Source organism: Pristiophorus japonicus, chromosome 16 (assembly GCF_044704955.1).
Source record: "Pristiophorus japonicus isolate sPriJap1 chromosome 16, sPriJap1.hap1, whole genome shotgun sequence".
Lineage (NCBI taxonomy): Eukaryota > Metazoa > Chordata > Chondrichthyes > Pristiophoridae > Pristiophorus > Pristiophorus japonicus.
The window spans coordinates 136184939-136473296 of NC_091992.1; the positions used below are offsets into that span (position 1 = coordinate 136184939).

General features: G+C 47.1%; 4 protein-coding genes across 9 annotated transcripts in view; 2 read left to right on the forward strand and 2 right to left on the reverse strand.

The window, feature by feature from the left end:
• Positions 1–62317: 62317 nt before the first annotated feature.
• On the reverse strand, positions 62318–110187 carry utp18 (UTP18 small subunit processome component). Its single transcript, XM_070858253.1, has 14 exons — positions 109989–110187; positions 103988–104127; positions 93155–93250; positions 92282–92367; positions 91321–91403; positions 88164–88289; positions 86349–86523; positions 84742–84842; positions 82901–82991; positions 78123–78246; positions 75245–75419; positions 67702–67844; positions 65748–65784; positions 62318–62547 (listed from the first exon to the last, which is right to left on the reverse strand). Exons 1-13 carry the CDS (start codon positions 110130–110132, stop codon positions 65760–65762), a joined length of 1509 nt encoding a protein of 502 aa, XP_070714354.1. The 5' UTR covers positions 110133–110187; the 3' UTR covers positions 62318–62547; positions 65748–65759.
• A 262-nt stretch (positions 110188–110449) lies between these two features.
• On the forward strand, positions 110450–116051 carry LOC139226869 (nucleoside diphosphate kinase). Of its 2 annotated transcripts, none has more exons than XM_070857967.1 (5): positions 110450–110526; positions 112666–112798; positions 113470–113571; positions 115156–115268; positions 115784–116051. In XM_070857967.1, exons 2-5 carry the CDS (start codon positions 112670–112672, stop codon positions 115899–115901), a joined length of 462 nt encoding a protein of 153 aa, XP_070714068.1. In that variant the 5' UTR covers positions 110450–110526; positions 112666–112669; the 3' UTR covers positions 115902–116051. The 2 variants fall into 2 exon arrangements, with proteins under 2 accessions (XP_070714068.1, XP_070714069.1); XM_070857968.1 differs by having other exon boundaries at positions 110470–110530.
• Positions 116052–127370: 11319 nt separating this feature from the next.
• Positions 127371–176577, reverse strand: mbtd1 (mbt domain containing 1). 2 transcript variants are annotated; one of them, XM_070857969.1, is made up of 18 exons: positions 176382–176577; positions 160984–161185; positions 158895–159028; positions 155596–155713; positions 154043–154125; positions 151655–151772; positions 150533–150667; positions 148020–148108; positions 147162–147396; positions 146190–146245; positions 143699–143803; positions 140534–140681; positions 138832–138914; positions 137632–137866; positions 134498–134572; positions 130913–131101; positions 129489–129574; positions 127371–127486 (listed from the first exon to the last, which is right to left on the reverse strand). In XM_070857969.1, exons 1-17 carry the CDS (start codon positions 176400–176402, stop codon positions 129537–129539), a joined length of 2064 nt encoding a protein of 687 aa, XP_070714070.1. In that variant the 5' UTR covers positions 176403–176577; the 3' UTR covers positions 127371–127486; positions 129489–129536. The 2 variants fall into 2 exon arrangements, with proteins under 2 accessions (XP_070714070.1, XP_070714071.1); XM_070857970.1 differs by lacking the exon at positions 130913–131101 and having other exon boundaries at positions 176382–176576.
• A 35591-nt stretch (positions 176578–212168) lies between these two features.
• LOC139226871 (C-Jun-amino-terminal kinase-interacting protein 4-like) overlaps positions 212169–288358 on the forward strand; it is a 279135-nt gene continuing 202945 nt past the window's right edge. For all 4 annotated transcript variants that reach the window (XM_070857971.1, XM_070857972.1, XM_070857973.1 and 1 more), the window contains exons 1-2: positions 212169–212654; positions 259347–259467. In XM_070857971.1, the coding sequence (XP_070714072.1) occupies positions 212358–212654; positions 259347–259467 (418 nt within the window). In that variant the 5' untranslated portion in view covers positions 212169–212357. The remainder of the gene's footprint in view (positions 212655–259346; positions 259468–288358) is intronic.

The following is a 288358-nucleotide window of genomic DNA, read 5'->3' on the forward strand; positions in this document are numbered from 1 at the left end:
ACTGACATTTGCTTTTTATTTCCCACTTTCTAACGCTGCCACGCCGCGTTTCGAACTGACGGACACTGGATTATTGGCCCAGTGACATCATCACTGAATCGCTGGACACTGGCTGTAATCAACGTTCTGAAGGTTCTGAAACCGACCATAGATTCACCAGAACAGTTACATCTCAATAACTCACCACTGTCACATTGACCGATGAGAGTGGAACACACTGGGAGCTCTTCGTAACAAATTTAATTTAATCTGATATTAAAAACATATTCAGCCTTCCTCTATTACATCAGAGCAACAGAGACAGACAGCTCAACAGGCTCAAAGTATTTTATATGGTGAGTGAACTTCCAGTCGAATCAATCCAGGTAAGGTAGCATGATGCAGTCCAGGGCACAAAGCTCCCTCTACACTGTCCCATCAAACACTCCCAGGGCAGGTACAGGGGGTTAGATACAGAGTAAAGCTCCCTCTACACTGTCCCATCAAACACTCCCAGGGCAGGTACAGCACGGGTTAGATACAGAGTAAAGCTCCCTCGACACTGTCCCATCAAACACTCCCAGGGCAGGTACAGGGGGTTAGATACAGAGTAAAGCTCCCTCTACACTGTCCCATCAAACACTCCCAGGGCAGGTACAGCACGGGTTAGATACAGAGTAAAGCTCCCTCTATACTGTCCCATCAAACACTCCCAGGGCAGGTACAGGGGGTTAGATACAGAGTAAAGCTCCCTCTACACTGTCCCATCAAACACTCCCAGGGCAGGTACAGCACGGGTTAGATACAGAGTAAAGCTCCCTCGACACTGCCCCATCTAACACTCCCAGGGCAGGTACAGGGGGTTAAATACAGAGTAAAGCTCCCTCTACGCTGTCCCATCAAACACTCCCAGGGCAAGTACAGCACGGGGTTAGATACAGAGTAAAGCTCCCTCTACACTGCCCCATCAAACACTCCCAGGGCAGGTACAGCACGGTTTGCATACAGAGTAAAGCTCCCTCTAGACTGTCCCATCAAACACTCCCAGGGCAGGTACAGCACGGTTTGCATACAGAGTAAAGCTCCCTCTACACTACCCCACCAAACATTCCCAGGGCAGGTACAGCACGGGTTATATACAGAGTAAAGCTCCCTCTACACTGTCCCATCAAACACTCCCAGGGCAGGTACAGCACGGTTTGCATACAGAGTAAAGCTCCCTCTACACTATCCCACCAAACACTCCCAGGGCAGGTACAGCATAGGTTAGATACAGAGTAAAGCTCCCTCTACACTGTCCCATCAAACACTCCCAGGGCAGGTACAGCATAGGTTAGATACAGAGTAAAACTCCCTCTACACTGTCCCATCAAACACTCCCAGGGCAGGTACAGCATAGGTTAGATACAGAGTAAAGCTCCCTCTACACTGTCCCATCAAACACTCCCAGGGCAGGTACAGGGGGTTAGATACAGAGTAAAGCTCCCTCTACACTGTCCCATCAAACACTCCCAGGGCAGGTACAGCACGGGTTAGATACAGAGTAAAGCTCCCTCGACACTGCCCCATCTAACACTCCCAGGGCAGGTACAGGGGGTTAAATACAGAGTAAAGCTCCCTCTACGCTGTCCCATCAAACACTCCCAGGGCAAGTACAGCACGGGGTTAGATACAGAGTAAAGCTCCCTCTACACTGCCCCATCAAACACTCCCAGGGCAGGTACAGCACGGTTTGCATACAGAGTAAAGCTCCCTCTACACTACCCCACCAAACATTCCCAGGGCAGGTACAGCACGGGTTATATACAGAGTAAAGCTCCCTCTACACTGTCCCATCAAACACTCCCAGGGCAGGTACAGCACGGTTTGCATACAGAGTAAAGCTCCCTCTACACTATCCCACCAAACACTCCCAGGGCAGGTACAGCATAGGTTAGATACAGAGTAAAGCTCCCTCTACACTGTCCCATCAAACACTCCCAGGGCAGGTACAGCATAGGTTAGATACAGAGTAAAGCTCCCTCTACACTGTCCCATCAAACACTCCCAGGGCAGGTACAGCATAGGTTAGATACAGAGTAAAACTCCCTCTACACTGTCCCATCAAACACTCCCAGGGCAGGTACAGCACGGGGTTAGATACAGAGTAAAGCTCCCTCTACACTGTCCCATCAAACACTCCCAGGGCAGGTACAGGGGGTTAGATACAGAGTAAAGCTCCCTCTACACTGTCCCATCAAACACTCCCAGGGCAGGTACAGGGGGTTAGATACAGAGTAAAGCTCCCTCTACACTGTCCCATCAAACACTCCCAGGGCAGGTACAGCACGGGTTAGATACAGAGTAAAGCTCCCTCTATACTGTCCCATCAAACACTCCCAGGGCAGGTACAGGGGGTTAGATACAGAGTAAAGCTCCCTCTACACTGTCCCATCAAACACTCCCAGGGCAGGTACAGCACGGGTTAGATACAGAGTAAAGCTCCCTCGACACTGCCCCATCTAACACTCCCAGGGCAGGTACAGGGGGTTAAATACAGAGTAAAGCTCCCTCTACGCTGTCCCATCAAACACTCCCAGGGCAAGTACAGCACGGGGTTAGATACAGAGTAAAGCTCCCTCTACACTGCCCCATCAAACACTCCCAGGGCAGGTACAGCACGGTTTGCATACAGAGTAAAGCTCCCTCTACACTACCCCACCAAACATTCCCAGGGCAGGTACAGCACGGGTTATATACAGAGTAAAGCTCCCTCTACACTGTCCCATCAAACACTCCCAGGGCAGGTACAGCACGGTTTGCATACAGAGTAAAGCTCCCTCTACACTATCCCACCAAACACTCCCAGGGCAGGTACAGCATAGGTTAGATACAGAGTAAAGCTCCCTCTACACTGTCCCATCAAACACTCCCAGGGCAGGTACAGCACGGGTTAGATACAGAGTAAAGCTCCCTCTACACTGTCCCATCAAACACTCCCAGGGCAGGTACAGCATAGGTTAGATACAGAGTAAAACTCCCTCTACACTGTCCCATCAAACACTCCCAGGGCAGGTACAGGGGGTTAGATACAGAGTAAAGCTCCCTCTACACTGTCCCATCAAACACTCCCAGGGCAGGTACAGGGGGTTAGATACAGAGTAAAGCTCCCTCTACACTGTCCCATCAAACACTCCCAGGGGAGGTACAGGGGGTTAGATACAGAGTAAAGCTCCCTCTACACTGTCCCATCAAACACTCCCAGGGCAGGTACAGGGGGTTAGATACAGAGTAAAGCTCCCTCTACACTGTCCCATCAAACACTCCCAGGGCAGGTACAGGGGGTTAGATACAGAGTAAAGCTCCCTCTACACTGTCCCATCAAACACTCCCAGGGCAGGTACAGCACGAGTTAGATACAGAGTAAAGCTCCCTCTACACTGTCCCATCAAACACTCCCAGGGCAGGTACAGGGGGTTAGATACAAAGTAAAGCTCCCTCTACACTGTCCCATCAAACACTCCCAGTGCAGGTACAGGGGGTTAGATACAGAGTAAAGCTCCCTCTATACTGTCCCATCAAAAACTCCCAGGGCAGGTACAGGGGGTTAGATACATAGAAACATAGAAAATAGGTGCAGGAGTAGGCCGTTCGTCCCTTCGAGCCTGCACCACCATTCAATAAGATCATGGCTGATCATTCACCTCAGTACTCCTTTCCTGGTTTCTCTCCATGCCCCTTGATCCCTTTAGCTGTAAGGGCCACATCTAACTCCTTCTTCAATATATCCAATGAACTGGCATCAACAACTCTCTGCGGTAGGGAATTCCACAGGTTAACAACTCTCTGAGTGAAGAAGTTTCTCCTCATCTCAGTCCTAAATGGCTTACCCCTTATCCTTAGACTATGTCCCCTGGTTCTGGACTTCCCCAACATCGGGAACCTTCTTCCTGCATCTAACCTGTCCAATCCCGTCAGAATTTTATATGTTTCTATGAGATCCCCTCTCATTCTTCTAAACTCCAGTGAATAAAGGCCCAGTTGATCCAGTCTCTCCTCATATGTCAGTCCAGCCATCCCAGGAATCAGTCTGGTGAACCTTCGCTGCACTCCCTCAACAGCAAGAACATCTTTCCTCAGAATAGGAGACTAAAACTGAACACAATATTCCAGTTGAGGCCTCACCAAGGCCCTGTACAATTGCAGTAAGACCTCCCTGCTCCTATACTCAAATCCCCTAGCTATGAAGGCCAACATGCCATTTGCCTTCTTCACCGCCTGCTGTACCTGCATGCCAACTTTCAATGACTGACGTACCATGACACCCAGGTCTCGTTGCACCTCCCCTTTTCCTAATCTTCCGCAATTCAGATAATAATCTGCCTTCATGTTTTTGCCACCAAAGTGGATAACCTCACATTTATCCACATTATACTGTATCTGCCAAGCGTTTACCCACTCACCTAACCTGTCCAAGTCACCCTGCAGCCTATTAGAATCCTCCTCACAGCTCACACCACCACGCAGCTTAGTGTCATCTGCAAACTTGGAGATATTACTCTCAATTCCTTCATCTAAATAATTGATGTATATTGTAAATAGGTGAGGTCCCAGCACTGAGCCCTGCGGCACTCCACTAGTCACTGTCTGCCATTCTGAAAAGGACCCGTTTATCCCGACTCTCTGTTTCCTGTCTGCCAACCAGTTCTCTATCCACGTCAATACATTACCGTCAATACGATCTGCTTTAATTTTGCACACCAATCTCTTATGTGGGACCTTGTCAAAAGCCTTTTGAAAGTCCAAATACACCACATCCACTGGTTCTCCCTTGTCCACTCTATAGTTACATCCTCAAAAAATTCTAGAAGATTTGTCAAGCATGATTTCCCTTTCATAAATCCATGCTGACTTGGACTGATCCTGTCACCGCTTTCCAAATTTCATCTTTAATAGTTGATTCCAACATTTTCCCCACTACTGATGTCAATCTAACCGATCTATAATTACCTGTTTTCTCTCTCCCTCCCTTTTTAAAAAGTGGTGTTACATTAGCTATCCTCCAGTCCATGGGAACTGATCCAGAGTCGATAGACTGTTGGAAAATGATCACCAATGCATCCACTATTTCTAGGGTCACTTCCTTAAGTACTCTGGGATGCAGACTATCAGGCCCCGGGGATTTATCGGCCTTCAATCCCATCAATTTCCTTAACACAATTTCCTGACTAATAAGGATTTCCTTCCGTTCCTCCTTCTCGCTAGACCCTCGGTCCCCTAGTATTTCTGGAAGGTTATTTGTGTCTTCCTTCGTGTAGACAGAACCAAAGTATTTGTTCAATTGGTCTGCCATTTCTTTGTTCCCCATTATAAATTCACCTGATTCTGACTGCAAGGGACCTACGTTTGTCTTCATTAATCTTATTCTATTTACATATCTATAGAAGCTTTTGCAGTCAGTTTTTATGTTCCCAGCAAGCTTCCTCTCATACTCCATTTGCCCCCTCCAAATTAAACCCTTTGTCCTCCTCTGCTGAATTCTAAATTTCTCCCAGTCCTCAGGTTTGCTGCTTTTTCTGGTCAATTTATATGCCTCTTCCTTGGATTTAACACTATCCTTAATTTCCCTTGTTAGCCACGGTTGGGTCACCTTCCCCGTTTTATTTTTACTCCAGACAGGGATGTACTATTGTTGAAGTTCATCCATGTGATCTTTAAATGTTTGCCATTGCTATTCACTGTCAACCCTTTAAGTATCATTCGCCAGTCTATTCTAGCCAATTCACGTCTCATAACAACGAAGTTACCTTTCCTTAAGTTCAGGACCCGAGTCTGTGAATTAACTGTGTCACTCTCCATCTTAATAAAGAATTCTACCATATTATGGTCACTCTTCCCCAAGGGGCCTCGCACAACAAGATTGCTAATTAGTCCTTTCTCGTTACACATCACCCAGTCTAGGATGGCCAGCCCCCCAGTTGGTTCCTCGACATATTGGTCTAAAAACCAATCCCTAATACACTCCAGGAAATCCTCCTCCACCGTACTGCTACAAATTTGGTTAGCCCAATCTATATATAGATTCAAGTTGCCCATGGCTATCAAGGGAAATCAGGGCTAGTATTAAAGCCAAGGAAGTGGCATACAAATTGGCCAGAAATAGCAGCGAACCCGGGGACTGGGAGAAATTTAGAACTCAGCAGAGGAGAACAAAGGGTTTGATTAGGGCAGGGAAAATGGAGTACGAGAAGAAGCTTGCAGGGAACATTAAGACGGATTGCAAAAGTTTCTATAGATATGTAAAGAGAAAAAGGTTAGTAAAGACAAATGTAGGTCCCCTGCAGTCAGAATCAGGGGAAGTCATAACGGGGAACAAAGAAATGGCAGACCAATTAAACAAGTACTTTGGTTCGGTATTCACTAAGGAGGACACAAACAACCTTCCGGATATAAAAGGGGTCAGATGGTCTAGTAAGGAGGAGGAACTGAGGGAAATCCTTATTAGTCGGGAAATTATGTTGGGGAAATTGATGGGATTGAAGGCCGATAAATCCCCAGGGCCTGATGGACTGCATCCCAGAGTACTTAAGGAGGTGGCCTTGGAAATAGCGGATGCATTGACAGTCATTTTCCAAAATTCCATAGACTCTGGATCAGTTCCTATCGAGTGGAGGGTAGCCAATGTAACCCCACTTTTTAAAAAAGGAGGGAGAGGGAATTATAGACCGGTCAGCCTGACCTCAGTAGTGGGTAAAATGATGGAATCAATTATTAAGGATGCCATAGCAGCGCATTTGGAAAGAGGTGACATGATAGGTCCAAGTCAGCATGGATTTGTGAAAGGGAAATCATGCTTGACAAATCTTCTGGAATTTTTTGAGGATGTTTCCAGTAGGGTGGACAAGGGAGAACCAGTTGATGTGGTATATTTGGACTTTCAGAATGCTTTCGACAAGGTCCCACACAAGAGATTAATGTGCAAAGTTAAAGCACATGGGATTGGGGGTAGTGTGCTGACATGGATTGAGAACTGGTTGTCAGACAGGAAGCAAAGAGTAGGAGTAAATGGGTACTTTTCAGAATGGCAGGCAGTGACTAGTGGGGTACCGCAAGGTTCTGTGCTGGGCCCCAGCTGTTTACATTGTACATTAATGATTTGGACGAGGGGATTAAATGTAGTATCTCCAAATTTGCGGATTACACTAAGTTGGGTGGCAGTGTGAGCTGCGAGGAGGATGCTGTGAGGCTGCAGAGCGACTTGGATAGGTTAGGTGAGTGGGCAAATGCATGGCAGATGAAGTATAATGTGGATAAATGTGAGGTTATCCACTTTAGTGGTAAAAACAGAGAGACAGACTATTATTTGAATGGTGACAGATTAGGAAAAGGGGAGGTGCAACGAGACCTGGGTGTCATGGTACATCAGTCATTGAAGGTTGGCATGCAGGTACAGCAGGCGGTTAAGAAAGCAAATGGCATGTTGGCCTTCATCGCGAGGGGATTTGAGTACAGGGGCAGGGAGGTGTTGCTACAGTTGTACAGGGCCTTGGTGAGGCCACACCTGGAGTATTGTGTGCAGTTTTGGTCTCCTAACTTGAGGAAGGACATTCTTGCCATTGAGGGAGTGCAGCGAAGGTTCACCAGACTGCTTCCCGGGATGGCGGGACTGACCTATCAAGAAAGACTGGATCAACTGGGCTTGTATTCACTGGAGTTCAGAAGAATGAGAGGGGACCTCATAGAAACGTTTAAAATTCTGATGGGTTCAGACAGGTTAGATGCAGGAAGAATGTTCCCAATGTTGGGGAAGTCCAGAACCAGGGGTCACAGTCTAAGGATAAGGGGTAAGCCATTTAGGAGTGAGATGAGGAGAAACTTCTTCACCCAGAGAGTGGTGAACCTGTGGAATTCTCTACCACAGAAAGTTGTTGAGGCCAATTCACTAAATATATTCAAAAAGGAGTTAGATGAAGTCCTTACTACTAGGGGGATCAAGGGGTATGGCGAGAAAGCAGGAATGGGGTACTGAAGTTGCATGTTCAGCCATGAACTCATTGAATGGCGGTGCAGACTAGAAGGGCCGAATGGCCTACTCCTGCACCTGTTTTCTATGTTTCTATGTTTCTATGTTTCTATGTTTCTATGATAACTGCTGTACCTTTATTGCACACATCCCTAATTTCTTGTTTGATGCTGTCCCCAACCTCACTATGACTGTTTGGTGGTCTGTACACAACTCCCACTAGCGTTTTCTGCCCTTTGGTATTCCGTAGCTCCACCCATACAGATTCCACATCATCCAAGCTAATGTCTTTCCTTACTATTGCGTTAATTTCTTCTTTAACCAGCAGCGTCACCCCACCTCCTTTCCTTTTTGTCTATCCTTCCTGAATGTTGAATACCCCTGGATGTTTTGTTCCCAGCTTTGGTCACCCTGGAGCCATGTCTCCATAATCCCAATTCGATCATATTCGTTAATTGCTGCCCGCGCAGTTAATTCGTCCACCTGATTACGAATACTCCTCGCATTGAGGCACAGAGCCTTCAGGCTTGTCTTTTTAACACACTTTGTCCCTTTAGACTTTGCTGTAACGTTTCCTGTACACTGTCCCATCAAACACTCCCAGGGCAGGTACAGGGGGTTAGATACAGAGTAAAGCTCTCTCTACACTGTCCCCATCAAACACTCCCAGGGCAGGTACAGCACGGGTTAGATACACAGAATTCAGAAGAATGAAAGGTGATCTTATCGAAACGTATAAGATTATGAGTGGCTTGACAAGGTGGATGTAGAGAGGATGTTTCCACTGAGTGGGGAGACTAGAACTAGGGGGCATGACCTTAGAATAAGCGGCCGTCCATTATTGCTATTCCGTAGCTCTACCCATACAGATTCCACATCATCCACATTAATGTCCTTCCTTACTCTTGTGTTAATTTCCTCTTTAACCAGCAACGTCACCCCAACCCCAGAGGGTTGTAAATCTGTGAAATTTGCTGCCTCAGAGAGCTGTGGAAGCTGGGACATTGAATACGTTTAAGACAGAAATAGAGAGTTTCTTAACCGAAAAGGGTTATGGGGAGCGGGCGAGGAAATGGAGCTGAGTCCATGATCAGATCAGCCATGATCTTATTGAATGGTGGAGCAGAATTGAGGGGCTGTGTGGCCGACTCCTGCTCCTATTTCTTATGTTCTTATAGTAAGGAAGGACATTAGCCTGGATGATGTGGAATCGGTATGGGTGGAGCTACGGAATACCAAAGGGCAGAAAACGCTAGTGGGAGTTGTGTACAGACCACCAAACAGTCGTAGTGAGGTTGGAAACAGCATCAAGCAAGAAATTAGGGATGCGTACAATAAAGGTACAGCAGTTATCATGGGCGACTTTAATCTACATATAGATTGGGCTAACCAAACTGGTAGCAATGCGGTGGAGGAGGATTTCCAGGAGTGTATTAGGGATGGTTTTTCAGACCAATATGTCGAGGAACCACCAAGAGAGCTGGCCATCCTAGACTGGGTGATGTGTAATGAGAAAGGACTAATTAGCAATCTTGTTGTGCGAGGCCTCTTGGGGAAGAGTGACCATAATATGGTAGAATTCTTTATTAAGATGGAGAGTGACACAGTTAATTCAGAGACGAGGGTCCTGAACTTAAGGAAAGGTAACTTCGACGGCATGAGACGTGAATTGGCTAGAATAGACTGGCAAATGATACTTAAAGGGTTGACGGTGGATAGGCAATGGCAAACATTTAAAGATCACATGAATGAACTTCAACAATTGTACATCCCTATCTGGAGTAAAAATAAAACGGGGAAGGTGGCTCAACCATGGCTAACAAGGGAAATTAAGGATAGTGTTAAATCCAAAGAAGAGGCATATAAATTGGCTAGAAAAAGCAACAAACCTGAGGACTGGGAGAATTTTGTAATAGAACAGAGGAGGACAAAGGGTTTAATTAGGAGGGGGAAAAAGGGTATGAGAGGAAGCTTGCTGGGAACATAAAAACTGACTGCAAAAGCTTCTATAGAAATGTGAAGAGAAAAAGATTAGTGAAGACAAACTTAGGTCCCTTGCAGTCAGATTCAGGTGAATTTATAATGGAGAACAAAGAAATGGCGGACCAGTTGAACAAATACTTTGGTTCTGTCTTCACGAAGGAAGACACAAATAACCTTGCGGAAATACTCGGGGACCGAGAGTCTAGTGAGAAGGAGGAACTGAAGGAAATCCTTATTAGTCAGGAAATTGTGTTAAGGAAATTGATTGGATTGAAGGCCAATAAATCCCCGGGGCCTGATAGTCTGCATCCCAGAGTACTTAAGGAAGTGGCCCTAGAAATAGTGGATGCATTGGTGATCATTTTCCAACAGTCTATTGACTCTGGATCAATTCCTATGGACTGGAGGGTAACTAATGTAACACTACTTTTTAAGAAAGGAGGGAGAGAGAAAGCGGGTAATTATAGACCGGTTAGCCTGACATCAGTAGTGGGGAAAATGTTGTAATCAATTATTAAAGATGAAATAGCAGCGCATCTGGAAAGCAGTGACAGGATCGGTCCAAGTCAGCATGGATTTATGAAAGGGAAATCATGCTTGATGAATCTTCTGGAATTTTTTGAGGATGTAACTAGTAGAGTGGACAAGGGAGAACCAGTGGATGTGGTGTATTTGGACTTTCAAAAGGCTTTTGACAAGGTGCCACACAAGAGATTGGTGTGCAAAATTAAAGCACGTGGTATTGGGGGTAATGTACTGACGTGGATAGAGAACTGGTTGGCAGACAGGAAGCAGAGAGTCGGGATAAATGGGTTCTTTTCAGAATGGCAGGCAATGACTAGTGGAGTGCCGCAGGGCTCAGTGCTGTGACCCCAGCTATTTACAATGTACATTAATGATTTAGATGAAGGAATTGACTGTAATATCTCCAAGTTTGCAGATGACACTAAGCTGGGTGGCGGTATGAGCTGTGAGGGGGACGCTAAGAGGCTGCAGGGTGACTTCGACAGGTTAGGTGAATGGGTAAACGCATGGCAGATGCAGTATAATGTGAGGTTATCCATTTTGGGGCAAAAACACAAAGGCAGAATATAACCTGAATGGCGGCAGATTAGGAAAAGGGGAGGTGCAACGAGACCTGGGTGTCATGGTACATCAGTCATTGAAAGTTGGCATGCAGGTACAGCAGGCTGTGAAGAAGGCAAATGGTATGTTGGCCTTCATAACTGGGGGATTTGAGTACAGGAGCAGGGAGGTCTTACTGCAGTTGTACAGGTGAGGCCTCACCTGGAATATTGTGTTCAGTTTTGGTCTCCTAATCTGAGGAAGGATGTCCTTGCTATTGAGGGAGTGCAGCGAAGGTTCACCAGACTGATTTTCGGGATGGCAGGACTGACATATGAGGAGAGACTGGATCGACTGGGCCTTTATACACTGGAGTTTAGAAGGATGAGAGGGGATCTCATAGAAACATATAAAATTCTGACGGGACTGGACAGGTTGGATGCAGGAAGAATGTTCCCGATGTTGGGGAAGTCCAGAACCAGGGGACATAGTCTAAGGATAGGGGGTAAGCCATTTAGGGCTGAGATGAGGAGAAACTTCTTCACTCAGAGAGTTGTTAACCTGTGGAATTCCCTGCCGCAGAGAGTTGTTGATGCCAGTTCATTGGATATATTCAAGAGGGAGTTAGATATGGCCCTTACGGCTAAAGGGGTTTGGAGAGAAAGCAGGAAAGGGGTACTGAGGGAATGATCAGCCATGATCTTACTGAATGGTGGTGCAGGCTCGAAGGGCCGAATGGCCTACTCCTGCACCTGTTTTCTATGTTTCAATGTTTCTATAGCTCTCACTACACTGTCACATCAAACACTCCCAGCCCTCTGATTTGCTTTAAGATTCCTCCTCATTCAGATTTATTTATTGTGATCTGTGCATCTGGTTCTTGCTGTTTTAATCCCTCGATGGAATTTAGTTTTCATGTTTCAGATCGTCACAGTTTGGATAACCTATCTGATGCCAGGCTGCCCCTGGTTAAAGCTGTTGTTTGATGGGGAGAGAGAGAGGGCCAGAGAGACACAGACACAGAGAGAAAGAGTGAGAGAGAGAGAGATGGAGAGAGAGACAGAGACAGAGAGAGAGGGACAGCGGGGGAGAGGTACAGAGAGAGTGAGAGAGACAGAGAGAGACAGAGAGAGAGAGATAGGGAGAGACAGAGAGAGATGGAGAGAGAAAGATGGAGAGAGACAGAGAGAGATGGAGAGAGAGAGACAGAGAGAGATGGAGAGAGAGAGATGGAGAGAGACAGAGAGAGATGGAGAGAGAGAGATGGAGAGAGACAGAGAGAGAGACAGAGAGAGGGATGGAGAGAGAGAGACGGAGAGAGATGGAGAGAGAGAGATGGAGAGAGAGAGACGGAGAGAGATGGAGAGAGAGAGAGATGGAGAGAGACAGAGAGAGATGGAGAGAGAGAGATGGAGAGAGACAGAGAGAGGGATGGAGAGAGAGAGACGGAGAGAGATGGAGAGAGAGAGAGAGATGGAGAGAGAGAGACGGAGAGAGATGGAGAGAGAGAGAGATGGAGAGAGACAGAGAGAGATGGAGAGAGAGAGATGGAGAGAGACAGAGAGAGATGGAGAGAGAGAGATGGAGAGAGACAGAGAGAGATGGAGAGAGAGATGGAGAGAGATGGAGAGAGAGAGATGGAGAGAGAGATGGAGAGAGAGATGGAGAGAGAGAGATGGAGAGAGACAGAGAGAGATGGAGAGAGAGATGGAGAGAGAGACAGAGAGAGATGGAGAGAGATGAAGAGATGGAGAGAGAGATGGAGAGAGAGATGGAGAGAGAGACAGAGAGAGATGGAGAGAGATGAAGAGATGGAGAGAGATGGAGAGAGATGGAGAGAGATGAAGAGATGGAGATGGAGAGAGATGGAGAGAGATGGAGAGAGATGGAGAGAGACAGAGGGATGGAGAGAGAGAGACAGAGAGAGATGGAGAGAGAGAGAGATGGAGAGAGAGAGACGGAGAGAGATGGAGAGAGAGAGATGGAGAGAGACAGAGAGAGATGGAGAGAGAGAGATGGAGAGAGATGGAGAGAGAGACAGAGAGAGATGGAGAGAGATGAAGAGATGGAGAGAGAGAGAGATGGAGAGAGATGGAGAGAGATGGAGAGAGATGAAGAGATGGAGAGAGAGAGATGGAGAGAGATGGAGAGAGATGGAGAGAGATGGAGAGAGACAGAGGGATGGAGAGAGAGAGACAGAGAGAGATGGAGAGAGAGACAGAGAGAGATGGAGAGAGATGAAGAGATGGAGAGAGAGAGAGATGGAGAGAGATGGAGAGAGATGGAGAGAGATGAAGAGATGGAGAGAGAGAGATGGAGAGAGATGGAGAGAGATGGAGAGAGACAGAGGGATGGAGAGAGAGAGACAGAGAGAGATGGAGAGAGAGAGAGATGGAGAGAGAGAGAGATGGAGAGAGACAGAGAGAGATGGAGAGAGATGGAGAGAAAGAGATAGAGAGAGATGGAGAGAGAGAGATGGAGAGAGACAGAGAGAGATGGAGAGAGATGGAGAGAAAGAGATAGAGAGAGATGGAGAGAGAGAGATGGAGAGAGACAGAGAGAGAGATGGGGAGAGAGAGACGGAGAGAGATGGAGAGAGAGAGATGGAGAGAGACAGAGAGAGATAGAAACATAGAAACATAGAAAATAGGTGCAGGAGCAGGCCATTCAGCCCTTCTAGCCTGCACCGCCATTCAATGAGTTCATGGCTGAACATGAAACTTCAGTACCCCATTCCTGCTTTCTCGCCATAACCCTTGATCCCCCGAGTAGTAAGGACTTCATCTAACTCCCTTTTGAATATATTTAGTGAATTGGCCTCAACTACTTTCTGTGGTAGAGAATTCCACAGGTTCACCACTCTCTGGGTGAAGAAGTTTCTCCTCATCTCGGTCCTAAATGGCTTACCCCTTATCCTCAGACTGTGACCCCTGGTTCTGGACTTCCCCAACATTGGGAACATTCTTTCTGCATCTAACCTGTCTAAACCCGTCAGAATTTTAAACGTTTCTATGAGGTCCCCTCTCATTCTTCTGAACTCCAGTGAATACAAGCCCAGTTGATCCAATCTTTCTTGATAGGTCAGTCCCGCCATCCCGGGAATCAGTCTGGTGAACCTTCGCTGCACTCCCTCAATAGCAAGAATGTCCTTCCTCAAGTTAGGAGACCAAAACTGTACACAATACTCCAGGTGTGGCCTCACCAAGGCCCTGTACAACTGTAGCAACACCTCCCTGCCCCTGTATTCAAATCCCCTCGCTATGAAGGCCAACATGCCATTTGCTTTCTTAACCGACTGCTGTACCTGCATGCCAACCTTCAATGACTGATGTACCATGACACCCAGGTCTCGTTGCACCTTCCCTTTTCCTAATCTGTCACCATTCAGATAATAGTCTGTCTCTCTGTTTTTACCACCAAAGTGGATAACCTCACATTTATCCACATTATACTTCATCTGCCATGCATTTGCCCACTCACCTAACCTATCCAAGTCACTCTGCAGCCTAATAGCATCCTCCTCGCAGCTCACACTGCCACCCAACTTAGTATCATCCGCAAATTTGGAGATACTGCATTTAATCCCCTCGTCTAAATCATTAATGTACAATGTAAACAGCTGGGGCCCCAGCACAGAACCTTGCGGCACTCCACTAGTCACTGCCTGCCATTCTGAAAAGTACCCGTTTACTCCTACTCTTTGCTTCCTGTCTGACAACCAGTTCTCAATCCACGTCAGCACACTACCCCCAATCCCATGTGCTTTAACTTTAGATGGAGAGAGATGGAGAGAGATGGAGAGAGACAGAGAGAGATGGAGAGAGAGAGATGGAGAGAGACAGAGAGGGATGGAAAGAGAGAGAGATGGAGAGAGATGGAGAGAGAGAGAGATGGAGAGAGACAGAGAGAGATAGAGAGAGAGAGAGATGGAGAGAGACAGAGAGAGATGGAGAGAGAGAGATGGAGAGAGAGAGATGGAAAGAGACAGAGAGAGATGGAGAGAGATGGAGAGAGAGAGAGATGGAGAGAGATGGAGAGAGGTGGAGAGAGAGAGATGGAGAGAGACAGAGAGAGATGGAGGGAGAGAGATGGAGAGAGATGGAGAGAGAGAGATGGAGAGAGATGGAGAGAGAGAGATGGAGAGAGACAGAGAGAGATGGAGAGAGAGAGATGGAGAGAGACGGAGAGAGATGGAGGGAGGGAGATGGAGAGAGACAGAGAGAGATGGAGAGAGAGAGAGATGGAGAGAGATGGAGAGAGAGAGATGGAGAGAGACAGAGAGAGGGATGGAGAGAGAGAGACGGAGAGGGATGGAGAGATTGGGGAATGGGGGTCGGAGGCTGGGTGAGACTGGGAGCAGCCCCGAGTGAGCAATATCAGCCACAGTGGGGCCTGGACTGGCCCAGCGCAGCCTCCAAGTCTCCCACACCAGCACTGGCCTAAACCTGGAACAGAAACCCAACCACCCACTGGTCCGTCAGTGTGTGAAAGACAAAGTTTGTGCTAACATTTCATGACGAGTCTGTTCATCGCAGCAATTCAGTAAGTTACATGGTGTGGCACCGCCATCTGCAGCCAGCGGGCAGTACTGCATGCACACAAAGTCCTTTCTACCAAAAGGATTGACGCCAACACAATAACAACTTGCATTTATATAGCGCCTTTAACGTAGTCAAACATCCCAAGGCAGCTGAAGGAATAGAAGCCAATAGCGGAGCGATTAAAATCGGGGCTGCTCAGGAGGGCAGAATTGGAGGAGCGCAGAGATCTCGGGGGGGGGGGGGTTGTGGGGCTGCAGGAGATTTCAGAGATAGGGAGGGGCGAGGGCCATGGAGGGATTTGAAAATAAGGATGAGAATTTTGAAATGGAGGCGTTGCCGGTCTGGGAACCAATGTAGGTCAGCGAGCACAGGAGGTGATGGGTGAGTGGGACTCGGTGTGAGTTAGGATACGGGCAGTGAGCACAGGGGGTGATGGGTGAGTGGGACTGGGTGACAGTTAGGGCACGGGGCAGTGAGCACAGGGGGTGATGGGTGAGCGGGACTGGGTGTGAGTTAGGATACGGGCAGTGAGCACAGGGGGTGATGGGTGAGTGGGACTGGGTGACAGTTAGGACACGGGGCAGTGAGCACAGGGGGTGATGGGTGAGTGGGACTCGGTGTGAGTTAGGATACGGGCAGTGAGCACAGGGGGTGATGGGTGAACGGGACTTGGTGCGAGTTAGGATACGGGCAGTGAGCACAGGGGGTGATGGGTGAGCGGGACTCGGTGTGAGTTAGGACACAGGCAGTGAGCACAGGGGGTGATGGGTGAGCGAGACTCGGTGTGAGTTAGGACACGGGGCAGTGAGCACAGGGGGTGATGGGTGAGCGGGACTCGGTGTGAGTTAGGACACGGGGCAGTGAGCACAGGGGTGATGGGTGAACGGGACTGGGTGTGAGTTAGGACACGGGGCAGTGAGCACAGTGGGTGATGGGTGAGTGGGACTTGGTGCGAGTTAGGACACGTGGCAGTGAGCACAGGGGGTGATGGGTGAGTGGGACTGGGTGTGAGTTAGGACACGGGGCAGCGAGCACAGGGGTGATGGGTGAGCGGGACTGGGTGCGAGTTAGGACACGGGGCAGCGAGCACAGGGGTGATGGGTGAGCGGGACTGGGTGCGAGATAGGACACGGGCAGATGAGTTTAGGATGAGGTTGATTCCTCACAGCCCAAGCCTCGCACAGCCTTCCCCTGGCAACCAGAGCTGGAGACAGGAGCCTTGAGCTTTGGGGCCAGTTTAGAAACATAGAAACATAGAAACTAGGAGCAGTAGTAGGCCATTTGGCCCTTCGAGCCTGCACTGCCATTCAATATGATCATGGCTGATCCTCTATCCCAACACCATATTCCCACTTTTTCCCCATACCCCTTGATGCCTTTTGAGTCTAGAAATCTATCTATCTCCCTCTTAAATATATTCAGTGACTTGGCCTCCACAGCCTTCTGTGGTAGAGAATTCCACAGGTTCACCACCCTCTGAGTGAAAACATTTCTCCTCATCTCGGTCCTAAATTTCCTACCCCGTATCCCGAGACTGTGATCCCTTGTTCTAGACTTCCCAGCCCGGGGAAATATCCTCCCCGCATCCAGTCTGTCCAACCCAGTCAGAATGTTATACGTTTCAATGAGATCCCCTCTCATTCTTCAAAACTCTAGTGACTACAGGCCTAGCCGACCCAATCTCGCCTCATACGACAGTCCTGCCATCCCAGGAATCAGTCTGGTGAACCTTCGCTGCACTCCCTCTATGGCAAGTATATCCTTTCTTGGGTAAGGAGACCAAAACTGCGCACACTACTCCAGGTGTGGTCTCACCAGGGCCCTGTATAACTGTAGTAAGACATCCTTGCTCCGGTACTCAAATCCTCTTGCACTGAAGGCCAACATACCATTTGCCTTCCTAGCTGCTTGCTGCACCTGCATGTTTGCTTTCACTGACTGGTGTACAAGGACACCCAGGTCCCTCTGTATATCGACACTTCCCAAGCCATCATCATTTAAATAATAATTTGTCCTTATGTTTTTCCTACCAAAGTGGATAACTTCACATTTATCCACGTTATATTGCATCAGCCATGTGTTTTGCCCACTCACTCAACCTATCTAAATCACCTTGCAGCATCTTCTCATCCTCCTCACAACTCTCAGTCCCACCTAGTTTTGTGTCGTCAGCAAACTTGGAAATATTACATTTAGTTCCGTCATCTAAATCATTTATATATATATTGTGAATAGCTGGGGCCCCAGCACTGATCCCTGTGGTACCCCAGTAGTTACTGCCTGCCACCCCGAAAAAGACCCGTTTATTCCTACTCTCTGTTTCCTGTCAGTTAACCAATTTTCAGTCCATGCCAATACATTACCCCCAATCCTATGTGCTTTAATTTTGCACACTAATCTCTTATGTGGGACTTTATCAAAGGTCTTCTGAAAATCCAAATACACTACATCCACTGGTTCTCCCTTATCTATTCTATCAGTTACAGCCTCAAAAAACTCCAGTAGGTTTGTCAAACATGATTTTCCTTTCATAAGTCCATGTTGACTTTGTTTAATCCCGTTGATATTATCTAAGTGTGCCATTATCACATCCTTTATAATAGACTCAGCATTTTCCCTACTACTGACGTCATGCTAACCGGTCTGTAGTTCCCCGTTTTCTCTCTCCCTCCTTTTTAAAATAGTGGGGTTACATTTGCCACCCTCCAATCTGCAGGAACTGTTCCATAATCTATAGAATTTTGGAAGATGACAACCAATGGATCTACTATTTCCATGGCTACCTCTTTTAGTACTCTGGGATGCAGATCATCAGGCCCTGGGGATTTATCTGCCTTCAGTCCCATTCGTTTCTCCAGCACTATTTTCTTACTAATAATCATTTCCTTTAATTCCTCTTGCTAACTAGACCCTTGGTTCCCTAGCATTTCTGGGACGTTATTTGTGTCCTCTTCCGTGAAGACAGAACCGAAGTATTTATTTAATTGTTCTGCCATTTCCTTGTTCCCCATTATAAATTCTCCCGTTTCTGTCTGTAAAGGACCTACATTTGTCTTCACTAATCTTTTTCTTTTTACATACTTGTAGAAACTTTTGCAGTCGGTTTTTATGTTCCTTGCAAGTTTACTCTTAAACTCTATTTTTCCTCTCTTAATCAATCTCTTGGTCCTTTTTTGCTGAATTCTAAACTGCTCCCAATCCTCAGGCTTGCTACTTTTTCTGGCAACTTTATCTAACTCCTCTTTGGATCTAATACTATCCTTAATTTCTTTTGTTAGCCATGGTTGGGCCACTTTTCCTTTTGTGTTTTTACGTTTGGCTGCTGGTATCCAGTAGGCCCAAGGCCCAAAGACCCTATTGGGCTTAGGGGTGTGGGGGGCATCGGGGGGTACTGGCTCCTGCTGATGAGGGTATTGACGATGTTCCCCCAGGCTGGGGAGTCTAGAACCAGGGGTCTCAGGATAAGGGGTCGACCATTTAGGACTGAGATGAGGAGGAATTTCTTCACTCAGAGGGTGGTGAATCTTTGGAATTCTCTGCCCCAGAGGGCTGTGGAGACTCAGTCGTTGAGTGTATTCAAGACAGAGACCGATAGATTTTTGGACTCTCAGGGAATCGAGGGATTATGGGGATCGGGCGGGAAGATGGAGTTGAGGTCGATGATCAGCCATGATCTTATTGAATGGCGGAGCAGGCTCGAGGGGCCGAATGGCCGACTCCTGCTCCTAATTCTTCTGTTCTTATGGGCTCTTGGGCTGTCTCCTACACCCCACAACCTCCGTGTGTGAGAGAGAAAGAGAGAGAGAGGAAGAGAGGGAGGTGTCTTCAGAGCTACAAACTAGAACAGTGTTTCAAAATCGTTCGTTTTACTTTGTAAAGCTGCAGAAATCTTTATCCGACAGTGTAATCCCTGGGAGAATTGGCCAATGTCTCTGAAACCGAAATCTCAGCAGGAAGGGTTTGTGTGTCCTTACATGTAGCAGCTCATGAGGGCCAGTGTGGGGAGAGTTGCTGGGTCTGCTCCATTAATGAGGCAATTATTCAAATGCTTCCCAATCGGGTATCATCTGTGTCAGTTTATCCCAGCGAATGGACAAGATTGGACTGGGACCTCCCGGATTGGGATCTCCCGGATTGGGATCTCCCGGACTGGGACCTCCCGGATTGGGACCTCCCGGACTGGCATCTCCCAGACTGGGACCTCCCGGACTGGCATCTCCCGGACTGGCATCTCCCGGACTGGCATCTCCCGGACTGGGACCTCCCGGACTGGGACCTCCCGGATTGGCATCTCCCGGACTGGGACCTCCCGGACTGGGACCTCCCGGACTGGCATCTCCCGGACTGGGACCTCCCGGACTGGCATCTCCCGGATTGGGATCTCCCGGACTGGGACCTCCCGGATTGGGACCTCCCGGACTGGCATCTCCCAGACTGGGACCTCCCGGACTGGCATCTCCCGGACTGGCATCTCCCAGACTGGGACCTCCCGGACTGGCATCTCCCGGACTGGGACCTCCCGGACTGGCATCTCCCGGACTGGGACCTCCCGGACTGGCATCTCCCGGATTGGGACCTCCCGGACTTGGACCTCCCGGACTGGGACCTCCCGGACTGGCATCTCCCAGACTGGGACCTCCCAGACTGGCATCTCCCAGATTGGGACCTCCCAGACTGGGACCTCCCGGACTGGGACCTCACGGATTGGGACCTCCTGGACTGGGACCTCCCGGACTGGCATCTCCCGGACTGGGACCTCCCAGACTGGCATCTCCCGGACTGGGACCTCACGGATTGGGACCTCCTGGACTGGGACCTCCCGGACTGGTATCTCCAGACTGGGATCTCACGGATTGGGACCTCCTGGACTGGGACCTCACGGACTGGCATCCCCCGGACTGGCATCTCCCAGACTGGGACCTCACAGATTGGGACCTCCTGGACTGGGACCTCACGGACTGGCATCTCCCGGACTGGGACCTGCCGGACTGGGACCTCCCGGACTGGGACCTCCCGGACTGGGACCTCCCGGACTGGGATCTCACAGACTGGGACCTCCCGGACTGGGACCTCCCGGACTGGGGTCAATGCAGAGCATTGAATTGGGGAGGAACCTTAAACAGTTGCAGGATGTTGCGACTGAGGTCGGAGGCTTCAATAACATGGGATCTTGTTTTCATCCTGGCAGAAGATGGTGAAAATGTATGAACAGCAGAGGTCAGCAGCTGCTGCATATCAACAACAGAGTGATATGGGCAGAGAGAGAGAGAGATGGACAGAGAGAGGGAGCGATGGACAGAGAGAGAGAGATGGACAGAGAGCGAGAGAGAGATGGACAGAGAGAGAGATGGATAGAGAAAGAGAGAGAGATGGACAGAGAGAGGGAGAGATGGACAGAGAGGGAGAGATAGACAGAGAGATAGACAGATAGACAGAGAGAGGGAGAGATGGACAGAGAGAGAGAGAGATGGACAAACATAGAAACATAGAAAATAGTTGCCATTCGAGCCTGCACCACCATTCAATAAAATCATGGCTGATCATTCACCTCTGTACCCATTTCCTGCTTTATCTCCAAACCCCTTGATCCCTTTAGCCGTAAGGGCCATATCTAACTCCCTCTTGAATATATCCAATGAATTGGCATCACTAACTCTTTGCGGTAGGGAATTCCACAGGTTAACAACTCTTTGAGTGAAGAAGTTTCTCCTCATCTCGGTCCTAAATGGCTTACCCCTTATCCTTAGACTATGTCCCCTGGTTCTGGACTTCCCCAACATCGGGAACATTCTTCCTGCATCTAACCTGTCCAGCCCCGTCAGAATTTTTTATGTTTCTATGAGATCCCCTCTCATCCTTCTAAACTCCAGTGAATAGAGGCCCAGTTGATCCAGTCTCTCCTCATATGACAGTCCAGCCATCCCGGGAATCAGTCTGGTGAACCTTCGCTGCACTCCCTCAATAGCAAGAACGTCCTTCCTCAGATTAGGAGACCAAAACTGAACACAATATTCCAGCTGAGGCCTCACTAAGGCCCTGTGCAACTGCAGTAAGACCTCCCTGCTCCTATACTCAAATCCCCTAGCTATGAAGGCCAACATACCATTTGCCTTCTTCACCGCCTGCTGTACCTGCATGCCGACTTTCAATGACTGATGAACCATGACACCCAGGTCTCGTTGCACCTCCCCTTTTCCTAATCTGCCACCATTCAGATAATATTCTGCCTTCATGTTTTTGCCACCAAAGTGGATAACCTCACATTTATCCACATTATACTGCATCTGCCATGCATTTGCCCACTCACCTAACCTGTCCAAATCACCCTGTAGCCTCTTAGCATCCTCCTCACAGCTCACACCGCCACTCAGTTTAGTGTCATCTGCAAACTTGGAGATATTACACTCAATTCCTTCATCCAAATCGTTAATGTATATTGTAAAGAGCTGGGGTCCCAGCACTGAGCCCTGCGGCACCCCACTAGTCACTGCCTTCCATTCTGAAAAGGACCCGTTTATCCCGACTCTCTGCTTCCTGTCTGCCAACCAGTTCTCTATCCACATCAATACATTACCCCCAATACCATGTGCTTTGATTTTGCACACCAATCTCTTGTGTGGGACCTTGTCAAAAGCCTTTTGAAAGTCCAAATACACCACATCCACTGGTTCTCCCTTGTCCACTCTGCTAGTTACATCCTCAAAACATTGTAGAAAATTTGACAAGCATGATTTCCCTTTCATAAATCCATGCTGACTTGGACCGATCCTGTCACTGCTTTCCAAATGAATTGCTATTTCATCTTTAATAATTGATTCCAACATTTTACCCACTACTGATGTCAGGCTAGCCGGTCTATAATTACCCGTTTTCTCTCTCCCTCCTTTCTTAAAAAGTGGTGTTACATTAGCTACCCTCTAGTCCATAGGAACTGATCCAGAGTCGATAGACTGTTGGAAAATGATCACCAATGCATCCACTATTTCTAGGGCCACTTCCTTAAGTACTCTGGGATGCAGACTATCAGGCCCTGGTGATTTTTCGGCCTTCAATCCCATCAATTTCCCTAATACAATTTCCCACCAAATAAGGATATCCTTCAGTTCCTCCTTCTCACGAGACCCTCGGTCCCCTAGTATTTCCGGAAGGTTATTTGCGTCTTCCTTTGTGAAGACAGAACCAAAGTATTTGTTTAACTGGTCTGCCATTTCTTTGTTCCCCATTATAAATTCACCTGAATCTGACTGCAAGGGACCTACGTTTGTCTTCACTAATCTTTTTCTCTTCACATATCTATAGAAGCTTTTGCAGTCACTTTTTCTGTTCCCAGCAAGCTTCCTCTCATATTCTATTTTCCCCCTCCTAATTAAACCCTTTGTCCTCCTCTGCTGAATTATAAAATTATCCCTGTCCTCAGGTTTGCTGCTTTTTCTGGCCAACTTATATGCCGCTTCCTTGGATTTAACACTATCCTTAATTTCTCTTGTTAGCCGCGGTTGAGCCACCTTCCCCGTTTTATTTTTATCCAGACAGGGATGTACAATTGTTGAAATTCATCCATGTGATCTTTAAATGTTTGCCATTGCCTATCCACCGTCAACCCTTTAAGTATCATTAGCCAGTCTATTCTAGCCAATTCACGTCGCATACCATCGAAGTTACCTTTCCTTAAGTTCAGAACCCTAGTCTCTGAATTAACTGTGTCACTCTCCATCTTAATAAAGAATTCTACCATATTATGGTCACTCTTCCCCGAGGGGCCTCGCACAACAAGATTGCTAATTAGTCCTTTCTCATTACACATCACCCAGTCTAGGATGGCCAGCCCTCTAGTCGGTTCCTCCACATATTGGTCTAGAAAACCATCCCTAATACACGCCAGGAAATCCTCCTCCACCGCATTGCTACCAGTTTGGTTAGCCGAATCTATATGTAGATTAAAGTCACCCATGATAACTGCTGTACCTTTATTGCACACATCCCTTATTTTTTGTTTGATGCTGTCCCCAACCTCACTACTACTGTTTGGTGGTGTTTTGGATCGATAATAATAGACCCAGGTTCGGGATCTGGATAAATGTTAAATAAGAGACAAGACATATGAAGGAAAGATAAAACACCGTTTACCGAGAGAAAAGAAACATAATACAGTTTACGAAGAAAAGAGAAGTATGATAAGATGCAACAAAGCTCACAACCTTCGGCCCGTCGGGAACTCTGCAACGACGGCTGGTCTGGAGCCTTGTGGGTCCCGGCACCGCTCGCGAATCACAGTCCAAGGTGAAGTTCAAAGAGCTACTGGATAGTTCCGTTCCTTTATACTATTGAACAAACATGGGTGCATGTGGCTTATGGTCAACTCCTAATCAGTAAGGCCCCAGCTGTTCTTCCACAAAGCATGAGATCTCGAGGCGCCGATCGTCCCATAAACAAGATGGTGTGCGCATCAAGGTCTCTCTCTCTCTCTCTCTCTGCATCAACAACATTCCACGAGGCATGAAGCAGAAAACATACTGTAAATGTTGGAATATCATAATTAACCCTATGTGATTAACCCTATACAATACAGGTGGTCTGTACACAACTCCCACTAGCGTTTTCTGCCCTTTGGTATTCCGTAACTCCACCTATACCGATTCCACATCATCCACGCTAATGTCCTTCCTTACTATTGCGTTAATTTCCTCTTTAACCAGCAACGCTACCCCACCTCCTTTTCCTTTCTGTCTATCCTTCCTGAATGTTGAATACCCCTGGATGTTGAGTTCCCAGCCTTGGTCACTCTGGAGCCATGTCTCCATGATGCCAATTATATCATATCCGTTAACAGCTATCTGCGCAGTTAATTCGTCCACCTTATTACGAATACTCCTCGCATTGAGGCACAGAGCCTTCAGGCTTGTCTTTTTAACACACTTTGCCCTTTTAGAATTTTGCTATAATATGGCCTTTTTTGCTTTTTGCCTTGGGTTTCTCTGCCCTCCACTTTTACTTTTCTTCTTTCAATCTTTTGCTTCTGCCCCCATTCTACTTCCCTCTGTCTCCTGCATAGGTTCCCATCCCCCTGCCATATTAGTTTAACTCCTCCCCAACAGCACTAGCAAACACTCCCCCTAGGACATTGGTTCCGGTCCTGCCCAGGTGCAGACCGTCCGGTTTGTACTGGTCCCACCTCCCCCAGAACCGGTTCCAATGTCCCAGGAATTTGAATCCCTCTCTTCTGCACCACTCCTCAAGCCACGTATTCATCTGAGCTATTCTGTGATTCCTACTCTGACTAGCACGTGGCACTGGTAGCAATCCTGAGATTACTACTACTAAACAGAGAGAGATGGACAGAGAGGGAAAGATGGACAGAGAGAGAGCCAGAGATGGACAGAGAGAGAGAGAGAGATGGACAGAGAGAGGGAGAGAGAGATGGACAGAGAGAGGGAGAGATGGACAGAGAGAGAGAGAGATGAACAGAGAGAGGGAGAGATAAACAGAGCGAGAGAGAGATGGACAAACAGAGAGAGATGGACAGAGAGGGAGCTAGGACAGAGAGAGAGAGAGAGAGATGGACAGAGCAAGGGAGAGATGAACAGAGAGAGATGAACAGAGAGAGGGATAGTTGGACAGAGAGAGAGAGAGAGAGAGATGGACAGTGAGAGAGAGATGGACAGAGAGAGAGAGATGGACAGAGAGAGGGGAGAGATGGACAGAGAGATGGAGAGATGGAGAGAGAGAGATGGACAGAGAGAGGGAGAGATGGACAGGGGGAGGGAGATATGGACAGAGAGAGATAGATGGACAGAGAAAGGGAGAGATGGACAGAGAGGGTGGGGAGGGGAGAGGGTGGGGGAGGGGGATGGGGGAAGGAGAGGGGGATGGGGGAAGGAGAGGGGAGGGAGGGGGCAGGGATGAGGGTGGGAGCGAGGATGGGGAGGGGCGGGGAAGGGGAGAGGGTGGGGAGGGGTAGAGAGCAGGGAGGGGGAGGGGAGGGAGAGTGCGAGGATGGGCGAGGGTGGGTAGGGGAGAGGGAGGGGAAAGGGTGGAGAGGGGGAGGGGAGGAAGGGGCAGGGATGGGGGGGTGGGTGGGGAGGGGAGGGGATGGGGGAGTGTGAGGGGAAGGAGTGGTGGGTATGGGGGAGGGGCGGGAAGTGGGAGAGAGTGGGGAGAGGGAGGGAGGGGCGGGGATGGGGGAGGGGAGGGGATGGAGGGAGGGGAGAGGGAGGGGCGGGGGGAGGATGGGGGGAGGGGGGATAGAGGGAGGGGTGGGGTTGGGGAGGGGGTGGGGAGAGGGTGGGGAGGGGATGAGGGAGGGGGTGGGAGGGGAGGGCGAGGATGGGGTGGGGGGAGGGGAGGGGAGGGCGAGGATGGGGGAGGTGGGCGAGGAGAATGGAGACTCGGTAGTGATCATGCCGGGCTGTGTGGATGGATTGTACAGCTGCTATAAGAATCTCTTTGAAGAAATAGGTCAGGAATTAACATCAATGCGAAGATAGAGTCATTACATCAATTCTTCCCGCTCAATGAAATCACGGGGGATAGATCAATCCATAGTAAACACGGGGAGATTAAAACCTAGGCTGATGGTTGAGTTAAAGAGAGAGGCATCTATCTTATGCTCAGCTCATTTATCAGCACTTAACACCTACGTACTACATTTCACCTACGACCTATTTTTAAGCAGTCAACCTGATTGGATTAACTCCTGCTTCAAAACAGCTCATCGAGAGACATTGGACACGTGTTCATACTTGACCTTCTCCAGCTCAGAGAACAGGGATTTAGGACTGGCACTGGCTGTAGGGTTTGTCTCACTGATATACTCTGGGCTGCTGTATTCCTGATCACTCCTGCAGGTGGACCTCTGTCCCTTATGATCTGGACTGCACCTTTATTTGCCCAATATCTAGGTTAACAAATGCCATGTCTTGGGGATGGTTGCAGAGAACCCTCACTACCAACTGGACTCTTATCAGATACTCGAGTGAGTCATGACCATTTTCACAATCAGCCACCTCGGTTAAGAGAAGCAGTAATTATGACATTCTTTAAATATGGGCTCACTTTCTCCAGCTAAACCGCTGAAACCAGGCTTCTTGACACTGCTGTGAAAACAGAAATCCCTCTGTCTGAGCGAGAGAGAACAAAAAAGGGGGAGAGTGAGAAACACAGAGCGAGAACGAGAATCAGAGACAGAAAAAGGGAGAGCCAGGTAGAAACAGCCCAATTGTACACAGTAAGCTCCCACAAACAGCAACGTGATAATTGTTGTGTATGTATAACATAAGTATACTCCCTGTACACTCAATGTACAGGTACGTGGATATACCTTCACACTGTATACACTGTGCCTGTACCACCAGAGGGTGCAACTGGTGCAGACCGAGGGGCCACCTGTACACGACAGGTGACCAGGTATAAAAGGGAGCTCACCACGCTGTACCCTCACTCAGGAGCTGTAATAAATGGACTAAGGTCACCACAGTTCAAGTACAATACCTTACCTCGTGGAGTCATTACTAGAGTGCTTACAGACACAATAACTGGCGACGAGATTACGAATTTCCTCGTGAAAATGGCTAACCTTGGCACGTTTCAACAACCGCCGATGGGGAAGATTGGGAGGTCTTTGTGGAAAGGCTCGAACACTTCTTTATTGTGAACGATCTGGCAGCAGACAACCCGACCTCGCTATCCTGCCCAGCAGTTGTGGGCCTACCTTCTATGGGGATTTGCTAGCCCCAGCGAAAACAATGACCAAACCTTATGAGGAGCTCGTAACACTGATACAGGGACAACTCAAACCTAAGCGGATGTCTCACCCCCAGGACTCTAACCCGGCAAGTACTGTGAACCGACTGGTGCCTTTTAGAGGCAGAGCTGCTGAACACAGTCTCTCTCAGGGGAGAGAGAACAGAACCCCGAGTCCCGCAACCCTGAGTCGCCACACGGGGCCAACCGGCTAACCCCATGCTGGCGCTGTGGAGGAAATCACACGGCCCACCAGTGCCGCTATAAAGACTATACATGCAAAGGTTGTAACACAAAGGGCCACCTCCAGCGAATGTGCAAAAGAAATCGTACTCACCGAGTCGATGAAGAATTGGCCGATCATCCGGAGTCCAGCGACGATGAAGAGAGAGTCCATGAGGCAGCTCAGCCCCACGCTGAGGTGTACGGAGTGTTTACCTGCACCACCGAGAGTTCCCCGTTGAAAATGGAAATTAAAATTAGCGGTGTTCCAGTCACGCTGGAGGTGGACACGGGGGCGAGCCAGTCACTGATGAATCAGGCGGCCTTTGAGAAACTCTGGGACAATCCAGTGGAACGACCTAAAATGATCCTGATCCAAATGAAGCTGCTCACCTACACAAACGACACCAGTCGTTGGCAGCGGGGATGTCCAGGTGTCCCATGATGGCGCGGTGCACAAGTTACCTTTGTGGATCATTGCTGGGGATGAGCCAACGTTATTAGGAAGAAGATGGATGAAAAAGATCTGTTGGAGCTGAGAAAACCTCCAACCTCCGGCGACCGGCGTCCTCCGCGGCCCCGAAGTTGGATTCCGCGCAGCACCTGAAAAACCCGACTGCGTGGCGACGACACAGACTGCTCAACCCAACGGCGAGATGATCCAGCCCAAACGACCCGACCTCACCTCCCAGGCTCCAGTGGCAGGACTCCAGAGGAAGAAAATTGGTGCAGAAGGCAACTCCCCTGCTTCCGTGGCAGAACCTGGGGAGGAAAGGATCACCGCAGCCTACCTTGTGGAGAGAAAGAAGATGGTGCCCGAACCACGAGGTGAAGTGCCTGAAGTAAAGATGGCGGCGGCCAGACCGCGAGGGGCAGCGTTGATGGAGCAACACGTGAGGCCGAGCAGCGAATCGGATTGGGGTAAAGATTGCAAGGCCCTCTTAAAGGAGACCGGCAACCCATCACAATTAAAGGGACAGTTCCACTCTTTATACAGCGATGCCGGTAAAACATATGTAAGAGATGTAACTAACAAATTCAAGTTTGTAAATGTAACTAACCATGATAAGTCGGGCGATTGCGGTTAGAACCAATGTATTGTGAGAGTAAATGAAGTGATGACGTGCGATGCCGGGATTTACATGCATGCCGACAGAACCAAGGGCAACCTCCCATCGGAAGCACCCAGGTCCAGCGGGCTACCCCATCATGTAGCCTGCGCCTCCGGGACCAATGTGATGCCCCAGGGAGCGTGGCCACACACAGAGGGAGCATACCAGCTGCAAGGCCAGCGATCAGCGGACGGCAAAGGCACCCCTACCGGTACCCTGCCCCTGATCGTCTCTCTCTCTCTGGCCACCAGGGCCAGTACCGGGAGCAAAAGGCTAGCACCCTCCAGCTTTCCCAACGGGACCTGGGATGACCAGGCTCCCGCTATCGCTGAAGGGCAGCAGGGAGACACTGCAGCCTTCAAAGGAGGACAGGGAGGCCACACGCTCCTGTGGCTCTGACCACCACTAGGCAACGGCAAAGGCCCTGAGACTCAGCCAGGTGAGCGATCCGAGCCCAGCCAGCTGGCAGGGGACACAGCGCCGCCATCAGACAACCTGGACACATTCCGGTCACTCTGGAACTAGTGCCCTCACCCACCTGCACCTACACAACCCAGGGGCAAGACTGTGATACCATGTATGTACCTTACCTGTAATACGTACTTGTTCCACTATTGCAGAACCCAAACAGTGATATCATTAATCCTATGTTTTTTTTTTGTTCTTTCTGTCTGTACAGGTATGCACATGCAGGTGTTGAGCTACACACATGGTCTATGTATGGGTGGGGGGGGGTGGGGGTGGAATGGATGTATGTAGCCATGGACACACATGGATCACACCCAGAACCCACTCAACCCCCACTGCAACCTCAAACCGTCCACTGCTGACCATTTCCCAATGTTGTGGCAATAAGGACTTGGGGGTTTACAGCGAGAGAACCAAGCCAAAGCATAGACAAAGTGCAAGGGCTTTGGGCACTCAAGTCTAGGGCCAGAACACACAATGCAAAGGCCAGTGGCACAAGACTTAGGGGAGAGTGATGTTGTGTATGTATAACATAAATATATACCCTGTACACTCAGTGTACAGTTACATAAGACGACTGAATGTATCTTCACACTGTATACACTATGCCTGTACCACCAGAGGGTGCAACTGGTGGAGACCTGGGGGTCACCTGTACACGACAGGTAACCAGGTATAAAAGGGAGCTCACCATACTGTACCCTCACTCAGGAACTGTAATAAAGGGACTAAGGTCACCACAGTTCAAGTACAATACCTTGTCTCGTGGAGTCATTACTCGAGTGCTTACAAACACAATAATAATGAGCAGATAAACTGTTTTTGTTATGTTGATTGAGAGATAAATATTGGCCTTGGACACCGGGGCTAACTCCCCTGCTCTTCTTCGAAATAGTGTCATGGGATCTTTTACACCCACCTGAGAGAGCAGATGGGACATAAGAACGTAAGAAATAGGAGCAGGATTAGGCCATTCGGCCCCTCGAACATGCCTCCGCCATTTAATAAGATCATGGCTGATTTGATCATGGACTCAGCTCCACTTCCCCGCCCGCTCCCCATAACCCTTTGCTCCAAATTCTGTCTATCTCCACCTTAAATATATTCAAAGACCACAGCTCTCTGGGGCAGAGAATTCCATAGATTTACAACTCTCTGAGAGAAGAAATTCCTCCTCATCTCAGTTTTAAATGGGCAACCCCTTATTCTGAGACTATGCCCCCTAGTTTTAGTTTCCCCCACGAGTGGAAATATCCTCTCTATCGATCTTGTCGAACCCCCTCATTATCTTATATGTTTCGATAAGATCACCTCTCATTCTTCTGAACTCCAATGAGTATAGACCCAACTTACTCAACCTATCTTCATAAGTCAACCCCCTCATCTTCGGAAACAACCTAGTGAACCTTCCAATGCAAGTATATCCTTCCTTAAATACAGTGACCAAAACTGTACGCAGTACTCCAGGTGTGGCCTCACCAATACCCTGTACAGTTGTAGCAGGACTTCTCTGCTTTTATACTCTATCCCCCTTGCAATAAAGGCCAACATTCCATTTGCCTTCCTGATTACTTGCTGTAGCTGCATACTAACTGTTTGTGTTTCATTCACAAGGACCCCCAGGTCTCTCTGTACTGCAGCACTTTGCAATTTTTCTCCATTTAAATTATAATTTGCTTTTCTACTTTTTCTGCCAAAGTGGATAACCTCACATTTTCCCACATTATACTCCATCTGCCAAATTTTTGCCCACTCACTTAGCCCGTCTATATCCCTTTGCAGATTTTTTGTGTCCTCCTCACAATTTACTTTCCCACCCATCTTTATATCATCAGCAAACTTGTCTACATTACACTCGGTCCCTTCATCCAAGTCATTAATATAGATTGTAAATAGTTGAGGCCCCAGCACCGATCCCTGCGGCACCCCACTAGTCACCCTGACTCTCTGTTTCTGTTAGTTAGCCAATCCTCTATCCATGCTAATATATTACCCCAACCCCATGAACTTTTATCTTGTGCAGTAACCTTTTATGTGGCACCTTATCAAATGCCTTCTGGAAATCCAAATACATCACATCCACTGGTTCCCCCCTTATCCACCCTGCTTGTTACATCCTCAAAGAACTCCAACAAATTTGTCAAACATGATTTCCCTTTCATAAAACCATGCTGACTCTGCTTAATTGAATTATGCTTTTCCAAATGTCCTGCTACTGCTTCCTTAATAATGGACTCCAGCATTTTCCCAACGACAGATGTTAGGCTAACCGGTCTATAGTTTCCTGCTTTCTGTCTGCCTCCTTTTTTAAATAGGAGCATAACATTTGTTGTTTTCCAATCTGCTGGGACCTCCCCAGAATCCAGGGAATTTTGATAAATTACAACCAATGCATCCACTATCTCTGCAGTCACTTCTTTAAGGGACCTTGGTTTAACATCTCATCTGAAAGGCTGCACCTCCGGCAGTTCAGCACTCTCTCAGCACTGCACTGGGAGTGCCAGCCTGGATTTTTGTGTTCCGGTATCTGGTGTAGGACTTGAACCCACAATCTTCTGATTCAGATGCAAGTGTGCTACCCACTGAGGCACGGCTGACACTGAGAAAGAGAGTGGCAGAGAGAGAGACAGAGCAAGAGAGAGATAGAAACAGAAAGAGACAGAGATAGCGAGAGAGATAGAATCAGAGGGCCCAAGTTTCCACATGATTTGCGCCTGATTTTTAGGAGCAACTGGTGGAGAATGGACTATCTTAGAAATCGCAATTCTCCATATTTTTTTTTCTGCAGTTCTAGTCAGGTAGAACAGTTCTACTTTGGAACAGAATTTTTTCTTCAAAAGGGGGCGTGTCCGGCCACTGACGCCTGATTTGAAAGTTTCCACAGTGAAAACGTACTCCAAACTAAAGTAGAATGGAGCAAGTGAAGATTTTTGTAGAACTGAAAAAACCTGTTCTACACATGAAAAAATCAGGCGCAGGTTACAAATTAGGCGTCCAGAACGAGGTGGGGGGGGGAAGGGAAGTCATTAAATTCTACAATAAATCCTTATTTATACTTCTACAAATATTATACAAATAAATCCAACCTGAATAAACATTTATAAGCAAAGAAAAGATTAAATAAACCATCTTCCTACCTGTGTGAAAGTGCTTCAGGCAGGCCTTTCGGGACCGAAGGCTGCCGGCCCGTCCCCAGCACCAGATTTACAGGTAGGTGGCGTTGGGTTGGGTCGGGGAGGGGAGGGGAGGTTCGGGTCGGGTCGGGGGGTGGGAAGAGAGAGAAAGGGAGAGAGAGGGAGAGAGAGAGAGAGAGGGAGGGAGGGAGAGGGAGGGGGGAAGGTCAGGTCGGATCCAGTCTGGGAGCGGGAGTCGGGTCGGGTCCAGTGGGGTCGGGGGGCGGGAGCGCGGGTCGGGTCGGGTCCAGTCGGGGGGGCGGGGAGCGGGAACAGGAGCTCGGTCGGGTCAGTCGGGGGGGGGGGGGCGCGGGTGTCAGGTCTGGTCCAGAGGCGGCGGGGAGCGGGTGTCGGGTCTGGTCTGGTCCGGAGGCGGGGGGGGCGGGTGTTGGGTCTTGTCAGGGGCGGGGAGCAGGAGCTGGCCGTGGGAGGAGCCTTATTCACGCAGCCCCAGTGAGGCCATTGGGCCAGGGCTAGGGGCTGCGTGCTTCGGGCCCCTCCCACACAGTTCGGCGCCTGGAGCTACTGCACATGCGTGCCCACTGTAGTGCGCATGTGCAGAGGTCCCGGCACTGTTTTCAGCGCAGGGACCTGGCTCCATCCCCCCACAGCTCGTGCCGGCTGCGCCAAGGGCCAGAGGACCTGCAGGGAGGTGGAGAATAACGAGGATTTTTTTAGCCGCACTTCGTGGCGCGAAAAACGGGCGTCCAGGTCAGGACTGCGCCGTTCTAGGCGTGTGTGGAAACTTGGGCCCAGAGAGTGTAATATATATAGCTCCACCTGTGGACTACTATGGCACTGCAGCCAGTGCTGTGTACAAATAAAGAGGGAACACCTGACTAGAATTCCGGAGTGTTCTGCCATCTTAAGGTTGTGTGTGTGTTTGTGAGTTGTACTGAAGATTAACAATGGCGATGAGAATGGGATAATCGGGGGGGGAAGCTGAAATTTTTGTTGGTGGATGATTCAGCCAACTGACAGAGAGACTTTGAGAGCTTCTCTGTTTTGATTAACAGCTACAAATCCAAGGTAAATTACAAGCACACTTATCTGAACTGCCAGAGTCCAGATGGCCGTGCCTATGGGAATAATAGAGCGTTTGGGGGAGTTTCAATGCGACCGTGAAAGTTTCGGAGCGTACGTGGAGCGGCTAGAAATGTTTTTCACCGTAAATAATATGATGTTGGAAAGACAACGGGCGATTTTCTTAACTGAAGCAGGGCCCAAGGTGTATGAAACCCTGAAGAATTTGCTTGTGCCTGTCAAGCCAAAGGACACATCTCTTAAGCAGATTAAGTTAGAACAGCACTACAGCCCTGAGCCCCTGGAAATTGCTGAAAGTTATCATTTTGGAATACGAGATCAGTTAACTGAAGAAAATATCAGTGAGTACATTGTAGCATTAAAAAGCTATCTATTCGCTGTAATTTCGGAGACTTTCAGGAGCATTGTGTAAGCACTTTGTTTGTGGGATAAAAATTATGTGATCAGAAGAAAGTTATTGACAACGCCTAACTTGACTTTTGATTTAGCTTGTCAGACAGCTATGTCAATGAGCATGGCCGACCAATATTCCCGAGAATTTCATACTATTTCCAGTCATCAGACAACCCGAGGTGAATTGCCTGCAGGTTAAGAGTAAAAGGCAGTTGGGCCCCAAGATCTCAGATACTGGCCATGGTAACAGAGTATTGAAGTCCTGCTATCGGTGCCTGGGACAACACATTGCTCAAAGTTGTCCATATGTGAAGGCAGAGTGTTTCATCTGCAGAAAAACTGGGCATCTTGCGAAGGCAGCCGACTGAAGGGTCAACCAGTTTTCAAAGCTATGAGTAGAAATCCCCAGAAACTATATAACATGGAAGAAAAACAACAGGACAAGGAGGTTTTGGAGAAACACATCATCAAGAGCACGAGGTTAACTAACTGCGATTCGAAAAGTATCATAATCCACATAGATGTTGCAGGAACCAAGATACCCATGGAAATTGACACTGGTACATCTGTGAGTGTGGTACCAGAGTCGCTATAACTTGACAAATTGCGTGATTTCCCACTGGAGAAATCCAAGATAGAGCTGCAAGGCTACTCAGGAGAGAACATTCCTGTGGTAGGTTGTATAACCGTACCGGTGAAATACAAGGATCAATTGCCTCTAATAGTAGTGGCAGGAGACAAGCCTGCCTTACTAGGAAGAAATTGGTTGGGATCACTGAAGCTGGATTGGAGTAAGATTTTTCGTGTTGAAACGAGATTTGCATCAAAAGATGATGTCATCAAGAAGTATCTGAAGGTGTTCTGCGAAACAGGCAGTCCGATCCAAGGCTTCAAGGCCAGTGTCAGGGTACAGAAGGACGCTAGATCGGTTTACTACAAGTCACGTTCCGTACCATACGCACTCAAGGAGAAAGTTGAGCAAGAACTCAAAAGACTAGAGACTGAGAACATTATTTCTAAGATATGTAACTGAGCTACACCCATTGTTGTTGTACCTAAGTCCAGTGGTAAGGTTAAGATTGTGTGGTGATTATAAAGTAACCGTAAACCAGGTTCTAGAGGGTAATGTCCCCAATACATTGCCAAATGTAGAAGATTTGTTCACAACACTGACAGGTGGTCAGATCTTCCTACTTACAGCTTGAACTAGATGAGGAGTCCAAGTCATGTTTGACTATAAATACTCATCTAGGCCTCTATCAATTTAATAGGCTACCGTTTGGAGTGTCTTCCGCCCCTGCCATATTCCAAGGGGTGATGAACCAGATTTTGCAAGGTATTGAAGGGGTAGTATGTTATTTAGATGTCATACTAATTTCAGCACCAAATATGTAAATTCATAATAACATATTGAATGAAGTCCCCAAACGGCTAGAGAAGCACAGAATACGAGTGTCTGCCCGTAAGTGTGAGTTATTTCAAAACTCAGTGGAGTACTTAGGGTACAGAGTAGACAAAGATGGTTTACATCCAACCAAGGGAAAGCTGGATACAATCAGAAATGCACCCACTCCCAAGAATGTCACTGAACTTCGATCATTTTTGGGTCTTTTGAACTATTATGGGACGTTCCTACCAAATTTGGCTACAGTATTTCATCCACTGAATGAGCTATTGAAAAAACAGGTCCATTGGAAGTGGTCAGAAGAATGCGATACAGCATTCAAGGAGTGTAAAAACAATTTGGTAGCGAGCACCATGTTAGTTCACTATGATGTATGTAAGGAGATCAAGCTAGCATGTGATGCCTCTCCATATGGAGATGGGGCAGTGATCTCTCATGTATCACGTAGTGGGGAGGAGAGACCAATTGCTTTTGCTTCACGCACTCTCAGTGCCAGTGAGCATAATTTTGCGCAAATCGAAAGGAAAACTTTGGCATTAATTTTTGGGGTCAAGAAGTTCCACAAATACTTGTATGGACATAAGTTTACCATAAATAGATAGATAGATTTTTAACCAATAAGGGAATTAAGGGTTACGGGGAGCGGGCGGGTAAGTGGAGCTGAGTCCACGGCCAGATCAGCCATGATCTTATTGAATGGCGGAGCAGGCTCGAGGGGCTAGATGGCCTACTCCTGTTCCTAATTGTTATATTCCTATGTTCTTATCGTTATGGACCATAAGCCCCTGACTGCAATCCTCCATCCAAAGTCCCCAGTTCCAACATTAGCTGCAGACCAAATGCAGAGATGTGCTTTGATTTTGTCAGCATGTACAAATTCAAAAGGGAAGGAAGTAAAGCAGAAGTTGGATAGCAAGAATCTAGAAAGCAAATCTGTAAGACAGAGGAAACAGGGCTTAGTATGTAGTAAGCAAGGAGGTCTTCCTGTGCTGAATGGTATATACTTTAATGCAAGGAGTATAGTGAATAGGGCGGATAAGCTAAGAACACAGGTAGACACTTGGGAGTATGACATAATAGCCATTACAGAAACATGGCTGAAAGAGGGGCAGGTTTGACAGATCAGTATTCCTGGCTACAGGATTTTTAGACAAGATAGAGAGGGGGCAAAAAGGGAGGTGGGGGGGGGGTGCGGTACTGATTAAAGAAACTATTACAGCGGTGAGGAGGAATGATATGTTAGAGGGATCATCAAATGAGGCCATATGGGTCGAATTGAAAAATAAAAAAGGGGCGATCACACTTCTGAGCGTGTATTATAGACCCCCAAACCGTGGGAGGGTGATTGTGTATTATAGACCCCCAAACAGTGGGAGGGAGATTGTGTATTATAGACCCCCAAACAGTGGGAGTGAGATTGTGTATTATAGACCCCCAAACAGTGGGAGGGTGATTGTGTATTATAGACCCCCAAACAGTGGGAGGGAGATTGTGTATTATAGACCCCCAAACAGTGGGAGGGAGATCGTGTATTATAGACCCCCAAACAGTGGGAGGGAGATTGTGTATTATAGACCCCCAAACAGTGGGAGGGAGATTGTGTATTATAGACCCCCAAACAGTGGGAGGGAGATCATGTATTATAGACCCCCAAACAGTGGGAGGTGGAGGAGCAAATGTGTAGGCAAATTGCTGTGGTCCAAAAACCATATGGTAGTAATAGTTGGGATTTTAACTATCCAAATATTGATTGGGACAAATTTAGTGTGAAGGGTATAGAGGGTGCGGAATTCTTGAAATGCAATCAGGAGAACTTTTTTAGTCAGTATGTAGCAACACGAGAGGGGGCGGTCTTGGATTTAGTTTTGGGGAATGAAGCTGGGCGGGTTGAAGGGGCACTAGTGGGAGAGCACTTGGGTACCAGTGACCATAATTCAGTCAGATTCAAGTTGGTTATGGATAAGGACAAGAATAGGCCTGGAATAAAAGTCCCGAATTGGGGAAAAGCTAATTTTGCTAAGTTAAGGAGTGATTTGGCCACAGTGGTCTGGAAATAGTTACTTGTGGGTAAATCAGTGTCGGAACAGTGGGAGGCATTCAAGGAGGAGATCCGGAAGTCTCAGGCCAAACATGTGCCCTTAAAGAAAAAGGCTGGGAAAAATAATTCTAGAGCCCCCTGGATGTCTAAGGACTTACAGGGGAGGATTAAGAAAAAAAGGGACGTTTATGTCATATACCAACGGCTAAATACTATAGAATCTTTAGAGGAATATAAAAAGTTAAGAGGCAAAATTAAAAAGGATATTAGGAATGCTGAGAGAGAGCACGAGAAATTCGTGGCTAGTAAAATTAAGGAAAACCCTAAGATGTTCTATAAATATATTATGAGTAAGAGAGTAACTAAAGAAAGGGTAGGGCCTATTAGAGACCATGTGTGGAGGCAGAAGATGTTGGGAGGGTTCTTAACGAATACTTTGTATCTGTTTTCACAAAGGAAAGGGGCTATGCAGATACTGCTATCGAGGAGGATTGTGATATTCAGGATGAAATAAACATAGTGAGAGAGGAAGTATTAAAGGGTTTAGCAGCTTTGAAAGTAGATAAGTCCCCAGGACCAGATGAAATGCATCCCAGGCTGTTGAGTGAAGTAAAAGAGGAAATAGCAGAGGCCTTGACCATCATTTTCCAGTCCTCTTTGGATCTGGGCATGGTGCCGGAGGATTGGAGGACTGCTAATGTAGTACCCTTGTTTAAGAAGGGAGAAAGGGATAGGCCGAGTAATTACAGGCCTGTCAGCCTAACCTCAGTGGTGGGAAAATTATTGGAAAAAATCCTGAAAGACAGGATAAATCTACATTTGGAAAGGCAAGGATTAATTAGGGACAGTCAGCACGGATTTGTTAAGGGAAGATCATGTTTGACTAACCTGATTGAATTTTTTGAGGAGGTAACCAAGAGGGTCGATGAGGGTAGTGTGTACGATGTAGTAAATATGGACTTTAGCAAGGCTTTTGATAAGGTCCCACATGGTAGTCTGGTCATGAAGGTTGAATGGCCTGCTCCTGCACCTATTTTCTATGTTTCTATGTTTCTATGTTAAAGCCGATGGGAGCCAGGGCAAAGTGGCAAGTTGGATCCAAAATTGGCTTGGAGGTAGGAAGCAAAGGGTAATGGTTGATGGATGTTTTTGTGACTGGAAGGATGTTTCCAGTGGGGTTCCGCAGGGTTCAGTACTGGGTCCCTTGCTTTTTGTGGTATGTATCAACAATTTAGATTTGAATATAGGGAGTATGACGAAGAAGTTTACAGACGACACTAAAATTGGCTGTGTGGTTAATAAATAAATTAAGGTCAAAATTATTAGGAGATCTCCATGACCAGCACCTGGAAATGTGCTTGATCAAGAGTTTTGCACAGAGTTATGTTGATAGAGTAGAGTAAAAGAGCGAGAGTTCAAATGGAAATCAAGGGCATCCCTTGGAGGAAAACTTTCTTCAGGATCAGCTTCGAATTAGTTTAAATTCGACACCAAGTTTAGAAGGTATCCTCTTCGAAACAGAAAACAAGTGGTTAAGCTTGATTTGTAAATATGGCAAAATAAGTCCGTATCTTTTGTTATGTATAACCATGCAAGTTATGTATGATGATTATTTTGTTATAATTACTTCTTCATTAAGGAGGGAGAAATGTAATATATATAGCCCCACCTGTGGACTGCTGTGGCACTGCAGCCAGTGCTGTGTACAAATAAAGAGCGACCAGGTCACCTGACTAGAGTTCTGGAGTGTTCTGCCATCTTAAGGCTTGTGTATGTTTGTGAGTGCACTGAAGATATAACAGAGAGAAAAAGAGAGAGGCAGAGAGAAAGAAAGGCACGGAGATAAAGGGAGGCAGAGAGACAGAGAGAACCAGAGAGGGAGAAAGAGAGAGAGAGAGACAGACAGAAACGGAGAGAGAGAGACAGAGAGGCAGAAAGAGTGGGACAGAGACAGAGAGAGAGACAAAGAGCGAGACAGAGATAGAGCGAGACAGAGAGAGCGAGGCATAGAGAGGGAGAGCGAGACAGAGAGAGTGACGGAGACAGAGAGAGAGGGAGACAGAGATAGAGGGAGGGAGACAGAGAGACAGGGAGAGAGACAAAGAGTGAGACAGAGATAGAGCGAGACAGAGAGAGCGAGGCATAGAGAGGGAGAGCGAGACAGAGAGAGTGACGGAGACAGAGAGAGAGGGAGACAGAGATAGAGAGAGGGAGACAGAGAGACAGGGAGAGAGACAAAGAGCGAAACAGAGAGAGAGCGAGACAGAGAGAAAGGGAGACAGAGAGAAAGGGAGACAGAGAGAAAGGGAGACAGAGAGAGGGAGACAGAGAGAGGGAGACAGAGAGCGAGGGAGACAGAGAGAAAGGGAGACAGAGAGAGGGAGACAGAGAGAGGGAGACAGAGAGAGGGAGACAGAGAGCGAGCGAGACACAGCGAGGAGCTACTGAAATCTCTGGGAACTGCCAAGCCGAAATTGATGAGACTGTGAGCACACTATTGCGTGGTTTACAGGCGGAAGTTACACATATTCGGCTTGAGCTAAGCGGCCTGTTCTGAACATGGAATAGAATGAAGCCCTCACCTGTCACAAGATATCTCCTTACAAGAGCCTGAAATGGTTGCATAATTAACGTTTCAAACATCATGGTCAGCCTCAGCAAACTTTCATCCTTAGTGGATGAAAGGTCCCCTGTACCTGCCCTGGGAGTGTTTGATGGGACAGTGTAGAGGGAGCTTTACTCTGTATCTAACCCCCTGTACCTGCCCTGGGAGTGTTTGATGAGACAGTGTAGAGGGAGCTTTACTCTGTATCTAATCCCCTGTACCTGCACTGGGAGTGTTTGATGGGACAGTGGAGAAGGAGCTTTACTCTGTATCTAACCCCCAGTACCTGCCCTGGGAGTGTTTGATGGGACAGTGTAGAGGGAGCTTTACTCTGTATCTAACCCCCTGTACCTTCCCTGGGAGTGTTTGATGGGACAGTGTAGAGGGAGCTTTACTCTGTATCTAACCCCGTGCTGTACCTGCCCTGGGAGTGTTTGATGGGACAGTGTAGAGGGAGCTTTACTCTGTATCTAACCCGTGCTGTACCTGCCCTGGGAGTGTTTGATGGGACAGTGTAGAGGGAGCTTTACTCTGTATCTAACCCCGTGCTGTACCTGCCCTGGGAGTGTTTGATGGGATAGTGTAGAGGGAGCTTTACTCTGTATTTAATCCGTGCTGTACCTGCCCTGGGAGTGTTTGATGAGACAGTGTAGAGGGAGCTTTACTCTGTATCTAATCCCCTGTACCTGCACTGGGAGTGTTTGATGGGACAGTGGAGAGGGAGCTTTACTCTGTATCTAACCCCCTGTACCTGCCCTGGGAGTGTTTGATGGGGCAGTGTAGAGGGAGCTTTACTCTGTATCTAACCCCCTGTACCTGCCATGAGAGTGTTTGATGGGACAGCATAGAGGGAGCTTTACTCTGTATCTAACCTGTATCTATGGTACATCAGTCATTGAAGGTTGGCATGCAGGTACAGCAGGCGGTTAAGAAAGCAAATGGCATGTTGGCCTTCATAGCGAGGGGATTTGAGTACAGGGGCAGGGAGGTGTTGCTACAGTTGTACAGGGCCTTGGTGAGGCCACACCTGGAGTATTGTGTACAGTTTTGGTCTCCTAACCTGAGGAAGGACATTCTTGCTATTGAGGGAGTGCAGCGATTCCCGGGATGGCGGGACTGACCTATCAAGAAAGACTGGAGCAACTGGGCTTGTATTCACTGGAGTTCAGAAGAATGAGAGGGGACTTCATAGAAACGTTTAAAATTCTGATGGGTTTAGACAGGTTAGATGCAGGAAGAATGTTCCCAATGTTGGGGAAGTCCAGAACCAGGGGTCACAGTCTAAGGTTAAGGGGTAAGCCATTTAGGACCGAGATGAGGAGAGACTTCTTCACCCAGAGAGTGGTGAACCTGTGGAATTCTCTACCACAGAAAGTTGTTGAGGCCAATTCACTAAATATATTCAAAAGGGAGTTAGATGAAGTCCTTACTACTCGGGGGATCAAGGGGTATGGCGAGAAAGCAGGAATGGGGTACTGAAGTTGCATGTTCAGCCATGAACTCATTGAATGGCGGTGCAGACTCGAAGGGCCGAATGGCCTACTCCTGCACCTATTTTCTATGTTTCTGTGTTTCTAACCCGTGCTGTACCTGCCCTAGGAGTGTTTGATGGGACAGTGTAGAGAGAGCTTTACTCTGTATCTAACCCGTGCTGTACCTGCCCTGGGATTGTTTGATGGGACAGTGTAGAGGGAGCTTTACTCTATATCTAACCCATGCTGTACCTGCCCTGGGAGTGTTTGATGGGACAGTGTACATAAGAACATAAGAACATAAGAATTAGGAACAGGAGTAGACCATTTAGCCCCTCGAGCCTGCTCCGTCATTCAATAAGATCATGGCTGATCTGGCCGTGGACTCAGCTCCACTTACCCGCCCGCTCCCCATAACCCTTAATTCCCTTATTGGTTAAAAATCTATCTATCTGTGACTTGAATACATTCAATGAGCTAGCCTCAACTGCTTCCTTGGACAGAGAATTCCACAGATTCACAACCCTCTGGGAGAAGAAATTCCTTCTCAACTCGGTTTTAAATTGGCTCCCCCGTATTTTGAGGCTGTGCCCCCTAGTTCTAGTCTCCCCGACCAGTGGAAACAACCTCTCTGCCTCTATCTTGTCTATCCCTTTCATTATTTTAAATGTTTCTATAAGATCACCCCTCATCCTTCTGAACTCCAACGAGTAAAGACCCAGTCTACTCAATCTATCATCATAAGGTAACCCCCTCATCTCCGGAATCAGCCTAGTGAATCGTCTCTGTACCCCCTCCAAAGCTAGTATATCCTTCCTTAAGTAAGGTGACCAAAACTGCACGCAGTACTCCAGGTGCGGCCTCACCAATACCCTGTACAGTTGCAGAAGGACCTCCCTGCTTTTGTACTCCATCCCTCTCGCAATGAAGGCCAACATTCCATTCGCCTTCCTGATTACCTGCTGCACCTGCAAACTAACTTTTTGGGATTCATGCACAAGGACCCCCAGGTCCCTCTGCACCTCAGCATGTTGTAATTTCTCCCCATTCAAATAATATTCCCTTTTACTGTTTTTTTTCCCAAGGTGGATGACCTCACACTTTCCGACATTGTATTCCATCTGCCAAACCTTAGCCCATTCGCTCAACCTATCTAAATCTCTTTGCAGCCTCTCTGTGTCCTCTACACAACCCGCTTTCCCACTAATCTTTGTGTCATCTGCAAATTTTGTTACACTACACACTGTCCCCTCTTCCAGGTCATCTATGTATATTGTAAACAGTTGTGGTCCCAGCACCGATCCCTGTGGCACACCACTAACCACCGATTTCCAACCCAAAAAGGACCCATTTATCCCAACTCTCTGCTTTCTGTTAGCCATCCAATTCTTTATCCATGCTAATACATTTTCACTGACCCCGCGTACCTTTATCTTCTGCAGTAACCTTTTGTGTGGCACCTTATCGAATGCCTTTTGGAAATCTAAATACACCACATCCATCGGTACACCACTATCCACCATGCTCGTTATATCCTCAAAGAATTCCAGTAAATTAGTTAAACATGATTTTCCCCTTCATGAATTCATGCTGCCTCTGCTTGATTGCACTATTCCTATCTAGATGTCCTGCTATTTCTTCCTTAATGATAGCTTCAAGCAATTTCCCCACTACAGATGTTAAACTAACTGGCCTATAGTTACCTGCCTTTTGTCTGCCCCCTTTTTTAAACAGAGGCGTTACATTAGCTGCTTTCCAATCCCCTGGTACCTCCCCAGAGTCCAGAGAATTTTGGTAGATTATAACAAATGCATCTGCTATAACTTCCGCCATCTCTTTTAATACCCTGGGATGCATTTCATCAGGACCAGGGGACTTGTCTACCTTGAGTCCCATTAACTTGTCCAGCACTACCTCCCTAGTGATAGTGATTGTCTCAAGGTTCTTCCTTCCCACATTCCTGTGACCAGCAGTTTCTGGCATGGTTTTTGTGTCTTCCACTGTGAAGACCAAAGCAAAATAATTGTTTAAGGTCTCAGCCATTTCCACATTTCCCATTATTAAATCCCCCTTCTCATCTTCTGAGGGACCAACATTTACTTTAGTCACTCTTTTTCATTTTATATATCTGTAAAAGCTTTTACTATCCGTTTTTATGTTTTGCGCAAGTTTACCTTCGTAATCTATCTTTCCTTTCTTTATTGCTTTCTTAGTCATTCTTTGCTGTCGTTTAAAATTTTCCCAATCTTCTATTTTCCCACCAACCTTGGCCATCTGATGCGCATTGGTTTTTAATTTGATACTCTCCTTTATTTCCTTGGTTATCCACGGCTGGTTATCCCTTCTCTTACCGCCCTTCTTTTTCACTGGAATATATTTTTGTTGAGCTCCTTAAAAGTCCTCCACTGTTCCTCAATTGTGCCACCGTTTAGTCTGTGTTTCCAGTCTACTTTAGCCAACTCTGCCCTCATCCCACTGTAGTCCCTTTTGTTTCAGCATAGTACGCTCGTTTGAGACACTACTTCCTCACCCTCAATCTGTATTACAAATTCAACCATACTGTGATCACTCATTCCGAGAGGATCATTTACTAGGAGATCGTTTATTATTCCTGTCTCATTACACAGGACCAGATCTAAGATAGCTTGCTCCCTTGTAGGTTCTGTAACATACTGTTCTAAGAAACAATCCCGTATGCATTCTATGAATTCCTCCTCCAGGCTACCCCGTGCAATTTGATTTGACCAATCGATATGTAGGTTAAAATCCCCCATGATTACTGCCGTTCTTTTTTAACGTTTTATTTCTACGCCAGACAGGGATGTACAATTGTTGATCCATGTGACCTTTAAATGTCTGCCATTGCCTATCTACTCTACTTTACTCTGTATCTAACCCCCTGTACCTGCCCTGGGAGTGTTTGATGGGACAGTGTAGAGTGAGCTTTACTCTGTATCTAACCCCCTGTACCTGCCCTGGGAGTGTTTGATGGGACAGTGTAGAGGGAGCTTTACTCTGTATCTAAACCCGTGCTGTACCTGCCCTGGGAGTGTTTGATGGGACAGTGTAGAGGGAGCTTTACTCTGTATCTAACCCCCTGTACCTGCCCTGGGAGTGTTTGATGGGACAGTGTAGAGGGAGCTTTACTCTGTATCTAAACCCGTGCTGTACCTGCCCTGGGAGTGTTTGATGGGACAGTGTAGAGGGAGCTTTACTCTGTATCTAACCCCGTGCTGTACCTGTCCTGGGAGTGTTTGATGGGACAGTGTAGAGGGAGCTTTACTCTGTATCTAAACCCGTGCTGTACCTGCCCTGGGAGTGTTTGATGGGACAGTGTAGAGGGAGCTTTACTCTGTATCTAACCCCCGTACCTGTCCTGGGAGTGTTTGATGGGACAGTGTAGAGGGAGCTTTACTCTGTATCTAACCCCCTGTACTTGCCCTGGGGGTGTTTGATGGGACAGTGTAGAGGGAGCTTTACTCTGTATCTAACCCCCTGTACTTGCCCTGGGAGTGTTTGATGGGGCAGTATCGAGGGAGCTTTACTCTGTATCTAACCCCGTGCTGTACCTGCCCTGGGAGTGTTTGATGGGACAGTGTAGAGGGAGCTTTACTCTGTATCTAACCCCCTGTACCTGTCCTGGGAGTGTTTGATGGGACAGTATAGAGGGAGCTTTACTCTGTATCTAACCCCGTGCTGTACCTGTCCTGGGAGTGTTTGATGGGACAGTGCAGAGGGAGCTTTACTCTGTATCTAACCCCCTGTACCTGCCCTGGGGGTGTTTGATGGGACAGTGTAGTGGGAGCTTGACTCTGTATCTAACCCCCTGTACCTGCCCCGGGAGTGTTTGATGGGACAGTGTAGAGGGAGCTTTACTCTGTATCTAACCCCGTGCTGTCAATTAATGTAAAATGTGAGAGGATACTACATACTACATATAGATTGGGCTAACCAAACTGGTGGCAATACTGTGGAGGAGGATTTCCTGGAGTGTATTAGGGATGGTTTTCTAGACCAATATGTCAAAGAACCAACTAGAGAGCAGGCCTCACTAGACTGGGTCTTGTGTAATGAGAGAGGATTAATTAGCAATCTTGTCGTGCGAAGCCCCTTGGGGAAGAGTGACCATAATATGGTAGAATTCTTTATTAAGGTGGAGAGTGACACAGTTAATTCAGAGACTAGGATCCTGAACTTAAAGAAAGGCAACATCGATGGTATGAGGCGTAAATTGTCTAGGATAGACTGGCGAATGATACTTAAAGGGTTGACGGTAGATAGGCAATGGCAGACATTTAAAGATCACATGGATCAACAATTGTACATCCCTGTCTGGTGTAGAAATAAAACGGGGAAGGTGGCTCAACCGTGGCTAACAAGAGAAATTAGGGATAGTGTTAAATCCAAGGAAGAGGCATATAAATTGGCCAGAAAAAGCAGCAAACCTGAGGACTGGGAGAAATTTAGAATTCAGCAGAGGAGGACTAAGGGTTTAATTAGGAGGGGGAAAATAGAGTATGAGAGTAACCTTGCAGGGAACATAAAACTGACTGCAAAAGCTTCTATAGATATGTGAAGAGACAAAGATTGGTGAACACTAATGTAGGTCCCTTGCAGTCAGAATCAGGTGAATTCATAATGGGGAACAAGGAAATGGCAGACCAATTGAACAAATACTTTGATTCTGTCTTCACTAAGGAAGACACGAATAATGTCCTGAAAATACTAGGGGACCGAGGGTCTAGCGAGAAGGAGGAACTGAGGGAACTGAGGGAAATTGTGTTAGGGAAATTGATGGGATTGAAGGCCAATAAATCCGCAGGGTCTGATAGTCCGGATCCCGGAGTACTTAAAGAAGTGGCCCTAGAAATAGTGGATGCATTGGTGATCATTTTCCAACATTCCATGGACTCTGGATCAGTTCCTATGGATTGGAGTTCCTATGAAACCCCACTTTTTAAAAAAGGAGAGAGAAAACAGGGAATTATAGACTGGTTAGCCTGACATCAGTCGTGAGGAAAATGCAGAATCAATTATTAAAGATGAAATAGCAGCGCATTTGGAAAGCAGTGACAGGATCAGTCCAAGTCAGCATGGATTTATGAAAGGGAAATCATGCTTGACAAATCTTCTAGAATTTTTTGAGGATGTAACTAGTAGAGTGGATAATGGAGAACCAGTGGATGTGGTGTATTTGGACTTTCAAAAGGCTTTTGACAAGGTCCCACACGAGAGATTTGTGAGCAAAATTAAGGCACATGGTATTGGGGGTAATGTATTGACGTGGATAGAGAACTGGTTGGCAGACAGGAAGCAAAGAGTGGGAATAAACGGGTCCTTTTCAGAATGGCAGGCAGTGACTAGTGGAGTACCGCAAGGTTCAGTGCTGTGACCCCAGCTATTTACAATATACATTAATGATTTAGACGAAGGAATTGAATGTAATATCTCCAAATTTGCAGATGACACTAAACTGGGTGGCAGTGTGAGCTGTGAGGGGGATGCTAAGAGACTGCAGGGTGACTTGGACAGGTTAGGTGAGTGGGCAAATACATGGCAGATGCAGTATAATGTGGATAAATGTGAGGTTATCCACTTTGGTGGCAAAAACAGGAAGGCAGATTATTATCTGAATGGCGGCAGATTAGAAAAAGGGGAGGTGCAACGAGACCTGGGTGTCATGGTACATCAGTCACTGAAAGTGGGCATGCAGGTACAGCAGGCAATGAAGAAGGCAAATGGCATGTTGGTCTTCATAGCTAGGGGATTTGAGTATAGGAACAGGGAGATTTTGCTGCAGTTGTGAAAGAAAGACTGGATCAACTAGGCTTACATTCACTGGAGTTTAGAAGAATGAGAGGGGATCTCATAGAAACATATAAAATTCTGACTGGATTGGACAGGTTAGATGCAGGAAGAATGTTCCCGATGTTGGGGAAGTCCAGAACCACGGGTCACAGTCTAAGGATAAGGGGTAAGCCATTTAGGACTGAGATGAGGAAAAACTTCTTCACTCAGAGAATTGTGAACCTGTGGAATTCTCTACCACAGAAAGTTGTTGAGGCCAGTTCGTTAGAAATATTCAAACGGGAGTTAGATGTGACCCTTACGGCTAAAGGGATCAAGGGGTATGGAGAGAAAGCAGGAAAGGGGTACTGAGGTTGAATGATCAGACATGATCTTATTGAATGGTGGTGCAGGCTCAAAAGGCCGAATGGCCTGCTCCTGCACCTATTTTCTATGTTTCTCTCTGTATCCACTTGATCAAAACGTTAAAGACCTCTATTAGGTCACCCCTCAGCCTTCTTTTTTCAAGAGAAAAGAGACCCAGCCTGTTCATCCTTTCCTGAAAGATATACCCTTGCAGTTCTGGTATCATCCTTGTAAATCTTTGTTGCACCCTCTCCAGTGCCTCTATATATATAGGGGCTGAAATTACCGTCGGAGGCTTCCTGCAGACAAACGCCTCCGACCTGAAATATTTTTACGGATTTACCGGGAGGAGCGTGGGATTCCGGTGGGGAGACCTTCTCTTCCCGCGCTGCGAAGTGCGCTCCCGTCCTCCAGGTTCCCACGGAGACGGTGCCGACACGTGTGAGTGCTCAGCCAATCAGGTACAGTATTCCACAGCTTTCTCATTAATAGCAACGGGAACTCCGTATCTGCCAGTTCTCATTGCAATTAATTGCTATTAATGGGGGGAAAAAAACAAACACACTAAACCCATGTAATGAAAAATAAAAAAACACACCTCACATAATTAAAATTAAAGTTAATAAATATAGAAAAAAAAATCTGAGTTTTTTAAAAGTTTTTTTAATTATGGTTAAAAATAAATAATGCAGTGGGCGGGATTTTTTTAACAACAAAATGTGCTTTTTAAATTTAATTAAATTATATTTTTGTATGTTTTTAAACTCTTACGCCTGTAACGGTAGGCTATGTACCTGCTTTTATCAGGTGCAAGATTTTTGAGGACATTTGCTGGGCAACGTATGTGTAAATCCCGCAACCTTGCCCTTGCAAATGTCCTCGCTCCTGAGATGTCTACGATCCGTCCAGCTCCAGCTCGACAGATCGGAAAAGCCGGTTTTCAAAGCATGTGCATTGCGCACCATAGACACTCCGTGCAGGCCCAGGAGGCTGGGCTTTCCACGCCAATATGGCGACCAGAACCGTGCACAGTACTCCAGGTGTGGTCTGACCAAGCTTCAATACAGGTTCAGCATAACGTCTCTGCTTTTCAATTCAATCCCTCGAGAAATAAACCCCAGAGCTTGGTTTGCCAATTTATGGCCTTATTAACCTGCGTCGTTATTTTTAGTGATTTGTGAATCTGTACTCCAAGATAACCTTTGCTCCTCTACCCCATCGAGATTCTTACTTTCCAAGTAATATATAACCTCCTTATTTGTCTTAGTAAATTGTAATACCTCACACTTATCTATGCTGAAATTCATTTCCCAATTATATGCCCAGTCTGCAAGTTTATTCATTCTATATATAAACTCCCCCCGAACCCAGCGATTAGATTCCAGCCTGTAAATCACTCCCGGGTATCTGTTATTCTATATATAAACCCCCCGAACCCCTCGATTAGATTCCAGCCTGTAACTCACTCCCGGGTATCTGTTATTCTATATATAAACCCCCCGAACCCCTCGATTATACACCAGCCTGAAACTCACTCCCGGGTATCTGTTATTCCATATATAAACCCCCAAACTCCTCGATTAGATTCCAGCCTGTAACTCACTCCCGGGTATCTATTATTCTATATATAAACCACCCGAACCCCTCGATTAGATTCCAGCCTGTAACTCACTCCCGGGTATCTGTTATTCTATATATAAACCCCCGAACCCCTCGATTATACACCAGCCTGTAACTCACTCCCGGGTATCTGTTATTCTATGTATAAACCACCCGAACCCCTCGATTATACACCAGCCTGTAACTCACTCCCGGGTATCTGTTATTCTATATACAACCCCCGCCGAACCCCTCGATTAGATTCCAGCCTGTAACTCACTCCCGGGTATCTGTTATTCTATGTATAAACCACCCGAACCCCTCGATTAGATTCCAGCCTGTAACTCACTCCCGGGTATCTGTTATTCTATATACAACCCCCCCCAAACCCCTCGATTAGATTCCAGCCTGTAACTCACTCCCGGGTATCTGTTATTCTATATATAAACCCCCCGAACCCCTCGATTATACCCCAGCCTGTAACTCACTCCCGGGTATCTGTTATTCTATATATAAACCCCCCGAAACCCTCGATTATACACCAGCCTGTAACTCACTCCCGGGTATCTGTTATTCTATATACAACCCCCCCGAACCCCTCGATTAGATTCCAGCCTGTAACTCACTCCCGGGTATCTGTTATTCTATATATAAACCCCCCGAATCCCTCGATTATACCCCAGCCTGTAACTCACTCCCAGGTATCTGTTATTCTATATATAAACCCCCCGAACCCCTCGATTATACCCCAGCCTGTAACTCACTCCCGTGTGTTGGTTATTAATCAGCGTTTTTCGTGGTGTATTAACCGACCTGCTGACAGATTATCTCCTTCTCCCAGACTGCAGTCTAAGAGTGAGATTTTCACACACTCAGTCAGATCCAAGCCACAGTCCCCGCGGGTGAGCACAGCCTCATTACAGCCGCGCTTGTAAGACAGACAGCGTAATTGGGGAAAGAAGCTGACAGACATTCTCTTCTCAGATTTTTCGCAGATTCTTTTGTGTAAATCATTCAAATCAGAGCTGCATCCTAAAGCCGCTGTGTGTTGCATCTGTGGGAAACAGCTGGTTGCCCATAAGACTCATGGGGGATAGTGTGTGATGGACTCTCACCATCCCAGGCTGACACTGTCGGAGGGGCAGTACTGAGGGAGTGCCGCACTGTCGGAGGGGCAGTGCTGAGGGAGTGCCGCACTGTCGGAGGGGCAGTACTGAGGGAGTGCCGCACTGTCGGAGGGGCAGTACTGAGGGAGTGCCGCACTGTCGGAGGGGCAGTACTGAGGGAGCGCCGCACTGTCGGAGGGGTAGTACTGAGGGAGTGCCGCACTGTCGGAGGGGCAGTACTGAGGGAGCGCCGCACTGTCGGAGGGGTAGTACTGAGGGAGTGCCGCACTGTCGGAGGGGCAGCACTGAGGGAGTGCCGCACTGTCGGAGGGGCAGTACTGAGGGAGTGCCGCACTGTCGGAGGGGCAGTACTGAGGGAGCGCCACACTGTCGGAGGGGCAGTGCTGAGGGAGCGCCGCACTGTCGGAGGGGCAGTGCTGAGGGAGTGCTGCACTGTCGAGGGGCAGTACTGAGGGAGTGCCGCACTGTTGGAGGGGCAGTACTGAGGGAGTGCTGCACTGTCAGAGGTGCAGTACTGAGGGAGCGCCGCACTTTCGGAGGGGCAGTACTGAGGGAGCGCCGCACTGTCGAGGGGAAGTACTGAGGGAGTGCCGCACTGTCGGAGGGGCAGTACTGGGGGAGTGCTGCACTGTCGGAGGGGCAGTACTGAGGGAGTTCACTCCCTGCCCTGGGGCCAATATTTATCCCTCAACCAACATCATTAAAACAGATTATAGGGTCATTATCACATTGCTGTGTGTGGGAGCTTGCTGTACGCAAATTGGCTGCTGCATTTCCTGCATTACAACAGTGACTATACTTCAAAAGCATTTCATTGGCTGTGGAGCAGGAGGGTAGGGTGAAGGGAGGTGAGTGGGGAAGGGAGAAGAGGGTGAGGAGGGCAGGTAGAGGAGGTGGGGGAGGAGAGATGAGTGGGGAGGGGAGGAGTGGGAGGTTAGAGAGAAGGGAGGTGAGTGGGGAGGGGGAGTCGAGGAAGGGAGAGGAGGGAGTAGGGTAGGAGGAGAGGAAGGGAAGGGGGAGGGAAGAGGAGGGGAGGCAAGAGGAGGAGGAGAAGGTGGGTGTGCAGGGGAGGAGGGTGTGGAGGGGAGGGGAGGGGAGGAGCGGAGGACCAAGTTCAGTGTTCTGCCCCTCCCCGCTCTCTCACTGCCCTGTGCTCTGGCTCTCTGACACACTCTATCTCTCAGTCTCTTTTTCTCCCTGTCTCACTTTCTACCTATTTTTCTTCTATTTCTGATTTTTCTGTCTCTCTCTTTCTCTCTCTGTCTCTCCCTCTCTGTCTCTCGCTCTTTCTGACTCTCTCAGTCTCTGTGTCTCTCTCAATCTCTCTCTCACTGTCTTTCTGACTCTCGTTCTCTCTCTAACTGTCTCTCTACCCCCACTTCCCTCCGCTCCTCCCCTCTTCATCTCCTGCTCTTTCCGTCTCTCACTCTCCTTCTCTGTATCTCTTTCACTCTCTCTCTCTCCCCCAGCCAGGGAGAAATCTGTAGCCCAGCAAGGGGAAGGCAGAAAGGTGAAAACAAAAATAGTGAGGAGGGGAGGGGTTTGTGAAAGAGTGAGATACAGCAGGATGCAGCCCGTCAGCGTGAGATCATGCTCTCTCTGACGCTGTTTCACTCTCTCTCCCCCTTTTTCTCTCTCTCTCTGGCTGGTACTCTCTTTCTACCTTTCTGCCTCTCACACCCACCTCTGTCTGTCCCTGTCTGTCCCTCTCTCTCTCTCCCTCTCTGCCTCTCTTTCTCTCTCCCTCTGCCCTCTCTGCCTCTCTCTCTCTGTGCCCCTCTCTCTCTCTCCCTCTCTGCCTCTCTCTCCCTCTCTGCCTCTCTCTCCCTCTCTCTCTCTGCCTCTCTCTCTCTCTCCCTCTCTGCCTCTCTCTCTCTCTCCGCCTCTCTCTCTCTCTCCCTCTGTTTGATACTCTGTTGTGTTCTCCATTCCAGGTTAGAGCTGTTAGCCAGTTTAATGGCAGGAGACTGATTGCTGAGATGCGTGTTACGGTGATGGAAGTGGGGTGTCTGCGTTCTGTGACACAGCCCCTGGAGTTTACACGGAAAACACCAACCTTGACACAGGACGACAGAGTTGTGTTTATATAACTCGTCTCCTGGGAACATGCCGCCAATAACTGCACGATACAGTGTGGGCAAGCACAGCAGCCATTTTGTGCAAAGGACGATCCCACAGACAGCGAATGCCACAAGTGAGCAGTAGGTGTGTTTGTGGTGTAGTTGATTGAGCGGGAGTGTTGAGCAGGTCACCTGCTCCCATTCCAGTGGTGCCGCAGGGTCCTGAATATCCACAAAACCGCCCACAATGCAGCACTTATAAATGATTAATGACTTGTCGAGATCTGTCGGCAGTAATGGCAGCGGGCAAAATGGACAAGGTTCGGGCAACCTGTGCAGGGTTCCCCACTCTCCCTCGCACCACTGTATCCCGGGCACCAGTGGATGTGGTGTATTTGGACTTCCAGAAGGCATTCGATAAGATGCCACATAAAAGGTTACTGCACAAGGTAAAAGCTCACGGGGTTGGGGGTAATAATTATTAGTGTGGATAGAGGATTGGCTAACTAACAGAAAACAGAGAGTCGGGATAAGTGGGTCATTTCCGGTTGGTAAACAGTGACTAGTGGGGTGCCGCAGGGATCGGTGCTGGGGCCTCAACTATTTACAATCTATATTCATGACTTGGATGAAGGGACCGAGTGTAATGTAGACAAGTTTGCTGATGATACACAGATGGGTGGGAAAGTAAATTGTGAGGAGGTTGACTTATGAAGATAGGTTGAGTAGGTTGGGCCTAGACTCATTGGAGTTCAGAAGAATGAGAGGTGATCTTATCGAAACATATAAGGTAATGAGGGGCTCGACAAGGTGGATGCAGAGAGGATATTTCCACTCATAGGGGAAACTAAAACTAGGGGACATATTCTCAGAATAAGGTGCCGCCCATTTAAAACTGAGATGAGGGGGAATTTCTTCTCTCAGAGGGTTGTAAATCTGTGGAATTCTCTGTCCCAGAGAGCTGTGAAGGCTGGGTCATTGAATATATTTAAGGTGGAGATAGACAGATTTTTGAGCGATAAGGGAGTAAAGGGTTATGGGGAGCGGGCGGGGAAGTGGAGCTGAGTCCATGATCAGATCAGCTGTGATCTTATTGAATGGCAGAGCAGGCTCGAGGGGCCGAATGGCCGACTCCTGCTCCTAGTTTCTATGTTCTAATCCCGGAACCAGTCAGGGGAATGGAGCAAATTGGGGTGAGGATAGAAATTCTATAGCTGCCTCCTCCTGTGCCAATGCTTCATGCTCACTGCTGCCTGTCTGCCTTCACACCGAGTGTTTAATGGGTCCTTTCATCTCTCTGTAATATCAAATCACAGAGCGCTGAGAGATGCCATGGGATTGGGTTATTGACCTGCCGACCCCTTCTGGTGACTGATCTCTGAGCGGCGGCTGGTGATTTCCATCCTGTCACAGGCCAGCGAGACACAGAAAGAGCGCAGAGTAATTGCTCACTTCGGCTTTTCTAATAAATGTCAAGTGGGGTGTCTGGCATCTAATATTATGGTCCGCCTGCAAGCCCTTTGGCGCAGCGAATGCAGTGAGGCCCAGATCAATGGCACATTGAGCAGAGCAACTAACATAGATCAATTTCACATCGAATTATACTGAATGTACAGCACACAAACAGGCCATTCGGCCTAACTGGTCCGTGCCGGCATTTATGCTCCACACCAGCCTTGTGGGGTTACTGAGTGACAGTGCGAGGGAGCTGGATTAACATCAGTACAGATACAGTCAGTAACACAGGGCGCTGGGGGAGAGGGGTTACTGAGTGACAGTGTGCGGGAGCTGGATTAACATCAGTACAGATACAGTCAGTAACACGGGTGCTGGGGGAGAGAGTTACTGAGTGACAGTGTGAGGGAGCTGGATTAACATCAGTACAGATACAGTCAGTAACACAGGGTGCTGGGGGAGAGGGGTTACTGAGTGACAGTGTGAGGGAGCTGGATTAACATCAGTACAGATACAGTCAGTAACACAGGGTGCTGGGGGAGAGGGGTTACTGAGTGACAGTGTGAGGGAGCTGGATTAACATCAGTACAGATACAGTCAGTAACACAGGGTGCTGGGGGAGAGAGTTACTGAGTGACAGTGTGAGGGAGCTGGATTAACATCAGTACAGATACAGTCAGTAACACAGGGTGCTGGGGGAGAGGGGTTACTGAGTGACAGTGTGAGGGAGCTGGATTAACATCAGTACAGATACAGTCAGTAACACAGGGTGCTGGGGGAGAGGGGTTACTGAGTGACAGTGTGAGGGAGCTGGATTAACATCAGTACAGATACAGTCTGTAACACAGGGTGCTGGGGGAGAGGGGTTACTGAGTGACAGTGTGAGGGAGCTGGATTAACATCAGTACAGATACAGTCAGTAACACAGGGCGCTGGGGGAGAGGGGTTACTGAGTGACAGTGTGAGGGAGCTGGATTAACATCAGTACAGATACAGTCAGTAACAGGGCGCTGGGGGAGAGGGGTTACTGAGTGACAGTGTGAGGGAGCTGGATTCATATCAGCTGTTTCTGTTGGTGTGAGAATTGAGGTGGATTTAGCCCCAGTAGATTTTTTGCAGGGAGGGGTTAATCCCGTCGATTGCAATCTGGACCGATTTTAATTTGCTGAGACTAAATCCAGATTAGGAAAGGGAGTGAGGACTGGTATCCCTGGAAGGAACAGGATTGAATTCTATTGAGGGAAATGACCTTGTGTGGGGTTTTGAGCTGGAGTGCCGGTAATCACATGCTGTGTGAGAATTCCCGCCCTGTGTTTTTAAACTGACCCTGCAATTCTCGTGTCAAGTCTCAGTGTAAGTGAATGAGCCGCTGCTCCCCGCGCCCCCCCCAGCACCGCCGAGGGAGGGGGCGCCGGGGGAATGTTGACGCTCTCCAGCCTTTGTCTGAACTGAAGACACTGTTCCTTTTCAGTCAATGATCGCCAGCCAAACAGGAAGCAAACTGCATGGAGTCTGTGTCACTCGTCTCCCACGCATTACTCGGAGAGAGATGTAACCTCGCTATTTAGGAAAAAAGGGAGCGAGAAAGTGGGGAACTACAGACCAGTTAGTCTGACATCAGTCGTAGGGAAAATGTAGAATCTATTATTAAGGACGTGGCAACAGGGCACTTAGAAAATAAGAAGATTGGACATTGTCGACACGGATTTATGAAAGAGAAATCATGTTTGACAAATTTGTTAGAGTTTTTTGAGGTTGTAACTGACAGAATAAGGGGGAATCAGTGGATGTGGTGTATTTGGATTTTCAGAAGACATTCGATAAGGCGCCACACAAGAAGTTATTAATCAAAATTAGGGCTGATGGGTTTGAGGGTAATATACCAGCATGGATTGAGGATTGGTTAACGGACAGAAAACAGAGAGTAGGAATAAACGGGTCAGTTTCCGTTTGACAGGCTGTAACTAGTGGGGAACCACAAGGATTGGTGCTTGGGCCCCAGCTATTTACAATCTATATCAATGATTTGGATGAGGGGACCGAGTGTAATGTATCCAAGTTTGCTGATGATACAAAGCTCGGTGGGAATGTAAGTTGTGAGGAGGATGCAAAGAGGCTTCAAGGGATATATACAGACTCAGTGAGTGGGCAAGAACATGGCAAATGGAATATAATGTGGAGAAATGTGAATTTGGTAGGAAAAATAGAAAAACAGAGTATTTTTTAAATGGTGAGAGATTGTGAAATGTTGGTGTTCAGAGGGACCTGGGTGTCCCTGTACACCAATCACTGAAAGTTAACATGCAGGTACAGCAAGTGATTAGGAGAGCAAATGGTATGTTGGCCTTTATTACGAAGATTTGAGTATAAGAGTAGACGTCTTACTGTAATTATATAGGGCCCTGGTGAGACCACACCTGGAGTATTGTGCACAGTTTTGGACTCCTTACCTAAGGAAGGATATATTTGCCATTGAGGGAGTGCAACGAAAGTTCACCAGACTGATTCCTGGGATGGGGGGATTGTCCTATGAGGAGAGATTGAGTAGACTAGGCCGATATTCTCCAGAGTTTAGAAGAATGAGGTGATTTCCTTGAAACTTCTTCACTCAGAGGGTGGTGAATCTTTGGAATTCTCTGCCCAAGAGGGCTGTGGATGTTCAGTGGTTGAGTATATTCAGGACACAGATCGATAGATTTTTTGGATATTAAGGAAATCAAGGGATATGGGGACAGTGCAGGAAAGTGGAGTTGAGGTCGATGATCAGCCGTGATCTTATTAAATGGCGGAGCAGGCTCGAGAGGGCGTATGGCCGACTCCTGCTCCGATTTCCTATGTACTTTATCACTATGTCACTGTGAAGGTTCCTGCTGGGGTCTGTACTCACCACAGCCGGGGCCACAAGCTCCACGATTGGCCTCGGTGCCTTTGCTGAGGGAAGGGGGGGGCGGAGGATCCCGCAGATTCCCGCCCCCGATTGCTGTCTATTGGCCGAAGTCGGTAAGTGTGCAGATATCAATCTGGATTGTGATTCCCCTCCTGGTACAATAGACTCTGGACATTCACTGTCGAGGCTCAAACATGGAGAACCGTCGCTTGAGTCAGGTTCGGGGGCGGGGGGGGGGGGGGGAGCAGAATCTGGCACAGAAACGATGGGCCAAGTGACCACCTTCTGTGCTGTAAGTTTCGATGAATCTATGAGGAGAGGTGGGAGCTGATGGAGAGAGGGCAGTGTGGGAGGGGGGTCTCTATTAAGGTTGAGTGCTGCAGGATTACCTCGGCTGTTTGCTCATAGATCACAGGGCAGCTGATGTGTTGCCTTGGCTTCGGTGCTGGCTGCCAGCTTGTTTCAGAGGCTGCTCTGCATGGATTTCCTGGTGATTAAAATTTACCAAGCTGACAACAACCTGCCATGCCAGCTGTCTGTTTCACCTGGTGTATAAACTGCTCCCATTCATAAAAACCCCAGCCTGACAAACCCTTCAAACAAGCAATGCAATCATAGCCTCTTACTCCTGCCAGTGTGGTGAGCTAGACACTAGCCATCCAACTAACCAGCAGTAAAAATGAGCAATCTAACTAAAGGAGCAGTAATGACTAGTTTTTAATTTTTTTTTCCTGGGATGTGGGTGTCGCTGGCCAAGGCCGGCATTTATTGCCCATCCCTAATGGCCCCTTGAGAAGGTGGTGGTGAGCCGCCTTCTTGAACCGCTGCAGTCCGTGTGGTGAAGGTGCTCCCACAGTGCTGTCAGGGAGGGAGTTCCAGGATTGTGACCCAGCGACGATGAAGGAACGGCCGATATATTTCCAAGTCGGGATGGTGTGGCGGCTGGGAGGGGAACGTGGAGGTGGTGGTGTTCCCATGCACCTGCTGCCCTTGTTCTTCTAGGTGGTAGAGGTCGTGGGTTTGGGAGGTGCTGCCGAGGTCTAACTAACTAGCAGTCAATCCTGATTGAGACTAATGGTGATTTGACACCTCTCCCAATCATTCTATCCGTTGTCTGGTCAATATCACAAATCAACCACGTTTGTATTGGATTCTCACTGACCCACCCCTGCACCCAAAGCAGTGACCACACTTTCAAAGTACATCTGCGGCTGTGAGGCGCTTTGGGACGTTGAGGTGGTGAAAGGCGCTATAGAAATGCAAGTCTGTCTTTCTTTCCCAGCCGTGTCAGTGTCAGGGCTCTGAATGGCTCTCTGCAGTTACAGTGACAGCTTCCCTCTGATCGATTACTTCCATTAATCAGCTGGTATCCAGGATAAATTGAACCCTCTGAGCCGGTTTCCTGTACAAACAACTCTAAACGGTGGGGCCTGTGAAAGACTCGACTCAGCAAAGTCCTGAGATTTATTGTCATACCGAGCTCGACAGATTCATCACATCATAGCCCGCTGTGTTACTGTCATTACAATCCAGACAAATAAATCGCACGTATTGTACACCTTCTCAAGGGGCAATTAGGGATGGGCAATAAATGCCGGCCTTGCCAGCGACACCCACATCCCAAAAATTAATAAAGGTTAATGTATCGCCTGTTAATGTATTCTACTGTCCAGTCCAGCAGAAATCCTGACAACGCCACCATCTAGTGGCAGAAGGAAAGAACACAGCTCGGTCACAAATCTGATTTCCTACGTAAAGTTACAACTCAGAACACAGGCCATTTGGCCCAACCAGTCTGTGTTGGCGTTCACCCTCCATGTGAGCAAATAGTTCTCATCACAATTACCCTCCCTGTTCCCCTATCCCTTCATCCTGTTTTCCTTCAGCCTCCTGTCCAATCTAATCTTAAATGTTGACAATGTTTGTGCCTCAACCACTAATTCTCTACCGCAGAGAGTTGTTGATGCCAGTTCATTGGATATATTCAAGAGGGAGTTAGATGTGGGCCTTACGGCTAAAGGGACCAAGGGGTATGGAGAGAAAGCAGGAAAGGGGTACTGAGGGAATGATCAGCCATGATCTTATTGAATGGTGGTGCAGGCTCGAAGGGCCGAATGACCTACTCCTGCACCTATTTTCTGTTTCTAATTCTGGGAGTATCAGCATCAGCATGTTCCAGGATTCTGACCCAGCGACGATGAAGGAATGGCTGATATATTTCTAAGTCAGGATGGTACATGACTTGGAGGGGAACGTGGAGGTGGTGGTGTTCCCATGCGCCTGCTGCCTTTGTCCTTCTAGGTGGTAGAGGTCACGGGTTTGGGAGGTGCTGTTGAACAAGACTTGGCGAGTTGCTGCAGTGCATCTTGTAGATGGTACACGGCAGCCAACTCTGATTGGGTCTATTCCTGGAGGTTTCATCACATGACCTCACGCCTCAAATCCCCGCCCCCATACTCCCACCATTGGTTCATCCTCCGAGCGCTCTCTTCCATGGCCAATTGGATTGCAGGAATCTTAACTGCCAGTCAAACAGCCTTTTTCCCCCCAATCTCCAATATTTTTATCACTAATAAATTGAAATGCTCAAAGAAAAGTCACAGCCGCAATCTTTCCTGCTTCAGCAGAAAATTATAAATTGATTGAATTACTCTTACAGAACGCAGCAGGAATGAAGGAGTTTGAATGCTGATTCAAACAAGTTTCATCGCTCCATCGGTGGCCGGCCTTCAGGTGCCTGGGCCCTAAGCTCTGGAAATTCCTGCCTAAACCTCGCCGCCTCTCTCTCCTCCTTTAAGACGCTCCTTAAAACCTTCCTCTTTGACCAAGCTTTTGGTCACCTGCCCTAATTTCTAGTGGCTCGGTGTAATGTTTTGTCTGATAACGCCCCAGTGAAGAGGCTTGGGACATTATATAAAGGCAAGTTGATACTGATCAGGAGAGATTGGGGCACACGGTTTGGACTCCAGCCCAGGATTAGCTCATTACACTTTAATTACCAGATACTCCGGTAGTGTGATTACAGCAAGGGTCTGTCACTGAACGCACGCCCATCCTCTGTTTAAGCCCCTTCTGTCTTCTCTTGAAAGAGAAATGCTATCAAGAGTCGCAACATGAGCCATGATTCCACAATTGAGCAAGATGTATAGGCACAGCCTCGGCTGTGTGTGTGTGCTCACAGATAGCAGGAGAGCAAGGCATTAATGGGAGAGTACAATGCTTGTACCAAATCAGCCAATTGCTTGTAATCCATCAAGGATTCATTGGTGCTGCATCTTAGAGACAGGTTAATGGAGAAAAGATCCAGGGAAATAAATGGTGAACAAAACCACAGGTACACAGTAAAGAACCAGGCAAATCGCATTCTGCAATGTTTTACTTCACTTCTCAATCCCTTAGCCTTCCGCTCTAGAAAACATTTCTTCCTGAGCTATGTAACTTGTTTTTTCAGTGAAGTACTGAAGGTGCCGCACTGTCGGAGGGGCAGTACTGAGGGAGCGCCGCACTCAGAGGGGCAGTACTGAGGGAGTGCTGCACTGTCAGGGGGGCAGTACTGAGGGAGTGCTGCACTGTCGGAGGGGCAGCACTGAGGGAGCGCCGCACTGTCAGAGGGGCAGTACTGAGGGAGTGCTGCACTGTCAGGGGGGCAGTACTGAGGGAGTGCTGCACTGTCGGAGGGGCAGCACTGAGGGAGCGCCGCACTGTCAGAGGGGCAGTACTGAGGGAGTGCTGCACTGTCAGAGGGGCAGTACTGAGGGAGTGCTGCACTGTCAGAGGGGCAGTACTGAGGGAGTGCAGCACTGTCAGGAGGGCAGTACTGAGAGAGTGCTGCACTGTCAGGGGGGGCAGTACTGAGGGAGCGCCGCACTGTCAGGGGGGCAGTACTGAGGGAGTGCTACACTGTCAGGGGGGCAGTACTGAGGGAGTGCTGCACTGTCGGAGGGGCAGCACTGAGGGAGCGCCGCACTGTCAGAGGGGCAGTACTGAGGGAACTCTCCTCCTTAAAACCTACCTCCCACCTGTCCTAATGTCTCTATGTCAAATTTAGTTTGATAACACTTCCTTAAAGACCCTTGGGACATTTTACTATGTTAAAAAGTGCTATATAATTGCAAGTTTTTCTTTCTTACACCTCATACACTGAAGCAAACACTCATATTACAGCGAGCAGGGAGCAACTGTATTAATACTGGTGGATGCCCACTGGCATTGCTCATCCTAGTGCTCAGCTTGATGTGTCTGTGCAGCCAGTAATGTCTGCAAGTCCTCTGTCCCGTTGGTCACTAACCATCACATTGTGTATATGCAATGCATTGAAATCAGATCTAGACAGCTAAGTGTAGAATAACACGCAATATAATTAGTGCTGACATTTCATGCTTCAATGGAAAAGTGCCGTCTTTTTAATAATGAGGCGCGCGAGTGGAATGAAATTAATAAAAGACTTGTACTTGGCGTGTGATTGGGAGTCTGTGGAGTGTATATTACATTCTGATTATATCAATGTCGTTTAACACTATATATAATTGTAAAGAATTGAGGACTTTATGCAATTAAATCTGACTTCTGTGATTTTACTTTGTCAGCAGTAATCCGATTATAACCAAGTGCAAACATATCTCTCTGCTTTTAAGTTATCTCTTAAATGATGTGTTGTCACCGATTAAATTGCCAAGCAGTTAGATTAAATGTGACTTGGTATTAATTAAATATTATATACGAACATTCTTTGGAATGAATTATAATGTTAATATATCAGTTTTAATTAAATGGTGACAGTTTTTAAATGGTTGCGTTAATAAATGCAGCAGAATGTTGTTTGATAGTAAGGTGCTTGCTGACACTTGGGGCAGTATGTTTAGTGCAGAAACCATCTCCGATAGCTTTGTCTGTGAGATACAGTGCGCAGTGAAGCAGCATCAACACCAAGTCACAGACCACTCACTCATCGGGGAGCTATTGTAAGCAGGAACTGTCCCCCACTGGAGATATCATGGGAATGGTGTTCTATCGGGCCCCATCCACCACCGTAAACATTCACTCCCTCCACCACTGGCGCATCGTGGCTGCAGTGTGCACCATCGCCAAGGCTTTTTCGGCAGCACCTCCCAAACCCACGACCTCTACCACTTAGGAGGACAAGGGCAGCAGGCGCGTGGGAACACCATCACCTCCAAGTTCCCCGCCAAGTCACACACCATCCTGACTTGGAGAAATATCGTCATTTCTTCATCTTCGCTGGGTCAAAAACCTGGAACTTCTTCCATAACAGCACTGTGGGAGCACCTTCACCACACGGACTGCAGCGGTTCAAGGCAGCGGCTCACCACCTTCTCAAGGGGCAATTAGAGATGAGCAATAAATTGCCAGCGACGCCCACATCCCAGGAAAGAATAAATAGAATGCAATGGGAATGGTGTCCTGATGGGAATATAATGAGAGCAGGACATCTCCCATCAGGTTAAGTTCAGTGAGGCAAGGTTCCGCATAAATCCTCACCCAATGGGAGCCCAGAGACCTGGGTGTGCTTTCACCATACCTAATCCGTGCACTCCTCCATAGCGGAATATCCATCACGTCGACGCTCCCGATGATCAGATCCATGCTCCTGTCGAGTGACGCTCTGCCCAGGACCGTAGCCCTGCAGAATTTGTTGTTCCTGTGAAGAGGGCTTTAACTTCACATGGGACAAGAGGCTTTGAAACACGACGACTTAGTACCACCTCATTCACTCCCAGTACTGGGCTTTGACTGGGACCTACACCGCTTCAATGCACAAACACTGACTACAAAGGTATATTTACATTACATTTATTATATAGAAAGGGTTGGGGGAAGAATAAGGCTCAAACAACATCCCATACCATTCATTTATTTCATAGAAACAAAGGGTTTGATTTCTTTTTAAATGCTAGGAGTGCCTCACTGACCAACTCTAAGCTGCCCCTGTGCTGGGTGCTCGGACTGAATTGTTCGGCAATCTGCGGTACTGTGCAAAAAGCGGCAGCTGAATCCAGGGGTCTGCCTGCAACGGTAAAAGTCACAAGAAACAATTTCAGGAGATACTTCAGTACTGTTTATAACACCTACAGGACAATATGTACACGCCCCATGTCAGCGAGAGGGTGCGTGAGGCAATTTTTATGCGAGTTATTGTGATCTGAGACGCGTTGCCTGGAAGCAGATTCAATAGTAACTTTCAAAAGAGAATTTGATAAATACTTGTAAGGGAGAAAATTTGAGGGGCTCTGGGGGGAAAAAAGCAGGGTGGGGGGGGGGGGACTAATTGGATAGCTCTATCAAAGAGCCAGCACAGGCACGATGAGCCGAAGGGCCTCATTCAGTGTTGTATGATTCAATGTCTTTGATATCGCTGTGTGGGGGGGGGGGGTGACTCCCAGCAATGCAATGATAGTTTTATTGATTCCAAGCTTTGGCTATAGTCTGTCGCTGGCGATGGGGGCAATTCGGGGTGATGAACCCCACAAGCTGGTTTGAGAAACTGTAAATTCAAGGCTCCTGTACCTTCGCTGGGGAGCCAGCCTCAGAGGGAGTGTGAGTCGGAGAATCGGTGCAACAGGTTACAGCGCTAACTCTGAGCCACTCTCCCAGTGAGCGTCCCAGGGGCTCCTGGTCGGGAGCTGGGATTGGTTACTTTATTGCACTGTACGAATGCAGCACTTCAAATAAACTCAACAGATCTTCGGGTCCATTCTCGGCATGTGGGCAGCACTGCCATGTCCAGCATTTATTGCCCATCCCCTAGTTGCTTTGGATTTAACGGAGGGGCTAGCATGGCCATTTTAGAGGGCAGCCACAGTGCTGGACTGGAGTCACATATCGGCCCAGACCTTATCGTTTTATGTTGCGGTTTGATGCCTCATTTCAGAGGGTAGCCTCACACGGGCACACTGATCACATACAGCCCCGCGCGCACTGATCCCGATCACATACAGCCTCGCGCGCACTGATCCCGATCACATACAGCCCCGCGCGCCCTGATCCCGATCACATACAGCCCCGCGCGCACTGATCCCAATCACATACAGCCCCGCGCGCACTGATCCCGATCACACACAGCCACGCGCGCACTGATCCCGATCACACACAGTCCCCCGCGCGCACTGACCCCGATCACACACAGTCCCGCGCGCACTGATCCCGATCACACACAGTCCCGCGCACACTGATCCCGATCACACACAGTCCCGCGTGCGCACTGATCCCGATCACATACAGCCCCGCGCACACTGATCCCGATCACACACAGTCCCGCGTGCGCACTGATCCCGATCACATACAGCCCCGCGCGCACTGATCACGATCACACACAGTCCCCCGCGCGCACTGATCACACACAGTCCCGCGCGCACTGATCCCGATCACATACAGCCCCGCGCGCACTGATCCCGATCACACACAGTCCCCCGCGCGCACTGATCACACACAGTCCCGCGCGCACTGATCCCGATCACATACAGCCCCCCGCGCACTGATCCCGATCACATACAGCCCCCCGCGCACTGATCCCGATCACATACAGTCCCCCGCGCACTGATCCCGATCATATACAGCCCCGCGCACTGATCCCGATCACATACAGCCCCCCGCGCACTGATGCCGATCACATACAGCCCCCTGCGCACTGATCCCGATCACATACAGTCCCCCGCGCACTGATCCCGATCACATACAGCCCCCCGCGCACTGATCCCGATCACATACAGTCCCGCGCGCACTGATCCCGATCACATACAGCCCCCCGCGCACTGATGCCGATCACATACAGCCCCCTGCGCACTGATCCCGATCACATACAGCCCCCCGCGCACTGATCCCGATCACATACAGTCCCGCGCGCACTGATCCCGATCACATACAGCCCCCCGCGCACTGATGCCGATCACATACAGCCCCCTGCGCACTGATCCCGATCACATACAGCCCCCCGCGCACTGATCCCGATCACATACAGATCCGCGCGCACTGATCCCGATCACACACAGCCCTCCGCGCACTGACCCCAATCACACACACACACAGCCCCGCGCGCACTGACCCCGAACACATACAGACCCCCGCGCACTGATCCCGATCACATACAGTCCCCCGCGCACTGATCCCGATCACATACAGCCCCCCGCGCACTGATCCCGATCACATACAGCCCCGCGCGCACTGACCCCGATCACACACAGCCCCGCGCACTGACTCCGATCACATACAGCCCCGCGCACTGACCCCGAACATACACACAGCCCCGCGTGCACACTGACCCCGATCACATACAGCCCCGCGCGCAATGACCCCGATCACATACAGCCCCGCGCGCACTGACCCCGAACATACACACAGTCCCGCGTGCACCGACCCCGAACATACACAGTCCCGCGTGCACCGATCCCGATCACACACAGTCCCGCGCGCACTGACCCCGATCACATACAGTCCCGCGTGCACCGACCCCGAACATACACAGTCCCGCGTGCACCGATCCCGATCACACACAGTCCCGCGCGCACTGACCCCGATCACATACAGTCCCGCGCGCACTGACCCCGATCACATACACACAGCCCCGCGTGCGCACTGATCCTGATCACATACAGCCCCGCGTGCAGACTGACCCCGATCACACACAGCCCTACGCGCACTGACCCCGATCACACACAGCCCCGCATGCGCACTGATCCCGATCTCACACAGCCCCACACGCGCACTGACCCCGAACACACACAGTCCCGCGCGCGCACTGACCCCGATCACATACAGCCCCGCGTGCACTGACCCCGATCACACACAGTCCCGCACGCACTGACCCCGATCACATACAGTCCCGCGTGCACTGACCCCGAACATACACACAGCCCCGCGTGCGCACTGATCCTGATCACATACAGCCCCGCGTGCACACTGGCCCCGATCACACACAGCCCTACGTGCACTGACCCCGATCACACACAGCCCCGCGTGCGCACTGATCCCGATCTCACACAGCCCCACGCGCGCACTGACCCCGAACACACACAGTCCCGCGCGCGCAGTGATCCCGATCACATACATCTCGCGCAGGCACGCGCAACACAGAGCCCCGCCCACGCGCGCAGCACACAGCCCCGCGAACAGTCACATTCACTCCCCCACACACACTCACTCACTCTCACTCACTCAAACAGCCCTGCACGCAGTAGCAACAACAGGAAATACAGACAAGGGTTCACTCACCAAAATCTCAGCTTAGAAGTCAGTGTAGTGCTTCACCCTAGGAGAAGAAATGATTTAGGAACTGGGTTGAACAATGGGCCAGTAGAGATATTTAGAACAGTAATAACATTCTGAACATTTTAAACTGAGAGTTCGACAGATCTCCTTTCACAGATTAGTGAAATTGAAAAGTTTATTCTGCAGACCATTTGTGCTTCAATTACTGAATATTTAATCTGGAAACAGTGAAGGGACAAGCAGACGAAATTAGAGTCACAACATCGGCCGCCACGGACCCAGCGGGGTTCCTGCGAGGAACTGCCTCAGAAACCCAGGGAGAGGACAAAAAATTCTGTACTGATCAACGTCGCCCCGAGAGGCCAGGGAGTGGGAAATGGAACGATGTCTCGCTGGTGCAGTCGGGACATATGCCCGAGTTGTGAGGGAGCTTTATTCTGCATCAAACCATGCTGCACCTCGACACAGGGGAGGGTTTCATTTCCCAGTGCGAAACCCTCCTCACCTCGATGAACAGTAAATGAACAAATCAATAGGTAACACGGTGAGAATGAGCGGGGGGCTGCGTATGGATTCCACCCTTTAATCGGGTAGCCTGTTCCCAATCCTCCATTCCCCCTCCCCGTGGCTTCACTGGGAGCTCAGCGCAGGCTCTAGGTAGAAGACCACTCTTTGCATCCCAGATATTTAAGTCTCTTTGATGGGAATCTGAAGACTGGCGCTAAATATCACACACTGAACCTGAGCTATGGGATGCCCACAGGTCACTGTGGTAACAAGGAATGATTAGAAGCAAAGAGGCTTGCTCAATAAAACTATTGGACTTACCGCCAAACTGCATCATTTATTACTGGAAGAGCAAAACTGCAGATTGAACGCTCAAAATCAGTGCTGTCTCTACCCCTCAACAAAACCGTTATTGTAAAACCAAGTACCTGAACCATACTCTCCACTTCGGTAAATCGGTTCAGATCGCACTGAACTATGTTGTTCCCGATGTTGCCTGGACTGGAGAATTTTAGCGATGAGGAAAGATTGGATAGGCTGGGTTTGTTTTTTTTGGAACAGAGGAGGCTAAGGGGAGACCTGATTGAGGTGTATAAAATTATGAGGGGCCTAGATAGAGTGGATAGGAAGGACCTATTTCCCTTAACAGAGGGGTCAACAACTAGGGGACATAGATTTAAATGTAATTGGTAGAAGGTCTAGAGGGGATTTGAGGGGAAATTTCTTCACCCAGAGGGTTGTGGGGGTCAGGAACTCACTGCCTGAAAGGGTGGTAGAGGCAGAAACCCTCACCATTTAAAAAGTACTTGAATGTGCACCTACAGAGCTACGGACCGAGACCGGAAAGTGGGATTAGGCTGGACAACTCTGTCGTCCGGCGCGGACACAATGGGCCGAAATGGCCTCCTTCTGTGTCTATGATTCTATTCAGAATGTGAAAGAGGCACGGAGTAGTGAGAGAGAGAGAGAGAGAGAGAGAGAGAGAGAGAGAGAGAGAGAGAGAGAAAGAAGGAAAATTAGATATTGATAGATGGAGAGAAATAAAAGCCAGACAGATGCAGGGAGATAGAGTGATACACTGATAGAGACAGAGAGATATAGCTCTAGAGAGAGAGATAAACAGAGAGACAAACAGGAATAGATGGGGAGAAAGAAAAATTAAGAATAAAAAGTCCTTTGATAGGGCAGTGGTAGAGGAGCTGGGCTGTGGAGGGAGTGGGAGAACAGCCAGGATTCCTGTTCCTGCCGCAGCCCACGTGTGGGGGGCCTTGGGCGAGGACAGGATCCTCACAGGCTGCCGACATTAACTGCGAAGACCCAGAGCAGGAAGAGATGGCCGTGGGAAGGTACTGGAGGGCTCCACGAGCCATACTGCAGTTACAGAGTCTTCAGCCGGACTGGACACACATACAAATGGCCCAGATCAGATGTTGCTGTACGTTAAACACACCTGTACAGCAAGGCCCGGCCTCGGTTATTGGCGATGGAGAAGAAGCCACTCCTGGGGGAGAAGTCCATTTCCTGAGCCAAGCGAATGATCTTCCGTCCGAGCACCGGGAAATTGGAGAATGCCGTGAAGGACGGGATGTGGATCTGCAGGAGAGGATGCAGAATTATTAGTAAAATAAAATGCTAGGGTTCATGTACCAGTAGCTGCTCTGCTGAACAGAAAATCCAAACAGTTGCAGAGTGCGAAATCCTTACCGTGCTGAATAAAAAGGAACTTGAATACCCCACACTGCAACCTGGGAAAGCATGTTTTATTTTTATGGAATACCCGCTGATCTCCCACAGAGTTGCTCTCGATAGTCCAAGGTGGGGAACACGGCGGGTGATGTTTTAGTTGTTAATGTGGAGCTGTGTCTATCGTGGCCTGTCCCTGGAAGCAGGCAATCCCTTATTGGGGAATTGCTTCCTCCGTAAGTCAGTCGCAGACTGTTGCCAAAACCAGCAGGAAATGCATGGATTCTATCTTACTCTTTCCCCTCACCATATTCTTTGGTGCTACGTATTTGGTGGGGTCCCTGACTGTTCCGTTTGGATTTGTTGCTGTTTTATAAGTAAGGTATTTACTTATAAAACAGCACTCCGCACAGGCGATACCGTTAAGACTGCTGGACGCGCTGGGTATATTTCCCTACGTGGATAGATAGATTAGGGAACATTTTCCCCTTTATTAGCTTGCGCTGAGGGTTGGGGCACATGAATCCTGTCCCCTTCCCCCACAAAAGCAGCTGCCAGAGGTGCTGGGACCACCCACACGTGAGTCTTCTCTGGTCGTTGCGGGATCCCACAGCCTCTGCCCGGCTCTGACTGAGGGAAGCAGCCCTGAACCAGCCAACACTCAGCCACCTCCTCCTCAACAATCCCAGGCACATCGAGGTAACGGAGAACATGCCAGTCAGGACCGAGACAGCTGCACTGTTTAACTGTCGGGGTGAGAACATATCCCCTCGGTCAGGTGCAGCTTTGCACTCCCGACACTGGAATTAAAAGAGTTGCATTTTTAATTAAACCCTTAGTCCTCCTCTGCTGAATTCTAAATTCCTCCCAGTCCTCAGGTTTGCTGCTCTTTCTGGCCAATGTATTGGATTTAACACTTTCCCTAATTTCCCTTGTTAGCCACGGCTGAGCCACCTTCCACCTTTTATTTTTACGTCACACAGGGATGTACAATTGTTGTAGTTCATCCATATGATCCTTAAATGTCTGTATTGCCTATCCACCGTCAACCCTTTAAGTATCATTCGCCAGTCTATCATAGACAATTTACGTCTCATACCATCAAAGTTACCTTTCTTTAAGTTCAGGACCCTAGTCTCTGAATTAACTGTGTCACTCTCCATCTTAATGAAGAATTCTACCATATTATGGTCACTCTTCCCCAAGGGGCCTCGCACGACAAGATTGCTAATTAATCCTCTCTCATTACACAAGACCCAGTCGAGGATGGCCTGCTCTCTAGTTGGTTCTTCGACATATTGGTCTAGAAAACCATCCCTTATACACTCCAGGAAATCCTCCTCCACAGTATTGCTACCAGTTTGGTTATCCCAATCAATATGTAGTATCCTCTCACATTTTACATCAATTGAGAGCATGGGGTTAGAGTAAAGCTCCCTCTACACTGTCCCATCAAACACTCCCAGGGCAGGTACAGCATGGGTTAGATACAGAATTGCTACCAGTTTGGTTAGCCCAATCAATATGTAGATTAAAGTCACCCATGATAACTGCTGTACCCTTACTGCACGCGTCCATAATTTCCTGTTTGATGCCAAGACCAACCTCCCTACGACTGTTTGGTGGTCTGTACACAACTCCCACTAACATTTTCTGCCCTTTGGTGTTTCGCAGCTCTACCCATATAGATTCCACAGCATCCACGCTAATGTCCTTCCTTACTGTTGTGTTAATCACCTCTTTAACCAGTAAAGCTACGCAGAAGTGAGTGTGCTACCCTCTGAGCTATGGTTGACACTAGTGGATTATTAAAACGTCTTTAATAGAACGCTATAGATGCAATTACAATGTCATCCCTGAATGTTCCATTGTCCCTCCAGTTTACCGTGGCTACACTTGGCATAATTGTGCAACAAATGCTCAGGATCGCAATCAGCAGGAGAGCTGAGTGCATACAATGGGATCATGATGATTCATGTTTAACTGAAGGTGGACTACTATAACTGATTACATAAGAACATAAGAAATAGGAGCAGGATTAGGCCATTTGGCCCCTCGAATCTGCTCCGTCATTTAATAAGATCATGGCTGATCTGATCATGGACTCAGCTCCACTTCCCTGTCCGCTCCCCATAACCCTTTATTCCCTTATCGCTCAAAAATCTGTCCATCTCCGCCTTAAATATATTCAATGACCCAGTCTCCACAGCTCCCTGCGGCAGAGAATTCCATAGATTTACAACCCTCAGAAGAAATTCCTCCTCATCTCAATTTTAAATGGGCGCCCCCTTTGTTTTAGTTTCCCCCATGAGTGGAAATATCCTCTCTGCATCCACCTCATCAAGCCCCCTCATTAGCTTATAAGTTTCAATAAGATCACCTCTCATTCTTCTGAACTCCAATGTGTATTGGCCTAACCTACTCAACCTATCTTCATAAGTCAACCCCCTCACCTCCGGAATCAACCTAGTGAACCTCCTCTGAACAGCCTCCAATGCAAGTATATCCTTCCTTAAATACGGAGACCAAAACTGGATGCAGTACTCCAGGTGTGGCCTCACCAATACCCTGTACAGTTGTAGCAGGACTTCTCTGCTTTTATACGCTATCCCCTTGCAATAAAGGCAAACATTCCATTTGCCTTCCTGATCACTTACTGTACCTGTATACTAACGTTTTGTGTTTCATGCACAAGGACCCCCAGGTCCCTCTGTACTGCAGCACTTTGCAATTTTTCTCCCTTTATATTATAATTTGCTTTTCTATTTTTTCTGCCTAAGTGGATAATCTCACATTTTCCAACATTATACTCCATCTGCCAAATTTTTGCCCACTCACTTAGCCTGTCTATATCCCTTTGCAGATTTTTTTGTGTCCTCCTCACAATTTGCTTTCCCACCCATCTTTGTATCATCAGCAAACTTGGCTACATTACACTCGGTCCCTTCACCCAAGTCATTAATATAGATTGTAAATAGTTGAGGACCCAGCACCGATCCCTGCGGCACCCCACTAGTTACTGTTTGCCAATCGGAAAATTACCCATTTATCCCGACTCTCTGTTTTCTGTTAGTTAGCCAATCCTCTATCCATGGTAATCGATTACCCTCAACCCCATGAACTTTTATCTTGTGCAGTAACCTTTTATGTGGCACCTTATCGAATGCCTTCTGGAAATCCAAATACACCACATCTACTAGTTCCCTCTTATCCACCCTGCTCGTTACATCCTCAAAGAACTCCAGCAAATTTGTCAAACATGATTTCCCTTTATATTTAAGACAGATAGACAGTTTCTTAACTGGTAAGGGAATAAGGGGTTACGGGGAGCAGGCAGGGATGTGGACCTGAGTCCATGATCAGGTCAGCCATGATCATATTAAATGGCGGAGCAGGCTCGAGGGGCCGTATAGCCTATTCCTGTTCCTATTTCTTAAGTTCTTATTAAAACCATGCTGACTCTTGCTTGATTGAATTATGCTTTTACAAATGTTCCGCTACTGCTTCCTTAATAATGGACTCCAGCATTTTCCCAACGACAGAAGTTAGGCTAACCAGTCTATAGTTTCCTGCTTTCTGTTTGCCTCCTTTTTTAAATTAATAATGAGCTTGTGTGTAATTCACTCCCTCTCCTGACTGTACTCAACAAAGCTAATCTAGCAGAATATTGAACGGTTGCATTAATCAAAGAAAACAGACAGGGTTGAAAAAGGCTCAACAACTCTCTCTTAGTCAAACGTGTTGACACATCCCACAGCCACAATCGTTCAGTGTGACACGGAGGCTCGTGTTCCCTGGAGTATAACAGATTGAGGGGCGATCTAACTGAGGTGTTCAAGATGATTGAAGGATTCGATAGGGTAGAGAGAGTGAAGCTATTTCCTCTGGTGGGGGAGTGCAGAACAAGGGAGCATAACCTTAAAATGAGAGCCAGGCTGTTCAGGGCTGATGTCAGGAAGCCTTTTTTCACACAAAGTGGAGTGGAAATCTGGAACTCCCTCCCCCAAAAAGCTGTTGAGGCTGGGGGTCAGCTGAAAGTTTCAAAACCAAGGTTGAGTTATTTTTGTTGGGTAAAGGTATTAAGAGTTATGGAACCAAGGCAAGTAGATGGAGTTAAGATACAGATCAGCCATGATCTAACAGAATGACGAAACAAGCTCAAGGGGCTGTATGGCCTCCTCCTGCTCCCATGAGCCACACAGAGCAGGAAGGTCGCAGTTTGATCTTTGACCTGTGCTGAGTTAGCTGTAGTTGCAGCGATGGCTGGGGAACTACAACTGACCCATACCTTGGGCTCAATTTTCCCCAGTGATTTGCGCCATTTTTTTGGCCCAAGTTAGAAAATACAAGTTTCCTCAATCAATGTGCGCCAGTGTATCTCAGTTACGATCTTTTTAGGTTCTTTTTTTTTTTAAATCATAGGGGGCGTAACCTGTCACCCGAGCCAATTCTGGCCATTTAGGCAAGTTTGGCCAGCTTCGATTTACTCCGATTCTTGTTAGGCCGGCGTATGTAGAAAAACCTCCAGGTGAGTTAAGTAAATCAGCGCAGCAGATGTCCGGACAGCAGCAGCAGGAGAGGTTGGGGGTGGGGGGGGGGGGGGGAAAGAGAGAAGCCTTTCGGGCACAGTTAGGAGCGGGGACCGGGAGGGAGGAGGCTGTTCGGCCTAGGATAGGTACAGGGACCGGGAGGGAGGAGGCCGTTCGGCCTAGGATAAGAGCGGGGACGGGACCAGGAGGCCATTCGGCCTGGGATAGGTGCAGGGACCAGCATGGGGGGGAAGGGACTTTAATAATTTAACGGAGGAAAGTTGCTACAATGTGCCTGTGCAGGTTGCTGTGAGCTGGCTGTACGTTTCACTTTCCAGCCTCAGCCCACATTGTGTCCCTGGTTACTGTGGCAACCTGTTAGTGCAGATCTTGGGCTCCACCCTCAAAACCAAAAGAAGAATACAAATGGGGAAACTTGGATGATTTTTTTGGGTGTACTTGGGCCCCAAAAGAACGGGTGTAACTCTTCAAGTATGCCAAAAAACAGCTTTGGGAAAAATTGAGCCCATAGTGTTGTATTACAAAGTATTTACAATACTGAAACAGGCCATTCGGCCCTACAGGTGTTTGTCCTCCCATCACTCTCCATCTCACCCCATCACCATATCCTTCTATTCCTTTCTTCCCCATGTGTTTATCCAGCTTCCCCTTAAATGCATCGATACTATTCACCTCAACCCCTCCCTGTGGTAGTGAGTTCCACATTCTCACCACTCTCTGGGTAAAGAAGTTTCTCCTGAATTCCCCATTGGATTCATTAGTGACTGTCTGATATTGATGGCCCCTAGTGCTGGAATAAACCAAAGAATGATGCTGGAGCCAGAGGAAGGGGACAGTGTATTCAACGGGCTTGAGTTGCTGGTTGTTTTGTACAGAAAGCAAACAGAAAGGATGAGAGAGGAAGGGAGGGAAAGCCTCTAGTTACTCGAATGTCATTGCTTTGGAACTGATTGCCAACACTGTCCTGTATTTTGGATGCTGCCCAGAAAGTAGGGAAGAGGCTGCAGAGTGACTTGGATAGGTTAGGTGAGTGGGCAAATGCATGGCAGATGCAGTATAATGTGGATAAATGTGAGGTTAGCCACTTTGGTGGCAAAAACAGGAAAGCAGATTATTATCTGAATGGTGACAGATTAGTAAAAAGGGAGGTGCAACGAGACCTGGGTGTCATGGTACATCAGTCATTGAAGGTAGGTATGCAGGTACAGCAGGCAGTAAAGAAAGAAAATGGCATGCTGGACTTCATAGCGAGATGATTTGAGTATAGGAGCAGGGAGGTCTTACTGCAGTTGTACAGGGCCTTGGTGAGACCATACCTTGAGTATTGTGTTCAGTTTTGGTCTCCTAATCTGAGGAAGGACATTCTTGCTATTGAGAGAGTGCAGTGAAGGTTCACCAGACTGATTCCCGGGATGGCAGGACTGACATGAGGAAAGACTGGATCGGCTAGGCTTATACTCACTGGAATTTAGAAGAATGAGAGGGGATCTCATAGAAACTTATAAAATTCTGACGGGACTGGACAGGTTAGATGCAGGTAGAATGTTCCCGATGTTGGAGAAGTCTAGAACCAGGGGCCACAGTCTAAAGATAAGGGGTAAGCCATATAGGACTGAGATGAGGAGAAACTTTTTCACCCAGAGAGTTGTGAACCTGTGGAATTCTCTGCCACAGAAAGTTGTTGAGCCCAGTTCGTTGGATTTATTCAAAAGGGAGTTAGATGTGGCCCTTACAGCTAAAGGGATCAGGGGGTATGGAGAGAAGGCTGGGGTGGGGTACTGAGGTTGCATGATCAGCCATGATCATATTGAATGGTGGTGCAGGCTCGAAGGGCCGAATGGCCTGCTCCTGCACTATTTTCTATGTTTCTAAAGAGGCTTCAAGGGGATATAGACGGCTCAGTGAGTGGGCAAGAACATAGCAAATGGAATATAATGTGGAGAAATGTGAAGTTATCCACTTTGGTAAAAAAAAATAGAAAAGCAGAGCATTTTTTAAAAAAGGTGAGAGATTGTGAAATGTTGGTGTTCAGAGGGACCTGGGTGACCTTGTACACAAATCACTGAAAGTTAACATGCAGGTACAGCAAGCAATTGAGGGAGTAAATGGTATGTTGGCCTTTATTACAAGAGGATTTGAGTACAAGAGTAAAGACATCTTATTACAATTATACAGGGCCCTGGTGAGACCACACCTGGAGTATTGTGCACAGTTTTGGTCTCCTTACCTAAGGAAGGATATACTTGCCATAGAGGAAGTGCAACGAAGGTTCACCAGACTGATTCCTGGGATGGGGGGATTGTCCTATGAGGAGAGATTGAGTAGACTAGGCCGATATTCTCTAGAGTTTAGAAGAATGAGAGGTGATGTCCTTGAAACATGAAAAATTATTACAGGGATTGACAGGGTGGATGCAGGGAGGATGTTTCCCCCGGGCTGGGGAGTCTAGAACCAGGGGTCACAGTCTCAGAATAAGTGGTCGGTCATTTAGGACTCAGATGAGAAACTTCTTCAATGAGGGTGGTGAATCTTTGGAATTCACTGCTCCACAGGGCTGTGGGGGCTCAGGCTTTGAGTACATTCAAGATGGAGAGCGATAGATTTTGGGATATTAAGGGAATCAAGGGATATGGGGATAGTGCAGGCAAGTGGAGTTGAGGGAAAAGATCAGCCATGATCTCATTGAATGGCGGAGCAGGCTCAAGGGGACAAATGTCGACTCCTGCTCCTATTTCTTATGTTTTTATAAATACCACCTACCATCTTGACCGCGTCATCTGTGGCATTCGAAGCAATGGCCAAGATCTCCGTTGTTGGGCTGAAGGTCAGCGACGTTGTTGCAGTAACCAAGTTCATGATGGCTTTCACAGGTCTGGGGTTAGTTTGGTGTAGGCAGGTGTCTCGTGAGTAAACGTTCACAACTCCAGAACTGGACCTGTCGAGGAAAGGAAAGAAAGATGTAACTTTTTATTATTAAAAAGGGTTAATTTAAAAGGAACATTAACACAAACTGCACCAGAGTGTCGGGATAGAAAGATGGAACTGGCCTGCATTTACGTAGCACCTCATCACATCTCTGAGAACACACCGAGCATTTCACACACAGCCAATTACTTCAAAGCTCAGTGACTATTGTTACGTAGCCAAACATTGCAACCCAATTTGTACATAGCAAGATTCCACAAATGGTAAACGAGTTCATTGACCAATAAGCTGCTTTTTATTGTGTTAGTCCTGGTAATCACATGATAAGATGCTAATCACAGCAATCTCTATCAATGAATCCACCACAGGCCCAGACTTGAGGCGAGGAAAACCCCCAGTGGGGAGAGCTTTGGCAACACATTAGTTGAGGGAGGAATGTTGATCAGGACACCAGGAGAACTCTTCGAAGAGTGCCATGGCATCCTTCACTTCTGCTTGAACGAGCTTGCAGGGTCACACTCTAAAGATGGCATCTCCTGCAATGCAATAGTCCCTCAGCACTGCATCAGGGCGTCCTGGAGAGCAGCCAAGTTGACAGGACGTGCATTTGCACCCAGCATACAGTGAGCTCCCGACCTCAGCCATGCCAAGTGAGGCGTTTCTCACATGGAGGTGGGGATGGAGCAGTTCAGAGGGTCAGCCAGCTTGGGCCCACCTATTGCATCTCCTGGGACCTTCCAGTGGGTTTCCACAGCAAACCCACATTTGCATTTTTGACCTGCGAGAATATACTTACTGCATTTGCGGAGTGCAGAGTTTGAAGCGCAAATTTTAATTTACTATAAAAATCAGACACAAACTACCTTTAATTAAAGGGGCCAATCACTGCAATCGCTCCATTTCCAACAGGGCTGTGATAAGGGGGTGGGAGGTAGTGATACGGGGGTGGGAGGTAGTGATACATCTTTAAAGTAAATTAAAGCAAGGATCTGTAACCACAGAAAGTTAGAGTGAGCTGATCAGGGACGGTTCAAGTAAAACCCCAGCACTGCACAGAGGGCAATACCAAGGCACAGGAGCTGCCCAGTGACTCTAACACAATGGCAGTGTTGTAATCCTCCCACAGGTAACGCCACTAGAAGGACTGAAAGCAATAAGCATAAAGTAATGGCTAGACCAGGGATTAAAGGAGGATTACGGGGCTATTTTCTGATGCTGTCAACAAGGCTTAGTGCCAAATCTGTTGAGTGGTTTGTGGCCAACCCAGGTTACGGACCAGAGAGAATTCGAATTCCCTCAACACAAATTGTCACGGTAATACTCAATACTTGGGCTATGCTGGAGATCAAATAGCAATTCAGTGCTGCCATCCAGAACAAAGACTTTTGCTATGATTCAATATTTTTTTTAAACTATTTAAATGTTCAATTACCAAGGAGCAGGAGAGAAAGTGTTATCACCCGGAGTCTTTAAGGAAGTTAAGCTGAATTCACAGTAACTGCGCTCAGTGCCACACAGACCCGTAAAGTTCCAGGTTAAATCACCCATGTCCCCAAAACCGGGGTCCGCGTGATCTCCCCATTACCGGGGTCCGTGTGATCTCCCCATTACCGGGGTCCGTGTGATCTCCCCATTACCGGGGTCCGTGTGATCTCCCCATTACCGGGGTCCGTGTGTGTGATATCTCCCCATTACCGGGGTCCGTGTGATCTCCCCATTACCGGGGTCCGTGTGATCTCCCCAAAACCGGGGTCCGTGTGATCTCCCCAAAACCGGGGTCCGTGTGTGTGATATCTCCCCATTACCGGGGTCCGTGTGATCTCCCCATTACCGGGGTCCGTGTGATCTCCCCAAAACCGGGGTCCGTGTGATCTCCCCAAAACCGGGGTCCGTGTGATCTCCCCAAAACCGGGGTCCGTGTGATCTCCCCAAAACCGGGGTCCGTGTGATCTCCCCAAAACCGGGGTCCGTGTGATCTCCCCATTACCGGGGTCCGTGTGATCTCCCCATTACCGGGGTCCGTGTGATCTCCCCATTACCGGGGTCCGTGTGATCGCCCCAAAACCGGGGTCCGTGTGATCGCCCCAAAACCGTGGTCCGTGTGATCGCCCCATTACCGGGGTCCGTGTGATCTCCCCATTACCGGGGTCCGTGTGTGTGATCTCCCCATTACCGGGTCCGTGTGTGTGATCTCCCCAAAACCGGGGTCCGTGTGATCTCCCCATTACCGGGGTCCGTGTGTGAGATCTCCCCATTACCGGGGTCCGTGTGTGTGATCTCCCCATTACCGGGGTCCGTTTGTGTGATCTCCCCGATACCAGGGTCCGTGTGTGTGATCTCCCCATTACCGGGGTCCGTGTGTGTGATCTCCCCGATACCAGGGTCTGTGTGTGTGATCTCCCCGATACCAGGGTCCGTGTGTGTGATCTCCCCGATACCAGGGTCCGTGTGTGTGATCTCCCCGATACCAGGGTCTGTGTGTGTGATCTCCCCGATACCAGGGTCTGTGTGTGTGATCTCCCCGATACCAGGGTCTGTGTGTGTGATCTCCCCGATACCGGGGTCCGTGTGTGTGATCTCCCCATTACTGGGTCACATTAAAAACCTTGGAAGGGAAAGGGCCGGCAGCCATGGTTAGGGATGAGTTGCCTCTTGTTTTACCCTCAGGCCCCGACAGCAGAGGGTAGCACAGTCGGACACAGGGTTCACCTACCCACAGGCCACGTACTGCCCGTTCCGAGAGACAGCAATACACGTCCCCTTCAGGCAGCCTTCATCTATGAACCTGTGCAGGCACTTCCTGCTCTTCACGTCCCAGACATAAACTTCGCCTTCATCTGGAACAAGAGAGAAAAAAGTACAGCCAGAGTTCGGGGCAGCATTGGCTGGCATCAAATAACACGCAGCTCTGGCTCGTCCCAGCCAACAGAACCAGAAAATGAAAACAGAATCTGTAACCGTGACTTGGGGACTGCAGACATTTGTTGAGGGACCAATCAACCAGGAACAGCACTGCTGGCCACTGGACCAGCTCAACGGAAACAGTCTTTCACTTCCGGTCAATTAATTGGTCGCACAGAGCTCCGCGCAACTTCTCAGAGAAGAAAGGGTGTGCGGATTGAGGTGAGCGAGTCTGTCGAGGGTGGGGTAGCAAGGGATGGAACATAGGAAATGGAGGAGGAGGCCATTCAGTCCCTCGAGCCATCCTATTAGAACGGTTATATTAACTGCACAGTTACAGCCCAGTAGAAACATAGAAAATAGGTGCAGGAGTAGGCCATTCGAGCCTGCACCGCCATTCAATAAGATCAAGGCTGATCATTCCTTCAGTACCCCTTTCCTGCTTTCTCTCCATACCTCTTGATCCCCTTAACTGTAAGGGCCATATCTAACTCCCTCTTGAATATATCCAATGAACTGGCATCAACAACTCTCTGCGACAGGGAATTCTACAGGTTAACAACTCTCTGAGTGAAGAAGTTTCTCCTCATCTCGGTCCTAAATGGCCTACCCCTTATCCTAAGACGATGTCCCCTGGTTCTGGACTTCCCCAACATCGGGAACATTCTTCCCGCATCTAACCTGTCCAGTCCCGTCAGAATCTTATATGTTTCTATGAGAGTCCCTCTCATCCTTCTAAATTCCAGTGAATAAAGGCCCAGTCGATCCAGTCTCTCCTCATATGACAGCACAGCCATCCCTGGAATCAGTCTGGTGAACCTTCGCTGCACTCCCTCAATAGCAAGAACGTCCTTCCTCAGACTAGGAGACCAAAACTGAACACAATATTCCAGCTGAGGCCTCACTAAGGCCCTGTACAACTGCAGTAAGATCTCCGTGCTTCTATAATCAAATCCCCTAGCTATGAAGGCCAACATACCATTTGTCTTCTTCACCGCCTGCTGTACCTGCATGCCCACTTTCAGTGACTGATGAACCACGACACCAAGGTCTCATTGCACCTCCCCTTTTCCTAGTCTGCCGCCATTCAGATAATATTCTGCCTTCGTGTTTTTGCCCCCAAAGTGGATAACCTCACATTTATCCACATTATACTGCATCTGCCCACTCACCTAACCTGTCCAAGTCACCCTGCAGCCTCTTAGCATCCTCCTCACAGCCCACACCGCCACCCAGTTTAGTGTCATCTGCAAACTTGGAGATATTACACTCAATTCCTTCATCTAAATCATTAATGTATAGTGTGAAGAGATGGGGTCCCAGCACTGAGCCCTGCGGCACTCCACTCGTCACTGCCTGCCATTCTGAAAAGGACCCATTTATCCCGACTCTCTGCTTCCTGTCTGCCAACCAGTTCCCTATCCACATCAGTATATTACCCCCAATACCATGTGCTTTGATTTTGCACAACAACCTGTTGTGCGGGACCTTGTCAAAAGCCTTCTGAAAGTCCAAATACACCACATCCACTGGTTCTCCCTTGTCCACTCTGCTAGTTACATCCTCAAAAAATTCCAGAAGATTCGTCAAGCATGATTTCCCTTTCATAAATCCATGTTGACTTGGACCGATCCTGTCACTGCTTTCCAAATGCGCTGCTATTTCATCCTTCACGATTGATTCCAACATTTTCCCCACTACTGATGTCAGGCTAACCGGTCTATAATTACCCGTTTTCTCTCTCCCTCCTTTTTTAAAAAGTGGTGTTACATTAGCTACCCTCCAGTCCATAGGAACTGATCCAGAGTCGATAGACTGTTGGAAAATGATCACCAATGCATCCACTATTTCTAGGGCCACTTCCTTGAGCACTCTGGATGCAGACTATCAGGCCCCGGGGATATATCGGCCTTCAATCCCATCAATTTCCCTAACACAATTTCCTGCCTAATAAGGATATCCTTCAGTTCCTCCTTCTCACTAGACCCACTGTCCCCTAGTACATTCGGAAGGTTATTTGTGTCTTCCTTCATGAAGACAGAACCAAAGTATTGGTTCAATTGGTCTGCCATTTCTTTGTTTTCATTATAAATTCACCTGAATCCGACTGCAATGGACCTACGTTTGTCTTTACTAATCTTTTTCTCTTCACATATTTATAGAAGCTTTTGCAGTCAGTTTTTATGTTCCCTGCAAGCTTCCTCTCGTACTCTATTTTTCCTCTCTTAATTAAACCCTTAGTCCTCCTCTGTTGAATTCTAAATTTCTCCCAGTCCTCAGGTTTGTTGCTTTTTCTAGCCAATTTATATGCCTCTTCCTTTGCTTTAACACTATCCTTAATTTCCCTTGTTAGCCATGGTTGAGCCACCTTCCCAGTTTTATTTTTACTCCAGAAAGGGATGTACAATTGCTGAAGTTCATCCATGTGATCTTTAAATGTTTACCATTGCCTATCCACCGTCAACCCTTTGAGTATCGTTTGCCAGTCTATTCTAGCCAATTCACGCCTCATACCGTTGAAGTTACCTTTCCTTTTCAGGACCCTAGTTTCCGAATCAACTTTGTCACTCTCCATCTTAATAAGGAACTCTACCATATTATGGTCACTTTTCCCCCAAGGGGCCTCGCACAACAAGATTGTTAATTAGTCCCTTCTCATTACACATCACCCAGTCTAGGATGGCCAGCTCCCTGGTTGGTTCCTCGACATATTGGTCTAGAAAACTATCCCTAATACACTCCAGGAAATCCTCCTCCACCGCATTGCTACCAGTTAGATTAGCCCAATCAATGTGTAGATTAAAGTCGGCCATGATTACTGCTGTACCTTTATTCCCACATCTTTTATTTCTTGTTTGATGCTGTCTCCAACCTCACTACTACTATTTGGTGGTCTAAACACAACTCCCACTAGCGTTTTCTGCCCTTTAGAATTCCGCAGCTCTACCCATACCAATTCCACATCATCCAGGCTAATGTCTTTCCTTACAATTGCATTGATTTCATCTTTAACTCGCAACATCACCCCGCCTCCTTTTCCTTTCTGTCTATCCTTCCTAAATGCTGAATACCCTTGTATGTTGAGTTCCCAGCCTTGGTCACCCTGGAGCCATGTCTCCGTGATGCCAATCACATCGTATCCGTTAACCGATATCTGCGCAGTTAATTCATCCACCTTATTACGATTACTCCTCGCATTCAGGCAGAGAGCCTTCAGGCTTTTTTTTTTTTAAACACACTTTGCCCCTTTAGAATTTTGCTGTAATGTGGCCCTTTTTGTTTTTTGCCTTGGGTTTCTCTGCCCTCCACTTTTACTATTCTCCTTTCTATATTTTGCTTCTGACTCCATTTTATTTCCCTCGGTCTCCCTGCATAGGTTCCCATCCCCCTGCCATATCCTCCCCAACAGCACTAGCAAACACTCCCCCTAGGACATTGGTTCTGGTCCTGCCCAGGTGCAGACCGTCCGGTTTGTACTGGTCCCACCTCCCCCAGAAGCGGTTCCAATGTCCCAGGAATTTGAATCCCTTCCTTCTGCACCACTCCTTAAGCCACGTATTTATCTGAGCTATCCTGCGATTCCTACTCTGACTAGCACGTGGCACTGGTAGCAATCCTGAGATTATTACTTTTGAGGTTCTACTTTTTAATTTAATTCCTAGCTCCCTAAATTCGTCTTGTAGGATCTCATCCCGTTTTTTACCTATGTCATTGGTACCTATACCACCACGACAACTGGCTGTACACCCTCCCTTTTCAGAATGTCCTGCACCCGCTCCGAGACATCCTTGACCCTTGCACCAGGGAGGCAACATACCATCCTGGAGTCTCGGTTGCGGCCGCAGAAACGCCTATCTATTCCCCTTACAATCGACTCCCCTATCACTATCGCTCTCCCACTCTTTTTCCTGTCCTCCTGTGCAGCAGAGCCAGCCACGGTGCCATGAACTTGGTTGCTGCTGCTCCCCCCTTATGAGTCATTCCCCCTCAACAGTACTCAAAGCGGTGTATCTGTTTTGCAGGGGGATGACCACAGGGGATCCCTGCATTACCTTCCTTGCACTGCACTTCCTGTTGGTCTTCCATTCCCTATCTGGCTGTGTACCCTTTACTTGCAGTAAGACCAACTCAATAAATGTGCTACTCATATCATTCTCAGCATCGTGCATGCTCCAGAGTGAATCCACCCGCAGCTCCAGTTCCGTAACGCGGTTCGTCAGGAGCTGCAGGCGGATACACTTCCCGCACACGTAGTCGTCAGGGACTCAAATGGCCCATTGTTTGAGCTCTAAATATTACAATAAAGGAAACAGGGAACCAGGAGTGTTTCTACATGTACAGATACATGTCTCAGATTAAGTTAAGTTTTCTCTTTTTAAATAAAATGGTCTTTGTCTCTTCTAATTGGTAAAGCGATAAGCCATGACGTTACCAAACATCCCAGTTTGATTCCAGCCCACGACTGATCACACCCCTCCCCCGCCCCCCCATACCCAGCCGAGACCCCCTGCTCCCTGACCAAGGCCCCTCCCCCTCCATTGAGCTCAACCTTAACCTTCCCTGCATCCGCAGACCATAACATCTGCTTACCAGAGTTTGTGTAGATTGTACTCCCATCAGGAGAGAAGGTGGCTCCGATTGCCTGGCCATTGATTTTCATACTATCCACCAGTTCTTTAGTCTGCAGAAGGAACAATCAAAAGAAGAATTTCCTGGCATTAGACATTGGACCATCAATCAAACAACCGTATTTCCTGTCCCACCAAACGTGGCGCAGCAAGGAAGCTCAGTGGGAGAATGCACAGGTTGTGAGAGCCACACAGACAAAAGCGTGGCGGAGGGAGAGGGGAAGGGAAGGAAATTCTGCTCTCAACTGACCTCAGCTGGGGAGGACACTGCAATAGTGCCGCACCCCCGAAGTGGAGGGCGAAATCAGCCAGCCTATTGGCCCTGACCGCTAGCCACCTGCATGTATGCATGTACAGCACCAGTGGCGGTGTTGCCCCCTGTGGCCAAATAGCCAGCAACACCGTGTTTAGGCTGAGATGTGGAAAGTGCCGACTCGGGCGAGATTTTGCACATTTCTTAGTGGCCGGCACTGTCCTGCTCAACCTCTGAGCTACAGAGCAGCGTGCGCTGTGACATACTGCGGATCCCCAACCTGCTGACACACAGTGCAGGTCCACGTGACTGCGGGTCCCTGTGACAGAGTTCCCAATCTTAGCCTCATCCTTCAGGGAAAATGCAATTGGAGGGGGCGGGGGGGGGGCACGTCAGCCTCCTGCTCATGCATCCTCTCGTGTCTGGTGCCGGACCATCGATAGAGCACTGGGAGGATGGCCTGCAGCAACTCGCCAAGGCTTCTTCGGCAGCACCTCTCAAACCCCCGACCTCTACCACCTAGAAGGACAATGGCAGCAGGCGCATGGGAACACCACCACCTCCACGTTCCCCTCCCAGTCACACACCATCCCGACTGGGAAATATATCGGCCGTTCCTTCATCGTCGCTGGGTCACAATCCTGGAACTCCCTCCCTAACAGCACTGTGGGAGCACCTTCACCACACGGACTGCAGCGGTTCAAGAAGGCGGCTCACCACCACCTTCTCAAGGGGCAATTAGGGATGGCCAATAAATGATGACTTTGCCAGCGATGCCCACATCCCAGGAACGAATATATTTTTAAAAGATCACGGGGCATAAGTGTGTGCTGCACAGAGAACATAAGCAAAGTGCAAGAAAATCACAAAAAGAATTCTTCCTTCACCCTCAGCAAGAATACAAAACCACGTCAGCAGGCATTCAGAAACCAATTTGCGGTGCATGAAAAATTTAAGCTGTGCTAATTCCCAGGTGTCACATATCTGATGTGACAGATGACCTACAATTTTCAGAAGTAATAACACGGCACTTTCATCCAGGTAACCATGTGCATAATGAACAAGGCAGTTGTGAAACCTAATTAGCTTATCCTGTCAGCACTGCAGGCTCAGTAATGAGCACTCCCCAGTGTTATTGGGCACGTAATCTCAGTACTCTCATTCGCACGGTGTGAACTTTAACCTTTTTGTACGTTTGTTGGTAAAATTGTAAGACGAAAAAGTAGAGTGAGTGAGACACATTCTCCGCCATCACTGAAGTCAAAGTATCATTCGCAACTGCTGGATGAAAAATTAGACGCTGGGAAGATGTGGCGTGTCTGATAAACGCGCGTCTGAATTCCAAACTTTGGTGAGAGGCGCCCAAGTTCAGCACAGAATGGCGGTGTTCGTTAAGCAAATATACACATGAAGTAGCTGTACATTACCTGTCTGTTTTCTAGTGACTAAAATGGTGTCACCGTAGCCACACCTGCAACAAGTCAGTGATTTCTATTGGACACAAGTTTACACAGTCCAGTAGATTACAGGATCGATTCTTTGCAATTTACCTTCATGGAGAGAAGGTGCAGATACCCTGAGGACCCAGTTAGCAGCAGAAAGAGGCCGTCTGGTGAGACTTCAAACTTCTTCACTTGCCGTTCCTCTAACCCTACAAATCCAAACACCAAAGAGCTTCAGTGACAGAGAACAGCATGCACCAACATCGAGCAAAAGCAGACAGCCCCAGTGAGCTGTCTGAACTCCCTGCAGTTACACCGATACATCTTTGCCTTGCTGTGAAGCAGAAAAGCATTTTGTAGCAACACAAGAACGGTAGCCTGACTGCCCCCTAACAAGCGGTCAGGAAGGGGAGTTAATCAACACTCAGCACAGAGCCTGAACATCACCAGAAGGGGGTCATGGGTTTTTTAAATTACTCTCCAATCTCTGCATTGACGCAGAGCAGCTCCTTTACAAGAGCAGTTAAGACCCTCTTGCATTGTGTAAAATAGGGCAGGCGAGCAGGCGTGCCCCTCTCACAGCGCACTCCCGTTCCACAGGGACTGATGTCAGGAAGCTCAGCCTCACGTTCCAACAACAACATGTGGGATGGGTGAAAAAGGACGACTGCCAAAGTGTTAGCAAACAGTGGTGTGACACAGGGGGTCAAAGAGCTCGGTATTACTCACATCATCCTGTGCGCAACCTCAGGAAGGAATGGTGCTGAAAATTAATTCCTCATTCTTTACTTATTTTATCCCCTTTTTGAAATCTATTCTTCAACCCAACTTCATTCACAGACAGCCCCATGGATTGACTGCTTAGCCCCGTTCCCTCTGCTCCACCAGAGTCCCATCATTCAGTCACCACACTCCCTCACTCTGCAACTCGCCTCCAAACCCACTTTGTTTCTCTACTTCACTCCTTTCCCTCAAAGGCCTCTTTAAAAACTCGTCTCTTTATGTTCGCCCCCTAATTAGTCTTCCCCCGTGCCCTGCTCAGTTTCCCCCTCTCCCTGGTTTAAACCATGTTCTTCCATGTGACACAGGAGATTTACGAGGATGTTGCCAGGACTGAAAGATTTTAGCGATGAGGAAAGATTGGATAGGCTGGGTTTGTTTTCTTTGGAACAGAGGAGGCTGAGGGGAGACTTTATTAAGGTGTATAAAATTATGAGGGGCCTGGATAGAGTGGATAGGAAGGACCTATTTCCCTTAGCATAGGGGTCAACAACCTGGGGGCATAGATTTAAAGTAATTGGTAGAAGAGGGGATTTGAAGGGAAATGTCTTCACCCAGAGGGTGGTGGGGGTCTGAAGGGTGGTAGAGGCAAAAATCCTCAACGCTTTTAAAAAGTAATTGGATGTGCACCTGAAGCAACTACAGGGCTACGGACCAAGAGCTGGAAAGTGGGATTTGGCTGGATAGCTCTTTGTCGGCCGGCACAGACACGATGGGCCGAATGGCCTCCTTCCGCGCTGTAAATTTCTATGATTCTATGACGGGGCTCTGGGAAAATACAAGCCCCAAGGGTCTGAAGATTACTGGTGGCTTCTGACTGCTATGTGTGGCAGCAGTAAATGGAAATAGACTGAAATCAACAAAACAAAAAGGACGCTAAAGATTGTCAGAATTCTTGCCGTTCTGGGAACAAGAGTTAAAAGTGCAGTTCTCACCTCGGACATTGTAGACAGGAATGACCTTCCCAGCCATCATATCGTATATATAGAACATCTTGTTGCGGAGGCCTGTGGCAATAACCTGCTCGCCGTCTGCGCTGAAGCGAGCTTTGTACACGGGAAACCGCTCCAAGTGAACACTCTGAATCTTGGGGTTCGTCTTTCCATCAACCTGCAATGCAATGAACATCGTCGGTGCAAATCTGAGTCACTCGCTCAGGCTGGGCCACAGGCCTCTCCCATCGGGCCATGGGCCCCTCACACCGGGCCACCGGCCCCGCACACCGGGCCACGGGCCGCTCACACCGGGCCACGGGCCGCTCACACCGGGCCACCGGCCGCTCACACCGGGCCACGGGCCGCTCACACCGGGCCACGGGCCGCTCACACCGGGCCACGGGCCGCTCACACCGGGCCACGGGCCGCTCACACTGGGCCACGGGCCGCTCACACCGGGCCACCGGCCGCTCACACCGGGCCACTCACACCGGGCCACGGGCCGCTCACACCGGGCCACGGGCCGCTCACACCGGGCCGCTCACACCGGGCCACGGGCCGCTCACACCGGGCCACCGGCCGCTCACACCGGGCCACCGGCCGCTCACACCGGGCCACTCACACCGGGCCACGGGCCGCTCACACCGGGCCACGGGCCGCTCACACCGGGCGCTCACACCGGGCCACGGGCCGCTCACACCGGGCGCTCACACCGGGCCACGGGCCGCTCACACCGGGCCACGGGCCGCTCACACCGGGCCACCGACCGCTCACACCGGGCCACCGACCGCTCACACCGGGCCATGGGCCCCTCACACCGGGCCACGGGCCCCTCACACCGGGCCACGGGCCGCTCACACCGGGCCACGGGCCGCTCACACCGGGCCATGGGCCGCTCACACCGGGCCACGGGCCGCTCACACCGGGCCACTCACACCGGGCCACGGGCCGCTCACACCGGGCCACGGGCCGCTCACACCGGGCCACTCACACCGGGCCACGGGCCGCTCACACCGGGCCATGGGCCCCTCACACCGGGCCATGGGCCCCTCACACCGGGCCACCGACCGCTCACACCGGGCCATGGGCCGCTCACACCGGGCCACGGGCCGCTCACACCGGGCCACGGGCCGCTCACACCGGGCCACGGGCCGCTCACACCGGGCCACTCACACCGGGCCACGGGCCGCTCACACCGGGCCACCGGCCGCTCACACCGGGCCACCGACCGCTCACACCGGGCCACCGGCCGCTCACACCGGGCCACCGGCCGCTCACACCGGGCCACGGGCCGCTCACACCGGGCCATGGGCCCCTCACACCGGGCCACCGACCGCTCACACCGGGCCACCGGCCGCTCACACCGGGCCATGGGCCAATCACACCGGGCCATGGGCCGCTCACACCGGGCCACCGGCCGCTCACACCGGGCCACCGGCCGCTCACACCGGGCCACGGGCCGCTCACACCGGGCCACGGGCCGCTCACACCGGGCCACCGGCTGCTCACACCGGGCCACCGGCCAATCACACCGGGCCATGGGCCGCTCACACTGGGCCACGGGCCGCTCACACCGGGCCACTCACACCGGGCCATGGGCCCCTCACACCGGGCCATGGGCCCCTCACACCGGGCCCCTCACACCGGGCCACCGGCTACGGGCCCCTCACACCGGGCCACGGGCCACGGCTCACACCGGGCCCCGCTCATACTGGGCCCCGGGCCGCTCACACTGGCTTACGTTGGATGTGAGGGGGTACTGGGTGAAACTTGTGGTATTGATACTGAATGCACAGATATGACTGGACAACATACCTGAAAGAGTGAGATGGAACTGTCTAGTCCGGCAGTCAGTATTACTTGAGCCGAGGGGTGGAATTGGGTCGTTGTTAATTTTGCCTCGGATGGCCTGGCGTGGTTGGCATTTGTACAGTTCTTTATCTGTTGAGAAGCAATCAAACCCATCACAACAGAGCAACTACTTTTTAAACACAAGCCAATTTTTTTTATTTAGATCTGTCTGACCGTTTCCCCCAAGGCACCTGCCTGCGCCAGGATGTGGTCCCACAGGTGCAGGTAGCTCACTCAAGCGGCTGTACTTCCTCTCCGAGCTCAGTGAGTTTTGGAAACATGTAAGCCAGCGAGGGCAGCACAGCGAGGCCCCTTAGCGCCTAGCGGGAATGACAGGATAGTGAACACCTACTGATCTATCCTCCTTAACCCAGAGAGCGAGGCCAACTGTAGTCCTCCTTACCCCAGCCCTGGCTGAGAGTCGCTAACACAACACTGGCCAAGGGACACTTTTCACACCTTTCACACCTCCCTGCGTTCACTTCCACACGGGCCATGCAGGGAATCGCCCCCAGAACAGTTTATTACCCACTCAACCATTTTTTAAAAAATTCATTCACAGGATGTGGGTGTTGGCCAGCATTTATCGCCCATCCGCAATTGCCCTCGAGATGAGCCAGCTTCTTGACAACTGAGATGGCTTCGGAGGGCAGGCAAGAGTTAACCACATTGCTGTGGGTCTGGAGTCACATATAGGCCAGACCTGGTAAGGGCGGCAGATTTCCTTCCCTAAAGGACATTGGTGAACCAGATGGGTTTACGACAATCTGGCAGTTTCTTGGTCACCATTACTGATACAAGCTTTTTATTCCGGATTTATTTAATTAACTGAATTTAAATTCCACAGCTGCCGTAGTGGGATGTCTCCGGATCATTAGTCCCGGCCTTTGGATTACTAGTCCAGTAACATAAGCACTATGCTACCGTACCCCACCGTGTACAATTCTTACAATCGAAGTTTGGGAATCCGTTACAAATGGTTCTCTCACTGGTGTTTTTAATAGGACACGGCAGTAGTGCTTAGTTCTGTCTGGTGTGTGTCTCATCTGCATGAGCGAGCCCCTCAGCCAAAGGATGAGAATAACTGGCTCAGCCTTTTGACAGCATGTCTCCAAGTACACGAGCACAGAGCTTCACCCACATCAGTTTGGCTCAGTGGTAGTGCTCTCACCTCTGGACGAGAAGGTTCAGACAGGTACCCACACATAAAATCTAGGCTGAGACTCTCAGTGCAGCACTGAGGGAGTGCTGCACTGTCAGAGGTGTCATCTTTCAGATGAAAGAAAGACTTGCATTTTATACAGCATCTTTCACAACCATCGGATGTCCCAAAATGTTTTCCAGCCAAAGAAATACCTTTGAATTGTAGTCACTGTTGTAATGTAGTAAATGCGGCAGCCAATTTGTGCACAGCAAGCTCCCACACACAGCAATGTGATAATGAGCAGATAATCTGTTTTAGCGATGTTAATTGAGGGATAAATATTGGCCAGGACACCGGGGATATCACTGCTGCTCTTCTTAGAAATAGTAGCCATGGGATCTTTTGCATCCACCAGTGAGGGCAGACGGGGCCTCGGTTTAACGTCTCATCTGATGGCACTTTTGACAGCCCCAGTATTGCACTGGAGTGTCAGCCTAGATTTTTGTGCTCAAGTCGCTGAGACATTAAACCGAGGCCCTGTCTGCCTGTTCAGATGAACAGATCCCATGGCAATACTCAAAGAAGAGTAGAGTCTCCCCCATGTCCAAGCTGACTTTTATCCCCCAGCCAAAATCAGATTAACTGGACATTTCTTCCCCATGCTATTTGTGGGATCTTGCTTTGCACAAATTGCCTACGCAGTGGCTACATTTCAAAACTACTTCAATGGCTGTTAAGACGCTTAGAGACGTCCTGAGGACATGAAAGGCGCTACAGAAATGCAGGTTCTTTCTTTACAGGCTTCAGATCAGGTGCCTCAGGACATTCCCTTCCTTCCCCGTGCCGCGCAGAATGCCCATCTCCAGCCTTCCAATAACGCTGCTGTCAAACCTGCCCCAGAGCAGCAGTCTCCGACCGATGCTGCTATTCATCCTTGTTTGGAGCATTCCTTCCAATAAAAGTACTGGAGCAGAAGAAACAATTTCCCCAAAATACCGATATTAAATCCGATTTCGTCGGCTGCTTTTTTTTTTTAAAAAGGGGGCAGAGGTGGTGAGAGACCACGAAGGACAGGGAACTGGTTTGGTTCACTAGAATAGTGTGCCTGAAGAAGATCTTTAATGACATTTCACCATTTGTTTTGGTCAGTCGGGGGTGAGGGAGGCAGCGTAAGGTGTAACAAAACTGTAAACATGCTCTTCATTATACCTTCACGATTCTGTTACAAGCAGCACTCAACGGAAGTCATTCCCCAGATAGTTTACCCAACGGAGGAGGTCTACAGAGGTTTGAATAAACAAGAACTGTGCTAATTAAATACACATTTCTGAACCCAGTGTCATCGCCCCACCACCTAACCAGCGATTAGTTTGGAATCTGGAGAGCCACGACTGGGAAGGCCACGACTGGGAAGGCAGTGCATGGGGTGGGGAGATGGTACATGACATTTCCCCACGCACTGTATTACTGGACTCAGCAACATGATCGCAGAAAGGCAACAAGCCCAGACAAAGCTCTCCCGCCACAGGGACAGAGAGGGGAAACCCAAGGGGCCGTCAGACTCGACTGCTCTCACGCACGTGCAGCACGGAGCTGGTGACAGGCTGGGAGCTGCCCTCCCACCTCACCATGCTGCCTAGTACAGGGAAAAAGATTTGCTGACAATAACTCCCGGGTATCTATCCATTCACACACTATCCGAGGTCCTGAACTGGGACACGGCCTGATATCTGATGCGATAGGAGAACAGTTTTATGCAGCAGGTTACGATAATCTGGAACGCGCTGCCTGAAAAGGCGGTGGAAATAAATTCAATAACTTTCAAAAGGAAATTGGATGAATACTTGAAGGCATCAGTCCCACACTCAAACAGAACATACGTGGGTTAACATCTCTCTCTCATACAAACTAACACACCTGTTGCACCATGCCAACTGACGTTAACTTTAAGCACAGCCTCTCACTGAGCACCCTCACCTGTAACAATCCTTTGGGAAGGGCAACAGAGCTCGACACAAAATTGCCAGTTCTCCGCAACAAATCCTCATCTTCATCAATTTCTACCATAACAGATAAAGGCATTCATTTAATTAGGTACACGCACAAAATATACAAAGTAATGCACACAGAACATTTAAGAGGACTGCACCCTAATTCAATAACTCAGTATTTTAATTGAGCTTGTGTTTTAGGATGTCACACAAAACCCCTTAATTAGTTCCAGCCTGTAACTCACTCCCGGGGATCTGTTATTCTATATATAAACCCCCCGAACCCCTCGATTAAATTCCAGCCTGTAACTCACTCCCGGGTATCTGTTATTCCACATATAAACCCCCGAACCCCTCGATTAGATTCCAGCCTGCAACTCACTCCCGGGTATCTGTTATTCTATATATAAACCCCCCGAACCCCTCGATTAGATTCCAGGCTGTATCTCACTCCGGGGTATCTCTTATTCTATATATAAACTACCGGAACCCCTTGATTATACCCCAGCCTGTAATTCACTCCTGGGTATCTGTTATTCTATATATAAACCCCCCAAACCCCTCGATTAGATTCCAGCCTGTAACTCACTCCTAGATATCTGTTATTCTATATATAAACCCCTCGATTAGATTCCAGCCTGTAACTAACTCCGGGTATCTGTTATTCTATATATAAACCCCCCCGAACCCCTCGATTAGATTCCAGCCTGTAACTCAGTCTCGGGTATCTATATATAAACCCCCGCCCCACCCCCCCCAAACACCCCGATCAGATCCTGTAACTCACTCCCGGGAGATCTGTGTTATTCTATATATAAACCTCCTGAATCCCTCGATTAGATTCCAGCCTGTAACTAACTCCGGGTATCTGTTATTCTCCAGATAAAGTTTGTTGCCTCTGTATAACTGCTTCACAGTCACTGTGTGTCCAGGTTATAATGGGTTACCATCATCTGAGTCTTTCTTGTCCTTTCTTCTCTTTTTATCCGTGTTCTCTGCCCAGGACGGTGGTCCACCCATTGCACTCTGGAATCTGCCAATTAAGGTATACTAGGATTAAATCTTTTTCACTGGAGAGGTGTGGGGAAGTGACCCCCTTTTGCGACGCTCCTACCTACAGGGTAAGTGACTGCCCGGTAACACGCGGCATGATTCAGATACAGTGTCAATCCTGTGCATAGAGGCCAGTCACCAGTACACAGTGCCGCTCGCACCACCAAAACACACCCACAGTTCAGCAATTTGCCAACGTGGACTTGACATTTTCACTTCTACAATTTTAACAAGGGACGATTTCTCTCTTCATAGTGAATTTGTAAACACGTTCCTCACACTCCACTTTAAGATTTCACAAATGACGGTAGGCAGGAAACCCGTTCTCTAGTTTTCCAAGCCATTCCGACACATCCTGCAGCCGAGAGCGGGCCTTAACCTTAGTGTCAATTTAGCTGTGAGTTGGTATCTGGGAAGCACGCAGTGACCCAGGGATCACACTGGTTTCCCCGCCACCCCCCCACCCCGTGTTTTTCTCCCCCAGTTAGGTAATGCCTCACTGCACCAGAGTAGCACCAAGCATGGCTCACCTTCTAATGATCACACAAACCCCCACCCACCCCCGGCCCCGCCCCTCCCATTCTCTGTTAGTTATTTTATCTCTGCTCCCAAGTACTGCGGTTCTGATGTGAGTCAGAAGATCGTGGGATCGAGCCCCACTCTAGGGACTCGAGCACAAAACCCAGGCTGACATCAGTGCACTGTCGGAGGTGCAGTCTTTAAGATGTGACGTTACACTGAGGCCCGTCTGCCCTGCTTGTACGTACTGCTCCTTCAGTCTCTGCTGCAGCTTCGCCACACTGAGGGTCTTCTCCGCGGTGCTTTTCAGTAGGTTTTTCCGGAATCGATGGGTCATATCCACCCTGTAATGCAAAAAATAGAAGTCAGCTACCAATAAACTGGATTCAATTAATCCTGTGGAACATGGACGTTTGGGAGGGGAACGCTGGAGCTGGTCTGTCTGAATCATAGAAATTTACAGCAAGGAGGCTATTCGGCCCATCGTGTCCACGCCGGCCGACCAAGAGCTATCCAGCCTGATCCCACTTTCCAGCTCTTGGTCTGTAGCCCTGTAGGTTACGGCACTTCAAGTGCATATCCAGGTACTTTTTAAATGTGAGGGTTTCTGCCTCTACCACCCTTTCAGGCAGTGAGTTCCAGACATCCACCACCCTCCGGGGGAAAACATTTCTCCTCAAATCCCCTCTAATCCTTCTACGAATTACTTTAAATCTACGCCCCCTGGATATTGACCCCTCTGCTGAGGGAAATAGGTCCTTCCTATCCACTCTATCCAGGCCCCTCATAATTCTACACACCTCAATTGGGTCTCCCCTCAGCCTCCTCTGTTCCAAAGAAAACAAACCCAGCCTATCCATTCTTTCCTCATCGCTAAAATTCTCCAGTTCAGGCAACATCCTCGCAAATCGCCTCAGTAGCCTCTCTAGTGCAATCACATCTTTCCTGGAATGGGGGTGACCAGAACCGCACGCAGTCCTCTTGCTGTGGCCTAACCAGTGTGTTATACAGTTCAAGCACAACCCCCCTGCTCTTGTATTCTATGCCTCAGCTAATAAAGGCAAGTATTCCGTATGCCTTCTTAAACACCTTATCTACCTGTCTGCTCCAACTCTCCAGACAAGCATCCAACTGTGCCCCTGCAGTCAGTGCCTCCATTGTCAGCCCAGTACTGACAATACTCACTGGCCTTCACGCGAGGCAGTGTCTCCTGCGATCTGCTCTAAATTTCCATTACATTCATTTGTATTTATGAGCTCTGATCCGGCTCTACTACCCGACTTTAAAGTAATACTCAGGATTTACCTAATCTTAACCCATCTATTTAATATTTTATAGAGAATCCCTCACTTAACCGTCTCTGCAGGTTGCGGAACCTGAGCATTTTAACCTATCCTCACAGCTGATGGTCTCCCACACTCGGATTAAGAAACGCACATTACTTACTGAATTAAATAGGACTCGAGGGAAAAAGAACTTTGATTGCCTTCAAACCCTTAATGTTTTTAAATTACTGTTTTAAAAGTATTTACTCTCTGGGAGCTCAGTATTCTGCAGGATAATATTCATGCTTGTAATCTGCCGTATACAAATCGTCCATTCCCCACGGGCAGGTGGGAGAGGATCTCCCTGGAAACTACACGTACAGTTCCTCGGGGCAGAGGAGGCACGGACTCACCAACAGCCTCCTCAAGCAGGAGCGAGATAGTTGGTTCTCAAACCAACTAAGCTTAAATAAAGGAGACTACAAAGGTATGAGGGCAGAGTTGGCTAAAGTGGACTGGGAAAACAGATTAAAGTGTGAGCCGGTTGATGAGCAATGGCAGACATTTAAGGAGATATTTCATAACTCGCAACAAAAATATATCCCAATGAGAAGGAAAGACTGTAAGAGAAGGGATAACCATCCGTGGATAACTAAGGAAATAAGGAAATAAGGGAGGGTATCAAACTGAAAACAGGGGCATACAATGTGGCCAGAGGATTGGGAAACTTTAAAAAGCCAGCAAAGAACTAAAAAAAAATGATAGAGGGAAGATAGATTATGAAAGTAAACTGACACAAAATATAAAAATAGATAGTAAGAGTATCTACAGATACATAAATAGGAAAAGAGTGGCTAAAGTAAATGTTGTTCCCCTTGAGGATGAGACTGGGGAATTAATAATGGGGAACAGGGAAATGGCAGAGATGTTTAACAAATATTTTGTATCGGTCTTCACGGTTGAAGGCACCAAAAACATCCCAATAGTGGATAATCAAGGGGTTATAGGCAGTAGTACTCGGTAAAATAATGGGACTAAAGGCAGATAAGTCCTCTGGACCTGATGGCTTACATCCTAGGGTCTTAAAAGAAGTGGCTGGAGAGATAGTGGATGCATTGGTTCCCTGGATTCTGGGGAGGTCCCAGCAGATTGGAAAACCCTAAACCTAACGCCCCTATTTAAAAAAAGGAGGCAGACAAAAAACAGGAAACAATAGATCAGTTAGCCTAACATCTGTCTTTGGGAAAATGCTGGAGTCCATTATTAAGGAAGCAGTAGCGGGACATTTGGAAAAGCATAATTCAATCAGGCAGAGTCAGCATGGTTTTATGAAAGGGAAATCATGTTTGACAAATTTGCTGGAGTTCTTTGAGGATGTAGCAAGCAGGGTGGATAAGGGGGAACCAGTGGATGTGGTGTATTTGGATTTCCAGAAGGCATTTGATAAGGTGCCACATAACAGGTTACTGCACAAGTTAAAAGTTCACGGGGTTGGGGGTAATATATTAGCATGGATAGAGGATTGGCTAACTAACAGAAAACAGAGAGTCGGGATAAATGGGTCATTTTCCGGTTGGCAAACAGTGACTAGTGGGGTGCCACAGGGATCGGTGCTGAGTCCTCAACTATTTACAATCTATATTAATGACTTGGATGAAGGGACCGAGTGTAATGTAGCCAAGTTTACTGATGATACAAAGATGGGTGGGAAAGCAAATTGTGAGGAGGACACAAAAAATCTCCAAAGGGATATAGACAGGCTAAGTGAGTGGGCAAAAATTTGGCAGATGGAGTATAATGTTGGAAAATGTGAGATTATCCACTTTGGCAGAAAAAATAGAAAAGCAAATTATAATTTAAAGGGAGAAAAATTGCAAAGTGCTGCAGTACAGAGGGACTTGGGGGTCCTTGTGCATGAAACACAAAAAGTTAGTATGCAGTTACAGCACATAATCAGGAAGGTAAATGGAATCTTGGCCTTTATTGCAAGGGGGATAGAGTGTAAAAGCAGAGAAGTCCTGCTACAACTGTACAGGGTATTGGTGAGGCCACATCTAGAGTACTGCATAGAGTTTTTGGTCTCCGTATTTAAGGAAGGATATACTTGCATTGGAGGCTGTTCAGAGAAGGTTTACTAGGTTCATTCTGGAGATGAGGGAGTTGACTTATGAAGATAGGTTGAGTAGGTTGAGCCTATACACATTGGAGTTCAGAAGAATGAGAGGCGATCTTATCGAAACATATAAGATAATGAGGGGGCTCGACAAGGTGGATGCAGAGAGGATATTCCACATAGGGGAAACTAAAACTAGGGGACATAGTCTCAGAATAAGGGGCACCCATTTAAAACTGAGATGAGGAGGAATTTCTTCTCTCAGGGGGTTGTAAATCTGTGAAATTCTCTACTCCAGAGAACTGTGGAGGCTGGGTCATTGAATATATTTAAGACGGAGACAGACAAATTTTTTGAGCATTAAGGGAATAAAGAGTTATGGGGAGCGGGCAGGGAAGCGGAGCTGAGTCCATGATTGGATCAGCCATGATCTTATTTAATGGAGTAGGAGGTTTGAGGGGCCAGGTGGCCGACTCCTGCTCCTGTTTCTTATGTTCTTATGTGACACACAGGCAAGAGAGAGGGGAGGTGTCTCACTGAGTCAGAAGGTCATGGGTTCTAGTCCCACTCCAGAGACTTAAGCACATAATCCAGTGGAGTACTGAGGGAGGCTGCACTGTCGGAGGTGCAGTTCTGAGGGAGCACTGCGCTGTCGGAGGTGCCGTCTTTCAGATGAGATGTTAAACCGAGATCCCGTCTGTCCTCTCAGGTGGACATAAAGCATTCATGACACTATTTCGAAGAAGAGCAGGGGCAGTTCTCCTGGCGAATATTTATCCCTAAAACAACATCACAAAAAACAGACTGTCTCTTCATTATCACATTGGTATATGCGGGAGAGCGCTGAGCACCTCGAGTCTCAATGCCGAGAGCATGCAGAAATCAAGCGCAGGCAACGGAAAGAGCGTGCGGCAAACCTGTCCCACCCACCCCTTCCCTCAACGACTATCTGTCCCACCTGTGACAGTCTGTGGCTCTCGTACTGGACTGTTAACATAAGAACATAAGAATTAGGAACAGGAGTAGGCCATCTAGCCCCTCGAGCCTGCTCCGCCATTCAACAAGATCATGGCTGATCTGGCCGTGGACTCAGCTCCACTTACCCGCCCGCTCCCCGTAACCCTTAATTCCCTTATTGGTTAAAAATCTATCGAACTGTGATTTGAACATATTCAATGAGCTAGCCTCAACTGCTTCCTTGGGCAGAGAATTCCACAGATTCACAACCCTCTGGTAGAAGAAATTCCTTCTCAACTCGGTTTTAAATTGGCTCCCCCGTATTTTGAGGCTGTGCCCCCTAGTTCTAGTCTCCCCGACTAGTGGAAACAACCTCTCTGCCTCTATCTTGTCTATCCCTTTCATTATTTTAAATGTTTCGATAAGATCACCCCTCATCCTTCTGAACTCCAACGAGTAAAGACCCAGTCTACTCAATCTATCATCATAAGGTAACCCCCTCATCTCCGGAATCAGCCTAGTGAATCGTCTCTGTACCCCCTCCAAGGCCAGTATATCCTTCCTTAAGTAAGGTGACCAAAACTGCACTCCAGGTGCGGCCTCACCAATACCCTATACAGTTGCAGCAGGACCTCCCTGCTTTTGTACTCCATCCCTCTCGCAATGAAGGCCAACATTCCATTTGCCTTCCTCATTACCTGCTGCACCTGCAAACCCCCAGGTCCCTCTGCACCGCAGCATGTTGTAATTTCTCCCCATTCAAATAATATTCCCTTTTACTGTTTTTCTTTCCAAGGTGGATGACCTCACATTTTCCGACATTGTATTCCATCTACCAAACCTTAGCCCATTCGCTTAACCTATCTAAATCTCTTTGCAACCTCTCTGTGTCCTCTACACAACCCGCTTTCCCACTAATCTTTGTCATTTGCAAATTTTGTTACACTACACTCTCTCCCAGGTCATCTATGTATATTGTAAACAGTTGTGGTCCCAGCACCGATCCCTGTAGCACACCACTAATCACCGATTTCCAACCCGAAAAGGACCCATTTATCCCGACTCTCTGCTTTCTGTTAGCCAGCCAATTCTCTATCCATGCTAATGCATTTCCACTGACTCCGCGTACCTTTATCTTCTGCAGTAACCTTTTGTGTGGCACCTTATCGAATGCCTTTTGAAAATCTAAATACACCACATCCATCGGTACACCTCTATCCACCATGCTCGTTATATCCTCAAAGAATTCCAGTAAATTAGTTAAACATGATTTCCCCTTCATGAATAGTTACCTGCCTTTTGTCTGCCCCCTTTTTTAAACAGAGGCGTTACATTAGCTGCTTTCCAATCCGCTGGTACCTTCCCAGAGTCCAGAGAATTTTGGTAGATTATAACAAATGCATCTGCTATAACTTCCGCCATCTCTTTTTATACCCTGGGATACATTTCATCAGAACCAGGGGACTTGTCCACCTTGAGTCCCATTAGCCTGTCTAGCACTACCTCCCTAGTGATAGTGATTGTCTCAAGGTCCTTCCTTCCCAAATTCCTGTGACCAGCAATTTCTGGCATGGTTTCTGTGTCTTCCACTGTGAAGACCAAAGCAAAATAATTGTTTACGGTCTCAGCCATTTCCACATTTCCCATTATTAAATCCCCCTTCTCATCTTCTAAGGGACCAACATTTACTTTAGTCACTCTTTTCCATTTTATATATCTGTAAAAGCTTTTACTATCCGTTTTTATGTTTTGTGCAAGTTTACCTTCGTAATCTATCTTTCCTTTCTTTATTGCTTTCTTAGTCATTCTTTGCTGTCGTTTAAAATTTTCCCAATCTTCTATTTTCCCACTAACCTTGGCCACCTTATACGCATTGGTTTTTAATTTGATACTCTCCTTTATTTCCTTGGTTATCCACGGCTGGTTATCCCTTCTCTTACCGCCCTTCTTTTATTTTGGAATATATTTTTGTTGAGCACTATGAAAGAGCTCCTTAAAAGTCCTCCACTGTTCCTTAATTGTGCCACCGTTTAGTCTGTGTTTCCAGTCTACTTTAGCCAACTCTGCCCTCATCCCACTGTAGTCCCCTTTGTTTAAGCATAGTACGCTCGTTTGAGACACTACTTCCTCACCCTCAATCTGTATTACAAATTCAACCATACTGTGATCACTCATTCCGAGAGGATCTTTTACTCGAGATCGTTTATTATTCCTGCCTCATTACACAGGACCAGATCTAAGATAGCTTGCTCCCTTGTAGGTTCTGTAACATACTGTTCTAAGAAATAATCCCGTATGTATTCTATGAATTCCTCCTCCAGGCTACCCCGTGCGATTTGATTTGACCAATCGATATGTAGGTTAAAATCCCCCATGATTACTGCCGTTCCTTTTTCACATGCCTCCATTATTCCCTTGATTACTGCCCTCCTCACCATGAAATTAATATTTGGGGGCCTATAAACTATGCCCACCAGTGACTTTTTCCCCTTACTATCTCTAATCTCTACCCACAATGATTCAACATTTTGTTCATTAGAGCCAATATCGTCTCTCACAACTGCCCTGATATCATCCTTTATTAACAGAGCTACCCCACCTCCTTTCCCTTCTTGTCTATCTTTCCGAATCGTCAGATATCCCTGTATGTTTAATTCCCAGTCTTGCCCACCCTGCAACCACGTTTCTGTAATGGCCACCAAATCATACCCATTTGTAATGATTTGTGCCGTCAACTCATTTACTTTATTTCGAATGCTGCATGCGTTTAGGTAGATGTTTTAATACTAGTTTTTAAACCATGATTTTTAGTTTTGACCCCTCCTGCAGCCCCTTTACATTCAGTGGCCCTTTTTGTTTTTTGCCTTGGGTTTCTCTGCCCTCCACTTTTACTCATCTCCTTTCTGTCTTTTGCTTTTGTCTCCTTTTTGTCTACCTCTGTCTCCCTGCATTGGTTCCCATCCACCAAAGAACTCATCCACGATTCCGAGGGACTGCCTATGATGATGATGAGGGTATATGTGGGAGCGTGCTGTGTGCAAATTGGCTGATGCATTTCCTACATTACAACAGTGACTATATTTGAAAAAAAGTACTTCATTGGCTGGAAAGTGCTTTGGAAGGTCCTGAGGGGCGCTGCAGAAATACACGTTTTTCTTTCAAATAAGTTTGTAATTTGAGGGGGAAAGCGTCTGTTGATCTTTGAAACGATAAAGGTGCCCGCACTCTCAGGAGGAGGGTCCCTGCAGCCTGCTGTCCTTGCACAAGTGTCAAGTTTCAAACATTCAGCAGGTCGGGCAGAATTTGTGGAGAGAGAAACAAGAGTTAACGTTTCAGGTCCATGACCTATCGTCTGATAAAGGTCACTGACTTGCAATGTTAACCCTCCGTCCCTCTCTGCACACTGGCGGAGTGTTACCGTGTTTTCGGTTTTTATTTCAGCATTTCCAGCATCTGCAGTATTTTCCTTTCTGCTCAGTGTGAATACTGCCCTTGTGATCTAACTGATCAAAAACCAGAGCCAGATTATTCTTGTTAGCTCTATTTTCTAATCCTCTTAGTGTCTAGCAATTCATTATCTACTGATCCTTCTGGCATTAACTCTACCCCACACAACACAACCAGGCCCAACAGTTTTAAAAAGCGAATTTCAAAGAAATGAGGGAACAGTTTAAGTGAATTGATGGGGGGGTGGAGGTGAGGGGGTTGTTGAATAGTATTTCAATAGAGCACAAATGAGACACCTTTGAAAACACAGCGCTGAGTGTGCAGGGTAAATACAATGTGAAGCAGTCAGTGCAGACTAAATAAGCATGGCCCTAAATGAACGAAGAAATGAATCAAAAGCCGAGGACAGAAAAGGACCTTTACGAATCTTGGTAAGGGATGAGCAAAGGGGCAGAGAGCTGGGAAAAAGCACAGCGCAAACTCTCAAAGTAACAGCAATTCATTCTCTCAGTATTTCAATAGTGAAACATAGAAAATAGGTGTAGGAGTAGGCCATTCAGCCCTTCGAGCCTGCACCGCCATTCAATGAGTTCATGGCTGATCATTCACCTCAGTACCCCTTTCCCGCTTTCTCTCCATACCCTTTGATCCCTTTAGCCGTAAGGGCCATATCTAACTCCCTCTTGAATATATCCAATGAACTGGCATCAACAACTCTCTGCGGCAGGGAATTCCACAGGTTAACAATTCTCTGAGTGAAGAAGTTTCTCCTCATCTCAGTCCTAAATGGGAGGCCATCTGAGCAGAGGTGAGCATCAGAATGGCAGCAAACAGGCTGAAATGGGGTTAATATTCTGAATGATTATGCATGGTCAAGATAAGATCAGCAATGACCTTATTAAATGGTGGAGCAGGCTCGAGGGGCCGTATGGCCGACTCCTGTTCCTATTTCTTATGTCCTTACTCCAAGTATTCACATTATCATCATAGGCAGTCCTTCGGAATCGAGGAAGACTTGTTTCCACTCTAAAAATGAGTTCTTAGGTGGCTGGACAGTCCAATACGAGAACCACAGTCCCCGTCACAGGTGGGACAGATAGTCATTGAGGGAAGGGGAGGGTGGGACAGGTTTGCCGCACGCTCCTTCCGCTGCCTGCGCTTGTTTTCTGCATGCTCTCGGCGATGAGACTCGAGGTGCTCAACGCCCTCCCGGATGCACTTCCTCCACTTAGGGCGGTCTTTGGCCAGGGATTCCAGGTGTCAGTGGGGATGTTGCACTTTATCAGGGAGGCTTTGAGGGTCATCCCAACAAAATAGTCACAAAGGGAGACATGAGCAACAGTCCCTCCCCAGAGCGTGACATCCACAAGCAATGATACAAATGGGAAGCAAGTCCCAGACAGTCATGAAGGGATCAAACAGATAATCACCAGGGATAGACGGTATTTAATGCAAAGTGCTAATGGAGATTGAAGAGATTTAAGAGTCATTAATGATCACGATAAGAGGGACGAACACAGGAGGGAGTGCGAGGAGGGAGCCCATTCTCACAACGGGTGACAAAGTGGAACTGGGTGTTGCAATGGATTAGACATCTTCTTCACCATCGGTGGTCAGCCATCACTCAACACCTGGGTATCTTCTTCACACCTCTAGGGCAGGGACCTGAACCCTGGGGTTGTGACCCGAGAGAGTGCAGGAAGGTGGAGTTGAGGTTGAAGTTCTGCCAAGATCTAATTGAATGGCGCGGCAAGCTCGAGGGGCCGAAGGGCCTCCTCCTGCTCCTAATTCTTATGTCGTGTTGTGATTGGGACCATCCACAGTCACTCACCCATTGACCTGTTGCGTACTGTGACTGGGTCATCCCTTGCAGGATGTGGACGCTGCTGCTAATTCAAGGATTAGCTCATCTGCCTTCTGATGGAGTTTCCTCCATCGGGAGTCCTCCTCCGTCCCCGGCTACAGGCGTTCACACCCCACAGCCGTTAGTCCTGTCTGCTGCTGGGTGGGTTAGCTAACCACTTCACCGCACTCAGAACGTGGACTAGAGACTGGCCCAGTGACCTCTGGGACTCAGGTTCAATTCCAGCCCACACACAACTGTTTGGGACTGGCTCGATGGACCAGCTCATCTTTTGCTCTCTGACTTCACGTATGTTCGCAGTTTAACCCGACTCTCCCGCTCACTTCCCATACAGAAAACTGGAAAGAGAATGGCAGAATTCGCAGGAGTAAAACAGCAGGAAAGGCAGCAGAAACATAGAAAATAGGTGCAGGAGTAGGCAGGAGTAGGAGTAGGCCATTCGGCCCTTCGAGCCTGCACCACCATTCAATGAGTTCATGGCTGAACATTCAACTTCAGTACCCCATTCCTGCTTTCTCACCATACCCCTTGATTCTCCTAGTAGTAAGGACTACATCTAACTCCTTTTTGAATATATTTAGTGAATTGGCCTCAACAACTTTCTGTGGTAGAGAATTCCACAGGTTCACCACTCTCTGGTTGAAGAAGTTTCTCCTCATCTCGGTCCTAAATGGCTATCCCCTTATCCTTAGACTGTGACCCCTGGTTCTGGACTTCCCCAACATTGGAAACATTCTTCCTGCATCTAACCTGTCTAAACCCGTCAGAATTTTAAACGTTTCTATGAGGTCCCCTCTCATTCTTCTGAACTCCAGTGAATACAAGCCCAGTTGATCCAGTCTTTCTTGATAGGTCAGTCCCGCCATCCCGGGAATCAGTCTGGTGAACCTTCGCTGCACTCCCTCAATGCCGAGTCCAGCTCTGTAGTTAAGGGGTGATCTAATTGTGGTGTTTTAAGATAATTAAAGGTTAGAGAGCGGGAAACTATTTCCTCCGGTGGGGCGAGTGCAGGACAAGGAGACATAATCGTAAAATTAGAGCCAGGCCATTCAGGGTAGTGGAATTCTGGAACTCTCTCCCAAAAAGCTATCGATGCTGGGGGTCAATTGAAAATTTCAAGACTGAGATTGATCGATTTTTGTTGGGTAACGGAACCAAGGTGGGTAAATGGAGTTGACGCACATATCAGCCGTGATCTGAATGAATGGAGGAACAGGTTCGAGGGGCATATTCGCCGCCTCCCGTTCCTATGTAATAGCACGTAACCATTCACTAGATCATCAAGAAAAAACTCTCCTTAAATATTTCTTTGGCAGGTTGTGGGGGCTAAAGAGAAGCTGGTCGTGACCCAAACACACAGATACCCGGGTGTAGTCAGGCTGCTCGATGGTCCGCTTACACCAAACATGCACAGCCACAAAGCGATCCCACTTACAGCTCCTCTACTTCATCCTCTTCATCCACCCATGCTGCTTTCTTGGCAGCAGGGAAACTGGACCTGGCTTCATTTTCCACTTCAGAATCACTGGAGTCATCATCCAGCAAGGTCCCGCCCAAATGCCGCGCTTGTGCCGGCTGCAGAGAGAGAGAGAGAGAGAGAGTAGAAAACGTTTCAAAAACTCATCACGTCAACAAATGCCAATAGCGCAAGCCGCGGCTAGGTGGGCAGCACCCGCTGAGTCAAAGGTCATGAGTTCAAGTCCCAGTCCAAGCCAACACTCCCAGTGCAGTACTGAGGGAGCACTGAACTGTCGGGGGGGGCAGCACTGAGGGAGCACTGAACTGTCGGAGGGGCAGTACTGAGGGAGCGCCGCACTGTCGGAGGGGCAGTACTGAGGGAGTGCCGCACTGTCGGAGGGGCAGCACTGAGGGAGTGCCGCACTGTCGGAGGGGCAGCACTGAGGGAGTGCCGCACTGTCGGAGGGGCAGTACTCAGGGAGCGCTGCACTGTTGGAGGGATAGTACTGAGGGAGTGCCGCAATGTCGGAGGGACAGTACTGAGGGAGCGCCGCACTGTCGGAGGGGCAGTACTGAGGGAGCGCCGCACTGTCGGAGGGGCAGTACTGAGGGAGTGCTGCACTGTCAGAGGGGCAGTACTGAGGGAGTGCCGCACTGTCGGAGGGGCAGTACTGAGGGAGCGCTGTACTGTTGGAGGGATAGTACAGAGGGAGCGCCGCATTGTCGGAGGGGCAGTACAGAGGGAGCGCCGCACTGTCGGAGGGGTAGTACTGAGGGAGCACTGTACTATCGGAAGCACAGAATACCACCAACGATGTCTCCACAAGATGCTACAAATCCCCTGGGAGGACAGACGCACCAACGTTAGCGTCCTCGACCAGGCCAACATACCCAGCATTGAATCACTGACCACACTTGATCAGCTCCGCTGGGCAGGCCATTTGGTTCGCATGCCAGACACGAGACTCCCAAAGCAAACGCTCTACTTGGAACTCCTTCAGGACAAACCAGCCAAAGGTGGGCAGAGGAAACGTTACAAGGATACACTCAAAGCCTCCCTGATAAAGTGCAACATCCCCACTGACACCTGGGAGTCCCTGGCCAAAGATCTCCCCAAGTGGAGGTAGAGCATCCGGGAGGGCGCTGAGCACCTCGAGTCTCGTCGTCGACAGCGCAGGCAGCGGAAGGAGCATGTGGCAAATCAGTCCCACCCACCCTTTCCTTCAACGACTATCTGTCCCACCTGCGACAGGGACTGTGGTTCTCGTATTGGACTGTTCAGCCACCGAAGAACTCATGCCAAGAGTGGAAGCAAGTCTTCCTCGATTCCGAGAGACTGCCTATTAGGATGATTGAGGGAATGCTGCACTGTTGGAGGGGCAGTACTGAGGGAGCGCCGCGCTATTGGAGGGGCAGTACTGAGGGAGTGCTGTACTGTCGGAGGGGCAGTACTGAGGGAGTGCCGCACTGTTGGAGGGACAGTACTGAGGGAGAAGAGCAGGGAAGTTATCCCTGGTGTCTGGCCAGCATTTATCCCTCAACCAGCATCACAAACACAGATTATCTCGTTATTTATTGCTACGTGCAAATTTGCTGCTACTTTTCCTACATTACAACAGTGACTACACTTCAAAAGTAATTCATTGGCTGTAAAACACTTTGGCACATCCCAAATCCTAACCACTCGCTGCGTACATTTTTTTTTCCTTGTGGCGCCTTTGGTTCTTTTGCCAATCACCTTAAATCTGTGTCCTCTGGTTCTCCACCCTTCCGCCAATGGGAACAGTTTCTCTGTCTACTCTGTCGAGACCCCTCATGATTTTGAACACCTCTATCAAATCTTCTCTGCTCCATTGAGAACAACCCCAGCTTCTCCAGTCTATCCACATAACTGAAGTCCCTCATTCCTGGAACCATTCTTGTAAATCTTTTCTGCACCCTCTCTAAGGCCTTGACAACCGTCCTAAAGTGCGGTGTCCAGAATTGGGCCCAATACTCCAATTGAGTCCGAACCAGTGGAACCAGGGACGCTTCCAGTGTCCCCGACGACTACATGTGCGGGAAGTGTATCCTGCTGCAGCTCTTGACAGACCGCATTGCGGCACTGGAGCTGAGGGTGGATTCACTCTGGAGCATCCGCGATGCTGAGGATGCCGTGAATAGCACGTTTAGTGAGTTGGTCATACTGCAGGTAAAGATTACACAGACAGATAGGGAATGGGTGACTAACAGGAAAAGCAGTGGAAGGAATGTAGTGTAGGGGTCCCTTGCGGTCATCCCCCTCCAAAATAGATATATTGTTTTGGGTACTGCTGGGGGATGGGGATGACTCCTCAGGGGAGGGCAGCAGCAGCCAAGTCCATGGCACCGTGGGTGGCTCTGCTGCAAAGGAGGGCAGGAAAAAGAGTGGGAGAGCTATAGTGGTAGGGGATTCTATTGTAAGGGGAATAGATAGACGTTTCTGCGGCTACAATCGAGACTCCAGGATGGTATGTTGCCTCCCTGGTGCAAGGGTCAAGGATGTCTCGGAGCGGTTGCAGGACATTTTGGAGGGGGAGGGTGAACAGCCAGTTGTCGTGGTGCATATAGGTACCAACGATCTAGATAAAAAAACGGGATGAGGTCCTACAAGCTGAATTTAGGGAGCTAGGAGTTAAATTAAAAAGTAGGACCTCAAAGGTAGTAATCTCAGGATTGCTACCAGTGCCACATGCTAGTCAGAGTAGGAATCGCAGGATAGCTCAGATAAGTACATGGCTTGAGAAGTGGTGCAGAAGGGAGGCATTCTAATTCCTGGGACATTGGAACCGGTTCTGGGGGAGGTGGGACCAGTACAAACCGGACGGTCTGCACCTGGGCAGGACCGGAACCAATGTCCGGGGGAGAGTGTTTGCTAGTGCTGTTGGGGAGGAGTTAAACTAATATGGCAGGGAACCTATACAGGGAGGCAGAGGGAAGTAGAATAGGGGCAGAAGCAAAAGATAGAAAGAAGAAAAGTAAAAGTGGAGGGCAGAGAAACCCAAGGCAAAAATCAAAAAGGGCCACATTACAGCAAAATTCTAAAGGGGCAAAGTGTGTTAAAAAGACAAACCTGAGGGCTTTGTGCCTCAATGCGAGGAGTATTCGTAATAAGGTGGACGAAGTAACTGCACAGGCAGCTATTAATGAATATGATATAATTGGCAACACGGAGACATGGCTCCAGGGTGACCAAGGCTGGGAACTCAACATCCAGGGGTATTCAACATTCAGGAAGGTTGACAGAAAGGAAAAGGAGGTGGGGTAGCATTGCTGGTTAAAGAGGAAATTAACGCAATAGTAAGGAAGGACATTAGCTTGGATGATGTGGAATCTGTATGGGTGGAGCTGCGGAATACCAAAGGGCAGAAAACGCTAGTGGCAGTTGTGTACAGACCACCAAACAGTAGTAGTGAGGTTGGGGACAGCATCAAACAAGAAATTAGGGATGCATGCCATAAAGGTACAGCAGTTATCATGGGCGACTTTAATCTACATATAGATTTGGCTAACCAAACTGGCAGCAATACGGTGGAGGAGGATTTCCTGAAGTGTATTAAGAGATGGTTTTCTAGATCAATATGTCGAGGAACCAACCAGAGAGGGCTGGCGTTCCTCGACTGGATGATTTGTAATGACAAAGGGCTAATTAGCAATCTTGTTGTGCGAGGCCACTTGGGGAAGAGTGACTATAATATGGTAGAATTTTTTATTAAGATGGAGAGTGACACAGTTAATTCAGAGACGAGGGTCCTGAACTTAAGGAAAGATAACTTCGATGGTATGAGATGTGAATTGGCTAGAATAGACTGGCGAGTGGTACTTAAAGGGTTGACGGTGAATAGCAATGGCAAGCATTTAAAGATCACATGGATGAACTTCAATAATTGTACATCCCTGTCTCAAGTAAAAATAAAACGGGGAAGGTGGCTCAACCGTGGCTAACAAGGGAAATTAAGGATAGTGTTAAATCCAAGGATGAGGCATATAAATTGGCCTGAAAAGCAGCAAACCCGAGAACTGGCAGAAATTTAGAATTCAGCAGAGGAGGACTAAGGGTTTGATTGGGGGGGGGGGAATAGAGTATGAGAGGAAGCTTGCCGGGAACATAAAAACTGACTGCAATAGCTTCTATAGATATGTGAAGAGAAAAAGGTTAGTGAAGACAAATGTAGGTCCCCTTGCAGTCAGATTCAGATGAATTTATAATGGGAAACAAAGAAATGGCAGACTAGTTGAACAAATACTTTGGTTCTGTTTTCACAAAGGAAGACACAAATAACCTTCCGGAAATACTAGGGGACCGAGGGTCTAGTGAGAAGGAAATCCTTATCAGGTGGGAAATTGTGTTAGGGAAATTGATGGGATTGAAGGCCGATAAATCCCCGGGGCCTGATAGTCTGCATCCCAGAGTACTTAAGGAAGTGGCCCTAGAAATAGTGGATGCATTGGTGATCATTTTCCAACCGTCTATCGACTCGGGATCAGTTCCTATGGACTGGAGGGTAGCTAATGTAACACCACTTTTTAAAAAGGGAGGGAGAGAGAAAGCGGGTAATTATAGACCGGTTAGCCTGACATCAGTAGTGGGGAAAATGTTGGATTCAATTATTAAGGATGAAATAGCAGCACATTTGGAAAGCAGTGACAGGATCGGTCCAAGTCAGCATGGATTTATGAAAGGGAAATCTTGCTTGACAAATCTTCTGGAAGTTTTTGAGGATGTAACTAGCAGAGTGGACAAGGGTGAACCTGTGGATGTGGTGTATTTGGACTTTCAAAAGGCTTTTGACAAGGTGCCACACAAGAGATTGGTGTGCAAAATTAAAGCACATGGTATTGGGGGGTAATGTACTGATGTGGATAGAGAACTGGTTGGCAGATAGGAAGCAGAGAGTCGGGATAAACGGGTCCTTTTCAGAATGGCAGGCAGTGACTAGTGGGGTGCCGCAGGGCTCAGTGCTGGGATCCCAGCTCTTTACAATATACATTAACGATTTAGATGAAGGAATTGAGTGTAATATCTCCAAGTTTGCAGATGACACTAAGCTGGGTGGCGGTGTGAGCTGTGAGGAGGATGCTAAGAGGCTGCAGGATGACTTGGACTGGTTAGGTGAGTGGGCAAATGCATGGCAGATGCAGTATAATGTGGATAAATGTGAGGTTATCCACTTTGGGGGCAAAAACACAAAGGCAGAATATTAACTGAATGGTGACAGATTAGGAAAAGGGGAGGTGCAACGAGACCTGGGTGTCATGGTTCATCAGTCACTGAAAGTGGGCATGCAGGTACAGCAGGCGGTGAAGAAGGCAAATGGTATGTTGGCCTTCATAGCTAGAGGATTTGAGTATAGGAGCAGGGAGGTCTTACTGCAGTTGTACAGGGCCTTGGTGAGGCCTCACCTGGAATATTGTGCTCAGTTTTGGTCTCCTAATCTGAGGAAGGACATTCTTGCTATTGAGGGAGTGCAGCGAAGGTTCACCAGACTGATTCCCGGGATGGCTGGACTGACATATGAGGAGAGACTGGATCAACTGAGCTTGTATTCACTGGAGTTTAGAAGGGTGAGAGGGGATCTCGTAGAAACATATAAAATTGTGACGGGACGGGACAGGTTAGATGCGGGAAGAATGTTCCACCCGGGCTGGGGAGACTAGAACCTGGGGTGGGACATGTGGGACGGAGGTTTGTTCACTCCGGGGGAGGTGGAACTCAGTGCCTGAGGGCGGACCCCCGCCCGCCCGCCACATTTAAACCCGCAGGGCCGCGGGCCGAGAGCGGGAGAGCGGGAGGGCCTTGGCCGGGGCGGGAGGGCCTTGGCCGGGGCGGGCACCATGGGCCGATTGTCCTCCTCCTGTGCTGTAAATGGCTCCGGGAGTGTGGGGGGGGGGGCTCGGGCCCAGTCTCCCCGCCGCCTGGCCAGGCCCCGGTCTTTCCTGTGGGGAGAAGCTGCCGGTACCTTCAGCTCCTCCAGCAGCGCCGCCTGGCCGCCGAACACCAGCTCCTCCAGCCGCCGCTCCGCTTCCTCCGCCGCCGCCGCCTCCTGCTGCTGCTGCACCGGCCGCCGCCGCTTCCCGGGCCCGGGCCTGGGCCTGGCCGCCATCCCGCGCTCGCTGTCCCGCCGCCTCCGCAAACCCGCACCTCGGGCTCGAGCTGGGCCTCGGGCCGTCCGCTTCCGGGGCAGAGGGCACGGGGCAGGCGGGGGCAACCATTGGTGGCGGGGGGGGGGGATCCAACTCTACAACAATAATCCGAGTGACCGAGGCCGGGCGGCAGGTTGAGCTGCTCACTGAGCGATGTGCCGCGGCTGCTGTTACTGAGCGGGAGACGCGAGTTCTCCCGGCCGTCTTTGCCGGGTGTTTCTGGCGGGTGGGATTTTCCGCCTCCCCCCCCCCCCACTCCCGGGAGTGGCCGCGGCCGGTTTCCGCTGGGCCGCTATAAAAGGCGGAGTGCCGGGACCCACCGCTCTCAGCCGGCGGACCCCAGAGCAGGAGGAGGTGGGTGAGTGAGCGAGCCCACGGCCCGGGGCCCGTACTGGCAGCGGACAGAGGCAGGCTCCAGGGCCCCGTGCGGCCGGCGGTGACCAGCCTGTTCCCGGGGCCCGTGTGGTGGTGGTTGGGAGGAAGGCCCTGGGCCTGTGGTTGTGTGAGGTGGCCCGGGGGAGGGGGTCCTGGGCTGGGCTGGGGTCGCTGACCCACCCCCCAGGATCCGGCAGTGACAGGCTGTGAGGGAGGGGTCGGGACCCCAGTGTTGGTATCTCCTGCCCCACCGCCTTTACACATCGCACCAGGTGCGGGGCCGCTGGATCTTGGCCGGGGGGTCGCTGACCAGGCCGGCATTTGTTGCCCATCCCCTGGTTGCCCCCTGAGAATATGGTGCTGAGCCGCCGCCTTGAACCACTGCAGCTCCTGGGCAGATAAACCAAGTCCCAGGCCCCCCATCCCAGCAGTCCCATGATCCAACAACAATGGAGTCGGTGCAGAATCAGCGCAACCAGTCTCTGAGTCTACACTGACCCGGACACGGTGGGGGAGAGCTTTGGGAACCCGAGGTCCGAGGTCACCGCTTCCTCCCGAGCTCGCTGCACGGCATGGCTCGCAGCACAAAATGATGGCTGAAAGAATTTGCACTTGCCGGAATCAGCACTAACTGCTCCCACCGCGCCTCTCTCGGGAGCCGGTTCCAGACATTGGCCACTCGCTCACTGCAATACTGTTTCCGCAGATTAGTTTTGCATTTACCCCCTTCAAGCACCGGCTGTGTCCTCTGGGTCTACTGTCCTGGACATGGTGGCACAGCTGGTCACGGGCGACATTATCCAGTCCCTTTTTAGAATCACAAAAACAGCAATCAGATCACCTCCCAACCTTCGCTTCCCCAGTGTGAACATGCCCAATTTACATAATCACTCCATAAAATCCACTCAGTCATTCTGTTTGTCCTTCCAGGATACTGACCCAGCGAGGATATAGAATGATACAGCAGGAGGAGGCCATCGTGCCTCTGCTGGCTCTTTGAAAGACCTACCCACTCCCCCTGTAAATCTGGTTTATGTCCATCGGGATGGTGCCTGGTTTCCAAGTGATGTCCCCGAGATGGCTTGGGGGAGGGGTTCTCCTATTGCTATTTTCCCAGTGAGCCCTGAGTCGTCCGGTAACACGATGGTTTAGGAAAGATAACAGACAATAGATTGTGGGGTGACAGGTTCCCTGTGGGAATCCTGTAATGTTTAAGGTGCAAATGTGAGCGGCCCTTTTGTAGGAACAGGACACTGTTGAGCCCCTTGAGCCTGTTCTGCCATTCAGTGAGATCATGGCTGTTCTGTACCTGAACTTTATCCATCTCCCATTTAAAATTAAGTGAGCTAGCATCAACTGCTTTTTGTGGGAGTGTTTCCTAACTTCTCCTGAATGGCCTGACTGATTTTAAGGTTATATTCCCTTGGCTTAGACAACCCCCACCACAATGTTCCCTGCAAGGTGCGTGTCCACTGGGCCCACGCAGCCCAAGTCCGCCGCTTTCAGTGCCAGTTTCCTGCATACATGAAACTGGGTCATGCACCCAAAAACCAAAAGGGAACATTGCCCTGCCAACTCCATCTACCCTATTAATTCCTTTCAAAATCATCGCTTAACCTTCTGTAATTGCAGGAAAACATGATCGAGTTAATCTGTTAATGCAGTGTGATTTGGGATGACTGGGTTCCCATGTGCTGTTTGAGGGTGCTGGGCCTTTGTGTTCTGGTGACATTGCTGCTCTGATCCGTTTGCTAGTCCCTGTGCAGACAAGTGGCTCCTGTCTCCCTGGTAACCCACTGCTCCAGGTGTGTTTGCCAGCAGGAAGCGCATCGAATAACCGGTGTGACGCACTCACTGTCCCTAACCTGATGCTCCAAGGGTTTGTGAAGCATGCTGGCTGTGAATTTGTAATCCTGTCCTTTGAATGATGATAACCTTCAGGGCAGCAGTGAGACTGGGAATAACCAGCTGATGGAAGTGCGTGCTGTGTCCCTGCTGTGTGGGTTGGTACTGATGTATAATAAGCCCAGTTAAAACGCTCCCCAGCACTCTGCTGTGGTGGAGGGCCAGAGTCCCCGCTCCTCCCATTAATACAGTACTGTCTGTGGAATCTTCTAGAAACATGTCTGGGAACAAAGAACGAACCTTCATTGCTGTGAAGCCGGATGGTGTCCAGAGAGGCATCGTGGGGGAAATCATCAAACGCTTTGAACAGAAGGGCTTTAAACTGGTTGCCATGAAATTCCTTCAGGTATGTGAGTGAGTGAGTACACAAGAGTCGTGCCACAACCCAACCGGTTAATGCAAGCCTTGAAGTGCCTCTAGTTTAACCTGCTTGGGTCCTGAACACCAAGTGCTGGCTGTGAGCTTGATGTTGTGATTGGGTAAAACCTTCAATGTCACCCTGCCTCCTCGCAATCCGTTCTGAGCTGCTGCTGTACTTGCGGGACAGGTTTGCAGAAGATTCTGATACGGGCTGGGGAGTAACGGGAGCTACTTCGTAGGCTGTTAGTGGGAGTGTTTGTAACAATTAGACCGTCGATTCGGCAAGTCAAATAAACCTACTTAACCTGCATCTGAAACAGTGTCGTGTTAAGTAGCACTGTTGGTAAGTATTCTCGGCAGTGCTGAGTGCAGTAGATCAGAGTACCACCTGTGTAGGAGCAGGTAAAAACTTTAACTGCAGGTCTTCAATGAGGGATATCAGGGATCAGTTATGGCTATCCTGTTTGAATTTGCTGTTGCCCAGGGCAGGTATAGCAAGGGTTAGATACAGAGTGAAGCTCCCTCTACACTATCCCATCAAACACTCCCAGGGCAGGTACAGGGGGTTAGATACAGAGTAAAGCTCCCTCTACACTGTCTTGATGTGGAACAGAGTAATTTACAAATGTGACTGGAATGTTACTTCTCTCCCTACAGGCTCCTAAACCTCTGCTCGAGAAACATTACTCCGATCTTGCGGACAAGCCTTTCTACCCCAAACTGATCAAGTACATGAGCTCGGGGCCTATTGTTCCCATGGTGAGTGAACAGAACTGGTTTAAGCTGTGGTACCAATTTGAGGTTTGAAGCTCCTTGGGAGGGATACTGCACTGAGTGTCTGTGGACTGTCTGAGGAGGGAGGTGGAACCGACAACTCAAGTTAGTTTGTGGGCATGACTAAATCCGATAGTTTTGTTCTTGCTGCTGAGCTGAGGAGGGTTCTGCTGATGGGAGGTTTGAGATGATGCTGCCGCTTGATGACTGGGTTCAATAGTTTGATGGATGTTGGTGCGAGGCCCGAGGGAAGGAGGTTGTGTTTGGGCACTTACACAGCTGAGGATTGGTGGACACGGATCTTAGGAGGGGGGTGGGGGGGGGAGCTGTCAGGGAGCTGGTTGTGTGTCTCGGGAGATCGCCAACTAGGGAGAGGTGAGGGGGTGGGGCTGGGGAGAGCTGAACCAACAGTCAGTTTCTCTACTCTGGTCGAGGGAGGTGCCTTGGGGGAGTTTGAGTTTGTCCTGTGGGATGAGTCTGGAATAAAGGGAGAGTTGGCCACAGGGGAAGGAGCCAGATGTGATGTGGCTGGCCAGATGAGTCATGTGTGTTGAGGTTGTGGGGCTGGGCAAGGCTGGTGGATACAGTGGAACATTTGAGTAAAGTGGGGTGGGGTTAGTGTTGGGTGGGGCAGGACAGCCATGACGGGTGATTGATCCTGTGGGTGGGACCGATGCTGGTGAATTAGTGGTTCTGTCATGATGTGGGCGGTGATTTCTGCAGCGTTTGTGGATATTTTTATGCTCATGAACTCTTTAATTCTGTTTAGTTTTCTTCTCCAAGCAGTGGAGAAAAATACAAGAGGCTGTGGCAGGGCTGAGGGTCAGTGAAGGGTGGGAGGGACAGGTCGTACAGTTAGTTTGCTGTCCCGTGTTGCGGGAGAGTCTGATGCAAAGACCCTGCTGGGGCCGGTGGGGTGAGAGAATCAAACTTTCGGACGTTGCAGGAAGTTGCTGTGCCTGAGCTGGGGGGTGTTTGGGCCACGGAGATTAATGTGGTCTCCATTTCAGACCGTCCTGGGCCTGCTCTGTGGCCCCTGGCCCGTTCTGTCTCCTCTCCCTCGCCCCCCCGCCCACACATCCTGCTCTGTCCTGCACACACCCCCCCCCCCCCCCCCCCCCCAGCGTGCTGTTTCCTCCCCACCCCCCTGGCTCACTTGGTGCCCCCCACCCCCAGCCTGCTGTGGCCCGGTCGATGGTCCAGCTGCACTGGCTGACTCTGGGCCTGGCCGACAACGGTTATTTGATCAGGAGTGAAGAACTTCTCGGCTATCCCATTTCGACTGTGCATGTTGCACCCACTCCCTCGGCAGGAGAGTGGGTACGGGAGTCTCATTTAGGGCATGGATTAGGGGGCAGCCCTGGGCACCCAGCAGAGTTCAGCAATAACGGTTCTGGGGTGGTCAGTTGTTCTTTGGTAAGCTGGAGGAAGGTGTATGCCACGCTGCACTGTCTTGATGTGCTCTGGTCCATGGCCTCTTGTCAGACCCTCGGTATAATGTGGCCGGGGGTGGGGGGGGCTGCTGTGGGTGATCTGCATTGTGTAACCTTTCCTGTCCCTCTATTGCAGGTGTGGGAGGGTCTGAATGTGGTGAAGACTGGCAGGGTGATGCTGGGCGAGACCAATCCAGCCGACTCCAAGCCTGGTACTATTCGTGGTGATTTCTGTATTCAGGTTGGCAGGTCAGTCCAATGAGAGCTACACTGTGTGGAAATTCAGGGAGCCAGTGACTGGGAGTACACAGCAGGTCCCCGCTGCCATATTGCTCCTGTTCCAATGTTTGAGGCCTGGGCAGTGCCCTGTGTGCCAAGTCCAGAAGGGAGACTTCCTGTGGGTCTGGTGGGTGTTAAAGATCCCCAGCACAATGAGCAGGGAGTACTTCCATGACTGACTTCAGCAACAGCCAATTAACTGGTGCCTCATCTCATTTGCTAATTGAGATCTTGCGGTACAAAGTTTCCCCCTGTGTTTTACACGCCAACAGTGATTGGTGTGCAGTAACACTCCCTCCACACTGTCCCAAACTCACCTCCTTCTTGTAGCCTCAGACTACTAAATTCAGGTGCTGTGAGCCTATGAGTTGGATTGAGACAGTCCAAATTCTGTTCACCAACCCCCTCAGTCTGGGATTAGATAATAACCCAGTACAACTTCCCTTTCGTGTAAAGGTGTGTAATAACTGAACTGCTCTCTGCAGGAACATCATCCACGGCAGTGACTCTGTATCCAGTGCACAGAAGGAGATAGCCCTTTGGTTCAAACCCGAGGAGGTGGTGGAATACAACAACTGCGCCCAGGACTGGATCTATGAATAAAACATTCCACGGTTGCACAGGACTCCAGCTTGTCTGAATCATTCCAAATGGTTGCCAAAAGTTTTTTATTTTACTGGTTTTATGTATCATGTCTGTGTCCAATCCTGAATGTTGAGGCAAATAGCAGTGTAATAAATGAACTGAAAAATACCTGTTTCCTGTAGACATGTGTGTGTAACATTGCTGGGGTTTGAAGCTGTGATCTCACTGCTCCAAGCTGCTGCCTTAATAGTGTGGTGGTTTGGGCGGCTGTATTTGGAGCAAGGAATTCTGTGCCTTGATCGATGATGGGTGCTTTCCCTCATCCCGTATTTCAACAACGTGCATTTATATAGTGCCTTTAATGTAGTAAAACATCCCCAGGAGCAAACCGAGCCACATAGTTAACATCAGGTGCCCAAAGGCTTGGTGAGGGAGGTTTTAAGGAGGACCTTAAAGGTGAAGAGGTTTTGAGAAGGAAATTCACAAAAGTGGAATGATGCACAGCAGGAGGGCAGACTGACAGGAGCACAGATGAGTGTCGTAGGGCTGGAGGAGGCTATAGAAGGATTGGAACTGCAGGATTAGAATTTTAAAATTGAGGCGGTGCAGTGGGAGCCAATCTAAGTCAGCGAGCACGGGGAGCAGGATGTGGCGAGTCAGGACAGGGGCTGCCGGGCTTTGGGTGAGCACAAGTTTACAGAGGGTAGAAAATGGGAGGCTGGCCTGGAGTGTTGGAATAGTTGATTCTGGAAGTAACAAAAGCCTAGAAGAGGGTTTCTGCAGCAGATGTGCTGAGGTAGGGGTGATATCAATAAAGTAGGTCTTTTTATTTGATCTCCCTCAGCAGACCATCTGTTTACTAACTGCTGCTTTTCTCAGTTGAGAATGGTTGAGTCCTGTCCTTTGCCAAAGCCCAATTGATTCCTGGGCTGTGACCACATTGCCTAGAACCCTAAAGTGAGATCTTGCTCAGTTTCAGCAACAATCCATCCCTGACACTTAAATTTGCTGACTTGAAGCAAGCACATGTAATAAGCAACGTGAGCTGAACTGCCCTCTGCACCCTAGCTGGCTGCAGTGTTGCTTGTGTATGTTTTAGTCACCACTTCAGACTGGAGCTTCCCCCATCTCTCCCTACCACCACATTTATACATTTTCTGTGTGCATCTCCTGCCTGCTCTCATCTCACCATCTAGCCTCTGGTTTGTCTGATCCCCATCAACCTCACCCCATAAGCCCTTGCCCCTTTGCTGCTCTTCATTGCTGACTATGCTGCTTCAACCAGTCCCTTGCCACCTTCCTCGGTTCACATCTTACCTCTGCTCACCACCTTATTCTGCTCCTGAAGGTAAAATCTACCCCTGAATTGTCTTGTGTGCCCTCTACCACCACTAGGTCTACTGCGATAGATCACCTCCCTGTGCAGAGTGGTCTGTCTGACGGCCAAGATCAGACCGGCCTGGTTATTTACATTCAACTCTGGCTTGACCACTTTAATGGGTTCTGCTGCCCAGTCTCAGCAGAATTTCTCAACTTGCATTTATATAGCACCTTTATGGTAGCAAAACATCACGGGAGCGAAATCAACCAAACATTTGACACTGAGCCACAATGAAGAAAAGCTTGGTCAAACATGTAGGTTTTAAAAGGAGGATGGAGGGATTAAAAGGAAAGAATTCCAGTGCCTGGAACCCAGGCATCCCAAGGCACAGCCACCAATGGTGGAGGGGGAGGGGGGGGGAAGGGGGGGGGGAAGAAACGACAGATGCATCAACATCAGTGTCCTCACTCAGGCCAACATCCCCAGCATTGAAGCACTGACCACACTCGACCAGCTTCGCTGGGCAGGCCACAGTTCAGATGCCAGACACGAGACTCCCCAAGCAATTGCTCTATGGGGAGCTCCTTCACGGCAAATGAGCCAAAGGTGGGCAGCGGAAACGTTACAAGGACACCCTCAAAGCCTCCCTGGTGAAGTGCGGCCCTGGCCGAAGACCGCCCTAGGTGGAGAAAGTGCATCCGGGAGGGCGTTGAGCTCTTTGAATCTCAACACTGCGAGCGTGAAGAGCTCAGGCAGTGGAAGGAGCGTGCGGCAAATCAGTCCCATCCCATCCCTCCCCCCGACGAATGTCTGTACCACCTGTGACCGGGTCTGTGGCTCTCACTGTTCAGCCACCAAAGGATTCACTTTAGGAGTGGAAGCAAGTCTTCCATCGTAGGCAGTCCTGCAGAAGCGAGGAACACAGTGGAGGCCAGAGCCAGAGGAACCAACCACTCATGGGCCAGACAAACACCCATTTGTGCCATCATAGCATCCCAAGACCACCTTAAGTGGAGGAAGAGCATCCGGGAGGGCGTTGAGCACCTCGGGTCTCATCGCCGAGAGCATGCAGAAAGCATGCACAGACAGCGGAAGGAGGGTGCGGCAAACCAGTCCCACCCTCCTCTTCCCTCAACCACTGTCTGTCGCACCAGTGACAGAGACTGTAATTCCCGTATTGGATTGTTCAGTCACCTGAGAACTCAGTTTTAGAGTGGAAGCAAGTCTTCCTCAATTTCGAGGGACTGCCTATGATGATAGAAACATAGTAAATAGGTGCAGGAGTAGGCCATTTGGCCCTTCTAGCCTGCACCGCCATTCAATGAGTTTATGGCTGAACATGCAACTTCAGTACCCCATTCCTGCTTTCTCGCCATACTCCTTGATCCCCCTAGTAGTAAGGACTTCATCTAACTCCTTTTTGAATATATTTAGTGAATTGGCCTCAACAACTTTCTGTGGTAGAGAATTCCACAGGTTCACCACTCTCTGGGTGAAGAAGTTCCTCCTCATCTCGGTCCTAAATGGCTTACCCCTTATCCTTAGACTGTGTCCCCTGGTTCTGGACTTCCCCAACATTGGGAACATTCTTCCTGCATCTAACCTGTCTAACCCCGTCAGAATTTTAAACGTTTCTATGAGGTCCCCTCTCATTCTTCTGAACTCCAGTGAATACAAGCCCAGTTGATCCAGTCTTTCTTGATAGGTCAGTCCCACCATCCCGGAAATCAGTCTGGTGAACCTTCGATGCACTCCCTCAATAGCAAGAATATCCTTCCTCAGGTTAGACCACCAAAACTGTACACAATACTCCAGGTGTGGCCTCACCAAGGCCCTGTACAACTGTAGCAACACCTCCCTGCCCCTGTACTCAAATCCCCTCGCTATGAAGGCCAACATGCCATTTGCTTTCTTAACCACCTGCTGTACCTGCATGCCAACCTTCAATGACTGATGTACCATGACACCCAGGTCTCATTGTACCTCCCCTTTTCCTAATCTGTCACCATTCAGATAATAGTCTGTCTCTCTGTTTTTAACCACCAAAGTGGATAACCTCACATTTATCCACATTATACTTCATCTGCCATGCATTTGCCCACTCACTTAACCTATCCAAGTCACTCTGCAGCCTCATAGCATCCTCCTCGCAGCACACACTGCCACCCAACTTAGTGCCATCCGCAAATTTGATATACTACATTTAATCCCCTCGTCTAAATCGTTAATGTATTTTGTAAACAGCTAGGGCCCCAGCACAGAACCTTGCGGTACCCCACTAGTCACTGCCTGCCATTCTGAAAAGTACCCATTTACTCCTACTCTTATGATGATGAATTCAAAGCTGAAAAAGGTCTCTCCTACCCAGAGTCAGCGACCAGTGTGCAGATGCAGGCAGACTCAAACTATGTGGTTGTGGTCATCAGTAATTTACATTTATATAGTGATATATCATGGGCCATGGCACTTCATAGATGCATAATGGGTAGGAGCAATGGATGCAGAATTAAAGACGATTTTAGAAGGGGTGTCAACGTTCAGTCAAAGATATGTGAGTGTCTTACAAAAGGAAAGGGGAGGTGGAGAGATTTATGGAAATTATTGTAGAGCCTGGGGCCGAGGGCAAAGGGAAAGGTGGGTGGTACACAAGAGGCCATGTCAGGAACTAAGTGTTTGAGAGAGAAGGTTCAAGGTTAGAGATAGGGAGGGGCACGGGTATGATGGGATTGGACCACCAGATGAAAATGTTACATTTGAGGTATTGGAGCACCAGGAGTCAATGCAAGGACAGAGGTGATGGGTGAGCAGGACATAGTGCAAGACTGGATAACGACAGCGGAGTTTTGGATGAGCTGAAGTTTTCAGAGAGTAGGGGAATGGGAGGCTGGCCAGGAGAGCATCGGGTCTCGGGTGACAAGGGCAGAGCTGGGCAATGTTATGGAGAGGATATGGGGGTCAGAAAATCTTAGGATCAAATAGGATGTCAAGGTTGTGAACAGCCTAGGAGGGGGATGGAATTGGTGACGAGGGAACAGAATTTGTGGCAGGGGCCAAGATGATGGTCTTCCCAATGTTTAGCTGGAGGGAATTGTGGCTCGTACAAGCAGGGTTGAGAGAAGGGCTGGAGAGAGTTGGGATGCTGACCCCATAGAAACATAGAAAACAGGTGCAGCAGTGGGCCATTCGGCCCTTCGAGCCTGCACCGCCATTCAATAAGATCATGGCTGATCATTCACCTCAGTACCCCATTCCTGCTTTCTCTCCATACCCCCTGATCCCTTTAGCTATAAGGGCCACATCTAACTCCCTTTTGAATATATCCAACAAACTGGACTCAACTTTGTGGTAGAGAATTCCATAGGTTCACAATTCTCTGGGTGAAAAAGTTTCTCCTCATCTCGGTCCTAAATGGCTTACCCCTTATTCTTAGACTGTGCCCCCTTGGTTATGGATTTCCCCAACATCGGGAAATTCTTCCTGCATCTAACCTGTCCAGTCCCATCAGAATTTTATATGCTTCTATGAGATCCCCTCTCATTCTTCTAAATTCCAGTGAATATAAGCCTAGTCGATCCAGTCTTTCTTCATAAGAAAGTCCTGCCATCCCAGGAATCAGTCTGGTGAACCTTCGCTGCACTTCCTCACTAGCAAGAATGTCCTTCCTCAGATTAGGAGACCAAAACTGCACACAATACTCAAGGTGTGGTCCCACCAAGGACTGGTACAACTGCAGCAAGACCTCCCTGCTCCTATACTCAAAACCTCACGATGAAGGGCAACATGCCATTTGCTTTCTTTACTGCCTGCTGTACCTGCATGCCAACCTTCAATGACTGATGTACCATGACACCCAGGTCTCGTTGCACCTCCCCTTTTACTAATCTGTCACCATTCGGATAATAATCTGCCTTCCTGTTTTTACCACCAAAGTGGATAACCTCACACTTATTTATCCACATAATACTGCATCTGCCATGTATTTGCCCACTCACCTAACCTGTCCAAGTCACCCTGCAGCCTCTTCGCATCCTCCTCACAGCTCACACCACCACCCAGTTTAGTGTCATCTGCAAACTTGGAGATATTACATTCAATTCCTTCATCTAAATCATTAATATATCTTTGAGGATATAACGAGCATGGTGGATAGAGGTGCACCGATGGATGTGGTGTATTTAGATTTCCAAAAGGCATTCAATAAAGTGCCACACAAAAGGTTACTGCAGAAGATAGAGGTACGCAGAGTCAGAGGAAATGTATTAGCATGGATAGAGAATTGGCTGGCGAACGGGATAAATTGGTCCTTTTCGGGTTGGAAATCAGTGGTTAGTGGTGTGCCACAGGGATCGGTGCTGGGACCACAACTGTTTACAATATACATAGATGACCTGGAAGAGGGGACAGAATGTAGTGTAACAAAATTTGCAGATGACACAAAGATTAGTGGGAAAGCGGGTTGTGTAGAGGACACAGAGAGGCTGCAAAGAGATTTGGATAGGTTAAGCGAATGGGCTAAGGTTTGGCAGATGGAATACAATGTCGGAAAGTATGAGGTCATCCACCTTGAGGAAAAAAAAACAGTAAGAGGGAATATTATTTGAATGGGGAGAAATTACAACATGCTGTGGTGCAGAGGGACCTGGGGGTCCTTGTGCATGAATCCCAAAAAGTTAGTTTGCAGGTGCAGCAGGTAATCAGGAAGGCGAATGGAATGTTGGCCTTCATTGCGAGAGGGATGGAGTACAAAAGCAGGGAGGTCCTCCTGCAACTGTATAGGGTATTGGTGAGGCCGCACCTGGAGTACTGCGTGCAGTTTTGGTCACCTTACTTAAGGAAGGAGATACTGGCTTTGGAGGGGGTACAGAGACTATTCACTAGGCTGATTCCGGAGATGAGGGGGTTACCTTACGATGATAGATTGAGTAGACTGGGTCTTTACTCGTTGGAGTTCAGAAGGATCAGGGGTGATCTTATAGAAACATTCAAAATCATGAAAGGGATGGACAAGATAGAGGCAGAGAGGTTGTTTCCACTGGTCGGGGAGACGAGAACTAGGGGGCACAGCCTCAAAATATGGGGGAGCCAATTTAAAACAGAGTTGAGAAGGAATTTCTTCTCCCAGAGAGTTGTGAATCTGGAATTCTCTGCCCAAGGAAGCAGTTGAGGCTAGCTCATTGAATGTATTCAAGTCACAGATAGATAGATTTTTAACCAATAAGGGAATTAAGGGTTATGGGGAGAGAGCGGGTAAGTGGAGCTGAGTCCACGGCCAGATCAGCCATTGTCTTATTGAATGGCAGAGCAGGCTCGATGGGCTAGATGGCCTACTCCTGTTCCTAATTCTTATGTTCTTATATTGTAAAGAGCTGGGGTCCCAGCACTGAACCTTGCGGTGCCCCACTAGTCACTGCCTGCCATTCTGAAAAGGACCAGTTTTTCCCCACTCTGCTTCCTGTCTGCCAACCGGTTCTCTATCGATTTCAATACATTACCCCCAATCCAATGTGTCTTAATTTTGCACACTAATCCCTTGTGTGGGACCTTGTCAAAGGCCTTTTGAAAGTCCAAATGCACCACATCCACTGGTTCTCCCTTGTCCACTCTACTAGTTACATCTTCAAAAAATTCCAGAAGATTTGCCAAGCAGGATTTCCCTTTCATAAATCCATGCTGACTTGAACCGATCCTGTCACTGCTTTCCAAATGCACTGCTATTACATCTTTAATAATTGATTCCAACATTTTCCCCACCATTGATGTCAGGCTAACCGGTCTATAATTCCCTGTTTTCTCTCTTCCTCCTTTTTTTAAAAAAAAAGGAGAGGTTACATTAGCTACCCTTCAGTCCATAGGAACTGATCCAGAGTCCATGGAATGTTGGAAAATAACTACCAATGCATCTACTATTCCTTAAGTACTCTGGGATGCAGGCTATCAGGCCCTGAGGATTTATCGATCTTCAATTTCCCGAACACCATTTCCTGACTAATAAGGATTTCCCTCAATTCCTCCTTTTCGCTAGACCCTCGGTCCCCTAGTTTTTCAGGAGGTTATTTATGTCTTCCTTAGTGAAGGCAGAAGCAAAGTATTTGTTCAATTGGTCTGGCATTTCCTTGTTCCCCATTATACATTCAACTGATGTCTCCAGATGATGTCACCAAGGAGCAGTGTGTCGGTGAGGAAGAGTAGGGTGGGAAAAGATGGATGCTCAGGGGTCTCCTATGCAATGTTCCTGCTAAGGTGTGCATGTACTCACGGCCGGGCAGTAATCTGATAAATGATAGAATGGCGTACAGCACGGAAGGCGGCCATTCGGCCCATTGAACCCGTGCTGACTCTCAGCTAGTCCCACTCTCTGCCCTTTCCCTGTAGCCCCACAAATTTTTATTCCTTCAGATACTTATCCAATTCCCTTTTGAAAGCCACGATTCAGTCTGCCTCCACCACCCTTTCAGGCAATGCATTCCAGATCCTAACCACTCGCTGCATAAAAAAAGATTTTCCTCATGTCGCCTTTGGTTCTTTTGCCAATCACCATAAATCTGTGTCCTCTGGTTCTCTACCCTTCCACCAATGGGAACAGTTTCTCGCTACCTACTCTGTCCAGACCCCTCATGATTTTGAGCACCTCGATCAAATCTCCTCTCAATTATCTCTGCTCTAAGGAGAGCAACCCCAGCTTCTCCAGTCTATCCACGTAACTGAAGTCCCTCATCCCTGGAATCATTCTTGTAAAGGTCCTGCAGAAATTTAAAGGAATCTCCCATTTTAAAAAGAAAAGGCTGCACAGAACAAAGTGTAGTTTACTGGGAACATTGCTCCTATGGTGATAGTGTGAGGTGGGAACGGAAGTCATTGCTCGAGATGTTTTGGCTATGATTGGATAGGTAAGAGAGGAACCAATCAAGGGCAGTCCCAGTGAACTAGACAACAGGGGAGAGGCATTGGAAGAAGGTGGGGTGGTTGACTATGAAAAGTTGCAGAGGTCGAGGAGGGATACGTTACCACAGTCAGTCACACAGGATGTTATTTGCAACTTTGATCATGGCTCTTTTGATGTTGCGAGAGGGGCAGAAATCTGATTGGAGGCATTCAAACAGGCAGGTGTAGGAAAGTTGGCTACAGTTTACAAAGAGTGGAGAGGAAAGATTGGGGATAGGGCACCAGTTTGCAAGGAGAGGGATGAAGTTGGGGTTTTTTTTTGAGGAGGGGAAGGTGCTGATAGAAGTTCTGAAACATGAGGGCAGAGCCGGTGGAGATTGCACGGTTTACACGGAATTAGTATTTATGAAGTGGTGGGAACTCTGCCATGGGCAGACTGAAGAACAGGTTTCAATCCATTTAAAAGGTTTTATTGAGTGTAAAAAATGACCATTTAGTGAACGATTTTCATTGCTTTGTACACAAAGCTGTGACTAATGCATCTAATGTTTAGTGAAAAGTATTTCTCTGAAAAAAAGAACAGGTTCTGGGTTTGGACGTACAGACGCCGAGAGCTCAGCTGCTTCCTGCTGACACTGTACCAAGTAAAAAGGAAAGATTACATTTGTACAATTATCGATTCAGATTATCAAAATACACAAGAGAAAACAATGTATAAATCCCACTGTTAGCTACAACATCACTGCCCTTCTCCATTGCCAGGAAGAGCAGGAAAAGAATTTCTAGGAACTATGTAGAATTTTTTTTTCCCTTTTTGCAATTTTATCAAAATTCGTGCGACTCTAGAACAGGAAGAGAATTGAAGAAATGTCCTGAATCAAATCACAGTTTCTCAAAATCCCTCCCCCCACGATAAGAAATGATGATCCGTATTAAAGATTCCTGTAGCACCATATTACAAAGATCAGGGATGAGCTCACATCGTGTTAAAAAAGTTGACTCCCATGTTAGTTGACACTGTGCGGGGTCAGCGGGGGTCATGTGCAATCCTGGAATACTTGCATTCCAAAAACAGAAGTGTTATGGTGGGGGGGGGGGGGGGCAAGGGGATTGACAACGGGCATCTGAAGTTCCACCCAGCCCCCAATCTCCCCGCAACCTGCATTGCATACCAGCAAATCTCCAGTACAAAGATGGACAGGTAGGTGTGCCTGAAACAGCAGCTGATGGGAGGAGTTGTGAAGGATGGATCAGGATAGGACAGATTGGAGATCAGGCAGGGGTCAAGCCTGGCGAGTAAGATTTGCAAGCAGGTGGAAGAGAGGCTTTAAATTATAAATGGTGCTTTACAGGAGATTATGTGCACAAAATGTACTTGATCATCTGGTGTAACAAGCAACCACTGCAAGAAAGAAATCACCTTGTGGACAATCCGTGAGCCACTTTCTGGACCCACTTGGAAAAAGCGTTTTTGTTCCGTTTTCCGGTGAGTTCGGCAAGCTGCCCAGCCGATGCTGGAACACAGCCAGAGCGGCTGTAGAGGGAGGCGGTGTTCGACTACCACACAGGCCCCGTATCCAGCCACTCGGAAAGGCAGAATGGAAAGCAGAGTGCTTGGGGCTTCTCTCAGAACCGGTACACCCCCTGTGCAAATCAGAGTCTGCTGGTTCTTCACAAATAAATCCCGGCAGAGCAGAGAAAAACTGGAGAGGGACAGGGAGAACTTTACAGCACAACCCGCTGTGCAGGATTCTGCACCTTCATTCTATTCCTGCTCACCACACACCAGCTCTGTCCCCAGCACCGATAGATACGAGATCAGGAGGCAGACTGACTGTGGACAGTCGGTGTCTGAAAGAGGTGGTGTACCCGTGAGTAACACAGTAACACAGAATCAGAGGGAGGGTGTCTCCTGCTTACTGCAGTTAAACAGTGAGCGGAACCTTCCTTCTCACAGATACAACTTCAAAAGCACTGAAACAGGACAGTCTCCACTCCACCCCCACCATCTCAAAACAGTCAATGCCAAGGTCTCAGCGCTTGGCCATTCCTCCCCAGGGGAAGCGGCTGTGCACAGGAGGGAGGGAAAGTGGTGAGTATCTGGCAGAGGAAGCCTCTCCTTCTCCCGAGTAAGCAGCAACAGTAGGGCAGCAAGCTCCCTGCCTGCCTCCTTGTCCCAGAAAGAACATTTTAATATACACAAATCATGTCGCTCATAGATGCTGCCATTTTGAACACTTTATGTCCTCGAGGTGAGCCAGGAATTGTGTTGAAGACACTGAACTTAGATTTCAAACCCCAACTAAGGGCACAAAGAATCAGAAATTGTAGCACAGAAAGAAGCCACTTGTCCTGTGATCCACCCAGAATGTGCTGGTTTCAGACACTCCCTGTAGCACCACACCTCCATTCACTTCAAATATTGCCTTGTTAGCGTTAAATAAAAAGGAAAATTAAATAGCATTCAAAAAACCCAGGATGCGCACAACAAGTCTGTACAGCGAGAGCAAGGACCGACAGAGCCACTCGCGGGGCTCGGCAAGCCAGGGGGGGAAACGATTTAAGTTAAGTGTTGGTCACGTGTAGACTTCAGTCCTTGTGGGGCCCACGCCACACTCGGCAATCAAACACACGACTGGCTCAGAGAGGGAGGATTGGCTGCAGCCCAGACACTCTCACACTCTCACACTCTCACACTCTCACACTCTCACACTCTCACACTCTCACACTCTCACACTCTCACACTCTCACACTCTCACACTCTCACACTCTCACACTCTCACACTCTCACAGGCATCGACTTCCTGAGAGACTGCTGGTCGAGTGGGCCATCATACACACCGGGGGCAGGGGGGTAAAGTTTACACTAAAAACAACCGAGTTCAGCTTCAAATGAAGAAATGAGGTGGAACGGTCTGGCGTGCAGTGTCTGTGGAGGCTGCAGGAGCGTTGGAAGTTAACATAACTTCACCTGAATATGTAGTCACAGAACACTCGTGTGAGCATTTCACCAAATAAACACTGGAAACAGACATTCTGCCCTTCCATCCCAGCAGAAAAACTTCAAGTACAATATACAAGAACGTCCAACAAGGGAACTGAAAACGCAAGTCTTTTTCATCCACCCTAAACCAGAAAACTGTCCAAATATACAGTAAAAAACACCTTGCCATTGCACCTTGCCGGTGCTGCACTGAACTGCTCCCATGTTGGGGATCCAACCCATGAAAAGGAGCAGGTCCTTCGCTCAAGGGTCCCCGCTTGATACAAGCTCGGAGGCCGTGTCTTCGAGGTTGCTGGGTTAGCTGCCACGTCACCTCGCTATCCTGCGCAGAGGCACAGTGAAGGGGCCAGAACTCGGCGACATCCATCAAATTCACCTCATGCTCCAGTGAAATCACTGGTGGGAGAAAGAGAGACAGCGAGTTACAAAAGTTCATCATTTCAAACCAATGGATTCCTCATGGAGGAGGAGACAACAGTACAACCCGAGGGATCGAACCGTCCTCGCAAACGGTGGACAACCATCAACCAGAACTGGTCAGTCGATGCTGCCACCTTCTGCATGGATGGAAGCTTAAAGCTTCCCCATCATGTGACTGTGGAGCTCCTAGTCAGAGCCTGGAACACATCATCGAGCACTGCCCTCAGGAAATCCGCAGGCAGCCTACAGGAAATCCACCAGAAGCTTTGGCCTGGATATCTGACTTGGATATTGACATTTGATTTGATACTACCACACGAAGTAAGATGACAACGACTTCAAACAAAGGGGAGTTAAAATAAGAATGATTTCAGGAGCAATTCTCCCGCCTTGCCCGGGTGCTCCCGGACATGAGGTGGCCTGGAAATCAGGCACAACAGAGACACAAAATCACTCCCTGACTCAGGGCTCCGAATCTGCGGGAGGCGAGCTTGGCAGAAGCATTGAACAAGGCAATGGGACATATTTCTAATTCTACAATATTGGAAGGAGGTGAAATAGACCAAATGAGGGGTCTACACATGAACCAGAGGGTGAGCTGCCAGCTACAGACTGGCCGCTCACATGTGCTGTGGTCACAAAGAGCCAGTGTGTAGGCACACAAGTGAATTGGATAACAGCACAAGAGCAAAACTAACACGAATGGTGATACCAGGAGGGACACAATATGGGTCCGGTTGTAAATCATCACCATTACCAGAAAATGGCATTTCTCATGAGGAACAGAAAATAAAGTGTGAATTTTACGCTGAGAGAACTAACTTCCTCCTTTTCAGGCCCAATGTAGATTGCAGGAGCTGTTCAGATGGCCCGCCTGGAGGTGGTGCTGCAGGACTGCACAGCATCTCCAACCCCAGCAGCAGGGCCAGGAGAAATGCTCCACTTTATTAAAAGCCCAATTTTATTTAAAGGGCAGAAGAGTGAAATTTAAAAAAAAAACAATGTCAACAGATATTATGGGTTGGATAATTCACTTCAAATAACAGAATTTAAGAGCCAGGACCCAGTGGAGAGGCGAGGTTGCTGAGCAGGATACCTCACCCACTGTGTAAAACACTCGGTCTGCAGCTTACAGCAGTGGAGCGTTTACATCCTCTACATCTTCCTCCATCTCACAAAATTCTCATAGGGCTTGACAGGGTAGATGCAGGGAGGATGTTTCCTCTGGCTGGGAGTCTAGAACCAGGGGTCACAGTCTCAGAATAAGGGGTCAGCTATTTCGGATTGAGATGGGGAGAAATTTCTTCACTCAGAGGATGGTGAATCTTTGGAATTCTCTGCCCCAGAGGGCTGTGGAGGCTCAGTAATTGAGTATATTCAAGACACAGGTCGATAGATTTTTGGATATTAAGGGAATCAAGAGATATGGGGGACAGTGCAGGAAAGTGGAGTTGAGGTAGAAGATCAGCCATGATCTCATCGAATGGTGGAGCAGGCTCAAGGGGCTGAATGGCCTACTCCCGCTCCTAATTATTATGTCCTTAGATCCTTATATCTCCCTCCTGCTCTCCGCAACTGAGATTGACATTTCCATCACACGGTACAATGCTGAGACCACAGGCTGCTCCAGCCACTGATCCCCAGGCCATTCCACTGGCTGGCTCTCACACACAGCTCAGAACCCTGCCCCAACCCACATCTGGAGCCGCACGCGATAGTTTCCAGAAATAATTCTATTCCATTCCTTCTCCCCACTACCAATCCTCCCCCACTGTAACCCCACACACACGTGCTTCCTCTGCCCACTCACCAGCTCCGAGACCTCTCGCAGTCCCTGCTCTGTAGACCCCACACCACACAGCCTGCCTGGAGAGATGTCCCCACACACCACGCGGGGATTTGTGGAGCATGCAGAAAGACACTGCTCACTGCCCGTGGAAACATCAGTAAGGGACAGAGTTGGGGGTTTCCCACTCACCTGGTAGCTGCCGGTAAACACTGTGGAGAGACGGCCGGCAGCCTCTGGTCACCAGATGATGATGTCACGGTGCTTACTGCTGCTGGCTGCAATACACAGGTAACAGAGAGGTCAGAACACCAGGATCCCCGCACCTTTCACTCAGTGAATATCAACTAGAGTAACCCGCTTAAATGCTCTGCTAAAAGAGAAAACACAATTATATATTAAAGCAGTTCCTGAGCTCAGGCTGTACAAGAGACGCAGAGTGCGAGTGCGAGAGATGGGACAACGCAGTGAAGAGAGTCCGCGTCACCCCTCCCAGCTACTGGGAGGCACCAGCAGGGGCTGGGCAGGAGGGCACGGCCCTGGGCAGGATTGAGGATTTAGGAACCTTGCTAAGTCACAACGGTGGCAGACTGCATAGGTGCTGCTGCACGGTATACACTGGATCATCAGCCTAGCCTCTGGCCTGTGTATTGCCCGGGAGCCAGTATCAATAGCTGTGTCCCCCAATCCCCACACTCCCCATCCTTGAGTCTCGGGTAGGAAATTGGGCTTCACAGGGGTGAAGAGAGAGATGGGGCTAGGAGTGGCAGAGGAAAGTTACACATGGGACTGGACAAATAAAAAAAAAGATACAAAATAATAATAAAGAGACAGAACATTGCTGAATGTTGCGTGTTCGAAGCTGCACTGCTGTGTGCAGCTCAGCAGTGAGGAGCTGATTTTAGAACGGTGAGATCAATACCACAACACACATCCTGCTTTCCTTCCATGCAGCGGTTTCGCAGTTGGTCAGAGAGCAGATATTACAGGAGAGTCAGGGAAACAAGAGCTGAGGAACATTAGACCAGCAGTCCTCTACAAACATGTGACTGCACCCTCCGCTCGACACAAAGTCCAAACAAAACTCAGGTGCCCATTGTACGTAGAAAAAAAATGAAGTTTTAAAAATATACAGGAACATTGCACGCTGAAAGGAAACATTGGTTAAAGACAGGAAACATCGGAGCCCCCCCGGGGCAAGGGTTTCGCAGGCTCCAACCCAGATCTGCGCCCAGTCAGCTAACTGAAGCCAGGATGGCTCGGTGCTACAGTTAGTTCGAGTCCTACCTGTCCGCTGTGGGGGAGGGGGAGGGGGAGAATACCCCCGCGCCTCATCAGCAATGCTCATCCTGCTGTGCAGACGCTGGGTGAGCACAGAAACAGGCTTGGCAGTGATGGGTCCCACAGTCCAATAACCTGTCACTGTATCGGGTCACAGCTGATAATCAGCCCCTCACTGAGGCTCCTGGCACACTGCATCCCAATCCTCAGGAGCAATGGGAAGGAAAGCGATCACTGGATCTCTGCCAACCCTGCGCTTTGACCTTGACCTGGGGATGCTGTGAATGGGATCGACTACAACAAACAACTCCCTTCCTTTACAGCGATTCGATTACCTGTTCTGAGCCTGCCATTGACCTGTCTGCTAGTGCTGGGAGGTGTGTGGGCCTCCGGGGCTGCCTGGGCTGGAAGAGTTCGGTATGGAGGAGTCAACTCATCATCCGCAGAGAAACTCCTGCTTGTCCCGCCACTCATGGGCAGGACCGGCAGGCTGAATGGCTTCTTCCCAACTGGATTCTTCCTCTCTAAACATCAGGTCAAACTTTGTTAAGCTCTCATTATAGCGTTTAAAATGTCTGCACTAAATTCACTATCAATCTTATTAAACAAGGAAGTGGCAGAATCTAACTGCAGCTCACCGATCGCTGGGCCTCACTGGTTCCTGTTGGGAGCTCGCCACGCTTGTTCTATTGGTGGTTTCTCCCACAGTTCCATGAAACGTTTTTAACATTAGAGTACAAATGGCATTGACTGCTACCAAAGGTTCCAGCCCAAACTCCCTTGATGGTCCAGTAGGTAAACGTGATACCTCTCCCTCTCGCTACACACCAGTGTCCCTGGACAAGCAAAGGAAAAAACCCAAGGGTTCCTTTGGCTATCTGATGCTGTCTGCTTCGAAGTGCCTGTGAAGCTGGGCGAGAGCAGCATTAGGCTCGACTGTGGTTATTTCCATCACCATGTTCAGGCTCACACCTGCCAGACGGAGCCTGTGGATCCACAACTGTAACCCAGGAAGACTCAACACTGTCCTGGGGGGTGGGGGGGGGGGTAACCAAACAACAGGTACACCTGGCAATACATTGGGGGGGGGATAAGCAATAAGAACATTGTTCTAGACACGGCCCAATGGCTGGCCGGGGTTGTAAGCTTTCAAAAGGATTACAAAAAAAAACACGATCCCACTCGACTAAACGCCGGTATGGACTGGTTGGGCCGAATGGCCTGTTTCTGTGCCGTATATCCTGTGCAAGAGGATCCAGAATATGTTCTTGATATTCAAGACACTACACGAGTCCAGAGAATTAGAGCACTATTTTTGGGAAAGGGTGAAACGTTTCACTCAGAGGCATAACAATACAGAGAACATCTACCTAGTGTTGAACAGATGATCAGATACAGAGTAAAGCTCCCTCTACACTGTCCCATCAAACACTCCCAGGGCAGGTACAGCACGGGGTTAGATACAGAGTAAAGCTTCCTCTACACTGTTCCATCAAACACTCCCAGGGCAGGTACAGCACGGGGTTAGATACAGAGTAAAGCTCCCTCTACACTGTCCCATCAAACACTCCCAGGGCAGGTACAGCACGGGTTAGATACAGAGTAAAGCTCCCTCTACACTGTCCCATCAAACACTCCCAGGGCAGGTACAGCACGGGGTTAGATACAGAGTAAAGCTCCCTCTACACTGTCCCATCAAACACTCCTAGGGCAGGTACAGGGGGTTAGATACAGAGTAAAGCTCCCTCTACACTGTCCCATCAAACACTCCCGGGGCAGGTACAGCACGGGTTAGATACAGAGTAAAGCTCCCTCTACACTGTCCCCATCAAACACTCCCAGGGCAGGTACAGCACGGGTTAGATACAGAGTAAAGCTCCCTCTACACTGTCCCAATGATAAATATTATAGCAGTTTCCTGTAAAGCCTTTGAGTGAGATTGCCCAATGAATCTTTAGTTTTAAGCAATTCTGTACTGTGGCCTGATGTCCGTTGTAATGAAAGCATAACTGCTTCTTGGGGGTTCCACACAGCTGTGAATGAGTGCGTGTGATCGAGCAGGCGCGAGGTTTGGAAGGCAAGGGTTTCACCAACCACACGATCTGCTGTACTCCCAAACCCAACCATAACGAACACAGGAAAGACCAATACCGCTGCTCACCGCAACTCCGCATTTCATTGAAATTTTACCCTCCAACAACAGGATTCCTCCGAGCAATGTTTTCCCTTGCCGGAACAGAGAGCTGCTGTGACTTAGGCCTGGCCTCAGGCTGGAACTCTGTTGAAAGGAGCACTGCTGTGAACCCACATTCAGCGACTCTGCAACACCTGGTTCACAACAACTCCCTGGGTCGTCTCTCTCCCATTGCATTCTAGAACGGCCATATCTTTCCTTCAGCAACACAAAGAGGCTTATGGTAAAAGGTCATTCAGCCCATCTAGCTCCCATAGTCCATGCATGACTCCCTGGAACACCCCACCACACACGTAGCCATGGCTCCTGCCCAACCGTGGACCCGCAGGCCGTGTGGACACTGCACGAGGACAGGATTAGGCGTGGCTATGAGGTTGCTCCAGTCTGATAAAACTCACCATCCAAACCCACGGGGAAGAGCCCTTTCAATGACCTACCTCAGGGACCACCACTCATGACACCGTCTTCTTTCTTTAACACTTTTTTTGCTGAAGCAAAACCATTCACCAACAAGCACTGAGGAAACAATCAGGAACTGGCTCAGGGAGCTCACTGAACCCAGTCATATGAAGGAGCTAAATCAGTGTACACGACAGACATACGGACAGAGAGACAGACACTGCAAGCCCAGACACAGATTGCTCTCTGAGATAATCTCAGTTCTTTCCACAGGACGAGTGGCCAACACATGGAATCCAGATCAGAAACAGACCATTCGGTCCATCAAATCTGTACTGGTGTTCTTCTGCATATAAGCCACCTAATCTCCTCCCACTCGTTGTACCCTTTAATATTCCTCCTGTTCAAGCAGCTATCTCCATCTCTTGGCTCCCAGCAATCACCACTCAGCCTATTGCAGGGCTGGTCCTGAAGGGAGGAACACAACCAAATCCCCAGCAGTACGCTCCACTGAGGCAGGGCATCAACATCTCTGGGATGTCCCGGGTGAAGGACAGAAAGCTGTCGGTATTAGACAATAGTTCAAGGCCCTGCAACACACAACGGGCTTCCTGGAAACAAATCCACAGGCTAATTTGATTAAAGAGCACATTTCTGGAAAGCTGTGCTCGAACTGCACCAAGATCAACATTTTCAAAATGGACAAATCGGGACATTCACCATCATCTCACTCGCAGACCCGCCCCCCCCACCTCACTCGGCTGACGGGTTCCCCCTCACTCACCAACCGTCCCCCCCCTTCACTGGCCGACCATGTGTGTCACCCCCCTCACTCGGCCCGTGTCTCTTCCCCACCCCCCCTCAATCGGCGACTAACCGGGGCATGAACAAACGGTGTGTGCATCCTCAGGTGCTCTGCAGCCAGTAAATGATGATGGTTTAGGTGGTGCTGGTCGAGGGATGTGGTTACAAGAGTGCAAGAGACTGCTGGATCGCGATGCCCGTGGAGTGTGGCCACACTGCCAGGCACAGACTTACTTCTATTTAATGATGGTGATGTTTGGAAGCATCAGACCTTCCCCGCTCCCTGGCTGAAGTATGACTCTCTCCCAACATTATGCCTATTTCTGCCCAGTCGATGCAAGGGGCTGATCTCCTCAAACATTTTGGGAGAAAGTTATCTAGTCACATTCAGATATTTATGAATAGTAAACACTGGGAAACGAGTTATGGTCCTCTCGGTGTTGAGGACATTCACTGATGACTTTAATACCAGCAACTGATCGTAACCAAAAAGGACAGAAAGCAGTAAAAGCAGACAACCTACTTTTTTTGTGCCCCTTGTACTGGCTGGACTTTGCTTTCTTCTTCTTCATCACGTTGGTTTGATTCTCCCGCGAGGCTGGAGATGAAAGAGAAAAGCAAGATGAGAAAAGGCAGGTCAGACAGGAGCGACTGCCAGCTTCTCTCAGGGCAGCTCACCACCCAGGTCAGAGACATCCCCACTGCCGCACAACGCAACACACTCGCTCATGCCACTTGCAGAACTACAAGGCAGCTAACCAATTGAAGCAGTTCAAGGACACAACACCTGCGATTCACAGAAATTCAGGTAGCATGTACAGAGCTCTGGTTCATTGCTCCCACTGCTGTGTTTTGGAGATCCTATGTAGGACCCAAAATCAACAACTTGCATTTATATGTTGCCGTTAAAGAAATATATTCCGAGACGCTTCACAGAGGTGTAATCAGACAGAAATTGGTGCTGTGAGGAGGGCCACCAAAAGCTTGGTCAAAGAGGTGGGTTTTAAAAAGGGTCTTAAAAAGGAGAGGGAGGTGGGGAATGTTTCGGGAGGGAATAATAGGAGGAGTAGGCCACCTGGCCCCTCGTGCCTGCTCCACTATTCAATAAGACCATGGCTGATCTGATCATGGACTCAGCTCCACTTCCCTGCCCGCTCCCCATAACCCTTCACTCCCTTATCACTCAAAAATCTATCTATCGCCACCTTAAATATATTCAATGACCCAGCCTCCACAGCTCTCCGGGGCAGAGAATTCCACAGATTTCCAACCCTCAGAAGAAATTCCTCCTCAGCTCAGTTTTAAATGGGAGGCCCCTTATTCTGAGACTATGTCCCCTAGTTTTAGTTTCCCTATGAGTGGAAATATCCTCTCTACATCCACCTTGTCGAGACCTCTCATTATCTTGTATGTTTCAAGAAGATCACCTCTCATTCTTCTGAACTCCAATGAGTATAGGTCCAACCTACGCAACCCATCTTCATAAATCAATCCCCTCATCTCCAGAATCAACCTAGTGAACCTTCTCTGAACAGCCTCCAATGCAAGTATATCCTTCCTTAAATATGGAGACCAAAATTGTATGCAGTACTCCAGGTGTTGCTTCTCTGCTTTTATACTCTATCCCCCTTGCAATGAAGGCCAACATTTCATTTGCCTTCCTGATCATTTGCTGTACCTGCATACTAACTTTGTGTTTCATGCACAAGGACCCCCAGGTCTCTCTGTACTGCAGCACTTTGCAAGTTTTCTCCATTTAAATTATAACCTCACAGTTTCCCACATTATACTCCATCTGTCAAATTTTTGCCCACTCACTTAGCCTGTCTATATCCCTTTGCAGATTTTTTGTGTCCTCCTCACAATTTGCTTTCCCACCCATCTTTGTATCGTCAGCAAACCTGGCTACATTACACTCGGTCCCTTCATCCAAGTCATTTATATAGGTTGTAAATAGTTGAGGACCCAGCACCGATCCCTGCGGCAGCCCACTAGTTACTGTTGCCAACCAGAAAATGACCCATTTATCCCGACTCTCTGTTTTCTGTTAGTTAGCCAATCCTCTATCAGTGCTATTACCCCCAACCCCGTGAACTTTTATCTTGTGCAGTAACCTTGGGCTCAATTTTGGCCCACCCCTTTTTTCGGTGCACTTACCGGAGATGCGGCACTTTTCTCAGTTCATAAGTGCGCCGAAAAAATTCCTCCCCACTTTGGCCGCCTCCCTGTGGTCGCCAGTCAAGTCGGGGGTGGAGCCAGCGCCCTGCGCTGAAAGCAGTGCCAGGACGTCTGCACATGCGCATTGGAGGCGGGTCGCGATGTCCGCGCATGCTCAGTAGCGCCGAAATTTGGCAATCGGCCCAGCCTCTCTCTCTCTCTCTCTCTCTATACAGATGCCACGTTCACTCGCTCTCCTCCTTCCCCGTTCATTTGCAGCTCGCTCTCTCGCTCCCTCTCTCCCCATCCCCTCCCCCCCACCTTGAATCCCGATGCCGATCACTCCCGCCCCTAGCCCAGGCCGAGTGGCCTCCCGCACCGGCCAGCCCACTTCCCGGGTCAAGTTTTCAGATGGAGGTAGTACTTACTTCTATTTTTTAAATTTGTTATTGAATGCTTATTACTTTTTGTTTCCAAGGTTTAGTGCTTTGTAAGTCTTGACGCAGATCCTCTCCGCTTCCCTCCCCTATCTCTGGCCGAATGGCCTCCGATGTACCTACCTGCGCTGATTTCTTAACTCTCCACAAGGGTTTTCTGAAGTGGCCACATACGCTGGCCTAAGTAGATTTGGAGTAACTATTAGCTGGCCAAAGTGGCTTAAGTGGGCAGAACTGGCATAGGTGGTTGGTAACATCCCCTTTTGAGAAAAAAACGAAACTAAAAAGATCGTAACTAACTCACTTACACTGGTGCAAATTGAATATGCAAAGTGGGGATTTTTAAGATACGCCAAAAAAATCAAGTTACTCCAAAAAAACAGAGCAACACCTGGCCAAAATTGAGCCCCTTATGTGGCACCTTATCGAATGCCTTCTGGAAATCTAAATACACCACATCCATTGGTTCCCCCTTATTCACCCTGCTTGTTACGTCCTCAAAAGAACTCTAGCAAATTTGTCAAACATGATTTCCCTTTCATAAAACCATGCTGACTCTGCTTGATTGGAATTCCAGAGCATGGAGCTGAAGTCCTAAGGAGGACTGCCCTCCACGGTATAGAGGGAGGGTTTAATCCCGACACTCACTCGGATATATATGCATTACCACATAGCTAGTGAAGCCAACACTGAAAAAGGAATTCGATAAACATTTGAAGAAAGTTAACAGGGAAAGAGATTGGAAATGGGATTAGGGTCGAAAGCAGTACGCAATATAACTGGAATTAACAGGCAAATATTACCCACAATGGGTGTACAGTTCTTCTGCGCTCTCACTACCGAGGACAGAATGGGCACAACCTCAATGACAGCTTGAAAATGGCATTCACAGAAAGGCAGGCAAGTGTGGTGTCCAAGCTCTCCAGCCCCCCAGCTTGCCAGAGGGATGGGGATAGTCTCCGGTCCCTTGCCAGCACCTCCGACTGATCCAATCGCATGGCTGATACCACAGCACACGACCCAGGCTGTGGGCTGGGTTTACAGGGCTAGCCTGGCCACTTACACTGCGATGCTGGAGGTTGAAGTTGGTAGCCCGTCAGCTCGCACCAGCCGACAGGGTAGAGGTCAGGCGATTCACAGTCCACCCACTGGTCGTATTCATCCTCCCAGCCGTCGAAGTGGATCCTGAGGAGCCGGTGGACAATGCGGGTGACGGTCGCTACGCACACCAAGCGCGGCTCCATCAGATCCACGGCTTCCAGTTTCATTCCCCCTCGGAAGCCATGGTTTGGCACTTCCTGTGTCAAGAGAAAGTTAGAGATTAGTTCATTGGAATCCTTTTAAAAAATTAATATTTTAGGCCGTGCGTAATGCTGGGGTTGGCTCCATGGGTGCGGGCTCCCCTTTGGTAGCACGTCACAGGGACCACACTTCACATTTAAGCCTTGTAGGCTACTCAACCATGGGGACATCACAGTGGAGCCATGCTCTATATCTGCACACAAGCCCTTTCCAATAGGAATTACTGACGGCCGTCAGGAGCAGGAGAAAATAATTTTAGGGTTCAGTAGGAAACTCCCTCGCTAACAGCATTGTGGGAACACCTTCACCATACGGACTGCAGCGGCTCAAGGCGGCGGCTCACCACCACCTTCTCAAGGGCGATTAGGGATGGCCAATAAATGCCGGCCTTGCCGGTGATGCCCACAGCCCGTGAACAAATATATAAATAAAATAAGATAGATAGATAAATAAAGAAAGACAAGCAAAACTGGCTGATCCCCCTCCTCCTGAGCCCTGCGGTGCAAAGACCAGTCACAGCACCCCACGGACTCTCAACAAACTCGTCTCAGGACAAACCTGGGTCCTACCTCGACTGTGCGGCCCAATGCTTCATCATAGCCAGTCCGATCCAATAAACTCTCCTCACATCAGAATGTGATGTTTACTGCACAAGTGCTAAAAGCATCCACTTTGAGCACAAACCAATGTCTAATGGATGCAGACAAAATCGATTCCCAGCTGCGTGGCAACGGCTGCAAACTCAGTACCCAAGGTCACAGCAAGTGACCCAAATGGAACAATATGTACGAGATTCAAGTCTGCCCCAGTGTCAGCAGAGACCAAGAGCTCTCAAGGCGCAAAGATATATTTTTAAAAAAAAGGAGAGTTCACCCAATCCAGCTTTTTTTTTTTTGAGAGACAGTATGAAAGGACAGAGGAAGTCAATGAATTTGCATTTTCTGACAGCTTGTGCCCTCACCTTGTTGAACAGTTTGACAGGCGCTGCAATGGATCCCGTCTCCCGAAGGTAGTCGAACCATTTGAAAGGAATTTTGGAGTAACCTGTAAAATAGACACCATCACCTTAGCGTACCAGTGATACTAAACCCAGCGTGTGCAGCTCACCCCCCGGCATCAGGAACCGTAGCTCACACACCTGCCTACATCACGGAGGTTTAGCTGATGGAATAATACAATGGCACAAAGTGGCAGGATATCCGTTTACATTCCTGCTTCCAATAAGAAACCAGCAAAGGAAAAAAAATAAACTGAAGATCGGACAACCAGCGCGCTTTGCTGTTTTTCCCCTCATTATTCTCCCCTCCTTCCTGCAGGCAACGACTCCTTGTTATGTATGATTCCAGAGGTCGGGATCTCAACCATGTGGCCATTTGGGCTTCAGCTGGGTATTTGGTGAGGCTGTGGCCGATCCCAGCCTGTATCCAGAGTGCACTTTCTAGCAGGAGTGAGTGGGTGGTGACCTGGAGCAGGAACCCAGACTGGTTTTACTCCAGGGGCACTGTCAACTGTAGCAGCCCCACTGCCCTGGCCAAGATCAGTTACCTCAGCACCGACCGGGAATTTGTCCTGGTCGTCTTGGTCAGTGTGATTTGGTATTGCATGAGACATATAACAAAAGGCCTCTATTTTTAAGGCCAGATTAGAGCCATGATCATATAATAAGAAGTGACGTTGATTGAGGGATAAATGTTGGCCAAGGGAGAACTCTACTCTTCTTCAAAATACAGAAAGAAAGTAAGGTCCTCAACAATAGTGGCAGCAGCAATGAGCTGAAGAGACAGGAGAGAAGGCAGTGTGGACAGAGTGTAATGCAAGGCACAGTGACAGTGTGACTCCAATAACATTGGCACCAAGTTGCTGCAGGGTTGATCTAGAATAAATACCATTTGATGCAGAATACACCGTCAACACACAGCCACTCAAATTCATTTCTCATTCCCATTCCACCCATCACCAAACCACGAGGGGAACCAGCCACACTGTTACTAGGACTTAAAAAAGAGGTACGCAAGGCTAAAGGATGTAGAGGCATTGTTCCAGATCTAATGGCACCATTTCAAAGAGGATCAGGGGAGCTCGCAGGCCAATATTGATCCCTCAAATCAGTATCAGTATTAAAAAAAAAAGATTATCTAGTCATTATCACATTGCTATTTGTGGGAGCTTGCTGTGCACAAATTGGCTGCCGCGTTTCCTACATTACAAAAGTGACTACACTCCAAAAAGTACTTCATTGGCTGTAAAGCGCTTTGGGACATCCGGTGGTTGTGAAAGGTGCTATATAAAATTCAAGTCTTTCTTTCTATCCAAGAAGAAAATGCTGCACAACTACAAGATATGTCTTACAATGATCAGCTCCCATGTTCCTGCAGCATTTTTGCCTATCCTCAAGTCATCCTGGTGATGGAGAGGTTATTGGGTAACCTGGGTTAAGGGAATCTGCGTTTTGGACTGGCCTGGGAGCCATGCCCCACCCCGGAGAAACCACATTATCAACAAGTCAGCAGCAGTAACCTTACAGAAGAGAAGCTGAATTTAATGGAACGGCTGTGACATTAACTGAGGCTGTGCCAAAGGCTCAATACAATTATATTTCAAACTTCTTTGAAGATAACGCTGTAAAACTGTTAAACGCTGCCTTTCAGTGAGAAAGACATTACCTCTTGGGGGCGTAAGCTCAATCTTGTTAATTTCACAGAACCCCACGGGAAAGATTGACGGGGAAGTGGAGTGATAACAAAACCAATCCGAGCCGTCTGCTGCCTCCGAGCCGTCGATGCCAATCATCAGGTAACCCTCGGCCAATACCTGAGAAGGAAGTGGAAAATTCAGCAACGAGAGAAAAAAAAACACAGAAAACACCACTAATTCCCACGGGTCCCACACAATGTTCCCTTTTTTGGTGCCCAACACCTTTAAAAGAGGCTGTGGAGCTCATTCAAAAAGCGCTTGCGCAGTTTTCCCTATTTAAAAGCCAGTGGGAGGTGTCGAGCACTGCGTGGCAAAGAGAACATTGGTCTTACATGCAGCCGAGTACTGAAGACTTCTCCTTCCTGTATAAATCAGGGAATCCCAGCACAAGGCTAACAAAGGCATGTTGAAGTCAAGGCATTACTGCAGCTATGGTTTGTGAAGCTGATAGTGAGGAAGGGTATCCCAGGGTTACGGAGACTGTCTCGGTGGAGATTCACTGCCGGTATGCCATCAGTTTGAGACCTTGGTGGCTCCATTTCTTTTGGATGAAGCACCAAAAACGGACTTGCATCATAATCACAGCACACTGCTGCTCCCAGTAACAGCAATGGTTTGCAGCCGTGATCACTCCCACAGCCACCTCGAGGTATGGCCAAGCAAAGAACAGGCACTTCCCTGCAGAGCTGATACTAGACTCCCGAAACAGGCACTCTACTCAGAGCTCTGTCACGGCAAGCGAGCCCCAGGACAGCAAAGAAAACGTTTCAAGGACACCCTCAAAGCCTGTTGGGATTCCCTGGCCCATGACCACTCAAAAGTGGAGAAGCAGCATTCGAGAAGGCTCCAAACACTTTGAATCTCTTCGTCGGGAGCACACGGTAGTCAAGTACAAACAGCGGAAGAAGCACAAGGCAAACCAGGCACCCCACCCACCAGTCCCTTCAATCATAACCTGTCCCACTGTGACAGAGTCTGTAGATCCTGCATTGGTCTCATCAGCCACCTTAGAACTCATGCTAGTCTCGACTCTGAGGGACTGCCTGAGAAGATGGTATAGGAGCACGAGAGAGTACAGAAGCCAACGGCCATGTGGCTGGTCCCATAAACCAATGTCGGCTCCCTCAAATATCCATCTAATTCTTCCCGATTTTATTGCACACTATCTGACCAGTCGCTCCCACTTCACCACTCTCTGGGCAGAGACGTTTGGTCTAGACTGTCTGTGCCCTCCACCCCCCCCACCCGGCTTAAACCTCTTCTAGAGTCTGCTGCATCTCGAACATCTTTGGAGAGTTTAATTTACCCACATCCTTAAGGATCGGAATATTTCCCCATAGCGTACTCTTCTCCAGAGAAAACAATCTTCACCCTTTCCTCACAGCTCAGATACTCCAAGCTCAGCATCAGCTGGGGGCGACAGGAAAGTTGGAAGTTGCCTGCAGCCAGTTCAAGAGCAGAAGAGGCCAACAGCATGTTACCCGCCTGCACACTCAGCTTTGAAATGGGTCTGGACACCAGAGGGGGGAGGAGACTGGACACCAGAGGGGAGGGGGGGGAGAGGGGGGAGAAAGACTGGACACCAGAGGGGAGGGTGGAGAAAGACTGGACACCAGAGGGGAGGGAGACTGGACACCAGAGGGGAGGGGGGGGGGAAGTGGACACCAGAGGGGAGGGGAGGGGGGGGGGGAACTGGACACCAGAGAGGAGGGAGGGGGACTGGACACCAGAAGGGAGGGGGGGGGGGGGGAAGGAGAGGGGGACTGGACACCAGAGGGGAGGGAGGGAGACTGGACACCAGAGGGGAGGGAGGGGGACTGGACACCAGAGAGGAGGGAGGGGGACTGGACACCAGAGGGGAGGGAGGGAGACTGGACACCAGAGAGGAGGGAGGGGGACTGGACACCAGAGGGGAGGGAGGGAGACTGGACACCAGAGAGGAGGGAGGGGGACTGGACACCAGAGGGGAGGGAGGGGGGGGAAGGAGAGGGAGACTGGACACCAGAGGGGAGGGAGGGAGACTGGACACCAGAGAGGAGGGAGGGGGACTGGACACCAGAGAGGAGGAGGGGGGGGGGGGGGAAGGAGGGAGACTGGACACCAGAGAGGAGGGGGGGGGGGGGACTGGACACCAGAGGGGAGGGGGGGGGGGGGGAAAGAGACTGGACACCAGAGAGGAGGGAGGGGGACTGGACACCAGAGGGGGGAGACGTCTCTTCACCCTCGCACCAAAGAGAGAACAAAAAGAGAGAGATTTGGCAAAAAAATATTTTTACAATAGCAAGGTTGTATTTCAGCAGCAATGCTCATTCAGTACAAGACCTGTTAACAACTGGTCATACTTCACTTCCGGGAACAACGTTGATCATAGTAAACCAGAAGTAGCTTAACCAACGAATGTGCTGACTTCAAAATTCAGATATTCTCACTTTATATGTAAAAAAAAAAAAATCAAACTTTGTAGCCCAAGAGTGATCATTTGAGTTTGCAGACATGAAAAATAAAGTTATTTACTCGGGTTTATCCAGAGCACCTGCCTATACATCCGCTGCAGCAGGTGTAACAAGTTATGCGAGTAAAACAATTGTACTCCACCCTTCATAAATGAACGGTGCAAAAGGATTACAGGTTTGAAGAACGATTTAATTTGGCAGCAAGATGATGGCGAGCCTGCGGGCAAGGCAGGGACTGAATCAGCAAATCTTCCTCCATATCAAGCTCAACAGCTGGGAGCAAATACTGGCAGTGCAGTTTAAAGCATCAATAGTAAAGTGTCAATAGGATATAAATCTGACTGGCAGAGCAGCAATAACCAGCACCATGCAGCAGTGGTGGATCGGCTCATGCACGCCATCACACGCACTGAATTCCTAATCCCAGCTGTGTGGAATTACAAGTATAGCAGGACAGCCTCAGGAATGTGAACTCACTTGGAACGGTGCGCAGAGATGATACCAAATCCATCTCGGTTAAGATGTTTTCCGTCAGATGAAGGAAGCTGTCCTCCCATCAGGACGGATTAGAAATCAGGTCCCAGGGTAGTGTACAAAGCTCACACACCAGTCCTTCCTCATTCAAACAACTCCTGATAAACAAAGGGATGGCCAGTGACTTCTGTACAATCGGGAGCTTACCTTTCTGACAGTCGCCACACAAATCGCAGAAAGATTCAGCGGGTCGATTGCTTCCAGCTTCATCCCTTCCTGGTACCACTCTCCGGTCTGGTCCACATCCTTCACCTGCAGATCAAAGGATTCAGTATGAACACAAAGACCAGCAAGCCATTCTTCAAAATCACTCTCGGGTTGTGGGCATTGCAAGGCTGGCATATATTGCCCATCCGTTGTTGCCGGGCCATCATCCTGAACCGCTGCACAATACAACCGAGGGGCTAGCTCGGTCACTTCAAGGGCAGTTAACAGCAGACCACGTTCAGTGCGTGGGACTGGGATCACAGACCAGACCGGGTAAGGATGGCAGCAGTCCTTCTCTAAAGGACATCAGTCAATCGGTTGGGTTTTTAAGGGAGACAGCTTCATGATCACCTTTACTGAAACTGATCGCCAGATATTTTTAAAAGATGAATTCAAATTCTAAAACTGGGGTTTGAGCTGACATTCTCTGGATTATTAGTCCAGTAACAGAATCACCATACCCTTCACTAAACGACAGACTTTTCATTTAACTGAAATGGAGCAACATTTAAAAAGATCCTGAAACCTAAATTATTCAACTCCCAGATCATTTATAGACAACCACCACAAGAGCAATGCTACTGGACAAGACTGGTGAGATTACTTGGAGGTCAATAATCTGTGTGCTGATACAGTGCACTGTAAAAGTAAGGCTACATGCAGCCTAGCATGGGAGGGGAAAAGTCACAATTACAATCCCACAATGTATTCTTCAAAGTACGGCTCACTGGGACAAGTCTGATTTAGACAGTGATGCCACTTATGGTTGAATGTCAGGAAACAGAAAGTCGTACTGAACGGTTGTTTTTCAGGCTCGAGGAAGGTATACATACAGTGGTGTTCCCCAGGGATCGGTACTGGGACCACTGTTTTTCTTGATATATATTAATGACTTGGACATGGGTATGCAGGACACTATTTTCAAAATTTTTAAAAATTGCAAGTATAGTGAACTGTGAGGGGGATAGGGACAGACTTCAAGATGACAGACAGGCCGGTGGAATGGACGGACACATGACAGATGAATTTTAACGGCAAAAAGTGCGAAGTGATACATTTTGGTAGGAGGAGAGGCATTATAAACTAAAGGGTACAGGAACAGAGAGACCTGGGGGTATATGTACACAAATCGCTGAAGGTGGCAAGACAGGTTGAGAAAGCAGTTAAAAAAGCTTACAGGGCTTCATAAATAGAGGCATCGAGTACAAAAGCAAGGAAGTTATGATGAACCTTTATGAAGCTCAGGTTCGGTCTCAATTGGAGTATTGTGTTCAATTCTGGCCACCGCACTTTCGGAAGGATGTGAAGGCCTTAGAGAGGGTGCAGAAAAGATTTACAAGAATGGTTTCAGGAATGAGGGACTTCAGTAATGCGGATAGACTGGAGAAACTGGGCTTGTTCTGCTTGGAGCAGAGAAAATTGAGAAGAGATTTGATACGTGTTCAAAATCATAAGGGTTCTAGACAATAGTGAGAAACTGTTCCCATTGGCGGAAGGTTCGAGAACCAGAGGACACAGATTTAAGGTGATTGGAAGAACCAAATGCACATAAAAACTTTTTTTTTTTAAAACGCAGCGAGTGGTTAAGATCTCGAATGCACAAATGCACTGCCTGAAAGAGTGGTGGGGGAAGATTCAATCGTGGCTTTCAAAAGGGAGTTGGAAAAGTACCTGAAAGAAAAAAAATTGCAGGGCTACGGAGAAAGGGCGGGGGAGTGGGACTGGCTGAGGTGCTCTTGCAAAGAGCCGGCACGGGCTCGACGGGCCGAATGGCCTCCTTCTGTGCTGTAACCGTTCTCTGATTCTGGTCTATGAGTGTGAATCTAAACCGAGAGCGTGGCAGCAAGGTATGACGACTTGGGCCACAGTCCAGCTCAATCCTGTCCTCACCAGGCCTCCCGAAATGCACTTTCCTGAGGGAGCTTGGGAACCCCATTCCAGCACACATGGAGGAAAAATGTACACAACAAAGGAAAAGCAAATATTATCTAAACAAAAGGCCTGACCCTTTAAAAAAAGCAGGAGCGTTTTAAAAAATCTAGTCACTGTATTTTTACATTCAGAAGCGCAAAGATTAAAGCATTAAGCATTGTACTTGTTGTGTGATCAGTGTAAGCATCTGAAATAAAACATTTATCTAACCTAACCAGCTCCACCCCATTGATTGTTTGCTGCTGCACAAACAGTATTTACTACAGTAACCTGCTGCATGAAAGCAACCAGCTTTGTCAAAGTAACTGAACACAGGCTCTCCCTGGTAGTTTTTAAACACACATGCAGATTCTAAACCGGAACAGCAAACCAGAGAAACCGTATCGAACCAGGAAATACAGGGGTACTTGGATATTCATCGACCCAAAATACCGTTTTACCCGAACACTCCCACTTTCCTCAGAGTTAAGGGCACACTGCCTCAATACGACAAGCTTACCTTTGCAAACAACTGTGGTGCAGCATCACACTGTCCTTCCTGCTTCTTTGAACCATCTGAATGTAAAAGAAAGTTGTAAATTTAATTGAATATATAATGGGCACGCAGCCAAGCAATGCAGGAGGCAGCAGTGACAGAAACTAAACCTTGATGCAAAGTCAACCTCAAATAAAAGCAGGCTGGCTGGTGGCCAGCACAGAGTGAAAGTTCAGCGTTAGTCTTCACAGTATGGCAAGTTCACAGGCAAGAGGGCATCAATGGTCTGAACATCGACCTCAGTCATTTCACACCTCAGCTGCATCCTCATTTTTAAACCAGTCTTAAATGTCAACACTGACCCCCGGATTTTGTGTCTCAACGTTCACTGCCGTAGCTATTTATATATCTTGTATTACTTCAGCGCTTGGGTCTATTATTGGAGACAATGTTACATCATTCCACAGATGACTGACTAAACGCACACACACACACACACACACGCACACACACACAAATCCCCTCCCCCTTTCTCCTGGTCATGTCATTATGCTTTCTGTCTCTTGTTTATCAGTTGTGAAGAAAGGTACACACCCAGAACGTAGACGGTCTGTTCTCTGCACAGATGCGGCTTGATGGGCTGCGTGTTCCCAGCTTTTTCTGCCTTTGTTTAAGGTAGCATTAACGCTGTACTGATTCTACCCTCCTGGAGGTAGACACCTCAAAACAATCAGATTTAAATGTTGCAATAAAACGTGGTGAAAATAAAACATACCCGTTTAACCTTTCAATTATAAAACACTTTCTCCACCCAGAACGACTTTTCCCCATCCTCTATTTCACAGGTGCAGCCACCCTTCAGAACCGTAACCAAGTGGGCGCTAAGCTACCAAGCTACTCGACCATGAAGGGCACCACAGCTGAGCCCAATCCTATTCTGACCAGATGTCCATATGCAATTTCTAAAGATGCAAAAATTCTGAACTCAACCCTTACCCGATCGCTTGAATCGGTGTCCAATACTCCGGGACCAACCAATAGAGTGAATGAGGGGGCTCAGCATATGACACCAGAAATCATCTGTCCCATCATCACACTCTTCGTAGATGAGCCGTAATCGACCTCCCACGATGCTTTCGACCACTGCTATTCTTGTTCGGCAGAGGTGCGTTTTATCGACGACTTCCACACGCATGGCGGTTTTGAAAGGGTACTGCATGCTCTCAACAACCTGCAAGACAGCTTAACGTTACCGAAGGGAAGCGGGCAGCATTATCTGCACTTCTGTTTCTGAGTGCAGCATGCTGGTGCTCCAATGCTGCCAGTCACAGTAGCAAGCCAGTGTTTGTGGCCACAGTCTCAGTTATCAACAAAGGACGACCTGGGGAGCTCTCAATGGTCCAGCAACTTTCTACACCAAGTGCCTGAGCCACAAAGTTCAGCAAAGTCCCAGAATCAATCTGCAATTGGGTTGGTTGATCTCTGCTCAGGCAGCAACAATGGGTCATCCCTGGGTTGAGGGGGCAGGGAAAACTATCAGCGAGGTTCCCTGCGCCCGATTGATATCCAGGTGGACTGGTCATGTGTGAATGCTGGACGAGAAAGGACAAGGCCCAGCACGGATGCCCTTTTTGGTCAAGTGCCCGTCGACAATCACGGTCAAGACGGATACATATTGAGCGAGATAGCAAAGCACAACTGGTGCCCTTGGAATCAGACCCAAGCAGGAGTCAACATTTGGGAAGGAAACCAAGGACAAAGTAGCAGCCAATCGATTGGGAGAAGCATGGAATGTAATAACATTGAAGAAAACAAACAATGGGAATGAAAAGGAATAGCAGCCGAGCACCTTACCTTGGGGCAGAAGTCAGGGGGAAGGGTCTTGGCACCAGTTAGTCTTTTCACCAGAAAAGCTTTCCAGTTTGTGTATTTGTGTTGGATAGCTGGAAAGAGAGAGGGAGGGAATTACACAGGACACACTGTAATCAGACCGTAATCAGACAATAACAAGCATTAACCCATAGCATGTGGAGCAGAAACATAGATCACATTCCGACAGCATGTTTCCACCCAGAATGCCCAAGTAAATTTAGCAGAATATATGCACGTCTACAGAGACAAGATGGCTGTTATTTTTTTTATAAATCAGACACAAGCATAAAGCAGTTTTAATATCTGAATACATTCGAGATGGTAGAAACCCAACTTGTAAACACATCCCAATGCACATGCTCTCATCAGCTAAGAATCTCAACACTGGCGACCACTTATCAAAATCACACGAGAGCCAGAGGTTCTGGTCCAAGCACCACAATCTGATCCTGGAAACACCGGCATCGGCAGCCTCAAACAGCCCACCTGCACGCGTCACCTGGCTGCAGATTCTTCCAAAAAGGATCAGCTACAAGACATGATACTGGTCAAGCTATGGCTCCAAGGAACTTGGGCGGATCGCAAAAAGGGCTTCAGTGTGCTTAGTCTGTAGGACGATGTGCCCTCACTAACAGGGTAGCCACTATGAACAGGGGGCGATATTTGGTAAGGAAAACTGTAGTTCAATTGAAAAAAACTATTAAACATTCTTGGATTTTTTTCCCTGTATGGCAAATGATCAATGATCTTACTACTGGGACATTACTGTGAAACTCACGAATTATGTTTCCTAGTCCAAAAGAAAGGTTACAAAGCTTTCAAAGGCCAAGTGTACTTTACTGAACAGTCACTTAATCCTAGGCTATAAAAGGGGGATATGCACACATAGTCTGGAGTCTCAGGAACCTGGTGCCTTCGATGTACAGCTTTAAAGCCGAGGCTCCACAAGAACGGGGACCCAAACTCGGGACAGAATGGGGTAGCCCTTAAATGCCCAGTCACCCTGTAACGACCACCAATGTACATTTATATAGGGTTCCTCAAACCTCACGTCTGAACAACGCAGAGCTTCAGAGTGTAGAAGAATGTGTACACGTGGTAGGAATGAAGAACTGGTAGAAATAGAATTAGGGGTGAGGCTAAAAAACAGGAGAAAAGAAACCCTTTGAAAGTAAGGAGCAAGGATGTAATAGCAGAGAGACTGAGAGGGTGAATTCGAGGGGGCAAACACCAACGACGGAGCGAAGAGGATAGGTAACGATAGACAGCCAAGTGTGAGAGGAGTGAAGAGTACAAGCAAAAACATGGGGCTGCAGGAATTCAGAAAGGTATTATTATGGGGCAAGGCCATGTAGTAATTTGGAGATACGGATGAGGATTTTAAAAGATTTGAAGGGACACAGGGAGCAAGTGGAGCCCAACATGAACCAGGGAGATGGAAATTTGGGTTTTGTGGCAAGGATGAGGATTCTGAAAGAATGGGTAGAAACAGAGGCCAGCAAGATGGTGGTACTGGAAAGTTGAGCTTCACGGTGATGTGGGCAAGGAACCCAGTCTCAGCAGCTATGGGTGTGTGTTGGTGGGGGGGGGGGGGGGGGGGGGGGGGGGGAAATGGGGCAGAGGTGGACAATATTTTGAATGTAGAAGGTTGTTTTAGTGGGGAGGAAGCAGGGATCAAGTAATGCCCCATGGGGACAGTCAGGAGGTTCATGCAGTTAAGAGAGGCACATCGACCGATAGGCACAGTTGGAAAAGGATGGTTTCAGCATACCTACATGGAGTTGGAGTTTTTTTTATTTTGTCCCAGACTTTGTGGAACCAGTCATTGGTGTGTCGAGGAACAGCCCTGCAATCACACGAGGTGGCAGCAAGGTAAAGCTGGACCTTGTTAGCATACATCTGGGACCTGACACCAAGCTTCTCAATCTTGTTGTAAAGATGATAGGGACCCAAGGATAAAGTGCTGGGAGACATTGGTGGTGACCATGTAGGCAAGAGAAGAAACCATTGGAAGACACGGAGTGTTGGGAAAGGAGGAATGAAGAATGGTGCCATGACCTTGGACTGCTAAGGACAGAACGATTAATGGTGTCAAAGGCAGCAGAATGGCCAAGGGCAAGGCCTGCTGCAAACCACAGATGCCATCAGCGCCTTTCATCAGAGCAATCATCGTGCTGTGCGCGGAGCAGGGACCAGATTGCAGGTCTCACAGCGAGGTGGGCACAAACACAATCATCCCCCATCACAGTACAATCACTTCCACAAACTGGTGAGATGCAGAAAAGCTCTTCCGAGGGAAAAAAACTACAGGTTAGGAGTGGGTTTCAAACCAGTGTTGAGGCACACAGGAGGCAGCGTTTGCACCAACAGATTCTCATTCTTCCTCCACCACCCCCAAAGATTCAGACTTCAAACTATCTGAGAGACCACAATGTTCGTCCCACACAAACAAATAACCATTTTAAATTATAGAAGAACCATCATAGAACACTTACTTCGAGGAGTAACTAAAGGCTTGCTACTAGTTGCACACCAGCCAACTGGATGGACATCAGAACCACAGATATTACACCAGAAGTCGAGACTAGCGTCATTGTCAAAACCTTCATATCGGAGCAAAGCCTTGTAACCTGCAAGAAAACAAAGATCTCCATTGGAGTCCAAGAAATAAATCTCAGTCATCAGGAGCAGGGCACACTGAACTGATCCATGTGCAGTGATGGGGCAAAGGCCGAGATTGTACCCATAGATACCCCATCCAGCTGAGATGTCAATCTCAGTCATGTTACTACGGAAAAGCACAGATCCCTTCCCAGAGAGCAAAGTCCATCCCTAAGCCACTGCCGCACACCCATCATCGATTTCAGAGCAGTTCTGCCCGAGTCCTGAGAGAAGATCTTCCACAATCCTGCTGCAAGGTCTCAGACCAGTGAGAAAATTCATGCTCTACATCCTTGTGGAGAAAGCACAAGGCAGCGGAGAGGGAGGGAGGGATTTAACAAATATACATCCCCTTGGGCAAGTTTAAATGTACTTGAAAGAACATGATGCTGCAAGCAATCTGAACTGTTCAAGTCTTTAACTGGAAAACAGTGATTATGGAGACAAGGTTTAAAATAGAGGACAATTGAATGACTCATTGGTGTGAGAAGAAAGCAAAGACTGCACGTTGTGTTAACTCTTGTCCTGCAAATCTTGTGCGGTCGTGCACAAAGCACCATTTTATACCCTTGTTTCCTAACTCGTGAGGAGCATTCAAGGTGGAGCACGAAAAAGTTTAAGAATTGATCACCCCAATTACAACCCCACTTCTACATCCCTGCATTCAGCAACCAGAGACAGAACAGACACTTCTCCACAGCTGCTCAATGCTTTATTCCACATCCGCTGGACAGCAGCACCTTTCTCCCACGCTTTCCCCCCCCCCCCCGCCCCCAGGATGGGAGGAGTCCCCCCACCCTCTCCACAGCAGGAACCTCTCCCAAGCAACAGCCATAACTCAACAGAGGAAGCAGCATTGAAATGACTGGGCTGCAAACCAGATCATTGCTGCTCAACTGCAGCTGCTGCAGCAAAGCTTCAAAATCACTGTTGCCAAAACAAGTGTTTAGTTGTACCTGCTAACTTGATGATGCCTGCAATCCAGAAGACCTTGGTAGGCAGGTTGCAATCCGTGTTAGGAACTTCCACCCTTACACCCTCTGCAATGTCTCCCCAGTGCGTCCCCATGGGTACCTGTTTAATAACAAAAAGGAGCTGTGTTACAGATGCTGCAGTCCAAGTTATGCTTGCAGAAGTATATGCTATACAAGTCCGAGCAATTCAACACATTAACTCTTGGTTAAATTGCAGTTATGGATGTCACTGTATTTAACACTTCAGTATGGATAGATCAGAAGTACACTGGGATTCAAAGTCAGTGCCGGCAGCTTCTTTCAGCATGAAAACACACAACTACAAATAAAATAAACAGACTCTGCTTGTACCCACCAGGCCCTGGTTACAAGCACAACTGAGCTTTAACAAAGTTAAATCATAGGTGGTGACTGAATCAGTAAAGGAATACTCAGATGAGCCAGACAGAGGGATTGGAGGGGGCTGGGGGAAACGAGAAAGGAAGGAGGACATAGACAGTGAGGAGAAACACAGACAGAGATGGAGAGAGTTAGAGAGTGCAATGCAGAAGAGAAATAGTTACAGAAAGAAACTTGTGTCTATGACCAATGCCACAGGAGACCAAGTTGATAAAAAAAAAAGTGAATTGATCACAGAATGATTACAAGGCAGGACCATAATTGAGGGGTTCAGATGACATCAGAATCCCCGTGATTATACTGCAGCCCTATCAACAGGATATTTTTAAGATGCACATACAATATTTTTAAATACTCACGGTCTGCTTGTGTGAAATTACTGGTCTTATTGTAAATGCACTCAGTGCCAGCCATCTATTAACCCACACACTGATTATAACCTTTCAAGATTCCTGTGACTGTATTTTGCAATTACAACTCCGGAGGAAACAATTACATCCAATTCAGTCACAATTGTGTCTTTGGGTGATCAGCACAATTAAAATAGCTGACAGTCCCATAATCCCAGCACATCTCTCCAGAGAATTACAACATAGTCCTTATTAGAGGAAAAATGGCAACAAACCACCATTGGAGGAGAGGGGGTTGGGGAAAGAGAGCAAAACTGATGGCTCAGTGGGTAGGTACATAACAATGTCGTACCAAGCCACAGAGGCTCGCATACTGCATTCAATGCAACATCTGTGCTGAGTTACCTAATCCAGTGGTGGAGTGTAACTGCTCCAACCAACACTCCAGTCAGGAACAGTACGCGTTACATACATAGGAACACGAGTAGCCCATTCAGCCCCTCGAGCCTGTTCTGCTATTCAATTAGATCATGGCTTATCTGCACCTCAAAACAGTTTGCCCACCTTTAATCCACATCAAAAATCTATCGATCTTACTCTTCAAAATTTCAAGTCATTTGAGAGAGAACTCCAGATTTCCATTACTGTGTGCGAGAAAAAGTGTTTCCTGATTTCATTCCTAACTCACCTAGCTCTAATTTTAAAGTTATGCCACCTTGTTCTGGATTTCCCCATCAAAGGAAATAGCTTCTCTGCATCTGCCAGATCAAATTCCTTTATCATTATAACTATCTCGATTAGATCACCTCTCAACCTTCTGAACTGCAGGGAATACAAGCCAAGTTTATGCAATCCAGCCCCATAATTTAACCCTTTAATCCCTTCAGTCACCTTAATGCTCCTCACCAAATTGGCCATTATAATGAGTGAGGCTCGACAGCGAGCGGCAAGTGTGGAAATCCCCGCGTCGGCCGAGCCCACTTCTCCCCTCACCAACCGTACATACACGGGCTCTTCCAGCACAAGATCACCGCTGGCTACAGGAGCAGCAACCCTGACTGGGCTTTCTTCTGCTAACCCAGGTGTGCTGAGACGTACTGTGGCTCCTGTGCCGCTGCATTGCTCGAGATTGGCTTCTCAGCACAACTGGAGGATCAAACAAGGGGTACGGCAGCACAGTGGTTACGTTACTGTACTAGTAACCCAGAGGCCGGGACTAATGATCCAGAGACACCAGTTCAAATTCCAGGGCAGATACAGCACGGGTTAGATACAGAGTAAAGCTCCCTCTACACTGTCCCATCAAACACTCCCAGGGCAGATACAGGGGGTTAGATAGAGTAAAGCTCCCTCTACACTGTCCCATCAAACACTCCCAGGGCAGATACAGGGGGTTAGATACAGAGTAAAGCTCCCTCCACACTGTCCCATCAAACACTCCTAGGACAGGTACAGCTCCTTCCTGACAGCACACTTCCAGCTCCTATTGTCCTTGACCCAAGCGAACTTTTATAAATTAATGGCAATTCACTTATACCAACATTTGTGTTCTTTGGGAAAACTCTACATGCACGCAGTGATTGATGTCAGGGATAGGTCAGTAAAACAGAATTGTACTCACGTGCTTGAAGCAGCTGACAGGAGCCCCAGTAAATTTATTGCTCCAAACGTACTGACCCCAGTCAAAGCCTTCCACAGTGACTGCTGTAAAATGATGACATAAGTAGTGAGAACACAGGCTGCAGCAAGAGCCTTTCAGTTAGCAAGAGGCCCAGGTAGCAAACATGTAGCCTCGGCTAATGGGGAACAAATGTCTAGGAGCAGCACTGTGTTTCCCTTCTTCCCTCACACAATTACCCGCCTCAAGGTTTTGATTCCTTGCTGGGTTACAGTTCCATGGCAGTCACCTTAATGCTCCTCACCAAATTGGCCATTATAATGAGTGAGGCTCGACAGCGAGCGGCAAGTGTGGAAATCCCCGCGTCGGCCGAGCCCACTTCTCCCCTCACCAACCGTACATACACGGGCTCTTCCAGCACAAGATCACCGCTGGCTACAGGAGCAGCAACCCTGACTGGGCTTTCTTCTGCTAACCCAGGTGTGGCGAGACGTACTGTGGCTCCTGTACCGCTGCATTGCTCGAGATTGGCTTCTCAACACAGCTCGAGGATCAAACAAGGGGTACGGCAGCACAGTGGTTACGTTACTGCGCTAGTAACCCAGAGGCCGAGACTAATGATCCAGAGACACCAGTTCAAATCCCAGGGCAGGTACAGCACGGGTTAGATACAGAGTAAAGCTCCCTCTACACTGTCCCATCAAACACTCCCAGGGCAGGTACAGCACGGGGTTAGATACAGAGTAAAGCTCCCTCTACACTGTCCCATCAAACACTCCCAGGGCAGGTACAGCACGGGGTTAGATACAGAGTAAAGCTCCCTCTACACTGTCCCATCAAACACTCCCAGGGCAGTTACCCATCGTACCATGTGTACCCTCTACACACACCGGTAGGATACGGTAGCGCAGCGGTTATGTCACTGGACCAGTAATCCAGAGGCCTGGACTAATGATCCAGAGACACCAGTTCAAATCCCACCACAGCAGCTGGAGAAGTTAAAGTCAGTTAATTAAGTAAATCTGGAATAAAAAGCTACCACCACTAACGATGACCATGAAACTACTGGATTGTTGTAAAAACCTATCTGGTCCTTTAGGGAAGGAAATCTGTCGTCCTTCCCTGGTCTGGCCTGGGACTCCAGACCCACAGCAATGTGGTTGCCTCTTAACTGCCCTCTGAAATAGCCTAGCAAGCCACTCAGTTGTATAAGGTGGCTCACCACCACCTTCGAGGGCAATTGCAGGTGGACAATAAATGCAGGCCTCGTCAGCGTCGTCCACACCCAGTGAACGAATAAAAAAAACGTGGGTAATGCTCAGCTGTTCACTGGGCAAACACGCTGACTCACACAGGAAGCAGAGCAATACTTCAACTGCTTCCTTGCCCAGTGCCTTGACTTTTTAAAAACAATGAGGACCTGCTATATCTTGCCTCCTGGCCACCAGGTGACAGTGACAGGAAAGAGCCGAGTGTTTCTTGGATTGTGACCACACGTTACAAAGGGGATTTGTAGTTTTCCAGCGTAATGCACGGCACCAGAGATGATGCATCACCTGCTTTACTCTTGGTTTGGTTCTGTTGTAGGCTTGCCTGGTACTGTGCGTAGGCTGCTAGTTTAGCCACTAATGGCTGTTTCTGTAAAACTTTTGCCTTCTTTGTTGGAGGTTTTCCCTGTTGAGAAGAAAAATAAACACAAGTCACAGATGTAATGTCCGTTGCAGCACAATCCAAAATAAATGCACTTGAAAAGGTTGTGGGTTCAAGTCCTACTCCAGGGACTTGAGCACAGAAAATTCAGACTGACACTCCAATGCAGTGCTGCGGGAGCGCTGCACTGTCGGAGGGGCCATCTTTCGGATGAGATATTAAACCAAGGCCCCATCTGCCCTCTTGGAGGACTGAAAAGATCCCATGGCACTATTTCGAAGAAGAGCAGGGGAGTTATCCCCGGTGTCCTGGCCAATATTTATCCCTCAATCAACATCACAAACAGATTATCTAGTAATTATCACATTGCTGTGTGTGGGAGCTTGCTGTGCGCAAATTGGTTGGCGTGTTTCCCACATTACAACAGTGACTACATTCCAAAAAGTATTTCATTGGCTGTAAATCGCTTTGAGACATCCGGTGGTCGTGAAAGGCGCTATAGAAATGCAAGTCTTTCTTTATGGAAATTACTGACTTCTTGTTTGCCACTGTAGTTGCGCATAATTCTTTGTGTCAACAGACCTGGGGGCCGAGATCACACTGTCCAGTATGAGTAATGAACACTGAACGATTCTGGAGTTTGCTATTTTAACAAAAACATTGTCGGAAATTCCTCGGTCACTGTGCCAACAGGTTTGTTGTTAATAATTCCGATCACAATGTTAATCCTTCCCAACCAGTTCCATAGTATTCAGTAACCATTGTTTAAAAGAGAAAAAAAATTAAGACTAGCAAATCTTCACAACTTTATTTCAAGAGTCACTGTAGCAATCCTTGGACAGTCAGTATTTGGACAGTCAGTATTTGTAAGAAATTAGTAAATTTCTTACAAAGCGGTTTCATAAGAACATAAGAAATAGGAGCAGGAGTCAACCATTTAATAAGATCATGGCTGATCTGATCATGGACTCAGCTCCACTTCCCCGCCTGCTTCCCATAACTCCAGTGTCCTGCTACAACTATACAGGGTATTGATGAGGCCACATCTGGAGTACTGCGTACAGTTTTGGTCTCCATATTTAAGGAAGGATATACTTGCAATGGAGGCAGTTCAGTTCAGAGAAGGTTCACTAGGTTAATTCCGGAGATGAGGGGGTTGACTTATGAAGGTAGGTTGGGCTTATACTCATTGGAGTTCTGAAGAATGAGGTGATCTTATCGAAGCATATAAGATAATGAGGGGACTCAACAAGGTGGATGCAGAGAGGATATTTCCATTGATGGGGGAGACTCGAACTAGGGGCATAGTCTCAGAATAAGGGGTCGCCCATTTAAAACAGACATGGAGGAATTTCTTCTCTCAGAGGGTTGTGAATCTGTGGAATTCGCTGCCCCAGAGAGTTGTGGAGGCTGGGTCATTGAATATATTTAAGGTGGAGATAGACAGATTTTTGAGCGATAAGGGAATAAAGGGTTATGGCGAGCGGGCAGGGAAGTGGAGCTGAGTCCATGATCAGATCAGCCATGATCTTATTGAATGGCGGAACAGGCTTGAGGGGCTGTATGGCCTACTCCTATTTCTTATGTTCTTATGACTTCTCTGCTTTTATACTCTATCCCCCTTGCAATAAAAGCCAACATTCCATTTGCCTTCCTGATTACTTGCTGTACCTGCAAACTAACATTTTGTGTTTCATGCACAAGGACCTCGAGGTGTCTCTGTACTACAGCACTTTGCAATTTTTCTCTATTTAAATTATAATTTGTTTTTCTATTTTTTCTGCCAAAGTGGATAACCTCATATTTTCCAACATTATACGCCATCTGCCAAATTCTTGCCCACTCACTTAGCCTGTCTATATCCCTTTGCAGATTTTTTGTGTCCTCCTCACAATTTGCTCTCCCACCCCATCATCATCGTAGGCGGTCCCTCGAACGAGGATGATTTGCTTCCACATGGGTTCACAGATGTTTCAATGAAGGACCAGATATGCCAGTCCTGAACTCCAATTGAAGATGCCTGTGCGTGGATTTTTTTAATGTGTGGTGACCATTGCACACCAGCCACCACACGGGCTTGACAGAGCTAGGTCTTGGTCCAGTGGCAAGGATTAACCAGGACGACTGGAGACCCATCTTTGTATCATCAGCAAATGTGGCTACATTACACTTGGCCACTTCATCCAAGTCATGAATATGGCCAGTCCAATAGGCCAAAGTGAGCACCATCTTCAACACTTACCGGTGATGGTGCTAAAGCATTGTAGCGCTAAGAGGTCTCGAAGGAATAAATCAGTATAATTGCCAAAGGAGAAGGCAGTTTTGAGGATTACAGATGAGGAGATGAAGCTGCAAGGAGCAGTTACTAGAATGAGAAGCAGACAGTGGAACATGGATTGTTGTAACGTTGATTTAATTGAAACGGTTATCTGCAGGAACTGTACTCCAAGGGAAAGACGTGCATGCAGTGGAATCTCATCCCACAAGAGGGCCAGTTTATTCCCACCCACACATACAAACCCTTAATAAGTTCTGTTAATACACACTGTTTACAGTGCTCTGTGTGGCTTCCAATCACAAGATTTGAGAAAGGGGTGACTGAAGAGTGACTCTCTGACTGATAATAGTAAATCCCTGAAAATGTCTCTTAGTTGTACCACTGTGTAATCAGATCCACATGTGAAAGACACTGCACAGGAGACAGTTCAGTCAATCACGGTCAAAAGCGTCAACTGTAAGCAACGGCTTTTAGCAGCTCCACGCCACAAGTAAAGCAGCTCCTTTAAAAGGGGTGACTGCCATCTCGGGAGAATAGTTGCTGCCATTTTAATTAATAATCAGTATGACAGTCTTCGTGACAAGATCTTCAATTGTAGCTTCAGTTCTTGAATATCACTGGAAAGCTAAACCAACTGTTGATCTGTCATAATGCCACTTAAATGGGGAAGGGGTCCGGAAACTCCAGACCAGCCTGCGAGCCAATCCACTGGAAATGCAGAGAGCCAATCCAGAACCATCTACCCTCAGAAAACCAGCACTATTGGCTGTGTATTGCTGCATACTCAGAACTCGATCTCCCATTCAAAGAGAGCGCTATTCTGGGACAAACCTCCGCATAACTGAAGTCACTGGGAGGGAAGGAGAGCCAAGATGGCAGGTGTATGAGACAGAAAATCAATGCTACAGTATATACAGGAAACAGTACCTGAAGTCTCGCTAAAATGCTAGCTTTTTTCGAGTTGGATGAGTAGCTTCTGGAGCAGGACACACTACAGAATCGCTTGGTCTTGGAATAAAAAGCATCTCTCACTCCGACCATCCCACACATCTCACAGGTGGCTGGTGAAGAAGGAACAGAACTGTCAGAAAAACAATGACAAGAGCTCACCAGTGACACATGCAGTCAGTCAGTCACTACTTTAGCACTCAGAGCACAGATTACAGATTATGTTTTTTTTTAAAAAGTAGACCGAGGCATCACTCTGGGTTAGAAAACTACCATTTTGACTCAGGGACCCAGGTTCAAATCCACCCCAGCCTGACTGGGGGACAGCCTTCTCAAACTGTTGGTTGCACAAGGTGCTACAGTAGACGAGTTGGAACAGCCTCAGCCCAACTACAAGTGGGCGTGGGTTCACAGCACAGAACTTCTCCAAATGGCCAATCTTATCCAGGCAAGCCATAAGGATGGAGAGAAATTGCTTCACAGTAGGCTGTACTTCCCAAGCTGGAAATGAGAACCTCAAGATGCAATTATATTGGTTTAGTGCCAGTTCTCGATCCATGGTCTTGTGTGTTTGCCAGGACTGGCAGCTGGTAAAGATCAAGACTTTTTGGCTGCCGCCCACAGCAGGCATACCGTGGCACTGCCACCTACTACGCAAGGCCCATGGATCAGACCAGACAGCGTTAGCAAGCCACTAAACCGATGTAACAGCAGCTGCCGACATGTGGGTGCACAGTTAAATGGGTCCCATTCTCTTGCTTTGATAAGCAAAGTTGTTATCCTCCCCCCACCCCCCCAAAAAAAACAGGGAACAAAATTAATCCTCAGAATTTCTAACTATTATTTATTGTGTTAGAATAAGAGTTCTAAAAATTTCCCATTAAATTGAACATATTTTACAGTAAAATCTTGTCACATATACGGCAATAGCTGATCGAAGTACTGCCACAGGAAGGTAGCCTTTATTTCCTACAGAAAGTTGCCAGGGGTCTGTACACTTGGGCCAATACATGAGTCAAAGCCTGCAGATAAATTTATCAGCTGTATAATCAAACCCAGTTACCCCATTACAGGATCTAATACAGCACAATACCATGCACAGATAGTGACAATGGAGCAAGTATTGGATTTCTGCTCAAAACATTTTTCATCTGCTTTCAAGTGACTTGTTTAATGTGAGAAAATAAGATGAATCACTGCTGGGGAATTAAATACAATTCTACAATATTTTCCCAATTGGTAACGGCATTCAGTACTCAGGGATTTGGAATCAGTGGCCACTACACAGGTCAAACAGATAGAACACAGCGTAAAGCCCTTTCAAAAACATCTGATGTTCTTTAACCATCAACCTCCATTGCACCAACCATTTTTGTCCATTAGCCTTCCTGCGGTCACTAAGCAGGAATGGCATGCAATGCAGAGAGTTTTGTGCTGTGCTTTCTTGTACCTGGGTTCAAATCCAATCCCACTGATGGGGTGGAAGACCCTTCCGACTGGCTACAGAGATTCAAACTGAAATGGGTTTGATGCCGTCTAAACCCATTGCCTCGTGGGTACAGGTTCACAGCACAAAACACTCTGCATTACTTGGCGTTCCTGCTTAGTGGCCATAGGAAGGCTAACTCCCAACATTTCCTGTGATGCTGGTCTATTTGTAAGTTTTTTAGAGCTAGTCGTGTGAGACTACAAAAGACACGTTGGTCAAACAGCTGAATTGCCGAGAGACTCCATGTTCGATCCAGAATTTTGAAAACGGAATAATTTTCAGACTGGACACAGGACACATCCTAGGTTTCACACAAAGGAAATAGGCTACAGACATGGGTCACCAGCTTTGGGTGGCATTTGGAAACCAGTTATATTTAATAAGACGACTCGACGCTGGATAACTGGGGACCACTGTGTGTTTGGACTTAGCATTCTACACAATAGTGTGAATGGGTAGACTGGGTCCAAACGGATTCTATACAGTGAACTCCAATCCACATCATGGTACTCTGGCCATCTTGTAACAGCCCATGAGAAGGACTGACTGTAACACACAAGTGGGAACCCCTGGACTGACCCATTCCAGATTTGCCATCTGGGTACGTGTAGACTTGTCCATTGGTTTTGATGAGTGGGAGACTGGCTGGTATCGAGGTAACTTCCTCTTCACTCTCATCAGAGCTGGAGCTGCTGCTGCTATCCTCACTGCAGCTGTCATAGCCGTCAAACATTCCAAACGAGTCCCTCCTCTTCCTCTCCGACCGTGGGGAGTGCTCAGTCTGCAAACAGATTACAAAATAGTTCAGTGTGTACCGTAGTAGATATCCCACACGCGAAGAGCAAGAGTGGCGTTCACACGGTTTGCTTGGGTGCTTATGCATCAAGACTCAGAATGACTTTCTCCCAAGCTTCCATTAATCCCAGGAGGTGATGGAGTGTACCTTGAATGTCACTACCTCCCACTTTTCCTCCCTCTGCTCAGCACAGCATAGATATAAACTTAATAGTGCAGACATAAACCTGCATCTATCGCTCCACTGCACCCTCTCTGCCCATGGTCACTTCACATTTGGTTCCCACAATTTACTCACCCACTGCCCAAAGAGGACAAAAGCCAACGGTAAAGGCTGCGGCTGCTGCAGTGGACTTCACACAACACCCAGTGTTAACCTCTACTTCCACCCTGATTTTCAAACATAACCTGCTGTTAGAAGTGGCCAACAAGATTACAGTAGTGACCCAATAGATTTGCACCAATCAGGATCAGTACATGAAACTTGGACAACATCTGAACAGAAGACCCCGATAAACTGCTTTGTTCAAAGACATTTTTCCTTTAATCACAGTAACTGAAGACCAAATCAGCCTCTTAATATTCAAGTACACTGTGCCCCAGCTCTCGATATGAATAAACTGTCTCCCTCCTTCTTCCCCCAGTTTCTCTCGATCCCTCCACAGTCTCTAAATTGTTAGACTGCTTGTCTGACTTCCAGTACTGGATGAGCAAAAATTTTCGCAAGACCAAAGCCATTGTTTTCGGTCCTCGCTACAAACTCCGTTCTCTTGCCACGGATTTCATCCCTCTCCCCACCTTCTATCGGAGGCTGAACCACACTGTTTGCAACCTTGGTGTCATATTTGACACTGAAATGAGCTGCCGATCACATATCCACAGCACAACTAATTCCGCCTATTTGCACCTCCATAACATCGCCCATCTCCACCCCTGCCTCAGCTCATCTGCTGCTGAAACCCTCATCTGTGCCTTTGTTACCTCTAGATTTCACTATTCCAACGCACCCCTGGCTGGCCTCCCACATTCCAGCCGACGTAAACTTGAGCTCTTCCAAAACTTGCCAGCCCATGTCCTAACTCGCAGCAAGTCCTGCTCACCCATCACCCGCTGTACTCGCTGACCTACATTGGCTTCTGGTTAAGCAATGCCTGGATTTCAAAATTCTCATCCTGGTGCATGAAACTCTTTTAGAGTCCCAAAAAGTTAGTTTGCAGGTGCAGCAGGTAATCAAGTAGGCGAATGGAATGTTGGCCTTCATTGCGAGAGGGATGGAGTACAAAAGCAGGGAGGTCCTGCTGCAACTGTATAGGGTATTGGTAAGGCCGCACCTGGAGTACTGCGTGCAGTTTTGGTCACCTTACTTAAGGAATGATATACTAGCTTTGGAGGGGGTACAGAGACGATTCACGAGGCTGATTCCAGAGATGAGGGGGTTACCTTATGATGATAGATTGAGTAGACTGGGTCTTTACTCGTTGGAGTTCAGAAGGATGAGGGGTGATCTTATAGAAACATTTAAAATTATGAAAGGGATAGACAGGATAGAGGCAGAGAGGTTGTTTCCACTGGTCGGGGAGACTAGAACTAGGGGGCACAGCCTCAAAATACGGGGGAGCCAATTTAAAACCGAGTTGAGAAGGAATTTCTTCTCCCAGAGGGTTGTGAATCTGTGGAATTCTCTGCCCAAGGAAGCAGTTGAGGCTAGCTCATTGAATGTATTCAAATCACAGATAGATAGATTTTTAACCAATAAGGGAATTAAGGGTTATGGGGAGCGGGCGGGTAAGTGGAGCTGAGTCCACGGAGAGATCAGCCATGATCTTGTTGAATGGCGGAACAGGCTCGAGGGGTTAGATGGCCTACTCCTGTTCCTAATTCTTATGTTCTTATGTTTACAAATCCCTCCATGGCCTCACCCCACCCCCTATCTCTGTAATCTCCCCCACCCCCCCCTCCATCTCTAATCTCCTCCAGCCTCACAACCCCCACCCCCCAAGATGTCTGCGCTTCTCAAATTCTGCCCTCGAGCATCCCTGATTATAATCTCTCCACCATCAGTGGCCGTGCCTTCAGCTGCCTGGGCCCCAAGCTCTGGCACTCACTAAATCTCTCTGCCTTTCTTTCCTCCTTTAAGACGCTCCTGAAAGCCTACCTCTTTGACCAAGCTCTGCTGTCATTTTTTATGTGGCTCAGTGTCAAATTTTTGTCTTACCATACGCCTGTGAAGCGCCTTGGGCTGATTTTCTATGTTACAAGGAGCTTTATAAATACAAGTTATTGTTTCTTCATCTTATCCCATCCCTCCTGTTGTGGGACACAGTTCCAAAAGCACCAACTATCCTCCAATATTGCAGCCAAAGAGTGCCAATATTCAACTAAGAAGGGTTGGTGGGGATGTGGGGCGGGGGTGCGTGGGGAAGAGAGACAGACAAAGAGCATCACAGTTGAACCCAATTCTGATTTCAAGCACACATTTTCCAGTAGAAGTTACTGGTTAGTAATTCTGAGCAGGGACCTTCAGCCCTGCCTGGGATGCTGAGGCTTGTTGTACAGACCCAGTCAGTGAGGAGGGAGCCCGGATTGTGCATGCAGTTCACTCAGTAATACCCAAGCTGCACATCTGTCCAGTCAGCCACCAGGGTTCACAAACAAAACTTTACAGTCCAAAAAGGAAGAAACACTATTTAATGGTGGAGACAGCAGGAAGGTGGCAGTCTGTACCTAGACCTTCGGTGTGGATGAGGGCAGTGAGCTCACCAGATTGAAAATCACCCATTTTACATTCTACACTTCTTTGTCCCACAGCAAAGAACAGCCGTTCACTGCGAATCATCACAGGTGCACTTGTCGGCAAGAACGGGATTCCCCAAGTAATGTGTGGTCAAACTTCACAAAACCCACGGAAATCTGCCTTTTAACATAATGAGAAGCAGAACTGATGAAACACGACACACATTTTGCCAGTTTAAAAAGGAACGACAATCACTGCTAACCTTTCTTGCCCCATTGCTCTGCACAAAGTCCGGAGATTACCATCTGTAAATTCTGCCCATATTTATTCTCAATGAGATTCTCGGTTCAGTGGCTGGCAGTGTGTCAAAGCTCTGGTGATTCACTTCTCAGAGTATACACAATCCCCGTTTATGACACAAGTTAACAATGCCATCAAGCACCGAGACAGCACAATTTCCAACAAGACAACCGGGACCCGATAAAAGGCAGAATCTGTGAGGACTGGTTGGTAACAGCAGGAGTTTCCCAGCAAGCCTTCCTCGGACAAGGATCATGTTAGCAGCTCACATTAAGAGTTCTCCAAGAGCACTTCAGTTTGATGAGTACCACACATAGACTGCTTTTAATTCACATTTTAAAAGCTACTGAGCAGTTATGAGAAACTGCAGTGACTGCTTTTTCGGCCTTAGTTTTAAACAAAAGTACAGATGAAGATGTGCAATCAGCCCATCGAGCTCATCCTTTCAGGGAAAGTTCATCACCCTCATCACTGCCAGCCAGTGGCTCAGTGGGTGGCACCCTCACCTCAGTCAGAAAGTTGTGGGTTCAAGTCCCACTCCAGAGAATCTTAGCTGACACACCAGTGCAGTGCTGAGGGAGCTCTGCACTGTCAGAGGTGGCATCTTTCGGATGATACGTTAGACCAGAGGGGCCTCAGTTTCTCAGGTGGCCGTAAAAGTTGCCGTGGCACTATTTGAAGAGCGGGGGAAGAGTTCTCTCTGGTGTCCTGGCCAATATTTATCCCTCAAATCAACATCACTAAAAACAGATTATCTGGTCATTATCTCATTGCCATTTGTGGGATCTTGCTGAGCGCAAATTGGCTGCCGTGTTTCCCACATTACAACAGTGACTACACTTCAAAAGTACTTCACTGGCTATAAAGTGCTTTGAGACGCCCGGTGGTCGTGAAAGGCGCTATATAAATGCAAGTCTTTGCTTCTTTCTTTCCTGAGTTAGTCCAGAGCATCTCCTTCCATACCCAGAGTGCAATGAGATATTAAATCGCTCTTGGTGTGAAGTAGTGCTTTCCTTTTACCAATTTGTACCGATGCCTCCTCATCCTCCAGTTAAGGTTTCATTTTAAATCGTGCTTATATAACTCCATCATCACAGGCAGTCCCTCAAAATCGAGGAAGACTTGCTTCCACTCTAAAACTGAGTTCTCAGGTGACTGAACAGTCCAATATGGGAATTACAGTCTCTGTCACAGGTGGGACAGACAGTGGTTGAAGGAAAGGATGGGTGGGACAGGTTTACCACACGCTCCTTCCGCTGCATGCTCTCGGCAACAAGACTGGAGGTGCTCAGCGCCCTCCCGGATGCTCCTTCTCCACTTAGGGCGGTCTTTGGCCAGGGACTCCCAGGTGCCGGTGGGGATGTTGCATTTCATCAAGGAGGCTTTGAGCCTCCATAAGGTTGCCTCAAATGCCTCCTTTCAAGGCTGAAGAGTCCAAGTTTTCAAATCTAACTTCATGACTCAGTCGCCCAACATCTCATGGCACTTCTCTGCATCCTCAGGGCTGGGACATTACCCTGTGTATTGGCGATCAGAACTCCACGCAGTACCAGAGGAGGGGCGCGAGCAGAGAAGCTGTACCTCGTTTCCTGCCCCCAGTTTTCCCCAACAGCGTGAGCTTCTGCTGGGGTACCATTCCCTCTGAAACGTCGCCCAAGTGCCCATTTTTCATGTGTGAATGAACAGTGAATACCTGCAGGCTACTCGATCATGAAGGGCCTGTGCTCTCCTGAAATTCATACAAGCATGCTTGCAGCAGGGCTCACTGGATTGCAAAATCCTGGATCATTTTCCATCTTCCAAGAACAGCAAAACAAATGAAAGCAGCCCACTGCAGCCACACCCAGGATCAGCCAACTCAGCGTGGACTTGGTACCTCGCTGGTTTGATGGCTCAATATCACGCTGCACTAAGCCAGAGGGAGTCAAGGACTAAAGAGATTTTCAGCCGAGAGTATCTTCTGGACCTGTTCAAGAAAACAAATCCCAAACATTACATTGGGCTGTGGTGTCTCATCTTTGTGCTTACCCAGTTCCCACAGGGTCTGCTCAATGGAAGGTCACCAATGGCTCACAAATAACACAACACACAAGCATTGAGTGTCCATTGCAATAATCATGCAACCAACCAGCATACAGAATTAAATAATGACTAAATCTGAATATAGTGGCGTGATCGTGCAGTATTGGTATTGGACTAGCAACCCATAGAGTCAAAGATGTTTATGACACAGAAGGAAGCCATTCGGCCCATCATGTCTGCGCCGGAAGAGACTCATGGGGCCAGGGAGATGCACTGTGTGGTGCGATTTAGAAATCTACTAGGGCTCCCAGAGGTTGAGAGTTCCATTTCCACCATGGCACGTTCTGAAGTAATCTGGTAATTTGTGGATTTGCAGTGGGGAGGGGGAAAAGAATGAGCATCAAAACTGCTTCTTGTAAAAACCTGCCTGTCCTTCAGGGCAGGGAACCTGGTCACCCCTACCTGATCTGGCTCCCATCCCACAGTACATCACGGCAACCGTCGATGGTCAATAAATGGAGCATTGCCCACATCTGAGAACAAACAAGTCTGTATATCAAAAACTGCCACTGCCCCAGTTTGGCATCATCTGTAAATGTGATGATGAACTTACATTTACCAACTTACACTGTGCTTTTGAATCCAATTCTGAAGCAGGAGGAGTCAAACCACACCATTCAGCGCATCTCCCCGGCCCACATTACTCCCCTCATTCGTAGCTGCTGTGGATTCCTCCCTTTCAGCTAATTCCTTATCCAACTTCAAGTTTTACCTCGGATATTCACGGGACGCGGAACTTTGTTAAAGAACAACAAGAATGTTGCCAATTATGGGGGGGGGGGCTGTGGGGAAAGAATACAGGCATTTGCGCGGTACTAACCATAAAGGTGGTGGTTAAGGGGCAACCTCACAGGAGGTATATAAAGTATTACACAGCACGGATAAGATGAACTCAGAATATTACTCGAAGGTTAGTCAGGCTGATAGAAACAAGAGGTCATGAGTTTAGATGATAAATGTTTGGAATGATCTATCGGGCAAGGCAGTGGAATCTAATGTTTGGAGAGCTGGTGAGTTGGGCTGATGGCGTTAAAACATTCAAGGGTCAGCGCGATGGCCAACTGCCCCGCCAATAGGTCTCCATCACTGAAGATTGATTTGGCACCTCTTGGGCCAAGTCACAAGCGAGTTCAAATCAGCCTCATTCGTAGAAATAAAGCTATTGGCTGACCCCAGTCCCTTCATTCGCTGAACTGCATTCTCTCACTCTACTACCCCAAAACGATCCCAAGGCCGAGGGTACAATTTCAGCTTGTGGCCAATTCCCAAATTCTAAGTCAAAACAGGTACATTGAAGCTTTGGGGATTGCGGGTGAACAGGCGGAAGGGAAGGGAAGGGAAGGAAAGAAAGTGAAAGACACACAATTCCCCAGAGGAACCTCTCAAGTTGCTTCCGGTATTTGTCGGTCACCTCCCCAATACCTGTAAGCAGCAGATTGCAGCTTACCCATCATTCATCTCCCCAGACATCTGCAAAGGCACCGGAGATGATGATCTGTCCTGTCAGCATACAGTGGGAGACTTGTCAAAACAATTATGCTCTTTCCTCCCCCACAAAAGTGTCAGTACACCAAACTTCTAATACCAGTATCAAAAACTTCTGCTTCATTAGATGCTCATTAACTGTACCCACTAAATCAAGAAAACATACGTTCATTCAGTTCTAGAATTCACTACAAAAACAGAAACTGGAAATCCCAAACCCTTAATTACTGAACATTTTTTTTTTAAAGTTAAGTGCTTAGCACCAAAAGCAGTCACCAATTCACATCAACAGGTGAATGCTCAGCTGCAGATCAGACATTATGGGGAGGGTGGCAACAGCAAGAGGGAGAAGAAAACAGGGATTGTGAGGAGTGCATTTACATTTCCCCGACGGGCACTGAAGCTTCTTTGCAACAGGCCACTGCGGCACTCGGAATAGCTTGCTCCGCAGCACAGAAGCAACGAGCCAATATCAGCAAGATGACTGTTCAACTGCCCCCAAGAACCAGTCTCCAGGCCCTCCACAAAACTCACTCTTCCTTTCTACAACCTGTGCACTATGTCCAATAATTCATAGCTTTTTTTTTTAAAAAAAGGATAATTTCAATTCAATTTGAGACAGCAAGTGCTGTTAAAACTATTTACAGGAGTCTTTTGATCAACAAGCCATTGATCAGGAGAGGCAAAGATACAATAGATGTATTTTAACTGCTCTGCCTTGATCAGAAACTTTTGTTTTAATATTTAACCAACTCAAAACTCTTATTGTGCAAGAGAACAAATCATACCACAGGAGTTAAACTAATATGGCAGGGGGATGGGAACCAATGCAGGGAGACAGAGGGAAACAAAATGGAGACAAAAGCAAAAGACAGAAAGGAGATGAGTAAACGTGGAGGGCAGAGAAACCCAAGGCAAAAAACAAAAAGGGCCATTGTACAACAAAATTCTAAAGGGTCAAAGTGTAATAAAAAGGCAAGCATGAAAGCTCGGTGCCTCAATGCAAGGATTATTCGGAACCCAGGAGAGGGCTCTGAGCTAGTTAGAGTGGGTGAGAGCTCAGATGAATAGGACCCCAAGAAAGAATGCAAAAGGCAGGACGCAACAGAGCAGAGTAGCACTGGGGTAAGTGTAAACCACAAGGTGATAGGAAGGGATAATATGTATGAATATAAAGGGGCTGCAGGAGGGGTCAAAGCTAAAAATCATGGTTTAAAAACTAGTATTAAAACACTCTACCTAAACACACGCAGCATTCGAAATAAAGTAAATGAGTTGACGGCACAAATCATTACAAATGGGTATGATTTGGTGGCCATTACAGAAACGTGGTTGCAGGGTGGCCAAGACTGGGAATTAAACATACGTGGTATCTGACAATTCGGAAAGATAGACAAGAAGGGAAAGGAGGTGGGGTAGCTCTGTTAATAAAGGAAGATATCAGGGCAGTTGTGAGAGACGATATTGGCTCTAATGAACAAAATGTTGAATCATTGCGGGTGGAGATTAGAGATAGTAAGGGGAAAAAGTCACTGGTGGGCGTAGTTTATAAGCCCCCAAATAATAACTTCACCGTAGGGCGGGCAATAATCAAGGGAATAATGGAGACATGTGAAAAAGGAACGGCAGTAATCATGGCGGATTTTAACCTACATATCGATTGGTCAAATCAAATCGCACGGGGTAGCCTGGAGGAGGAATTCATAGAATACATACGGGATTGTTTCTTAGAACAGTATGTTACAGAACCTACAAGGGAGCAAGCTATCTTAGATCTGGTCCTGTGTAATGAGACAGGAATAATAAACGATCTCCTAGTAAAAGATCCTCTCGGAATGAGTGATCACAGTATGGTTGAATTTGTAATATAGATTGAGGGTGAGGAAGTAGTGTCTCAAACGAGCATACGATGCTTAAACAAAGGGGACTACAGTGGGATGAGGGCAGAGTTGGCTAAAGTAGACTGGAAACACAGACTAAACGGTGGCACAATTGAGGAACAGTGGAGGACTTTTAAGGAGCTCTTTCATAGTGCTCAACAAAAATATATTCCAGTGAAAAAGAAGGGCGGTAAGAGAAGGGATAACCAGCCGTGGATAACCAAGGAAATAAAGGTGAGTATCAAATTAAAATCCAATGCGTATAAGGTGGCCAAGGTTAGTGGGAAACTAGAAGATTGGGAAAATTTTAAACGACAGCAAAGAGTGTCTAAGAAAGCAATAAAGAAAGGAAAGATAGATTACGAAAGTAAACTTGCGCAAAACATAAAAACGGATAGTAAAAGCTTTTACAGATATATAAAATGAAAAAGAGTGACTAAAGTAAATGTTGGTCCCTTAGAAGATGAGAAGGGGGATTTAATAATGGGAAATGTGGAAATGGCTGAGACCTTAAATAATTATTTTGCTTCGTCTTCACGGTGGAAGACACAAAAACCACGCCAGAAATTGCTGGTCACAGGAATGTGGGAAGGGAGGACCTTGAGATAATCACTATCACTAGGGGGGGTAGTGCTGGACAGGCTAATGGGACTCAAGGTAGACAAGTCCCCTGGTCCTGATGGAATGCAACCCAGGGTATTAAAAGAGATGGCGGAAGTTATAGCAGGTGCATTCCTTATAATCTACCAAAATTCTCTGGACTCTGGGGAGGTACCAGCAGATTGGAAAGCAGCTAATGTAACGCCTCTGTTTAAAAAAGGGGGCAGACAAAAGGCAGGTAACTATAGGCCGGTTAGTTTAGCATCTGTAGTGGGGAAAATGCTTGAAGCTATCATTAAGGAAGAAATAGCGGGACATCTGATAGGAATAGTGCAATCAAGCAGACGCAACATGTATTCATGAAGGGGAAATCATGTTCAACTAATTTACTGGAATTCTTTTGAGGATATAACGAGCATGGTGGATAGAGGTGTACCGATGGATGTGGTGTATTTAGATTTCCAAAAGGCATTCGATAAGGTGCCACACAAAAGGTTACTGCAGAAGATAAAGGTACGCGGAGTCAGAGGAAATGTATTAGCATGGATAGAGAACTGGCTGGCTAACAGAAAGCAGAGAGTCGGGATAAATGGGTCCTTTTCGGGTTGGAAATCGGTGGTTAGTGGTGTGCCACAGGGATCGGTGCCGGGACCACAACTGTTTACAATATACATAGATGACCTGGAAGAGGGGACAGAGTGTAGTGTAACAAAATTTGCAAATGACAAAGATTAGTGGGAAAGCGGGTTGTGTAGAGGACACAGAGAGGCTGCAAAGAGATTTAGATAGGTTAAGCGAATGGGCTAAGGTTTGGCAGATGGAATACAATGTCGGAAAATGTGAGGTCATCCACCTTGGAAAGAAAAACAGTAAAAGGGATTATTATTTGAATGGGGAGAAATTACAACATGCTGCGGTGCAGAGGGACCTGGGGGTCCTTGTGCATGAAACTCTTTTTGGATGAATCCCAAAAAGTTAGTTTGCAGGTGCAGCAGGTAATCGGGAAGGTGAATGGAATGTTGGCCTTCATTGCGAGAGGGATGGAGTACAAAAGCAGGGAGGTCCTGCTGCAACTGTACAGGGTATTGGTGAGGCCACACCTGGAGTGCAGTTTTGGTCACCTTACTTAAGGAAGGATATACTCGCCTCGGAGGGGGTACAGAGACGATTCACTAGGCTGATTCCGGAGATGAGGGGGTTACCTTATGATGATAGATTGAGTAGACTGGGTCTTTACTCGTTGGAGTTCAGAAGGATGAGGGGTGATCTTATAGAAACATTTAAAATAATGAAAGGGATAGACAAGATACAGGCAGAGAGGTTGTTTCCACTGGTCGGGGAGACTAGAACTAGGGGGCACAGCCTCAAAATACGGGGGAGCCAATTTAAAACCGAGTTGAGAAGGAATTTCTTCTCCCAGAGGGTTGTGAATCTGTGGAATTCTCTGCCCAAGGAAGCAGTTGAGGCTAGCTCATTGAATGTATTCAAATCACAGATAGATAGATTTTTAACCAATAAGGGAATTAAGGGTTACGGGGAGCGGGCGGGTAAGTGGAGCGGAGTCCACGGCCAGATCAGCCATGATCTTGTTGAATGGCGGAGCAAGCTCGAGGGGCTAGATGGCCTATTCCTGTTCCAAATTCTTATGTTCTTATGTACCTTCAGGTACTCTGCTTATAACAAGTTACCACATTCATGTTAAATAAAAGGCGTTGTGACTCATTTTGTTTCTTCTCCTGTCATCGGTGTCATCTATTTTCAGTTATGAAGCTGCGAAAAACTATATAACACACTGCACGAGAACCACACACACGGTATGAAATGAGGTCACCATTCTTTGTGAATATAATAGCAAGCGACCTGCTCCTAGGATTCCACAAATGCGGATTTACAGCACATTTGTAGAAATGGAACACAACTGGATCCCTCCACAATGTCCCATCGGGAACGGTCAGCTTACATGGTGGAAGTGATGTAAAGATACACACCGATACCACTGCCAAGACACATCCTTCAGCTCAGTGACACTACACAACAATATTTCTTAAATTGAGAAAAACAGAAGGAGGACTGATGCCCATGGTGCAGGACACCAGCCAGGGCTTAAATAAGGAGACAGTAAGGTAAAGCAATCGTGGTTAACTAACAGGAATCAGGGTTGTTAAAGGCCTACAGATTGCAAACGGTAAGGAAAGGCTGAGAGAAGGAGCTCCAGAGAACTCTTGCACTGCCCGTGGTATCAAGCTTGACTATTTCTTTTAATTATTCTCAGGATTTGGGGAACGCTGACAAAAACAACATTTATTGCCCATCCCTGCTGAGGTGCAATGGGCCTTCTCCGTGATTTGCTGCAGTCCTTGTGCTGATGCTGCTTCCATGATAGCGTTAGGCAGGGAATTACAGGAAGAATGGCCAGATATGTCCAAGTCAGGGTGGTGTATGACTTGGAAATGAAAGTATTCCCATGATTTTGCTGCTCTTTTCCTTCTCGATGGTAGAGGTCACAAGGCTGGGGTGTGCTCAGTGATCTCATTGCTGTGCATCCTGTAATTAGCAGTCGGGCCAAGTGGCCTGTTTCTGTGCTGTAAATTCTATGTAAAACATACTGCAGCCACCCTGTGCCAGTGGTGGAGGGGATGGACATTCAGTCCAATGGCTGCGACACCAATCAAGCAGACTGCTCTGTCCCGAATGGTGTAGAACTTCCAGGCGAGTGGTGAGTATCCCATCACACTCCTGGCCAGAGTCTCGTAGATGGTCGTGAGGTTTAGAGGGATCAGGAGGCGAGTCTTTCACATCTGTCCTGCCCTTGTAGTCACATGGTTGATATGGCTGAACTAGTTTACCTTCTGGTCAATGGTGATCCCAGACTTTATCCCAAAGTTCAGGTCACACCATCATCATCATCATCATAGGCAGTCTCTCAGAATTGAGGAAGATTTGCTTCCACTCCTAAAGTGAGTCATTTGGTGGCTGAACAGTCCAATGAGAGAGCCACAGACCCTGTCACAGGTGGGACAGACATCCGTTGGGGGAAGTGGAACTGATTTGCCGCAGGCTCCTTCCGCTGCCTGCGCCTGACCTCTTCACGCTCGCGGCATTGAGATTCGAAGAGTTCAACGCCCTCCCGGATGCACTTTCTCCACCTAGGGCAGTCTTCGGCCAAGGACTCCCAGGTGTCAGTGGTCAGAGGTCACACCAACCTATAGGCAATGTGTAACAACATTTGGAAATACACCAAACACATGACAGTTAAGTCCAGTTCTAACAAAGGTCTACATCGAAAATATTAATCTGTCTTTTCTCTTCAGATACTGACTGACTATTCCTGGTATTTTCGTTTTAATTTTCTACCAATCAGCTGTGTGCAGACGACGCCTGTGACTGTGCACACACAGAGGCTGAACTCCAGGACATAGTCAACATATTTACCGAGGCGTATGAAAGCATGGGCCTTACGGCTAAACATCCGTAAGACAAAGTTCCTCCACCAGCCTGTCCTCGTCGCATAGCACTGCCCCCCAGTCATCAAGATCCACGGCGCGGCCCTGGACAACGTGGACCATTTCTCATACCTCGGGAGCCTCCTATCAACAAGAGCAGGCATTGACAACGAGATTTAACACCGCCTCCAGTGTGCCAGTGCAGCCTTCGGCCACCAGAGGAAAAGAGTGTTTGAAGTTTTGCGGGCCTGGTCTGTCACTAAGCTCATGGTCTACAGGGCTGTAGTAATACCCGCCCTCCTGTATGGCTCAGAGACATGGACCATGTACAGTAGACACCTCAAGTCGCTGGAGAAATACCACCAACGATATCTCCGCAAGATCCTACAAATCCTCTAGGAAGACAGACGCACCAACATTAGCGTCCTCGACCAGGCCAACATCCCCAGCATCGAAGCACTGACCACACTTGATCAGCTCCGCTGGGCAGGGCCACATAGTTCGCATGCCCGACACGAGACTCTCAAAGCAAGCGCTCTACTCGGAACTCGTCCACGGCAAACAAGCCAAAGATGGGCAGAGGAAATGTTACAAGGACACCCTCAAAGCCTCCCTGATAAAGTGCGACATCCCCACTGACACCTGGGAGCCCCTGGCCAAAGACTGCTCTTGGTGGAGGAAGTGCATCCGTAAGGGTGCTGAGCTCCTCAAGTATCGTCGCCGAGAGCATGCAGGAATCAAGCGCAGGCAACGGAAGGAGCAAACCAGGCTCCCCGCCCACCCTTTCCTTCAACCACTGTCTGTCCCACCTGTGACAGGGACTGTGGTTCTCGTATTGGACTGTTCAGTCACCTAAGAACTCATGCTAAGAGTGGAAGCAAGTCTTCCTCGATTCCGAGGGACTGCCTATGATGGTGTACCCAGGAGTTAAGATTCAAAAATAAAAACAAGAAATGCTGGAAATACTCAGCAGGTCAGCGTCATCCTCAGAGGCAAGAGTACTACCCAATGAGCCACAGCGGACACTTGAATGCACCTTTGACATGTAGTCACTGTAGCTGTGTGAGCCGTGGCTCAGTGGGCAGCACCCTCGCCCGAGTCAGAATGTTATGGGTTTAAGTCCCACTCCGGAGACTTGAGCACAAAATCGAGACTGACAATCCAGAGCAGTACTGAGCTGCACTGTCGGAGGTGCCGTCTTTCAGATGAGACATTTAACCGTGGCCCCGTCTGCTCTCTCAGATGGATGTAAACGATCCCCTGGCACTATTTTGAAGAAGAGCAAGGGAGATCTCCCCAGCTATCCTCTGGCCAATATCACTAAAACTAATTATCTGGCCAGTATCCGTGTGGGATCTTGCTGTGTGCAAATTGGCTGCCGTGTTTCCTACATTACAACAGTGATTACACTTTAAAAAGGTACTTCATTGGCTGTAAAGTGCTTTGGGATGACTGGTAGTCATGAAAGACACTACATAAATGCAAGTCTGTCTTTCTTTGCAGAAGGATTACATCCATACTTCGACTAGAACATGCCCATGTAAACCTGTCACACTGTAATGACACCTCGGTAGCGAGAGAGACTGACTTGCATTTATATAGCACCTTTCACGACCTCAGGGTGTGATTACAAGCAAGACAACTTCAAATAAGCAACTTCCATAAGTGTAGACGAAGAAACTTAGAATGGATTAAACAAGGTGACAGACAGGAAGGCTTCAGATATTTTAATGTTCATAGAATCCGAATGATACAGCACAGGAGGCAGCCATTCGGCCAATCGTGCCGGCTCTTTCCAAGGACTATCCACTTCCCCCGCTCTTTCACCCAGAGCCCTGCAAATTTCCTCCCTTGCACATCGGCATTAAGAAAATGGATTATCTGGTCAGTTAGCTCATTGCTGTTTGTGGGAGCTTGCTGTGCACACATTGGCTTCTGTGCTGCCTACATTACGACCGTAACTACAACAAGTACATCATTGGCCGCAAAGCTCTTCGGGGCATCGGATGGGCACGAAAGGCGCTATGCAAGGGCAAGTCTTTCTATCTGCAGGCGTTTATCCAACTCCCTTTTGAAAGTTACTGTTGAATCTGCTTCCACCGCCTTTTCTGGCAGTGCACAACAACAACAACAACAACAACTGGCCGGGTGAAGCACAGGGTCCTCCTCAGCTGCCCCTTTGGTTCAATGGCCAATGGCCTGAAATCTGCCCGTGCTGCTCCTTGTTTACTGTGTCCCTGATCCCCCAGCACGGCCCTCAGTCACACAGGCCTGCCCCCCGAGCACAGACAGCAGGCAGTGGGACAAAGAGCAGGGGGAGAGGAGGAGGAGGAGGAGGCCGGGGCCCGCACTGACCCCCACCCCCACCCCCACACAGTCGCTATAGAGACGGCGCGGCGGCCGACTGACTGCGGGCAGCACCTAGGCCGCGGCCAGGGAGGGAGGGAGAAAGAGCGGGGAACCAGCGGAGGCCCGACCACAGGCCGCTCCCGGGGAGGAAGGCCCGGCCCGGCCCGGCCCGGCCGTGGGCTCACCCCCTTCCCTCACTACAATCCCCTGAAAGCCTGAGGCCTCGGGTAAGCTCGGGACCATCACAACAAAGAAGCCAGTCCCCACCCCCGCCCGCCCCCCGGGAAAGGCCCGAGGCGCCGCACTCACCAAGTCACGCGTGTTTTCCATCAGGCCGGGCCCGGCCCCGGCCCCCCGCCCGGCGCGGCCGCCTGGCTCCCTCCCTCAGGCTCGGCCTGGCCTCGGCCTCGGGCTCGCCGCTCGCTCAGCCCCGGCCCCCCGCAGGCCGCTCCCGCTCCCGCTCCCGCACCTTTCTTTTTTTTCAAAACTCCGCTGCGGAATATCAACAAAATTAGCATAGCGCCCGCTCCACTGCGCCTGCGCGGGCTTCGGCCGCGGCCCCCCCCCACCCCCACTGCGCCTGCGCCGGCTCCGCCCCCTTCCGCGGCGGCCGGTCACGTGCCTCCAGCAGCTGCTGGGGCTTTAACTGGGGAAAGGTCAGCCGCATGCGCAACCAGTACTGAGGGAGCGCCGCACTGTCGGAGGGGCATTACTAAGGGAGCACCGCACTGTCGGAGGGGCAGTGCTGAGGGAGCGCCGCACTGTCGGAGGGGCAGTACTGAGGGAGCGCCGCACTGTCGGAGGGGCATTACTAAGGGAGCACCGCACTGTCGGAGGGGCAGTGCTGAGGGAGCGCCGCACTGTCTGAGGGGCGGTGCTGAGGGAGCGCCGCACTGTCGGAGGGGCAGTACTGAGGGAGTGCTGCACTGTCGGAGGGACAATACTGTGGGAGCGCCGCACTGTCTGAGGGGCGGTGCTGAGGGAGCGCCGCACTGTCGGAGGGGCGGTACTGAGGGAGTGCCGCACTGTCGGAGGGGCAGTACTGAGGGGCATTACTAAGGGAGCACCGCACTGTCGGAGGGGCAGTGCTGAGGGAGCGCCGCACTGTCGGAGGGGCATTACTGAGGGGCATTACTAAGGGAGCACCGCACTGTCGGAGGGGCAGTGCTGAGGGAGCGCCGCACTGTCGGAGGGGCAGTGCTGAGGGAGTGCCACACTGCCGGAGGGGCAGTACTGGGGGAGTGCCGCACTGTCGGAGGGGCGGTACTGAGGGAGCCCCGCGCTGCCGGAGGGGCGGTGCTGAGGGAGCGCCGCACTGTCGGAGGGGCAGTACTGAGGGAGTGCCGCACTGTTGGAGGGGCATTACTGAGGGAGCGCCGCACTGTCGGAGGGGCGGTGCTGAGGGAGCGCCGCACTGTCGGAGGGGCGGTGCTGAGGGAGCGCCACACTGTCGGAGGGGCGGTACTGAGGGAGTGCCACACTGTCGGAGGGGCAGTACTGAGGGGCATTACTAAGGGAGCACCGCACTGTCGGAGGGGCAGTGCTGAGGGAGCGCCGCACTGTCGGAGGGGCATTACTGAGGGGCATTACTAAGGGAGCACCGCACTGTCGGAGGGGCAGTGCTGAGGGAGCGCCGCACTGTCGGAGGGGCAGTACTGAGGGAGTGCCGCACTGTCGGAGGGGCGGTACTGAGGGAGCCCCGCACTGTCGGAGGGGCGGTACTGACACTCGAGAGCAGAAGGCCTCGGTTTAACATCTCATCCGTCTTTGGGATGAGATGTTAAACCGAGGCCCCTTCTGCTCTCGAGTGGATGTAAAAACATAGAAATTTACAGCGCAGAAGGAGGCCATTTCGGCCCATCGTGTCCGCGCCGGCCGACAAAGAGCCGCACAACCCTCGGTCATCAGCCCTGAAGGTTAAATAGATAAGGGAGAACTAGTGGACATAGTGCACCTGGACCCTCAGAAAGCCCTCGACAAAGTCCCACACAAGAGGCCAGTGCGCAAAACGAAAGCACATAAGATTGGGGGCAATGTACCGGAATGGATTGAAAATTGGCCAACCGACAGGAAACAGAGAGTAGGAATAAACGGGTCTTTTTTGGGGTGGCGGGCTGTGGCTAGTGGGGTACCACAGGGATCAGTGTCTGTGCCCCAGCTACATATATAGTGCCGAGGCCGCTCGCCACTCCTTTTATGGCCCCGACCTGCCACTGATGGTCTCTCGCAGGTCGAGATATATATATCTATCTATATCTATATCTCGACCTGCGAGAGACCATCAGCGGCAGGTCGGGGCCATAAAAGGAGCGGCGAGTGACCTCGGCACTATTCCGAAGAAGAACTGGGAAGTTCTCACTGATATCCCAGCCAAAGTTGGCAGAGTACAGCTAGACTGCATATGCTGACAAGACAAGACAAGACAAGAACTGCCGCACACTGTAATAGCACCCTCCCACCAGTGGAGGCAGCTGCAGCAGCCAATTTGCACACAGCAGGTTCTCACAAATAGCAATGAGATAAATGATTAATTCATCTGTTTTTGGAGGTGCAGATTGAGTAATAAATGTTGTCTAAGACATCAGAGTTCCACACCTCTTTCTCAAATAGTGCCCTGCAATCTTTTTACGTCCACTTGACAGGGCAGACATGGTCTCAGTTTAATGTCTCATCCAAATTATGGCACCTCTGGCAGTGCTGCACTTCCTCAGTACTGCACTGAAGTGTCAGCCTAGTTTAAATGCTCTCTAGAGGGAGGTTTCAAGCCACAACCATCTGATTTAGAAGCAACAACACTACAATTGGGTCAAACTCTGACCTCCTACCCCTACCCTAGGTCTTGACTCTGGAGAGCAAACAACTAGCAAGTTAACAATAAGTTGTACAATGGCAAAAGGTTTCTGATGCCTTAAGGACACATCATACAGGTGGAACACTTCAAACAGGTAACATTGATCAGAGCTTAGAAGTTGTTTTATAATTACTAGTCAATCTCCAGTGCTATTGCACACGGGGTGCCAAGACCAAGTGTAGTCTTCAAGTGAAGTGGGATTAAACGCCAGGGGATATTTTGACTAGGGTGCGCCGATATAAATCAGTCCCCATTCTAAAGCCATACATTCTGTCCTTATTTTTATATAATATTTTATATTTCATTGCATAGAATATACAGCACAGAAACAGGCCATTTTACCCAACTGGTCCATATGGTGTTTCTGCTCCACACCAGCCTCCTCCCACCCCTCTTCATCTCACCCTATCAACATAGCCTTATATTCCTTTCTCCCTCGTGTGTTTATCTCACTTCCCCTTAAATATATCTATGTTATTTGCCTCAACCCCTCCCTGTGGCAGCGAGTTCCACATTCTCACCACTCTGTGTAAAGAAGTTTCTCCTGAATTTCCCATTGGATTTATTCATGACTGTCTGATATTTATGACCCAAGTTCTGGTTCCCCTCCCTCCTCCCCCTCCCATAAATGGAACCATCTTCTCTACTTATTCTTATATATTCTACTTATAACTTATACTTAGTTTAATGACAAAACGTGCAGCATTTTGGGTTCCCCGAAGTATGGACTGAGAGCTTGGAGATACAGCAGCATCACTGGCAGTGGGATATAATTAGTGTGCGATATGTCAATATGCAATTCCCATTATAAATGTGTACGTCGGAATTTAGAATGAGAAAGGTTGACAGAAAGTGCAAACAGACCTAAGATTCTTTTAATACATTAACAGATTATATTACTAGATTTAGTGTGCCAGCAGCATTATTAAAATATTAATCAATGCTCAAGGAACCTAGGAATAGGAGGAGACCATTCAGCCCCTCAAGCCTGTTCCGCCATTCAAGTAGATCATGGCTGATCTGTATCTTAACTCCATTTACCCGTCTTGGTTCCATAATCCTTAATACCCTCGCATAACACACATTTATCAATCTCAGTTTTGAAATTTTCAATTGACCCCCGGCCTCAACAGCTTTTTGGGGGAGGGAGTTCTAGATCCCCACTACCCTTTGTGTGAAGAAGTGCTCCCTGATGTCACCCCTGGGCCTGGCTCTAATTTTAAGGTGTTGCCCCCTTGTTCTGGACTCCTCCCCCTGGAGGAAATAGTTTCTCTCTATCTACCCTATCGAATCCTTCAATCTTCTTAAACACCTCAATTAGATCACCCCTCAATCTTCTATACTCAACGGAATTGAAGTCAAGTCTATGCAATCTGTCCTCACAATTTACCTCTTTTAGCCCCAGTACCATTCTGGGGAACCTGCGCTGCTCCCCCTCCGAGGCCAATGTATCCTCCCTGGGGTGTGGGGCCCAGGACTGATGCAGTGACTCTGGATGGGGCTCTGACCCGAGCATCACTTCCAGCTCTTTGTGTTCCAGCTCCCTGAGACAAAGGCCAACATTCCATTCACCTCTTTCATTATTTATTGTAGCTGTCCACTAGCCTTTGGTGATTTCTGTACATGGACCCCGAAATCTTTGCGGATCTGTAGGTCCTAGTTTCTCGCCATTTTGAAAAGACTGTACAGCATCGAAACAGGACATTCGGCCCAACTAATTTGTGCCGGCATTTATGCTCCACACGGTCCACAGTGGATGACCTCACACATCCCCAAATTGAACTCCATCTGCAACAGTTTTTGCCACTTACTTAATCTGTCAATGTCCGTTTGCAAATTTCTGCTCCCATCGACATTATTTACTGTGCCACCTAACTTAGTGTCCTCAGCAAACTTAGATATATGTATCAGATATATGGCTCTCTATTCCTTCATCCAAGTCTTTTATAAAATTAGCGAAAAGCTGAGGCCCCAGTACAGATCCCTGTGGGGACACCACGCGTCACATCCTGCCAAATGAAATACACACCCATTATCCGCACTCCGTCTCCTACCTCCTCACCAATTCCCTGGCGGAACCAATAGGTTGCCTCCAATTCCATGCGCTCTCATTCTTGTTAACAGTCTCTTATGTGGAACCTTGTCGAATGCAAGGGTGAACAAGACAGAATGCAATACCCTTATGAAAGAATATGATGATACAGTGATAGAGTTCTTTATTATATTCACACCGCTAACGTATCTTGTTAGTTCTAACAATCACTCCAGTCCTGGCAGCTCTGGGTGAAAGCTCAGTCAATGTAGCACTGAGCAATGTTACTGACTGTATCTCTACTGATGTTAACCCAGCTCCCTCACCCTATCACTCAGTAACCCCTCTCCCCCAGCGCCCTGTGTTATTGACTGTATCTGTACTGATGTTAATCCAGCTCCCTCACACTGTCACTCAGTAACCCCTCTCCCCCAGCACCCTGTGTTACTTACTGTACCTCCGACTGATGTTAATCCAGCTCCCTCACACTGTCACTCAGTAACCCCTCTCCCCTAGCGCCCTGTGTTACTGACTGTATCTCTACTGATGTTAATCCAGCTCCCTCACACTGTCACTCAGTAACCCCTCTCCCCCAGCGCCCTGTTACTGACTGTATCTGTACTGATGTTAATCCAGCTCCCTCACACTGTCACTTAGTAACCCCTCTCCCCCAGCACACTGTGTTACTGACTGTATCTGTACTGATGTTAATCCAGCTCCCTCACACTGTCACTCAGTAACCCCTCTCCCCCAGCGCCCTGTGTTACTGACTGTACCTCCGACTGATGTTAATCCAGCTCCCTCACACTGTCACTCAGTAACCCCTCTCCCCCAGCGCCCTGTGTTACTGACTGTATCTGTACTGGTGTTAATCCAGCTCCCTCACACTGTCACTCAGTAACCCCTTTCCCCCAGCGCCCTGTGTTACTGACTGTATCTGTACTGATGTTAATCCAGCTCCCTCACACTGTCACTCAGTAACCCCTCTCCCCTAGCGCCCTGTTACTGACTGTATCTGTACTGATGTTAATCCAGCTCCCTCACACTGTCACTCAGTAACCCCTCTCCCCCAGCGCCCTGTGTTACTGACTGTATCTGTACTGATGTTAATCCAGCTCCCTCACACTGTCACTCAGTAACCCCTCTCCCCCAGCACCCCGTGTTACTGACTATGGGCCCAAATGTGGCCAGTACAGATTTCTGGCACACTCACCAGAGGTGCGCCGCTTTTGTAGAACTCCAAGGGCGCCAAAATCTTCAGGCCGAGTATGGCTGCTCCCCAGCTTCTCCTCGATGGTGGCGCAGCGTGGCAACTGGATTTGGGGGCGGAGCCAGGTCCCGGCGCTGAAAACAGTGCCGGGACCTCTGCACATGCGCGCTAGAGTGTGTGCGCATGCGCAGTAGCTCCTCGCCCCCAGAATCTGAGAGTATGCTCTGCAGGCTCTGTGTGGGAGGGGCCAAAGTGTGCGGCCCCTATCCCTGGCCAAATGGGCTCCCTCATCGGCAACCCGCCGCCTTCCCTTCACATGAAGGTAGAACTTCTATTTTTTATTTGTTATTGATTGATTGATTGCTTATTACTTTGGTCTTGGTGCTTGAGGTGCAGGGTTCCTTCTATTTTTTATTTGTTAATTAATTGCTTATTCCTTTTTGTGCTTTGTAAGTCTTGGTACTAGGTGCAGGTCCTCTCAGCTTCCTTGCAGCAGGCCGGGGCCATTGGAGGGAGCAGCGTGCGGCAGCATACCACTGCAGGGAGCAGCGCGTGCTGCTGCAGGAGGGCGACGGCTATGAAGCCAGGTCGCTGATTGCGGTGTGGGCAGGCACAGCAGGAGGGGCGAAGGAGCGGCAAGAGTCCGTAGAGGGAAGTGACCGAGGCCCAAGAGCAGCGTGAATCTGGGGCCCAGGAGAGGCGAGGGCCCGGGGCAGCACGGGCCAGCCCACACTGCGATATGTGTGTGCGCTCGGTCTGTGCAGCAGAGCTGGTCTCCAGTTAGTCCTGGTTAACCCTTGCCACTGGACCAAGACCTAGCTCGGTCAAGCCCGCGTGGTGGCTGGTGTGCAACAGCCACCACATGTTAAAAAAATCCACGCACAGGCATCTTCCACCCTTCAGGATGTAGTTCGGGATCTGTAATATTAGGTCCTTCATTGAAACACCTGTGAAGCAGCCCTTTTTGGCGTGAGAGCAAGTCATCCTCGCTTCGAGGGACTGCCTATGATGATGATTTTTTTATTTGTTATTGAATGTTTATTTTTGTGCTTTGTTTAGTGCTTGGTGCTTTAAATGTACTTACCTGCAATGATTTCTTAACTCTCCACAAGTGTTTTCTGTGTGGACCACAAGTGGCCACATACGCTGGCCTAAGTTAGTTTGGAGCAACTATTAGCTGTCCAAACTTGCTTAAATGGCCAGAACAGGCATAGGTGGCTGGTAACATCCCCTTTTGAAAAAAAAACGAACTAAAAAAAATCCTAACTAACTCACTTACTCTGGCGCAAATTAAATGTGCAAAATTGCGATTTTTAAGATACTCCAAAAAAATCAAGATGCTCCAAACAGAACAGAGCAACTCCTGGCCAGATTTGGGCCCATATATCTTTACTGATGTTAACCCAGCTCCCTTTCAATGTCGAGCTAAATGACTCCTCCCAGCCAGTTCTCCCAGATGAGTTCATAACTAATCATCATCACAAAGTGTAAGACTCTCTTTAAAGGGTTAATCATGTGCCCCCTCCACCCCCACGGTTAACTTGGTAAATTCACTGTACAACTGAGTGGAAAATCCCAGATTGGATTTCGAGTCTCGGATGATTGAGCTCAGGCAGGGTAACTATATGTATTTTACAGTGGGCTCAGGAGCTAAAAATCAGATAGGCTCGCTGTTCCTGATCGGTATCCAGTGACACCACCACATATCGAGGAGAGGAGAGGATCAGGATTGGGCTGACAGCCTCGATATAGCCTACCAACACTCATTGCCTAAATTCATGCAGGCAGTGTGGTCACTTGGATGAGGAAGCAGAGTGTGGCCAACAGCCCATGGAACTGAATCTCTGCTACAGCTGATGGCAGAGGAGGGGGAGAGGATTCAATTCAAATACAATAACTGCCACTTCCTGAGAGGGAGACTCCCCAATGTGTCCTCAAACCTGCCGGACTCTGCTGCTTGGAGCACACTTGCTGGCAGCAAGTTAATCATTGAGCTCCAGCTAATGCTGCTACAGGAAGACATGCAGCTGAGCAGAAACTACCCCCTGGGGCTAATTCACAACAAAAAACATTGACCAAAATTAATTTCGATGGTAATGTTTGACAGATGCTTGACTGAGCATCAAAACCCAGATATGCAAAAGACCATCAGTTCCACCTACCCACCGTGAGATACGTAACAGTTCACCAATTCATGTTTTATATACTTTTATATTTATGTTTATAAATGGATTTTGTGCTCAGGAGAAGGATGTTGGCACAATTTTCATATTTTTTGGACGCACTCAAGCACTTTCATGTTCGGCGTGGAATGGGTTAGAGGCGGAGGAAAACTCTGTTATGCACAGACCCATTCTGTGGAAGGCTGAGCTAGATGGGCTGAGTGGCCTCCTTCATTTGTATATAGCTTTGTGAAGCACTCCAGGGCAGAGGGTTAGATACAGAGTAAAGCTCCCCCTACACTGTCCCATCAAACACTCCCAGGGCAGGTACAGCACAGAGTTAGATACAGAGTAAAACTCCCTCCACACTGTCCCATCAAACACTCCCAGGGCAGGTACAGCACGGGTTAGATACAGAGTAAAGCTCCCTCTACACTGTCCCATCAAACACTCCCAGGGCAGGTACAGCACAGGGTTAGATACAGAGTAAAGCTCCCTCTACACTGCCCCATCAAACACTCTCAGGGCAGGTACAGGGGGTTAGATACACAGTAAAGCTCCCTCTACACTGTCCCATCAAACACTCCCAGGGCAGGTACAGCACAGGGTTAGATACAGAGTAAAGCTCCCTCTACACTGCCCCATCAAACACTCTCAGGGCAGGTACAGCACGGGTTAGATACAGAGTAAAGCTCCCTCTACAATATCCCATCAAACACTCCCAGGGCAGGTACAGCACAGGTTAGATACAGAGTAAAGCTCCCTCTACACTGCCCCATCAAACACTCCCAGGGCAGGTAAAGCACAGGTAGAGAAAGAAAGAAAAAGCGAGAAAAATAAAAAAATAATTATGACTTGTGCATTAATGTTATATATGCCAATGTTGTAATCTACGCTGAACACTATAAGCATCTTAAATCACAGGCAGTCCCAAACTTTGCATTGTGCGTTGATCTATAAACACAAAGTTTCTCTTTCGTACTCCTGAGTTAGGTGTCTCTTCCCAAAAGGGCCACTGCACAGCAAAATTCTAAAAGGACAAAGGGTGTTAAAAAAACAAGCCTGAAGGCTTTGTGTCTTAATGCAAGGAGTATCCGCAATAAGGTGGATGAATTAACTGTGCAAATAGATGTTAACAAATATGATGTGATTGGGATTACGGAGACGTGGCTCCAGGATGATCAGGGCTGGGAACTCAACATCCAGGGGTATTCAACATTCAGGAAAGATAGAATAAAAGGAAAAGGAGGTGGGGTAGCATTGCTGGTTAAGGAGGAAATTAAGGCAATAGTTCGGAAGGACATTAGCTTGGATGATGTGGAATCTATATGGGTCGAGCTGCAGAACACCAAAGGGCAAAAAACGTTAGTGGGAGTTGTGTGCAGACCTCCAAACAGTAGTAGTGATGTTGGGGAGGGCATCAAACAGGAAATTAGGAGTGCATGCAATAAAGGTGCAGCAGTTATAATGGGTGACTTTAATATGCACATAGATTGGGTTAACCAAACTGGAAGCAATACGGTGGAGGAGGATTTCCTGGAGTGCATAAGGGATGGTTTTCTAGACCAATATGTCGAGGAACCAACTAGGGGGGAGGCCATCTTAGACTGGGTGTTGTGTAATGAGAGAGGATTAATTAGCAATCTCGTTGTGCGAGGCCCCTTGGGGAAGAGTGACCATAATATGGTGGAATTCTGCATTAGGATGGAGAATGAAACAGTTAATTCAGAGACCATGGTCCAGAACTTAAAGAAGGCTAACTTTGAAGGTATGAGGCGTGAATTGGCTAGGATAGATTGGCGAATGATACTTAAGGGGTTGACTGTGGATGGGCAATGGCAGACATTTAGAGACCGCATGGATGAACTACAACAATTGTACATTCCTGTCTGGCGTAAAAATAAAAAAGGGAAGGTGGCTCAACCGTGGCTATCTAGGGAAATCAGGGGTAGTATTAAAGCCAAGGAAGTGGCATACAAATTGGCCAGAAATAGCAGCGAACCCGGGGACTGGGAGAGATTTCGAACTCAGCAGAGGAGGACAAAGGGTTTGATTAGGGCAGGGAAAATGGAGTACGAGAAGAAGCTTGCAGGGAACATTAAGACGGATTGCAAAAGTTTCTATAGATATGTAAAGAGAAAAAGGTTAGTAAAGACAAACGTAGGTCCCCTGCAGTCAGAATCAGGGGAAGTCATAACGGGGAACAAAGAAATGGCGACCAATTGAACAAGTACTTTGGTTCGGTATTCACTAAGGAGGACACAAACAACCTTCCGGATATAAAAAGGGTCGGAGGGTCTAGTAAGGAGGAGGAACTGAGGGAAATCCTTATTAGTCGGGAAATTGTATTGGGGAAATTGATGGGATTGAAGGCCGATAAATCCCCAGGGCCTGATGGACTGCATCCCAGAGTACTTAAAGAGGTGGCCTTGGAAATAGCGGATGCATTGACAGTCATTTTCCAACATTCCATTGACTCTGGATCAGTTCCTATGGAGTGGAGGGTAGCCAATGTAACCCCACTTTTTAAAAAAGGGAGAGAGATAACAGGGAATTATAGACCGGTCAGCCTGACATCAGTAGTGGGTAAAATGATGGAATCAATTATTAAGGATGTCATAGCAGTGCATTTTGAAAGAGGTGACATGATAGGTCCAAGTCAGCATGGATTTGTGAAAGGGAAATCATGCTTGACCAATCTTCTGGAATTTTTTAAGGATGTTTCCAGTAGAGTGGACAAGGGAGAACCAGTTGATGTGGTATATTTGGACTTTCAGAAGGCTTTCGACAAGGTCCCACACAAGAGATTAATGTGCAAAGTTAAAGCACATGGGATTGGGGGTAGTGTGCTGACATGGATTGAGAACTGGTTGTCAGACAGGAAGCAAAGAGTAGGAGTAAATGGGGACTTTTCAGAATGGCAGGCAGTGACTAGTGGGGTACCACAAGGTTCTGTGCTGGGGCCCCAGCTGTTTACACTGTACATTAATGATTTAGACGAGGGGATTAAATGTAGTATCTCCAAATTTGCGGATGACACTAAGTTGCGTGGCAGTGTGAGCTGCGAGGAGGATGCTATGAGGCTGCAGAGCGACTTGGATAGGTTAGATGAGTGGTTAAATGCATGGCAGATGAAGTATAATGTGGATAAATGTGAGGTTATCCACTTTGGTGGTAAAAACAGAGAGACAGACTATTATCTGAATGGTGACAGATTAGGAAAAGGGGAGGTGCAACGAGACCTGGGTGTCATGGTACATCAGTCATTGAAGGTTGGCATGCAGGTACAGCAGGCGGTTAAAAAAGCAAATGGCATGTTGGCCTTCATAGCGAGGGGATTTGAGTACAGGGGCAGGGAGGTGTTGCTACAGTTGTACAGGGCCTTGGTGAGACCACACCTGGAGTATTGTGTACAGTTTTGGTCGCCTAACCTGAGGAAGGACATTCTTGCTATTGAGGGAGTGCAGCGAAGGTTCACCAGATTGATTCCCGGGATGGCGGGACTGACCTATCAAGAAAGACTGGATCAACTGGGCTTGTATTCACTGGAGTTCAGAAGAATGAGAGGGGACCTCATAGAAACGTTTTAAATTCTGACGGGTTTAGACAGGTTAGATGTAGGAAGAATGTTCCCAATGTTGGGGAAGTCCAGAACCAGGGGACACATTCTAAGGATAAGGGGTAAGCCATTTAGGACCGAGATGAGGAGGAATTTCTTCACCCAGAGAGTGGTGAACCTGTGGAATTCTCTACCACAGAAAGTTGTTGAGGCCAATTCACTAAATATATTCAAAAAGGAGTTAGATGAAGTCCTTACTACTAGGGGTATCAAGGGGTATGGTGAGAAAGCAAGAATGGGTACTGAAGTTTCATGTTCAGCCATGATCTCATTGAATGGCGGTGCAGGCTAGAAGGGCTGAATGGCCTGCTCCTGCACCTATTTTCTATGTTTCTATGTTTCTATCACACCTGGAAGTGTACTTCGTGTTTACACTTGATTGTCTCAGAGTTCACATTCATAAAACTGCAAGCAATCACAGAGAAAGCGAGAAACACACCAGTCAAAAGCAGGCTATGACCGCCCATGGATGTCCACTGAAAATCTACCAAGAGCATATGGAACCACAAAGCAACATTTAGCACTCAAAGGCTCCCAGTAAAAAAGGGAAGCTTACATGGTAAATGCAGGTGGGACAGGTGAAACCTTTCATTTTGAAATCTTGCCACTTTATTATATAGGAGGTTAAGGGGTGATGTGATTGAGCTTTTTCGGATTCTGGATTTAGGATTTTGAAAGGAATAGATAGGGTAGAAAAGGAGAAACCTTCCCCCTATTGGGGAGTCTCGGACAAGGGGACATAACCTTCAATAGAGCCAGGCCATTCAGGAGAGAAGTTCATGCAAAGGGTGCTAGAAGTGTGGAACTCTCTCTCACAAAAAGCAATAGATGCTTGCTCAATTCATAATCTGATAGATTTTTGCTTGCCAAGGGTATGTGGGGACAGGGCAGGTGGATGGAGTTAAGATGCAGATCAGCCATGATCTCACTGAATGGCGGAACATGCTCGAGGGGCTGACTGGCCTCCTCCTGTCCCTATTCCATAATATATTTTGTTGTAACAGCTGCATTTCTTTTGAGAGTTTAAGGCAGTACTCAAAGCAATCAGCAATAAAAATACATGCAGTGGGTCCTGTACAAACTATCCCATTATTTGTTTGCAAGGAGGTTCTGATTAAAAGCCCTGAGTTTAACAGAACTTTTCAGTTCCACCATGTACTACTGCTAATATGCAATATTTGGTTCAGAAGTGACTTGGCACATCAGTTTAATGTTTTTTTAAATTTTGCATTTCTTGGCCCTCACTGTAAAATCCGACAACCTCAATCAATTGGACAGCGTGAGTATTGGGTGAAGAGCTTTTTCCTCACGAGGCATGCCTCGATCTTTTATTTAAGACACTGTGGTATGTGAGGGAGCAAAATGATTTATTTAAAGTGGACAAGGAAAAAATTATATACATATTTTCCAGGAATGAAAAACACTTATTTTATTGTAACTGAGAATACCTTTAAAAAATATATACTATATATCATATGTAAGATATAAATCAGTGATGATCGGACCCTCTCACAGAGGATCTGTGTATCTCACTGAAAGGATACCGCCAATAACTTGTGCTTACATAGCTCCTTTAACATAGAAATATGTCCCGAGTCGCTTCACAGATATGGACACCGAGTCAAAGAAGGAAATATTAAAAGGGGCTTGATCACAGAGTTAAGAACATAAGAAATAGGAGCAGGAGTCGGCCATTCGGCCCCTCGAGCCTGCTCCGCCATTCAATGAGATCATGGCTGATCTACCTCAACTCCACTTTGCTGCACTATCCCTATATCCCTTGATTATCTTAATATTCAAAAATCTATCCATATGTTTCTTGAATATACTCAATGACTGAGTCTCTACAGCCCTCTGGGGAAGAAAATTCCAAAGATTCATCACCCTTTTGAGTGAAGAAATTTCTCCTCATTTCAGTCCTAAATAGCCAACCCCTTATTCTGAGATTGTGACCCCTGGTTCTAGACTCCCCAGCCAGGGGAAACATCCTCACTGAATCTACCCTGTTAAGCCCTGTAAGAATTTTGTATGTTTCAATGAGATCACCTCTCATTCTTCTAAACTCGAGGGAATATCGGCCTAGTCTACTCAATCTCTCCTCATAGGACAATCCCCCCATCCCAGGAATCAGTCTGGTGAACGTTCCTCTATAACCTCTTGTGTGGCACCTTATCGAATGTCTTTTGAAAATCCAAATACACCACATCCACTGGTTCCCCCTTATCTTCTTCTTCTTCTTAGGCAGTCCCTTGGAGTTAAGAATGACTTGCTTCCACACTAAAAATGAATTCTCAGATGACTGATGAGATTTTAAATGGTGGAAGATGCCTGTGTGTGAATTCTTTTAATGTGGGGTGCACGTTGCACACCAGCCACCACACGGGCTTGACAGAGCTCGGTCTTGGTCCAGTGTGAACAATATCCAAGACGACTGGAGACCAGGCTCCACTGCATGGGCCTCGTGCATACACACAAACATACTCCTACTGTCCTCCTTTCTCCTTCCCACAGGTCCTCTCTCCCTGGGATTCATAGCACGCAACCTTGATACTGGCCTGTGCTGCACCTTCCCTGGGCCTTGGCCCCACTGCTAGTCCACTCCTGGGCCCCGACCTCTCCGCTCCCTTATCCTGCTAGTTGCAACCTCAAAAAGCTCAACGGATTTGTCAAACATGATTTCCCTTTCATAAATCCGTGTTGACTCTGCCCAATCCGACTATTATTTTTTAAGTGCCCTGTTACCGTGTCCTTAATAATAGATTTTAGCATTTTCCCTACTACTGATGTCAGGCTAACTGGTCTGTAGTTCCCCGTTTTCTCTCTCCCTCCTTTCTTAAATACTGGGGTTGTATTTGCTGCCTTCCAATCTGCGGGAACTTTTCTAGAATCTGTAGAGTTTTGAAAGATGACAACCAATGCATCCACTATCTCTATAGCCACCTCTTTCAAAACCCTAGGATGTAGGCCATCAGGTCCAGGGGATTTATCGGCTTTCAGTCCCATTAATTTCTCCAGTAATATTTTTTTACCAATACTAATTTGTTTCAGTTCCTCATTCTTTCTAGACCCTTGGTTCTCCACTATTGTCGGGAGGTTTTTTGCATCTTCTTCTGTGAAGACAGACACAAAGTATTTGTTTAATTTCTCTGCCATTTCCTTATTCCCCATTATAATTTCTCCTGTCTCAGCTTGTCAGGGACCCACATTCACTTTTGCTAATCTTTTCCTTTTTACATACCTTTCGAAACTTTTGCAGTCTGTTTTTATGTCTCTCGCTAGTTACTATCATATTCTATTTTCCCTTTCTTTATCAATTTCTTGGTCCTCCTTTGCTGAATTCTAAAATCCTCCTAATCCTCAGGCTTACTGCGCTTTTTAGCAACATTATAAGCCTCTTCCTTTGATCTAATACTATCTTTAACTTCTCTTGTTAGCCACGGTTAGACTACTTTTCCTGTGGGGATTTGGGGCCTCACAGGAATGTATATTTGTTGTAAATTATGTATTAATTCTTTAAGTTGAGTTTTAAAGAGGGTCTTGAGGGAGGGGGCGAGGCGAAGAGGTTAAGGGAGGGAATTCCAAAGTGCAGGGCCTTGGCAGCTGAAAGCGTTACCCAGCTGTACTGCCAATGGTGGGTGAAGAGAGTGGGAGATGTGCAAGAGACAGAACTTTGTCAGAAACAGTGAAGTGTTTTTGATTAGTTCCTGGAAAACAAGGAAATATTCTTTTTCTTACCCACTGCAAATAAGTATATAGATTTGTTCTTTCACATTCCAGTTATATTTACCTTTAAATGTAGAATATATTAAAAGTCTTGTATATCACATATCATCATCGGTGGTCCCTCAGACGAGGATGACTTGCTTCCACATGAGTTCACATGTTTCAATGAAGCACCCGATATTCCAGTCCTGAACTCCAATTGAAGGGGTGGAAGATGCCTGTGCGTGGATTTTTTTAACGTGTGGTGACCGTTGCACATCAGCCACCACACGGGCTTGACAGAGCTAGGCCATTATCCAGTGGCAAGGATTAACCAAGACGACTGGAGACCTGCTCTACTGCATGGATCAAGTGCACACACACATCGCGGTGTGGGCTGGCTCATGCTGCCCCTGGACCTTGGCCCTGGAACATTGTGGGCCACCTCGACCTGCGAAAGGATACCACCACAGGTCAGGAGGCTAAAAGAGCATACCACTGCAGCTTCCAGCGCGAGCTGCTACAAGTGTGCAACGGCTTCAAGGTGGGTGACTGGGTGACATCATCAAAACCCAGGTCGCCATTTGGAGCATGGACAGGAACATTAGCAGTGTCATGTATTTAACCATCTTGCAATGACATAGTCATGTAACTGTAACTCATGTACACGGTACCTGTACCCTAGAAATGCACACCCTGACCACAGGGGGTGAACTTGCGGGAGACACTCCTCACCTGGATTTCCAGGTATAAAAGGGGAGGTCCCACCCAGGGTCAACACTCCTTGGTCCTGGCAATAAAGGTGAAGGTCACAGAGTGACCGTGTCTGATATATCTATGCCTGGTGTGAGCTTGTCATAAGGTGCAGGGACATTACAGGCAGGGCCCAGGTACAGCGGAGGAGCAGGAAGGTTGAGCTATGAGAGATTGTGGCAGAGGAACGGTGAGAGATCGTGGCGGAGGTGCGGCGAATGTTTGTGGAGGAGGAGCAGCGAGAGATCTCCATCACACCTTGTTGATAACACGCCTATTATAAAATATAATCTGCAAGTCACCATGAGCAATGGCACAGATTGGTTTGTATAATATAAAAATGACACATCCATGTGCAATGTTCTCACACTTCTCTGGCACACCTTGTCATCTCTTTCTTCTATCTAAATTTCTCACAATTAATTACAAATATGCAAATTTGTTGGTTGTGTCTCGCTCATTGGCAAATTTCTTATTAAGAAGGCAAATTAAATCACTCTTTCAAAAAAAGTCCAGCATTTTCCCCTCAGCTTGCCAACTATAGGCCCCAAATTAGGTTTTCAACGCGATAAAACTTGTTAAAAATTACATATTTTGCAATAATATAATTAAAATTATCTGTATATTTTTTGTGTCTTTGAGTACATCATATTAACATTTTTACGAGGTGGTCTTAGCTGCTCTCTAAAGCCTGGGCTGTGGTTGATATTTTTCCTGGACCTATCACTGAAGGCAGTTATCAGATACAACTGTGGCTGCAATGTCCAGGATACAGCAGGGGACATCGCCTAAACATTAGAGCCTGGCCTTTCAGGAGTGAAGTTAGGAAACACTCTACACACAAAGGATGGGAGAAGTTCAGAACTCTCTTCCGCAAACGGCAATTAATGCTGGGTCAATTGTTATTTTTAATCTGATATTTATAGAGTTTTGTTAACCAAAGGTATTAAGGGATCTGGTGCAAAGGTATATGGAGTTAGATCACAGATCAGCCATGATCTCACTGAATGGTGGAACAGGCTTGAAGGAATAAATGGCCTAATCCTGTTCCTATGTTTCTAATTTTAATTCTCCGGATGTGGGCATTGCTGGCAAGGCTAGCATTTATTGCCCTTGAGAAGGTGGTGGTGAGCCGCCTTCTTGAACTGGTGCAGTCCGTGTTTTTTTAAATTTCAAAATATACTTTATTCATATAAAAATTTGTACAGTACATTCAAAAGCAGTTCAGTACATTTAGCTGCGGTCAGCAATCCCATACACTACATTTGGGTGCTGACGGCAGTTCCGTTCGATACATTTCCTTGCTTTTCAGTTCAAGTACAATTCGGTACAATTCGGATACCTTGTAGTACATTGGACAAATTACATTACATGTGTCACTATACAGTACAAGGAATGGGTGACGGTACATTTACATTTTTCTTTTCAACGTACATTACGAAACAGACCTTGCATTGTACATGGCACTACATAGGTGTTTTCAGATCATGGTGCTCCATGTACACAAAAAAGAAGTTACAAGTACGGCCCGAGGGGAGTTTTGTGCTGATTCCTGCCCCTGGGTTTACCGTGGCAGAAGGGCTTTAAACTGTGGCCCTTCCCCACCGTGCCTTTGTGGCGACTGCACCAATTTTAAGTGCGTCCCTCAGCACGTAATCCTGGATCTTGGATTGCGCCAGTCTGCAACACGCAGACGTGGACATCTCCTTGCTCTGGAAGACCAGCAAGTTTCGGCAAGACCAAAGAGCGTCTTTGACCGAGTTGATGGCCCTCCAGCAGCAGGTGATGTCTGTCTCGGTGTGTGTCCCTGGGAACAGCCCGTAGAGCACAGAGTCCTGTGTTACGGAGCTGCTTGGGATGAACCTCGACAGCAACCACTGCATCTCTTTCCACTTTGCAAAGGCGCAAACCTGAAGCAGATGGGCGACAGTCTCGTCCGCCCCGCAGCCGACTCGGGGGCACCGTGCCGTGTTGCTGAGACGCCGGCTGTACATGAATGTTCTGACGGTTAAGGCCCTCCTCACCGCCAACCAAGCTATGTCTTGGAGCTTGTGTGAAAGCTCTGGCGATGAGACGTTCTGCTAAATGAGTTTGACAGTCCGCTCAGGGAACCACCCGACAGGGTCCACCCTCTCCTTTCGTAGGGCGTCCAGGACGTTACGTGCCGACCACTGCTTTATGGCCTTGTGGTCAAAGGGGTTTTTCGTGAAAAACTTTTCCACGAAGGACAGGTGGACAGGCATGGTCCAGCTGGTGGGGGCGTTTCACGGCAGCGTGGCCAGACCCATCCTTCGCAACACCGGGGACAGGCAGAACCTCAGCACGTGGTGACACTTGGTGTTTGCGTACCGGGGGTCTGTGCACAGCTTGATGCAGCCGCACACAAAGGTGGCCATCAGGATGAGGGCCACGTTCGGAACGTCCTTTCCTCCACTATCCAGAGATTTGCATATTGTGTCTCTGCGGACACGGTCCATTTTGGACCTCCAGACAAAGTGGAAGACGGCCCGGGTGACTGCCGCGGCACAGGAGCGAGAGATGGGCCAGACCTGTGCCACGTGTAGCAACCCCGAGAGCACCTCACTCCTGATGACCAGGTTCTTTCCTGCCATGGAGAGGGAGCACAGCTTCCACCATCCCAGTTTTTGCTTCACTTTGGCGATACGCTCTTCCCAGTTTTTGGCGCACGCCCCGTCCGCTCCGAACCATATTCCCAACACCTTCAGGTAATCTGGCTTAACGGTGAAGGGAATAAAGGATCGGTCGGCCCAGTTGCCAAAGAACATGGCCTCGCTCTTGCTGCGATTGACCTTCGCTCCCGAGGCCAAATCAAACTGGTCGCAGACCGCTGCAGTCCGTGTGGTGAAGGTGCTCCCACAGTGCTGTTAGGGAGGGAGTTCCAGGATTTTGACCCAGCGACGATGAGGGAACGGCCGATATATTTCCAAGTCAGGGTGGTGTGGAACTTGGAGGTGATGGTGCTCCCATGCACCTCCTATGATCAGTAGGTGTGGCTGCATTATGATTTTATCATGAGTATGATTATCTCAGTACAAATGGAAGTCACTGTGCCTTCACTCATGCTACATCAGCATTAGTTCTTACACACAAGCTGGTGAATGAATTGTAAAGATTGTTTTGAGTAAAGTTTCATATTTAAACTATTATCAAATGCTCAGAGGGAGAACCAGCTGAGAGGGAGGCACAGAGCAGTGATTACAGTAACTATGATTGCAGTTGCTTGTGTTGAGAAATTTTAAACAATGATTGTTTACATCAACTGTATTCCTTTTCTCCACACAAATGCCACATTGTGTCTTTATTCAGGCAATAACAGTGTTTTAGTTTGTTTTATAATGATTTTAAAACAAGCTGGAAGATTAATTCTAGAAGCTTTATGGATAAAAATTTCACATCAGAACCACTTTCAACTTACTTTTTGTACTTCAGAGCCCAGCTTAGAGAGGGAGAGAAAGGTTCACAACTACATTTTCGCTTCATACTTACAATTCCAAATGATTTTTTAATGTAAAAATTACATATTTTGCAATAATATAATTAAAATTATCTGTATTTTTTGTGTCCCTCCCCACAGCCACCAAACCACATGTCCCCTCTTCATGGAGCTGCCAAGCCTGATTATCTTCTCCTGCCTCATTGTTGTCCCAACACTAATAACCCCCTCCACACAGACACCAAACTCCAAGAGCTACCCCTCCTAGTACCACTGCATCCACTCAGTGTAAGCAACACTGTAAGAGATCTGCCAGTATACGTGGGAAAGGTCCCGGCTCTGGTATATGTCCACCACACTTCAGTGTGAAAAATATTTTAAAAATGAAGAGTGATTTTATGTTGGTTTCTTCAGACTTGGAGCTGGAAATTTTCAAGCACTTGACGAGCTGCAAACCTCCCTCAGTGACAGTAATTAGCCTCTAACTGACCTCAGGAAACCTCCCTCAGTGACAGCAATTAGCCTCTAACTGACCTCAGCAAACTTCCCTCAGTGACAGCAATTAATCTCTAACTGACCTCAAGAAACATTCTTCAGTAACAGCAATTAGCCTCTAACTGACCTCAGCAAACTTCCCTCAGTGACAGCAATGAACCTCTAACTGTCCTGGCCAATATTTATCCATCAATCAACATAACAAAACAGATTATATGGTCATTATCACATTACTGTTTGTGGGACTTTGCTGTGTGCAAATTGGCTGCCGCTTTTCCCACATTATAACTGTGACTACAGTCCAAAAGTACTTAATTGTGAGACATCCAGTGGCCGTAAAAGGTGCTATATAAATGCAAGTCTTTTTTCGGAACCTTTCCTAAACAGCAGCAATTAACCTCTAACTGACCTCAGGATGTGCTCATTTATATCAGTTAGATTTTTCTCCCCTTCATAAGACAAGACACATTAAAACATGATTACACCTTAGCCGCAACATATTATTATACATGTGCTGCTGTACTTAGAAAACAGCATGGTGAGCCATCTTTTTGAACCGCTGCAGTACGTGTGGTGATGGTACTCCCACAGTGCTGTTAGGGAGGGAGTTCCAGGATTTTGTTCCAGCGACAAGGAAGGAACGGTGATATATTTCCAAGTCAGGATGGTGTGTGACTTGGAGGGGAACCTGGAGGTGATGGTAATCAGCAACTGTAGCATTGGATAGCAATGAGAAGAGGGAACAGGAACCTTGGCTTATTTTCCTCTCCCTAACTCAGCAGCGCTTTGGTGAACTGTACTACCCCATCTGCTGCTCCATACAGACTGCCAATGAAAGCTGAGTTTGTACCTCAATTTCATGACAGCAGAAATTCTCGAGTTTCAGTAGGTGTATCCGATATGCAACTTCCTGCAAAGCGGATTTTCTATGTGTAACAGTTTCTCTAATACCATGTTGTCCAATAGAAGAAGCTGACTAGCCACAGGCGTTGTTGTGGTGACACCATTTTAACCACACACATTAACTTTAATAGCAAATGTCTTACAATCAATACAGATAAATGTACTTTATGTGTATATTTACTTAACGAACATCTCCCACCATTCAGTAACCAAGGAAGCAAACATTCACAGTGATCAAAAACACTTGCACATTCTGCTTTCACTACAAACATACAAGAAGGTTAAAGTTCACACACTCTGTGCAAATATGAGTATTGAGATCACAGGCTCAACAACATTGTCCTTGGCACCGTGGCTGGCTCTGTTGCACAGGAGGGCAGGAGGGCAGGAAAAAGAGTGGGAGAGCAATAGTGATAGGGGATTCAATTGTAAGGGGAATAGATAGGCATTTCTGCGGCAGCAACCGAGACTCCAGGATGGTATGTTGCCTCAGAGCGGGTGCAGGACATTCTAAAAAGGGAGGGAGAACAGCCAGTTGTCATGGTGCACATTGGTACCAACGACATAGGTAAAAAAAGGGATGAGGTCCTACGAAACGAATTTAAGGAGCTAGGAGCTAAATTAAAAAGCAGGACCTCAAAAGTAGTAATCTCGGGATTGCTACCAGTGCCACGTGCTAGTCAGAGTAGGAATCGCAGGATAGCGCAGATGAATACATGGCTTGAGCAGTGGTGCAGCAGGGAGGGATTCAAATTCCTGGGGCATTGGAACCGGTTCTGGGGGAGGTGGGACCAGTACAAACCGGACGGTCTGCACCTGGGCAGATCCGGAACCAATGTCCTAGGGGGAGTGCTGTTGGGGAGGAGTTAACCTAATATTGCAGGGGGATGGGAACCTATGCAGGGAGACAGAGGGAGACAAAAATGAGGCAAAAGCAAAAGACAGAAAGGAGATGAGGAAAAGTGGAGGGCAGAGAAACCCAACGCAAAGAACAAAAAGGGCCACTGTACAGCAAAATTCTAGAAGGACAAAGGGTGTTAAAAAAGCAAGCCTGAAGGCTTTGTGTCTTAATGCAAGGAGTATCCGCAATAAGGTGGATGAATTAACTGTGCAAATAGATGTTAACAAATATGATGTGATTGGGATTACGGAGACGTGGCTCCAGGATGATCAGGGCTGGGAACTCAACATCCAGGGGTATTCAACATTCAGGAAGGATAGAATAAAAGGAAAAGGAGGTGGGGTAGCATTGCTGGTTAAAGAGGAGATTAATGCAATAGTTAGGAAAGACATTAGCTTGGATGATGTGGAATCTATATGGGTAGAGCTGCAGAACACTAAAGGGCAAAAATCGTTAGTGGGAGTTGTGTACAGACCTCCAAACAGTAGTAGTGATGTTGGGGAGGGCATCAAACAGGAAATTAGGAGTGCATGCAATAAAGGTGCAGCAGTTATAATGGGTGACTTTAATATGCACATAGATTGGGCTAGCCAAACTGGAAGCAATACGGTGGAGGAGGATTTCCTGGAGTGCATAAGGGATGGTTTTCTAGACCAATATGTCGAGGAACCAACTAGCGGGGAGGCCATCTTAGACTGGGTGTTGTGTAATGAGAGAGGATTAATTAGCAATCTCATTGTGCGAGGCCCCTTGGGGAAGAGTGACCATAATATGGTGGAATTCTGCATTAGGATGGAGAATGAAACAGTTAATTCAGAGACCATGGTCCAGAACTTAAAGAAGGGTAACTTTGAAGGTATGAGGCATGAATTGGCTAAGATAGATTGGCTAATGATACTTAAGGGGTTGACTGTGGATGGGCAATGGCAGACATTTAGAGACCGCATGGATGAATTACAACAATTGTACATTCCTGTCTGGCGTAAAAATAAAAAAGGGAAGGTGGCTCAACCGTGGCTATCTAGGGAAATCAGGGATAGTATTAAAGCCAAGGAAATGGCATACAAATTGGCCAGAAATAGCAGCGAACCTGGGGACTGGGAGAAATTTAGAACTCAGCAGAGGAGGACAAAGGGTTTGATTAGGGCAGGGAAAATGGAGTACGAGAAGAAGCTTGCAGGGAACATTAAGGCGGATTGCAAAAGTTTCTATACGTATGTAAAGAGAAAAAGGTTAGTAAAGACAAACGTAGGTCCCCTGCAGTCAGAATCAGGGGAAGTCATAACTGGGAAATGGCGGACCAATTGAACAAGTACTTTGGTTCAGTATTCACTAAGGAGGACACAAACAACCTTCCGGATATAAAAGTGGTCAGAGGGTCTATTAAGGAGGAGGAACTGAGGGAAATCTTTATTAGTCGGGAAATTGTGTTGGGGAAATTGATGGGATTGAAGGCCGATAAATCCCCAGGGCCTGATGGACTGCATCCCAGAGTACTTAAGGAGGTGGCCTTGGAAATAGCGGATGCATTGACAGTCATTTTCCAACATTCTATTGACTCTGGATCAGTTCCTATCGAGTGGAGGGTAGCCAATGTAACCCCACTTTTTAAAAAAGGAGGGAGAGAGAAAGCAGGGAATTATAGACCGGTCAGCCTGACCTCAGTAGTGGGTAAAATGATGGAATCAATTATTAAGGATGTCATAGCAGCGCATTTGGAAAATGGTGACATGATAGGTCCAAGTCAGCATGGATTTGTGAAAGGGAGATCATGCTTGACAAATCTTCTGGAATTTTTTGAGGATGTTTCCAATAAAGTGGACAAAGGAGTACCAGTTGATGTGGTATATTTGGACTTTCAGAAGGCTTTCGACAAGGTCCCACACAGGAGATTAATGTGCAAAGTTAAAGCACATGGGATTGGGGGTAGTGTGCTGACGTGGATTGAGAACTGGTTGTCAGACAGGAAACAAAGAGTAGGAGTAAATGGGTACTTTTCGGAATGGCAGGCAGTGACTAGTGGGGTACCGCAGGGTTCTGTGCTGGGGCTCCAGCTGTTTACATTGTACATTAATGATTTAGACGAGGGGATTAAATGTAGTATCTCCAAATTTGCGGATGACACTAAGTTGCGTGGCAGTGTGAGCTGCGAGGAGGATGCTATGAGGCTACAGGGTGACTTGGATAGGTTAGGTGAGTGGGCAAATGCGTGGCAGATGAAGTATAATGTGGATAAATGTGAGGTTATCCACTTTGGTGATAAAAACAGAGAGACAGACTATTATCTGAATGGTGACAGATTAGAAAAAGGGAAGGTGCAACGAGACCTGGGTGTCATGGTACATCAGTCATTGAAGGTTGGCATGCAGGTGCAGCAGGCGGTTAAGAAAGCAAATGGCATGTTGGCCTTCATAGCGAGGGGATTTGAGTACAGGGGCAGGGAGGTGTTGCTACAGTTGTACAGGGATTTGGTGAGGCCACACCTGGAGTATTGTGTACAGTTTTGGTCTCCTAACTTGAGGAAGGACATTCTTGCTATTGAGGGAGTGCAGCGAAGATTCACCAGACTGATTCCCGGGATGGTGGGACTGACCTATCAAGAAAGACTGGATCAACTGGGCTTGTATTCACTGGAGTTCAGAAGAGTGAGAGGGGACCTCATAGAAACGTTTAAAATTCTGACGGGTTTGGACAGGTTGGATGCAGGAAGAATGTTCCCAATGTTGGGGAAGTCCAGAACCAGGGGTCACAGTCTAAGGATAAGGGGTAAGCCATTTAGGACCGAGATAAGGAGAAACTTCTTCACCCAGAGAGTGGTGAACCTGTGGAATTCTCTACCGCAGGAAGTAGTTGAGGCCAATTCACTAAATATATTCAAAAGGGAGTTAGATGAAGTCCTTACTACTCGGGGGATCAAGGGGTATGGCGTGAAAGCAGGAAGTGGGTACTGAAGTTTCATGTTCAGCCATGAACTCATTGAATGGCGGTGCAGGCTAGAAGGGCTGAATGGCCTGCTCCTGCACCTTTTTTCTATGTTTCTATGTTTCTAATATGGCAGGGGGATGGGAACCTATGCAGGGAGGCAGAGGGAAACAAAAAGGAGACAAAAGCAAAAGACAGAAAGGAGGTGAGGAAAAGTGGAGGGCAGAGAAACCCAAGGCAAAGAACAAAAAGGGCCACTGTACAGCAAAATTCTAAAAGGACAAAGGGTGTTAAAAAACAAGCCTGAAGGCTTTGTGTCTTAATGCAAGGAGTATCCGTAATAAGGTGGATGAATTAACTGTACAAATAGATGTGAACAAATATGATGTGATTGGGATTACAGAGACGTGGCTCCAGGATGATCAGGGCTGGGAACTCAACATCCAGGGGTATTCAACATTCAGGAAGGATAGAATAAAAGGAAAAGGAGGTGGGGTAGCATTGCTGGTTAAAGAGGAGATTAATGCAATAGTTAGGAAGGACATTAGCTTGGATGATGTGGAATCTATATGGGTAGAGCTGCAGAATACCAAAGGGCAAAAAACGTTAGTGGGAGTTGTGTACAGACCTCCAAACAGTAGTAGTGATGTTGAGGAGGGCATCAAACAGGAAATTAGGGGCGCATGCAATAAAGGTGCAGCAGTTATAATGGGTGACTTTAATATGCACATAGATTGGGCTAACCAAACTGGAAGCAATACGGTGGAGGAGGATTTCCTGGAGTTCATAAGGGATGGTTTTCTAGACCAATATGTCAAGGAACCAACTAGGGGAGAGGCCATCTTAGACTGGGTGTTGTGTAATGAGAGAGGATTAATTAGCAATCTCGTTGTGCGAGGCCCCTTGGGGAAGAGTGACCATAATATGGTGGAATTCTGCATTAGGATGGAGAATGAAACAGTTAATTCAGAGACCATGGTCCAGAACTTAAAGAAGGCTAACTTTGAAAGTATGAGGCGTGAATTGGCTAGGATAGATTGGCGAATGATACTGAAGGGGTTGACTGTGGATGGGCAATGGCAGACATTTAGAGACCGCATGGATGAACTACAACAATTGTACATTCCTGTCTGGCGTAAAAATAAAAAAGGGAAGGTGGCTCAACCGTGGCTAGCAAGGGAAATCAGGGATAGTATTAAAGCCAAGGAAGTGGCATACAAATTGGCCAGAAATAGCAGCGAACCCGGGGACTGGGAGAAATTTAGAACTCAGCAGAGGAGGACAAAGGGTTTGATTAGGGCAGGGAAAATGGAGTACGAGAGGAAGCTTGCAGGGAACATTAAGACGGACTGCAAAAGTTTCTATAGATATGTAAAGAGAAAAAGGTTAGTAAGGACAAACGTAGGTCCCCTGCAGTCAGAATCAGGGGAAGTCATAACGGGGAACAAAGAAATGGCGGACCAATTGAACAAGTACTTTGGTTCGGTATTCACTAAGGAGGACACAAACAACCTTCCGGATATAAAAGGGGTCAGAGGTTCTAGTAAGGAGGAGAAACTGAGGGAAATCCTTATTAGTTGGGAAATTGTGTTGGGGAAATTGATGGGATTGAAGGCCGATAAATCCCCAGGGCCTGATGGACTGCATCCCAGAGTACTTAAGGAGGTGGCCTTGGAAATAGCGGATGCATTGACAGTCATTTTCCAACATTCCATTGACTCTGGATCAGTTCCTATCGAGTGGAGGGTAGCCAATGTAACCCCACTGTTTAAAAAAGGAGGGAGAGAGAAAACAGGGAATTATAGATCGGTCAGCCTGACATCGGTAGTGGGTAAAATGATGGAATCAATTATTAAGGATGTCATAGCAGCGCATTTGGAAAGAGGTGACATGATAGGTCCAAGTCAGCATGGATTTGTGAAAGGGAAATCATGCTTGACAAATCTTCTGGAATTCTTTGAGGATGTTTCCAGTAGAGTGGACAAGGGAGAACCAGTTGACGTGGTATATTTGGACTTTCAGATGGCTTTCGACAAGGTCCCACACAAGACATTAATGTGCAAAGTTAAAGCACATGGGATTGGGGGTAGTGTGCTGACATGGATTGAGAACTGGTTGTCAGACAGGAAGCAAAGAGTAGGAGTAAATGGGGACTTTTCAGAATGGCAGGCAGTGACTAGTGGGGTACCACAAGGTTCTGTGCTGGGGCCCCAGCTGTTTACACTGTACATTAATGATTTAGACGAGGGGATTAAATGTAGTATCTCCAAATTTGCGGATGACACTAAGTTGGGTGTCAGTGTGAGCTGCGAGGAGGATGCTATGAGGCTGCAGAGCGACTTGGATAGGTTAGGTGAGTGGGCAAATGCATGGCAGATGAAGTATAATGTGGATAAATGTGAGGTTATCCACTTTGGTGGTAAAAACAGAGAGACAGACTATTATCTGAATGGTGACAGATTAGGAAAAGGGGAGGTGCAACGAGACCTGGGTGTCATGGTACATCAGTCATTGAAGGTTGGCATGCAGGCGGTTAAGAAAGCAAATGGCATGTTGGCCTTCATAGCGAGGGGATTGGAGTACAGGGGCAGGGAGGTGTTGCTACAGTTGTACAGGGCCTTAGTGAAGCCACACCTGGAGTATTGTGTACAGTTTTGGTCTCCTAACCTGAGGAAGGACATTCTTGCTATTGAGGGAGTGCAGCGAAGGTTCACGAGACTGATTCCCGGGATGGTGGGACTGACCTATCAAGAAAGATTGGATCAACTGGGCTTGTATTCACTGGAGTTCAGAAGAATGAGAGGGGACCTCATAGAAATGTTTAAAATTCTGATGGGTTTAGACAGGTTAGATGCAGGAAGAATGTTCCCAATGTTGGGGAAGTCCAGAACCAGGGGTCACAGTCTAAGGATAAGGGGTAAGCCATTTAGGACCTCGATGAGGAGAAACTTCTTCACCCAGAGAGTGGTGAACCTGTGGAATTCTCTACCACAGAAAGTTGTTGAGGCCAATTCACTAAATATATTCAAAAAGGAGTTAGATGAAGTCCTTACTACTAGGGGTATCAAGGGGTATGGCGAGAAAGCAGGAATGGGGTACTGAAGTTGCATGTTCAGCCATGAACTCATTGAATGGCGGTGCAGGCTAGAAGGGCCGAATGGCCTACTCCTGCACCTATTTTCTATGTTTCTATTACTCATTGTGTATTTCATACAATCGTGCAGCACAAAGGAAGCCATTCGGCCCATCATGTCTGTGTCGGCTCTTTCAAAGTGCAATCCAATTAGTCCCACTCCTCCTGCTCTTTCCCCATAGCCCTGCAAAGTTTTCCTTTTCAAATATTTAGCCAATTCTCTTTTGAAAGTTACTATTGAATCTGCTTCCACCACCATTTCAGGCGGAGCATTCCAGATCATAGCAACTCGCGGTGTAAAAAACATTCTCTTCATCTCCACTCTGGCTCTTTTGCCAATTATCTTAAATCTGTGTCCTCTGATTACCGCCCCGCCCGTGTAAATAGTTTCTCTCTACACCATCATAATCCTCAATAATTTTGAACACCTCTATTAAATCTCCCCTTACCTTCTCTGCTCTAAGGAGAAAATCCCAGTTTCTCTTGTCTCTCCACATAGCTGAAGTCCCTCATCCCAGCTACCATTCCAGTAAATCGCCTCTGCAGCCTCTGCAATGTCTTGACACCCTTCCTAAATTGTGATGCCCATAGTTGGACACAATACTCCAGCTGAGGTTTAGTATTTACTAATCAGAAATCCAATTAATCACATCTGGATTCCCACATGTGGCTAACGTATTACTGGAGTGCATCATCACAACAGGGAACAGAATTTTACTTTGATTTATCAAGGTTCCTTTTAATGTTTTTGTTAATTTGTGGGTTGTGGTGGTTGCACGTGTTTGAATTTGCAAATTGTCGTCTTTACCAGAGCTGTGGCTAACGGATTGAGCTACACTGCTCTAATATCATTCATGCCATATGCATTTTTTCTTGACTTCATATGTTGTGCATCATTCTTGTGACGGTTTGGAGTGAAGTTCAGATTAGTGGGAGCTGTGTCTCTGCAGCTCTTGGTAATAATATTTACAGGTTTTGGTAGATTTGCAAGGAAACAGACTCTTTAAGATAACGTACGTGAAAGGGGATCAAAAAATAACATAGCGCAACTCAGAACAATATATGATGCACTGATTTCACATACTGTTACCATTTCTGGAACCTGTTATCTTTGACCGTGTTCAACACTTTTACTTTGTGATTGATACTGGTGTACACAGTGACTATCAGCTCAGCCTGCTCAAATAATGCCTCGTGCATGAACAACACATACAGTTAGCCTGTGATCGCACTCGCCACTGCATTGCTGAGGGAGGCAAGCTTGTTACTCACAAGGTGGGTGCGAAAAACACAAGTCCATTAGGCTGTTCGCTCTCTGATTGAATGAAGCATTCTACATGAAAAGTGAACCCAACTTTCTCTTTTCGATGCTGTCTGACCTGCTATCCATTCTGCTCTTACTTCAAACCAGGAAGGCCCTGTGCAGCATCCCTGCTGCATTTGCTGATTGCAGTCGTGCAACACCAAGGATGAGTGAGGCCGAGGAATATGCCAGGGTTTCTGGTCCACATTGCTGTCCGGTGACCTCAGAATTAAAGTCTGCCCATGTCACGTAGGGTGGCAACTGGCTCTGCCTCAGCTGGGCTGCACTCTATGGATGAACAACTTTTCTTTTATTGTGAGTTTTGTTTCTGAGCCACATACCTTATGTGATTGTACAATAAAAATATTTACATTTATATGATACCTGACAGCATCAAAGTGCTTCATACAATCCGTGACAACAACAAGTTGAATTTATAACGACAGTAACTGCAGTTTAGGGAGCAGGCCCCCTACTGGTGGGGAGTGGAGTCTGGAGCCAAAGATATTGTACACATGTCCAGAGAGTTAAAGTGGCTCAGTTAATAATGCTCTCAGCAGCAGGTTAGAAACAGGTCGGTTAAAGACACAAGAGCTTGAGTGTGTTTCTTTAACTTACAACCTGCTTCCTGAAGTGCAGTGACTATTGTTAAGCAAGAATATAAGATAGCCATTCCACACCATTTAAACTAATATGGCAGGGGGATGGGAATCTATGCAGGGTGACAGAGGGAAGTAAAATGGGGGCAGAAGCAAAAGGTCGAAAGGAGATAAGGAAAAGTGGAGGGCAGAGAAATCAAAGGCAAACATCAAAAAGGGCCACATTGCAACATAATTCCAAAAGGATAAAGAGTATCAAAAAAGCAAGCCTGAAGGCTCTGTGTCTCAATTTGTAATAAGGTGGATGAATTAACTGCGCAGAAAGCTGTTAACGGATATGATGTAATTGGGATTACGGAGACATGGCTCCAGGGTGGCCAAGGCTGGGAACTCAACATCCAGGGGTATCCAATATTCAAGAAGGATAGACAGAAAGGAAAAAGAGGTGGAGTAGCGTGCTGGTTCAAGGGGAGAGTAACGCAATAGCTTGGATGATGTGGAATCTGTATGGGTAGAGCTGCGGAACACCAAAGGGCAGAAAGTGCTAGTGGGAGTTGTGCACAGACCACCAAACAGTAGTAGTGAGGTTGGGGATGGCATCAAACAGGAAATTAGGGATGCGTGCAATAAAGGTACAGCAGTTATCATGGGTGACTTTAATCTGCATATAGATTGGGCTAACCAAACTGGTAGCAATACGGTGGAGAAGGATTTCCTGGAGTGTATAAGGGATTGTTTTCTAGACCAATACGTCGAGGAACCAACTAGAGAGCTAGCCATCCTCGACTGGGTATTGTGTAACGAGAGAGGATTAATCAGCAATCTTGTTGTGCGAGGCTCCTTGGGGAAGAGTGACCATAATATGGAGAATGACACAGTTAATTCAGAGACTAGAGTCCTGAACTTAAAGAAAGGTAACTTCGATGGTATGAAACGTGAATTGGCTAGGATAGACTGGCGAATGATACTTAAAGGGTTGACGGTGGATAGGGAATGGCAGACATTTAAAGATCACATGGATGAACTTCAACAATTGTACATTCCTGTCTGGCGTAAAAATAAAACGGGGAAGGTGGCTCAACCATGGCTAACAAGGGAAAGTAAGGATAGTGTTAAATCCAAGGAAGAGGCATATAAATTGGCCAGAAAAAGCAGAAAACCTGAAGACTGGAAGAAATTTAGAATTCAGCAGAGGAGGACAAAGGGTTTAATTAGGAGGGGGGAAATTGAGTATGAGAGTAAGCTTGCAGGGAACATAAAAACTGACTGCAAAAGCTTCTATAGATATGTGAAGAAAAAAAAATTAGTGAAGACAAATGTAGGTCCCTTGCAGTCAGAATCAGGTGAATTCATAATGGGGAACAAAGAAATGGCAGACCAATTGAACAAATACTTCGGTTCTGTCTTCACTAAGGAAGACACTAATAACCTTCCGGAAAAACTAGGGGACCGAGGATCTAGCGAGAAGGAGGAACTGAAGGAAATCCTTATTCATCAGGAAATTGTGTTAGGGAAATTGATGGGATTGAAGGCCGATAAATCCCCAGGGCCTGATAGTCTGCATCCCAGAGTACTTAAGGACATGGCCCTAGAAATAGTGGATGCATTGGTGGTCATTTTCCAACATTCTATAGACTCTGGATCAGTTCCTATGGATTGGAGGGTAGCTAATGTAACACCACTTTTTAAGGGAGGGAGAGAGAAAATAGGGAATTATAGGGAATTAGCCTGACATCGGTAGTGGGGAAAATGTTGGAATCAATTATTAAAGATGTAATAGCAGCACATTTGGAAAGCAGTGACAGGATCGGTCCAAGTCAGCATGGATTTATGAAAGGGAAATCATGCTTGACAAATCTTCTGGAATTTTTTGAGGATGTAACTAGTAGAGTGGACAAGGGAGAACCAGTGGATGTGGTGTATTTGGACTTTCAAAAGGCTTTTGACAAGGTCCCACAAAAGAGATTAGTGTGCAAAATTAAAGCACATGGTATTGGGGGTAATGTATCCATGTGGATAAAGAACTGGTTGGCAGACAGGAAGCAAAGAGTAGGAATAAACGGGTTCTTTTCAGAATGGCAGGCAGTGACTAGTGGGGTACTGTAAGGTTCAGTGCTGGGACCCCAGCTATTTACAATATACATTAATGATTTAGATGAAGGAATTGAATGTTATATCTCCAAGTTTGCAGATGACACTAAGCTGGGTGGCAGTGTGAGCTGTGAAGAGGATGCTAAGAGGCTGCAGATTGACTTGGTGAGGTGAGTGGGCAAATGCATGGCAGATGCAGTATAATGTGGATAAATGTGAGGTTATCCACTTTGGTGGCAAAAACAGAGAGACAGACTATTATCTGAATGGTGATTAGGAAAAGGGGAGGTGCAACGAGACCTGCGTGTCATGGTACATCAGTCATTGAAAGTTGGCATGCAGGTCCAGCAGGCGGTGAAGAAGGCAAATGGCATGTTGGCCTTCATAGCGAGAGGATTTGAGTATAGAAGCAGGAAGGTCTTACTGCAATAGTACAAGGCCTTGGTGAGGCCACACCTTGAATATTGTGTACAGTTTTGGTCTCCTAATCTGAGGAAGGATGTTCTTGCTATTGAGGGTGTGCAGCGAAGGTTCAGCAGACTGATTCCTGGGATGGCAGGACTGACATATGAAGAAAAACTGGATCGACAAGGCTTATATTCACTGGAATTTAGAAGAATGAGAGGGAATCTCATAGTAACATATAAAATTCTGACGGGATTGAACAGGTTAGATGCAGGAAGAATGTTTCCGATGTTGGGGAAATCCAGAACCAGGGTCACAGTCTAAGGATAAGGGGTAAGCCATTTAGGACCGCAATGAGGAGAAACTTCTTCACTCAGAGAATTGTGAACCTGTGGAATTCTCTACCACAGAAAGTTGTTGAGGCCAGTTCGTTAGATATATTCAAAAGGGAGTTTAAATGTGGCCGTTACGGCTAAAGGGATCAAGGTGTATGGAGAGAAAGCAGGAATGGGGTACTGAAGTTGCAAGAATGATCAGCCATGATCATAATGAATGGTGGTGCAGGCTCGAGGGGCCAAATGGCCTATTCCTGCAACTAGTTTCTATGTTACACCATGAACATGACTGAGCAGTTAATCTGCTTGTAGCTAGGTATTGGTTGCGTGGGGAATGTTGATCTGGACACTGGGAGAACTTGCTGTCTGTGAACAGTACCATGGGATCTTTAACTTCCAGGACAAGCAGGCTGGGTATTGGTTTAACATCCAACATTCCTCAGCACTGCCCAAGAATGTTAACCCCGGCTGTACACTCACACCCTTGTGTGTGTTTTCAACCAACAAGTCTCTAACCCAGTGGTGACAGTGTTAGTAACTAAGTGAGCCCATCTTTTCCTCCTCTATAGCCTCAGACTTCACTCTGCTGCTCAGGGGCCTGCTCACCAGCACTCCTTGGCTGGAGGCCCCAAACTCTGCCCCTGTCGGGCCGAAAACCACAAACCCTGCGCTTTCCTGCGACTTTTCAGGTTTTAGTGCAGAGCTGATTTTTATTTGGTCCTTTATTTCTGTAACCACCCCCTACACAACCTAAAGTTGCTGTTAAGATGCCCAGAATTAAAGCATTGTTGCAATTTTTTAAAAAGACAATTGAAAATGTTAAATAGGTGTAGTTAATGCAAGAGAGGTTGGCTGCACAATCTCATGATTTCTACACTGGGGAGCTGGGGAACACTGCAACAGTTTGCGACGAGAGTCACGGTCAATGGTTAGCTGGACAAGGTCCCGGGGAGACAGTGGACACCGTGGAATTATACCATGCTCAATCATCAACATACAAAGCAGTGGGTGAGAAAAACGTCATGAGCAAAGTTTTTAAAAAAATTATATAATTTACTTTATAATCCCACAGGCATAAATTAGGGACACTCTCATATGTGAGGTGTGCATATTTAACACAATATTTACATAAAGTACATATAGCAGAGGTAATAAAAACGGCAAATGTTGGAAATTTGAAGTAAAAACAGAAAATACACAGCCGGTCAGTCGGCACTAGAACGAGCAATGGTAGATTAATGTTTCAGCTAAATAAAAGATCTTGCATTTTTATAGTTCCTTATCACGCCTCGAGCGCAGTCACTGCTGTTATGTAGACAAATGTGGCAGCCAATGTGTGCACAGCAAGATCCCACAAACAGCAGCACCGTCAATAATCAGCTATTCTGTGATTGTCTTTGGTAATGGTAGCGGAGGGGGTAATGCTGGCCAGAACACTGGGCAAATTCCATGCTCTTCTGTGGTTGCAGTTAGCCACCTGGCTGCTGGCATCGGTGGCGAGGTACCCCAGCATGACTCAGCCCCTTCAGGTAACGGGGAACACTAAAAACGACTAGAGAATATTGACAATGATGGTCCAGGACAGTGGAACCAGAGGACATGGCCTGCGGTGGAAGCGGGTAAATTCAAAACGAATCTGCGGAAACGATATTTCAGTAAGCGCGTGGTCATTCTATGGAACGGCCTCCCCAGGTAGACGGTCGAAGCAGTTAATGTTGATTCATTCAAATGTAAATGAGAGATTTCTTTCAGAAAATCACATTTTGTGCTGCAGTATGTGAGTGATGTGAGCCGTGCCGTGGGCGGTAGGGTGTAGCGAGCTCGGGAGGAAGCGGTGACCTTGGACCTCAAGTTCCCAAAGCCCTCCCCCATTGGAGGTTTCCTCACCGTGCCTGGGTCTGCTGTAGACTCATTTATAACAACAACAACTTGTAGTTACATAGCGCCTTTAATGCAGTGAAACGTCCCAAGACACTTCACAGGAGCGTTTTCAATCAAAATTTGACACCGAGCCATCATAAGCAGATATCAAAACAGGTGGCTAAAAGCTTGGTCAAAGAAGTAGGTTTTAAGGAGCATCTAAAAGGAGAGGCGGAGAGGTTTTGGGAGGGAATTCCAGAGCTAGGGTCCCAGGCAGCTGAAGGCATGGCCACCAATGGTGGAGTGATGGAAATCAGGGATGCACAAGAGGCCAGAATTGGAGGAGCCGATTTCTTGGGGGGGTTGTAGGGCCGGAGGAGGTTACAGAGATAGGGAGAGGGGGTGGGGTGAGGCCATGGAAGGATTTGAAAACAAGGATGAGAATTTTATAATAGAAGGCCATTGCCTGACCGAGAGCCAATATATGTCAGCGAGCACAGGGCTGATGGGTGAATGGGACTTGGTACAAGTTAAGATACAGACAGCAGAGTTTTAGATGAGGTGAAGTTTATCAAATGATTTATTGCTATGATTAGAGAACTCCTTTGTGTTGCATCATGCGACTGGTAGAAGACGAACTAGATAGATCTATTTTCTGTAATCAATTCTTATGTCCCCAACACTGTGGGGTGGGGGAATATAAAGATAGCAGCACCTCTGACGAAATATCATCGACCTGAAACGTTAACTCTATTTCTCTCTCCACAGATGTTGCCTTACCTGCTGAGCATTTCCAGTGTTTCCTGTTTTTATTTCAAATAAAAGCTGATTTCAGTTTCAGAATCATAAACATTCCATTGTGTTTTATGTTACAATAGAGGACCTTCTGTTGATTAAAACACTTTGCCACACTTTATGTCTCAGCTTGGGGTCTCTCTCGGTCAGTAAATATTGGGAATATTCCTTAGAACCATTAGTAAATGGGACAAAAGCAGGCCTGAGCTAATAGCATATGATCCTTTGAGGTGCTATTTTGATTTAAGCTACTAGGAATGTGGGCTTCAAAATCTGCACCCGCAGTATATTTGCTTTTGTGTTAGCATCTCCTCCATTTGTCTTTAAACCGCGGGAAGAAAAAAAAAAGCAAGTGGCAAGGGGTGTAAATAAAGTCCCCAGCAACCAGCCCCGGGAGGACAGCAATTACCCAGCCCGCCTGTGCGCGGCACGTGACGTGTGGGAGCGCTCTATGTTTTTGTGCAGGAGCGCGGGGGGGCGGGGCTGGAAGCGCGCACGAGGGGGGGGGGGGGGGGGCGGGGCTGGAAGCGCGCGGCGCTCTGGGGGCGTGGCTGGGAGCGCGGGGACGCGCCAGTGGCTTCGAGCCTCGAGCGGCGTCAACAGGGAGCTCGAGCGCGGCGCGGCAGGGAGGCGACGGCAGCACCTGAAGCTGAGGAGAAATATTTTCCCCCTCGTTTCCCTCACACACTTTTCATCGGTGTTAAATTATTAATTGTATCTCGCATTAAATACACTTTTTTTAAACAATAAAAAAACAACAATGGAGCTGTACGACGGGGTGGTTTACCAGGACGACTCCAACACCAACGTGATGTCGGAGCGGGTGTCGGGCCTGGCGGCCAGCATTTACCGCGAGTTCGAGCGGATGATCCGCAAGTACGACGAGGACGTGGTGAAGGAGCTGATGCCGCTGGTGGTGGGCGTGCTGGAGAACCTGGACGCGGTGTTCGCCGAGAACCAGGAGCAAGACGTGGAGCTGGAGCTGCTGAAGGAGGACAACGAGCAGCTCATCACCCAGTATGAGCGGGAGAAAGCCCTGCGCAAGCACGCCGAGGAGGTGAGTGTCCCGGTTACCACCCCCACCCACCCCCGGCCTTGCCGGCTGCTGCCGCTTACTCCAGCCCGGGGCGGGCGGGGGGAAGACAGGGCCCCGCTCCTTCAATCAACACGGCTCCCGCTCAGACCTCTCAATCTAACCTCTGCTCCAAGCCCCGCCCGTCGCCTCCCCTGATTGGACGGCTGCGTCAGGCCATGGCCCGCCCAGCTCGCTTTCTGCACGGTGATTGATCCACCGCGCTGTCACTCACAGCTGGCCAACACGTTGAGTTGCAGCTGATGACAAGCTAACGGGCCCCAATGTTCAAAACAGCGCAACTTGTGATTTCTTTCTTTAATAAGAGGTTATTTATTCTGGGAGGCAGTGCAGGGGGGCTGTGCAGACACTGACTTGCTTGGATATTGTGTTTCTCTTTGCACTCTCCTGGGATGTGCTGGCACGGTGTTTTCCTACATGTCATCTGCATGAATAAGCTCAACACGGGATGTGGGCTGAAAGCAAAATCTTAGTCATGAGCTCCTACTCGACCAGAATTAACAATAAAATGAACAACCTTTTAATACCTCATTTGTCGTAGAACCTTCTTCACCCGCCTCCCACCAAAACAAACTACTGCATAGTTCACCGGCAACTAGTTAAGCTGTTAAAATGGGAACTCCCTTTTTCCCTTAGTTCAGATCTTGGGAGACGAATGGCCTCTATTTAGTTTTATTCCAGATAAAAGGTTTTGGGACGACTTCCTAAAATTAATAATCTATCTGAAACGTATATTAGAGAGCACAGTGAAACAAAGTGGACACAGTATAATTATCCTTATTTTGTAGGTATTGCATTGGATGCGATGCAGGGTTTGGAAGTGCAGCCTTTTTAATGACAAAAATTATATAATTAAACCACGCTGACAACTGCTGTATTTTCATAAACTATTTGCTTGCTGTTGTTTTCGTGGTGTATTTCAGAATCAGGGGCTGTTTGGGGCACCAAATTAAGTAATGATTTATTGGTGTTCAGAGTCTTCTAGTGGTGATGTATAGTAGGCTTTAGATGCTGAGCAGACAGTGCCATGGCAGGCATGTGTACGATTATATGGATATAGTGAATGAAAGCCCAGGTTGTAGTATGACATCATCATCTGCATCTTCAGTGCTTGTTAAATCCTCTTGCCTTCCAGTAGTGGATTATTGTAACCGGCTTCTTAGACAGGAGAGAATTCCACATCTTGCCGTTGGTCAGTACAGTCCAAAGGCATGTGCATCTTAATGTTTGTTTCTTTACCAGTGTTCCCCATCACCTCCCCCTTCTCTCTCTCGAAGCTGTTGACTGTGTTTTGAATTATGGTTTTACAAGTGTTATTTACCCCTTAGTACAGTATCCAAGTTGCTACTCAGTAGAAGGAAAGAACTTGGATTTATATGGCTCCTTTTACAATCTCAGGACATCTCAAAGCACATTGCAGACAATGAAGTGTGTGTAGTCACTGTTGCAATGTAGGAAATGGGGCAGCCAATTTGCTGACTGCATGGTCCCACAAACAGCAATGTGATAATCAAATAATCTGTTTGTGATGTTGGTTGAGGGATAAATATTGGTTAGGACACTGGCGAGAAATCCCCTACACTTTTTTGAATCGTGCCGTGGCATCTTTTACATCCATCTGAGAGCAGGTGGGGCCTCGGTTTAACATCTTTCTGAAAGACGGCACTTCTGATTTTGCAGCACTCCCTCAGTATCGCACTGGAGTGTTGGCCTAAACATTATGCTCAAACCTTCATCAGAGGCCAGAATGCTGTGCGTACGTTGACACTGAGTGTTTGTAGAATATTTGATGGTGAGGTGACAGGGCATTGTAGAGGGACCGAACTCTGTCCTCCTTTCACCTCCAGCTGGAGTAATGGTGCAACAGTTTGTGGGAAACCTCAGGTCAATTTCTCAGGTCAATTGTTAAGCTCCTGCTGCTGCTTTGGCCGAGCGCTAATTCAGCATGAACTGGAGATCTAACTTGGCATCATCTTGGTCTGTGTCGTTGAGCCACTTCCTAGATAAACTCATAATTGGGGAGCTTTGCACTACTGGACGATGTTCCATGCAAGTGTCAACCTTCAATACTGTGAAATGTAGCTGACCTGTTAATTTAATACAAGGTGATAATCACGGTAACAGATTTTTTTCATTTGTTCCTGGGATGTGGCGTTGCTGGCATTTGTTGCCCATCCCTAATTGCCTCTTGAAAAGGTGGTGGCAAGCTGCCGCCTTGAACTGCTGCAGTCCGTGTGCTGAAGGTGCTCCCACAGTGCTGTTAGGGAGGGAGTTCCACGATTTTGACCCAGCGACGATGAAGGAGCAGCGATATACTTCCAAATCAGGATGGCTTGGAGGGGAACTTGCAGGTGATGGTGTTCCCATGCGCCTGCTGCCCTTGTCATTCTTGGTGGTAGAGGTCGCGGGTTTGAGAGGTGCTGCAGAAGAAGCCTTGGTGAGTTGCTACAGTGCATCTTGTAGATGGTACACACTGCAACCACGGTGCACCGGTGGTGGAGGGAGTGAATGTTTAAGGTGGTGGATGGGCTGCCAATCAAGCGAGCTGTTTGTTCTGGATGGTCTCGAGCTTGTGTGTTGCTGGAGCTGGACTCATCCAGGCAAGTGAAGAGTATTCCATCACACACCTGACTTGTGCCTTGTAGATGGCGGAAAGGCTTTAGGGAGTCAGGAATTGAGACACTCGCCACAGAATACCCAGCTTCTGACATGCTCTTGTTGCCACAGTATTTATGTGGCTGGTCCAGTTAAGTTTCTGGTCAATGGTGACCACCAGGATGTTGATGGTGGGAAATTCGGTGATGGTAATGCCGTCAAGGGGCAATGGTTAGACTCTCGCTTGTTGGAGATAGTCATTGCATGGCACTTTTGTGGTGCGAATGTTACTTGCCACTTAGCCCAAGCCTGAATGTTGTCCAGGTCTTGCTGCATGCGGGCACGGACTGCTTCATTATCTGAGGAGTTGCGAATGGCACTGAACACTATGCAGTCATCAGCGAACATCCCCACATCTGACTGTGCACTTTATCATCCAAAAAGCCTACATTGAATACCAGCAGCGACATTCCATACAGTACTTCATTATATGCAACACTTGCCATACATATATCATCTAGATCTCTAATCCTTGTATACATAAATTCAAGTGCAGATTTATTTGCTGATCTTTGGATTAAGGTGGATGCCGCAGGCTATTGGTGAACAGGCCACTGGCATCGCACAACAATTTTTGCTAAGTCTTCTTTGCTCCCACAGTTGGGTAAAATTCTTTAGGTATCTTTGCCGGGACTTCAGCCGTCTACGCCACACGCTCTAGAATTACCTCTCGAGGCCATCTCCCTCTCCACCATCTTCTCTTTAAAACCTACCTCTTTGAAGAAGCTTTTGATCACCTCCTAATATCTCCTTTGTCTGAGTCCATCTTTGTCTGCATTTGTGAAGTGCCTTGAGATGTTGTTCTATGTTGAAGGAGCTAGATAAATACAAGTTATTTTCCTCCAGTTGTTCATGTAACATAAAGTTGGTTTGAGTAGAATAGAATCGAAGTACAGGAGGATGCCAATTGGTTCATTGTGTCTGCGCTGGCTCTCGGAGCTATTGTTTAGTCATTTCCCCTGTCCATTCTACGTTCCGTTTTATTTTTTTCCTTGTACAGTATCAGTTTCCATTCTAAAAGCATCGTGGATTTGATTTCCACCATTTATTTAAACAGCAACTTTTTTTTACTCTTAACCTCTCCTATTCTTTTGTGATCTTAAATTTATCTTGAAGTCCCAACTCTGTAACCACCGTTTGTAGGACAAGAGCAGGCCATTCTGCCTCTTGTGTATATGCTGACCTTTTGCTTGAGTGAGTCCAACTAATCCCATTGCCCTGCTCTTCCCATAACTCCATCCACCCCTGTGGCAAAGCTTTCTATGTGTTCTCTGCATAAAGAATAGTGGATATTTCCCTTATTAAAACCCTCATCATTTTGAACACCGCTATTAGATTTTCTTTACCTTCCCATTCTGGTCTTTCATAATTAGCACCTCTCCTTCCTAGTATTATCTTAGTAAGTCTCTTGTGTATCATCTCCATGGACTTGACACCCTTCTGAAAGTGGGGTACCTAAAACTGAACACAATATTCTAACCATTTAATATTCTAACTGTCTAATATTCTATACTAAACCCAAATAATTTGTTTAGGTTTAGTATTGCCTCATAGCTTTTTCACTCTGCCCATCTTTATAAAATCTATCATCCCATTCTTTTAACAGCTTCATCAGTCTGTTTTTCCATCTCTGAAGATTTGTAAATCAGAACCCCTTTGTCTTTCCTCTTTTTTTTTCTTTTTAAAGTTTCACCAGATAGTATGTTCCCTGATAGTGTATTGCATCACATTTGTCTGCATTCAATTTCATCTGACATCCATCTGCCCAATCTTATGACATCTCTCTGTTCTTCTGTCGTTGCTTATGGTCCCCTTCATGGGCTTTGTAGGCTATTATGGAAAGTAATATAAAAAAGAGCAAGAGTTGAAGTAATGGCAAAAATCTTCAATGGGTCCAAGATTCCCCCTTTTCAGCAATAGACCATGTACATTCTCGTGGGGGAAGGGGTTGAGCAGCGACTGGTACCTGTGATTTTTCTGAGATGGCTTCCTGTGAGTGATGCTTTCTGGTGGGAGCACCGGATTGTAGAATCACCTCTTATCTGGTCATTATCACATTGCTGTCTGTGGGAGCTTCTTGTGTGCAAATTGGCTGTCGTGTTTCACAACAGTGACTACACTTCCAAAGTACTTCATTGGTTGTAAAGCGCTTTGAGATGTCTGGTGGTCATGGAAGGCGCTATATAAATCCAAGTTTTTCTTTCTATCATGCAGTCTTGGCCCAACAGTTGCTTAAGCGTTTCAAGCTTGGTTTGACGTTTGTATTCTGTTTTAAAGCAAACTCATGAATTGGCCAAAGTAAGTTACCAAAACTCAACTTAAGTCATTAGGTTCTCCAACAGACACTTCATGTTTCCACCAGCCTGATCTATATGTTTTGGCCAAGCCTGAATTTACTTTTTCTTCCCATGTGGTTTGTTTTGGAAGCAGGGATGGGAGCGATCGGGTACGTTAAAATTAAAGACTTGCCTCTTTCAGGTATAATGCCTTGAGAAATGAGGGTTCAACCCTGGAGGAAAGTGATCTTGGAAACAGTTGGCACATTCAAAGTGGCACTACTGGTTGTACCTAAAAACTACTTGGCATAAAGGAGGAATTTAGTACCGTGTTTTATTCAGTACCTTGTGGTACCCTAAAATCTATATAATGGACAATGTGGGATTAATGCTTTTGCGACAAGATACTCTTGGTTTTATAGTGGGCCTGGATCCATGATTCTTGCACTGCTTGTGTAAATCTTGTAATGCATTCAATAACTTAGGTGGTCTGTCACTGCTGCTGAGATGGGAAGAATAGGAGGGAAACTTTGGAGACTTTTAGTACATTTTCTGAGTTTTATCATCTTGCCATATCCCTTTCCCGGCCACTTCAATGCCTTAGATTCCTCTGGATTGTGATGCCTGACTAATTTGCTATCCATCACAGCTGGGATTGGTAACTAACTCCGTGTGGGATTTGATGCAAATCCATGTCCTACCTATGTGTGACGTGGATAGCATCAACCTATTGCAGCAATTGCGTGAAGTTGTATTGGGGAAATCCACACATGAATGCTTCACGTATTGCAAATTAAAACCAAAAGTAGAACTATCATCATAAATCGGTAAAAGGAGCCAATTTTAAAGGAGTAAATTGCCATTCTTAGTAACTTATTGAACTAGCCCAATGAATATATCACTGAACATGCAAGATTGTGTTACGATTTCATTTATCTGATGTTCATTATTGAAGTAAAATGCAGTTTGCACATAGTGGAATAAATATAAAATTGGTACAATTGAAGGAATTTCAAATTATTAATGGAAACTCTTGTCCCAAAATTACAGTACATTATTATTTCCCGCTAAATGTCTGGTGCTTCCATAAAACAGCTTTTCTCTGTCACCTAACATGCACCCGAGAGGCTAGATCTCTGAGTATATCTCTTTCTTGGGCAATCTAACCTAGTTAAATTTAAAGTCATGTGACTGGCTTCTTTGACAACAAGCTCAGTTTTACATTGATCTAAAATTCCCTTGAACTTGTCATGAATCGTATCTACAGTGCTGATTACAACTTCTATTAACTCCCCTTGTAAATGTAAAATATAAAATAATGAACAGTTTTGTTAAATCTAAATTTATCTTGGAATTGATGTGATCAAAAGGCTGGACGGTGCTACCTAGTGAGATGCATTGTACTTGAGATAAATTCAATGACAAGAAGATTCAGTCTACTGCAACTTTTAAGGAAGTTTAAGCTAAATGTGTGTCTGGAAGATGATTACAGAACTGAGGAATTAATTCATATGGAAGACTGACTGGTTTGTGCTGTAAAAGCAATGTAAAATGACATTTCAACTGGCATGTGTGTTGGTGACTGCAGATGTAGCTCTTTTGTGTAAAGTAATAACATACTTTTTGTTTTTAAATTGGAGTACATTTTTTATGGAGTTAGTTTTAAAATTCCATCCAAATTGAACTTCCATTTCAATCATCATCATAGGCAGTCCCTCGAAGCGAGGATGACTTGCTCTCACGCCAAAAAGGGATGAGTTCACGGTGTTTCAATGAAGGACCTAATACTCCGGATCCCGAACTACATCCTGAAGGGTGGAAGATGCCTGTGCGTGGATTTTTTTTAACGTGTGGTGGCCGTTGCACACCAGCCACCACACGGGCTTGACCGAACAAGGTCTTGGTCCAGTGGCAAGGATTACCAAAGACTAACTGGAGACCAGCTCTGCTGCACAGACTGAGCGCGCACACATATCGCAGTGTGGGCTGGCCCGTGCTCGGCTCTTCTGGGCCCAGAACTCGTGCTTCTCCTGGGCCCTGCTCACTTCCCTCTACGGACTCTTGCCGCTCCTTCGCCCCTCCTGCTGTGCCTGCCCACACCGCAATCAGCAACCTGGCTTCGTAGCCGTCGCCCTCCTGCAGCAACACGCGCTGCTCCCTGCAGTGGTATGCTGCCGCACGCTGCTCCCTCCAATGGCCCCGGCCTGCTGATGGTCTTGCAGGCTGGGACCATTTCAATATTTTCATAAATATGAGCATAGTGCATTCTGAATAGATTTGAGGAAATAGTATATCCATAATCAACCTCGAGCAGTAGATTAAACTACATATTGAATCGTGTTTTTGTGTGCGAAGAGTGTTGGACCAGTTATTGGAAACATGCTTTTAGTAATTTTAGTTTTCACTCTGCCTTCAAACAAAAAATAAAGTAACCTTCTATTGTTGTTGCAGTCTTCCTTAGTATTAATACCTTGTAATGTGATCAAGGAAAACAAATGTTTTCATTAGTCTGAACAGGATCCTATCCTATAATATGGCTCGTGAATAGATTTCATGAGGGTATAATTTTGATGTCTGGTAAATTATACAGTACAGTGTTAAGTGCTTTAGTCATTTCTTATGTATTTAAAGCTGCATAATTCCACTGTATTTTCAACTCTGTTAGTTTGCTAACATTTTTAGGTACCTGAAAAATATTTAAAATCAATCCATCTTTAAGAAGGTATTAGTTTTCGGGTTGGTAGTCCCCATTGTTGATGTTTTGACTCGTATTTGTCCCATCTAGATTTTCCCAGCCGTCTTGGCAGATGCCTGATGACAACAATGTAGTTGAAAATAGCTGTGTTAATCATCATTCTTTTAAAAAAAAAAGTCAAATACATCTCAAAGTATTTAGCAAAGACATGGTGAAGGTAGGAAATTGCATCAGTTGCAATTTTGCTATTACTTGTTCCATGTTTGCACTCATCCTGGATTAAGTCATGAAGCCAAGAAATTTCCTATATTTGAATCTTTAAGACTGATTCATTCCTGCATATGATCATTTTGGAGCACTGTTATTTTCACGTGATCTCGTGCTGATGTTTGTAAAGACTGCTGTATAAGAGCAAATGCATGGCCAATTTGCATAAGCTTCAAAAGAATGGGGATTTGTAATGCTGAACCCTAACATTTTCCCCCCTTTTAACTTTGTTTCATTAACTGTCCGTTCTTGAAGGTGTTGAAACACAGAAACATAGAAAATAGGTGCGGGAGTAGGCCCTTCAAGCCTGCACTGCCATTCAATAAGATCATGGCTGATCATTCCCTTGGCAACCCTTTCCTGTTTTCTCTCCATACCCCTTGATCTCTTTAGCCGTAAGGGCCATATCTAACTCCCTCTTGAATATATCCAATGAACTGGCATCAACAACTCTCTGCGGCAGGGAATTCCACAGGTTAGCAACTCTCTGAGTGAAGAAGTTTCTCTTCATCTCAGTCCTAAATGGCCTACCACTTATCCTAAGACTATGTCCCCTGGTTCTGGATCTCCCCAACATCAGGAACATTCTTCCCGCATCTAACCTGTCCAGTCCCGTCAAAATCTTATATGTTTCTATGAGATCCCCTCTCATCCTTCTAAACTCCAGTGAATACAAGCCCAGTTGATCCAGTCTCTCCTTAAATGTCAGCCCAGCCATCCCTGGAATCAGTCTGCACTCCCTCAATAGCAAGAACATCCTTTCTCAGATTGGGAGACCAAAACTGAACACACTATTCCAGGTGAGGCCTCACCAAGGCCCTGTACAACTGCAGTAAGACCTCCCTGCTCCTAAACTCAAATCCCCTAGCTATGAAGGCCAACATACCATTTGCCTTCTTTACCGCCTGCTGTACCTGCATGCCAACTTTCAATGACTGATGAACCATGACACCCAGGTCTCGTTGCACCTCCCCTTTTCCTAATCTGCCACCATTCAGATAATATTCTGCCTTTGTGTTTTTTCCCCCAAAATGGATAACCTCACATTTATCCACATTATACTGCATCTGCCATGCATTTGACCACTCACCTAACCTGTCCAAGTCACCCTGCAGCCTCTTAGCGTCCTCCTCACAGTTCACACCGCCACCCAGTTTAGTGTCATCTGCAAACTTGGAGATATTACACTCAATTCCTTCATCTAAATCGTTAATGTATATTGTAAAGAGCTGAGGTCCCAGCACTGAGCTCTACGGCACTCCACTAGTCACTGCTTGCCATTCTGAAAAGGACCCGTTTATCTCGACTCTCTGCTTCCTGTCTGCCAACCAGTTCTCGATCCACGTCAGTACATTACCCCCAATACCATGTGCTTTGATTTTGCACACCAATCTCTTGTGTGGCACCTTGTTAAAAGCCTTTTGAAAGTCCAAATACACCACATCCACTGGTTCTCCCTTGTCCACTCTGCCAGTTACATCCTCAAAATTCCAGAAGATTTGTCAAGCATGATTTCCCTTTCATAAATCCATGCTGACTTGGACCGATCCTGTCACTGCTTTCCAAATGTGCTGCTATTTCATCTTTAATGATTGATTCCAACATTTTCCCCACTACTGATATCAGGCTAACCGGTCTATAATTATCCATTTTCTCGCTCCCTCCTTTTTTAAAAAGTGGTGTTACATTAGCTACCCTCCAGTCCATAGAAACTGATCCAGAGTCGACAGACTGTTGGAAAATGATCACCAATGCATCCACTATTTCTAGGGCCACTTCCTTAAGTACTCTGGGATGCAGACTATCAGGCCCCGGGGATTTATTGGCCGCCTTGTGCTGGGTCTGGTTCCATGAGTGATGGTAGCCCTCAGGTACACTGTCCAAGTGGTCATTCTTCAAAGTTGAGCTTGGATATTGAGTGTCGTTAGGCTTTTTGACATTATTTGGTGAGAGAAAATCATAGTTGATCTGAATCCTGACCTTGCCCAAAGTTCATATGCAGAGTTTCCAACAAGGATCCTGAGGCCTATTAAGGTGCCCCCACTGACTTATCCCTATGTCTGTAACCTCTTCCAGCCCTACAACCCTCCGAGATCTCTGCACTCCTCCAATTCTGGCCTCTTGCGCATCTCCGATTGTAATTGCTGCACCATTGATTCAGCTGCCTGGGCCCTAAGCTTTTAGAATTCCCTCCCTAAACCTCTCTGCCTCTCTCTCCTACTTTAAGATGCTTCTTAAAACCTACCTCTTTGACCAAGTTTTTGGACATCTGTCCTAATATCTCATTACGTGACTAGGTGTCAGATTTTGTTTAATAATCGCTCCTGTTAAACACCTTGGGACATTTTACTATGTTAAAAGTGCTGTATAAATACAGATTGCTGCTGTTGTTGACTTGTAGTTTGACAATAGTTTAAAAATATCATAATCCTAGAAAGTTTCTGTGCAGAATGTTCATCCAATCAAGGCTGGATTGATGTTTTACTTTACAAGACATCCATTTCATCCAGTTGCATTTAACTTAAAACCCTCATCCTTGGCTTCAAATCTCCGTGCAATCTTGCCTCTTCTCACCTACATCCCCGACTCTTCCGACGCCCTCCACCACCAACAGTTTCCAGTTTCCTAGCCCTAACTGTCTCCTTTTCACTAGACGCCAGTCCCTCTACACCTCCAACTCCCACCACGACGGCCCTAGGGCCCTCCACTTCTTTGAGGTGGAGAAGAAGGGCCATGAGTACGGGGGTTTATACAATTGATTTTGTTTGTATCAGCTAAATGGGTGATAAATTATTGATAGTTGCGTAGATGTCAAAAAGGCAAAAGTAGCCTTTATGTTTTCTCTAATTGTGTCCTTTTGTCTGTCAAATTGAAAATATTTCCATCAACCAAAGTAACTGTCAGCCTGTTCAGCTGTCGGCCTTGGCTCAGTGGTAGGTAGCACACTCTCCTCTGAGTTAGAAGGTATGGGTTCAAGCCCTCTTCCAAAGCACATAATCCTGGCTGATGCTGCAGTGCAGTACTGAGGGAGTGTTTCAGATGAGGCATTCAATATCTGTTCTCACTATCCCATGGCACACTTTGAAGAAGAGCAGATGAGTTCTCCCCAGTGCCCTGGCCAATATTTATCCCTCAATCAACACCTGAAACAGATGCTCTGGTCATTTATCACATTGCTGTTTAAATAATAAAATAGAATCATAGAATGGTGATTTGGCCTGTCGAGACCATGCCAGCTCTCTGCAAGAGCACTTCAGCTAGTCCCACTCCCCCGCCCTTTCCCTGTAGCCCTTCATTTTTTTTTCCTTCAGGTACTTATCCAATTCCCTTTTGAAAGCCATGATTGAATCTGCCCCCACCATCCTTTCAGGCAATGCATTCCAGATCCTAACCACTCGCTGCGTAAAAAAAAAAGTTTTTCCTCATGTCGCCTTTGGTCCTTCTGCCAATTACCTTTAATCTGTGTCCTCTGGTTCTCGGCCCTTCTACCAATGGGAACAGTTTCTCTGTATCTCCTGTCTAGACCCCTCATGATTTTGAACACCGCTACCAAATCTCCTTTCCACCTTCTCTGCTCCAAGGAGAACAACCCCAGCTTCTCCAGTTTATCCACGTCACTGAAGTCCCTCATCCCTGGAACCATTCTTGTAAATCTTTTCTGCACGCTCTCCAAGGCCTTTACATCCTTCCTAAAATGTGGTGGCCAGGATTGGGAGTTTGTGGGAGCTTGCTGTGTGTAAATTGACTGCCGTGTTTCCTACATTGCAACAGTGACTTCTAAAGTACTTTGTTGCTTTGAAGCACTTTGAAATGTCCTGAGTCTGTGAAAGTGACTATATAAATTCAAGTCCTCTGTTTCCTTTCCTCTGCAAATGTGATCTGCAGTGCCCTGTGCCATGGACCATTCAATTTTTAATGATAATTAACACAAGTTTTTTGAACTTGCATAGAGTTTACAGCACAGAAACAGGCCGTTTGGCATCCAGTCCATGCTGGTGTTTATGCTCCACTTGAGCCGCCTCCCATCCTTCCTCATTTAACTCTATCAGCAAAAATCTCTCTTCCCTTCTCTCATACTTATCTAGCCTCCCCTTAAATGCATCTATATTATTCGCCTCAGTTACTGCCTGTGGTGGAGAGTTCCACATTCTCACCACTCTCTTCTGCATTCCCTATTTGATTTTTTTGGTGATTTATCTTATATTGGTGGCCTCTAGTTTTGCTCTTCCCCACAAATAGAAACGCTCTCTCTGTATCCACGCTATCAAAACCGTTCACAGTTTTAAAGGCCTCTATTAGGTCACCCCTCTGCCTTCTCTTTTCAAGAAAGAAGAGACCCAGCCTGTTCATCCTTTCCTGATGTGTATACCCTTGCAGTTCGAGTATCATCCTTGTAAATCTTCTACTCTGTGTGGTCTGACCAAGGTTCAATACAGGTTTAGCATAACTTCCCTACTTTTCAATTCTATCCCTCGAGAAATAAACGCTCATGCTCGTTAATGACCATATTCACCTGCGTCACTACTTTTAGTGATTTGTGTATTTGGTCATAGCATTTGCCATTGGGATGATTTGTTAAACCCAAGGGCAAGTAAACTGGGATGTTAGTTTTATAAATGTTGAGAGTTTATGTTCTTGAAGCACTTCGGCATTTAAAGAATTGCAGTTGACTTGCAAATGCTTGATTCTCTTTCCGTTGGCTAGAGTTCGTAATATAAACTTGCAAACTTGTCTTGTTCTGTTGGCAGTGGAGTCCCACTTATCCCTTTCCACATCTGTTTGCAGTGGGTGGAAGTGTCAGTGGGGAAGGATGGTGTTGGGAAACCAGTCTACCATAACTCCTAAAACCATTACTGAAATGTAAAAATACCTTGCCATTAAAAATACATGGTGCCGTACGACATATTGTGGAAGGAAAAAGACTAGCCAAGGAACACTTTCCATTTCGATCAGGATTGAATAAGAATTCTTCTCGACAGGGTCTCTTGGAGTAGATTAATTTTCATGAGTTATTTGCTCAGGAAACTTCACAATAGGTAACTGTAGACAAACAGTATTTATAAGAGAATAATTTCCTCGAAGCTATGCATTTTTTGCTAGCATTCTAAAGTTGGAGGTTTTGTTGTGCAATTGCTAATGGCAAATTAAATGAAAAGAACTACAGCTAGTTACAATTTTTTTTGCTAGAATTCCTGTGCCAAATTTCAAAATGGGCACTAATTGCCTCAAATAGTTTCTGCTATCTCATGAATACAGTAGATCTGGTGCTTCGCCCAAGTTCTGGTCTTCAAGTTTGAGTCGGGGCAGTGGGTTTTCATGGACTGTTTGGCCGATGGCAGCATAATACTTGTGCTGATTCTGATTCTACATGCAGGGTCAGTGGATAGTAATGGAGACAGGAACCCTGACTGCTTTTGTTTCCTGTTCCCTACCCAGAGACAAACTATTTTTTTTCCAGAAAATAATTGTAATTGGCACAATGTATTGACTTTTGTCATAGTTTTTCCTTGATTAGGGATAGAATCAGAATTCTCATTTATGTTCCCTGATTGAGAAAATCTTAATTTGCACCACTCAGAAATTTTTAATCAGTGCGAAAATCCTAAACAAAGTCTGATGCATCACACGGATATTTTTGTGACGTGGCAAAGTTGTTGCAGTTTCTTACCAACTTTCAGTGTATGTGTGTGTGTATAGGATGCAATTAAATACACGGTACTTGGGCTAAGAATAAAATCAACATCGTGAAGCTATTTTTTTTATAAGTACACCAAGATGTTAGAATTTATGGGCTCAAAATTGGCCAGGAGTTACTCCATTTTTTTGGGAGCAAATTGATTTTTCTGGAGTACCTTAATAATCCCCATTTTGCACATTCAATTTGCGGCAGTGTAAGTGAGTTAGTTAGAATTTTTTTAGTTTAATTTTTTTTAAAAAGGGGGCGTTACCAGCCACCTACGCACATTTTGGCCATTTAGGCCACTTTGGACAGCTAATAGTTACTCCAAACTAACTTAGGCCAGCATATGTGGCTGATTGTGAAAACCCTTGTGCAGAGTTAAGAAATCAGCGCAGGTAGGTACATCGGAGGCCATTCGGCCAGAGATAGGGAAGGGAAGCGGAGAGGATCTTGTAAAGCACTAAACAAAGCACAACAAGTAGTAAGCATTCAAGAAGACATAAAAACATTCAAGAAGAAATAAAAAGTAAAACTAAGTCCTACCTTCATATCAAAACTCGGCCCTGGAAGTCAGCGGGCCAGCTGGTGCGGGAGGCCACTTGGCCGGGGATCGGTGCGGAACGATTGGGAGAGCAGAGGGAACTGCCCGTCGACATCGAAGCACACACAGGCTGGCTGGCTGGCTGCAGGAATAAACCTCACGGACAGGCTCATCTTCAACCCGGGAACATTACAGATTACTATAAAACACTGACAGCAGCCAGTGACAATCAATCAATCAATCAAACCAAATGAAGATCCAGAATGGAGATTGCTTCTGAATGAATCCTCCCAGCGATGCAGCAAGTCCAGGGATCTTCACTTCAGGATCAACCTCAGGCCTGGGCTGATAAGTTTGAGGATAATTCTCCTTTTTCAGCAGGGTTTGCTGGGCTGTAACCAGATTTCGTGTCTCCTCCTTTCTTCCACATAACGTAATTAGGGCGACGGCAGCAATCTCAATTCCAACAATCAGACTGAGATTTGTTTCTCTTGGAGATCCTGAAGTCACTCGGAACGTCGCGTCCCAGTCTCAGCCTGGGATGGGGGTGGGACGCACACAGAGATGCTGGGGGGTGAGGAGCGACTGCGCATACACGCACATTCCAATGTGCATGTGGAGAGCTGCCGGCACTGTTTCTGGTGCAGGGTCCTAGCTCCGCCCCCGAATCGACTGGCCATGCTGCGCCAAGCCCCGGGAGAGGCAACACAGCGGCCAGAATCGGAGGACATTTTTTCGGCGCCCTTTTCAGTGCAGCTCCAGTGAGTGTGGCAAAAATCTGCAGGGGTCAATTTTGAGCCCCATGTACTTGGATAATTCTGAAATTGTATCTCTTGTGCTCTGATTATAATTTACAATCTCTTAAAATCATATGGAATTGGTTTGATGAGTGTTGAACAGTTTGGTGTGCTTAGCCAGGAGGAGAAAACTAAGAAGTGTAATGAGCGATGGAATCTGAGTGAAAAAAATTCTCCTTTAAGCTATTAAGAACATTCAAAGAATATGCAACAGTGTGGCAGAATATCTGAAATGAATGCCAAATTAATACAATAAATGTTAACTGACATCACTTTGCTTAATTCAATCAATTTTGATGTAAATTGATAGTACCACTGCGCTTGACAGACTGCGAACCTTTCTCTCTTCTACTGTGACTTTCAAATTGCAGAACATCTTTCAAAATCATTTTAAACTGGGACTTGGACTACAGGAACTTGCCACCCATGGCCTAAACTAAAAGGAACCCTCAACACAGGGAAACAGTACTTGGAGGCAGACTTTGGGAAGAACAAAAATACAAAACCAAGCAAAAAAAAGACTAGCAGGCGTAACTTTAAACTCTGCATTACTCAATTTCTTCTCCCACCCAACTCTTATTTTTCGATGGCCTAATTGTCTCTTATGGTCGAAGTTAGCGCATGCAGCCTACTGCCTATCTATTTCGAATGCAGCTTTTGATGATGACTATGCCAGTAATGAAATAGCCAGATGACTATATTTCCAAATTCCTTTTCCATTTGAGGAGGTGCTTGGTCTCTGCTTTAATCGGCGTTATGGATATGTTAAAAGTATAAGCAGAAGGGATTAATTTGGGTTCAGTGATGGCACTCTTGCTTCAGAGACACAAGGGCAAATTTTCAAGCCCCACTCCAGGACTTGAGCACATCATCTAGACTAACACTTCAGTGCCGTACTGAGGGAGTGCTGCAATGTCCGAGGTGCTATCTTTCGGCTGACATGATATGAGGCCTCATATGTATGCTCAAGTGGATGTAAATGGTACCAAAGTGTTGCTTAAAGAGCACATAAATGCTCCCAGTTCCTTGACAACATAAACACCAACAAAAACTCATTAGCTGGTCATTTATCTCATTACTGTTTGTGGGAGAAGTTATGCACAAATTGGCTGACGCGTAATGGTGAGCATTTCAAAAATAAATTAATTGGTTCTAAAGCACTTTCGTATGTCCTGTAGTCATGAGAGGCACTATATAAATGCAAATGCTTTTTTTTGGTCTTTTTCTCTCGTCTGGATTTTAGCAGGTCCTGTAGGTGGGCACAAACAGGATAGGTGAGGTTGACTGGGCTTTTCTCATTTCCTTGAATTTATGCACCATATGCTTCAAATTGAATTTGGCAAATCAGCACAACTTAGATGCTGAGAGGTTGTTTCCCTGGTTAGAGAGTCTAGAAATAGGGGGTCATAGACTCGGGATAAGGGGTCAGCCATTTAGGATTGAGATGAGGCAAAATTTCTTCACTCAGTGTTGTGAATCTTTGGGATTCTCTACCCAGAGGCTGTGGATGCTGAATTGTTGAGTATCTCCTGCGAGAGAGAGATTTTTTGAACACTAAGGGAATCCAGGGATATGGGGAAAGTTCAGGAAAGTGGAATTGAGGTCGAAGTTCAGCCATGATATTGAATGGCAGAGCAGGCTTGAGGGGCCGAATGGCCTACTCCGATTTCTTATGTTCTTATCACCATTTATATCCACTAAACCTGAAAGACAGAAATGTTAGCTCAAGAAAAATATTGTGCTAATTAATTTTGTTCTCTGAATTGCTGGGTAACACTTTTTTTCCCAACATTTGTACTAAATACGCACTTTCATGTTTCATTGGCGATAGAAATACATAGAGAATATAACTCGTGTGCTTTGCCGTGACTTTCTGATGTGTTTACATTGGAAAGTTGTTCACCAGGTGCTGAGACTACTGTGCTCCAGAATCTGCTCTATCTTTCTCATAAAATGGTCTGCAAGTTCTGTGTTGTTTCTGACCGTGCTGAAGTCGGGTTGTTTATATTAGTAAGTGCTCTCAAAAGCACTAGAGAATAAAGTAATAGTGCGACAAAGTCCCAATTCTAGCCTTGCTGATACATAGAAGTACTGTGCATAATCCAGATGTTTCCCTACTGAGAGGGCTCTTGTGCACTTCCAAGTTGCTTTTTTCCAGAGTGCCCATGACCTGGGAGAAAGTTGCAGATCAGTGCTCTGTTCTTGATGTGTTGCATGGAGAGGCAGGGAAAAAGAGGAAAATAACTTCATGTGCATGCTTGGTTCCCAGTGTTTTTCAGGTAGAAATGTGAGACCTGATTGCCCTGACCGCACAGATTATTTTTACAAAAGAGCTGAGACTTTGCTATCTGGAAGACAACTTGATGCGGCTCCTGATACCGAGAATGCCAAATCATAGCCGGCACAATCCTTCAGTTATGAATTCTTTCACATTCATAAAAGCCTGTTGTATATCAGCATTTCACCTTCACTTGCCAGTGTCCACTGTCTGCTCAGCTAATAACATCAAAATATACTTGCTTGGGGTGCAGGCTTGTTTCCTTATTGTACTGTGCTGATGTCCAATTTTAGTATTGCAAGTTACTGGAAATGTGATTAATGATGCACAATGGACTTCTGCATTGTTTTTCTAATGAAAAGATTAGTACACGGGCGAGGATTTTCATTCCATTTCATTTCTTTCCTTCCCCATTCTATTTGCCCCCCTCCACCAACAAGGTAGGGAATTGAGGTTAAAAAGTGGTGGTACGGTTTCTGTTCCATATTTCTAGAAGTGAAATGAGTCACTGCAGACTTTCACCACATTTTATAGATAGAGTTCTCCTGAAGATAACTTCTTCATTGTTTCAGGCATGGTAGAAACAGTTGTTGTGAGTAGACATTGAGTTCTTCGTTTCAATTTGTCTACTTGGTATCCAGGCAGACAACTTTAGCACATTACTGTCTTCTTTCCTTCACAATCAAGAGAAGGCAGTGTTGTCATCCGTGTCACTGATCTGCCAGGATTCCACTTCACTGCCTGTCGATACAAAGCTTAGCAGCCTGGCTGAAACAAATGTAGAAAGTAAGATGAATGGAAGAAAATACAAGGTATTTTGATTTTTTTATAGCAGGGTGGGAATGGGAAGTAAGTATGACTCATTGTTCTCCCCCCTCCTCTGAGGGAATCACCTGACTTCAACTTGGTGTTTCTGATTCAGGTTGCCCCTGTAATCATCAACTTGCTGTGTGAGGAATTGGTGCGAACTCTGGCTGCGGCATTTGGTGACGGGGGTTTGAATAAAACAACACCAGAACTAATTCAGTTCAGTATTTTGTCTGTTGGAAACAGTGTTTACATTTTAAATTAAGTACACTATTAAACACACAGAAATGGATGAGAAGTTGTTAATTTATTTGCAATGTAAAACTAACGTAAAATACTAATGTCAAATGTGCTTAAATTTTGAAAATTGTGGTCTTGACTGGTAAATATGTTCCTCCCCCACCTGACCCCTCAAATGCATGCCTAGCCACAACAAACTTAATATGCCCTCCTGTAAATACACACTGACTTTGCAAAAATGCATCTGTATAAACTTCTGAAACTTAATTTCAAAAATTCAAGACAATGTATACCCTTTTAAAATATCGTGACATTTATTGCTATGCAGGGAGCTGCACTGCCTGATTTTACATTGCAAGCTCCAATACACGGAGGGCTGAGATGCAGGAAGGCTGAGTTCGGGTCAGCAGGGGCCCATGGTAGTGCTGTGGATCTGCGATGAGCTTTCCTGCTGCTCAGAAGGGGAAGTAAACAAAAAGTATTCCTTATCATTTCTTGGGTTAGGTCGCTGTAGAACTGGCAAAACTAGTTGCAGCTTGTATGGCACTTACTCCACCTAGTTTTTTGCAGAAGGTTCTTGAAACAAGCAGAGCACCCTTTGCATGTTTATATTGATCTAATGCTGATTTCAGGCAGCCACCAGGTATGCCAAAAAGTGGACCAATGTTTCTGTACAAATGGGATTTAATCTGCTGCAGTACAGATTAGGTGCAGGACGCCATGCCCAGAAATTGGTGTATATTGTACTAATTTTACACCCAATAATCAGGCAAAACGCAAACTGATTTCTACTCCAATGTGCCCAAAAATATTTGTTGAATGTGGCCTGTGCCAAGTGCCAGGATGTCTGATCAGACCCATTGAGTTAAGTTTGATTTTCTGTCAGTTTTATATTTGTGTGTGTGTGTGTGTGTGTGTGTGTGTTTGTGTAAAGTAGAGTAACCTTTTTGTAAAAGTGCAGCTGTATTTGTAGTTTTGCTGAACTTTTAAAAAAAATATATATATATATTCTACAGCTCTTGTATCCAGAAAGTTGCTTGTGGTATTATGGGAATAGTTAATGGTATAGTCATTACCTCACCTCCTTGCAACAGTCGAATTGGGTGTTGTCCCTTCGTGTTACTATTAAGAGTAAACAAGACAAGGAGGAACAGTGCAGGAACTCGGCAGCTGACTTATCTATTTGGCTGACTAATAACTTGAGTCATTGTTGGATATAAATCTGATGACTGGAAAAGCAAATATGTTAGGATAAGCACTGGAGCATCTAACTTAAATTCTGCCTGAGAATATAGGCTCATGTAGGAAAAACTTTGGCACCTCAGATTAAACTGTATTGCCAAACGGACAGGTCTTCAAATACTTAAGTGCTTTAAAAAAAATTATATCCAGGATACAACTTTGGTTTTAATCAAACATTTGATTGCAATTTTCCCATTGGAAAAACTTTATTTCCCTCTTTTGAACACCACTGTTTTCAGTAAACCTCTTGGAAGTGTTTAAAACATCCAATTGTAGCACATAAATATCCCTAATCAGTTCTAAAAAATGTTTTAATGTTTTCAGGAGATTTTTTGTGCCGAGTAATGCGAGGATATTCATGCTGAGGAATGGAAATATAGGGCCCAAGTTTCCACATGATTTGCGCCTGATTTTTAGGAGCAACTGGTGGAGAACGGACTATCTTAGAAATCGCAATTCTCCACATTTTTTTTTCTGCAGTTCTAGTCAGGTAGAACAGTTCTACTTTGGAGCAGAATTTTTTCTTCAAAAGGGGGCGTGTCCGGCCACTGACGCCTGATTTGAAAGTTTCCACAGTGAAAACGTACTCCAAACTAAAGTAGAATGGAGCAAGTGAAGATTTTTGTAGAACTGAAAAAACCTGTTCTACACTAAAAAATCAGGCGCAGGTTACAAATTAGGCGTCCAGAACGAGGGGGGGGGGGAAGGGAAGTCATTAAATTCTACAATAAATCCTTATTTATACTTACACAAATAAATCCAACCTGAATAAACATTTATAAGCAAAGAAAAGATTAAATAAACCATCTTCCTACCTGTGTGAAAGTGCTTCAGGCACGGAGAATTCTGCAGTCAGCCTGAGGCGCCCGTTCTTTCCTGCGGGGGGGGAAGGCGCCCGTTCTGCCCGCGGGGGGGGAGGGGAGAGGAGGCGCCCATTCTTTCCTGCGGGGGGGAGGAGGAGGAGGAGGAGGAGAGAGAGGAGGCGCCCATTCTTTTCCGCGGGGGGGGGGGAGGGCATATGATCTTAATGCTCATTCGCAGGGCGAAGGCATATGAACTTTATCTTTGTGTTTTTGTTGGTGAAATGGTAAGACAAAAGGTAGAGTGTGAGTGTTTTTTGATCGTTGTGTTTTTATCTGCTAAAATGGTGTATGACATGGCTGAAAATGTTGGACTTCAGCACCATGGAAACACCAGCAACATTGCATGGAGAGGTGAGCGCTCATTGTGATCAGCTCAACCAATGGGAATAACCGTTCCAGGCCAACAGAAGAAAGCAATCGCACCAATAATGAGCAGCTCGGCAGCATCCAATCATGTTCTGGGTGAGGAGCAGGGCAGGTCTGATGCATCTCGTGTGTGTCAACATTCTCAGCTATTGTTCTGATGAAGTCAAAGTACCACTTGCTAGTGGACAAAAATCGAGAAGCTGCAATAAGATGCAGCGTATCTGATAAATTCATGCCAGAGTTAAAAACTTTGGTGAAAGGGAAAGACTGCAAAGGTTGACACTGAATTGTGGTAGATATTGTTAAGTAAGTATACTCGTGGGGTACATTTACCTGTATTGTGTGTAAGGCATTTTGCCTAATAGTGCCTGTGGCTAAAATGGTAGCCACACCTGTCCAATAAAAATTGCTGACTTGCCACAACACTGGTGTAGAAAAGCATGCCAGGAGCAGCATCAGACTTACCTGAAAATGAGGTGCCAACCTGATTAAGTGGTAACACAGGATGACATGCATGCTAAACAGTGCAAGCAGCGTGCTATAGACAGAGCTAAGCATGTCCACAACCAATGGATCAGATCAAAGCTCTGGAATCCTGCCACATCCAGTCATGAATGGTATCTCCTACTTTGGCTTGGCGTCTTTTTTTTTACCCTTACACCTCTGTTTCTTTTACAATAAAAGCACTTTATAATTAAAAGTTGTTGCTTGGCTTACAATATTTCCCTTTTGAGGTCATGCAGTTTGATATTCAACATTGTTTTGTAATATTGGTAGCTTTTGCAACATCTGACGAATTCCAGGTTACAACCCAAGTAAAGTGTGTGTGTGAGGTTTGAGTTTGGATTTTTTCCTACTTCTCCCTCAACCCAGCATTTAACTAGCCTGCTGTCTAAGTTGACGTGAAGATGGTTGATTGAGCAAGGTATTGGAGAGCTGTCAGCATCTGTGGAACATAAGAAATAGGAGCAGGAGTAGGCCATTTGGCCCCTCGAGCCTGTTCCGCCATTCAATAAGATCATGGTTGATCTTCGTCTCAACTTCACTTGCTTATACTGTCCCCATATCCCTTGATATCCTTAATATCAAAAAATCTATCGATCTGTCTTGAATATTCTCAACGACAGAATATAACATGGCCTCCTACCTTGTTCTGGTGACAGCAGAGGCTGTTGCCACATATATGATCTCTGTTTCTTGGCAGCTACATGTGTGGTGCTGATTTTAGTTATTTGATGCCAGGACATTGGTCGGAACGTGTTGCCAGTTTGTTTAAAAATAAATAAATGGTATCAGCCATCACTTTTCCTTGTGATTTTTTTTTTGTCGTCTTCAACCAGGATGAGAGACCTGCACTGGCCAAAGAAAGCAGCGTCCCAGGCATTTTGAATACACGCTTGCTCTTCTGATAAATGTAACATCACTTCTCATCATGAGCTTGTCGGTAAACAAGACATTCAAATAAACATACTGAAAAATGTTATTTTGTACAGGGTCTGTTCCAAGAAATTTTATTTTAAGTTTCCAGATGGGGAAGGTGGTGCATTTTTTAAAAATTCTACAGGAATAAGGCAGCAATTAATTCAGGCAAAGGTCTTTTTAAAGATAAAACTACCAGTGAAAAGGGTCAGGCTGAAATCGAAACCGGTAATTATACTGTACACGTGCACAGAAAATTGATTTGTGTATCTTGGAGAGAGTGTGATATTGGGAAGACTGGCACTGGAGAAGTACCATCAACGCTGCCACCACAAGATCCTGCAAATCCATTGACAGGATAGGCACACTCGCTCACGCCAACATCCCCAGCATCGAAGCATTGACCACGCTCGATCAGCTCCAATGGACGGGCCACATTGTCCGCATGCCCGATATGAGACTCCCAAAACAAGCGCTCTACTCAGAGCTCCGACACGGCAAGCGAGCCCCAGGTGGGCAGAGGAAACGCTTCAAGGACAGCCTCAAAGCGTTGTTGAAAAAGTGCAACATCCCCACCGACACCTGGGAATCCCTGGCCCAAGACCGCTCAAAATGGAAGAGAAGCATCTGGGAAGGCGCCAAATACCTTGAGTCTCTTTGCCGGGAGCACGTGGAAGCCAAGTGCAAACAGCGGAAGGAGCGCACGACAACCCAAGCACCCCACCCACCCGTCCCTCCAAGCACCGTCTGCCCCACCTGTGACAGAGACTGTAGATCCCGCATTGGACTCATCAGTCACCTGAGAACTCATTTCAGTGTGGAAGCAAGTCATTCTCGACTCCGAGGGACTGCCTAAGAGATGATGATTGGGAAGAGTGGCGCGAGGAGGCTGATACAGCGCTGCTGTCCAAAACTAGAGTGTAAAAGTGGCAGTACGCAGCAGTTGATTTCAGAGTTAAGTCGAGATTAATTCTATAAATGTAACTAATTTGGAAGCAACTGGAATTAACCAAATGGACATGATGAAAGGTCATGGAACTGAAACGTTAACTCTGTTCCTCAGATGCTGCTTGACCTGCTGAGTATTTCCAGCATTTCCATTTATATTGCACGTAAAAGCTGATTTCAGTTTGAGTCATTAGTATCCCATTGTGCTTTATGTTACAGTAGAGGACCTTCTGTTGATTAAAACACTCTGCTACACTTTATGCCTCAGCTTGAGGTTTCTGTCATTTAACCTTGGGAATATTCATTATAACCATTAGTAAATATGAGAAAAGCAGGTCTGAGCTAATAGCAAAAGATCCTTTGAGGTGCTATTTTGATTTAGCTACTAGGAATGTAGGCTTCAAAACCTGTATTCATGCGTGCCAGTCTACTGCCCCTTAAAATGAACTGTTTCTGTTTGGAACTTCCCATGGCAAAGTGGCTGAAGTCATAAGTTCAGTTAAGTGACAACATTTCAGGAAAATGCAATTTCTAATGTAAACACTGGGCTCTGACACATGTCTGGGAGTGGTTTAGAAGCTGCTGACTGATCAGTGGCATATAAGAGGGGAATTAGATGATCCTAAATAAAACTATTTGTGCACACTTTAGACAATGAGTTTGTACTGTCCATCACTTTTTAATAAGCTTGGTAAGGAAGTATGTTGTATAGCTCTGTTGTGTTGATCTTTGATTAAACACAATTAGAGAAGTGATTTGACTGAGGATACCAGCTGTTTCCAGTTATCGGAAGAGAATCTTTGAATTTTGTTTATTTCAGTGTAATCTGTTCAGTTTTTTGGGTGCTAAATTATATTGTGATTAAACCCAGCTGCCCTGACATGGTTGAAGTGATCAGTGAAGAGACATCGTATGAATATCATCCACTTCATCATATGATGCATACTTGAAATCTGAGGTGGTTTTGTTTGCTAAAACTGATCATAACCAAGGATGCTTCTAAATTTCCAGAAGCAAAATTTGCAGCATGATCATAAGACGACTTCTTTAGAAGTAGTTCACTCTGTCCTGATTGCAAAGGGAAGTACGTACACTTTGTGATAAAGGGCTATAGAATCTTTGAAGATTTGCACAGACCAGTTACTGTCTTGTCTATGTGGCCAGTGTGGTCTGGTAAATTTGCATATTGGTCTGTGTTTTAGTGTGCGTAATATGCCTTCACTGGGGTCAGTTTTATGCTCCGGAATATTCATCTGTAATATCCTTCAGTTTTAACGAAGGATTAACACTCCTCAGTTCTCCACAAATGCTTTCTAACCGGCTGAGTGTGTTGTGTTTTTAGCTCCGTTGCATGTTGCCTTGGCCAACTGAGTCATGTGGGAGCATATTTGTATTTGAGAAACCAAATGAAGAGGCAGACCGCAGAGTGTAGAAGACAATCAAAGTTGAAAAAGAGTAAATGGGAAAACTAGGGAAATGGAGAGGGAATGATGATACTTCTGATCCCAGCTTCTTTGCTACCAAGACTCTGATCCATACCCTGATCTCGAGGCTCAACTTGTCAATAACTGCTTACATTTCTCCCACAGCAACAGAAACCACAGCTCTTGATAGGGCCGAAGACACTGAGCAGGAGAGAGAAAGGGAGGGGGATGGGTCTTGAGGCTTTTGAAAATGGAGAGGGAGGCGACAAAGCTGAGAAAATTAGTTCCAGAAGGCAGTTGCATAGTGGATGCTATGGCGGAGCAGGGAAGGAGAAATAGAAGAGTCGTCACGGACATACGGCTGGAGGAGAATGCATGGATCGAAAGGGTGAGGGACTGGAGTGATTTCAAGGTGAAGACAAGAATCTTGAAGTTAGTTTAGGGCATAGGAAACAACTGAGGCTTGAAAAGTAATGGGTGTTCAAACCTTAGTGCAAGTGAGAATGTTGACTCTGGCATTCTGGGTGACTTGTAGCTTGTGGAATGGAACAATTTCTATCGTTGGCTTCTCAGCCTTCACTCTCCATAAATTACAACTCGTTTAGTATGCTTTTGCATTGGTCCTCACACATACAGCCCTGTACACTCGCCATCTTCATCCTTGAAAAGCTTCACGAGTTCCCTGTGCTCCAGTGAAATGCTGAGGATCCTTGCCCTCCTTCCAAATTCCTCCATTGCCAACCTTCAACATTCAGGAAAGATAGGCAGAGAGGAAAAGGAGGCGGGGTGGCGTTGCTGGTTAAAGAGGAAATTAACGCAATAGTAAGGAAGGACATTAGCTTGGATGATGTGGAATCGGTATGGGTGGAGCTGCGGAATACCAAAGGGCAGAAAACGCTAGTGGGAGTTGTGTACAGACCACCAAACAGTAGTAGTGAGGTTGGGGACAGCATCAAACAAGAAATTAGGGATGCATGCAATAAAGGTACAGCAGTTATCATGGGTGACTTTAATCTACATATTGATTGGGTGGAGGAGGATTTCCAGGAGTGTATTAGGGATGGTTTTCTAGACCAATATGTCGAGGAACCAACTAGAGAGCTGGCCATCCTAGACTGGGTGATGTGTACTGAGAAAGAACTAATTAGCAATCTTGTGCGCGGCCCCTTGGGGAAGAGTGACCATAATATGGTAGAATTCTTAAGATGGAGAGTGACAGTTAATTCAGAGACGAGGGTCCTGAACTTAAGGAAAGGTAACTTCGACGGCATGAGGCGTGAATTGGCTAGAATAGACTGGCAAATGATACTTAAAGGGTTGACGGTGGATAAGCAATGGCAAACATTTAAAGATCACATGGATGAACTTCAACAATTGTACATCCCTGTCTGGAGTAAAAATAAAACTGGGAAGGTGGCTCAACTGTGGCTAACAAGGGAAATTAGGGATAGTGTTAAAACCAAGAATGAGGCAAATAAATTGGCTAGAAAAAGCAACAAACCTGAGGACTGGGAAAAATTTAGAATTCAACAGAGGAGGACTAAGGTTTTAATTAAGAGGGGGAAATAAAGTACGAGAGGAAGCTTGCAGGGAACATAAAAACTGACTGCAAAAGCTTCTATAAATATGTGAAGAGAAAAAGATTAGTGAAGACAAACGTAGGTCCCTTGCAGTTGGATTCAGGTGAATTTATAATGGGGAACAAAGAAATGGCAGACCAATTGAACAAATACTTCGGTTCTGTCTTCACGAAGAAAGACACAAATAACCTTCCGAATGTACTAGGGGACAGTGGGTTTAGTGAGGGGGAACTGAAGGATATCCTTTTAATAGGCAGGAAATTGTGTTTGGGAAATTGATGGGATTGAAGGCCGATAAATCCCTGGGACCTGATAGTCTGCATCCCAGAGTACTTGAAGTGGCCCTAGAAATAGTGGATGCATTGGTGATCATTTTCCAACAGTCTATCGACTCTGGATCAGTTCCTATGGACTGGAGGGTAGCTAATGTAACATCACTTTTTAAAAAAGGAGGGAGAGAGAAAATGGGTAATTATAGACCGGTTAGCCTGACATCAGTAGTGGGGAAATTGTTGGAATCAATCATTAAGGATGAAATAGCAGCTCATTTGGAAAGCAGTGACAGGATCGGTCCAAGTCAGCATGGATTTATGAAAGGGAAATCATGCTTGACAAATCTTCTGGAATTTTATGAGGATGTAACTGGCAGAGTGGACAAGGGAGAACCAATGGATGTGGTGTATTTGGACTTTCAAAAGGCTTTTGACAAGGTCCCGCACAAGAGATTGGTGTGCAAAATCAAAGCGCATGGTATTGGGGGTAATATACTGACGTGGATAGAGAACTGGTTGGCAGACCGGAAGCAGAGAGTCGGAATAAACGGGTCCTTTTTAGAATGGCAGGCAGTGCCTAGTGGAGTGCCGCAGGGCTCAGTGCTCGGATACCAGCTCTTTACAATATACATCAATGATTTAGATGAAGGAATTGAGTGTAATATCTCCAAGTTTGCGGATGACACTAAACTGGGTGGTGGTGTGAGCTGTGAGGAGGACGCTAAGAGGCTGCAGGGTGACTTGGACAGGTCAGGTGAGTGGGCAAATGCATGGCAGATGCAGTATAATGTGGATAAATGTGAGGTTATCCATTTTGGTGGCAAAAACACGAAGGCAGAATATTAACTGAATGGTGGCAGATTAGGAAAAGGGGAGGTGCAACGAGACCTGGGTGTCATGGTTCATCAGTCGTTGAAAGTTGCCATGCAGGTACAGCAGGCGATGAAGAAGGCAAATGGTATGTTGGCCTCCATAGCTAGGGGATTTGAGTATAGGAGCAGGGAGGTCTTACTGCAGTTGTACAGGGCCTTAGTGAGGCCTCACCTGGAATATTGTGTTCAGTTTTAGTCTCCTAATCTGAGGAAGGACATTCTTGCTATTGAGGGAGTGCAGCCAAGGTTCACCAGACTGATTCCCGGGATGGCTGGACTGACATATGAGGAGAGACTGGATCAACTGGGCCTTTATACATTGGAGTTTAGAAGGATGAGAAGAGAGCTCATAGAAACGTATAAGATTCTGACGGGACTGGACAGATGTTGGGGAAGTCCAGAACCAGGGGACATAGTCTTAGGATAAGTGGTAGGCCATTTAGGACTGAGATGAAGAGAAACTTCTTCACTCAGAGAGTTGTTAACCTGTGGAATTCCCTGCCGCAGAGAGTTGTTGATGCCAGTTCATTGGATATATTCAAGAGGGAGTTAGATGTGGCCCTTATGGCTAAAGAGATCAAGGGGTATGGAGAGAAAGCAGGAAAGGGGTACTGAGGGAATGATCACCCATGATCTTATTGAATGGCGGTGCAGGCTCGAAGGGCGAATGGCCTACTCCTGCGCCTATTTTCTATGTTTCTTTCCTAAAGGAAATGCAACAGTCATAATTCGCATGCAAGCCTGTCTTTTCTGGTGCCAGGTTATCTCTTGGACTCCTCTCTATCATTAGTAACCAGTATGGTGCTGCCTTCTGAATTTTCACCAGGAATCCCTCCATGTTGCCACCTCCTTTCTTTCAAAACCCTGCAATTTGACCATGCCTTTGGGATGCCCCCTCTCAACTCGTTTGTTTTGTTGATGAACTATTTCTCTCTCGCTCAGCATCCATTGCTTTTTTCACCCATTCTCTGTAAAGTGCTCTTGAATCATCTCTCTCTAAGTCCTGTCGAAATGTATGCTGGTGATTTTGATGCAATTTTCTGCTGAGGGAACACAAATAAATCTTTACAACCTCACCGCTCCTGCTGTACCTGCCCACGCTCCAATCACTGACCTGGGTTATGGTGACGTCCAATCCAGTCACCCTCTTCACACCCGTCTCCCTCCTGAACCGGCTTGCGCTGCACCTTGAAGTGGTATGCTCCATGCTGCTCCTTTGAAGGCCCCGACCTGCTGATGGTCCTTGTAGGTCGGGGCCACCGCACTGAGTGCAGGGTTGGACCCCACGAGAGAGGGGAGCGCAGAGAGATTGCAGAGCGACGTGATCAGGGCCCAGGAGAGGCGAGGGCCTAGGGGCAGTATGGGCCAGCCCACACCGCGATGTGTGCATGCACTAGGCCCATGCAGCAGAGCTGGTCTCCAGTCGTCTTGGTTAATCCTTGGCACTGGACCAAGACCTAGCTCTATCAAGCTCGTGTGGTGGCTGGTGTGCAACAGTCACCCCCCGCCCCGTTTAAAAAAAATCCACGCGCAAGCATCTTCCACCCTTCAACATGTAGTTCGGGATCTGGAATATTAGGTCCTTCATTGAAACACCTGTGAACTCATCCCTTTTTGGCATGGAAGCAAGTCATCCTTGATACGAGGGACTGCCTATGATGATGATGAAATCTTTACAGGTGACTAGTTTTAATAGACTTCTCCAGAATTACTAACTTATAAATATGATTTTTTACTGTACCAAATACTTTAATCATTATAGGCAGTCCCTCGAAACAAGGATGACTTGCTTCCATGCCAAAAAAGGATGAGTTCACAGGTGTTTCAATGAAAGACCTAATATTCCAGGTCCCGAACTACATGTTGAAGAGTGGAAGATGCCAGTGTGTGGATTTTTAAAAAAAACTTGTGGTGGCCATTGCACACCAGCTACCACACGGGCTTGACAGAATTAGGTCTTGGTCCAGTGGCAAGGATTAATCAAGACGCCTGGAGACCTGCTCTGCTGTATGGACCGAGTGCGTGCACACATCGCAGTGTGGGCTGGCCCGTGCTGCCCCTGGGCCCTTGCCTCTTCTGGCCCCGAACTCGCGCCTCTCCTGGACCCCGATCACGTCGCTCTGCAATCTCCCGCCGCTCCTTCGCCCTGACCTCTGCACTCCTGCTGTACCTGCCCAAGCTCCAATCACCGACCTGGGCCTTGATGACGTCCAATCCAGTTGCCCTCTTCGCTGACGACGTCCTCCTGCACCAGCTCACGCTGTACCTTGGAGTGGCATGTTGCCCATGGCCGCCGCTCGCTGCTCCTTTTATGGCCCCAACCTTGGTCTCTGGCCGATTCCGCCCGAGTTCCACTGCTTAACCACCACTTTTTCCAGGCTGTATGGCCACCTGCCGGTACGGCAGCTGTACAAAGCAAATATTGCGACACAGGCATCAAAGAGGTATTGTACGATGGATGATGTGACCACATTGGTGGCGTTAGCTGGTGCAGTGTTGCCTCTTGGCGCCCTTTAAATATAAGTATTTACTGTACCAAATTTCTGTGTTCGACTGTTCATCGTTGGCTGCCTTGCAGTATTTGCAATGTTTTTGTCACGTACGGAAATGAAAACACACTTTTTTGCCCCAAGTTACCTGAATTATTTTAGTGCAGTGATAAAGTGACCACTTTATTTATCCACTTTTCTCTTCTCCCTCCCCCAAACTCTGGCTTCTGCTAGGCTATGGTTCACTGGGCACTGATGACTATTTGTAGGTATCTACCTCCGTAAAATGGAGCTCGTCCAAAACTCAGCTGCCCGTATCCTATCTTGCACCAAGTTCCGCTCGCCCATCACCCCTGAGCTCACTGACCTACATTGGCTCCTTGTCTGGCAGTGCCTCGATTTTTAAAAATTCTCATCCTTGTTTTCAAATAGGACAGGTTTTCAATTTGTCACACTCGCGATTGCAGCCCCTCCCCACTAACTGTAGCCTTGGACAGAACATTTAGCCTCTGTCTCGTTCCAAAAGCTGTTTCTCCCAGCATGTTTTCCTAACTCTTCTACTGTTTGTTTCATTGCTCTGAAGTGTCCTGGGACACTTTCTATGTTAAAAAGCAAATAGGCAAGAAAGAACTTGCATTTATATAGTATCTTGCATGACCCAACGTAGGAAATGCGGCAACAAATTTTGCTTACGGCAAGGTTCCACAAACAATTAAATAAATCATCAGATCATCTATTTTTGGTGTTGGTTGAGGGATCAATATTGGCCAGGAAAGTGGGAGAACTCTCCTCTTCTTCGAAACAGTGCCGTAGGATCATTTGCGTCCAGCCGAGAGGGCAGACGGGGCTTCAGTCTAATGTTTCATTCGACAGTTGAGATTATGTGCTCAAGTCTCTGGAGTAGGGCTTGACCCACAACCTTGTCACTCAGAGGCGACCGTGTTACCCACTGAGCCAAGACTGACACCTTGTCACTACATAAAAGCATAACATAAATGCAAATTATTAGTTCAGTCTTTAAAAGATTAAAGTCGCCTCCACATAATGGCCCCAAGTTTCCACACGCGGCAAAACAGACGCCCCTCTGAGCTGGGCGCCCGTTTTTCGCGCCGAAAACGGCGCCTGAAAAAAAAGCGCTATTCTCGAGCGCTTTGCAGCTCGATGTGTGCTTGGTGCGATGCCCAGGGGGCGGAGCCTACCACTCGCGCCGATTTTGTAAGTGGGAGGAGGCGAGTACCACTTAAATTAGTTTTTTTCGTGCCGGCAACCCTGCGCGTGCGCGTTGGAGCGTTCGCGCACGCGCAGTGTGAAGGAAACATTGGCACTCGGCCATTTTTGTAGTTCTTTGTAGCTGTTTAATTTAAAAAATTTTTTTTAATAAAAGCACATTACTCTTCCATGATCAGCACTGAGGCTTCTTGCAGCAGTGCGAAGGCTGCAGGAAGCCTCAGAAGTTGAGGCAGCCGTTTCCCGACGACCTCCCCCCCCCCCCCCCCCCTGCCGTCGGGAACGGCTGCCTCCCCCCCTGTTGCGGTCGGTCGGGTTCTTACTGCCTCCTCCCCCCCCCCCCATGCCGTCGGGAACGGCTGCCTCTACTTGTGAGGCTTCCTGCAGCATTCTCCCTGCCTGAAGCACTTTCACACAGGTAGGAAGATGGTTTATTTAATCTTTTCTTTGCTTATAAATTTTTATTCAGGTTGGATTTATTTGTATAAGTATAAATAAGGATTTATTGTAGAATTTAATGACTTCCCTTCCCCCCTCCTCCCCCCCTCCACCTCGTTCCGGACGCCTAATTTGTAACCTGCGCCTGATTTTTTAATGTGTAGACAATGTTTTTTCACGCCTACAAAAATCTTCACTTGCTCCATTCTAAGTTAGTTTGGAGTACGTTTTCACTGTGGAAACTTTGAAATCAGGCGTCAGAGGCCGGACATGCCCCCTTTTGAAGAAAAAATTCTGTTCCAAAGTGAAACTGTTCGAACTGACTAGAACTGCAGAAAAAAAAATGTGGAGAATTGCGATTTCGAAGATAGTCCGTTCTCCACCAGTTGCTCCTAAAAATCAGGAGCAAATCATGTGGAAACTTGGGGCCATAGTAGGTATGTTCGTACGAATGGGATTTGTCTGCAATATGTGGTGCACACTAGATGGATCGGACTCCTGAATAACCCTGGAGCCTAAGAGCAAATATCACTGACTGGCATATGCTTACCCTTTTCTGCAAAACAATGTATTCCAACAGTGATGAGGGGGCATTGTGCCAACAGTCAGTGCACCGATGAATCTGTCAACTTTGCTGAGATGAAAGCCCTGGAACCAGACAGTTAGACTGTAATGGGGCGGACGAAAGGCGGACCCTGAATCTGGAGCAAACTGTAACCCGAGTTGTCATATTGCCAATAACCTTTGGTTATTGACAGCTTATTGGGCAGGGAAACTGTTTCTCAGTGCTCTTAACGTCACTTGTTCAGACTCGCAGTGGGGTTTAGGACTTAATGACAGGTAATCGCACAGCGAGCAGCTGCTTTGATCTGCCCAAAATAGCCAGCCCGCTTAATATGGTTTAACAATGGCGCCTTTGTATACCACAAGCCAGGGGTATGGCGAGAAAGCAGGAATGGGGTACTGAAGTTGAATGTTCAGCCATGAACTCATTGAATGGCGGTGCAGGCTAGAAGGGCCGAATGGCCTACTCCTGCACCTATTTTCTATGTTTCTATGTTTCTATGACACCTATGTTAATGGTTCTTGCTGTTTGCCCAATATAGTTGGCTGTCTGGGAGGGGAGGGGAGGGGGTGGAAACGGTGTAAGTGGTGAGGATTGAGAGGAGGGAACATCAATTCTTGAAATATGATTTGTGCATAGGTGCAAATTCAAGAGATCTGTTTTAGTCCCTCTGAAATCTGAATAATCCAGCTAGGGCCATAATGTCTCTGGCATTTTCATGACCTGTGTGACATCCAGACACTTTTGGCCAGTTCTTAGATTTTCAGTGGCTGATGCATATGAGCTCTGGATTTGGAAATTCCAAAACAAGACCTTTTTGTAAAGTGGTTTATAGCAGACCTATTGTAATACTGATAAAGAGACATACATATATATAATGCTGCTGATTTGACATTTATGAATTGTATTACAGCCGCCTTTTGAATCTGGTTCAATGATTCTGGTAAAGGTCAGAAGCTGGATATTCTGCAGCAAGTGACTCATTTCCTGCATCCACAAAGGCTTTCCACCATCTGCAAGGCACAAGCCAGGAGTGTGATGGAATACTCTCTGCTTTGCCTGGATGAGTACAGCTCCAACAACAGTCATGAACCTTGACGCCATCCAGGACAAAGCAGCCCACTTGATTGCCACCCCATCCACCACCTTAAACATTCACTCCCTCCACTGGCACACCGTGGCTGCAGTGTGTACCATCTAAAACATGCACTGCAGCAATACTGCAAGGCTTGTTCAACAGCATCTCCCAAACCTGCAACCTCTACCACCGAGAAGGACAAGGGCAGCAGGTGTATGGGAACGTCATCACCTCCAAGTTCCCCTCCACGTCACCCTACCCTGACTTGGAAAACTATCGGCCGTTCCTTCATCGTCGCCGGGCCAAAATCCTGGAACTCCTTCCCTCACCACCACCTTTTCAAGGGCAATTAAGAATGGCAATAGCTGCTGGTCTTGTCGGCCTTGTCAGCAATGCTAACATCCCGTGAATGAATAAATAAAATGGTATTAATTGAATTAAAAGAATAAAAAGCCTCAACTTCCTTATTATTGTTAAAATGGCTGAAGAAAGTTGCTGTTGAGATGGGGAAGAGAGAAGAACAAATGTTTTTCTTCAGCGGAATGTTGTACAGCTCTGCATCCTGCAGTAGCATGGTGTGGTTTCCATGGCATGTGATGAAGTGTTGAAGTTAGCCTGTGCTGAAGCATATCTTGTGTGCAGCCCACTCACAGGATTTGAATCCCTGGCTTGAGAAGAAAATTGCTTATTCTACCCATTGCTTGCCAGATCAGTGTTACATTTGTTGTCTGAAACTGGCTGTGATACTAATGTGCCAATTGTACAGCATAAAAATACATTTCTTGACTTTCAGCACAGCATATCGCAATGTCTTTGGATTTATAGACCGCGTTAGTAAAAACTGCTTCCAGTTAAGCTGAAACAAAGCATCTTTGTATTTTCAGCTACATACAACTTGTCCCAAGTTTTAATATTGAGTCGGAAAGAAGTTCGGATAGCTAGTGGGCAAATGCATTGTTTGGTACGATATCAATCCATCCCGAGCAGAACATCCCAAGTGAAGTCTCCATTTTGAGCTCTTGGCTGATACTGGCTGGGGCAGGAGTCGGGGTTCCACAGTTGGTCTCTGTCCCTGGACCAGGTAGGGAAAGATGAACAAGGTTCCAGCTTACCAATCTCCATTTTTACCTAAGAATTTAAAGCATAACAATGTAGAGGTTGACTGGTGTGGAGGTATATTTATTTAGATATATATAATCAGTGTGTTGGAGAGACAACAACATGTTGTTTTAGGGCATCAGTCCAAGAGCAAAGAGGTTAATTTGTATGTGGTACTAGTTAGACCAAACTATGTGCCGTTTTGGGTGTTTCAATCTAGAAGTTATTGGAAGTGTAGAAAGTGTACAGTGTAAATGTACCTGGATGGTGCCAAGGCTGAGGGCTCAATTTTCCACGGTCATTTGCGCCGTTTTTTGGGCGTAAGTTTTTAAATTAATGTTTCATAGAAACCTAGAAATTAAGTGCAGGAGCAGATCATTCGACCCTTTGAGCCTGCACCGCCATTCAATAAGATCATGGCTGATCATTCAACCTCAGTATCCCTTTCCTGCTTTCTCTCCATACCCCTTGATCCCTTTGGCCATAAGAGCCATATCTAACTCCCTTTTGAATATATCTAACGAACTGGCCTCAACAACTTTCTGCGGTAGAGAATTCCACAGGTTAACCACTCTGAGGGAAGAAGTTTCTCCTCATCTTAGAAACATAGAAACATAGAAAATAGGTGCAGGAGCAGGCCATTCAGCCCTTCTAGCCTGCACCGCCATTCAATGAGTTCATGGCTGAATATGAAACTTCAGTACCCCCTTCCTGCTTTCTCGCCATACCCCTTGATTCCCCCGAGTAGTAAGGACTTAATCTAACTCCCTTTTGAATATATTTAGTGAATTGGCCTCAACTACTTTCTGTGGTAGAGAATTCCACAGGTTCACCACTCTCTGGGTGAAGAAGTTTCTCCTCATCTCGGTCCTAAATGGCTTACCCCTTATCCTCAGACTGTGACCCCTGGTTCTGGACTTCCCCAACATTGGGAACATTCTTCCTGCATCTAACCTGTCTAAACCCGTCAGAATTTTAAACGTTTCTATGAGGTCCCCTCTCATTCTTCTGAACTCCAGTGAATACAAGCCCAGTTGATCCAGTCTTTCTTGATAGGTCAGTCCCACCATCCCGGGAATCAGTCTGGTGAATCTTCGCTGCACTCCCTCAATAGCAAGAATGTCCTTCCTCAAGTTAGGAGACCAAAACTGTACACAATACTCCAGGTGTGGCCTCACCAAGGCCCTGTACAACTGTAGCAACACCTCCCTGCCCCTGTACTCAAATCCCCTCACTATGAAGGCCAACATGCCATTTCCTTTCTTAACCGCCTGCTGTACCTGCATGCCAACCTTCAATGACTGATGTACCATGACACCCAGGTCTCGTTGCACCTTCCCTTTTCCTAATCTGTCACCATTCAGATAATAGTCTGTCTCTGTTTTTACCACCAAAGTGGATAACCTCACATTTATCCACATTATACTTCATCTGCCATGCATTTGCCCACTCACCTAACCTATCCAAGTCACTCTGCAGCCTCATGGCATCCCCCTCGCAGCTCACACTGCCACGCAACTTAGTGTCATCCGCAAATTTGGAGATACTACATTTAATCCCCTCGTCTAAATCATTAATGTACAATGTAAACAGCTGGGGCCCCAGCACAGAACCTTGCGGTACCCCACTAGTCACTGCCTGCCATTCTGAAAAGTACCCATTTATTCCTACTCTTTGCTTCCTGTCTGACAACCAGTTCTCAATCCACATCAGCACACTACCCCCAATCCCATGTGCTTTAACTTTGCACATTAATCTCTTGTGTGGGACCTTGTCGAAAGCCTTCTGAAAGTCCAAATATACCACATCAACTGGTTCTCCTTTGTCCACTTTACTGGAAACACCCTCAAAAAATTCCAGAAGATTTGTCAAGCATGATTTCATCCATGCGGTTTCTAAATGTCTGCCATTGCCCATCCACAGTCAACCCCTTAATTTCATTCGCCAATCTATCCGAGCCAATTCACGCCTCATACCTTCAAAGTTACCCTTCTTTAAGTTCTGGACCATGGTCTCTGAATTAACTGTTTCATTCTCCATCCTAATGCAGAATTCCACCATATTATGGTCACTCTTCCCCAAGGGGCCTCGCACAATGAGATTGCTAATTAATCCTCTCTCATTACACAACACCCAGTCTAAGATGGCCTCCCCCCTAGTTGGTTCCTCGACATATTGGTCGAGAAAACCATCCCTTATGCACTCCAGGAAATCCTCCTCCACCGTATTGCTTCCAGTTTGGCTAGCCCAATCTATGTGCATATTAAAGTCACCCATTATAACTGCTACACCTTTATTGCATGCACCCCTAATTTCCTGTTTGATGCCCTCCCCAACATCACTACTACTGTTTGGAGGTCTGTACACAACTCCCACTAACGTTTTTTGCCCTTTGGTGTTCTGCAGCTCGACCCATATAGATTCCACATCATCCAAGCTAATGTCTTTCCTAACGATTGCATTAATCTCCTCTTTAACCAGCAATGCTACCCCACCTCCTTTTCCTTTTATTCTATCCTTTCTGAATGTTGAATACCCCTGGATGTTGAGTTCCCAGCCCTGATCATCCTGGAGCCACGTCTCCGTAATCCCAATCACATCATATTTGTTAACGTTTATTTGCACAGTTAATTCATCCACCTTATTGCGGATACTCCTTGCATTAAGACACAAAGCCTTCAGGCTTGTTTTTTTAACACCCTTTGTCCTTTTAGAATTTTGCTGTACAGTGGCCCTTTTTGTTCTTTGCCTTGGGTTTCTCTGCCCTCCACTTTTCCTCATCTCCTTTCTGTCTTTTGCTTTTGCCTCCTTTTTGTATCCCTCTGTCTCCCTGCATTGGTTCCCATCCCCCTGCCATATTAGTTTAACTCCTCCCCAACAGCACTAGCAAACACTCCCCCTCGGACATTGGTTCCGGTCCTGCCCAGGTGCAGACCGTCCGGTTTGTACTGGTCCCACCTCCCCCAGAACCGGTTCCAATGCCCCAGGAATTTGAATCCCTCCCTGCTGCACCACTGCTCAAGCCACGTATTCATCTGCGCTATCCTGCGATTCCTACTCTGACTAGCACGTGGCACTGGTAGCAATCCCGAGATTACTACTTTTGAGGTCCTACTTTTTAATTTAGCTCCTAAATGGCTAACTCCTTATCCTTAGACTGTGACCCCTGGTTCTGGAACTCCCCAGCAACGGGAACATTCTTCCTGCCTCTAACCTGTCCAATCCCGTCAGAATTTTATATGTTTCTGAGATCCCCTCTCATTCATCTAAGCACCATTGGATACAAGCCCAGTTGATCCAGTCTCTCCTCATGTGTCAGTCCTGCCGTCCAGGGAATCAGTCTGGTGAACCTTCGCTGTACTCCGTCAATAGCAAGAACGTCCTTCCTCAGATTAGGAGACCAAAACTGAACACAAAATTCCAGGTGTGGCCTCACCAAGGCTCTGTAGAACTGCAGTAAGGCCTTCCTGCTTCTATACTCAAATCCTCTAGCTATGAAGGCCAACATGCCATTTGCCACCTTCACGGCCTGCTGTATCTGCATGCCAAACTTCAATGACTGATGTACCATGACACCCAGGTCTCGTTGCGCCTCCCCTGTTCCTAATCTGTCACCATTCAGATGATATTCTGCCTTCGTGTTTTTGCCACCATAGTGGATAACCTCACATTTATCCACATTATATTGCATCTGCCATGCATTTGCTCACTCACCTAATCTGTCCCAGTCACCCTGCAGCCTCTTAGCATCCTCCTCACAGCTCACACCGCCACTCAGCTGAGTGTCATCTGCAAACTTGGAGATATTACATTCAATTCCTTCATCTAAATCTTTGATGTATATTGTAAATAGCTGGGGTCCCAGCACTGAATCCTGCGGCACCCCACTGGTCACTGTCTGCCATTCTGAAAAGGACCCGTTTATTCTGACTCTGCTTCCTATCTGCCAACCAGTTCTCTATCCACGTCAATACATTACCCCCAACAGTTGAGCAACGCGCCCAGAGAGGCACCACTAAGTTTGTGGTCCTGCCCTCCAGACCATGGTCGAGGATCCATGTCGACTATGTGGGCCTGTTTCTCGGTAAAATGTTCTTGGTAGTGGTGGATGCTTTTTCAAAATGGATTGAATGTGAAACAATGTCGGGAAGCACCACCACCACCATTCGAAGCCTGAGGGCCATGTTTGTCACCCACGGTCTGCCTGACATACTGGTCAGTGATAACGGGCCATGTTTTACCAGTGCCGAATTTAAAGAATTCATGACCCGCAATGGGATCAAACATGTCACCTCCTCCCCGTTTAAACTAGCCTCCAATGGGCAGGCAGGGCGGGCAGTACAAACGATCAAACAGGACCTTAAATGAGTCACAGAAGACTCACTCCAAACCCGCCTGTCCCGAGTACTGCTCAGCTACCCCACGAGACCCCACTCGCTCACGGGTGCCCCCGGCTGAGCTACTCATGAAAAGGACACTTAAAACCAGACTCTTGCTAGTTCACCCCAATTTGCATGATCAGGTAGAGAGCAGGTGGCAGCAATAAAATGTAAACGATGCTCGCGCCACTGTGCCATGGGAAATTGATCTGAATGACCCTGTGTATGTGCTAAACTATGGACATAGTCCCAAGTGGATTGCGGGCACGGTGATAGCTAAAGAAGGGAATAGGGTGTTTGTAGTCAAACTAGACAATGGACAAATTTGCAGAAAGCACCTGGACCAAATAAGGCTGCGGTTCACAGACGGCCCTGAACAACCCATAGCAGATACCACCTTTTTCGAGCACACAACACACACCCAAAGGATCAATGACACCACCCCAGACCAGGAAATCAAACCCATCACACCCAACAGCCCAGCAAGGCCAGGCTCACCCAGCAGCCCTGCAGGGCCAACAACACGCCAGCCCAGCAAAGTGAGGCGGTCCACCAGGGAAAGAAAGCCTCCCGACCGCCTCACTTTGTAAATAGTTTTCACTTTTACTCTCCGGGGGAGTGATGATATGTATCTGTAAAGCATGCACTCCCATGTTCCGCCACCGGGAAGCGCATCCCCTGAAGTCCCATGGGATCCCAGCATCCCTTGGGAGCACTGTATATAAGCCGGCCCCTAAGGCCTGTTCCTCACTCTGGAGTGTCTTAATAAAGACTGAGGTCACTGTTACTTTAACCTCCCTGTGTGCAGTTTCATTTGTGTCAGGAACACAACAACTTCAAAAGTTGTTAATAATGGAACAAATAATGTAAATAATTCAGTTATAATTTAAAATATATTTTATTCGAAAGTTTAACAAACATTTGTACTTAAATAAAAATATTCTTTTATCCAAGTTTAAAGTTTTCAGTTAAGATCACTTACAAACTTTAAGATCATTTATAAACTTTAAATTTGTAAATTTACATAACTTACAAAAAATGTTTAATTTGAGAACAACAGTTACAACAGTAACAATAATAACAACAACAGCAGCAAAGAAAGGCTGCATCCATCTCTCTTCCATCTTATTCTAAGACTGCCCACTGCGCTTGGTCTTGGTGACTCCACCACCCCTGCCCGCAGGTGGTGGCGCAGTATTTCTGGGGTTGGTACCAAGCTTATTCTTTCCAACATCTCGGGTAATGTGCACCTCTTGAGGGGGGAGCGGGGGGCGCAATGTGGAGGGTCTGGCTTGGGCCTCTTCAGAGGCTGGTCTGGGGATTGGAGTGGGAGTAGCAGTTGATTCTGTCAATGGGTGCGGGGTCTGGACGTGTTCTGTTACTGCAGCAGCTAACTCCAACATGCCCTCCCTCATGCACCCTGACAGTGTCCCGACGACCTCCAACATTCCCTCCCTCATGTTGAGCAAAAAGTGTCTGAACTACCTGCAACATTCCTTCCCTCATGGTCACTGATAACGCATTAGCGACCTGTGACACTCTCTCCCTCATGTTCATTGACATGGTTTCAGCTGACTGAGATATTACCTCACTCGTGGTCCTGGATATCGTTCCCATTTCTCATGAGAGTTGTTACTTCTCCCGACAGTCCCGATACCTCATTACCCACCCCACTGATGGTGTCCAGGAGTGATCGCGTAAGGTCAATGCTCTCCGCACTCATTGCCATTGTGCAAAACACATCTGTTGGATCCTGCACCTCAGGAGAGCACGGTTGAGCTCTCTTTTCCCCTCCTCACCATGGATGTGCCTTGCTGCACCTCACCACTGCCTCAGACGGTGGGGCCCTGGGTGTGCCTCGCTACACCCCACCACTGGGATACGCAGCCTCGGATGGTGGGGCCCTGGGTGTGTCTTGCTGCACCCCACTGGAATCCCCAGCCTTGGATGATGGGAAACCATGGAATGTCCCACCAGCACTCAAACCACTAGTCAGGGAAGGGGCTAGCAACTCAATGGGCGATGCCTGCACCTCCTCCAAAGTGAGTACAAGGGAAGGGACCTCATCCATCCCCTCCACCTCCCCCTCACCCCCATGCTCTTGGTCTGGAAGGTAGGATAGAAGATGTTCTCTTCAGGCTCGTCCTCCTATGAATATTCTTCTGCACCATCAGGGTTGGCCTCAAATTCAGCAAAATATAACAGAACACAGACAAATGGTTAGCAGCAGAGGAGGGGGAAGGGTGGGTGCATGAGTAGGCTCACAGTGCAGGCAGCAGGCTCATTTGCAGGACCACAATGAATGATAGCACATTGCACCAACCGAAGCATAGCTGACGGAGACATCCTCATGAACCGAAGCATGGACTTCCTAAAGGCATTTGACAAGTTGCCACATAAAAGGTTACAGTACAAGATAAAAGTTCACGGGGTTGGGGGTAATATATTAGCATGGATAGAAAATTGGCTAACTAAGAGAAAACAGAGTCTGCATAAATGGTTCTTTCTCTGGTTGGCAACCAGTAACTAGTGGGGTGCCGCAGGGATCAGTGCTGGGACCACAACTATTTACAATCTATATTAATGACTTAGAAGAAGGGTCTGAGTGCAATGTAGCCAAGTTTGCTGACGATACAAAGATGGGAGGAAAAGCAATGTGTGAGGAGGACACAAAAAATCTGCAATGGGACATAGACAAGCTAAGTGACTGGGCAAAAATTTGGCAGATGGAGTATAATGTTGGAAAGTGTGAGGTCATGCACTTTTGCAGAAAAAAATCAAAGAGCAAGTTATTATTTAAATGGAGAAAGATTGCAACGGGACCTGGGGGTACTTGTGCATGGAACACAAAAGGATAGTATGCAGGTACAACAAGTGATCAGGATGGCCAATGGAATCTTGGCCTTTATTGCAAAGGGGATGCAGTATAAAGGCAGGGAAGTCTTGCTCCAGCTATACAGAGTATTGGTGAGGCCACAGCTGGAATACTGTATGCAGTTTTGGTTTCCATATTTACAAAAGAATGTACTTGCTTTGGAGGCAGTTCAGAGAAGGTTCACTAGGTTGATTCCGGAGGTGAGGGTTTGACATAGAAACATAGAAAATAGGTGCAGGAGTAGGCCATTCGGCCCTTTGAGCCTGTACCACCATTCAATAAGATCATGGCTAATCATTCACCTCAGTAACCCTCCTTTCCTGCTTTCTCTCCATACCCCTTGATCCCTTTAGCCATAAGGGCCATATCTAACTCCCTCTTGAATATATCCAATGAACTGGCATCAACAACTCCCTGCGGCAGGGAATTCCACAGGTTATCAACTCTGAGTGAAGAAGTTTCTCCTCATCTCAGTCCTAAATGGCTTACCCCTTATCCTTAGACTGTGTCCCCTGGTTCTGGACTTCCCCAACATGGGGAACATTCTTCCTGCCTCTAACCTGTCCAATCCCGTCAGAATTTTATATGTTTCTATGAAATCCCCTCTCATCCTTCTAAACACCAGTGAATAAAGGCCCAGTCAATCCAGTCTCTCCTCATTTGTCAGTCCTGCCATCCCGGGAATCAGTCTGGTGAACCTTCGCTGCACTCCCCCTCAATAGCAAGAACGTCCTTCCTCAGATTAGGAGACCAAAACTGAACACAATATTCCAGTTGTGGCCTCACCAAGCCCCTGTACAACTGCAGTAAGACCTCCCCGTTCCTATACTCAAATCCCCTAGCTATGAAGGCCAACATCCCATTTGCTGCCTTCACCGCCTGCTGTACCTGCATGCCAACTTTCAATGACTGATGTACCATGATACCCAGGTCTTGTTGCACCTCCCTTTTTCCTAATCTGCCGCCATTCAGATAATACTCTGCCTTCGTGTTTTTGCCACCAAAGTGGATAACCTCACATTTATCCACATTATACTGCATCTGCCATGCTTTTGCCCACCCACCTAACCTGTCCAAGTCACCCTGCAGCCTCTTAGCGTCCTCCTCACAACTCACACCACCACCCAGCTTAGTGTCATCTGCAAACTTGGAGATATTATACTCAATTCTTTCATCTAAATCATTGATGTATATTGTAAATAGCTGGGGTCCCAGCACTGAGCCCTGCGGCACCCCACTAGTCACTGCCTGCCATTCTGAAAAGGATCCGTTTATCCCGACTCTGCTTCCTGTCTGCCAACCAGTTCTCTATCCACGTCAATACATTGCCCCCAATACCATGTGCTTTAATTTTGCACACCAATCTCTTGTGTGGGACCTTGTCAAAAGCCTTTTGAAAGTCCAAATACACCACATCCACTGGTTCTCCCTTGTCCAGTCTACTAGTTGGATCCTCAAAAAATTCCAGAAGATTTGTCGAGCAGGATTTCCCTTTCGTAAATCCATGCTGACTTATGAGGAAAGGTTGAGTAGGTTGGGCCTCCACTCATTGGAATTCAGAAGAATCAGAGGTGATCTTAACGAAACGTATAAGATTATGAGGGGACTTGACAAGGTAGATGCAGAGAGGATGTTTCCAATAATGGGGGAGACTAGAACTAGAGGGCATGATCTTAGAACTAGAGGGCATGATCTTAGAACAAGCGGCCACCCATTTAAAACTGAGATGAGGAGAAATTTCTTCTCTGAGGGTTGTAAATCTGTGGAATTCGCTGCCTCAGAGAGCTATGGAAGCTGGGACATTGAATAAATTTAAGACAGAAACAGAGTTTCTTAAACGATAAGGGGTTATGGTAGCGGGCAGGGAAGTGGACCTGAGTCCATGATTGGATCAGCCATGATTGTATTAAATAGCGGAGCAGGCTCGAGGGGCCGTATGCCCTACTCCTGCTTCTATTTCTTTTGTTCTTATGACTAGCCCGTGCAGTACTTAACATTTAGCAAAGCCAGACTTGAATTTGCAGGACTTACCCTCTCCCTTGAGTGTGGGCCCAGCTTGTGCAGTGGTGGTTGCTTTTCTCCAGGCAGGACCCATCAAAGCAGCAACCCTCTCTTCCAAGGGTGTCAGTAGGTGCAGATTTGCCAGGTCTCCTACTGTTCCAGTTCTTTCCTTTTTGCTATGTGCCACCTTTCTTTGCAAAGATGAAAATACAACTTTTTAGAGAGGGTGACTTTCTGCTGGGTGGGACATACACAGCTGGTCACATTTACATTATAATTGCAATTGCATTGAATAAATGAAAATATTATTTACACAAACTACTTGACCAAGGTCCTGCCACTTTTTGCACTGGCCTCCAGATCTCGGGGTGGTCACCACTGCACATTAATCTTGTGCAAGTTGGTTCCAGTGTTTCTTAATTTCTTTTGGTGGAACTTTTATGTGACCTCTGCTGGTGTCCAGCTCCTGCCATCTCGCCTCAGTCACAGTAACTAATGCCTCCAATTCATCCTGTAAGAAATTATAGCACCGTGTTGCATCTTGTAATGCAGCTCCGATTTTTCCAGTGTTCTCTCACAGCACTCAACGTTCTCACACACACAACTGGCTCTTTAAAAATGGCCGATTGCAGACCGGGAGCTGTACTGCGCATGCGCGCCCATAGGAGTAACATCAAAAACTTTTTTTTTTTCGCGCATGCACAGAAGGTGCAACTGGACAAGCTGCATGGCGCCAATTTTGAAAAATACAGCGGGGAAACGTGGCACAAATATTTTTGGAATATTTCTGGCCTAGAATACGGAGAGACATGGGTACTATTTCCACTGTTGGAGAGAAGGCCAAACGGTGATTTAATGTTTTTTTTAAATTATGAAGGGTTTTGATAACATGAATAGGGAGAGAAATCATCTTCCTGGAGAGTCAGTGACTGGGAGTTACTAATTTAGAATTGTCACTGAGGAGAGGGGCTAGGGGAATTTTTATTAATGTATACGTAAGGTTGTTCGGCTTGGAATGATTTGCCACAGGGAACAGCTGAGGCAGAGACTGTTGCATCTTTTAAATGTGCCGTAGAGCAATGCTTGAAGCAGAAGATGATGTAGGGCTTCTGTCATGGTTTTCTGCAGTCGGCTATTTTTCAACTGTTTGGATTAAGGAGCATTTTGGTGGAAGTAGAGGGAGACTTGTGCTCTTAATTTGTTACCTAGCAGTGCTTTGCTGTATCCAGATTTTAAAAGGGGGGACATTTTAAATGTTCTGACTGTCCACACCCCGTGCTTGAGAAGCAAAAAAGCTCCTTCACCCCCATTGATTTCTTTTTTGGATAGGAGTGTGGATGTATTTATGTGGACAGCCTGTTGATTGGATGTTCTGTTTTTGATTATAGCAGTGACGATTTTTATTCGTGTTTACTTATCGGAAACATGCGTTTCTGCACAGCTGTTTCCAAAAGCTCCTGCCTCACCCCCCATCATTAGGTGTACTTCTGGGCCTGATCTTGTGATGAGATTTTACCATTTGATTGCATTCAGTACATGCACATAAGTTGTACAAATAATGTGTTCTGGGGGTGGATTGAACATTTGAATTTCTTTCCACTTTTAAAGTCTTGCGTCCAAGGCAAGGAATGAATCAGAACTGTGACATGGGAGAAGTTTGTGCCCATTTTATTGCCTTTGAAAGGCAGAATAATTGAAAGGACTTGTGCATCATTTACTCACATGCCTCAGTTAGTCAATCATTTAATAACATAGCTCACATTTGTCCCGTGTATGTGCTCATAATGGAATACAGCATTGTTCCCTCGGGAGGAAAATGGAGGAAATACATGCTCCGAGAATGAAAATGACGACTTTCTGCTTTCAGTATCTACTGTGGGTTACTGCTCCTAAATGGTGTTGCTCTGGAGGACTTTCCTGACCAAGCACAGTTTCTAAAAGCGAATCAATAGAATTAGCCAATACTGTTTATGATGGATGGAAAATGTATTTACTTCCCTTGTATGCTCCTTTCCTATCTTTGGATAAGTTATTCAGCTATTGCAGAAGTAGACACATTTTGTTGGTGATCAGTTGGTGCTGATCTTACTATAATTATCTGGTTTTTGCCTCTCTCAGGAAATCACATGGCTCCGGTTGGGGTGGAGAGTAGAACGCTTCAGTGCAAGGGATGTCGCAGTTGTGTGAGGCGGACTGGTTGGGCTGGGTGCGCATTACCTTTCCGTCATTGTTCATAGGTTTATATGTAACGAGTTGCGACGGCAGCGAAGAGTGATGTCATCTAAGTCTAGGTCGGTGATTGAAGCGTGGGCAGCTACAGCAGGAGCGGCGAGGTTGGGGCGAAGGAGCGGCGAGAGACTGTGGAGGGACGTGATCGGGGCCCAGGAGAGGCGTGAGTTCGGAGCCGGGGGCCCAGGGGCAGCATGGGCCAGCCCACACTGCTATATGTGTGCGCGCTCGGTCCGTGCAGCAGAGCAGGTCTCCAGTCATCTTGGGTAATTCTTGCCACTGGACCAAGACCTGGCTCTCGCAAGCCCATGTGGTGGCTGGTGTGCAACGGCCACCACACGTTAAAAAAATCCATGCACAGGCATCTTCCACCCATCAGGATGTAGCTCAGGACCTGGAATTTTAGGTCCTTCATTGGAACACCTGTGAACTTATCCTTTTTTGGCGTAAAAGCAAGTCATCCTCATTTCGAGGGACTGCCTATGATGATGATGATATGTAACCTTCAGGGCTGCTGACCGAGGGCCGTGCAGCTCTTTGTCGGCCGGCGCGGACACAATGGGCTGAAATGGCCTCCTTCTGCGCTGTAGATTTCTATGTGTCTATAATTAATTTATTGGCTGATTTAATTTTTCAATTTATCAAACAGTTCAGTTGGGAGTGGATTAACAGTAAATAATACATTTTAAGGTTAAAAGCATCCTGACATTCTGTGCTTCACACTACATTCCCATGAGTAACTGATATGCTCTGCAATATCTCCCGTCCTTATTGGGGAAGTACCTTATCTTTCCTTTCCTGATGATGACTGGCCAGCGATACTAACTTGTTTGGCCTCAGAATCAAACCCATATATTACTACTTGGCTATCACGAGGATAAAACAATGTACCCATCCCCATAAATTACTGTAAATATCTTAAGATTTATGTAGTTTCAGTTATTTTAAAAGTTTGGCATCCCAAACTTGTCTTGCATTAATGTAATTTGCTGCAAATAGAACAGCTGCTTAACATTTAAAAAGTATAAAAACATGCATTTTCTCTGTCATCCTAGAAATTCATCGAGTTTGAGGATTCTCAAGAGCAGGAAAAGAAGGACCTACAGATTCGCGTGGAGGTCTTGGAGTCACAGACTCGGCAACTTGAACTCAAAGCAAAAAATTATGCAGACCAGAGTAAGTACTCTGGGGATACAGTAGTATAGTGGTTATCTTAGTGGCCTAGTAATCCATACACCTGGACTATTAATCCAGTGGTAGCAACCTACAGGCGGGTAATTTGGGTGCTTTATTTCAGCAGGTAGGGGTGGCTTCAATACAAGAAATTGTGGGAAATAAAAAATCCCAATCTAACAGTTTCTATACAGCAAATGGTAATGGTGCACCTTCTGTGAAGGCTTCCTATGAATATAAAATCAATCAAACAGATCTGCTAGATCTTGCTGTTGAGTGTTGGTGTTGATGGGGTGAATTAAATTGTTCTGGACTTGACATGCAGGCGAGCACCGTGTTCTTCCATCCTCCTCCCGTTGGTATAGTTTTAAAAAAAAATCTCTTTCTCATTAATTTCCTAGGGTAGTCGTTCTCTTCTTTACCCCCCCCCCCCCCAATCCGTCACCGTCCCGTCCCACTGCCCAGCGTCGGAGGAGCTGATTCCTTGGTGTGTTATGGTCCCACATGTACCACTATCTTCAAGTATCTAGCTCAAGTGGGCATGGTGTTGGTGTTGATGGTGAATGTTAGACTACTATCTGTGGGAGGCGTCAAAGTGTGGAGCTCATTCTCTTTTCAAATGATGTCCACACTCTGTTTCCAGTAGTGATTGTTGGATAATAAGAAAGAAGAAACCTTTGTTGACTTTCTTTAACCCACTACGACTGGCTGGCATCTGTTTAAGGTGCTGGATTGTGCACCCTGTGATGGTGGAATTTACCATCAAGGAGGGAATAAAGAAGCCAACTAGTTGTGAAGGATGCTTATACATTGAATGAAATGTGGATATTTTGGTATCTTTTATGTCCTGCGTTCCCAGATAATTTTTTGGTATATTTCTCCCTCTTTCTTCCTCTCTTTCTCTCCCCCCCCCCCCCCCAAAAAATAAAATAAATGACCAAATACAAAAATTCTAATGTCTAAAGCTACTTTTTTTTTTTTTACTGTTGTTTAATTCAGGACGTGTGTGTTGTGGCCTGGCTCCCAGAATTTATACTGGATCCAGCTTCCTTATCCCTGTGGCAGACCCAATTTTTTTGTTGTTTGTGGGTCTGCGAGTCAGCGAACCAAATATTAATATGAACTCTCTACCGGGGGCCTTGTCTTTGTTCTCTTTCTTTCATGTTCAGCAGCTATAGCTGGTTAAACTCCAGCAGTATCATTGTGCACACATGAAGCACCCTAAGCGTTAGCTCTTCAAACCTGCACTTCAGGTCTCTGGACTTGGTAAGTGGGATAACCCCATGGGGACAGTACATGGGGCAAACAGGAACTCTACAAGTCAGTGTCGTTTCTCAGCATCTTGATTTTGGAGACTTTAAATATAATGATAGGTGTGCATGTGTGACAGGACACCCAGCTGTCAAAAAGAAATGATCTGGAATTTTACAAAATTACTTTTTAATCTAGCAGTGCATTTATCCCTGACTTATTGCACAACAGTGATCCTGTTTGATTTCTGTGAATTAGCATATTTAGTTTAATAATTTGTGGTTTAAAATGGAAAAAATAGATCTTGTATGTATGATTCATTTGTGATTAAGGTAGTATATGTGTATATTTTTTTATTATGAGTATAAATCAACTGATATTCATGTAGAAGAAGAACTTGTATTTCTATAGCACCTTTCACAACCTCAGGACATCCCAAAGCACTCAACAGCCTACGAAATACTGTAGTCACTGTTGCAGGTAGAGTGGATATAGTCAGTCAGAAAGTAGAGTAAACAATATCTATATATCTATAATTTATAGAAACATAGAAATTTACAGTGCAGAAGGAGGCCATTTTGGCCCATCGTGTCCACGCTGGCCGACAAAGAGCCCACGGCCCTTGGTCAGCAGCCCTAAAGGTTACATATAAACCTATGAATAATGACGGAAAGGCAAAGAGCACCCAGCCCAACCAGTCTGCCTCAGACAACTGCGACACCCCTTATACTGAAACATTCTACACTCCACCCCAACCGGAACCATGTGATCTCCTGGGAGAGGCAAAAACCAGATTAAAAACCCAGGCCAATTTAGGGAGAAAAAAATCTGGGAAAATTCCTCTCCAACCCATCCAGGCGATCGAAACTAGTCCAGGAGATCACCCTGGCCGCATTCTATTCCCTGCAGTACTTACCATTATGTTTGCGCCGTCCAACAAAAGGTCATCCAGTCTAATCCCAATTACCAGCTCTAGGTCTGTAACCCTGTAGGTTACTGCACTTTAAGTGCCCATCCAGTCATCTCTTAAAAGTGGTGAAGGTTTCTGCATCCACCACTCTTCCAAGCAGCGAGTCCCAGATCCCCACATCCCTCTGCGTAAAGAAGCCCCCCCCCCCTCAAATCCCCTCTAAACCTTCCACCAACCACCTATATATATCTGCCTCTCTCTTTGTCTATCTATATAATATCCCTCTCTCCCTGTATAATCTCTCCCTATCTCTCTGTCTCGATATAATATCTGTCTCGATATAATATCTCTCTCTTGGCTTCTTCTGCAGTCATCTCTAGTTAGGGCCAATTCTGTAGCCTTGGCCCTTTCCTCCAATTTGGCGACATTATCCATAAGTTAGCTTTCATATGTATTCAGTAATGCCTAGCTTCTCCACCACCACTCTTAATTGCACAAATATCTGACCTAAACCTGTTTGAGATAGAAAAACATCTCAAGTAAACAAGAACATTATATGACCACTAACTCAATATATAAGAATGATCTGACTTGGGTGTAAGGGATAAAATATCAAATTTAGCAGACAACACAAAAATAGTGGGAGTGATTAATTGCCAAGAGGACTGTCGGATGACATAAGGGGAACATAGCCAAGCTCGTAGATTGGGGAGATGAATGTTGGAAAAAATCTAATGCAGGGAAATGAGAGGTCCTCCATTTTGGGAGAAAGAATAGGAAGATAGAAATATTTACTAAACGGTAAAACTTTAGAAGAACAGAGACTTGGTTCAGATGCATAACAACAATTTGCCAAGATAGCAGCCTTCCCTCTGAGGCAGAAGGTTGTGGGTTCAAGTCCCACTTCAGACACTTCAGAACATGATCTAGGTTGGCACCTCAGTGCAATGCTGGGATAGGTGCCGTCTTTTGGTGGAGCGGTTAAACCGAGGCCCCGTCTGCCATGGCACTATTTGAAGAAGAGCAGGGGAGTTCTCCCTGGTGTCCTGGTCAATATTTGTCTCTCAACCAGATTACTAACATCACCGAAAACAGATTATCTGGTCGTTTATCTCATTGCTGTTTGTGGAACCTTGCTGTACGCAAATTGGCTGCCGCGTTTCCTACATTACAATGCTGACCACACTTCACAAGTGTAAAACACTTTGGGATATCCTGAGGTTATGAAAGGGGCTGTATAATTGCCTGTCATTTCTTTCTTCTAGTTATATAGAGCCTTTTATGAACAAGAACATCCCAAGGTACTTCACAGAGGCATAATCAAAAGAAATGGATGTTGAGCCAAAGGAGGAAATATCTGGAGGGGTGACCAACAGCTTGGTCAAAGAGATGGGTTTTGAGATGGAGCGGGAGGCAGAGGGGTTTAGGAGGGAATTCCAGAGTGTGGGGCCTGGACTGCTGATGGTGTGGAAGAAGGAGGAAGAGGTTAGGTGGTAGAATGCACTTTCAGAAACCACGTAGAAGCAGAATCCATAATAAAAGGGAAGTGAATAAATATTTTTTTAAAGTAAAGGGGACTGGGATTAAATAGGAAGCTCTTTCAGAGAACAGGTGAAATGGAAATGGCTATCTCCTCTGCTGTAAAATTATATGATTATACATATGTATTTCATGTGCATGAGATTTTAGCCATTCTGCAATGACTTTCTTTAAGTCAGTAACAGTTGAAAATTTAAGCAGCTGTGTTCTGACACTCCAACTATAAGTGCCAACTGTAACCATAACAACTCATGAAATAGATGCGGAAAAGCTTCTGATCTTTCTTTGACATAAGAATCCGAAACAAAGCTGAATCACAGTCATACAGCACAGAAGGAGTGCTTGGCCCCTCGTGCCTATGTTGCCTCTGCTAAGTTGAGAAGTGATTTGGCCACAGTAGACTGGAAATAGCTATTTGTAGGTAAATCAGTGTCGGAACAGTGGGAGGCTTTCGAGGAGGAGATCCGCAGGGCTCAAGACAAACATGTGTCCTTAAAGAAAAATAGTGGGAATAACAATTCTAGAGCCCTCGGATGTCTAGGGACTTACGGGGGAGGATAAAGAAACAAAGGGAAACTTACATCATATACCGACGGCTAAATACTATAGAATTCGTGGTGAGTCGGCGAGAGGCTCGGGAGGTGCGTGGAGAGGTCTATAAAAAGACGCAGCGTCCGTGAGTCGTCGAGAGGCTTGGGAGATGCGTGGAGAGGCCTATAAAAAGGTCCCAGCGTCCGTGAGTCGTCGGGAGTTCGTGGTGAGTTGGCGTGTGGCTCGGGAGGTGCGTGGAGAGGCCTATAAAAAGGTCCCAGCGTCCATGAGTCGTCGGGAGTTCGTGGTGAGTCGGCGGGAGGTGCGTGGAGAAGCCGATAAAAAGGCCCAGCGTCCGGGAGTCGTCGGGAGTTCGTGGTGATCGGCAAGAGGTGCATGGAGAGGCGTGCTTGTGCAGCTACAGGGAGAAGGCAAAAAAGAAGTAGAAAGAAATCGAAAGGTGACGTCACAGCCAAGGGGGTAAGTGATTGGTGATAAGTAGTTTTTCTTTTTTTTTATCAGTAAGTAACCTTTTAACATTGTTGTTGCCCAATTAAGTTAATCCAAGGGTTAAGTCAAGGCAGGAGAGCTCCGACACGTGTTATGCTCCTCCTGTACTATGTGGGAACTCGGGGACGCTTCCGGTGTCCCTGACGACTACGTGTGCAGGAAGTGCATCTGCCTGCAGATCCTGACAGACCGCATTGCGGCACCGGAGCTGCGGGTGGATGAACTCTGGAGCATCCACGATGCTGAGAATGACGTGAATAGCACGTGTAGCGAGTTGGTCACACCGCAGGTAAAGGGTACACAGCCAGATAGGGAACGGGTGACCAACAGGAAGAGCAGTGTGCAGGGGTCCCCTGCGGTCATCCCCCTGCAAAACAGATACACCGCTTTGGGTACTGTTGAGGGGATGACTCATCAGGGGAAGGCAGCAGCAGCCAAGTTCATGGCACCGTAGGTGTGTCTGCTGCACAGGAGGGCAGGAAAAAGAGTGGGAGAGCTATAGTGATAGGGGATTCGATTGTAAGGGGAATAGATAGGCGTTTTTGCAGCTGCAAACGAGACTCCAAGATGGTATGTTGCCTCCCTGGTGCAAGGGTCAAGGATGTCTTGGAGCGGGTGCAGAACATTCTGAAAAGGGAGGGTAAACAGCCAGTTGTCGTGGTGCATATAGGTACCAACAATATTGGTTAAAAAAACAGGATGAGGTCCTACGAGACGAATTTAGGGAGCTAGGAGCTACATTTAAAAAGTAGGACCTCAAAAGTAGTAATCTCAGGATTGCTACCAGTGCCACGTGCTAGTCAGAGTAGGAATCGCAGGATAGCTCAGAAGAATACGTGGCTTGAGGAGTGGTGCAGAAGGGAGGGATTCAAATTCCTGGGGCATTGGAACCGGTTCTGGGGGAGGTGGGACCAGTACAAACCGGACGGTCGACACCTGGGCAGGACCGGAACCAATGTCCTAGGGGGAGTGTTTGCTAGTGCTGTTGGGGAGGAGTTAAACTAATACGGCAGGGGGATGGGAACCTATGCAGGGAAGCAGAGGGAAATAAAAGGGAGAGAGGCAAAAGATAGAATGGAGAATAGTAAAAGTGGAGGGCAGAGAAACCCAAGACAAAAAACAAAGGGCCACATTACAGCAAAATTCTAAAGGGGCAAAGTGTGTTTAAAAAGACAAGCCTGAAGGCTCTGTGCCTCAATGCGAGGAGTATTCGAAATAAGGTGGACGAATTAACTGCGCAGATAGCAGTTAATGGATATGATATAATTAGCATCACAGAGACATGGCTCCAAGGTGACCAAGGCTGGGAACTCAACATCCAGGAGTATTCAACATTTAGGAAGGATAGACAGAAAGGAAAAGGAGGCGGGGTGGCGTTGCTGGTTAAAGAAGAAATGTATGCAATAGTAAGGAAGGACATTGGCTTGGCTGATGTGGAATCGGTATGGGTGGAACTACGGAATACCGAAGGGCAGAAAACGCCGGTGGGAGTTGTGTACAGACCACCAAACAGCAGTAGTAAGGTTGGGGACAGCATCAAACAAGAAATAAGGTATGTGTGCAATAAAGGTACAGCAGTTATCATGGACGACTTTAATTTACATACTGATTGGGCTAACCAAACTGGTAGCAATGCGGTGGAGGAGGATTTCCTGAAGTGTATTAGGGATGGTTTTCTTGACCAATATGTCGAGGAACCACCAAGAGAGCTGGTGATGTGGAATGAGAAGGGACTAATTAGCAATCTTGTTGTGCGAGGCCCCTTGGGGAAGAGTGACCATAATATGGTAGAATTCTTTATTAAGATGGAGAGTGACACAGTTAATTCAGAAACTAGGGTCCTGAACTTAAGGAAAGCTAACTTTGACGGCATGAGGCGTGAATTAGCTAGAATAGACTGGCAAATGATACTTAAAGGGTTGACGGTGGATAGGCAATGGCAAACATTTATAGATCACATGGATGAACTTCAACAATTGTACATCCCTGTCTAGAGTAAAAATAAAACGGGAAAGGTGGTTCAACCGTGGCTAACAAGGGAAATTAAGGATAGTGTTAGATCCAAGGAAGAGGCATATAAATTGGCCAGAAAAAGCAGCAAACTTGAGGACTGGGAGAAGTTTAGAATTCAGCAGAGGAAGGCAAAGGGTTTAATTAGGAGGGGGATAATAGAGTACGAGAGAAAGCTTGCCGGTAACACAAAAACTGACTGCAAAAGCTTCCATAGATATGCGAAGAGAAAAAGATTAGTGAAGACAAATGTAGGTCCCTTGCAGTCGAACTTGGGTGAATTTAAAATGGGGATCAAAGAACTGGCAGACCAATTGAACAAATACTTTGGTTCTGACTTCACGAAGGAAGACACAAATAACCTTCCAGATGTACTAGGGGACCGAGGGTCTAGTGAGAAGGAGGAACCGAAGGATATCCTTATTATGCGGGAAATTGTGTTTGGGAAATTGATGGAATTGAAGGCCGATAAATCCCCAGGGCCTGATTGTTTGCATCCCAGAGTACTTAAGGAAGTGGCCCTAGAAATAGTGGATGCATTGGTGATCATTGTCCAACAGTCTATCGACTCTGGATCAATTCCTATGGACTGGAGGGTAGCTAATGAAACACCACTTTTTAAAAAAGGAGGGAGAGAGAAAACGAGTAATTATAGACCGGTTAACCTGACATCAGTAGTGGGGAAAATGTTGGAATCAATTATTAAGGATGAAATAGCAGCGCATTTGGAAAGCAGTGACGGGATCAGACCAAGTCAGCATGGATTTATGAAAGGGAAATCATGCTTGACAAATCTTCTGGAATTTTTTGAGGATGTAACTAGTAGAATGGACAAGGGAGAACTCGTTGACGTGGTATATTTGGACTTTCAAAAGGCCTTTGACAAGGTCCCACATAAGAGATTGGTGTGCAAAATCAAAGTACATGGTATTGGGGGTAATGTACTGGTGTGGATAGAGAATTGGTTGGCAGACAGGAAGCAGAGAGTCGGGATAAACGGGTCCTTTTCGGAATGGGAGGCAGTGACTAGTGGAGTGCCGCAGAGCTTAGTACTGGGACCTCAGCTCTTTACAATATACATTAATAATTTGGATGAAGGAATTGAGTGTAATATCTCCAAGTTTGTAGATGACACTAAACTGGGTGGTGGTGTGAGCTGTGAGGAGGATGCTAAGAGGCTGCAGGGTGATTTGGACAGGTTAGGTGAGTGGGCAAATGCATGGCAGATGCAGTATAATGTGGATAAATGTGAGGTTATGCACTTTGGTGGCAAAAACACGAAGGCAGAATATTATCTGAATGGCGGCAGATTAGGAAAAGGGGAAGTGCAACGAGACCTGGGTGTCATGGTTCATCAGTCATTGAAAGTTGGCATGCAGGTACAGCAGGCGGTCAAGAAAGCAAATGGCATGTTGGCCTTCATAGCTAGGGGATTTGAGTATAGGAGCAGGGAGGTCTTACTACAGTTGTACAGGGCCTTGGTGAGGCCACACCTGGAATATTGTGTACAGTTTTGGTCTCCGAATCTGAGGAAGGACGTTCTTGCTATTGAGGGGGTGCAGCGAAGATTTACCAGACTGATTCCAGGGATGGCTGGACTGACATATGAGGAGAGACTGGATCAACTGGGCCTTTATACACTGGAGTTTAGAAGGATGAGAGGGGATCTCATAGAAACGTATAAGATTCTGCCAGGGCTTGACAGGGTAAATATAGAAACATAGAAAATAGGTACAGGAGTAGGCCATTCGGCCCTTCGAGCCTGCACCACCATTCAATGAGTTCATGGCTGAACATGCAACTTCAGTACCCCATTCCTGCTTTCTCGCCATACCCCTTGATCACCCTAGTAGTAAGGACCTCATCTAACTCCTTTTTGAATATATTTAGTGAATTGGCCTCAACAACTTTCTGTGGTAGAGAATTCCACAGGTTCACCACTCTCTCTGGGTGAAGAAGTTTCTCCTCATCTCGGTTCTAAATGACTTACCCCTTATCCTTTGACTGACCCCTGGTTCTGGACTTCCCCAACATTGGGAACATTCTTCCTACATCTAACCTGTCTAAACCCTTCAGAATTTTAAACATTTCTATGAGATCCCCTCTCATTCTTCTGAACTCCAGTGAATACAAGCCCAGTTGATCCAGTCTTTCTTGATATGTCAGTCCCGCCATTCCGGGAATCAGTCTGGTGAACCTTCGCTGCACTCCCTCAATAGCAAGAATGTCCTTCAAGCTAGGAGACCAAAACTGTACACAATATTCCAGGTGTGGCCTCACCAAGGCCCTGTACAACTGTAGTAACACCTCCCTGCCCCTGTACTCCAATCCCCTCGCTATGAAGACCAACATGCCATTTGCTTTTTTAACTGCCTGCTCTACCTGCATGCCAACCTTCAATGACTGATGCACCATGACACCCAGGTCTCTTTGCACCTCCCCTTTTCCTAATCTGTCACCATTCAGATAATAGTCTGTCTCTCTGTTTTTACCACCAAAGTGGATAACCTCACATTTATCCACATTATACTTCATCTGCCATGCATTTGCCCACTCACCTAACCTATCCAAGTCACTCTGCAGCCTCATAGCATCCTCATCACAGCTCACACTGACACCCAACTTAGTGTCATCCTCAAATTTGGAGATACTACATTTAATCCCCTCGTCTAAATCATTAATGTACAATGTAAACAGCTGGAGCCCCAGCACAGAACCTTGCGGTACCCCACTAGTCACTGCCTACCATTCTGAAAAGTACCCATTTACTCCTACTCTTTGCTTCCTGTCTGCCAACCAGTTCTCAATCCATGTCAGCACACTACCCCTAATCTCACGTGCTTTAACTTTGCACATTAATTTCTTGTGTGGGACCTTGTCGAAAGCCAAGGGTAGATGCAGGGAGGATGTTTCCTCTGGCTGGGGAGTCAAGAACCAGGGGTCACAGTCTCAGAATAAGGGATTGGCCATTTAGGACTGAGATGAGAAATTTATTTTCTCAAAGGGTTGTGAATCTTTGGAATTCTCTACCCCTGAGGGCTGTGGATGCTCAGTCATTTAGTATATTCAAGACACAGATCGATTGATAAGGAAATCAAGGGATATGGGGACAGTGCAGGCAAGTGGAGTTGAGATCAAAGATCAGCCATGATCTCATCGAATGGCGGAGCAGGCTCGAGGGACCAAATGGCCTACTCCTCCTATTTCTGATGTTCTTCTGTTATGTTTATATTTATTCTTATCAAAACCCTACATAATTTTAAATGCCTTTATTAAATCTCCCCTAACCATGTCCAATCTAAGGAGAATGATCTCTACTTTCTTAGTCTCAATATGCCAGCTGAGGCCTAACCGGTGTTTTGTTACAATTTCCTACATTACAACAGTGACTACTCTTCAAAAAGTACTTCATTGGCCGTAAAGTGCTATGGGATTCCGGTAGTCGCGAAAGGCACTGTATAAATGCAAGTTTTTTTTTGTACAGGTGAAATGTCATGAATCCGGAACTCTGAAAACCGGACATTTTTGAGGCAAGACCTGCACGGATTCGGTCGGGGATTCCGGATTTCAGACGACGATCTTGTCTAAAATCTGGAAAAACCCAAAAACCGGAACGGACTAAATCCCGAGGATTCTGGATTTTGGACGTTGTACCTGTAAAGGTTTAGCATAACTTTCTTGCTTTTGTATTCTATGCTTCTATTTATAAAGCCAAGAATCCCATGTGCTTTTTAAACAATTCGCACATTATAATGATTTTCCTCAGATTCACATCAGACTAACATCTGCAAGCATCCTATCTGTTGCTCTGGTGAGCATGATGCCACTTTTATAGGCTTCTACTTTTATACTGCTCCACTGTACTGTGTAAAAACATTCAGGGTCATTTTAAACCTAACCCTAACCTAGGTTTTCACTTTCCTCTCTGGTACTTCACTCAAGATTTAGGCTGTGCATCCTCCATCATGTTGTGTGACACTACCACGGGCTTAATGGGATAGATTCAGAACAGATCTAGCAGCTCAAAACTGGGCATCCATTCGATTCATTCCATGTGATACCAGGAAGTGGCTGAGCGCACTGGATACAGCAAAGACAATGGGCTCCGCCAACATCCTGGCTGTCGTGTTGAAGACTTGTGCTCCAGAATTAGCCAAGCTCTTCCAGTACACCTACAACACTGGCATCTACCTGACAATGTGGAAAACTGCCCAGGTATATCCTATCCACAAAAAGCAGGTCAAATCCAAACTGGCCAATTACCATCCCATCAGTCCACTCTCAATCATCAGCAAAGTGATGGAGGGTGTCATAGTGCAATCAAGCGACACTTACTCACCAATAACCTGCTCACCAATGCTCAATTTGGGTTCTGCGAGAACCACTCGTCACCAGACCTCATTACAGCCTTGGTCCAAACATGGACAAAAGAGCTGAATTCCAAAGGTGAGGGGAGAGTGACTGCTCTTGACATCAAGGCAGCATTTGACCGAGTGTGGCATCAAGGAGCCCCAGTAAAATTGAAGTGAATGGGAATCAGGCGGGGGAAACTCTCCACTGGCTGAAGTCATACCGAGCACACAGGAAGATGGTTGTGGTGGTTGGAGGCCAATCATCCCAGCCCCAGGACATCGCTGCAGGAGTTCCTCAGGGCAGTGTCCTAGGCCCAACCATCTTCAGCTGCTTCATCAATGGCCTTCCCTCCATCATAAGGTCAGAAGTGGGGATGTTCGCTGGTGACTGCAGTGTTCAGTTCCATTCACAACTCCTCAGATAATGAAGCAGTCCGTGCCCGCATGCAGCAAGACCTGAACGACATTCAGGCTTGGGCTGATAAGTGGCAAGTAATATTCGCGGCACACAAGTGCTAGGCAATGACATCGCCAACAAGTGAGAGTCTAACCACCACCCCTTGTTATTCAACGACATTACCATCGCCGAATCCCCACCATCAACATCCCGGGGGTTACCATTGACCAGAAACTTAACTGGACCAGCCACATAAATACTGTGGCAACAAGAGCAGGTCAGAGGCTGGGGTATTCTGTGGCGACTGTCTTGCATCCTAACTCCTCAAAGCCTTTCCACCATCTACAAGGCACAAGTCAGGAGTGTGATGGAATACTCTCCACTTGCTTGGATGAGTGCAGCTCAAGCAGCCTGCTTGATTGGTAGCCCATCCACCACCTTCACATTCACTTCCTCCACCACTGGCGCACCGTGGCTGCAGTGTGTACCATCTGCAAGATGCATTGCAGCAACTCGCCAAGGCTTCTTCGGCAGCACCTCCCAAACCCGCAGTCTCAACTACCTAGAAGGGCATGGGAATACCATCACCTGCAAGTTCCCCTCCAAGTTGCACACCATCCTGACTTGGAAATATATCACCCTTCCTTGATCGTTGCTGAGTCAAAATCCCGGAACTCGCTCCCTTACAGCACTGTGGGAGTTCCTTCACCGCAATGACTGCAATAGTTCAAGAAGGCGACTCACCACCACCTTTTCAATGGCAATTAAGGATGAGCGACGCCCACATCCCAGAACGAATAAAAAAAACATTTTTAAATACAACAATTCGTTTTTCTAACACTAAATTAGTGAATGTTCTGTGCGTTTGTATAATTTCTTGGGGGAAAACTTGGTAAAAATTTATATATAATCTGTTTCGCAAAGGTTATGAGAGAAGTGGAGAATATGTTTTAAAATCTTTCTGCATGCAAAGGGTTAAACTATTTCCTTCCTTGTGTGTCGAGCTGTGATGTGTTTCTTTCTGGAGACAGCATATTGTACTGAATCTTGAGGTCATCTCACAGTGAACTGTGACTACAGCCCCGACAAAATTAGATTGTGCACCAGAATCCCTGATACCTTTGTTACAATTCCTCGCAGGAATTACATTGCTCAAGGCCCAATACTGCCAGCATGTCTCAAAGTCAGCAACACCCCAACGTAAACTTGCAGCATTTGTCTGGGCTAGGAAGGTCCAATTTAAAAAAAAAACGTTTCTGTAGTTCGTTTGCAGGTACAGCAACTTAACTTTGCAGTTGCTGTTTTACACTGTTTACTTAATGATTGCAGCATTCTCCTCTGTCCCATCTTCCCTATACCTCAACTTCAATTTAGTTAAGCTTTGTTAAGTTCTGGAAGATAAAGTTTTGTTTTTTTCTTCTAATAGTTGTTTAAGTGAAAGGATTCCAAGGTTATATAACAAAATAAATTATTCAATGATTAATTCAAAAAATGATGGCCATTTACATTCTAACAAATACCATCACACCAAGGCACGGTCACGAAGTTTAATGGTGCCTGCGTGTCCACTCCAGTTTGGATAGGACCAATTGGCTGAGGTACTTTTGGCCCATTTAAGAAGCTGAACCACAACAAGAAACAGCTTTAACATTAAGGAACCACAAATGACTGGATTTGGAATGCTGTGATAACTGAACAAAAGCTAAATGTCTACTTGCAACACTTTTCAGCTTCATTCGGAGGAGGAAGTCGAGCAGCACAGACCGTCCGCCTTAAATGGCTTTCTATTAGCAACTGGTCCAGGCTGATTCCTGCTGACCAACTGCACACTTGGAACTGCTGGCACAAGTTTAGGTCTTGCGCAGTGTAAAAGCCCTCTGTGTGCATCTAATTACAGTCACTTCCAATATTTTAAGTGAAAGTAGTGCTAAACTTGAATTAAATTGATTCCTACTTAAAATCAAAGATTGTACCCTGAACAGCCTGGTTTCAAATACTCTGTTTTTGTAAAACTGTGATTATAGACAAAAATGCAGTTTGTCAAATGCAATAATATGCGGCAAATAAATTGGAAAGATTTTAAACAAATGCATAGAAACTTAGAAAATAGGTGCAGGAGTAGGCCATTCGGCCCTTCGAGCCTGCACCACCATTCAATACGATCATGTCTGATCATTCCCTCAGTACCCCTTTCCTGCTTTCTCTCCATACCCCTTGATCCCTTTAGCTGTAAGGTCCATATCTAACTCTCTCTTGAATATATCCAATGAACTGGCATCAACAACTCTCGGTGGGGAATTCCACAGGTTAACAACTCTCTGAGTGAAGAAGTTTCTCCTCATCTCAGTCCTAAATGGCCTACCCCTTATCCTAAGACTGTGTCCCCTGGTTCTGGACTTCTCCATCATCGGGAACATTCTTCCCGCATCTAACCTGTCCAGTCCCGTCAGAATCTTAGACGTTTCTATGAGATCCCCTCTCATCCTTCTAAACTTCAGTGTATAAAGGCCCAGTCGATCCAGTCTCTCCTCCTATGTCAGTCCAGCCATCCCTGAAATCAGTCTGGTGAACCTTTGCTGCACTCCCTCAATAGCAAGAACGTCCTTCCTCAGTTTAGGAGACCAAAACTGAACACAATATTCCAGGTGAGGCCTCACCAAGGCCCTGTAACAAGATCTCCCTGCTGCTATACTCACATTAAATATTGGTGTTAAAATGTGATTTAAAAACAACCTGGAAATATCATCATTATTGTAGTTCAGGATGTTGGTTTCTAAATAGCAAAATGCATGATTTACATTTGTAAATGAATGTAGGAAATCATTTCTGCATTCTTGAATCAGTAGCTGTGAATGGCAACTGCCTGTTCCTATTTCATTTGCAACTTAGTAAAATGAGGTTAGATGTCACATAGCATAATACTGAAGTGATGAACCCATTGCTTTTTAAAACTGTTTTGGCACAGCTCCACCATGTTACGTGGAATAGCAAGACCTGTTGGTGCCTGTTGTTATCCACATGTTACTGCTTAATCAAAGGTGAGCGCTTCCTCATAGGGAGGAATGTCACTGGACTGGTCTTGTGTACATCATCATCATCATCATAGGCGGTCGCTCGAACGAAGATGACTTGCTTCCACAAGAGTTCACAGATGTTTCAATGAAGGACCCGATGTTCCAGTCCTGAACTTCAATTGAAGGGGTGGAAGATGCCAGTGCATGGATTTTTTTAATGTGTGGTGACCGTTGCACATCAGCCACCACATGGACTTGACATCCAGGCCTTTATCCAGTAGCAAGGGTTGAACCAGGACGACTGGAGACGTGCTCTGCTGCACGGACCTAGTGCGCACACACATCGCAGTGTGGACTGGCCCGTGCTGCCCCTGGGCCCTAGGCTCTTCTGGGCCCCATACCCTCATTCGCCACACCTTCGCCCACGATGTTCCAAACCCGCCGCTCAACCCCCCTCCTGATTCACCTTCTAAACCTGCACAGCACAGGGGATCACCCCCTCCTGATTCATCTCCCAAACCTACACATGGGATCACCCCCTCCTGATTCACCACCTAAACCTGCACAGCACAGGGGATCACCCCCTCCTGATTCATCTCCCAAACCTACACATGGGATCACCCGCCTCCTGAATCACAATCTAAACCTGCACAGCATAGGGGATCAACACCCTCCCGATTTACCTCCCAAACCGACATGGTGCTGGGGATCGACATCACCTTCCTGATTTGCCTGTCAAACCTGTAAGACTCGGGATCATCCCGCAGGCAATGACCCCCATCTCCTGATTTACCTGTCAATCTGCACAATACAGGAGCTTGTCCCTCAGACAGAACCCCCCCCACCATGGGCGGCGGGCTTCAGGTGCTGTCCTCACTGTTACCCAGAGCGGGATGTTTGCGTTTGGTTCCCATAGAAACATAGAAAATAGGTGCAGGAGTAGGCCATTCGGCCCTTCGAGCCTACACCATCATTCAATAAGATCATGGCTGATCCTTCACCTCAGTGCCCCTTTCCCGCTTTCTCTCCATACCCCTTGATCCCTTTAGCTGTAAGGGCCATATCTAACTCCCTCTTGAATATATCCAATGAAATGGTATCAACAACTCTCTGCGGTCGAGAATTCCACAGTTTCACAACTCGTTGAGTGAAGAAGTTGCTCCTCATCTCGGTCCGAAATGGCTTACCCCTTATCCTTAGACTGTGTCCCCTGGTTCTGGACTTCCCTAACATCGGGAACATTTGTCCTGCATCTAACCTGTCCAGTCCCGTCAGAATTTTATCTGTTTCTATGAGATCCCCTCTCATCCTTCTAAACTCCATTGAATACAGGCCCAGTCGATCCAGTCTCTCCTTATGTCAGTCCTGCCATCCCGGGAATCAGTCTGGTGAACCTTTGCTGCACTCCCTCAATAGCAAGAACGTCTTTCCTCAGATTAGGAGACCTAAACTGAACACAATATTCCAGGTGAGGCCTCACCAAGGTACTGTACAATTGCAGTAAGACCTCCCTGCTCCTATACTCAAATCCCCTAGCTATGGAGGCCAACATTTGCTTTCTTCACCGACTGCTGTACTTGCATGCCAACTTTCAATGACTGATGAACCATGACACCCAGGTCTCGTTGCACCTCCCCTTTTCCTAATCTGCCGCCATTCAGATAATCTGCCTTCGTGTTTTTGCTACCAAAGTGGATAACCTCACATTTATCCACATTATACTGCATCTGCCATGCATTTGCCCACTCACCTAACCTGTCCAAGTCACCCTGCAGCCTCTTAGCATCCTCCTCACAGCTCACACTGCCACCCAGTTTAGTGTAATCTGCAAACTTGGAGATATTACACTCTCTATTCCTTCATCCAAATCGTTAATGTATATTGTAACGAGCTGGGGTCCCAACACTGAGCGCTGCGGCACTCCACTAGTCACTGCCTGCCATTCTGAAAAGGACCCGTTTATTCCGACTCTTTGCTTCCTGTCTGCCAACCAGTTCTCGATCCACGTCAGTACATTACCCCCAATATCATGTGCTTCGATTTTGCACACCAATCTCTTATGTGGGACCTTGTCAAAGGCCTTTTGAAAGTCCAAATACACCACATCCACTGGTTCTCCCTTGTCCAGTCTACTAGTTACATCCTCAAAAAAAATTCCAGAAGATTTGTCAAGCATGATTTCCCTTTCATAAATCCATGCTGACTTGGACCAATTCTGTCACTGTATCCCCGGCCGGATGAGGAGATTCCTTCTCCCCCGCGTTAAATGCCGCTGTGTCCTCGGCCTGCCTACCTGGCGGGCCCCGGGGTTGGTGAAGGTCTTTCCCCGGCTCATAAGAACATAAGAATTAGGAACAGGAGTAGGCCATCTAGCCCCTCAAGGCTGCTCCGCCATTCAACAAGATCATGGCTGATCTGGCCGTGGACTCAGCTCCACTTACCCGCCTGCTCCCCGTAACCCTTAATTCCCTTATTGGTTAAAAATCTATCTATCTGTGACTTGAATACATTCAATGATCTAGCCTCAACTGCTTCCTTGGGCAGAGAATTCCACAAATTTACAACTCTCTGGGAGAAGAAATTCCTTCTCAACTCGGTTTTAAATTGGCTCCCCCGTATTTTGAGGCTGTGCCCCCGAGTTCTAGTCTCCCCGACCAGTGGAAACAACCTCTCCGCCTCTATCTTGTCTATCCCTTTCATTATTTTAAATGTTTCTATAAGATCACCCCTCATCCTTCTGAACTCCCAACGAGTAAAGACCCAGTCTACTCAATCTATCATCATAAGGTAACCCCCTCATCTCCACATCTAGTGAATCGTCTCTGAACCCCCTCCAAAGCTAGTATATCCTTCTTTAAGTAAGGTGACCAAAACTGCACGCAGTACTCCAGGTGCGGCCTCACCAATACCCTGTACAGTTGCAGCAGGACCTCCCTGCTTTTGTACTCCATCCCTCTCGCTATGAAGGCCAACATTCTATTTGCCTTCCTGATTAACTGCTGCACCTGCAAACTAACTTTTTGGGATTCATGCACAAGGAAGGTGTGTCACCCAGGTCGGGTGGCACGGTTTAATGTTTTATGTTTTGCAGGTAGACTCTAAAAGAGTTTCATGCACAAGGACCCCCAGGTCCCTCTGCACCACAGCATGTTGTAATTTCTCCCATTCAAATAATATTCCCTTTTACTGTTTCTTTTCCCCAAGGTGGATGACCTCACATTTTCCGACATTGTATTCCATCTGCCAAACCTTAGCCCATTCGCGTAACCTATCTAAATCTCTTTGCAGCCTCTCTGTGTCCTCTACACAACCCGCTTTCCCACTAATCTTTGTGTCATCTGCAAATTTTGTTACACTACACTCTGTCCCCTCTTCCAGGTCATCGATGTATATTACAAACAGTTGTGGTCCCAGCACCAATCCCTGTGGCACACCACTGATCACCGATTTCCAACCCGAAAAGGACCCATTTATCCCAACTTTCTGCTTTCTGTTAGCCAGCCAATTCTCGATCCATGCTAATACATTTCCTCTGACTCCGCGTACCTTTATCTTCTGCAGTAACCTTTTGTGTGGCACCTTATCGAATGCCTTTTGGAAATCTAAATACATCACATCCATCGGTCCACCATGCTCGTTATATCCTCAAAGAATTCCAGTAAATTAGTTAAACATGATTTCCCCTTCATGAATCCATGTTGCGTCTGCTTGATTGCACTATTCCTCTCTAGATGTCCCGCTATTTCTTCCTCAATGATAGTTTCAAGCATTTTCCCCACTACAGATGTTAAACGAACCGGCCTATAGTTACCTGCCTTTTGTCTGCCCCCTTTTTTAAACAGAGGCATTACATTAGCTGCTTTCCAATCTGCTGGTACCTCCCCAGAGTCCAGAGAATTTTGGTAGATTATAACGAATGCATCTGTTATAACTTTCGCCATCTCTTTTAATACCCTGGGATGCATTTCATCCGGACCAGGGGACTTGTCTACCTTGAGTCCCATTAGCCTGTCCAGCACTACCTCCCTAGTGATAGTCTCAAGGTCCTCCCTTCCCACATTCCCGTGACCAGCAATTTTTGGCATGGTTTTTGTGTCTTCCACTGAAGACCGAAGCAAAATAATTGTTTAAGGTCTCAGCCATTTCCACATTTCACATTATTAAATCCCCCTTCTCATCTTCTAAGGGACCAACATTTACTTTCGTCACTCTCTCCGTTTTATATATCGGTAAAAGCTTTTACTGTCTGTTTTTATGTTTTGCGCAAGTTTACTTTCGTAATCTATCTTTCCTTTCTTTATTGCTTTCTTAGTCATTCTTTGCTGTCGTTTAAAATTTTCCCAATCTTCTAGTTTCCCACTAACCTTGGCCACCTTATACACATTGGTTTGTAATTTGATACTCTCCTTTATTTCCTTGATTATCCATGGCTGGTTATCCCTTCTCTTACCGCCCTTCTTTTTCACTGGAATCTATTTTTGTTGAGCACTATGAAAGAGCTCCTTAAAAGTCCTCCACTGTTCCTCAATTGTGCCACCGTTTAGTCTGTGTTCTCAGTCTACTTTAGCTAACTCTGCCCTCATCCCACTGTAGTCCCCTTTGTTTAAGCATAGTACGCTCGTTTGAGACACTACTTCCTCACCCTCAATCTGTATTACAAATTCAACCATACTGTGATCACTCATTCCGAGAGGATCATTTACTAGGAGATCGTTTATGTTTCCTGTCTCATTACACAGGACCAGATCTAAGATAGCTTGCTCCCTTGTAGGTTCTGTAACATACTGTTCCAAGAAACAATCCCGTATGCATTCTGTGAATTCCTCCTCCAGGCTACCCCGTGCGATTTGATTTGACCAATCGATATGTAGGTTAAAATCCCCCATGATTATTGCCGTTCCTTTTTCACATGCCTCCATTATTCCCTTGATTATTGTCCGCCCCACCGTGAAGTTATTATTTGGGGGCCTATAAACTACGCCCACCAGTGACTATTTCCCCTTATGATCTCTAATCTCCACCCACAATGATTCAACATTTTGTTCATTAGAGCCAGTATCATCTCTCACAACTGTCCTGATATCATTTATTAACAGAGCTACCCCACCTCCTTTCCCTTCTTGTCTATCCTTCCGAATTGTCAGATACCCCTGTATGTTTAATTCCCAGTCTTGGCCACCCACTAAATCATACCCATTTGTAATGATTTGTGCCGTCAACTCATTTACTTTGTTTCGAATGCTGCGTGCGTTTCGGTAGAGTGTTTTAATACTAGTTTTTAAACCATGATTTTTAGTTTTGACCCCTCCTGCAGCCCCTTTATATTCATACATATTGTCCCTTCCTATCACCTTGTGGTTTACACTTACCCCAGTGCTACTCTGCTCTGTTGCCTCCTGCCTCTTTTGCATTCTTTCTTGGGGTCCTGTTCATCTGCACTCTCACCCACTCTAACTAGCTCAGAGCCCTCTCCTGGGTTCCGAATACTCCTCTCATTGAGGCACCGAGCTTTCAGGCTTGCCTTTTTATTACACTTTGACCCTTTAGAATTTTGCTGTACAGTGGCCCTTTTTGTTTTTTGCCTTGGGTTTCTCTGCCCTCCACTTTTACTCATCTCCTTTCTGTCTTTTGCTTTTGTCTCCATTTTGTTTCCCTCTGTCTCCTTGCATTGATTCCCATCCCTCTGCCATATTAGTTTAACTCCTCCCCAACAGCACTAGCAAACACTCCCCCTAGGACATTGGTTCCGGTCCTGCCCAGGTGCAGACCGTCCGGTTTGTACTTGTCCCACCTCCTCCAGAACCGGTTCCAATGCCCCAGGAATTTTAATCCCTCCCTGCTGCACCACTGCTCAAGCCACGTATTCATCTGCGCTATCCTGCGATTCCTACTCTGACTAGCACGTGGCACTGGTAGCAATCCCGAGATGACTACTTTTGAGGTCCTACTTTTTAATTTAGCTCCTAGCTCCTTAAATTCATTTCGTAGGACCTCATCCCTTTTTTTACCTATGTCGTTGGTACCAATGTGCACCATGACAACTGGCTGTTCTCCCTCCCTTTTCAGAATGTCCTGCACCCACTCCGAGACATACTTGACCCTTGCACCAGGGAGGCAACATACTATCCTGGAGTCTCGGTTGCGGCCGCAGAAACGCCTATCCCCCTTACAATTGAATCCCCTATCACTATTGCTCTCCCACTCTTTTTCCTGCCCTCCTGTGCAACAGAGCCAGCCACGGTGCCATGAACTTGGCTGCTGCTGCCCTCCCCTGATGAGTCATCCCCCTCAACAGTACTCAAAGCAGTGTATCTGTTTTGCAGGGGGATGACCGCAGGGGACCCCTGCACTACCTCACTTGCACTGCTCTTCCTGCTGGTCTTCCATTCCCTAGCTGGCTGTGGACCCTTCACCTGCAGTAAGAACAACTCGCTACACGTGCTACTCACGTCATTCTCAGCATCGTGGATGCTCCAGAGTGAATCCACCCTCAGCTCCAATTCCGCAACGCTGGAGGTGGATACATTTCCTGCACACGTAGTCGTCAGGGACACCGGAAGTGTCCGAGTTCCCACGTGGTACAGGAGGTGCATATCACGTGACCGAGCTCTCTTGCCATGACTTAACCCTTAGATACACTTAATTTGGCAACAACAATGTTAACAGGTTACTTACTGATATAAAAAAGAAAAAGACAACAATGTTAACAAGTTACTTACTGATGTAAAAAAGAAAAGCTGCTCACCAATCACCAGCCAATCACTTATCCCTTTGGCTGTGACGTCACCTTTTGATTTCTTTCTACTTTTTTGCTTTTTCTCTCGGCTGGAGCTGTACAAGCTCGCCTTTATAGGCCTCTCCACGCAACCCGGACTCACGCTGCTCGAACTGCCACTCCTCCTCCAACGTTGGGCCTTTATAGGCCTCTCCACGCACCCCGGACTCACGCTGCTCGAACGGCCGCTCCTCCTCCAACGTTAGGCCTTTATAGGTCTCTCCACGCACCCCGGACTCACGCTGCTCGAACTGCCGCTCCTCCTCCAACGTTGGGCCTTTATAGGCCTCTCCACGCACCCTGGACTCACGCTGCTCGAATTGGCCGAAATGGCCAAAACTGGCGTAGGTAGCTGGTAACGCCCCCTTTTGAGAAAAACTAAACTAAACTTAAAAAAAAATCTTAACTAACTCACTTACACTGGCGCAAATTGAATGTGCAAAATGGGGATTTTTAAGATACTCCAGAAAAATCAAGTTGTTCCAAAAAAAACCGGAGCACCTCCTGGCCAATTTTGAGCCTATAAGGTCTACATTAGCTATGGAAAAGGACAGAGAGCAATCTCGAGTTAAAAATACTTAATTGGTGGAAGGCCGGTTTCAGTGGGTTGAGAACGGATCTGGATCGGGTAAAGATTGGCAGGCAGAACTGTAATCGAACAATGGATTGTCTTTAAAGAGGAAATGGTTTCGGGTTCAGTCGAGGTACATTCCACAAGGGGGAAAGGTAGGGTGACTAAAGTCAGAGCTCCTTGGAAGACGAAAGTGGTAGAGAATAAGATGCAGCAGAAAAGGGAGGGGGTGTATGCCAGGATTGAGAATACAAATGAGAACCAGGCTGAATATAGAAAGTTCAGAGGGGAAGTGAAAAAGAAAATAAAAGGGGCAAATAGAGAGTATGAGAATAGATTGGCAGCTAACATAAAAGTAAATCCAAAAGTCTTCTATAGGAATATAAATAGTAAAAGGGCAGCAAGAGGAGGGGTGGGGCCGATTAGACACCAAAATGGAGACCTACACATGGAGGCAGAGGGCATGGCTGAGGGACTAAATGAGTACTTTGCATCTGTCTTCACCAAGGAACAAGATGATGCCAAAGTCATGGTGAAAGAGGAGGTAGTTGCGATACTGGATGGGATAAAAATTGATGAAGAGGAGGTACTAGAAAGGCTGGCTATACTTAAAATTGGTAAGTTGCATCCTAGGATGCTGAGGGAAGTTAAGGTGGAAATTGCAGAGGCACTGGCCATACACCCTTGTTCAAAAAAGGGTGTAAGGATAAACTCAGCAACTACAGGCCGGTCAGTTTAACCTTGGTAGTGGGGAAGCTTTTAAAAATGATAATCGGGGACAAAATTAGCAGTCACTTGGACAAGTGTGGATTAATTCAGGAAAGCCAACACGGATTTGTTAAATGCAAATTGTGTTTAACTAACTTGATTGAGTTTTTTGATAAGGTAACAGAGAGGGTTGATGAGGGCAGTACAGTTGATGTAGTGTACATGGACTTCCAAAAGGCCATGAAATAGGCTTGCCAGCAAAGTTGAAGCCCATTGAATAAAAGGGGTAGTGGCACCACGGATACGAAATTGGCAGCAGAGAGTAGTGGTGAAAGGTTGTTTTTTGGTTGGCACAAAACCTGGAAGTATAGTGAACAGTGAGGAGGATTATGATAGACTTCAAGAAGACATAAACAGGCTGGTGGAATGGGCGGACACGCAGCAGATGGAATTTAACGCAGAAAAGTGCGAAGTGATACATTTTGGTAGGAAGAATGAGGAGAGGGAATATAAACTAAAGGGTATAATTCTCAAGGAGGTGCATGAACAGAGACACCTAGGGAGTGGGGTATATGTGCACAAATCGTTGAAGGTGGCAGGGCAGGTTGAGAAAGCAGTTTTTTTAAAAAAGCATATGGCTGGGCTTCACACATAGTGACATAGAGTACAAAAGCAAGGAAGTTAAGATGAACCTTTATAAAGCACTGGTTCAGCCTCGGCTGGAGTACTGTGTCCAGTTCTGGGCACCGCACTTTAGGAAGGATGTGAAGGCCTCGGAGAGGGTGCAGAGGAGATTTATAAGAATGGTTGGGATGAGGGACTTCAGTTACGTGGATAAACTGGAGAAGCTGGGGTTGTTCTCTTTCGAGCAGAGAAGATTGAGAGGAAATTTGTTCAAAATCATAAGCAGTCTAGATACAGTAAATAGAGAGAAACTGTTCCCATTGGCAGAAGGGTCGAGAACCAGTGGACACAGATTTAAGGTGAATGGCAGAAGAACTTTTTTATGCCGTTAGTGGTCAGGATCTGGAAATAACGGCCTGAGTGGGTGGTGGAGGCAGACTCAATCGTGGCTTTCAAATGGGAATTGGATAAGTACCTGAAGGAAAAAAAATTGCAGGGCTACAGGGAAAGGGTGGGAGAGTGGGACTAGCTGAAACATTCCTGGAGAGAGCTGGCTCGGGCCCGACGGGATGAATGATGTCCTTCTGTGCTGTAACCATTCTATGGTGGCTGTGCCTTCAGCTGCCTGGGCCCGAAGCTCTGGAATATCCTCCCTCTTTGCCGCTCCACCTCTCCTCCTCTTAAGATGCTCCTAAACCCTACCTCTTTTTTTGCCCAAGCTTTTGGTCATCTATCCTAATATCTCTGTGTCTCGGTGTCAAATTTTGTTTGATAGTTCTCCTGTGAAGTGCTTTGGGATGTTTTATTACATTAAAGATGCTATATAAATGCAACAAGTAGTTCTTGCTATTGGGCCCTGACTGGCCAAAATATGTCTGCTTTTTTGAATGTGTTTTGTCTTTACTGCTGCCTCTCCCTATCTCTGTCACCTTTTTCAGCCTGACAACCCTCCGAGAATCCTGGCCTCTTGCGCATTCCCCCAGTTTCTTCACCCCGCCGTTGGTGGCCATGCCTTCAACTGTCTCGGCACAAAGCTCTGGAATTCTCTCTGCCTCTCCTCCTTTTACCATGCTGCTTAAAACCTACCTCTCACCTATTCTAATGTCTCCTCCTTTGGCTCGGTGACAATTTTTGTCTGATTACGTTCCTGTGAAGCACCTTGGGACATTTTACAGTATTATGGCACTATATAAATGCAAGTTGTACTTTTTTTTAGTTACAAGAAGGGATCACAGAAGTCCAGAATGTTATATTTTGTTTGTGCAGCAAGTTGTTAGTCGGTTCAACTGAGGTGTGAAGAAGATAACTAGAATATACTAGACCCTAGCACATTACATTGCAACAGTAACTACACTCCAAAAGTACTTCATTGGCTGTAAAGCGCTTTGAGACGTCTGATGGTCGTGAAAGGCGCTCTATACATCCAAGTCTTTCTTTTAAATTGAAGTGTTTTGAACTGGAATTTGCTAATTTTTTTTCACAGATTAATCAATCTGACACCTTTTTTATTTAAAAACACCCAACCCAAATCTGCAACTGCTGCTGCAGGTACTGCCCCATCACCCCTTCTACTGCAAAACAAATTACTCCGTATTGAGCAATGTGACACAACTGGAGCTCAGAGCAAAGCTGCTCCTTGTGATGTATTTTTTTTCTCAACCACTGTCGGCTTCAGTTCTCAAAGCATTCATGTTGGCCTACTTTACATACCTCCCTGGGAAAAAAAATGACATGATTTGAATAGGAGCGTTCTTTCCTGATGCTGCTGTTGATATAGTGTGCTTCCAGTTGGCATTTATAAATGTGCTTTTGATCTATTTTGTGCCTAGTGGAGCCAGTCACCTCACACCTGAAAAGTCACTTATACAGTGTATAAATGTTTAGTTTGGATCATGGAAGACCATTGTCTGTGTACCAGCTCTCACGGTTTACACTACCCAATTCAAGTCTCTTGCCTCGGCAGCCTAATCATAGACTCATTTTTCATGGGTGTATAATTAACTTGACTGAATAAGGGAAATGGATGTAGCAGTGAGAGCCTGGGGAGGTGGATTCTAGAATCTGAAGCATTTGGCGAGTGATATTTTGGTTGTACCTATCCCCTTTTTTGAAGTTCCAATGACATTGTTCCTTTGTTCCCTTCTGTGGCCTAGCTGACCTGACCACCCAGATTCCTCCACAACCTGGACTTCCCCAATCTGATGTAGTTCACAGTTGATAAGTACTTTAGACAAGCTGAAAACAGCAACAGCTAATGAGAAAGCCACAACTGGTGGTGGGAATTGTTATATATGTGGACTTGTATTTACTCTGTACAGCCACCAGAGGGCTCATCACCTGGAGTCCCAAGGGATCCCATAATCCCTTGGGAGCACAGGTATTTAAGGAGGCTTCACAGGTTGGAGAGGGACTCTGGAGACCTGCAATAAAGGACTACGGTCACACTTTACTTTGAGCTCACAGCATTCAGTCCGACTCTTTCTCTATAGACAACAGGAATTATTCAGGGAGTAGTGGGTGTTGGGAATAACTCTGGGTTTCCTGTTTGTAAGTCTGCCTGCCTTGAGTACGTCCCAGACTGTCGCGAGGTGGGGGAAGGCAAGGCAGAGGAACAAGTGAAGGAACAGGGAGACTTGTTTGCAGATTTACCAGTGGTGGTATCCTTAGCTTAGAGGGTTTTGAAAGTCTGATTGTTTTTAGGTGGTCTTGATCTGTGTTAGGTTCATAATAAAGTAATGTAACTGAGTACTGTAGACGTGAGTAAGTGTGATCTTAGTTCCTTTATTCTAACTCCAGAATGTTGGTACAGCATGGGAGGCCTGCTTATACACAGTGCTCCCAATGGATGCTGGGATCCCTAGGGACTCCAGCAGGTACGCCCTCTGGTGGCGGTATGATACAGGTTACATAGGGTTGCATACATAACAGTCTGAAAGGTTTGTGAACTGCTGAGTTCGATACGTTTGAGTTATTTGCCAGGATGGACATGTTGCTTGAACTGTGCTTAAAAAATATTAAAAAAATAAATATTTTGCTCCAGAGCTTCAGAATGGAATAACCTCTCCCACTTGTTTTCTATCTCCCTCGCACTCCCCTCCCTCGCACTCCACTCCACCTCTTCCTCTCTCGCTGTAGTGGTTACAGTTTAATCATACTTGCTCTCCTCCAGGTCTTCTGGTGTGGGGTATAGAAACATTTAAAATAATGAAAGGTATAGACAAGATAGAGGCAGAGAGGTTGTTTCCACTGGTCGGGGAGACTAGAACTAGGGGGCACAGCCTCAAAATACGGGGGAGCCAATTTAAAACCGAGTTGAGAAGGAATTTCTTCTCCCAGAGGGTTGTGAATCTGTGGAATTCTCTGCCCAAGGAAGCAGTTGAGGCTAGCTCATTGAATGTATTCAAGTCACAGATAGATAGATTTTTAACCAATAAGGGAATTCGGGTTATGGGGAGTGGGCGGGTAAGTGGAGCTGAGTCCACGGCCAGATCAGCCATGATCTTGTTGAATGGCGGAGCAGGCTCGAGGGGCTAGATGGCTACTCCTGTTCCTAATTCTTATGTTCTTATGTCCACACCTCACCTTTTTTAAAAAAAAACTCGATAATCTGTTTAAGTCTACATTCCTTGCGGAACCTCTTGCTACCCCATCTATCTTCATGGCTGTTTCTGCTGTGCCCCAGTACAACATCCTAGGGAGCACCATTGACCAGAAACTCAACTTGACCAATGCCATGGCTACTGAAGCAGGTCAGAGGCTGGGTATTCTGTGCGAGTGGTTCACCTGACTCCCCAAAGCCTCTCCACCGCCTACACCAGTCGAGAGCGTGATGGAATATGGGTTCCCTGATTTCTAGCACCACACTAACACTGCGGTCAGATCAAAAATGATTCCAGGATGGTGTTTGACCTTTAAATCCAAAGTTTCAGGGTTTTGTTTTTGATCTATAAACTGATTTTTTTTGTACTGTCACCATGGATCTGTCAGACAGAGTGTTAAGTGGCTGTTTAAGCCACTGCGTTGCAGATGTAATTTAGGAGCAGTTGTCCCATCATGATGCATTTGACAAAATAAGAACCATTCTCGTGCAGTGTCTATGACTATTACCTGATGATAACCTTGATAAACCAACACTGATTATCCGTTCGCCAGTGCGGGCAATATGTTGCATCGACCACGAGGAAGACATTTTGCTTCTGACGTTCGCCACGGCCATTTCTACTGAATGGTGGGGGGAGGGAAACTGACCAAATGTCCAAGTTAGTTACACATACTCTTTAAATGGTGGGTTAGATAAACAGAGTTCTGTTTTTGTGGGTTCTGAACCACTTTGGGATGACTGGTGGTGTGGTTACTCCTAGCTATCAATTCTCTATATTTTTTTTAGAAAAGTAATGACCGTCAGCTCACCATTCCTCTGTTTACTGTAATCTGTTCTCATTTGACGTGATCTATGTAACCTGTTTACATAGAAACATTAGAAAATAGATGCAGGAGTAGGCCATTCGGCCCTTCGAGCCTGCACCACCATTCAATAAGATCATGGCTGATCATTCCCTCAGTACCCCTTTCCTGCTTTCTCTCCATACCCCTTGATCCCTTTAGCCGCAAGGGCCATATCTAACTCCCTCTTGAATACATCCAATGAACTGGCCTCAACAACTCTCTGCGGTAGGGAATTCCACAGGTTAACAACTCTCTGAGTGAAGTTGTTTCTCCTCATCTCGGTCCTCAAGGAATAAATAATCTTAATACTTTGTACTTTTTGGAAAGATGCTTATTCTATTGATATTTGTCCAGAAGAAGAAACGTTCCCTCTTTGACACTGCATGTTAATTCAGCTTTGCACAGGTTTTACTTTCGGGACCATAACTAACCCTGTTCAGCCTGATCAAGATTCTCTCCCTCCCATCACCTAATAACTTCAAATGACTTGCCCCTTCGCAGCCTCAGTTAAACAGAAACTGTTTTGAGGCTGCAGCTGCGGAGGGTAGCTAAGCAACAGAATGCAGTCAGATACTGAAGCTGCGGCTTCCGGAGTGTTCTGTGGCAGCAATCGATCTCAAACCCAAATCTGGCACCAGTAAATCATGCTGCTGAATAGTTCTTCTCCATTCTGTCAATCACCTGGCCAACAGGTAGTGCCTCAACTACTCATTGTTTTTGAAGGCTTTAGTGCAAATTGTAGAAAACTATTCCAATGCTCTTCATGCTAGACTCTCATCCTCCACCCTTTAAGCTCACCTAAAACTCTGCCCATACCCTATCCCACACCAAGCCCTGCTCACTTCTCACTGCTGTTTTCTCTGACCTACATTGGCTCCCGCACCTTAAATGTAAAATTCTCCTGCTCGTGTTCAAATCCCTTCATGGTGTCACTGCTCCCCATCTTTCTAACCTTCTCCAGCCCTGCAACATCAGCCCCCTCCCGAACTCTGTTCCTCTGACTCTGTCCTCTCGTGCAGCATTATCTTCCCTCGCCCCACTATTGGCAGCCATGCCTTCAGCCACATCGCTCAGGAATTCATTCCCCCATTAAAGCCCTCTCCCTCCTCCTTAAAAACCCACCTCTTTGATCAAGTTTTTGATCACCCCTCCTAATATCTGCCTCTTCGGCTCGGTGTCCATATTTTGATTGCAGTTAATCTTTTTCTACACTCAAGGTGCTATGTCAATACAGGTTGTTGTACCAGTATGCCATG

Bases quoted from the DNA above. Each gene is read 5' to 3' on its own strand.
- utp18 (XM_070858253.1), bottom strand. From the start codon at position 110,132: ATGGCGGCCAGGCCCAGGCCCGGGCCCGGGAAGCGGCGGCGGCCGGTG. The intron at 91,404-92,281 runs GTAACCCATTAT...CTGTTATGGTAG, and splicing joins CAAGAAAGACTCAGATGATG to AAATTGATGAAGATGAGGAT. The intron at 78,247-82,900 runs GTAAGCAGATGT...CTCTTGTTCCAG, and splicing joins TACAATCTACACAAACTCTG to ATGAAGGCGAAGTTTATGTC.
- LOC139226869 (XM_070857967.1), top strand. From the start codon at position 112,670: ATGTCTGGGAACAAAGAACGAACCTTCATTGCTGTGAAGCCGGATGGT. The intron at 112,799-113,469 runs GTATGTGAGTGA...CTCTCCCTACAG, and splicing joins TTGCCATGAAATTCCTTCAG to GCTCCTAAACCTCTGCTCGA. The intron at 115,269-115,783 runs GTCAGTCCAATG...TGCTCTCTGCAG, and splicing joins TTCTGTATTCAGGTTGGCAG to GAACATCATCCACGGCAGTG.
- mbtd1 (XM_070857969.1), bottom strand. From the start codon at position 176,402: ATGGAAAACACGCGTGACTTG. The intron at 147,397-148,019 runs GTAAGGTGCTCG...GCTGTCTTGCAG, and splicing joins CCCCTGACTTCTGCCCCAAG to GTTGTTGAGAGCATGCAGTA. The intron at 129,575-130,912 runs GTAATCGAATCG...TGTGTATTGCAG, and splicing joins CAATGGCAGGCTCAGAACAG to CCAGCAGCAGTAAGCACCGT.